This window comes from Paramormyrops kingsleyae, chromosome 11 (assembly GCF_048594095.1).
Source record: "Paramormyrops kingsleyae isolate MSU_618 chromosome 11, PKINGS_0.4, whole genome shotgun sequence".
Taxonomy (NCBI): domain Eukaryota; kingdom Metazoa; phylum Chordata; class Actinopteri; order Osteoglossiformes; family Mormyridae; genus Paramormyrops; species Paramormyrops kingsleyae.
Window position 1 is genome coordinate 15,525,949 of NC_132807.1, and position 288,358 is coordinate 15,814,306.

The window sequence follows — 288,358 nt, forward strand, 5'->3', positions numbered from 1 at the left end:
ATAATGTCATTATGTTTCCCAAGACTGGCCTGAAGCCTGAAAACTATTTTAGTTTCTTTTTGATAGAAGACAGAATCATCCTTCTGTAACATATACCTCTTGTGTGATTCACTGTCTGGATGTCTTTCAGCACAGTATTGAAGAATCTAAGACAGACTCTATCTGAACATAAAAGCCAAAATTTGTCTGCCTGTTTCTTTGTAGTTGATGCATTCCTTCTAGTCAGGTGCATGAGCCAATGCAGGCCTTCTGAATCATATCAGTAAATTCTATTGTAAAAGAAACCTCTCTGTACAAATCAGAACATATTCTCAGCTATTTGGTCTCTTTTACAGTTTAATCAGGGTTGTTCACATTTGTTGAGTTTGCAGAATTACAGAATTACATGTTAAATTGTGCTTTCAGTTAAATTCAGTTTTACGTACGAGTATATTCAACATTAGTTAAAGGGGTTCTGGGGTTCGTTTTCAAAACGAACAATATATTTGATCTATTATAGTCTGTAATGTGTCAATGTGACATTGTTGAGGCAATCAAGCTGTGTCAGTCACTGTCACATCAGTGTTTTCCCTTGTCATTTGCACTGTGCTCTGCTTCAAGGCCCCTTCCTCAAGGGGATGATCATGAAAGAGTAGTGACTCGAGCTGACGGGACATATTAACAGCAGATGATTTTAAGTGGGGATTGGATCAGGTGTCATCATCAACTCCCTCTGGTCGTGACCCTGTAAAATTTTCCTTGGTGCCAATTAGGAGAGTGGAAAAAAACCTGTGTGAGCAGGGTGGGGCCCTGGGTGGTGTTAGCATGCCCCTGCTGGCCACACACTGGCCGGTCAGCAGGGAATGGGACTAATGGCTTATCAGCTCCTCATCCGACCTGATCTGTAGTGTCCTACTGGGAATTCTTGTCTGCCAAGCAGGATCAAGACCATTAGAGCCACGGAGTACTTTAATGATGAGATATTGTGGGTCGGGGCGTCCCTGATGCCAGAGCTCTTTAGGAAGGTGAGACATTCATAAGGCAGGAGCAGCCAGAGCTCTTCACACACTTAACAAATTGACCCTCTCAAGTTCTGCAAGGCCAATTGCAGGTACAGTAATACCTGTGGTGGAACTGTAAAGGTTAATGAAATAGCCCGGTCAACTGTTTTCCTATATAAGGTTTTCTTATTGGTTCAAAATGACTTTTCATATGTGACGTCTTTGCAATCCAATCAGAGAGTGAGCTCCATCAGGCCTCATATACGACACCTTCGGCAGCTCTGTCCCACACACGCCCTGCTCCCAAAGCTGCCTAATTACCCCAGTGTTCTCTCCATGGCCGATTCTCCACACCAGCCGCAAAGTGTGAGCAGTAATGAGCAGATAAAGAGTGGTAATGACACGGCGAGGGGTGGGGGGACAAAGGCCCCAGGACGATGGCGGCCACGTTGGCTGACCCCTCGATGGTGCCTGTGATCTGAATTTTATTGATCACTCAATTTGTGGCCTCCTTTGGCCGAAGCTCCCCTCGCAGCGTCTGCCCCCCCCCGGCCCCCCCCCCCACCCCCGGGGGTGCTGGGCCCGGGAGACTCCGTCTGCTCAGCTTGTCAGGGCCAGTTATGTGTGTGAAGAATGGAGGAGGCAGGTGGTGTGACTAAGCGAGGGCCTTGTTAGGATGGGGCGGGGTTGGGGGTGGGGGGGGGTATGGCGGGCCCTGTCCCAAACAGGCCTCACTCCACACCCTCCCAACTGTTCCTCATTCAGGGCCGCACTGCTTTTTCCTCTTCTCCTTTTTCTTTACAATGCATTGTTAACAAAACAGTTTACAAACCACGGCTGATACATTATCCACCCTGCTTGCACTGAGATTTATTTAGGCAAATGGATGCGGGGGGGTGGGTCTTTTGGGAGAAGCCCCGTGCACAGAACTTTACATCACACCACATGGTCTGTGCCGAATTCACCATTAACTTTTACAATATGTTAAGCATATATTATTCTTATTAGTTATATTAACACTTTTGATATGTTAATATGGGGACTTCGAGCATGGCTCAGTATCTATTACAGGATGTAGGTAACAAACTGCATCATTACTCAGGAAGATTTTTATTTTATTTTATTTATTTTATTTTTTTTATTGCCTTGATCCAAAACAAGAAAACGAGGCTGGATAGGAGGTGAATAGATTGAAATTCCGTAAAAACGGAGTAACTGTTCATTCTGCACTAAAGTGAGAGGAAGCTGCAGTAAATAGACAATTAACACACAAAAAAGCTGATGAGTGAATGAGAGGCAGACAGCCAGGCTCACAGAATGTGAAACGAGAAACGCTGGGGGTTTCAAAAATGTATCTGCATTTGAAGAGAGGAGAGTCACGTAATGCTGCTTAGCTCTTCTGGAAAGGTGGAAAGTCCTGTGCGTTCCCCATGACTCTTGCCCATCTTCCTTAGAGACCTTCTCCATTTATTGTGATTTTTAAAATTTTAATTTGACTTTAACTACATCATCTTTTTCTCTTTCACACAGTTGGAGCCTCTGTGGCTGACAATAGAGTCTTTCAAGGGGAAGGAGGGTAGTGCTGGCCAAAGGTTAAACAGGGCTCCCCATCATGATAAATCACTGCTTGATGAGGCCACTATTGTCCTGTATTGTTGTTGCTCACTTTCAGACCGTTACCTTCTGGTTGTAAAGCTGACACAGCTAATGAACTGGCTGCTTTGAACTTTTCCACAATATTGACTGGTTGCACGGAGCAGATGTCCCTGGCCAAGCAACTAGTAAATGTACATTAGATTAACAAAGGAGATGGGGAAAGAGATGGGGGTGTGTGGGGCTGTGTGTGGGTAGAATACGGGAGCTGGGGGTGTTTCAAGATGACAGCACTCGAGGGTCTTGATTTTATAAAAACTAACTTCTTTATTAACCTATATAACGTGCTGGCACACCTGAACAATGTCACTGCTGGAATGACCAAAAAACATCTTGTTGATTGTACAGTATATTTATAAGATGCCACTGAGGATTACATTTCTATTCCATCTCCTACCTGATCTCATGATTCGAATTGTCCACATATGTGCCATGTTTCAAATTCACTTTAATACTTATATAGATTTCACATAGTGAAATTTGTTATTGATTGACTTTATCCTCTTGTCCACTTTATAGTCATTGCCCTTTAGACCAGCAGTGGAATCCACATTATTCTGTTAAGCTTCACTTAAACAATTAATTATTCATCTTGAAATGAATCTAAAATGAAACAGGCTAATATCTTCCTTAACTGCCTAAAATAAAATTCACAATTAGCCTCTTTTTGACAGAGCCAGATGATAAAATCCATGAACTAAAACTGCAGTAGTTACATATTTGTAAAATTCAATTGAAATCGCGGATCTTTTATGCAAACTGGTCTGTTGTGGAATATTCCAGACAAGCACTTAAAGTTCTATGAAGAGTGCAGCTAAATTGGGTGCAAAAGCAGCAGAGTGGTTCTCCCTTTTAGCCCGACCCTAGAAAGAGCTAATGACTTAATAAGGAGGCATGACTAAACATTTGCCACTTCACCAACTTGTACTGACAGAGGGAGAAAGTAGGAGAGAAAGGTATGAGTAAGTTACACTGATTAGCATATAATTGCTGTCTTTGTATTAGACACCAGGAATTAGGACTGTGCTTGATGCCTGGCAGATCATTCATTCAGAGACAACATACATGGCTAGTTCAGTTTTAGGCATGCCTTTGGAGTATAGATTAAGTGCACTTGTTATGGCATTTGTGGAAAAGTAAATTAGAGAAAAATAAATATAATAATGACCTTTTTTATTTTTTGAGGAGATAATGAAACAGTGCATTAATTTGAACTATTGCAGAAAATACATCAAGACTGCAAGAATAAGTGCAATTATAACTCAACAGAAGTGGAATTATAACTCAGTTTTTCTACTTTGTACAGATTTATTTGGTGTAGCTATGCAAGTGCACATGAGTGTCATGAGTGTCTATGAGTATAAAGATGAATTTATGATATTTCCCTAAGTGTCACCATACACCAGCACCATAAAAAGGCCATAAGGATCCGGCACGCCACCAGCACCATGGTGAAATATGAGTACATCAGGTCCCAGTGCCACAGACTGCTGGTGGTCCAGCTCTCATTCCCAGCTAAACTCCTTCAGATGACAATGCAGCTTCAGCCTGGGGGGGGGCAATAGTGGCAGATTAGGCATGAATACAAAACTACTTCCGGAAGTAGAATGCCCTGTGGCGGTCTGGTCATATACACTGTGGCGGTCTGGTCATATACACTGTGGCGGTCTGGTCATATACACTGCGACAGAATGGATCAGCGTGTCCAAAATGGAAATAATTAAAATGAGACGTTCTGTCTACAACATTCTGCTCTATCGCTTGATTATGTTTAATCGAAACTTACTGTACAGTAATTCTGCTACATAAACTGGAATCCATGGATTAACCAAGATTTACTGGATTATTTTAGGGTTCTCAAGCTGCTTACTGACATTTTTTAAGGTTCGTTAAGGTATGTCAGAAATGAAAATCTATAATGGCACTAGTTAGAATATACTGAAAACAAAAATAAAATTATTTCAGATGATTAAAAGCAAGAAAAAAGTCAATATAAAGCAAATGAAACAGTCCAGTGCCTGTGCTGTTAAAGAGGACTCAGATCTTACATCCATTTGGGCTCAGAATGGTCGCCACACAAGGGCTCTCTTCTACACTAACACAGCATATTCCCCAGGACCAAACCTGTACCCGGCTGGTAGCAGCCCCCCTCCCTGTCCCTTGCTTCACCATCAGTCATTTTATTGACACAACCATTTCCATGGTGTGCCTGTTATAAATTTGTTGTTACATGGTACGTCTGCCACGGTCCACACAGCATTTTTGTGTGCGGCGCCCGCTGGCATAGGAGGGAGTACAGCGGGGCCAGGGAGGGGTGTGTGTGTGCGGGGGGGGGGGGGGGGGAGATCTCCCCTACCTCTGGCCCTGATAAATGGCTTGCAGTTGGCTGGGGTAGATGCAGGAAAGGGCCGTGGGGGCCGGTGGCCTACTGGGACGGAGGGGTGAGATGGACTCACGCCAATTACGGCCCTTTGTGTCGCTGGGTACTGTGATTGACACTAGTGTCTCCCCTCCTCATGGCCTCATTATCAACACTAGCCAGGCACTGACCCGCAGAGGGGAGGCAGTCTCACAGCTCTGCGCCGCTACATCTCCCATTTCACCTACGCTGCTTAAAGACGTCTCTAAAAAAGCAATGTGTGCATATATTGGTGCACGTGTGTTTGTGCATAGGATCATAATGAGCCTTTAGCACCAGAGAGGACAGACAGATCTTCTTTAGGGTGTACAATCTTCTCAAACGAACCCAGCAAGTGGTGGTCAGTAAGGACCCCCGTTTTCATATGAAAGAAGCTTGTCTATAATCCAATCCCGTGCCTCTTTGTCCCCTTTTAAACCAATGATCATTTCATCAGTTTAAGGCCCTTTCCCCAATTTGTCTCAACTTTTATTATTTTTGACTGATTTTTTTTTTTTTTACTGAAAGCACAGTATTTTCTTAGCCCTCCATTTTTCCTCAAGTGACGGCTGAATAACTATGCAAAAAAATTAAGGCATAATGACCCAGAAATGGTGACAAAACCTGATTGGTCACGGAGGCCACTGGCTAATGAGCCGAAAAAATGGCCCTTGAGTGTGTAATAACTGTATTTTTCTCCGTTTCTTCTCCTTTCGTCACAGCCTTGTGTGGCATCTCTAACAAACTGAAATGGCACCAGATGCAACAGGGCTCAGACATTTTGACTTGAATCACGAAACCATATGTTCAGATAAGTCATGCTTTCCTCTTTCCCACAGGCAGGGGCCCCTGTCTCTGTGAGGTAGGGCACTGGTGGCCAGGAAGCCCCCATTTATAACCCCTCACAGTAGTGAGGAAGCAAGCCTCCTCCACACACGCACACACACACACACACGCACACACACACATCTCAGTGGAGCATTACTCTATTTATCCAGTAGTAATTTATGCCCCATTTGCTCTGATTTTAACATAGAATCTCAAATGTTTCTTTCTTCTGTTTATGCATCACTACCATACGATGTACATTACCTGAAATACATTTTTATAATTATTTTAAATATTTCTGAATTCATAACAATACTGGAAACATTAAATATTGCACAGTCAACATGAAATTAAACCCAAAGGATATTTGAATGCTGAGCTCCAGCAAAGGCAGCAGGTTGGAATATATATGAATGTGAAAGGCAAGTGACTTTGCAGTGAATGCAACGTGTCGCCTTTAGATTCTGCCGTGGTGCTGCATGCGGAGGTGGCGAGTTTACGCAGGCTTGGCTGCTCAGTTCCTGGTGCCGCAGGCCGGCCGCAGTCAAGTGAAGTTATTATCCTTTTTTATATACTGCACTTCTTGCCCTCATGAACCTGTTGAAAGGTTCTGAATGAGGCCTGAAAAGTACCACTGGCTCCTGAAAATAGTGCTGACTACAAGGCAGAAAGGGGGAAGCCTGGTTTTATTCAGTGCCTAAGATAACACCATACAGAATGATAGACTCCTCGGAATTGTTTGTCCCCCTTGGCCATTGTTCTTCCTTTCAATGAATGAGACTCTTAGCTGCACTTGAGGGGTCGTCACAGGTAGGGAGACCCACAGAGATAATTCCCAGCCCATGGTTGATTGCCCCCTTATAGCCTCTCACTCACGGCCCTGAAAAGCCTCTGACGCTGGTGAATAAACTCCTACTCGCTTCCATAAACTTTTTCTCCTACTGAATTTTCCGGTGATGTGAGCAGCTCCCAGGCCGGCCTGAGGATGCCTCTGAATGAATCCCTGTTCATAATCAAAGCCCAAGGGCTCCACCCCTCTCCGCAGCCACACAATGGGAGCCTGCCACTGGGCAGGGGCTGTCTTTAAAGCAGGGCCCCTTTCTGCTGCTCACAGCTCCAGGTACAGAGAAATAGCATCAACTTTTATTGTATCATAAATTCTTTTTTCATATGAAGAAGTGGTTTTCATGTATGCATAGTGATATCTTTATTTAGGATTAAATCCATTTATCGCTTACATCTGGAAGGCTTCTGCATTTAAACAACTAATGATGTTTTATGACAGAAAAAAGTATTATTCACTGTTCTTTGTTTTTCATGTTAAAATTTATGTGCTGGGTGTTTTGGCTTACATATGTGTATTTATGTATGATATTGTTTAAACCTTTACATTCGATGTTAATTTATGCATCTGCATTGTTGATTTCTATGTGATACGAATAATAACTGCAGAAATTCCACAACTAATCCATCTACAAGGCCATGCTACACATATGCATATAATGCTTTGATTTCCAATTTCGCATTTCTATTTTATTTGAGCCAATGAATTTCACACAACTATGAAGAGCCTAATAAGTGTGTTCCGTAAGACTCACACACATCCTTCTGTGGAAACTGTGCCTTTCCTTATTTATCATGTTTTAAAGTAAAGCTTATTTATCATGTTCTAGGAACACAGCTGGTGGGGTTTTGTACCTCCTTCCTTCCTTTCCATTGTTCTGCTCTATAAGTAAAAAAAAAAAAGACAGAGTAGGACCTGCTGAAGCAGCAACTGGGGGCTTCCTGATATTAACAGGCAGTTAATTATTAGCTGTGCTGTAAAGACCCCTGATTTGCTGTAACGGAGCTGTGTCAGCCGGCATATCTCAGAGGGATTCAGAGTGTGAGGATGAATTGATACTCAATATCCTGGATAAAAGTCTGTCCTGTGAAATGAAACATTGTCCCGCTCTGCTGCTTTGGGATTCGTCGGCTCCAGATCACATCAGCCAATGAGAAAAGTATTCGCTCACTGCAATCAGCATACTATTTCAGAGGCACTCGCCTTGTTTAACGAGAAGGTAAATCAATAGTTTTGCAGTGCAAAATAATTTGTTTAATATGTTTATTGTGCATGGTGAGCCATGCACTGTAATTTAGCACATTACTGCAACTTTATAGTCAATATTACTTCGATAAAAACGATATGGATTGACTATAATGTCAGTATTATTTTATCCCTATATTGTTTAAGAAATAGAAATAAGGACACTATATATTAAATTGTGCTTCATTTATATTGAATATATATATTACTGTATTGTAATATATGATAAGAGGAGTAAGATGAAAAAGCCCAGAGTACTGAAAGCAGTTGTGCTCTGGATGCTTGACTGATATGATGCTGGGTGCAGTGAAACAGTCAGTCACTGCCCCCAGCCCCCCCACCCCGTCCTCGCATCTGCTGTGGTCCTTTGGTGAGTTAAGTTGATGAATGCAACGATGGTGACGAGGAAGACTTCAGCGCATCAACAATGCGTCTTTCTTTTTCTTCGCCTGGCCTTTAAAGAGGACCTGCTAGCGTTCGGGTGAGGGGCACAGGGTTTGATTGACAGTATCTGTCAGAGCCAATGAACTCCACTTGAACATTGTCTTTATGTGGCTGTGTAGAGTTGTTGGAGTGTGACCCTTCCATCTGTTCCAGCTAATCTGGCCATCATGCGGGTCTGGTTCCTCCGGCTCACGGCCCGTGCAGAACGCACTCTTGTTAGCGCATGAGACGCATGGCTGTCCGGCCTGACGCCGCATTGGCTCTGACGCCGCATTGGCTCTGACCCGGGACACCCCGCATGGAGTAGAAACCCTCGAGGCGCCGATGTACTGAGGAGTCCACATCGGCCAGCAGCAACTGGCACCTGGCACACTTACACTTGCATTAGTCTCCTCTTATTTTAGAAACTCAGAAAGATGTTTTAAAATTAATAGTTACATTGCCTACTTATAGTAAACTACCACATGCATAAATGTGCTATTAAAATGATAAATAATTAGCTTTATTTAATTGGAATCCTCTTCAATCACCTTGAATGACAATACAACCGTTATTCATCAAATGTTGCGTAGACATCTTTACATATAACGCAAATTTATGCATTACATGTTTCAATACATGCATCAATACATGTTTCTGCTGGATGCTAACCCATTTTTGTATAGAAACATATAGAAATGTACTGCAACAAAAGCAAAGGCTGTTCACAGACAGAAGAAAAAATGCTCAGAAATACCCTAGAACAGACATTTCTATGTGAACTAGTTTCATTATTCTGTAATGATAAATACATTGCTGGGCCTGTTCCACTGGGGATAGTGTCTCTGATTTAATCACACACAGATCCTATTCAAAGACAGCCAAAATGAACAGCAGCTGACAATGACTGTTAGGCGATAAGGGGGCATGATCTCTGTGCCTTTCTTGAACTTGAACACTATGAGCCGAGGTTAAGCCCCAAAAGATCTGAAAGGCTCTTTCCTCTAGAGCTACTGTTCTTAATCTTTATTATTACCGACGCATTTGGTGGCAACGTGGGAGCTTACGACATATTCCAAAGAAATATGAGAGAGGGCAGATTTCCCTACCCTTTGTTGCTGGCCTTGACCCCTAGAGTCCCTAGACCTTAGGGAACTTAAGCAAGCTTAGATCAAGGCAGGATTTTTAAAAATTGAATTTATTCAGATCAACACAGCCTTTCTGTGAGGGGGGATTTAGCTCTCACAAGCTGTTACTTCTGCTTCAAACTGAAATGTTCCTACCAACATTTTCATAGCTTGCTATAAATATTTAAGTTAATCCAGCATTGTTGGTTTAAGGGCCATTCAGGAAATGGAGACTGATGCATTTTGGAAACAAAAATATCAAGGCACTGATAAAATCAGACTTGGTTTTATATGCAAACAAAGTTAAATTGGGTTTTAGGTTATTATTTGTAGCACATTCTCAGTTTGATTGTATTCCAACTCTGTTATTTGTTAATTAGTGTTATTAAATCGAATGGATTTTTGTGTTTTTGATTATACAATATAAATGTAGTTGTTTTTCCAAAGAGAATTCAAAAACCTGAAAAAAATAATTATTTTTCCATTATGCCAAATTTAGAGACAAATACTTACATTTTTGTTTCTTAGAAACTACATATTTACAGTCTGAACTGAATATTTACAAGTGAATGATATAAAATATGTTAAAAAATAGTTTATAATGCAATTAAAGAGAATATAAATAAATAGCTGAAACAAGTTCAAATGCATATGTTGTAGACACTCTTACAAGTCTATATTACTAAGAGACACATAAATCAAAACACTGAAATTACTCAACTATTTAAGTGATTGGTCCAAATCAGTCAGAAATTTGTAGAATGCTTCTCTGCAATTTAACTCAAAACATTGTCTTACATTCACCATATGTGCACAGTCTTAAAAATGGCAAACACATTGCTCTTAAGCAATGACTGCAAATTTTAATTAATCTTAATGATTTGTTTTTCTCCAAATAGCCTTTCTATCCCCACTTTCAGTTTCTGAGGAACTGTCTCAATACTCTCATCTCAAACTATGGAAAAAAGCACCACAGACCGAGTGAAGTGTCTTAATTAAACGGCAGAATCAGCAGCAGCCTCCTCTTCTCTGGATTCCTCTCTCTCGTCTCCAGAGTAGTGGAGGCATTGTTGACTTGCACTTTAAGGCCTCCCTGTGCCAAAAGAATGTCCCATTAGACACAATGACTCTGTCTATTAAAGAGAGGGTTCAAATTAAAACTGGAGAGAGCCGCCTTTGCTTATGTCATCTCCGCTCATTATTCCCCAGTAAGAAAGTGCAAAGGGAATGAATGTGACTTTTTCAAAGTCCTCCTAAAGGTGATACTTCTAGCTAATTAACTGGAACTCATTGACGCAACTCAATGTATATGTAGGGTTTAACGGCTTATGGAACCCCAACATGCAAATGTGTCCCACCTTCTGGATAACTGAGTTAATTCCACATTCCTTAGTCTCTTCAAATTAAATGTTGGCTGTGGTGTAATATCACCTTCTTTATTTAGTCCCACAAAGCCAGGTCCCGTTATTAGAACGATTCAGGAACTTTGATATAAACAACCGAGTGCAACTGCATTCAGCTCTGATTTACAGTGAATGTTCAAGAGCCGCAGCAACAGTTTTTCAACTTTGAATTTTAGGGCAAAGAGCTAAAGTAAGTCAAGTAACTCAAGCAGTACCCAAGAAAGAGGAAGGTCATAATTATATTTATTCTGAGTTAAACAAACACATTGTTTTGGAAATCGTGCCAATTTAATTACTATAACATTACATGTGCAGCATATTCTGTCCCTTGTAAATCAAAAACTCTTGTATTAAGTCTCCTAAAATATTGGCAATTTCTTCATTTGGAATATAATTATTGAAATTGCACAAATTTTAACAAATGCTGCATATAATTCTTAATTTCGGTTAATCATATCTCACAGAATCGAAAAACATTTAGTTCGATTACTAACAAATTAAGCCACTTTGATTAAAAAATAAACATCTACACTCACAAAAAGGTGAATCTCCACATGCACAGAATCACAGATTCTGATTACTCACACACATTCATTAAACCAAGAGGAGGACTCTATCCTTCATATCCATCCTATCTTAACATGCCTTTTCGTGACTGCAATGTGCCACCAAACAAATAAAGCATTTTTTAGGGGAATCTGTCAGTATGTAAATCATCAGTTTATATGTGGCTTTGCTCACAAGGGCTCATTTGCAGCTTTCACCCTTTTTTCAAGAATCAGTGAAAAAAGAAACAATTATTTGGTCTACAAAGGAGGGTCCTGGGTGGGGGCTCCCACTGAGCAAATGGTAGAAATCACATTTTGGGAGCATTACAGAATAATTACACATATGCTTAGATCGGCGGCATTCAGGGGGGCTGACAGTATTTTAAGGATTAAAGATGTTAGTGGTGTAGCTGTCTCTAAGGAACTGGGATCACTGGCACATTCAAATGCAAAAGTGTAGCATTTGGAGTGTCTAATGCAGTCGGCCTCAACTGCCGGCTACAAATTTGGGAGAGACTTCACTGGAACCAGACACTCGGTATTTAATGCGTACGTCTGTTCTCCAATGTGCGGCCTTAACAAAGGCAAGGCACAACCACGTCATGCACTGCTGCACTTGTGTGGTAACTGACATCCTCACCTCAGACCCTGTTTTCACTCCCAGCAAGACAGAAAAAGTCTGTGTTGTTTTTTTTTTATTATTTAATGAAAATACATTTTTGGTATGGATTTTTTTGTGCGGCATTCACAAGTCAAATGAGTATCTGATTTGAATGTTTAATAACTGTTAGAAGTCACATTACAACTATATAAATACAAATACATATTGATTGTACAGCATTATGCTGTGAGTTTACAGAGTACTTGATTCTAAAGAAAATTCAAAAGTACTCCTCAGAGCCTTGAGTCGGGGATATTAATCCCTTGAATGTTTTCCTTGAAGGTGATGTTATTCAGCAGCTGCTAAGTTGCCACTGGCAACAAGTTCAGTTCATTCCCACAGTTGTAAAAGTCAACACCTCGGCGTCTCGGCCATCCAAAGTGAAGTCGAGGAAGATCCCACTCTGATGGCTGAAAAGGAAGAACCCAAACTGCATTTCCATGCGTACATATATTACCGGTGATGGTTTCTGCCACAGCAAAGCACTGAGTCATTTCCAGACCTGTACACAAGTTACAGACCAGCAGTAGCATTTTTCGGCATCCTCACTACATCCGTCAGATTAAAATACAGCTGGGATTGAAATACATAGCTTAAAATCTATTTATCTGCAAGGATCAAATTAAATTTCCTACGGGATGAGAAAGGCAATTAGCGCATGACAAACTTCGTAAAGATAACTGTGTCTTTCTTCCAGACTGTAACGAAAAGCTCTGCTTTTTGGGGGTGAAACGTTACGTTTGCTTCCTTCCCCCTGCCAGTGTTTCTGCCCTAGTAGAGTTAGGGCCATGAAATCCCTTTTTGTTGATGTTTAGACATGGAAATGTAAAGTGTTCATGGTAACTATAGCCATGAAAAATTGATGAAATTACAGTCTGTTCAGGGGAAATAAAAAAGGGCCCCAGAACAAAGGCCTCTGGCCCCTGTCAGCAATCTGCTGGTGGCTTTCAACAGGTGAAGGAGCTTGTGTATGTGCGTGTGTGAGAAAGAGTGTATGTGGGAGCGGCACGTGAACGCAGTCTGACAGCAGCACCCCTGCTGGGCTGGCATAAAGGAGAGGCACACAACCTTGGGTCCCCTCGAGTGCCACAGATATGCTACATTTCACTTAGCGAGATGCTTTGAACAGGAGGCAAAAGAACCAGTAAAGAGAAACACGAAGAACAAGTGTGGTTAGTAAAAACCCTGACGCTTCCATCCTGCTCCTGTGAGTATGCAAGCACAACTCTATTGTTTCTAACATGATAAAATAAGTAAAGGAAATGATGAGTAAAAATACACATTTGTGTATGCACGCATGTATGTATTTATTTTAAGCAATGTTTATTTACATATACATGTAAAAAAAGAGCAATTATGGGCTGAAGCATCTTTTTCACCTTTAGCTTTTCACCATTTTCCTAGTGTCAGTAGTGAAAAAATATTTTACAGACACAGTTGCTACCTAAAAATGTTTGCATACCACAACTTCAAATCTTATTCAGCAAGAAAACAGAACTTCTGAAAATTAATTTATTATGGAACAAGAAAGCTACACTAAATTCTGAAAATGCATTTTACGGTATAGGCCTATAGGAGAGTACAAAGTGGCTGTTTAAAAAAAGTAAAAAATAAATGTCTGATCAGACTATTTCGTATTTTAAATTTTATATATATATATATATATATATATATATATGACTGAATAACCTTACATGATGAAATCCTGTGATGTATATGTCTATTTTTTGTGGCGTGTATGGTCTTTAGCATTTGAATCGCCTCGTGTGGTAAAGTTAAATAGCCAAACAGTCACGTTGAAAAGGTCAAAATCTCAGGTGTTGCAAGCAGAGTGAAGTTGAGATATTCTACTGCATGGTTTTAGGTGATGCTAAGTACAAACCCGATCTCACCCTGGATGAGAAGAACTCTGGGCTGTGTGTGTGTGTGTGTGTGTGTGTGGGGGGGGGGGGGTTGGCTCCAACTTCTTGCCCTCTCTGTGGCAAAGCCCTTGAAGTCAGGCCACCTGAGGAGCCCCTCCGCCTTAATTAGAAAATGCCCCAGGAGCGTCGTGGTGGGGCAGCTTTGCTATCAGCTGCCCCGGTCCCACGTTTCCTCTCCTCGCCGCTTTCAAGTGCAAAGCGACCTGTGTCTGCAAATGTGCAGGAGAATAAAAGTTTGCGCCGGCACCACAGGCTCTGCCTGGGAGCCACTGAGGCGTGCGCCTCTATGAATACCACCAAATCTTAAATGAAACTTTTAATCTCTGCATCACATTCAGCCCCCAGAGAATGGGGTTTCCTTTTTAACTACTTCCCCCACCAATCTTTTGTGTCACTCTGCTCCTAAAAGTCTTAGATTTTGCTCTGACCCACTGAGGGTTATACACTGTCAAAGCCCCCCCCCTTTTGTCCTGGCCCAAGCTGATGTTAAGGCAAAGGGGCAGAGAAGCCACCTTTCTATCACCAGAAGTAGCACATGCAAAAAACAAGTTCCTGGATACGACTGAAGAGGTGGTGATCGAGGTGGAAATTAAAATAAAGGAGAGGAGGCTTCCTATAAATATTATACCCCACAGTTTGATTTTTTTACACCTTAGATTCCATCTCCTGATCAGATTGCTAGCTTTCCCTTTTAGGTCAAAACATTATACTGGTTTCTGTTTAGTATATATTTATATGTTCATGTTTTATTCAGAATCAAATTTAGTATCAAGTTTAGAAAGAGACCCATAAAACTGTCTGGAGGGCCATTGCCCCCCCACCCAGGCTGGGGCCTTTGTGAGGGGGAGCCCCTCTTCATCAGAAGGAGGCATGATTTCATGACTGAGTGAGAATGAAAAAACCCCTTAAGATCAGGCCCTAGCTTTCGAGTGACTATTTTTGTTATTTCCTCGCTGAGCAGTAACACCTACATTGTATGCAGAGGGGCAGAGAGCATTCAATGGCTTCAGAAAGAAAACCCATTCACTTCTGGGCAGCTGGGCCGGCCAAGTTCTCTGCCTGGCCTCTTCACTCTTGGATGGGTTTTGTGCAAAGCCCAGATTCAGAGGCCTCTGCTTCATTCCCACTCGCAGGATATAAAGATAAATTCAGTTTACAGTAAAACGTTTTTACTTCCACATCTGCACAGCTTCTGTAAGCTGTCAAGGTGGCGAGTCGCCTTCCCATGGGGCTGTGCGGCACCACGGAGGCGCTGCCGTCACTCACGGCTCCTGCACGGGCTTCTGAGGAAACACTTGGCCTCTGAGTTTTGCCGCTTGCATCGTGGCGCCCCGCTCACTCTGACGGAGTGCTGAAAGAAGAGTGCCTTTGAAAGACCCCTCTTTACAGGGAGTTCAAAGGTCCCACTGCAATGTTTAGGACCTTTCGGCCCCGTGTCCTGACCATCAGCGGACGGGAGCAAATGGCGCAGGGCCTCCGCCGCTGTTCACTTCATGAAGGCCCACAGAGAGGACGGAATAAGCCCTGCAGCCCGTCCCCTCGCTCTTCGCTCTATACCTGCACCCTCACCCCCATTGTGCTCTCCCTGGCCTCACTCTGCAGTTCATCTTGCCTTTGGGAGTGATGAAGGGTCTTCTTCTAATATGCTCTCTTTCCAAGCTGCCGAGCGAGGAAGCGGCTGGTTCACAAAAGGAGCTCATTTTGGATTACATGGACTTAGTGGTTTTGACATTTAGTTCAGCTTGCAGACAAATAAATAAAATTCAAATTATTATTATTATTATTGTAGTTGTTATCTGTTGTCTGTTATACCAGTATTAGATATAGATTTATTTTGTACAACATTTTTTTCCTCTAAAAAGCCAAAAATTCATTTTATAGATTTCTTCATTTATGGTCACGAATATACCTATTACATGTCTAAAACATTGTTATTCCCCTTGATTCAGAAAGAGCAGATGAAGGTGGGTGGATGGATGGATGGGTGGATAGATGTGAGCAGTTTGGAACTCTGGTGTTAGTATTTTTTGGAGAAAGACGATGTTATTTCCTTTAAGGGGATGTAGATGAAGCTGAATGAGTGGTACTTTCTCCATAGCTGTGGGGGGAAACTCTCTGCAGCTTCTGGGGTTCCAGGCACATTATGTGGGTTGGAATTATGCTGCTGCATGTGGGGACACAAGCTGGTGGAGCCTTGATGCTACAGCCCGTCGTCTTTCAGCCCCAGTGGCCTGCCGCACACAGAAGGAGATTAAGATTAATCTTCCATTTGACATGCTGATATTAACAATTTTCCTCTGGCCTCCTTTTACCCACAGTACAGTGGAGTCAGGCAAGGGTGAAATGATAGAAGTTACCAGATTACTTATAAAAGCAGGTGCCCTGCTCAAAGGGCTTTTTGTCATGCCCTCTTCCTTGCCGGGGTGAGGAGGTGTGGCTGCCTACAGGGGGAGAGGAATCTTGTTTTGTATCACATTCTGTCAGTGCGTTGGTGTTCCATGGGTCCATATTGTGATACAGAGACTCAGAAGAGGGTTAATCTTCGATGATCACATTTTTCTTAAAGAGGCAGGCTCACAAAAGTAGATTGTTTTGGAATATTTGGGGTTTTGACAAATAAATAAACATATAGCTCAGTATTATTTTTAAGACAGCAAATTATAACCAGTTTTACTATTACATTACATATTCTATTGTGTATGTGTATTTATATTTTTTTATTAAAGAACTTAAATCGTATGTAAATGGGACAACACCACAGCTTCTATTTCTGCACATATAGCCAGTTCAAAACATTTGATGCTACTCAACCCAAAAATATTAACCTTTTCTTCGTTCATTATTGTGCTACATTGGCGCTTATTTGTGTGTACTGAGATGCTAAGATTATTTCAGAACCTAATTTGATAGGGCAATGAATTGATCATGTATTTTAGCTGAAGCAGGCGCAGATGCAGATCTGGAAATCTACCAAACTTAACTGCTGCCAACCAAGATGACATCCAGGACTTACTGCATGGAAATGGAACATTTACTGTGAAAACCAAGAGGACTCCAACAGCATATAGGGAAACAAAACCTTAGTTCAGATATAAATCTTGATTGTTGTTTACCTTCATCATGTAGTTTGATGACAACAGTCATGTTAACACAGTGAAGAAGCCTCCAAAGTGTAAAAATGTACATAGTGTGATGTGGTTATGTGTCTCTTTTCAATACAATACAATAAAAACAAACAAAAAAACTTAATAAGAGACCAATGGAGCTATGCTGGTAGATTTTGTATTATTTGTGACATTGTTTGCTCTGTATAAATGTGTGTTAAGTAACTGGCTAAGGGTGACAGGCCTTCGATTCTGCATGACCTGCAATGATCCTTTATTCCAAAAAAGTTGGGATGATGTGTAAAATGTAAATAAAAACATAATGCAATTGTTTGCAAATCACATAAACCCATATTTAACTGAAAATAGAACAAACACAACATATCAGAAGTTGAAACTGAGAATTTTTATTGTTTTAAGAGAAATATATGCTCAATTTAAATTTAATACCAGCAAGAAGTTTCAAAAAAGTTTGGTCGGGGCATGTTTACCATCTACTGCCTCTGCATCACGTCTTCTTTTAACAGCAGTTCCTCAGTTTCAATATCTGATGTGTTGTCTTCGTCCTTTTTCCAGTTAAATATGGGTTTATATGATTTGTAAATCATTGCAATCTGTTTTTATTTACATTTCACACAGCATCCCAGTATTTCTGGAAACGGGGCTGTAAAAATTCCTGCCACCACATCTAATTTGAGTGTTTCCTTGCAATGCAGGTATCGCCTGCTGCACGGCTGCACTCAGGTTCTCATCCTTGAGGTGGCTTGTTGTGTGGTGGGTGCAGCAACGCACTGTAATCAGCGCATGCTCCTCATCTCCTCTCTTACAAAGCAGGTTGGTGCAGCAACGCACTGTAATCAGCGCATGCTCCTCATCTCCTCTCTTACAAAGCAGGTGGGTGCAGCAACGCACTGTAATCAGCGCATGCTCCTCATCTCCTCTCTTACAAAGCAGGTGGGAGCAGCAACGCACTGTAATCAGCGCATGCTCCTTATCTCCTCTCTTACAAAGCAGGTGGGTGCAGCAACGCACTGTAATCAGCGCATGCTCCTCATCTCCTCTCTTACAAAGCAGGTGGGAGCAGCAACGCACTGTAATCAGCGCATGCTCCTCATCTCCTCTCTTACAAAGCAGGTGGGTGCAGCAACGCACTGTAATCAGCGCATGCTCCTCATCTCCTCTCTTACAAAGCAGGTGGGTGCAGCAACGCACTGTAATCAGCGCATGCTCCTCATCTCCTCTCTTACAAAGCAGGTGGGTGCAGCAACGCACTGTAATCAGCGCATGCTCCTCATCTCCTCTCTTACAAAGCAGGTGGGTGCAGCAACGCACTGTAATCAGCGCATGCTCCTCATCTCCTCTCTTACAAAGCAGGTGGGTGCAGCAACGCACTGTAATCAGCGCATGCTCCTCATCTCCTCTCTTACAAAGCAGGTGGGTGCAGCAACGCACTGTAATCAGCGCATGCTCCTTATCTCCTCTCTTACAAAGCAGGGTGTGTTTGCCAAAATGCATTGCTTTGCATGATTTTCGGAGTTTAATCTATGGCACAAATACTACAGTTTTTACCCAATTTTTGATGCATTCCTAGGCGCTGAAATCAGAGTGTTGCACTGGCCTGTCTCAACATAAGGAGTGTCAGGGAGTGGGGCAGGAAGTGCTGCGGTCATTGCATGTCATGTGCTCACAAAGAAGAAAAGCGTCAGATAGCCAACATCCTGGTGTGTCTCACCTCCAAAAAGGCAGCTCAGTGAAACCCGGCCTCAAGCCTCCTCACCCTTTCATTGACCCTAATCAGTGTAGTGATTTACATGACATCACCCCACGCAGGACAACTAAGATTGCATCTAAAACCAAGCTACGCAGAGAGCACTGTGGATTTGGAGGAACTCCTCCTTTCTGGCCTGTTTAAGGAATGATATTTAACAGTATATACAGGGCAAATACATAGAACAAAAAGTGAAAAAGAATTTAAACCAGTTGAGCTGCATTGCAGCAGACTGAGATAACCATCCAGTGAAGTTAACACCATTCCTCATGCAACATTAACACATGTAAAATGACCACTCAATAGCATTATACAACAACCCAACATAACAGGCAAACCCTTATTAAAAATTATTTTCATGTTTTTAAATGAAGTCCCTGTGGTGGTGGTGGTGTGGGGGTCTCTGCCTCTCAGGGTCAATCAATCAGTCAGTCTTTATTTATATAGCACCATTTTAACCACAGGGTTTACAAAGTGCTATACAGGTATTTTAAAAGAAGAAAAAGAAAGAAATTAAAATAAGCACACAAAAAATAACAAGGAGCACAAGAAAATAAAATAGAATTGTTGCTGTTCCACTTCTTCTCCTTATTATTGTTGTTGTTGTTGTTGTTGTTGTTGTTATTATTATTATTATTATTATTATTATTATTAATAATAATAATAATAAATACAATAGGTGGCATGGTGGTACAGTGGTTAGTACTGTTGCCTCACACCTCTGGGACCTGGGTTCAAGTCTCCACCTGGGTTCCATGTGTGGGGAGTTTGCATGTTCTCCCTGTGTCGTCGTGGGATTTCCTCCGGGTACTCCGGTTTCCCCCCACAGTCCAAAGACATGCTGAGGCTAATTGGCGTTGCATGTGTGAGTGAATGGTGTGTGAGTGTGCCCTGCGATGGGCTGGCCCCCCGTCCAGGCTTGTTCCCTGCCTCGTGCCCATTGCTTCTGGGATAGGCTCCGGACCCCCCGAGACCAAGTAGGACAAGCAGGTTGGAAAATGGATGGATAATAATAATATACCACCAGAAAGCAGGGCTTTAGCCACCCACACTATCTGCAGGGAACTCTAGCCCCTATCTCTTCTATGGGAAGCGACTCAAATCTGCATCTTCCCTCCTCAGCTGTGTTTCTAGGAATAATCAGTAAATTACTGGTGCATGTTAAAAGCCTAGGAGCAGCATTCTGGACTCATAGATTTGAAATAGATTTCTTAGGTAAACTAGACAAGAGTGCAGATATTTTCTACTTGAAACAAAAGTGTGTATTAGTTTTTAAAAGTCCACATTTAATAGCACACCCCAAACTCTGGCAATATTATTATAGGTAATAGTATGCTGTTTTCCAACATTGCTGATATGACTGCTAAAGCCAAGACCACCATTGAAAAGTACTCCTAACTTGATTCTAAGTTGATTCTAAGTTCACCAGTATATCCTTCCTCTGTACTTAATTCCCAATAAGAAGAATCTCCGCTTTTGCCTTTTTCAGTTGTAGAAAGTTTTGCAACATCCATGAGTTTACGTCATCTATGCATTGAAGCAGGCAGTGAATAGACCCGTATGCATCAGGAGCTACAGAAAGACATAGCTGGGTGTCATCTGCATTCTGATAAAAGCTGATTTTTTGTGTATCTATTATTTTTGACGGTGTTAGTATGTGAAAGTTAAATAGTATAAGCCCAAAATTGAACCTTGATGTTATTAAATACAGGTATCAAGCACAACACAGTATTCATGCCCATTTAGGAATGATTTCAACAGTCTAAGACTGTACCAGAGAGGCCAACCTAGACATGCAGCTGGTTCAGCAGAATCTCATGGTCTAAAGTGTCAAAGGCAGCACTGAGATCTAGAAGAACAAGAATGGAGAGGTTACCTGATTCTCTGTTTAACCTTCAATCATTGAGCACTTTGACAAGAGCAGTTTCTGCCTGAAAGCCAGACTAAAACACTTCATGGTGATTATTTAAGTACCTTGGGTTCAGCTTACTGAAAATCCCACCTGGTCCACGCACATACATGGACAGATTACTAAGGCGAGGTAACTAAGGAGCTTTAAGGTTTCTTCTATGATCCTCAAGACCTTCTACAGAGGTGCTGTTGAAAGCATACTGACCACGAGCATCACAGCATGGTTTGGTAACTGCTCCATCCAAGACCACAAGGCCCTGCAGAGAGTGATCAAAGCAGCAGAGCGCTGTTGCAGATCTGATCTTCCCTCCCTGCAGGACATCTACACCAGGCACTGTAGGACCAAAGCGATCAAAATCATTAAAGACCCCTCCCATCCCAGCAATCGTCTGTTCTGTCTGCTGAACTCAGGCAAACGGTTCCGCAACTTCATGACAAGAACAGAGAGACTCAGAAGGAGCCTTTACCCTCAGGTCATAAGGCTCCTCAACCAAGACATGCCTCACCCTCATTAGAACCCACACTGGACAAGCAAAATGCCACCTTAAATCCTAATTACTTGGGTGTTCATATTACTTATTTGCTATTTAGTTGTTAGATATACAGTATGTTTTAGTTTTAGTCTCTCAAATCTGGTTTAATCTATTTTATTTAAATCTACAGTCTCAGAAGTGATTCAGGGCTACATTTCACTGCATGTTGTACATGTATAACTGCCTGTGACAAATAGACTTCTTGAACCTTGAATATTAGTGTTAAGATAATCAATTAACTGAACTGAGGCAACTTTCTCAATTATTTTACCAAGAAATGGAAGGCTCGAGATTGGCCTATAATTACTAATCACTGAGCCATCAACATTACTTCAATAAGGTCTGACAATAGTGGTTTTAAGATATCGTGGGAAAATTCCTTCTTTCAGAGAAAGATTAACAATATTCAGAATGTCTGCCAACAATGAGCTTAGAACTTGTTTACAAAACATTGTGGGAAGGGGATTTAGAGCACAGCTTGATGAGTTTAGGGGTAATATAATTTTGATTAATGAATTAAGGTCAATAGGAGAAAACACAGGCAAATTACATTGAACAGTACAGTGTAGTGGATTGATGTCCAATTTTATTACTGAGGAAGGCTGCAAATTCATTGCATTTATCAACTGTTAGAAGCTCAGATGAGATGTGTGATGTTGGGTTAATCAATCTATAAATAGTAGTAAAGATGAATTTGGGGTTGTCCTTGCTATTGTCTATCAGATTTGAAAAGTTTCTGACATGCTTCAGTTCAATTTTTAAGGCTTTCAGATAATTTTTGTGAATATCACAATGAACCATGTGCACTTCCATTTGCTTTCTATGTGTCTGCAGTCTCTTTTGAGTTTTAAAATTAGACTTGTATTCCTCCATGGGGATTCCACTCTATCTGATACAGTCTTAGTTTAGTGAGATTTTTTTTTTTACTTTTGGAAGGCTTGTTCACAGTTTTTTGTCCAATTTGACTTGGATCCTGCCTGAAGCAGTGCATTAAGAGGGTGCAATAAAGTGGACAAGTTGGTAAAAATTTGTATTTATGATAATAGTTTACAAGCGCTAGATATGACCGTAGCTGCAATATATTTTCCAGCTGTGGGGCCTTGAGCAATACATCAATCTTGTCCTGTCACTTGTGAAATAACATGTCCATAGTCAGAGGTCCCCTTCTGGAAGAACTCACTTTTATTATTGTTAGCGTTTCAGTCTGCTGAGCACCTGCTGTGGGTCATTTAAACAATTTTGCCATCCTTACCAGTCATAATGATACTCATCTCTGCCTGGCAGTCTGCATGGTGTTAAGCACACCGCCACCGGTGCTTCTCTGCCTGGCAGTCTGCGTTTTGTTAAGCACACCGCCACCGGTGTTTCTCTGCTTGGCAGTCTGTGTGATGTTAAGCACACCGCCACCGGTGCTTCTCTGCCTGGCAGTCTGCTTGGTGTTAAGCACATCGCCACCGGTGCTTCTCTGTCTGGCAGTCTGCTTGGTGTTAAGCACACCGCCACCGGTGCTTCTCTGCCTGGCAGTCTGCGTTTTGTTAAGCACACCACCACTGGTGCTTCTCTGTCTGGCAGTCTGCGTGATGTTAAGCACATCGCCACTGGTGCTTCTCTGTCTGGCAGTCTGCGTGATGTTAAGCACATCGCCACTGGTGCTTCTCTGTCTGGCGGTCTGCGTGATGTTAAGCACATCGCCACCGGTGCTTCTCTGTCTGGCAGTCTGCTTGGTGTTAAGCACACCACCACTGGTGCTTCTCTGTCTGGCAGTCTGCGTGATGTTAAGCACATCGCCACTGGTGCTTCTCTGTCTGGCAGTCTGCTTGGTGTTAAGCACACCACCACTGGTGCTTCTCTGTCTGGCAGTCTGCGTGATGTTAAGCACATCGCCACTGGTGCTTCTCTGTCTGGCGGTCTGCGTGATGTTAAGCACACCACCACCGTGAACAGCCACTTATATACAGTGATGACTGATAAGGCCAAACCAGTATATAAATCCATTTCAAATTTAACACCAGACAATTCCATTGTGATCCATATTACCCTGATATTAGGCTCTATGCTATTATGCAATTCCAGACACAACAAGTCTTAATTGTCCGAATTTCAGTTCTTGCATGCTTTCTCAATATGTCCCTGCTTATGACATTACCTGCACTCCCTATCCCTAAACCAGCAATCATTTGCATTATGAGGATTTGTTGCCCCAAAAGCATTTTTGTTTCCTTTCTATCATTATACTTGTTGCACACTATATCCCCTTTTGTTGAGATTCACATGAATCCTTGGCTGCTGTCTCCATACAACCTAAAATATTTAACGCACACTTTAGCATTAGACTCTTCTGAGGTACATGCTTTCATTACGCATTCCACAGACACAGTTGATCCACAGTTGACCCCTGTTTTAAGAGTCTGTGACCTTTGGTAATATATTTGACAGTGCTTTCACCCTTTAATTGACTTTGCCTGTAAAATCTAAACCTTGCAGCTATTACTAACAGTCATGGGTATAAATGTTCTTGCAAGATGTCAACAATATCCTTGAATGTTTTGTCTGCCAGTGTTTTAGGAGCTAACAGACTATGAAGTAAGCCATATGTATTTGCCCTAATCACACTCAGTAATATGGACATTTTTTATCATGTGGCACATCATTTGCCTGTCAGTACAGTTCCACTCTTTCAATATATGTAACTCAGTCCTCTGCACTACTGTCAAAAACACTAATGGTTCCAAGCAGACATTTTCATCCTGCCAAACCACTAGCCTTTATAACATAGCTTATGCTTTTCAAGACTTACAACTTTCCTTTGCCGGCTACGATCTTTCTGTCAATCTGTTTCTTTATTACTTGTGTGTGCCTTTACCATCACCAGACTAAAGACACCAATTTTGTTGTCTCTTTCCCATAACACAAACAAACAAATTACAAATAACAATTCAGAATTGAGCTACTTGGATGCAGATTGGCTTTTTAAATTGCCTTACTTACTGCAATAGTAATTTAACAGCTGAAATTCTTTTTACGTAAATGACACGCGACAGGCTATGAAGTCCCACCTCCGGTTGCGGAACAAGTCCCATTACCATTCACATATATTACAGCGGAGAAATCCACTCGCCAGCAGAAAGAAACTGTGTGAAGGTTCACATCACTCTGGCCTTATTACATTGCAATAAAGTGTTTAGTCTGTGTTTTCTCCCTTTGTTTTAGTTCTACAAACTGCTCACCAGTGAGAAAGCTAAATGTCATCAGCCCCCCCCCCCCTCCCCCACACCCCCCTCCCCCCCGCCCGCCCGCCCGCCCGCCCGCCATCTCTCTCACCTTCCTTGATTATCCATGAGAGAGTCTCGCTCTTCACAAAGTAGACTTCACTAACAGGGGTGGGGCCAGGGAACCTGTCAAAAAGGACATGCACACACTCTCTCTCTGTGACACACACGCACACACCACCACTGAAAAGGCAAAGGTTTTCTGCTGTTATGCAAATGTATCAATCAGTAAACGCTTGAGTGAGAATTATATTTGAATTAAATGAGGCTTTGGGTTTCTTTAACATTGAACCGTGGGCCAAAGTCTCAATACCGAATCCGCACTCCGCGGCCATGCATATTATTTGTTTGACGAAATGCGAACTGACATAAATACCATGGCTCGCTTACAATCCGATTACTCGGCTAAACCACATCAATACTGGCCAGCGAACAGGCGCTGGCGTCCCCCATTCATACGGCCGGCGAACAAGCCTGGCTCCTCCTTGGTAAACAAGCCCCCACGCTACCACCGCGCAGCCCCCACGCTCAACCCGTCACCCATTCTCAATGGGCCTCTTTCGACAAGGTGCTTTCCTTTGCTTTCCAAGTCCAGCCCTAAAACAAAGATAAAGATTGTGCTGATGGGACCAAACCGCCGATGCTGCCTTATGCTACGCCAGAGCCCCATACAAACACCCAGGTTTATAAAGGCCTCCTCCTTTAGAGGGAAAGTGCCTTTTTGTGTCTACCTTCCTGAATATTATTGAGAAGGTTCCTCCACCGCATTCCCATTATAACTATCAACAAGAATAACGCTTAGGTTAGCATAACTGAGGGGTCATTTTTTGTGTAGGGGGTGATGGTTTGTTGCCTAAAGGCCCTTAAATTAAACCAGTTTTGACAACCACAAAGATCGTCCTTTTTTATGCTGCACAGTGACGCTTTGGCTTCCCTGGAGCACATTTTAACCAGAGGCGTTTACAAGATTTTCCTAAACAACCTGCCAGGTGCAGTAGACCCTTTCTAAAGGCACACCGTATCAGTGTCTCTATATATGGCCTAATGAGATTAAAATTTGAATAAAATACATTTGCCACATTGATTTGCAGTGAGCCCCCATGACCAAGCTAGTGCTAATGAGCGAATTCTCCATTTGTTTTCAGAACCACCAGCCAAGATGTTGTTTTTTTTTATTATTTTTATTTTAAGCAAGAGCTGGGCCTCAAATTTCAATATTCTAGGAGTTGAGGAGTAACATAAAAAGTAAATCTTTATTCTTAATATGACCAGAATTTTTATGCATGTTAATCTATGATGTTTACTTCGCGGTCCGTTTTGACTGAGTAATATAATAATTTGAATCTAGCTTTTTCTATCAATGTGCCAACTCCAAATTCAAATGAAAGTCTAAATTAGCATTTTTAATTAAGGGCTAGTCAGGAGAAAGATATCTCCTTTTTTCAGCATCTTGGGGCAAGTCATGACAAAGATAATTAGAAGGTATGGATGAGTATAGAGTATCAACAGCAGGTAGTATCAGGTCACTTTCATAGATGCAAAACAATGAACAAACTGTATGGAAAGCCTGTGATACAAGGGTTACTACAATATGCAGAATAACAGAGTGTGTAACAGAGAGTTTAGCACTTAATACATAGGTCAGCATGTTCTTAGGAAAGCCTGCATGGCTAATCACAACATAACTGAAACCTCTTATTGATCCAGATAGTTTTTCAAAAAATGTATTTAATAAAAGGTCACTAATATGAACTACAATAACGCTTGGAGGAAAAATTTACGTACTTTACAACTCATCTCGTGGTAATTTCCAAATGACTATATATATGAAAAATATTGAGACGGTAAATTAAAACTGTCAATAGTTCATATTTAACTTGGCTCAATGATGATGCACTAATATTATTATGAAGAAAAGTACTTTCCTGTATACTTCTTGAGATATCAATAAAAAGTTAAACGAAAAAAGTTACATACGCAAATTTACAAAATGGCTGTGACAAATACATCTTATACCCAGGTAAATAGTTTAGACATTTTCTTTGAGTGCCTAAGACTTATGCTTATATTGATATGTATGTATACATACAAACAGAACCAAACTTCAATTCCTCTAGATCAGTGCTGCTCAACTGGTTCAGCCTCAGGACCCACATTATTCCTCAGTCATTAAGCCACAATCCTAAGGTTTTTTTGTTGTTGTATTTATGTGTTTATGTATTTGTTTGTCTATTTATTTGTTTGTTTGTTTACGTCACCAAAAATGGGGGGAGGGTGCTGGCAATAAAACAGAAGTCAGATGTAAGGAAAAAAAAAACAGACTATTTTTTTTAACCACACGATGCCTGACCCAATGCAAATGGCTCCATGCCTACTTTTGGGTCGCAAGCCCATGTTGAGAACTACAGCTCTAGATGATGCTAAGATGATTTGGAGTTCCCAACAACCCAATATGTTCATATTTGAGCAAATTACAATGAATGGCTATTTAAAAATTCAAAAGGATTCATTCCCAGCTACTATTTAAGTAGCCCGAGGGAGTATATCATTTCATCAAGTGAAAATGTTGTTAAATATAAATTAACTGAACTTCTAAAAATATGTTTTTTTTTTAAATATACCTATACTTGAGTGTTGAGTAATTATAATTGATTCTATGGAATGATAAAGTATGAAAAGACATTTAATCTTACCATTAAATTAAATGCACTGAATAATTTAAATTTTAATCACAACCTTGCATAAAGTGGAAATTGTAAAACGAAAAAAAAAACTGTACTTTAAATGTATCAAGAATATGTCCTCCCAAATTCAACTTAATCTCTGTGGAAGGCGGGAATTTCCAACTTTATATGATGAAAGAATCAGAAACCAGTTTAATAGCAAAAATTTGATTTAGAAATAATATTACACCTTAGGGTTTTTCCTGATGTCTTTGTGTTTACCTATTAGCATGTATATCTTATAAAGATGTTTTGTAATCAATTCCTACCTGACAGCAGTGAATCTTTTACAAACTCAGCTCTATCTACACACACACACACAGAGAGAGAGAGAGAGAGAGAGAGAGAGAGAGAGAGACCTGTACTCATCTTTGTGGGGACTCTCCATTCATTTCTAGGGGAAAACTCTAATCCCAACATGACGACCTTAACCCCTACCCAGCCCTAACCTTAACCATAAGTAACCAAACAAAATACAAGACTTGTGGCATTTTTACTTTTTTGATCGCATTCACAGATCTTTGTGGGGACCTGAAAAATAGTTCCCACAAAGTTAAAATAAATGGTTTTTACCACATCATGGGGTACACTTGGTCCCCACAACGTAATATAAACATAATCCACGCACGTATGCACACACACACACACACGTTGTCTGATGCTGCCGCCAGCAAATCAAAGAACAGGTGCGCTGAAATCCAAATAGACTGGAAGGCTTTGTCCAAAGGGATATGTTTTTTCATATTTAAAAAGTGGGGGGCGGGTGGTATGTTAAATGCAAAGTTAATATCGATTTAATGCTTGTCAAATTTTCTTTTGGCGTCGCTAAACCTTTCAGTGTTCTGCGGCCTCCGGATCTTTTTTGTGCATCATGCGGTGGGCTAGATCTACCCAACAGATGACAGCACAAGAACTGGGACGGACCAGGCTTACCCAGGGCGTTATAACAAAGACCTCCTGCTCCACACGTGGTGTTTAAACTGTGACTGCGTAATCTTAACTGTTTATCATGCTAATTTCAACTATATTCAAATATGGCACTTGAAATATAATTAAAATGAAATGAGACTGGTAGCCTCTTGTTCTCTAGTCGCTAGTCCAAAGTCTATCTGAACTTTATTTTAGCAGTAAACTAAACAAAAATTAAAGACTTTACGTACTGCCTATTATTATTTTTATTCTAATTTTGTATTACCTCATTATTTAAATTATCCGACATGATGCATGTGTTATTTTCGTTTTGCTTATGCCCTAGACGATTGTTCCAATAGATAAATATATAAATAAGATAGATAAATAACGAATGAAACGCACGTCTGGATTAATGACGGAGTACTACTAATAATTATATATATTGGTTTAGAAACCCCTTGAAGCACTTCTTTAAACACATCCAATTTTAAACGATATCACAATTCATGACTTTTTTGGAAATAAATTACTCAGGATATAACCTATTCAAATAATCTCTGAATAAACTGATAAATTTGATAATGTATCATGATGCAATTTATTTATTAAGAAAAAAAAATAGATTTGTTAACACATGCGAAAACGACGCCCCCATTTTCCTTCCGACTATCAGGAAAGTGTCAAAAAGTTAGTCTTCTCATAACCTAAACACAATAAAGCAATTAATCCAAAAAGAAGTGGGGAAAAGACGATGGTCAAGTCTTAATATATTTAGTCAAATGGTTTGTGATATAGAGGTTGAAGAGAAGGTATAGATTTCCCATTTGCCTTTCTGCTACATTTTCATCTGAATGTATCCAAGTTTTCTGCTTTACGGACAGGTGGGCCGTGTGTAAGACGGGTGGCTAGACATTTTATATGGAAATAATATCTTTAAAATTTGTCTTTATTTTATTTAATTCAACAAAGCCAGCTGTTTTGCGCTATTTGGTAAAGGGAAAACAAACGTGCCAAGCCTGGAAAGCTAGTTGAAATTAGTTTCGGTCACCAGGGCTAAGCTATATTTCCTGCAAACCATCTGCTTGATTGGCACAATAGAGGGATTTTCGGGGCAAAGTAGAGGAATAAAAAGCTTTGAACGTCTAACAGTTACTTATTTTCACCATGAATTGTGAAGATGCTGTGTTAGGTGTCTTAATATGTCTGCCCCGGACGGCTCAGCTTTTGGTCAGTCAGAAAGACGAAGGCAAATCTGATGAATGTGTATTTTTAAAGGAATAATTTCATGGTGGAGTTTTACTCCGATTTAGCACAGCCCTCAAATTACCTGTTTAAGCGTTAATTGTATTTATTCAAGTATGACAATTACGTGTCGACATCGAAACGTTTCACAACGTAAAATACATGCAGACATATAAAGACACTTCCTTAAATGTACAGCATTGATTCAACTCATTCTAAAATAGTTATGTGCCTATAGAATTACATCCAAAGTTTTGTTACTTCGAAAAACTTTACTAATAAAGCCATGCGACATATTTAAGTAGTCTTTCTTTAAAAAAATTCACGTCACAATACAGCTCAAATGACTATAACTGATTAAAGTGGCGCATTATAATTAGCAGGTACTTATTTACTGTTTTTTTATCTTCAGAAAAGAAAAAAACTAGAATAAACATTTCATCAGACATCAAAAACGAATAGGTATATACAAAAAGGTTAACGATTCTCACTGTCTTGGTCTGAAAACGGCAGAAAAAAGAAAAGTGTAAATTAAGAATAAGTGTCTCGTTTCCTTCAAAATTATCCTAAATACAATTACTATGAACATTATGTTAGTATACAAGTATATATTACCGCAACGCTTGACGCGCCTTCTGTGACTTAGTGACTCAAGCGGGACAGCAAATTTTTCTTCCCTTCACGTTCATAACATTCAAAGGAATTACTTTTAAGAAATACATTTGAAGACAACCACTTTTAAATGAATGGTTAGAGGTGAAAACCCGAAAGCACGCCGGTCAGACGCTATTAGTCACAGGTCTTAGCCTTAGACTTCAGGATTCACTTCTCTTAAAGGAGCAGACAGAAAAGAGTTCTGCAAAAAAAATAAGATCCTCGGAATATAAAATCTTGTAGATTTTCCTGGCTTGGCCATTATCAGTTTTCTCCCAAGGGCGCATATCATCTAGGCTCCTGTGGCCTGCCTCGGGTCTGTGCACATTAAACTGGATCCACGCGTGGCGCAGCATGGTCCTGACCCAGCCTAACAAACAATGACATTCCCCCTTTTCTGAAAAACTCCGAAATTAGCCGCACTAGCTCCAAAGCAAAAGAACACAGGGAAAGAAAGTCACATTTATTTGTGACCCATTGAAGAGGTGAACTGCGGCAAAGAAAGCCGAAACCTCTGCTATGAACACAGTGCATTTTCATCACTGACTAGTCTTTGAAATGCTGCTTCCTGTCTTGTAAAATTATATATTGTTGTTTATTAGCAAGGTTTGATCTGTATTTGTACTATATAGGCCTACATATGGCACGTTATGTCGCTGCCCAGTACACTTAAAGTTCACTCCTGTTGGCCTAAATTAAGATGACGACAATGGACACATACAATATACGGACTCTCCCCAGTACAGGTGAACAAATCAACGCTTAAATCTGTGCATTTTAGTTTTTGCGGTTTATTATCTCAGCGTTTCTAGAAAATTTCACAAGTGGGCATGATTTCTCTGCAAATATTTTAAACAAAACCCAATGCGTTTACAAAATAGGCTGACAAAAAGAAACCTAGAGAGTCAGAGAGCCGCGGTGTGCGATACATTCAATGGCTCTTTAATGTGAGTTTAATGTGAGATTTAAGGGTCTTTTCATATCAATGTTTTATAAATCGCAGATGCACTTTTATTCAACGGTTAAAGCGCCAGAACAAAAACCGTCCATTGAAAATAAGACTGGGTAATACGATTTTTTTCTGAAAGCTTTGTGTTGGAAAAAGAAAGAGAAAAACAGCTGAGGGTGACAGTTAGTTCATGGTTAATAGGATAAGGGCTGCGCGGCCAGGCCCGCACACTTCTCATTGCAAATGTTCAGCGGAGCCAGCAAAATGAATGGAGACTTTTCAAACTCATAATATTTAACACATCTGTTAAAGCGTTCTGTGACCAGAAATCCTGTTAATACATTATTCCATAACTAAGACTAGACTGAATGTTCGATAAAGAGTATCACGGTTTTTCTGAAATGTATGAAATCCCTCAGTCAATTAGACGTATTTATTTTAAAAATTAAAAATGCTCATTAAAAATGTTTAAAAACTAAATATGTAGCTAAAACAGTTAAAAATCTCAACCCAGGTAAGAATATCATGCAATAATTACAAGGAAAAAACGAAGCTTTATTACTACAGAATTGCAGTCTTGTAATAAACAAACTTGAAGTAAAAACAAGCCGTCTGAACGAAACAGAAGGCCGGGTGGTTCGACAGAATGTCGTCTTTATGGTCAGTACCAATAATAATAATAATAATAATAATAATAATAATAATAATAATAATAATAGAACATGTCTAATTCCTTTAAATCGGACCTGTATTTTTTGTTAATTTAATGTAAGTTAAACAGGAAAAAAAATGCATTAAAAACAACAAAAAGAAATTATCCGTGACTACTTTAACTGGGATTTTAACTAGAAATCCAAATATGGTTATTTTGTGTTGTCATTCTACCGGCGTTTCGAACGTCTTACAGATTTTACAATAATACTCCTATTTTATGAGCATGACGGGGGAGGGGGGAGGCTCAAATAAATTTTGTGGATCCCTTTAATAAAATGTTTATTCACAAGGCAAAACGACGTTTGAAACTTTTAAAATGGCCTTTTAATTAACCTATGTACGCCGCGTTCAAACAAAAAACCTACTGGGATTCAATATAGCAACCAATACCAGAGAGGCGGTCAATATGCAAAATTGATGACTACACCCTCTTTGTTACACAGACATTGTCTGCTACTTGCTTATGAAGTCTAATCCAATCATAAATTGCACCATTCCACCAATCAGGGCCCTTAAAACCCGGAGTGAAAGAAACTCATGTGGAGAACTTTGTTGATCCTCATTGTTAAAGCTGTCAGTTTTGAAAGAGCTTTGCTAAGCAGTCCACTATAAAACCCCTGATGTAAAGGGATCGGCCAGAAGAGTACTGGAAGTCTTTCCATTTGGATCCTAACAGAAGAACTCTCCTCTCAGTTAAAAATTGTGTTCTAAATATTTTTTTCCCCTTTTTCCTAAACGGTGCAATGATGTTTCCAAGTGTTATTGCGCCACCTGCGATGTATCCAAGCCTTCTTCGGCCATCAGCAGCTCTGTCCCTGCCGCAGTCTTTGCATTCAGCTTTCACTTCTCACTCAAGTTTCTTAGTGGAGGACCTGCTGCGGATCAGTCGGCCGGCGACCTACTTGTCACGGAGCGTCCCGTCGCCCAGCGTCTCGCCGCCGACCACGGGCGCCACCAGCCTGAACAGCAGTCCGGCGGAACACGTCAGCAGCCCCACGGCACTCGCAGGCAGAACATGTTCGCCTCAAACTTCACTTTCTTCCAACAACGACCCCAACTATCTGAAGTTTGGAGTTAATGCGATCCTGGCACCGTCAACCAAAAACGGTAATGTTCCACGCATCTGATCCGTTATTTCGAGTTTCCTGAAGTTTAGTACTAATTAAAAGGGTGTTATAGCCGAAATACCCTGACTTATCGTTACTTATGACCACAGGTGGATTTCACAGGAATCGATCAGCTATGTTCTCTGTATTCTAAAACATTTGAGTACTTTTTTGAATACTTTTATTTTTTTGCAGCGCGGTTGTTGCATTAATTTAGATATTGTGATTGACAGTTTTGAAGATAATAAGTATCTGTGTTGTTTACATTTTTTGGGGGTGGGGGGTGGGAAACGAAACGAGGCATGTCTGAAAAACACATTTATCTTTCTGCTGATACTTCAATTAATTTTATTTGCATGTTTCGTTTTTATTACAGCATCATCGGCCCCTTCTATTCAGTGCGTGCACCCGAAAGCCTTCCAGTTCCCATATTTTGACGGATCATTCCCCCCATTTATTAGATCCACCTATTTTCCAGGTAGGTTCATCTGATTATTTTATGCCATTGCTATGAACACGGTTTGTTTGTTTGCTTTTCTCGCATTTTACATTCTCAAGCAAAGCCGTGGGGTTGTACAGGCTGTTGGTTCAGAGGCTGGAAGCGGTACAACATTGTGGAATCAGTCTCGCCAATTTGATGCCCTATTTAGCACAAGCAGTGACTGCTGACATTTTGCACCGTTTCCCCTAATCTACAAATTAGCCGGAATTGTCATGCTCTAAATTTGAGGCGGGCCCCTTCTCACATCGAAACTGCTTGGCATCTCTTCACGGCCCCGGTTTTCCCACAGAGCAAGTGCATTTAGCCACTGATTGTTAACAATGGTTTCAGCACCATGACCAATTGGTCAGCTCCCTCCGGGCAGCCACACACAGACTCGGCGTTGACTTTACCATGCTTCTGATAGGCATTTACCAGTCATGGACTAATTCCCTATTAGGGTCTATTCACCGTTTCGATATTCTCACAAGACCACATAGTGCGGTGTGCGCGTTTTGCTGAACTGAAGCACAGAATATATAAAAATCGCACTCAGATTTACAGAAGTATAACAGTTTTATTAAATACACGACCAAAATATATGTTACCCTTAAAATACAATAAATAGATGTAAACAAAGTTTAGTTGCGTGGAAATTAATTATTGTAGTTAAGCGTTTTTAGATTACATAGGCCTGCTTTTGTATGGCGCACCGAAATTTAAAAAGAGAATATGGAGTATGATTTAAAATTCCCGCTCTTGTGCGGGCCTATTATGGGGTGGAGAAGAATCTCTTCTATAAAGTCGTTAATTCGTGCTTTTATTCCGGCTAATAATAATAGAATTTGATTCTTTTCATGGCTGCATGAATACTTCAACAAAACAACTTGAGCTATATGAATAGCTTTTCGTGTTCATTTAATGAAAATGATTTGGGGGCAAAAATAGGCCCCAGTCATCAGTATTCTCCAAATGATCTTGGCATGCAGTTGTGTTTAGTTTGAAAGTGTAAATCTCTTTTGTTAAAATAATATATGGCTTTAGCTGCCTGTCCTGAGCCTTTTTCTGTTAGTTCATTACTACACAATTACCGTTCACGCTTCATTAGCGCCTCTATTTTTCATTGGAATTTTCTTAAAGGATACTCTGCCTTTTTACCATACCAATGCTATTGGGAACCAAGCAATGTGCTAATTAGTTGCTTCGTGCCATTCCACGCAAACGGAATGCTATTTAATAACACAAGAACAAAAAAGGCATTCAATATTTATAGATCCTGGAACAGGAATGATTACTTTTCAACACCTAGATTTGAAAAGCAATGCGGAGAGCCTCTCTTGGGCTTCATTTCCGCCAAACAAACTGCCTTTTTCTAGGTAGAATGCACTGAATTTCAGGAAGAATTTTTTTCAAGTAACTTCTTTATTTCTTTTATAGCATCTTCTTCGGTGGTGCCGATCCCAGGCACGTTTTCATGGCCTCTGGCAGCCAGGGGGAAGCCCAGGAGAGGGATGCTGCGCCGGGCTGTCTTCTCTGACGTGCAGAGGAAAGCCCTTGAGAAAATGTTCCAGAAACAGAAATACATCAGCAAGCCCGACAGGAAGAAGCTGGCGGCCAAGCTTGGCCTTAAAGATTCACAGGTATACTTTTTAAATAAAAATAAATACATAGAAAACTATTCAAATGTATACAGTTGAATATGTGGTATATTTTAGAATGATGTCTTGCTTTTTTCGGACAGTAAAATGTAACAACTCATTCTGCCGCTTCCTGTAGGTTAAAATTTGGTTCCAGAACAGAAGAATGAAATGGAGGAATTCCAAAGAGAGAGAGCTTCTGTCTTCCGGGGGGTGCCGGGAACAAACCCTACCGACAAAGTTAAACCCTCACCCAGACCTGAGCGATGTTGGGAAGAAGTCTTCGGGGGAGGAGGAGGCCCTGGGAGGGGAGAGCCCACGAGCATCGCTCTGTCACTCCCCCGCTGGTCGCAAGCTGTCAGACAGTGTGGAGTCACACCTCTCGTCACCATGTCAATCCAGTAAACACTCAGACTTCTCAGAGTCGGAAGATGAAGAAATCACAGTTTCCTAGATAATCTAAAATAAATAAATTATGTTTATATAAAATTAAATAAGATACCTTATATACAGAAACAACTAATTAAATGTAAATAAGAGGATGTATCCCTTAACTTAGACAGAGATATCAGAATCCAAGTTTGCTTTCAACACACACCCTGCATCAAATCAATTTGAAACGCAGCAAATGTTTGGAATGTTGACATGGATCATATTTGGGACGATCTTATATCCCATATATAAATGTTTATTTTAGGGGATATGCATCCTTCTTGGAATAACTTGCTGTATTTGCACAGCTTTTGTGAACTGTACAGAATTTTGTAAATTTTTTTTTGTATTGGAAATTTTATACCAAGAGTATTTTGAGTGACAATATGGCTTTTACATTAGATAATGTAATGATTTAACAAAGAAATGTAGACGTTAAATGTATAAATTATAAAGATATTATTTTCTATTATCTCTGTGTATGAAGTTTTAATATGTATGTATTTTACATGTTTTGTACAAACGCCAAATAAAATGTAGAAAATGCAAAGAGTTGCAACTCTCTGGAGTGCATGATGACACAGGTCGGATTTGAATCTGCTAGTCAAATTGGTCAGAATGCATAGTGTTTAAAATATATTTTGCATTTTGATATCCATATGAAAAAAGTCAATCAAAATTAACATGAATGTTAATAAGTAGACCAAAAATATAACATTGTTGTGTTTAAGTACGAACTACCACTTGTTAGCAGCAATATCATATTCCAATTTATAATGCATCCTGTCAATGCACTTTTCATGAAACTCTTTGAAATTAACAAAAATTCACCTTAGGCAAATTGATTTTCTGGTTTTAAACTATGTTGCCTGTGAATGTGTAAAGAAATAATAATGTATTATTTTGTTGAAATGTGAAACCTACCATGGAAATAACTGATTCCTTTTGGTTAATAATGGGATTTTTAAAATCCATTGTAGTACCTATATTTCAGAATTTCAGAAAAAGTAAGAACAGTACCTGAGTCAAACAGGACCGGTTAATGGGTCCTGATGCCCAAATTGGTTTAATAAGTCTAAAGGCACATCCAGTCGATTTCACTCCGTCCTTTTTACACTCACGCTTATAAAACAGCATTTATTTGACTGAACAATTATATTTTTTTGTTAAGGTAAAATTATATTCAAAAGGCGAAGCAAACATGTGCATATACATGGATGCATGCAGCCAGAAACACACACGTGTGTGTGCAAAGACTATAAAGTATTTCACCACAGTAGCTAATAAATAAGCATTCATTTATTGATCATGAATAATTTAATAACATTACAATGATCATATTTATTTTGTGTGAATCTGACAGCAATTTCTGACAAACCTGAAAGAACACACTAGGTGAACTGTGGACTGTACACAAAATACTTTTCTAGTTTTGTTTAAAAACGGCTAGAAAAATTCAGTAAAATGTAGCACTGTAATATTTACATTTCTCTATGTTACAATGTACATGTAAATAGCAAAATACGCCTTGCTAAACAGATCACCTTACTTTAAAACTACATCAAAGAGAGGCCCTTCCATAAAATTAACATCCAGACTCCTGCAGGGAAAATGCCATAAAAAGAAACGTCCAGCCGTAGCTTTGTGCTTGTATCAATTATAAGAACCCTTTGCCAAAATTTACAGAAAAAAAACCCTCTAATTAAATTACAACTCAGAACCTATTCACATATTGATTTAGTCGCTGTACAATTCTTGGCAGTCCTGACAAATACTAGGAAACTATTTGGCTTCCATTTAAAATTCAGAATGAATGTTGCATAGAATTAGTAACTAAGAACACTCAAAGTGAACAGGTCAAACACTGAAAAGGGAGAGAAGCATGGAGAGAGGAAAAAAATGAAGCCGTATGTCATACTATTAAAAGTAGGTTTTCAAATGCTCAGTGTTATGGGTTTCAAAGGAGGAATAAAGCATTGTCTCTGAAATAAAGCAAGGCTGAGGATCCCATTTACACTTAATGCAAATTGACACAATGTTAATTCTTTTGTAATGAGTTCGCTACTAGACACGCTGTCATTAGTTTCAAAGCAAGGTCGGGGCCCCGGCCCCTCCCTTCGCAGAATATCCAAATGTTTTTGGATACTTAATCTTGATAAGTGATTAGAAACAAAGCAATAAAATGAAGGTCTTTCCCCTAAATGAGGCAACAAACATCACAGCCATCACATTTCATGCACTGATACTATTTCCATCATCACTTACAAGAAGATCACAAAAAAGTGGAACAAGTAAGACAATGGCATAAAGTGTATTGGCTTGTGAGGTAAAAGAACAACCCCTTCAGATCTTCAGCCATCTTTCGTAACCATTAAATCTGTACAGTACAACTTAAAGTGGGTGTTGTCTGAGCATCGATCCCAGACTTTGTCATCAGGTTGGCCTGGACCAGAAAGATGCAGCAGTTTCACCTGATCAGTGGTTCAAAGCCCATTTTAGGCTTTGACAGCTACCCCTACGGGTATATGCTGCAGCAGCTAGATCAAAGCAATGATATGGATTCAAAAGAAGGTTGCCTTCATTTTCCCTCTTATTAACATGGCATTATCCTTTGATATGATGGGGAAAATTGTCATAGCACCTTGAATCTGCAAATTCACCTGCAAATTGCCAAGGGAGATGACACTACAGCCCTGCAGTTAAAAGTAAAAAAAGACAACAACACTGATGCATGTTAAACATTACAAAAGAGGTAAGGCATCATTTTTGTAGTTCAGCACCAAAACGATGTTTGTCAAAGCTTGTGACTGCTCCTCTGTGACAATGCACACTAGCTGAGCTATAAGAAGCTGACTGCCCCTTACTGCTGTGTCTGTGAGTGCTCTAAAGAGGAAGGGGTACACCAGCGGAAGGCTATAAAGCTCACCATGTAACAGAGTTGTGGCCCAACCTGTGCCCTCAATCACAGTCTGGCACCCTGGCAACCGAAACAATAAGCCTACATAGCTAAAAACCTGAGGCCCCTGGAAAGGGATCCAATCACACTTATTACATGACATTATTGTGGCATGCTCTGTGAACTCCACAACTGTGCCCTAAAAAGAGAGTACGCAACTCTCACAGAGCCATAATGCACCATCCACAATGAATCACAGAACATCTAAGGACTCAGCATGTTTGATCTGAAACCAATGCTCGCCCCTTCTGCTGGCACTGGGTGATCACACTAGACTAGGATGGGCTAACATCCAGGCAGAAAGATCACGAGTACAGCACAAGGCCGTGTGAATGGGGTAGCATAGGGTGGTCACTTTAGACCGGCACTTCGGTCTTCTAGCACCATCTGCAGTTTAGAGCATATGTAACACATTTATGCAGGAGTTCAGCAAGATTGTTTGGTTCACAGAAATGGAGGCATATGTTCTTCAGGCTGGATGAAAAGCCCATGGCAGGATATCAGCTCCACAAAAGCCAGATCCTTGTACCTTTAACATCCTACAGTGGGGCTAAGAACAGCCTTTCACAAAAATATTGAAAAAATAAAGCAGTGCAGTTTTTTTTTTCGTTTCTGTTGTTAAAAATGAAATCATCTTTTCTATCATGGGTTACCTGCACCCACTGTATTTCTTTGTCAGTCTCTGAGAGCAGCTTGCTCTGGTTGCTGGTAATTAGGAGTCATTCTTCCTTGTGTTTAAAACTACTGATCGATTCACAGCGTCGACTCCAATGAAGAGTCCAGGATGTCGTCGTGGTGGCTGTTGCTGTTTGAGTCGCTGTCATAGCTCTGGGGGCTCGAGCAGTTAGCAGCTTCTTGAAGTCGCATCAGCATGTTCATCTGGGGAAGGGAAATCAGGATAATGGTTAGCAACATAGGTCTAAGTTAACGAAAATGTTCAAGAAGATTATAGTTAAGCGTTTGTTTACCGTTTACTGATGTGAGGGGGAACTCTACTCCAAGACAAGCACAAACCTGACTGTACTCTTAAATATCATTAATCAAGTTCATTGGCTAAATATCCATATAAGACTTCCCACTCTGGCAAAAATAAGGACATCCTGTCAAATCTCCTCTGTATACAGTAACTGAAACAGGGGTTACACTGACTGAGAAGGGGCTGTTTTGAGTGAAACACACAGCTACACTGACGGCATAACCAGAGGCCCGACTGGGACATGAGCGGCTATTCATTCACCAGAGGGTCACCCTCCGCGTCGCTCGGGGGGATCTGCTTGCTGTGGCCTTCCCGTGAGATGGAGTAGCCGTCGAAGCCCACGTCTTCGGGGCGCAGCTGGAGCAGCGGGGGCCACTCGTGCTGCTGGGGGCTAGCGGCCCAAGGGTAGGTGTCCATGACCCACTTGGCTGGGTCTTCCCATGGTGACCTTCTTCCATACAACTGTGAGATCGAGAAAGGCACCAGATTAACAACCAAACTGATCTCTGAAAATGCAATCACAAGCAGGACTAACACATAATACATTACTGCATGTCAGTTACGGTGGTGGCTCTGTGATCGACATGCTGTAGCTGTAGTGCTGTTACTTAGACTCAATTACTCCAGGGCCCCTGGACACTGGCTGAGCCTGTGCACTGACCCCAAGACTTGCTCTCACCTGTACGTGTGTCTATGTGTCTCATGGAGAGCAAGAAGGGACATGCCAAATTCCCCACAGGGTAGAAGTATCACTATTTTATTTGCTCAGCCGTATTCATAAAGAAATCACAATAATTCTACTTTTGGTCATTACGGCATAATTATACCATGGTGCTGCTAAATTCCTAAATCTGATAGGTCAGAAGGATGTTGATTAATCATTTATTACCACTCATGTAGTGCCCTTCAGGCTGATCACAATAGTATATCAATGCACTATTACAACATTACTTAAAATTCCACACATAGAACACAATTTAAAATTATCAGGAACGAAACAAAAATGCTTAATCATTAACGGAAGAAGTGTAGTAGTTCTACCAATAAATGCATTTTCAGCTCGTAAACATGAAAATAATGTATTTTGCTACAAACGTATAATGCAGATGTGTCGTAACCATGGCATAAGCGGTTTAATGCGCTCCAAGCTTCACATTATATGTTTTTAAATGCACTCCGTAAAGGCAACCTTACTTAACAGTGGCTCAAACAAGATAGTCGCCTGTTTACACATTTACCGTGCTGGAAATTAACTACTGACAAAAACTTAATGGTCAATTTTGTACTTTTGTGCCTCGTTATATGTTTGTAACTACTGTAAGACTGACAGGGCTGATGATGAGTCTAGGGTGTTATTGTGCCTATAAAACCCGCATGAATGGTCATTCATTTCTTCTCAAAAGCAGCTTGGTTATATGTTATGCCACAGATACAGACATTCATAGCACTAAAAAGACCAGACATTGAAAACTAGAAAATGCATGTTCTTACATCTATTACTATGCATGTGTACATTACAGTATTAAGTTAAATTACATATCAAACATTAGATATCTAAGAAAAACTATATAGCTGGAAGTACATACCACTAGTGTCAGCCATTAATAATAATAAGGGCTAAATCAGGCGCCATATTCATTACCTGTAGGCCTTCCCGCACAGCCTCCAGCATGTATGGGATGATGGAATAGTTCCACAGGTCTGTGAACCACACCCTAGAGCCATCAACATCAATGGGACAAGACAGGAAGAGCCGTGGTCCTGCAAACAATTAAAAGCCAGTTAAAGAATTCAGAGGGCAAACCATGTTTAAGCATAGCCCTTAACAATCTGAAGTGTCATTTAATACTGGCGAAGAATAGTAAAGAGAACAGTACGGCCATTACATTTACAAAGTACAGCTGTACATTTACATTCACAGCATTTGGCAGACGCCTTTAGCCGGACCGACTTACAAAAGTGCTTAGAAGTCTCATCAGTGAATTCATTCTGATACTGGTTCAATAGAACCCGGCTAAGAATAATATCACTCTACAAAAACTCTTTTGGCAAGAAATACATATGTCTCAGTATAAAAGTGCTAAGTACTTCCAAAAGAGGCAGGTTTTTAGTCGTCGTTTGAGGCGTCCAGTGACTCAGTTTGGACATCCAGGGGAAGTTCATTCTACCACTGACAGACTGGCCAGTTAAGACATCACAGTCACATTGATTCATACTTATCGCCTTGGGTCCAGATGTAGGACCTGGTTGTTTGATAAAAATTGTATAGCCACATTTGGGAATAATCCAGGATGGGCCACCAATTCCAAAAATATATGTCTTCCTAAGAATAAAAATTATAGAGCTTTTCATTTAATACAACACTGCCAACAATATTGCCATGACGAATTGCTACCGATAATGAAAATTCTGACAGATATAGTTGCCCAAGAACAAGTGTCCATGACCCATTTGGCTGGGTCTTCCCAGGTTGCCTTTTTACCATACAACTGTAAGATCCAGTATAGTGAAAACTGCATTCTACTGCATATCTATTTTTCTCACCAATGGTGACATCAGAAGAACTGTGAGCCTCCAGAAAGCGGTTGAGGTGGTGCCAGACACGGGGGATCCAATCAATAATCTTGACCAGCTCCGTGTTCCGCGTGCGGCTGCTGATTTCTGTCTCAATCAGCTTCCGCCGCAGGAACCGGCCCAAGAAACCCTTTACTGGCTCCATGTGATTTGCACACAGCACCCACCTGAGACATGTTCAGAAAATCCAATTTCAGACTCTCTACACCAAGTACTACAGAGTTTTTGGATAGAGCTCAACAGAAAAACAAACAATGCCCTCTAGTGGATAGATATGTAAAGCGCAAGTTTAATTACCATCATAGAATGACTATATTAAATCAATTCTAATTAAAATGATAAATAAATGTTCTATATATACATACACAGACATAAGGTAAAATTTTTCCTTTTTATGAGTAACTTATCATAACATTATGAGTAATTCCTTTGGTGAATTATTCTCAAGACATCCATAATGACCACGCTGTTGGATTACATAAAACACATCTACATATAAATAAAAGATGTCTTTGAAGCAATCCACATCCTTCCAAACAATTTGTGGGTAATACTGGTTAATTAGATATCTAATGAACCAATGAGATACAATAAATTACCTGAAATTGTGGTGAAGCTGTAGATTTGGAGTGGAAGAAGTTGCCTGGTTCATTGTGCCAATTATATAAGGGCTGAAGACAAAAATTTAAACAGGATGGTGTTAAGAGCCACAAGCTAAGAGCAAGTAATGCTATTAAATGACAGGAAGGGATGCATTCGTGAATAGCCTATAATTCAGGTTCTTCTACACATGAATGATTATACAGAGCAGAGGCAGAGGGTCCTTACCATCGATGGTACTTGCAGTTGAGCAGACTATTAAATATTTCCCCCAGTGAACTGACATGATGCAGGTTGTCCAGAATCACGACCAGGGGCATGTCTACTGCATGGCTATCGGTGCTGCACTGATCAGCGAGATTGGACAGGTACTGTCGCAGTTCCTGGATTGGTCAGAAGGTCAGGCAAGTTAGATATAAACACAATTTTGGATTAGACCTCTGGAGTTATATGCGAAGTAGTGCACAAGTATTAAACAGAAATGACATAAATATATCATCAATATGCATTAATTATACTGCTAGAAAATAACTTGGACATCTTCAAATGGACTAGATAATTGTTACTTATGCATATAAATAATAGTTTGTGATTTAGGATAAACTACAGTTCCACCCAACACTCTATGAACGTTAGATACTCTTCAGGCTTTTCACACAAGCAAATGAGTGAGAATTTCTGAAAGCGGCCCACACTTTACAGAAAGGTATGGCATATGCAGGAGTTGTATACAGGGATGAGTAAGATATACACTCCTATAGTCACAGCGCAGCATCTGCCTAATGGGTGTACAAACTGGCAGAGAGGCATCAGTACCTTGCTAGACTTGTGGTCCACATTGAAGGTAGCGATGATTCCATCGAGCAGCTTGTGGCCTTCCCGCAGCACCATGTACTCAGCCAGCTGGTTGGCCAGAAAGGTCTTGCCAGTGCCACTGGGGCCAGAGAGGATGATGCGTCTGTGCTCCTGCAGCAGGGACACATATCGCTGCAGCATTTGCTTGGGAATGAGCGTCTCAAACACCAGGTTGTCCTGACTGTGGACCTCCACTCCTGCAGGGGGGGGCAATAGAGCACAATATCAGACAAAGAACAGGCTGCTGAAATGGTCAATCGATGCTGCTAAAATAATTTTAGTTACGGGTGCATTTAATTTTTGCTTGTTGCTACAGGAGAAATGGCCGGAAGGCAAGAAATGCAGCTCTGCTTTCCGGTGATCAGACTGAATGGCAAAGATAAATAATTTCGCCTGTAAGCCGCCAGCCCCCTAGGTTATGTGTCAGTGGCAAAATGCCACTTAGGTGTGCGTGAGGAAACTCACAATGAGAACATGTAGAGAAATGTTTACTCGCAGTTGCAACATGATGTCATGAGACTGGCCTCCTTAAGGTCATTTCTCACCAAATGCGGTAAAAATTCTCCTGCACACAGAAACCCATTGTTTTCTACAGCTTAAACATTGCTGTGGCAGCTTTCCGCTGTGCCAAGAGAAGCACAAGCTCAGTGCATGGTGCAGGGAACTCACGCACCCAAGTTCACATTTTTGAGCTTTTATGTACTGTGATCTGATGTATTGTTGGTTCAGCCAATAGGAAGTCCATGGAAGAAAATGGAGAATATGACTGTCTTGGCAGTATGACTGCACAGTAAAACATGAATCACAATTTTCACTCACGATTCTTGAGCAATATTTCTCACATCATCATCATCATCATCATTATTATTATTATTATTATTATGCATTAAATATTATTATGTAGTGGAGATAGACACTTAAGCCTCGTCTGCTCTCTATTATAGCACCTGTTTGTCTGCCTCCTCTTCCTGTCATATACATTACATAAACACAGTCATGATCACTGCCATTCTACCTGCTTATCTCACGTGCACCTTCCTGACATCTGTCTAGTGAGTGTGTGCTCGGTCTGGCACAAATGCCCAGCGCCTTCCGTGTTCACTGAAAAAGCCTCCTTAGACTGAAAACTACACTTTTAAAAATAACCGTGTAAATATAGAATATTTCTTGAAATAATAAATTAATGTAGACTCAATTCAGCTAAAAAAATGATGAATTATTACCAAAAACGCAATTTTAAACTCATAAGAATCACAGGAATGGGGTATTAAATTCAAATTTTTTTGCCAGGAAACCTCAAATCCCTGTTCATGCTACTGTTCTCATGGTATAAGAAATGCTGCATGCTTTAATATTCATAAATGGGGTGGGGTACGTCCTGTAGACATAGGGGAAGAGCATTCAGAAAATGGCTAAGCTACAGTACATGGTGGTGTGAGGGAATTCAGAGTGGAGAACTGGGGTGTGGCACCTTTGAGAAACACGGAGATGGTATCATTCTCGCCCACGAGATACCCGCAGGGCAGCAGCTCAGGAGTTTCTGCTCCACTTGTGCGCCGGATATCCCCAATACTGTATCCGGCTACGCTGTCTGAGTTCAGGCCTAATTGACTCACAGGGTCCACATGGATGATGTACTCCTGGAGAAAGTTGGGCAGATATCAGACCACCGAAAGCCCATTCACATTACACGTCTGGGTCATGGTTTCTGCCATGAGAATCTGTTTCTGCTGTTACCTTGAAGAGACGCCTGACCACCCCATCCAAAACATCCCACTTGGTTTTGCCGCTAACTCCAATACAGCCAATCAGGAACTGACGAGGTCGACATTCCTAGATGGCATCAACAACAAATTAGTACACAAGCTTGACATGCTAAAAACCAAAATGGCAGCCATGTATCAAAATGCCAATTTCAGGGTTTAGTTTCAGAACGCCTCACCTCCTTCCACTTAACATCTTCTTCCAGGCTGACCATGACCTTGACATGGCGACCCTCTTTGCGTGTGCTGCCATCACCATTGTCATCTAACAGCATGTCTAGGAAGACATCATGTGTTACCAAGGGGGAAGCGAGAGCCTAACACAGAGAAAGTGGCTACTTGCATACAAGCACACAGATAGACACACACCAAGGCTGGTGGACTCGGTCAGGCTGAGGCTGTGCTGGGATGCTGCCACCGGGGGGTGCGATGAGGAGATGGACACCTGCGAAGGCGCCCGGCTGCAACTGCCATGATTCTCTGATTTCAGACGATCGTTCTCAGCCTTCAGCTTTTCAATCTCGCACTAGAGGGAAGAAAAAAGATCTGGTCAGCCAATCAGATGCTCTGCTTTTAGAACAAGGTCCAGATTCAGGCCCTTGCTAAATGTGGCTATACTGTGTGAGACAGGCTCCGCATCTGTGTGGGGTTTGAGTGCCAGCCCCCCATCCCACCTGCATGCGGTTCATAGCCTCTCGCAGCTGGTCCAGCTGGTGGGCGGAGCTAAGGGCCTCCAGCCGGATATCAGTCAGCTTCATCTCCTTGTCTCGCAGTTCACTGCGCAGCTGCATGACTGTCTCAGCCTCGCTGTCTGTGCACTCTGAGATGCTGCAGTATGCAGCAGGGGTGGATACAAAATGTTTCACATGTGGCACAAAATCAGCCAAACATCAATATTACAATCACAAAATGACCACTACACAATGATCACTGAATAATCATTAAATTATCAACATCTCACTCTAATAATAATATTTTCAAAGAGGCAGCACAGATCACTCACAGAAGAACTGACAGAAGACCAATGTAATATAAAAATACTGGACATGAAGAATAACCTATAGATATTAATTTGTAAATTGTGCTACATATCTACTGGGGAAAAAATAAGCGAAATCATCAACAATATCTCAACAGACAATCAACGCTTTTATATGACATTGGGAAACATTACACAACTGACTTAAAATGACTCCTGATTTGTGCTCAGAAGATTGATTAACTTGTGCCGGCTTGGCAGATTGAGCAGCATCTCCAGTGAGCATTAGAGGGTCAGCAGAGCAGGGGCCACGTACAGAGAGTTGGAGTGGGAGTTCCTCAGCACAGGTGTGGAGGTGGCAGAGCCATTGTGGGGGAGCTTCGGGGAGGAGGGCAGGGATGAGTCTGTCATCTCCTCGATGTCAGAGTGCGAGGACGCAGACTTGGGCGATTTCTTGCTGAAGGCCTGCTTGAAGGAGCTCCGCAGCTGCAGCAAAGAGATGATGCAAAGGCATGAGAATGTGGGCCACCACACAGCAGGCCTTCTGCTTTAACAAAGCCGGTACTATCAAATAAACATCTGGCACAAGGTAGGAAAAGGAAAAGAGAAAACAACGTATTCCGAGATGTTGGGTGCCCAAAATTTAAATACTGTGGTCTCAGGGTTTCAGTCATATTTTGAACAGTAGGTAAACTTAAAGTTGTAAGCTTGAAATCACCATCAATGCATTATTATTAATATTCAACAATTACCCTCTGGGCACTGCTTTACATTTTATTACTATACTAAAATTCTCAACGCAAAACCAAAAGTCTGAAAACTAAGGAAATATGTTCTAACAAAGTTAACAACATAAATCAGCAGGGTTATTTATCCAATAAGAACTGAAAAACACTGATATTTACAACAGATGGAGTCACACGGTGTACAGAACCAAAAGGAAAGTCTGTCTAGAAAGAAGGTAGTAAGGTTAGTAACCTAAAATGCACTGTTAGTTGGGTTAAGTGGTTTGTGATAACAGACATCTTACCTCATACACCTGCCACATGAAGCGAAAGCACAGAAGAAGGAAAAAAACAAAAAAGACACAAAAGACAACACAAATTGAGTCTGAGACATGGCCAGGTCTTTTACATGCAGGTGTCTGACTCTAAATCATTTGAAAATGGCTAAATTACACATCAAGACCTTTTCTGCACATGACAACTTCTCAATAAAGTTTAATTCAGAAGAATTCAGAGATCCAAAACTTACTCTGGCCCAAGCTAGAGCCTCAAGTTCTCAGCTACGGTAAGCAGTAATGGTGTAAACAGAGTTCATTCAAAACACAAATTCACAAATCAGTTAACACCCTTATGCAAAGCCAAACCTTAAGGCCACCACAAAGTGGTCCTTAGCCTCTTTAATGCACAGCTAAAGCCAGGAATCTAAGTCTGAACAACAAAATACACAGGCATCTCACTGACAATGAGAGATAAAAACCACCTGAGCTCAGTCACAAACTGACTCATCCACTGAGATCCCTGCAATGAGCTCCAGGGGAAATGAAGGTCAGACTGAATCCTGGGGACGTTAGACCCCATTAGAATGAAGCAAAATGTCATAAATGATCACAACGTCAGAATTCTAATATGGTACAACTATGTACTACAGCATAAATAATTGGCACAGAGCTGAATGGGAACTGGGGGATATCTGCACTGGCTCTCCTGGTCCCCCAGTAGGTTTGCACTCTGCTCAAGCATTATGACTAGGCGGCTACAGCTATCCTCATCAGACAGTACTATAGGAGCACAGAGATTCCAAACAAGTAAACAGGTCTTTAACCATGAACTATGATAGGTCCCTGATCTGTATGTACACCACAATGTAAGAAAGGAAACCCTTAGCGGTTATGATCAATTAAATTCAAGCCGCAGGTCTGATGTCACAAGACCGAAGCTAAACAAATCTCAAATACCTTTGTGCTTTGTGTTGCTTACAGAGATCAGTAAACATATTATTCCCTTTTTAATGTAAGATTATACTGTACACAGTTACTGTTTTGCTACTCCTTTTGTGCAGGACCGAAAAACTTTGCAACTAAAAACCACAATCGATACAGGGACTGGTGACACTCTGTGCTACAATGAGAAACACTGCTGCATCATTAAAGCTTAAAGCACAGCCAGCTGAATGGGAATGACTGTTTGCCATGATGATTATCGCTGGACTGGCCCTCTGCAATCAGCAGGAGCGTTGAAGCTCAGATGCATAATAAACTGGTATGAGCACGGTCTCCATCTTCTACCTAAGAGTTCCTGTAAATTTATTTTTAGACAGTGTGTCGCTTTGAGGGTTAGGTTACCTGGTCAAATCCTGTGGTTGGCAGAGTGATGCCATCACTGGGACCTTAACCCCAAGTGCTCGAGGGGTGATGGATGCTAAGCCAAACACAGGTTCTGACCCCAAGACTTACATGTCTGTGAGTCCCATGGAGAGTGAGATGAGATATGCGAAAACCCAATTTACTATTCTATTCCTGAAGAAGGCAACTGATCAGAAACATGAAGATGAAAGCCCAAAAGGGTAGCGTTTCATTTCAAGGGCTATGTCTTGAGGGCCATAAGTATATGATAAACAGAGACAACCTAGACACTGAACAGCTCAGTGAGGTAAGTGAGAGATGGTACAGAACAGGCAACAGATTCAAGGACAAAATGACCTGGGCAGAGCTATGAAGTGAGACCTGAAGAGGGGGGCGGCGAAGGGGGGGTTGGACTCACCCAGTTCTTTTTCTTCTTCTTGTTCTTAGCGTCTGAGTCCACATTGCTGCCAACACTGGAGTGGCTGGTGGCGCTGTTGATGCTGGAAACGCTGTCCGATGAGTGCTGCCTGCGTATGCGCAGATCCGGATGCGGCGTGCCATTACCGGGGGCTGTGAAGGGAGTGTATGTTTATCATCTCTATGTTTCATATTAGGTTAAACATCTGACATTCATATGACCGTTTACACAATGACATAATTGCAGCTTTTCCCAACAATTTTGCCCTAAACCCATGCAATGAGCTGCTATGACTGACTAACCCTAACCCTAACCCTAACCCTAAGCCCAACCCATGAGCGAAGGCATCATCTCAGGTTTACAGCTTCCCTCTTACTGATATGCACAAAACACATGCTGACAGGGGTACATAGAAGAAAGCTTAACAACTAAGAAAAACAGTTTTCGCTGCAATAATTGAAGTACTACTAAAAGGTAGTAGTACTTTTAATAATTTTTTTCTTGGTTTCCTAGTTTTTAGCTTATAAGCATAGAAATTAGGATCTCAGAATGCTCCATTCTAAAAGAAATAATGAGCTGCATCCAGAATCACAAACTTACACTCCAAACATTAGGCTAAAAAAGTGATCGGAATGACCGAAACCCAAACATTCCTCAAACAGTACCCAGAATACCCAGTTGCATACCACATCCAGCCAAACTGGGAAGTAAACATTCTTCAATCCAATAATTCCAGTGGCATGAAGGGGTGCAGCTTTTGAAGAGGTAGTCAACTAAACTAAAGGTAAAACTTGATGATGCTCAGATGTGCATTAATTAATGACGGTGCTTAATGATTGGTGCACAGAGCTGCCGCCCGCTCACCTTTACAGCTCAGCTCAGGAGTGTTTATGACGCCGTTAATGGCGGCCTGCGCAGCAGCGTTCTGCTTCTTCAGGAACTCAATGGTCTTCCTCAGCTCATTTAGCTCAGAGTCCTGCCAAAAGCATGAGATTTCACGCACAAACAAGCTCCTTTGCTGCCCTTAAGTGTCCCACAGAGTCACCTTTTGTTAAATGACTGGCAACATGGATGTGACGTGATCATAATGAGCAGTGGAGCAACTGGATCATAGAGTTTGCTGGGATCTCTCTCTTTACCTTCTGCTCTGCTGTCATGGTGAGGCTCTGAAGCCGGATGGTCATGTTTGCCAGGCTCTGCTCAAATGCTGCCACCAGGTGAGCCTGCAAACAAACCACAATACGTCGTCAGCCTGCCTGCTCAAGTGAGTGTCTTCAACGCCACGTGGTTGTAAGCATGTTGCACGTAAGAGTTTGCATAACGGCTGTATCCTAGCTGCCAGGGTACTGAGAAAGTGTGTGTTCCGGGGAACACAGGCCCACACAAATGCTTTCATACTTCAGTCTGCATGCTCTGCTCATCCGGAAAGTGGCAAAACACCTATGTTGCTTTCTGCTACCTTAGTTTCCCTTTGAACCTGTGGATAAGGTACCAGCACCTGGACAGGTGTCTGTTAGCAGCCAGACCTGCCAAATCAACCATCAAACAAAGGTGGGGCTCTGTGTTGCTGCCTGTTTGGACTTGGCCTCCATAAGCCTACACAGGCTTCAGAGTGGCACACTTCTGGTACCACATAGAAAATCTGAGACTATATGGTGCAGCTGAGACACAGAGAGCCTCTCCTAGAGAAGAGAACATCTACCTTACAGAAGCGATAGAGAGAGCCTTGATGATGAGAAAATAAACATCAATATTAATGTCCTGGACTCTCGACTGTTGCCTTTCTCAGGTGCAATAATTTATCTCACATGCAATAATTCATGCACAATATTCCTCTTATACTTCTATACTATGAATTGTAATTGCTATATGCTATTTATTTCATTTTATCATTTTTGTCCCTTAAATTTTCTTTAGCTTGTATAGTTTTATAGTAGTTTTTACAGGATAACCCAAATGTCATCTCATTGTAGCTATACAGTGACAATAAAGATATCTTAGCTTGTATCTTGTACACACACACACCACACACACATATATATGAAATCCATTACTGGAGCATATCTATGTACTCAAACATAAGTGGAACAAACAACATCCTTTTGCAAAAGCACACCCACCCAAGATGTGTGTCTGGAGGTGTGGTGATGAATCAGAGCTGCAGTGGTGAGTCTGAGGCCATGACCAGACAGAAGCACTATTGTGAAATAATATAAGGCACCACTGCGGGGAGCTGACAGATGCTGACACATGTCCGATGGGTTGAGACAGAAGGGTAGAAGTATCCAGGAGACGTGCTTCAAGGTGTGTGTGTGTGGGGGGGGGGGGGGTGGTTCTCTGATTCACCTTTATACTCCCATAATCTAGGTGAGTCACAATAAAATGGCCCAGAGAGATGGGAAAATAGAGACCTTTCAGGCATCGAGCTGCTCGATGTGTCAAAAGGATTAAAGCACTATGCTATGGTGCTTTACAAACATACAACTGTAAACAGTGGTTATATTTCAACTGACTCTGAAATACCACAATTATCAATTCAAAACATGTAACAGCACATGGGCTACACAAAAGGGGCTGGTTTTTGATTCATGCATAAGCCAGGAGCTGAACTGGCCAGTTCTGAATAATCGAAAAACCATAGAGGACTGATAGTGTTGACTGCTGAGGGTTTAACTCTGAGCTCAAAGGAGCACAGAACCGCAGTAACGGCTCTGGTGACAGGTTAGCCTGGGTTACGCAATGTGCCATCATATGTGTGAATGACGCACGGAGGAAGCACCATGTCAACCCAGAGACCTTTCTGATGGAGAGAGGATGGCCTGCAAGGGTAGTGACTTCCAGCCTGTTTATGTCAGCACAGCCGTTACTACTGTACACCACCTGCTACACCGGCTGAGATGGTAACATACACTTACATGTTCATTAAAAAGAAACATTTTATTGACAGGTATCATTACAAGATAAAGATTAATTGAACTTTTCTGGCACTGTTGAGTGTTCCTTGTGTTTTGATTAAATCTACCCTATAATTCATCATCCAGTCAGAAACAAGTCATCCCAGAACAAACGCTACACCCAGTACACTGACAAGGCACTACAGACACAAAGACAAACATTATCCTGTGTCTGAGAGTTTTGGCTGATCTGGCAAGATGCGCGATGTGCAGCAGCACTCGTGTGTGTAAGGCACTGACCATGAGTTGTCATTTGCAGTTGCATTTAGGGCTGCACAATATTGGAAAAATGTCAAGAATCGCAACGTGAACTTTTTACAATATTGCCATTTTTATAAAGTAAAACAGGAGTTCAAAATTTACCCAGAACAAACCACAGCCAAATAGAACTTATTATCTACTACTGGTGGCGTTTTCACGAGTTTTATTTTTGTATTAATAATAAAAAAGTTGCAACATGACATGTTTGATTTTATTTACCTTACTTGACATTGCATAGCCTGTAATGTGATTGATGTGCATGTGCACATCGCCATGGCGATGCTGAAATGATATATCGTGCAGCCCTGGTTCCACTTAATTACTAAATGGCTTTTGTTACTTACATTTGCACTCAGCTGAGTTGTTAGGGCAGACACCTTTTCCTGGGAAGCGTCCAGCTCCCTCCGGAGCTTACGGATCTTAAAGTGAGAGACAAGCACATTTAGTAAACATCCACGGGTCTGAAATGCTATCTGTATGACACACAGCCATGTGGCCAAACAGGCAAGCCAGGAACAAAGCAAGGAAAACCCAAATTTCAGATGAGCCTCCATCTTTTTTCTCTAACAAGGGAATATGAAAAGGCCAATCTAAACAGCCTTACCTCTGACTGTGACTTCTCTTCAGGCTGCGAAAAAAGAGAAATCAGGTTATTCCACTGACACAGGTGGAAAAAGATGTGAAATGGACAGCACATGTAGGAGCGCGCTCCAGGAACTGCGCACACAGACTCGGCATATTCCATTTCAACCCCAGGCTACAGAAGCACACAAAGTACAGCAGCCCAGGCAAACTGTAACTTAGTACTAAACTGACGCCCCGGGTGCAATATTTCCTCTTAATTAATAGGTACAGGATACAACACAGCATAATTAGTGGATCTGCTGATTCCATATATGCTTGTGGTAGAGGGGTGAGATTTACAGTGTTCTCTCTTATTATCAGGTCCCTCACTGAACAATAAAACTTAGAAGAAAAAGAAAGACTCATACAAAACCAGTTGAATGGCTTTTGAAACACCAGCCAGTCAAATAAGCCCCCCCACCCGTTATGATACACCTTCCCCCATACGGCTCAGATGACAAACCCCCTGGACACATTCGTACTCTTTGCCTGGATTACACGCTACGTCATTTTTCACCAGGACAACATCATATTGAGACTCACGGAGTTTTAAAAATACGGGAATGATTATTACAACAATGACTCTTTACGGCTTGCAAAATAAAAATGAATATTATATGAAAATGATCAGTTTTCGGATCAGCTGTCAAACAGGCCCCAGGAGCACCAAAGCCAAACACGGGGTGCGCCATTCCAGCGGCAGCTTAAAGCGGCTTTGCAAATGCTCATTACAGACCCCCATCACCCTCCCTGGTTTATTCTATTGAGCTCACATAGCATGGGGGGGGGCGCAAAAAGATGCTATCTAAGGTGTCACCAAGCCAGGGTCCACCCTAAAACCATTATTAACAATAGCTTCAGATGCAGGTATGACTGTGATTGGGCTCGTCAAACACCGGAAAACATGCCAAGACGGCACAAAGACCCGCAGATCAGCTTTCACCGCACTAACACACGCACATCCGCGTTATGCCACTCACTGCACGTCATTTTCAACATTTTCCATATTAGACAGTTTCTAGTCCATAAATACTTCTGATAATTAAACTAAATATTAATTATGAATAACCTCCTGATAAATATAAGCAGGTAAATCATTTTTCATTGATAACTAGATTTCAAGTACTTTTATAAGCTCATCAAATGCACTGAACTATTTAGACTAAATTACTGCAAAGCCACTCCAAAGCATACGCAATAAAAAAAGATAAAACCCAAAGACAAAGATTAAATCTCAATCTCCAAAGCAAAGCTGCCCTACCGTGGCATCCCAGGGCTTGAATGCGCCTGCGATGGAGACGGCAGGCATCATTTCCACCCTCACCACAGCCTGCTTCAGGCTCTACAGCAGCGCTAATATCCAGCAGACCTGACAGAGCAATCTTAGTCACCTACACAGCCCAAAACTCGCCCTGAGAACAACTGATGACTGCAGTGTGAAGTCAGTTAGGGTAACAGTCATTTCGGCGGCTCATGTTCATGTGGGTGGAGCCAATGGGCCACGTCTTTGGGGTGCTGGAACCAGTCAGCATAGCATCGTTCAATCGGGATAATAACTAGCTGTTATGAAAAGCTGAGCGACGGTAGGCAGCCTTGCCAAATGCATTCAATTGCTCCTTTTCTGGATTTTCTCTGAGCGCCAGAACTGCCAAAACATTCAATAAAATAGAACACACTAGAACGTGCATTTATTGGACTGTGCTTCATTATTCAGTTCACCTCAAGTCTTGACAAGTTTAATACAGTTTTTTCCAGCCATAAACAGGTCTTCAGGGCTCCTGTGTGCTGCATTTAGAATCAGGCAACGCAAAAGGCTTAAAAAGTCCATGAGAATCTGGTACTCTATTAAACTGGCACTGCACGTCATTTCTAGTTGAAATGACATAGGATGATGCATATTCACTAATGCGCACGATCATACCACATGGAAACTCACCGTTGAGTAGATTGAAGAGGTGCTTGACACGAGAGAGAGGGAAGAGCCATGAACTGGAAAGATCAGAAAGACAAAAAGCATCTTAATGAGTTGGGAGGCAGTAAAGGAACTGGTTTGATTGATGCAGCAGGGCTCGATGGCCCGCGTGTCATGACAAAATACTCCTATGATCATCATCTTCCATTTATGCCAAAGTAGTCCTTCTGTTTTTTGTACCAGATGTGACAGCCTTTGATCACACCCCACATCTAAGAGTCCTGGCTGTCCCGTACCCTTTCGGCAGCTCACGATTCACCCCCCCCCCCCCCCCAGGCCAGAGGTAGCCTACTCACTATAGCTGACTGTGAGCCCCCCATACGCTGCTCTGACCCAGTCATCTCACCATAATGATTTAGCCCTTGTCAGTGTCACTTAGGTCTTCATCCCTGCCCATTTCTACTGCATTAACGACGTCAACTATGAGTAGCTAATTGCTTGCTTCACACTAACACATGCTTCACAGGTGTGGTCATAAAGTTTTATACATACATATATTTTTTTTGCGTTCTGCCCTCAGAAAATTTCCATGAGCGCCTGCATGCTGCTTTGAGCTGCAGCCACATAATTGGCTATTTGCACTAATCACTAATCACTAATAGGTACACCTAATAAAATGGTCATGAGTGTATATAATGAAATTTATATAAAACATAGGCAATTAAGAAGCATTTTCAAATGTAGATAAAATTTCCAATTAGTGTGCTTCTGTGGTCAAATGGCACAGAAAGGGAAGCAGCACCATTATGAAATCCTTCACCAAACCCCTGTCAACAGCCCCATCACGCGTGACTAGATAACTGTGCGCTTTCCCCCTGAGAGCTGCTGCTGGAGGTGTTCCCTCACGCTGTGTGCTCTCAGTCCCATTATATTTCCTCACCATAAAAGTTTCCCATTTTTAACCTGGCCTGTAATTAGATATCTCCCTCAGGAAAGAGGCCAGCCGGAGAGGCGGCAGCACAAAAGCGGCAGAGTCAACAGCCAGGCGTGTAATAAGCGATCTGCCCCCCCCCCCCCAGGTACCAGTCAGCTATATCGTGTCAGCAAGTTCACAGGCTCCTCTTCCCATCTCTCTACAGAGGGATACCGATCCGCCTTTAGGTGCAGGGTGAAAGGAGAAGCATGACAGTGAACACCCAGCTGTGCAGGGCTAAAGACTGGGACCATAAGCTCAGGCATGGTCTATATACGGACCCAGTCACCATGCTTGTGGCTATGGCCTTATGACTGCAGGTAAGACAGACATATGGACACTGGGGTGCACTAGAGAGAATGTCTTCATCGCTGAGCTGAGTTTTGATGGGGGGGATGCAGGATTTTTCCCACATTCAGACAAAAATCCCCTGAGCTACTATATGAAATCAACACCTGCACGCAGTCAAACAAGAAGCCCGCCTGCTGGATTTAAGCGGACTAAACGGCGCTTTCAGGCCTGGCCTCAGTCCAAATGATAAAAGCAGTTTGCTGGGATGGGGGGGGGGGGGGCATCCAAAGGCTCACTTCTCGCTTGTGGGAACATCTCCAAATGCCGGCATGCCATTTTTATACGTTTATATTCTCATCTATTTATTCAGCAGATGCACAAGTGAGACAGAAAAAAATCACAAGCATAAAGCTGTCGAGGGGCCAGCTTGGCTGCAAGCCTAGCTGAGCGTCCAGTGGGTGACCAGCAACAAGTGCAGTATAGCACTGCAGCAAGAGCTGTAAAAAACACAGTCAGAAGCTAAAATCAGAAAGAACAGTGAGATCAAAACATCAGGAGGACTTGGTTCTTACTAGTCAAGGGCAAAATACAAGGGAAGCATCCAGTGGGGTTTGCCTTAACTTCACACTTGCTTTGTATGAAACATTAGGCTTAGTGCCACACTGATCTCAGCATTAATGGGCTTCTGGTACTGACCCTCCTCAAAGCCGTCGCGGAAGGAGCCAGAGCGGCTCATGGTTCGGGTCTTCTCATCCAAGGACATGGAGGAATTGCGCAGACGGGCATCGCTGTACGGGTCGTAAGGGCCATCCTGACTGGACATGCTGTTGGTACGCAGGTTAGCCAGGCTCATTTGCGTGGCTGCGGTGGGGCTGCCTGCAGGGACACATTGTAAGAGAGACAGGTGGCTCAGAATCACTCAAAGCCAGGCCAGCAAACAACAAGGCACAGGGTGCTCATGCACTGACGTGGGCTACATACCTTCACACACAGACACATTTAAAAGAAAACAGAGATCATCTTGAGAAGGAACTCTGACAGACCGAATAAGGATGAGCCATAGTTATAATTCATGTATACATCAGAGGAGGCACAAAAAGGTATTGCAAAATACTGAAATTATCATCTGCTTTATACAACCCTCCGTCAATGGTGTCCCTGGTTTAAAAAAGATTGAATATGTTTCATGTTGTTTTGCCAGATTATTGGAAAAGAGGCCTGTATGTGTGTCCGGCGAGGGCTGAAGCGGTGGCATGACGTACCGAGAGGGACAAAGTTGAACCGTGTGCCAGATGGTGAACTGAGGCTGGACCCGGGGGAGAAGGGCGAGTTGCTGGCAGACTCCTGCAGGCCCCCCGCCGAATGGGAGCGCAGCCATTCCTTGGCATCCTCGTGGCTGCGGAGCTGAGCTGGCGGGCCGTACCTACGGAGAGCATCGGGCTAATGAACAGGCAGGCATTCGGCTGACTGGTCATGGGGAGGGCACTGTAGAGCTTCTTTGGGTCAAACCTAGTGGAGCCGCGCAGCAGCGACTCTATAAAACCTTCTAATAAAGATAATTCCCTAGCCGGGGGGCCAAGGGAGGCGCCCTCTCGCACACGCTTCAGCATGCTGGCGTGGAGGTAAGGGTAAGGCAGAGGGTGAATCACGCAGAACCTAAAAATGTGGCCAGCACCACCTCGCAAAAGCACAGCGTCTGCTGGGTCATTAGAAAGCCAGTGGGTGTGCGGGGGGGCGCACTGAAGGGTGTGGGGAAGCCAAACAGCTGGAGTTCCGTGTTTACTCAAACAGGCCAGACAGGGTTCACGATAAGCCGCCCCTGACACATGGAACAATGAACACGAGGGAAGAGATCCCTGAGGTACGCATACGAGCAGCACAGCATGCTCTGCTCTGCCCTGCGCTGGCGATGCTCACCGGCCTCAGCTGGGGAAGCAGGGGATGGGGGCTTTTTACAGTTTTACAGATGATTGTTGAAAATTTCAGCAGCACGAAGAGCCAGAAACAAACAAAGCCAAGCGAAAGCTAATACTAACAAAACGTGATGCTTAAGCAAACATGCACTTCAGTGTGACAGACTCCATTACATCAGTGCGCAGTGGCTGGCCACACAATGATCATGCTCCCACGTCCAAGCTGAACAGAAACGCAGTGACACAGAAGCAGCTATTTCAGCAAAAAACAGGGCTGGTGGTTGGGGGGTTGGGGGGGGGGTGGTCATTAGTACCTGAGTCCCTTTCTAGGCAAGCTGTTGCTATCAAGGTGGGGGTCACTGAAGAGGTGAGCAGGAAAGAAGATTGAGGCAAAAAAAGAAACTTCTTAGAATGAGAGGAGTTGGAAAAAGAGTGTATAGTTAAGAGGAAGCCAAGCAGGAACTCATGAGGTCAGCATGTAACATATAAATACAGCAAATAAGCTTCGACCTGCCATCCTGCCCCTTCTGGGAGTCTACTAATCAAACAAAAATGTGGAATCAAGTCAAAGCAGCCCTATTAGTCAACAATATGATTTTATGAGCTAATTGCAGGATTTGATATATGGGATCCTTTGTTCAGCAGTAATGTAAGACGGCTGCTAGAGACTTAAGATGAGCGATTGCTGAGTCAACAGTTTGTTTGCTTTGGAATGCAAGTCCATGCTTCCTCTACTCTGCTCTTATGAAACGTGTCACTGTCAGGAAGCCATTAGTGCTGCAGCTGCTGGGGTCAAACAGTAGAGCCCGACACAGGCTACTACAGATGTTCAATCATACATGCAGATAATTTCAGCGTGTCGTTCACAGATGTTTAAGACTCTTCAAGGGCAAGTTCACGGACACTGGGGGTGGGGTGCTTAGCTGTCTGCTCCATCACAGGCACTTCCACACTTGCACACGAATTGAGCTCCTGATGACAGCAGGACGCTTGGCAAAGACATCTTGCGTGCCATCAGGAAGCCAGTGAAGTGATTGCTGACATGGAGCTGTGAAGCTCCCTGAGAAGGTCAGAGAGTTAAAGGCCATGCCCCAGACAGTCCTGCAGTCACACAGTGAGAGGTGGAGGCCAAGGCGGCAGCGTTCTGTCTCTTTTAGATGTACTGTAAGCTAGTGGGCTGTACTTCTCAGAAGGAATGTGAGGGCAGGGAACTGGATGCAGCAGGATCTGCTATGCTACTGTGGACCCTATGGAAGATAGCTTCCATTTATATTTACCATAATTCCACTTCAAACCCCTGCAATCATGATATATAGTTTCATAGAAGAGTAAGAAAAAAAACATCATATTCAGTCCAAAATCGATCTGAAGCTATTTTACATGTTGGCTGCAATATAACTCGAGTCAGCAGGTGGTGCCAAACCAAGCTGGGAATGGAACAGACAGCAGTAAGGAGATGCTTTTGTGGATTAAGCTCAGCTCGACAAATCACTTCACACAACAGGACACGCAGAAGCCATAGTGTTAGACACAAAGGCACCAGGAGCTACAGGCCCCTTCTGCCACAGATGTGTTTACCTGTCCTGTTTCCGGGGTAAAGTGTTTCGGCTGAATTTGGGACTAGCGGAAGGGGAGGAAAGGGGACTGTGGGATGGGGGCAGACACAACAGAGAGAATTAGTCAACGGAAGCGGGAGATGGAGAGATCAACATTACGACGGCCTTCTGCTGCACGCTAAAACACCTTCTAAGAGCTTCTTCCTCACTGCTTACAGACCCCATTGAAAATGTAAAAGTTAACTAGCGCCCCCAAAAAGTGGGCAAAACACAAAGAAAGGCTAAAGGCACCTAGTGTGAATCTTTAAGTGAAATGTTCGCGGTTCAAGATGTTTATTAATGAGTGACTAGCCTTCGGTCAATATCAGTGATTTTCTGATATTATTGTGTTAGGTGACTAATATCTTAATAATATGTTCATAATGCATTCACAGAACGTTAAGGGCACCTTCATATTAAGGTATATTTACATGCTGTTTATCAATGTTATAAATGCATTATGAAAGTGCACTTAATGTAAAGCCTTATCTTATATGCTAATTTTTGCATCCACCGCTTACCCAGACCCAGGTTGCAGGGGCAGCAGTCTGAGCAGAGCTGCCAGACCCCCCCTCTGCCCAGCTACCCCCTCCCGCTCCTCTGGGGGAATACCAAGGCGTTCCCAGGCCAGCCGCGCGATATAATCCCATATACTAAATATAATATATGCAGTGATAATATATTTAAAAATCTGCCTTGTTGTAAGGGCACTATGGGAGAAATGGTCTGGTCACAAATCAGTCTGCACAGTCCTCGCTCACCTCTCCGACATGCCGGTCTTGACGCTGCTGGTGCGGACGAAGGTGCCCAGCGTGTCGTCCCTGCCGGAGCTGAGGTGGCCCGGACTGCCACTGCCCATGGAGACGTCAATGGACTCGCAGCTGGTGTGCAGGCTGCTGAGCGAGGGGTAAGCCGGCCCGTCCTTGCTGATGCCGGAGGAGCTGCTGGCCGTGGTGCCCCAGGTCAGGCTGTTGGTGGGGGCCGAATAGGCCGAGCCTGGGCTGGAAGCCAGAGAGGAGTGGGCGGGCTCACCACAGGCGCCCCCTGGGGCTGAGTCCAGGCTTCCCTGATGAGCCATGGTGGCGTGAGGGTTAGAGATGATCGTGGAGCTTTTCATGGCGTCTGTCTGCTTGCCTGGCTTTCCCCCAAAGAGCCTGCATCGAGACAGCAGTTGCAGAGTAAGGGAAAATCCATATAGTGCAGAAAAACAGGCTTCATTCCTGGTAACACAGCTCTATTGTCAGAGTGCTGGACCACTATCAGAATATCAAGTGTAAGAAAAAGACGTTGGACTTTGCTGCAGTACGATTTTTTAGATGTCTTCACACAACACGGCGCATTTTGGCGTAATGACTTCTTCAGTGAGCTCCTGACCGTGTGCAGTTCCCATTTAAAAAGACACATCCCTGCGGGACCGCCAGTGATAAGACAATGATGTAAAGTACACCACCAGGGAATCACCAGACCACACCCCAAAGATGATTGCTGTTATTATATACTAAACACAACATAAGTAATTGGTAATATGTATATCATATGACATATCATAAAAAAATTGTTACGGCGAAATCTTCATTCATATTGTTTGGTGCTACAGTATTTAAGGCAAAAATATACCAAGCTTCCCCTCTAAGAAGACCGTTCTATATATCCCCCTTCTGGGGGACTTGTTGATTATCTCCAGGCATGTTTAGGGAGGTCAGTGTTACGTCAGCCTGTTAAATTCAAGTACAGCACATTAAGTGCATTGCATTTATTTACAGTAATATTTATAGGAAAACCCAAACTGTAATATTTTAAAGCAGTGCTTAATAATGTAGATGACAGTGGCTGAGTGACAGTCATAATGGTTATCTGCTGCTGCTGGGAAATGAGAGCCAGGGCAGACACTGGACAGGATACTGGTCAGGATACTGGACCATCTCAGGGCATGTATACATCCTACAGACATCACTGTGTGTCAGTTCTCAGGGCCCAGCTTATAGTCAACTAGCCCAGGGCCACATTGCACAACAGAATAAACTGCACTGTACACTGTAAACTGTGCTACACTGTACAGGCTTTACAAGATCCTCAAGAAAAACAGCCTATTGGCACATGAGCACAGCTTTTACCAAACCATTATTTTCTTTTGCCTGCTAACTTGATGCTCAGTGTTTCATCTTCTGCTATCATGTGTTTTAACTGGAGAAAAAATGAGCCAATTTCCAAAAGCCACAATTTCTGGTAAATTATTTTGCAAAGTACAAAGGATTCTGCTCATTAATAATTAGGTGAACATAAATGAGAAAAGAGCCAATTTATCTCCCAATGACTTCATGGACACATCTGTGTGTGTGTGGGGGGGGGGGGGGCAAAAGGCTACTCATCAGTAAAATCAACAAAAGACCACCCCTGAGGTTAATGAGATCAGCACCCTCCCAGGCTCTGAGTCATGCTTTGAAGCAGCTGCTTTGGATAGTTTCAGATAACAACCCCAATACTGTAACAACAGACCCACCAAGGCTGTCAGTTAACTAGAAGGTACCCAGAGCAAAGCAAAAACAGATGGATACAAATGCATATAAGGTGGAATTGGAAAAAAAAAACTCTTTGTTAAGAAACCATTTTAGACAGCAGCCTACCAAGAGATTGATGGGCACTGAGAGACGCCAACCAGGATGTCATCTTAAGGGTGGGCAAAGTAACAAGATGTTACTTTATCAAAATATGATATGTAAACAAGGGTGTAGTTTCATTCAGAGAAGTGGGGGGATCCAAGTTTTGAGGGGGGGTCCAGGGCCATTACCCCATGAAAAAAGAAAAAAGTAAGTAAACTCTGTAAGATCTTATGATGAGCATTTGTGTGATGGACTACAGAGGAATACTGGTTTTGGTTTGAATCTTCAGTATTACTACAGCAGAATATAATGCACTGGGGCACCTTGAAAAACATGCAAACTGAACTGTGCACTACTAATATTTTATAAGAACCAGAGAAAAGAATGAATAAGAATCAAAGGTATTAACAGTTTTAATTGGACTGCTGAGAACAGCTAGCTACAAACTGGTCTGGAAGTTCACTTAACCCTGTCTGTACTGCATGTGTGAAGAAGTGCCGCTGTTTGGCGATAATGTAAAGCAGGAGCACTGACTAAGCACACCCACTCCTTCAAAATGGCCAATAGGAAAGCAGTGATGACCAGCAGTTTGATGACCAAGGACAAAATTACAGAAACTATGAATGCTCAAAGAAATACCTATAATAGTGATTTTTTTTTCACTGGATGGACAGATGATTCTGCTGAGTGGGCAGAATCTCTGGGTGGGCGATGCCCACCCCAGCCCACCAGTAGACACGCCCCCAAAATAAAAACAGCAGCGAAAGCCTCTTTACCTGCGCAGTGTGGGTGAGGACATGTCCACGTACTTGCTGGTCTGCTGCCTGCCGGCGGAGGGGGCGATGCCTTCACCCTGTGGTACAGGGCTCGCTTTGATAGAGCTACAGGCAGCTCCGCCCTCTGTGTCGCAGGCTACACCCTTTTCACGGTCTGTCTGATTGAGATGCTCGCGGGCGCGCAGTGCTGGGAGGCTAGCTGCCTCGATGCTGCTGGTGGATGAGCGGTTACCACTGCGGGCGCTGGAGCGGCTAGGCCGGGGCAGACTGCGATACTGCAGGTTGGCACGGGTGCCCACAGGCATATAGCTCTCATCCTGCACCTGTGAGCCATCCATGCTGGCTTTACGGCCCACAGACCGGCCCCCCGTTAGAGCTGCCGATTTGGGTATCTTGCCCAGCGTGGCCGAGCCGCCAGTGATAGTCACCCCACTGGCAGTGACGATGGTCACCCCTCCCGTCAGCTTCTTGAAGCCGAAAGTATTCGTAGGGGTGCGGGCCGAGCTGGAAGGGGGCTTCTTGGACTCATCTCCACTGCTGCGGCCAACGTCTGAGGGCGAGCGCTGGATAGCATTGGAGTGTGGTGACAGGCAGCCCTTCTCGGACACCTTGGCGTCGTCAGTCTTACCTGCATGCAGAGAAAGTTTACCGCTACTTATGCAAGAGCTCTGCATTTATTCCAAATCCTAATCAATTTCATCCTTGCTGTTTAAGTCACTCATAGATGTGCTTGTGAGAAATTGATATACAGTAGAAACAACTTGTTGTAGTGATCAATAGCTTATATGGATCAAATAGCTTTGGACAGAATCATTCCTGCACAAATACTGTTTAAATAATTCGCTTATAGTAATCAAGTCGTCCGCTTACAGTGTTCATTTTGTTTTTTTTTAATACATGATAACATATGGAAAAATTAAACTACGGTAATTCTTAAAAAAACGTTTCTTTACTTTACTTTGATTGCCCTACTTTGCCTTGCGGTAACCTGTCTGCCTCTGACTAGCTACCTGAGGCTAATGCAGTGTACACAGAAAACATGACAGAAAAAAGAGAGTAATTTTCTCTAAATGAAAAATACAGTCTCAAAACTTATGATAAACTGCCAAAAATGAGCCAATGAGACCCAGCAGCAAAACCACAATAAGCTATATTTTATATATAGTACTGTATTACATCGTATTTTAGTTATACAGTTCAGTGATTTAATGTGTGCAGTATTGTAATTTGAAAAGCATTTTAAGCAGCTGTAATGTATTTTTAAAGACTCAATAAAATACAGTAAATGGCTATGCTGTCCATTCTATTACCTTATATTCACGTAAGAAAAATACAAATGTCAATTAGATGGAAATCTGCCTGAGACATAAAGAAAAGGAAAATAATGCGGTTATAATGATCACCTGCTTATAGTGATCAATTTCACTGTATCACTGTAAGTGCTTTTCACTGTATTTTGAACTCCTTGGATTGGATTTTTCCTGATATCATGCAGCCATAATACGTATGAAATACTAGCTAGATCAAGATATCTAGCAACATATAATGCAACATTCAATATGAGATAGTAAACTGATATGTGGCACAGCAAAGTGCCAATACGATGTGGAGCAGTGGGTAGAATATATAGAACACTAACAGTATTACAAAATTAGCAACTTGCTGTGGAGGCAGCAAGTGTACAACATTTCATGCCACAACCTCATACAACCAAGTAAGAACAGAAATGAAGGACCCGACCAAGATGGTTTTTTCGCAGTGCCCCATGGTGGAAATAAGTTTTACTCCGCCAGATTGACATAAACCACATGTGCAAGTATGAGCAGCAGAGCCGCTTGCATAGTGACAACACGTGTAAACGCAGACATTGCACACGTAGAGTATATCATCAGCAACCCGATCTCTCATTAGAAAAGAGAAGCATCTTTCTGCTGGACGTGGAGATGTTTCAGTGCTCAGATTTAGTTATTTTTTTGTGTTGAGGACACAGAAGCAGCCCAGACGTGCACGTACCAGCCCCCTGTGTTTTGATCGCAGCAGAACCAGACGTGGGTGGGGTCTTGGTCCGGGGTGCTGTGATGCCCACCTGGGCCGTCATGCCGCGTCTCCAAGAGCCCGTGTGGGAGATGCTGGCCATCTTGCGGCTGGATGTGCTCTTGTCGGACTCATCTGAGACATCGGAGGGGTTGCGCCGCCATTTAGATCCGGGATCAGTCCTAATGCCGCTGTCAGAGCCCCCATCTGACCGCTTGATATCGTCGCTGGACCACATCGAGTTGGACTCCACAACTGAATGCTTCTCTGCATCCGTCTCTGGCTGCGGAACACAGAATCATCCTTCAGATTCACCTGCTAGCTTATTAAAATGCATGAGAAAAAATTAGGGCTGGGAAATGTATCACCTTAACACATAGCAATCAATCAATTCTGTGATTGAATTGACATATGTAGCATCTAAATATCCAAATTTTAATATCTTTTATATATATATATATATATATATATATATATATAAACATAAAATATAATGTAATAAAGTATGTGTTTATTTGTAGTGCAATTGACATTACATTATGTCATTTATTAACTCTGATTTAAGATTTTTAAAAAATCATTTTCCCCAAAAAGACAGCAAAAAATCAAAGAACACAAAACTAGATAAGGTGCTTTTAAATCTTTCAATTTTATGGCATATAAACCACAATAAAAGATCAGTGTTTGATATATATTTTTGGTTAGTTTTGTCATATTTTTCATCTACATAATTTTTGCCCTATACAGTATCTGTTCAAATACAGTACTTTAGATTATTACAGAAATAAATGGTAATTTAACAAAACTTACTACCCCAGAGGCAAAATAGACAGTCTAAACAATGAAGTTGTATAGTTTGAGTCAGTTTTCAAATTAATTTAAAAAATCAGACAAAACTGAAATATGACCCATATACTCCCCTTTGTGTTACTTGTACATTAATTTATGGATTCAATGTGTAAATATTTCTGGATGTCTGTTTTTATATTAGTTGCGTACATTGTAATTAAACAAATAAATCGGTAAGATTATCGTATTCTTTTTTTTTATTCACAGCCCTAGAGAAACACACCCATTACTTTCGGTGAACCCAAACATAGACGGTTCAACAGCAGCCTGAGTAGCGCCTTGTTTCCACCAACACAGAGCCGGTGCTGTGCTGGTTCTCGCTTGGTGCTGCTGGCATTTCCACTTGTTTCAAAAAAGAATGGACCACAGATGATACATAGGCAGAAGTGAGAGTAAAGTAAAGGTTCATTTGTATTCCATTTTTTTGGATTTATTTTGATCTGTTTCAGATCAGTTTTTATAAGCTGCAGAACTGAAAAAAACGTTTTTCAGAGTATGACTCTTTGTGCTGTGTGTCTATTGCCTGTATCCACTTTTGTCTCTTTAAAGGCTCCCCAGTCTGTGTGTGTCAGTGAGTTTATTCTCTCCTGCTGTTTCACCACGGTCCCTTTAATGATCGCGCAAGAAAAGTCTGCTAATAACTGAACTTTACAGTCCTCCTCAAGATTTCTTCACCATTCAAGCACCACAATGTTTTATCATATTCAAGCTGCGACATGTTTATAATATATCATTTAATCTGGCCAGCAAATCAATCATTAGTTTTCCACAGAATACAAAAAACATTGTAACATTATTCAGCCAATAAACTGGCAAGTTGTTTTACTACTATGGATTCAATTTTCCAGGTATGCAGAAGGTTTGGACATGATAGCCCATCCCACTTTCGCTGACGTTACGGTGCCAAATTCTGAGACCAGCTTTCCTGTGGTGCCATACTGGAGCTGTGTTTTCTGGCCTAGTTCCACATTTGTCCTGCATCGGGTCCAGCACCACATTGGTGGAAACAAGACAAGATGTGCAGGATATATCAATCATGAAGGCAGGCTTCACTATAGCAACTTTCAATGGTTTCTGGTAACTGCTCCTCACTCACTGCATTACACTTTGGGGCACAAGGCCGGTGTTTCACACACTGAGACTGCATGCCAGCATAAATGACATAAGCACGCCACCAGCTGTATGGTCATGAGAACCTCCTTACCCCTGTCTCCTTGCACACATCTGCACTTGGTATCCACCACCTCCACAAAGCAGTGACCAGCGATCACTCACTGGCTCACTAGTCACTCTTTTACACGTTCTTTTTAACATACATTTACCCGAGGAAAACATTCATCTGTTCATTGACCTTGCATTTTGAAAAACTCGCTAGAAAGCTTTTACGTTTTGGTAAACCATTAACATTTTGTGACGACAAATGAACAAGCTTCCACACAAACAGGCACAAGAAGTTCTAAAGCGGACACAAGGACAACCAGTGTAAACAAAGGCACAGTGAGTGAGATATCAGCAAACACTGCACTGCTGCTTACTGTGTCAGCTAGGAGGAAAGACTCTCAAAGACCGGATATAACGAGCTGCACAGACTGGGCTCTTACATGGCCTCTAATTAACCAAAGAAACTATTACTCCAAGACATAACTTTCATAATCTGGTAAAGCTTCCAGTACAACACAGTTATTGTTTATTGTCCATTCAACACACTTAAAAAATATGTGCCAATGAAACAGTTAATCGGTTTGTCATTTTATCAGCCCAAAAAGAAAAACTTTATGTCCAAAAAAAACCTACAAAGTGCACTTGAGAATCCGTGGGAATAATGCAGTTCTATAAAAGGCAACAGTTTTCACAGTGCCAAAAATGCGAGAGGGACTCTTGGCTTTGTAGAAAGGCTTTGGTGCCCAACTTCATTTGTTTCCATTCATTCCAGTTGCTGTCTGGCACCAGGGAAATACAGGCTCCACATAAAAGGGCTGTGAGGTACCTGTGACGTGCACATGGAGGTATAGAAACCATGCTGGCGGACGTTCTGCACCCACTCACAGTGGCCTATCGCCAGACACACCAGCCCTCATTAGGCTGCCTTGGCCAAAGGTGTTCAGAGGCCCTTCAGGAAGACAGACATGGTCACTGTTCTAAGTGCCATCTGACTTCAAAAGGGCGGTCAGGCAGAGGCCAGAAGAACGCTCCATGCTCAGCGGTCAGGCAGAGGCCAGAAGAACGCTCCATGCTCAGTACAGTTCCCCGTGGGTTCCATAAGCAAAGCCTGCCCTTCTGTCCCTGAAAACATGGTTGTGAACCTGAGATGTTTGAGAAAAACATCAGCTCAGGCAGGCAAAATGTCTAAGACGAGGCGCAGAAGTTATCCTAAAAAGGTAAAGAGCTTTATAGTAAAGCCCCCAACCCTGCACCCCCCCCCCCCCCCCACTTCCAGGTGTCAGTGATCTGAGAGCTCAGGTACATTTGGTCACCATGTGGTGGCTCCAGTTTCCTCTAAATCTCATAAAGTTTCTGAACATGTTCAGAACTGCCAGCATCCTGAAGCTGCCATAAAAGCTCCACAACTCACCACCGTAGCCAAAGAAAAGCACAAAAGTACTAGAATGAAAATGGTTTTACCATAACACTGCAATCAAACTCATCAGTTCCAGGTCTATTGCTAATTGTTCACCATCAGTGGGCTCCTCTTCTTGAAAACAGCCCAAACACCTGCAGCTGGGCTTTCTGAACATCTGATTTGTTATCTTGGCCTAAGCAGTAAAAGTAAGAGAACTCCTTTTTTGGAGTTCTGTGCAAAATTACATGACTGTGCTGGGGCTCTGCTCATGTGCAGTGGTGATGTTATCAGAGCACTAAACTGGGAATGGGCTGAATGCAAACACAGTCTGCAAAACCCAAGAGAGCAGTGGTTTCTGCTTTTAAGGTATTAAAATCTCACCAGGAGTAAAAGCTTTGTTTTAGCCTTGAATTAATGAGTATCACACACCTGACTTTCAAATTTATCAGCCATGTAAAAATATTGGTTGAGATAGCTATAATGTTTCTCTGAGTCTGTACACTGGCCACTTCCAGCTGTGCACCCAAAAGCAACAACATCTTGCCCATCAGATGTCCTGCTTTGGTCATGTCTGCCAGTACAGCTGCCACAGAAGGTAAAACGCTCTGTGACAGTCTTGGGAAGAGCATAGCATTACTCACCTGTCCGTCTAAGGCCTTGCGGGTGGCAGCAGGCGTGTTGGCATAGGAGCTGATGGAGGAGCTGGTGTTGATGTCATCGGTATCCACAGTGTCACTGATCCCACTGCTGACTGAGCTGCTGTCGTCCCAGCTGCAGAGAGAAGGACACATTCACATGATGTGGGGATCCTTTAAAACCACAGAGCATCACCTCCATCACCACCAACCTGCTGAGTCACCTCTGTGTGGGAGATCAGCTTGTGAGGCTGTGCAATAACTTTGAACATTGATGTTGCTGACAGCCTTTTGCCCCGACATCTGCCCTCCCAAACTGACAATCCATGACACTGGTCCTTCTCAAAGAAAGGTTTGCACCGGTCAGGTCTTGAACTAGCAATGAAATGGAAGCATCCAAACCACAAAGTATATTAACAATCAGTAGGAGGAGCAATGAATGTGCAGTTATATGTTTCTTAACACATGTAGCTGCCGGCAAGACATTTTATAAGAGAGGCGTAAAAAATGGTTCACTATCGATTCAGTCTTTCACAACCAGGATGGAATCTGCATTGCTCTTCCTGGATCCAAGGTTCGACCAATGAACGGATTCTCCTCTCCAGTACCCCGGCATAGACCTTCCCAGGGAAGCTTAGGAGTGTGATTTACCTGAAGTTAAAGACTGGGACTACCACTCCAGTCTGCCAATCCAAAGGCACTGACTCCAACCTCTATGCAATGATGAAGAGGTCTTTCAGCCCAAGAACATCAAGAGCATCGAGCTCAGAAGGCCTCCTTCTTCAGCCTGATGGCTTCCTTTACTGCTAATGTTCACAAACGGGTGCTGGGGTTGCCGCTGTGACATCAACCTTACGGACGCCGCTCTGCACAGCCACCTCAGCAATGGAGGCATGGAACTTTGCCCATTTGGGCTCAATGTCTCAGGCCTCCCGAAGAATGCAAGAGGAATTCTGCCGGAGGTGTGAGTTGAAGATCTTCTGGATAGGGGCCTCTGCCAGACACTCTACCAGGTCTGGCAGGTATTTTTCCCGCCATCTGCTCCAATTCACTTCCACATATTCACATTCACCCATCTCCATTGATCTCTGTGCCTCGGTAGCAAGCAGTCAGTCTATGCTGGCAGTTGGGGCTGGGGGGGGGGGGGAATACTCCTCCTGTGAATAATTAACAGCAGCTGCAGCTGAGCCGACCCCCACACACCTGCCCACACCCAGGACGGCGGACTCCCTGACTCCAGCTTGCTGGGGGTAGCAGTGGCCTCCAATGGCCAATCAAAACACCAAACTTCCCCTCATCCACCATGTAATGGGCCATAAGGGAACTTGCATAACTTCACAACCTAATCTTACAGACTGGATGGATGAGGAGATGAGCTGTTTATATGGTGCTGACACCCAACCAGTGATACTGGTTTTTAACAAAAATAGGTGTGTGTGTGTGTGTGGGGGGGGGGGGGGGACAGGTTTATTTGGTCTGTTGCCGAACCTGAAGGGTGAATGCAAGGTGGGAGGATCAAACAGCCTACTGATTGTTGCCTGAATGTGGGATTAGTTAGAAACTGAGAAGTAAAAAGATCAATGGACTATCTGTGAGGCAGGAAATCGGGTGGCTTTGTAAACAGGGCATTAAAAAGGACACAGGAAGGCAAAGGGGCAGCGTGGCTGAGCATGCTGCTGGCTATGTTTAGTTCACACCACAATCGATTTGTTCTGGTAGATTAGCGCGACGTGGAGAACTGCTGGCGGGCGTTGGTCTGCGAGCAACAACAAGCTACCTGGACAGAAAGGAGGATAAAGGCGTTTTAACCAGAGTGGAAAATGGTATGATTGTAGGAAGAATTTAAACATATAAGATAAAACTACAGAGATGAAAAGAGAATGGGCAGAAGTGATGTGCTCTGTGTTCCAGCCCAGAACATGTCTTCTGTGAGTCTGGTGACTGAGGTAAAGCAGGCTGTCTGGCGTTGTGACAGACAGAGATTAAGAGAAAAATTTATGAGCCCTGGGGAAGGACTCAGCTCTTTCTAAAGGCTATCTGTGCATGAAAACTCTGAGCAGAACACTACTTTGATGAACTAAAGACATCCCTGAGTAAGACACTTATGTTAAAAATAAAGATATCCAGGACAGTCTGAATACTGGAAGTCACTGCTGTCTCAGCAAACCAAAAGATACCAAAATGTCACTCATTTACCAGCAAAAGCATGTCAGAAATCAGAATAAACCCAGAATAAATTACTGCATCCTCTATACTTTGCTGTAAAATAACCACAAACTTTTTGTAAGCAGCAATCATTACTTCCAGTGATTAATTAAAGACAAAATTTAAAATCCTCAGATATTCCCTGGGAGGGAAAATGAGCATCAGGTCATAGAAAGGCAATGCCAAAGGTTCTTATAGTTCACCCAGAGCTCTTCTAGGACTGAAAAAGTGCAGCCCTACCTGGGCCACTGTGCCGCTTGGGGAGGCCCTTCTCAGGCCGGTGCCTTTGCCTGACGCAGACCCCTGCTGCCACCACTCGCTCTGCTGGTGCTCCTCACTCACTGTGGGAATCGGCGGGAGAGCGAGGGCTAGGAGCGGATCTCCAGCAAGCCCGTAACCTGATCCCCATGCCGAGTTAACCAGCGCAGTGCTGGAGCTCATAGGACGTATGCAGCACATAACTTATATATCTGCAAACGCAGATAATATAAAAACACAAATTTAGAAATCATAGAACTGCTCTTGATTCTAATGAACCTGAAGCTTATGGGGCTCCTCCCTCTTTCTCATTGGTCTGTAGCACCTCGCTCTGACTACAACCTGTCTGTTAACAACATCGGACACTCCAGAGAAAAAAGAAACATTAAATTTAGTCAATAAAATGTAAAAAAAAAATGTTAAATGACACCAGTTATAGCAAATAGACAGATAGGCAAGGTGTTGTTTACCTTCGTAGTCACAGAGGAAATTTTCAAAAAATAAGTTTGTAGCCCTGGTCAACCTTCATCCTCGGTGTAATGGAGAACTATTCCACCAAGCGAATTACATCTTTCATGGAAAATCAGGCAAGTACCGCAATGACGCTGAGAAAATACGACACAAAGATTCATTCTCTTCATCTCCTCAGTTCCCTATTTATCACGACTTCTGCTAAGTGAACCTGGAAGTGTGAAAAGGTTCCATTGGACAGCCTTACAGCACTCTACGACTACCAATCGCATTATCTGGGTTTCTTACTCTGACTAAGAGGAATTCGATTTAGTACGATTTCAATTGGACTAACATGCTTACATGTACTTTAAAAGTCTGGTTTTAGTCAGACTAACACAATAATTCGATTTTCTTAGTGTGCATGTAAACATAGTGAGTGTGTTTCTACAAATTACTGCATGGCCTGTAGTTTAACAATAATGAGGCCCACCTAAAAGGCACAAGTGACCTGAATTGCCCTGACAAGCTCAAGGTACTACAGGTATGGCTCACATGGGGATATTTTACAGATTTGGCCATTCAGAAGAGATTCTCAGGACTACAGGCTAATCTGCCCTAGCTCAGACCTCAGACCTCCAGGGCAGCAGTGGTTGTCTGGTAAAGTCAACAGAAGCCAAGAAGAATGACTGGGAGCACCTCCTGAATCAGCCCCTCTACACCACAGACAGTTCCCCTTTCTCTCACTGTCCCCAACCAAAGGAAAATCATTAAACCAGAGTGTAAAGGGGGTGACCAGAGGCAGAGACGGCACCTGTACATTCAGCATATAGTCTTTGTCCCTCAACACCATGACACAATCTGGAATATATGATCCGGCAGGAACCAGTTAACGTTACAGTTCAGCTAGCGACACGCTGCCCATCCCCCACCTGTGTGGCCACACCTACATTTATCAGGGCAGGATAAACAAGAGTGACGGGCCTGTTGCTGCCTCCATGCCGACAGCTGCTCCTCCTCCTCCTCCTCACTTCCTAAAAGGAACAGTTGTGGGTTCCCCTCCAATGTGGGCACAGAAGGTCTGATCTTTATCCACACAGCTCTAGAAGGAAGCAGCTACTGCACCATGCCATCCCAAAATGTCAGGCTTCTGCCATTACATTTTCAATCACGGGAAGGTAAAGGCATTTTTTTGTACATCTGACCCCCCATACATATTTTCATCAGAAGTGTGATTTATCACTGAATGCTTTCCACACACACAACAAAATATCTTTACAATATTAAGTAACTCTTTTGTTGCATAGTAATAATAATTTAAAAATGGGTCTACCACAATACATCATACTTGAGCCAGCTGCAGACCAGCGCATTTCCCTGAATACACCTCTTTGCCCTGTCCAGCAACCTTCAATTGGCCGAAGTCCCACACCTGCTATTCATTGTATCTTGTAGGCTCTGGGCCAATAGCAGCTCCTGCTGCAGACCACTGGGAAGCAGAAGGACCCAGCAGAATGGCTCACACAGCGAACGCCAAGCAAAGTCTGCATCATGTCAATCTCTAATCCACAGACACAGCAGATCTGATCAGGTTTAATGGCAAACAAGCAGTTTAGTCAAAAAATAAAACTATAAAAACTAAAGAAGACTAAACTATATTAAGCTTTCATAAAAGCACAGCACTCAACACACAAACACAGACAGGAGTAATTTGGTGTTGCCTGATCATCAGGAATATAAACATAGCAACACTAAGGCTGGTCGTTCAGATGCAAACTGGGCTGCAACATAAAGGCAGCATATTTAGAGGACTGTGAGGTTTCCTGCTCTTCAGATGGGGCTCTCGGAGATGGCTAGCGCATTCCAGCACAGCCGTCCAGCGCCTGCGGTGTCACACAGCTTTCTCAAACCCAAAGAAATGACAGGGTCACAGCGTCAGGAATTTGGCCTGGTGGCTCACCCTCACAGCTCCTCTCCTTGCTCAAAGGGAGTGTGTGGGGCTGGGATAAAAATAAAAAATAAAAAGTCTAATCTTATCTTTGTGTTTGTAGCCTGCATGAGGAGGCACCTTGGAATGTGGCCTCTTAAGGTCCTGCCTTCAATTAGAGTGGAGAAGAAATCAGACAAAAGCATAAACGAAGGCAGCAGAGCAGTGCCTGGGTTCTGATCGAAGGCAGAGACTGCGCATTGAGTGAAGCAGCTGAGCAGCTTCATGGCTCCCAGTGAAGGCAGCAGAGGAGAGTCAGGGCTCTGAGCAAAGGCAGCAAAGCAGAGTCAGGGCTCTGAGCAAAGGCAGCAGAGCAGAGTCAGGGCTCTGAGCAAAGGCAGCAGAGCAGAGTCAGCACTCAGAGTGATGGCAGACATAAAAGCCGCAATCAGGGCTATACCACCATGATTTTTGCTTACTGTATTTTGACAATGTTGGGAATTTGAGGTGAACTCACCAAAAGCTACTATTTTTGACTCAGAAATATATTTCGTTGTGCCTCTCTGACCAGCTGAATCTCAGTGCCAGGCCGTGGGTGGAGGGGGCTAGTTATCACTGTGCTTAGATCATGATGAACAGCTCTGTAGCATGATCTGCCTCCAGTCCTCCCCCCAGGCAAATGCTAGCTTGTGTGTTGTGTCAACATGCTGGTCGTTAAAGCTGACCAAAGAGGAAAGCCCCACATTTCCCTCCAAAATAGAACCTCTCGCACCAACTGCTGAGTCACCCCCCACCACACAAACACACACACACACACACACAAACACACACACACACACACACACTCCCAGAATGACAGCATTATAGCTTTTGCAGTAGCAGCACATTCAGGATCTCAGGGTTTGTGGCCAAATTGCACCCTGCACAAATCATCCATTCTCTGCATCACCTTAAATCTAATGCCAACAAAGGAGTCATCAAGCATCCAACAGAGATGCATGGGAGAACAGAGCTGGCACCCCAAACTGTTCTGTCACAGCACTGGCTACAAGGTATGGCCACAGCCAGCACTGCCCATAGGGTATGGCCAGTGAGGCCAGGGTGGGGGGGGGGGTAACTTCCCCCAAAGAGGACTAAAATGGGGAAAAACAAGGCTGGGGTGGGGGTTTGGTTCTCTGACTGAGGCACCTTTAGCCAGCCCTGGGCAGGTGAACGAGGCTCCGACTGCCACACAGACATTTAATTCCATGCTAAAAGAGTTTCTCCCAGTTCTTCTGTCACCTGGCCAGGAACAAGGGCTGTGGAACAACAGCTCACATAAAGCAGATTGAGTTTCTTCAGCCTGGTTGCTCAGACCTCTTTCTCACACCCTCCCACGCCACCGCACGACGCACTGAAGGATAAAAGGACACGGTGGGGGAACCTGGCACTGCACAGCCTTCCAATCCGCCCCCAGCGGCTCCAGCACACCGCGAAGAAAGCCATCCGGCAGACAGTGCGGTGACATGAGTCACGTCTGCGCTGGGCTGCGGGGAGCGAATCTGTGCCGCTACTCGCCAGCACCCCCTTTGACGGGTATTTGCAAGACTCTCTTTCCCCTAAACTTTACGTTTAAATCCCCAGGGTTTAGCATGGAGTAGGAGGTGCCAAGAGCAGCGGCCCTTTCCCTTCTTATTGTGGTGCAGGAGTCCAGCTCACAGCCTGCACTCCGAGGTCAGAAAGGAGGAGGTGCTGGAGCTGGCAGGGAGGCTTGGGTTTCAGTCACGGCATGCGGGTTCTCTCCCCCCGGAATGTCTCGGTACAGGCTCAGCTGGTGACGCACCAGAAACACGCGACAGCCACATATCCCATTGCACTTTTACATCCCAATCCTGGTTAGACTGTCCTACGAGCAGAAAGCATGAAATCAAACAGCAGGGGTGGAATTCAAAGGAGTCGTCATCACAAGCAGAGTCTGCACTGACACAAAGAAGAAAGCTTTTGTGTGATTAAGTGAATGCAGGTGTGTGTCCATCACCATTATGTCTGGCTCTGACAGGTAGCCGGGACGCATTTCCACACACACGACAACGGGCATGTAACAGTTTAGAGTTCGTTAAGTAACGCTTTTTGACAGAGAATGTTTAGACTAATGATAAAATAAGCTCCCGTTCATAATTTAGCATTATCTGAAACATTATTTTTCACGAAACATTAGCTAGCTACAATACAAAACGTTACTAATTTGTAACTAATAACTTGCTGCATTTTTGCTGTATGGATTTTGCAGTTATACAGAAGACGGGCATCACCCATTTTTCGGGCATATCCATGAACAAGCCATTGGCGGGAGGCAGTATTTCCTGGATTCAATCAGGTGTAGCGGTGGAAAAGCATGGAATCGGCTCCAAATTAGGCACCAGCACCACGTTGGTGAAAAATGGCCACGTGTGTATTACTGTATTGCTGAACGGTCTGCAGAAGCCAAACAAAAGCAGGGTGTGACTTACTGTTTCACACTACACGCTAAAAAATAAACAGTAGTTGCTTTACCAAGGTGGAGTCAGGCTCATTAGGACATTCTGTACGCATTCGAGCAGCTCATTAGCTAAACTGAACCTCTCAGGGGGATTGTTGGAACTGTCCCTTCACCAGGCTCTGAGACTCGCCATTCACCAGACAGCGCAGTGGGCAGAAGCCTTGCCCTGCTACATGAAGCCCTCACTTTTACCATCGGGAGTAACCAGAGCTATTGGCCAGAAGCAAGGCCCTTCAGCTGTGTACCTGTCCTTTCAGTCAAAACAATCCCGGATTGCATTTTGGCACAGAGGACGGGAAGAGGTGGGTGCTCAGGATATAGTAATAAAGGATTTATCGCTTACAGATCTGGGTCACAGATAATGATAATAATCACTCACAGAACACAATGGTATAAAAGCACAGGGACCACGATGTGGTAGGCGAGTAAGGGGCATCTGTGAAGCTGGTTTTTAAACATGCCCACTCCTGATGTCCCCAGGAGCGGCATATCATGGCCTTTAAGTGCGGCAACATCCACACTGCTGAAGGTGACAGGCCGCAAACGCAGCGCTTAAACAGCTGCAATCTGCAAAATGCAGATTTTGGAGACAAAAGTCAGTGAGCCCCTAGTGCTCCTGTGCTGTCCTGGTTAAAAAGCGGCTCTTTATGACAGGATAGACGGGAGTCTGTCCCACCAATCCCTCTCAAACACATGCACTTATGCTGCGTTCCATTTGAACTTGTGACTCGTAAATTCCAAGTTCCTAGTCGGAAATTTCAACTGGAACACCCCCTCACGTCGGAATTCCAACTCGTGAACTCGGAGGAATCAACCCTGACCTCAGAATTCAAGATGGTGTGCCCTTTATCAACAGAAGTTAAAGCTGTAGTTCTGTACTGTTTATTAGAACTTATGTCTTATTTGTAGCTCATTAAATCGGTCGTACTCACAGTAGTGTTCAACTGCTATCTGTAGACGTGTTGCTACGGTTTTTTCATGCATAAAAAACCATGTAATGTATTGTTATCCACTGATATTGCTAATAATGGCTAACAATTAACCGGGCTAAAACTGTGGACAGTTTCAGTAAGCAGGACTTAAGGTAGTTGACCTACTATATCACAGACATAAAAAAATAATAAAATTAATAATAATGGATGCATGGACAAAGAACAGATACAACACGATCAGGATAGTATAATAAGAAATAAAGTATTTTATATAATATAATATGACAGCATGGTATTGGAAATTTTTCTAAATTTCAGTGTGATTTTATTGTAATAAATATTGAGGTATTTATAAAACAAAAAAGGGGTTCAACGCCATTTCTCACAAACCTGTTTAGGAATGATTTAAACAGCAATTAAGGATGGAAATTATTATGATTGTCTTGGAGAATGCATGCAGCAATCATGCAAATGCAGCGGAGGTAAACATGTAAAACTGATTCTTAAACATATATTAGATAATCTTGAAAATGAGTAATCATTGAAATCGCAAAACCATTTTTTTCCCTATGATAGTAGTATAAATGTTTTAGCGAAACTCACCTGTGTTATAATATTCGTAACAAACTAATGGTAAGAAAAAGCCTGCTGTAGCTGACTAGCGATGTAAGAATTGTATGTGCATAACAGCTGATGTTGGTATGCATATCGCACATTGTAAAGCCCTATAATATACTACAGTCATTTGTCGAATTCAATACAAAATACTCCGCCTCGCTTTGTAATGTCATTTGGCAATGGTACCAGTTTTTATGCCAGTGGAAAACCAACACCTTGAAGTACTATACTTTTGGTACTTTCTTGACTGTGGAGTCCCTAGGCCAGTTTCTGTCCGATTGAACGTACACATGCAGGAGTAAATCGCATTATCTGGGTTTCTTAGTCCGACTAAGAGAAATTTGACTTAGTACGATTTCAGTTGGACTAACATGTTTACGTGTACAAGTCAGGTTTTAGTCGAACTAACACAATAATTCGATTTTCTTTGTGTGCATGTAAACATAGTGAGTGTGAACCAGATGCGGGTAAGACTCTGGCCCCCCTCATCAGTCCAGGATGTTCCCCCACCCCCTCAGTCTGCTACATCAGTCTTATTGGGGGGTGGGAGGCAGCCAAGGCTGGATGCACGTCGTAGGGCTGTGTTTTATGCTAATGTGGCTAATACATAGAAGCTTACTTCCAAACCCACTGATTAATGAAGGCTCCCTGCAGGAACAAGCCAGAAGCTATGCCATTCCTTCTCTGGGGCATTTCCCGTGCACTACATCCTTCTGTGTTCATCTCCGAAGCTGGGGGAAGGCACTCTGTGGACAATAGCTCAGAACACATTCTCACATACCGTACTGCACTGGAGCAGTGTGATGCATGGTTAACTGCAGAGGTTACGCTGCTGTGTGAGCTTCACTTTCATCTTGTCACTCTAATAACTGATGCTTCCCCCAATGCAAATTGCCTTTGCTAACGCTCAGTGTTGTCAAAACAGAACAGAAAACCCTCAGTCCACTTCCCTCATTTCTGTTTGTCTTCCAATCAGTCAGTGGTGAATGCTAAATACACAGCAATGTAAATGTGTGAGCTGTCTGCTCAGTAAAGATGCCCCCCCCCTGCTGGATCCTGACAAAGAAGGCAGAGGTGGTAGGAACAATGCCCCCCCCCCCCCAAACAGGGAAGAAAACAACAGGAGGGGGACCACAGGCCTGAACTCATCCGTAACCATAGCCAGCTGCCAGAGGAGCAGAGTGGGACAATCAGTCAGTTTCTGTATGACAGAACAAAGGAGGGTCTGTCCCCAGCACGGCCGCAGCCAGGGGATCATGGGAAAAGCTGAAGCAGCACAGCACTGCTCCAACCCCACACTGAACCGCCAACCCCAGGCCGTCTGGGTCTGGGGTCAGGCATTGTCCACCAGGCAAATGTGAGTGCCTTACCTGTCAGCATCCCCCTGGCCTGTAGATGCGTTGCGATGGAGAGTCTCTCTCACAACGGCCATTCCGTCGGGAAGCCTGTTGAGGCGGCGCGTGTACAGACTCAGACCCCCGTCAGTCATGTAGCTGCAGGGATAGACAGACAGGTGCGGGTGAGCAGACGCAGACTGCACCCCAGGAGCGCCTCCTCCTCAGGACGCCAATGCCGCCATCTGCCAGACTGAGTAAGCACAGGCTTGCACAACACTTCATGGAGCTGCAGAGCTCTGGTAATGCGCCATTCTGTCCAGGTGAAACACAGTGACTACAACACAGATCAGAGGGAGGAGCTGCATGCACCATTAACAGGCAGGAAGCATTATTCATTTCATTTTTATCCCAAACAAGAAATTTGTTGCAAATTATGCATTTGACACTGGAAGTGAAAGTAGTCTTTTCACACTGGAAAGAATACCATTAAAGGCCATTTAATAATACTAAGCTGCCAACCAAGGCCAAAGCAAATACGTTAAACACAGTGACATCAAAAAACCTCAAAGCAAACCATCTGCTGTTGTTACAGCTCTGTGAAAGGTATGTAAGATGATCTTTTCTTAATAGATAGATTTTTTTGGTTAAATAGCCAATCAATATTAAAGAGTGGCTATACAGTACTGGTCAAAAGTCGGGACACACCTACTGAAAATCATTTGTTTTTCAACAAGAAAATCACCCTAAGAACACCTCGTGGTTATGTACTAAATATTTTCTTGTGAACAACTGCGACAGACAACCTGGCCCCCGCAATCCCTCGACCAAAACCCTATACAGCTGGTTTGGGATGAGCTGGATCAAAGAATATGAGCAAGATAACCAACTTGTGCCCAGAACTTGTGGAAACTCCTTCAGGACTGTTGAAGAAGCCTTCCAGGTGGCTACATCTGGAAGCTGCTTGAAAGAATTCCAGTAGTTTGCAATGCTGTCATCGAAGCCAAAAGGGGCTATTTTGAAGAGTCTAAAATTTGAGAAAATTGTTGAATATTTCTCTTGGTCATTGAAATATGTGATATGTATTTCTTCATTGCCTCGAGGCCTTTTACTTTAAGGTGAATAACATAGGTAAAATAGAGACAAATGCATAAAAATCAGGCGTGTCCAGACTTTTGACTGGTATTGCAAAAGTAATATTAACCGCAACAAAGGTGGAACAATAAGACATTTCAACTCTTACACACATGCATAAAAAGCGAGCTCGATGGACTAAATGGCCTCCTCTCGTTTGTATAGTTCTTATGTTCAAAAAACAGCTAAAAGCTACACACCAATGAGATTCTATATATTTTACAGTCAAATTGTATCTGAGTTTTTTCCTCCCGCTCGAATGACAAAGTGGCTGTAAGTTAATGATACATCACAGCTGCAAGTGGTCATTTCTGCTCTGTTGCATGTGGAATGATTGTGGCTCGGTGAAAGAAGGACAAACCTATTAGCCATTAAGCTTTGCCAATTTCCTGAGTCAACAAACACTCACCATGAATATGTATCCTCTTAACTCATCCCTACTGTCTTTTCAGCACATTAAGTAATAATTAGCAGATAACAAAGATTCACTGTGTCTAAAGGGATGTTTGGTGCCGAAGTGGGGCTTATCTAGGACTGATAGAAACCAGTTTAAACCCAGCAGAGGGCTGTGGTATCCTCTGCATGTAGCTGTCAGGTGGCGGCTTTGTGTGAACTCCTCTCTGAAGCTGAGGTCCTGGAATGCTCCCAGGACCTGGAAGAACACCGTTCAGAACCGCTGAATCACCCTAACCAGGCTAAAAATGTGACACTGCACTCGTTTTCCCCACTCCAGGTAGGGAATGTAAATAAGGGAACCACCCAAGGACAACAGATACTGTGTCACAAAGACGTGAACTGAGTGACTTGTGAAAACAAAGGGGTGGGAAGGAAACCCAGGTCACCTGAGCTCTGGCAGCTCAGAGGCACCGAGATCCCAGCTTTAATAGAAGATACACAGAAGTCCAATCAAAGGAAAATGATTTACAGCACTTAATACATAAAAAAAATAATAATATCAGAAATATATATCACGACTGTGACCTGCAACCATCAAAATAAACCATGTATATAAAATAATTTTTTTTAAAAAAAGAAAACATCAACAAAGAGTATTTCAGCAGGAAGGCAAAAGTACTATGAAATGAGGTGACATACCTTTCTGCATTGAACATTTAAACAACGTAAATCCACCTCCAATCAGAGAAATCCAGGCTGGGCAGGTAAAAGAGTGAAATATCCAGCTGAAGGTTGAGTGCTGCTGTGTACAGGCTGAGTGTGGGCGTCCCAGACAGGCAGGCATGTGATCGGGAGACCACATGCGCGTGTGTGTGCGCGCCTGTGTGTGCGTGTGTGTGTGTATTGGAATCCGTCCTCTCTTCGCTCCTGGTATCACTGGAAGGGCTGCCCCTCCATCAGGCTGGGAGGAGGAGGAGGAGGAGGAGGAAGAGCCCTGGGTCTAGTCTGGAGCATTGAATCACCACGGCATGTCGAAGCAGTGCGAGACGGAGGCAGGCTGGGGCAGGAGAACTGCGGGGCCTTTGGAGCGGGGGAGGGAGGGAGGTGGGAAGAGGGAGGGGGCCAGGACACGTGGGGGCTGATGGGGGAGGTGGGCAGCTCTATTGCCTGGGGTCCTGATTATTACGAACGGTGAGCGCCTGACTATGTGTCCTTCCTGCAAGTAGTTAAGTGCAGACAAAAGCTGACGAAGACGCGCTGACAGAGCTTTGTTCAGACGGGGATGACACAGAGCAGGCAGGAGTCGCGCTGCTCTGCAGCAGCTCAAACGAAGAGCAGCTCCGTTTTGCTCTTTCCATTTAGTAAACTGCCCGGGAAACTAAATGTGAACTGAAATGTCAATTTATTAAACAAAGAAATTTTGAGAAAAGTGGCTTATTATAGCGAATGCAGTGAGACTTTGGACATGACGCAAGGACAGTTCAGGTACTAGGACTCAGGGTAGCACTACAGAGCCCCACTTCCACAAGCAGAAGCACCAGCAAGGGAGTCCTTATGGGTCAAGTGTCAGCTGACAAAGTGATAAAACTATTTGTTATACTACCAACAATAGCAAGTAACACATCATAATAATAATGAACATTTCAGTTATATATATGAGTCTGTAGGCCTGTGTTATTAAGAAACAAGAATCATTCTTGACCACTGATAGTAATCTGGGTTTAAGGATTTAAGCTGAGCTCATTCCGGTACAGTCAAGTGAATGAAACTGTCTCAGTTCCTCTGCTGAAGCATTCAAATGAGGAATCGCGACAGGGGAGGCGTGACACAAGGTGAAGGAGCCGCACGGTAATAATGAATAAAGCCGAAGCAACGCAGAAGAGTGAGGCAGCAACGCACACACCTTCTGACATAGAAAATGTGATTTAACACTGACAGCAGATAATAATTTTTCTAAGAATTACGATAATCCACCCTCCCCCCATGATTAGTGGGAATATATTCCTGTGACGAGATGCATCATGCAAACAAGCTAAAGGCAGAAAAACCAGCTAGGTGGGTAGTATGGGGCTGAGGGCTCCTGTGAATAAACTGCCACACCAGCAAGAAACAATAACAGCCTGTCATTTCCACCTTAACCCTTTGATGTCTGTAGGCAGAGCCAAAAGGGTCCTCTATCAAGTTAAAGGGTATCTTCATCCCAAGTCTGCAGAGAGCAAAAGTTAAACACACAGAAAATCATCTGATTTTTCCATATGCCAATCAAAATATTCAGGATTATAAACACCTGGAATACTATAGGGTTTAAGTTGCATTGTCCCACAAATCCTCTATGACATAATAATCAATCTAGATGATGGCAGTGTTTCAAAATATTTACTGATGATTATTAGGGAAAATCTCATATAAATGGTGCATAAGATTAAACTGTCCATCAAAAGCTGTTCAAATATACACCAGCTTCATTCTGTGTTGACCAGTCCTTGCTACCCAGTGCAAAATCGCCATGAGGGACACAGCGGTAGGGAGGTATATGACATCTGGGAAGCTGAATGTTAGGGAGGTCACCACTTAGCAGGAAGCTCAGCCTGGCACTGTAGGCATGGTTACCACGGAGCGGAACTGCCTACTCACCGCCAGCCTGATGCACAGCGGGAGGAATAAGCTCCTCTATCTGGAGGATACTATGTGTTTATCTGTTTGACTGGAATGCCTATAGGCTCCATTATCACTGACCTACTGTACACAAGCCGACACAAACAAAATACAATGACCTTCTATTGAGTTCCGTTAACAGTACTTGTTTAACATGGTGTTTCTCTCAAATGCGAAACAGTTACAACATATTTTGTACACATGCGGCTACAAAACACCAACGTGGCAAATTCCAAGCGTATATCACAACATGTGTGACCTAAGGGATTCCGTCCCTGTGAGCGTGGGCCCCCAGTACAGTGTCTCAGCTGGTTCAACACTGTAACACCAGCAGGGTCAGCTTGCCATATCGCAGCCACCTTTATATGTTTGTCTTGAAGAGAAGGGATATCGCATTTCCTCTACACCGGTACTGGACCCTCAAGCTAGTGCAGAACAATAAAAAGGGAGGTATAAGCGACAAATGAAGAGGGGAAGCATGCAGGTGCCTGTTTCAACACGGCCAGATATGGCAGTAAAACAGCACAAAGCTCCAACCATCACGAAGTAGCATCGCAGACAGAGTTACGATCTTTTTCATGCAAAGCTGGGAGAATGCCAAATGATCCAGCCCTCAGTAATAAAGCAGGGAACATACAAAGACAGCTCCCCGCCTCCGTCAGCCTGCTTTTGAAATGTTTCAGCCAGATTATAAATATCATATCAACATTTATTTTCCAGACACCATGGTTTCTAATAAAACAGGAATGCACATAAAAGGGCTACATAAATGGGAAAAAGAGCCCATAACAGTATAGAGGGCTACAGTCTTTGTTTTTTTTTTGGAAAAGTTACTGTCAGTAGCTGAGAGCAACTACATTTTCTGCATCACTGGAAAGCTCCGTGCTAGGATGCTTGCTTGGAAAACCAAACTCAGAAATGGAAATCTGTAATTGGCACGTTCCCTGTGCATATTACCATTTTGGCCCAACTATAAGATGCTGTTTTTCTTTCTTTTTTTCCCAAAAATGACATATAAGAAACTGGGGTCATCTTACATCCAAGGACTAGATTTTAAATGTCATTATACATGTACAACAGTAGATGGCATGAATTATACGCCTCCTGGTAAAGGTGTATGTATCCTTCAGACAAAACCGGTGGAATCAAGGTCGCTTTAGCAATATGATGCCATTCCGACGCACAACCTGACTACAGTCCCTGAGGCAAACTGTTTTTTTTTATGATCCCGCCCATTGTCCATGATTGGCTGATATAATGTGACACCATGGGGTCGGTCAGCAGGACTAGTTATGTCAGGGGTGTCAAACTGCAGTCCTGGGGGGCCGCAGCCCTGTGTAGCTTAGTTCTTTCCCTGTTCCACCACAAATGATTCAGCTCAACAGCTATGTGGTAATTAGGTGTGTTAAACGAGGGGAAACCCAAAAATGTGCAGGGCTCCGGCCCCCCAGGACTGGAGTCTGACACCTGTGAGTTATGTAGTTGCCGGCATGCTTTGCACCGCACTGCATGTACGTTTAAATTCTGTAAATTAACATGTGTATTTGTGTATTTATGTTAATGGTAAATGTCATAACTGCATAATATTTGCCATGGAATGCATGTGTTTCATTAGTGTGTAACTAAATATCATGCAAACTGATGGCTTCCCTGTCTGTGCTGCTGCTAATATTAAACAAACAGTGACTGTTAATAAGGAGAGCAACTTCCATCTTAAAAGAGCTGTCATCTGCTTTATTAAAATGACCCAGCCTCCCCCCTGCCATCCTCAGAATGTTCTACTGAGGGACCATTGACAGCATCCTCTGCTGCTGCATCACCGTCTGGTTCGGGAGCTGTACCTGTAGTGGCGCTGACTGCAAGTCTCTGCACCGGACAGTGAGGACAGCAGAGAGGATCATCAGGCCTCCTGTCCTACCCACCACTGAACTGTACAGGAAACATGTCGTCCCCCATGCATGCAGTATGATGGCAGACCCCTCCCACCCATCCCTCAGACTGTTCACCCCTGTCATCTGGCAGAAGGTTCCGGAGCATCCGAATCATCACTGCCAGACACTGCAACAGATTCTTCCTCCAGGCAGTCAGAGTCCTGAATACCCTGCTGCCCCCCAAGGACCAACACTGCCCCCACTAGTCAACCCCCCCATCAGTCCCCCCCCAATCACCCTACAATGATACTGCCTTTTGTTGTCTGTTTGTCTTTTTTTTAATTACATTTGCACATTTTTTATTCGCTTTGCTCTTGTGTGTGTGTGCATGCACTACCATGCACACAAACACAATTAAACATAGTTTTGTACACTTTATATTGTATTGTTTGGTAGATGTCAGACATGTATTTGTTGGATTTGTATTTCTGTGAAGCAGCACAAGGGGCCCAAGGGAAACGGTATTTTAGTTCACTGTGTACATGTACATGGATGTGTTGACAGTAACTGTTGAGTCACAACAGGGACCCCTTCAGTCAGCCATGCTGCTTACAGCAAAATCTTGCTATCAAGATTATTAATATATATTTGTGACTGGGGTGTATGTCACTATGGAGTGATATTGAAAAGACAAGGGACACAGAATAAACAAGTAGAGTGAGGTCAAGACTGATATGGATACTGGTATACAAGTGGTGTATATTCTTCAAGCAGAACTTGGTTCCAGTAAATCAAAAATTTCAATTCTAAAACAAATCAGACTAAATGTTTACTGTAGTCTTGATAAACAACAGTAAACAATCTGCATAAACAAAATACTCAATGTCTTGGTTCTTCAGATGAGCATCAGGGTGGGAAATTACACAGTACTGCCACCTAGTGGTGGGATATCAAATTCTGAATATAAAGAAATTGCCGGCCTGGGTTTAGATCAGGGGTCTCCAACTCCAGTCCTGGAGAGGTAACGTCCAGTAGGTTTTCTATCCTACCCGGTTTCTGATGAGCCACACCTGTTCTCAGGTAAATACCAGGAGCAGGTGTGGCTCATCAGAAGCCAGGTAGGATAGAAAACCCTGCTGGACAGTAGCTCCCCAGGACCGGAGTTGGAGACCCCTGGTTTAGATACTGGCTTTGGTTCCTTTTCAAACCATAAAAAATTTGACCTTCCTAACCAAATAGGTTTTCATTGACGTTAATGAATAATTTAATGCAATCTGAATGCCAATATGAGTAATATATCCCTATATGACAGAGCAGCAACAAAAATAATGCCATTTTTATTCACACAAATGAACTTGTAATATTTTTTCTGTAGGATGCATACTGTATATTAGCTATTATTAGATGGAAATATGTAAATGCTTCATAAGAATCATAACGCATTAAACCTAACAAAATTGGGTGGGCAGAAACACCAGACAGCAGCAGAAAGCTCCAGATCTCCTGGCCCTGCCCTGGTGACCAGCTCCACAGGCTGGTGCACAACTGCACACTCACCCGCTGATGACATCATCCGCCCTCACGTTCTTGTTCAGGACATCTCCGTCGCTCATGTAGCCTGTAGCATCCATGTTCATGCCCTCCAGGTCCAGGTCCTCCACCTTGTTGGCTAGGTCCATACTGCAGATGGCGCTGCTCCGTGAAGCCAGCTGCCTGCGGAGGGGGCCTGAGTACAGGTAGCGGCTGCCATCGGCACTGACCAGGCGGCTAGCGGCGGCCCGCGCTGGGTAGCCGTTGGCTATGGAAGGTGCGTCACCTGCCTGCAGCCGCGGGCTGGACTGGCCCAGTCGCCACGACAGCGGTGTGGAGCGGGCTGTCAGACTGAGGATGCTCCGCCCACTCATCTCCGTGGTGACACTGCTGTCAAAGGTCGTCTCCAGGGTGCTGGGGAGAAGACGAGAGGCGTGGCGGAGTGGAGATTAACAGGGGTGTGGCACAGACAGACCCCTGCCGTCTTTCACACAAGCTCCCCAAGCAGCACTGGGCCTTAGCGGCTCCTTGAGTTGCCACCAGAGAGGTCCGCAGAAAGTCTCTCTGCTAGCAAAACAGACAGGGAGGTCCTACTGTATTTTATCTGGGCCACCAGCCACCCAGCTCCCAGGAAGCTTAAAATAGATACAGGTGTCTGAAACATATGGCCAGGGAACATCTGGACACAGCCAGACTCCAGGGAGTTTTAGTTGCACGTTTTTTTTTTCTCCAGGCAACATAGGAGTGCCCAGCAAAATGCCTGCTTTCAAATCTTCACGATAGTGTGGAACATAAACAGGCCCATTCCCTGCCTAAGCCGGCTCTGTCACTGCAGCAGCAGTGCTAGGGCTGAACCTTTCTCAGGCCAGTGCAGGCTAAGCCAGAACGTTGCCTCTGGCTTCAAGGTCAAGTGGAAAATAAGAACTGGCTCTGAAGAAGCTCCCGTGAAGATTTCAGTGTACCTTGCTTCGGTTTATTTTCAATTAACTTGAGGAACCAAACAAGACTCCTCTCAGGAGACGGTTGAAGGCATTCCACCCGGGCCATTCCTGAGCAATTTCACGGCTAGGTTTGGCCCTAAGCCACCAAGCAATGTGCTGTTCCTTTATCTCTGAGGCAAAGACAGTCTAAAGGTCAAAGGAAAATGCAGTGTCAGTCAGTTCTCAATCCAAATGCAACAGACTGATGAGACTGACCCAGTGTCCCATTTTCCAGTGATGACAGTACTGTTCATATAGAACTGTCACTTTCATATATTTCACTGCCCTTTGATCGTTCATCTGTAGCAGTGTGAACTCCCCTCTACTCTCCTACACCCCAGTCCCCCATAGTCCCTCACAAATTGCTTTACATTCACCCCTTGATCTTATTAAACTGCAATGCAGAGGTATACAATCTTGTCCAGAAAGGGCTATTGTGTATACAGGTTTTTGCTGCAACTCCCTGATTAGATTACTAATTAGAGGACTGATTGGCTGAAGAGTTCTCAGACCTGGGTTTGAACAGCCGACCTAAAGTTCATCCCAAAATCTCGCAAACACACTAGACCTTTGAGGATAAGATTGCCTACCCCTGCTGTAACGGAAAAGCATCACATCTTAACAAACTTCCAGCAGAGGGCACTGTCCCCACTATTAGTTGGTTACACATATTATTGGGCTCATGGAAAAAATGTGGGTTCCTCCTACAAATTAGTCACAGGAGCAGTACATACAGTTGCTTGTACAAACAGCTGAATTCCTTAAAAACGGCAGCATGTGTTTTGACCTGGGTCATTTATTTACCTACACAGTAAAACAACTAGAAGCGGTAGGGGCACTGAGCCTCTGACTGCAGGAGGCACTGAAACATACCTGTGTGTGATCTGGGTCCCCCGCAGGCTGGACATGGTCTCCTCCAGGTTCTGTCGGAGGTCTGCAATGTTCTTAACAGTTCGTAGCCGTCTGGTCTCGGGGTCCTCCCCTAATTGAAGAGGTTTTTCAGTGGAACCACCCAACATTTATTGCAGTACCACCAGCAGACCTGGCATCTGAACTGAACAAGTTCACACCACAAACATGCAGCCCTCTGCTGTCTTTCACCAGGCCACCAGGAGCAGTAGACAGCCTTGGTGCACGGTACAGTACACCTGGTGAGAAGGCAGAGCCAAAGCTGCCAAATTAAGGAGCACACACCAAAAAACCCAGCCATCTTAACTATGATTCACGCATTTTCCCAGAACACGCTTGAGAATGTGCAGCTCTCTGTGGAAGATTAAAGGTTGGAGGGTCTGTTGTTGAGATGGGGGGAGAATGGTACGGACAGCTCCCTATGCTGGCAGGGATACGTGCTGGTGAGCAGATCTCTGTGAGCAGGAATTCCAGTTAGTTGGAGAGGCACAAACAGCCCATTCAGAACATTAAACTGGCCAGAGTCGTCAATTCTGAGAAGCAGATCTGCAGGACTGTTCCAAAGCCTACACCCATTATGAGAGCTTTCATCTGCTATAATCTGACCCATCCTCACTGCTGTAAAACAAGCTGACAGATTGTTTAATCAATATCAACATATCCTAAATGTTTGAGAGCACAGTTATTCCACACATGAAATAATCTTTGCCTGTAATAAAAACCTTACTAATAACGGCCATAGTTCATGGACTAGCACATCCAGCACGGCTGTGAGCATTTGCACAAGTCCACCTCCCCCATATCTCTGGTAAATGCTTAGCACAATGAGTTGCTCAACAACTTCCCAGCACCCAACAAGTCATTCTTTGGGTTCTGCTGTCTTAATTGTGGAACCAGCTACCCCAACAGACAGTGGGGCCCAGCCCCGGCTTGCTTTGCCGCTTCTCACACATGTTAAGCTCAGTAGGACCTTCTCATTTAGCTGGATGATGCTGTCAGACATGCAGGTCTGCTCTGACTGAGTCATACACTACTTGGTCGCACCAGCCACAACTAGCTCCTTCCTCAGGGCCAACTCTGGGCCAGGATGCAGCTCTTCCATTGGTCCTGAACCCCTTGTAGGTACTAGGTGTTCTAAGTGGAGCGAGCTCACCTGGCCGCGGCTGAGCCCCCACTGTCTCTGCTTGGCATTACCCTGAAGCCTTGCTCTGTACTGTGCAGCTGCACCAACCTCACACCCTGTTTATTCTCTCAGCTTCTAGCAAGTCTTAGGATGGAAAGACGAAGCGTGATTTTCATTCTGTTTTTGAGAGTCTCAAGCTTCAAGCAGTAAGAACAAGACAAAGAATAGTGTCACGTTTGCAACTGCAAGTCACAACACCAAGTAGAGTGATAGACAGAAAAATGAGGCCGCACGCATACAAACACACACACACACACGCACACAGTTTTGTAATTATATGTTTTTGGGGACTCTCCATTCATTTCTATAAGAAAAACTCTAATGACAACATGACAACCTTAACCCCTACCCAGCCCTAACCTTAATCATAAGTAACCAAACAAAATACGTAACTTTTGGTATTATTAGTTTTCTGATTGCAGTCACTGATCTTTCTATGGACCTGAAAAATGGCCCCCACAACGTCAAAATAACAGGTTTTTATCACATTGTGGGGACATTAAACATAATCCACACACACACACACACACACACACACAGGCACACAGAAACCCCCAATTGTAAGAGTAGCCTTGGAAACTGTCTGACGTCAGGGGTCTTTAGTATGCAGGCTGCCCCCTTTCTGCCCCCATTTAGCCCTCACCCAGCCCATTCCTTTCCTGGGCTGCCATGGCATTGAACTTCATGGAGCTACAAGTGCAGCTGAAGGTCAGAAACAGCAATACCCCACAGGAGCAGACGCATCTGGGGAGTACTGGGCCGTGAGTACTGATACAGTGTCTCAGTGGACATGCCAAGACGCCATGGAGAAAACACTTTAATGTTCATTTTAAAGGTATTCAAATGCTGGTGTTTTATTAACTTCATGGGCATTCGAGAACAAATAATGTTGGTTCAGCAGATGGGTCAATAGTTCGATATTGCTCCATGAGGTGATGGATAGATAAAAAGACAGACATGGAGAAAATTTTGTGGTGAGTTTAGGTTAATGTATGTCAGGTGGAACATAGAGGACTATAGGAGCCTGACAACTAAGGAAGTTGCAGGAAATGCCTAAAACGTTATAAACAAAAAGGCGAATGCTCTGAAGTCAAAGTCCAGGTGTAAATCCCATTGAGTACTTGTGGCTTTCTTTGAAAACAAGTGACCTGGAGCCATGAAGAATCACTCCTGCACAGTGTAAATACTACTGTTTAGTGGTTAAATATGCATATTTCAGTTTTTGAATCTCTTTAAACAATTTGCTGACAAGTAATTTATTTTGACTTTTTGAAATTTTACTGTGAGAGACTATGGATTTGCAATAAAAATACTGAGAGAAAGAATATGTGTATGTGACACTTGTAATTCAGGCAAATCTGATCATTTTAAGGGGGGGGGGGGGTTCAGTACCTTTGGAAGCCACTGTATTTCATCGTTACCTTCATCACATATCTGGCATTAAAAATCAAATCTAAATTAGAAATCTAACTAAATCTCAGTATCATAAAACCCATCACAAAAATATTTTAATTACATGAAAAGTCTACAGATATATGCTGAATGGTGGTGGGCGATTCAAGAGGTCTTCGGGCAAAGATTGGTCTACCTGTGAGATCATCCACTGACGGTTGTGTGGGTTTACTGAAGAGAGCAGGGTCCCCATTTCCTCCTCCTGAGCCAGATTCTGTAATTGCAGACCCGTCGACATCCGTCTGTGACCTACAAACGGAGAGAGCATGGCCAGTGTAGGCTTTCTCCATACATTTAGAGACCCAGTCTGCAATGCTCATCATCAAATTCAGTTGTGTTATCACACAGTACAAAGTTAGGTCCTGAAATCCTGCACTCAGGACATCAGTGACAGGATCACTCCTAAATGAGCATTTTAGGTGATGGGTACAGTGGAGTTGTGGAGAACTGGCTGATGAAAGTTGACAATTAATCAAGTCACATCACACCACATTACATCACATCAGCAACCTGGGGGACTTGTGTCTAAATTAAAAAGTGCCCTGGAACAAAAAGGCAAAACAATGATCAGACCCTGGATGGCTTACTGAAAAGGAAACACAGAAAGCCACAAACCCATTCAGGGTTTATCAGGATGATAACACTTAAATATACTTTCCTGTTGAAAGGTCAGATTTTAGATACAGAGGAACACTGAAAATGTACAGACCACACACAGAGCAGCACACGCTAAGAACACCAGACCAGCTGGGGGAGTTTCAGGCTGCAGACACCAACACGGATATATCAGGCAGTGCAGCTAGATTTACTCTGGATCAATGAAACACTGACATTAATTTAAAAAAATGCCCAAATGTCCAAAATAATACCTAAAATTTATACTGAAGCTTGAGAGGAAAGGCTCATTTGTGGATTTTATTTATATTAAGTGCTTAGGGATTTAAGCCTTACAAATCTTTTCATATCCATAAATATGTGATCTCCAGGAGAAATGAAAAGCAGGATTCAGTTCTCACATTCACTCTAAGGGTGCATTACCACTGCACCAAGTACCGTACATTCGGTACGGTACTTTCGGTACTTTTCCACTGACTTCCGGTCGAGTACCAGTACCAAAAGTTCCAGTTCCAGCTGGTGTACTTCTTTGGTACTTTGGGGTACTTGAAACGCTTTCTTTGTTGATTAGTTATGCTAATAGCCTGCCTGTCAAACACAATACAAACGCCGCCTTGAAAACGGTTGTGAACTTAACTAAGATCAAATGTAAGAACTTATGTAAGAACATATACAACAAAAAGATCCAGATGGCATGACAAGAAATTAAAAGGTATTTTGTTGAATATATTAATACAGCACATTGCCAAGCCGTATAATATACTACAGCCATTTTTCAAATTCAGTATAAAATACCACACTTTGCATTGTGATGTCATTCAGCTCCGGTACCAGTTTTTACGCCAGAAGTACAGTACTCTCTCGAAGTACCAAAAGTATGGTACCTGATGCGGTGGATAAGAGTTACTTATCAGTTTCTACCGACCTGTACATGAAGGGGGCGACTGTAGCAGTGTTGGGGTGGCTGTATTGCTGCTGAGGATGTGGTAGCTGAACGCTGACAGTGTTGCTGGCTGTGGACTGTGTAGCACTGGTGCTGCTGGCCACTGGGTAGGTGCCATTGATGGCATGGGCCTTGCCCTCTGAGGAGGCCAAGCTGGAGGAGGAACTGGAGTTCCTGCTATCCAGCTGGCCCTTGTGCAGTGAGAGCCCCCCTGCCAGCCTCATGCTGCGTGGCCTCTCCCCGTCTTTCCCAGAGCTGGCTGCCCCAGATGCCTTTGCTGTCCCGGAGGCCTTGGCCCCTGGCTTTGGTATGCCGCTGTGTGCTGGGGCTGAGCTCTCCTTTTTGGCACTGCTGGCCTTGCCCCCTTTGGGAATAAAGCTGCCGATCTTAGAGTATTTTTTAGGTTCTGCCTCAGGGGCGACCGTCACTTCCTCTTTTGGCTCCTCCCTCAGCTCCACCTTCTCTGTGACAGACAAGCGCTTAGCTTTGTCCTTTTCCTTGGGCTTGACCTTGTCAGCAGACTTCGGAGAGCTCTTCCTAGTGGTGAGGGCTCTGCTGAAGGTACGCTGCGCAATACCTTTGAGGGCGATCTTGGGACTGCTAGAGAGAGCAGCCGTACCGTTAACAGGCCTGACGTGGCCATCAACCTCCTCTAGAGTGTCAGTGTTGAAACCAACCTCCACTTTCTCCACTGCTGTCTCCCGGGTAGCCAAGCTGTCTGCTGAGCTCCCAGTTGAAGACTTAGATGCCCCTTTGCTGTTGAACAGTTTGAGCTTCTCAAGCATGGATTTCTGTACGATGGGGGCAGCCTTGGGTGGGGTCTCAATGGCTGGCGTGGGAGGCTGCTGCTGCTTAGGGGTGTCCTGCTTCACAGACAATATGGAAGACGTGGCACTGTGCTTGGCATTGAGGGATTTGCTCCTCCAGGGCTTGCTGACCGAGTTAGCCTGGGGGATGACAGATGAGGAGGAGGTAGTGGTGGAGCTGCTGATGGTAGAAGTGTTGGTGGAGGTACTTATAGGTGCTGGACAGGAGTCACAGTCAGTCATTCCAAGAGGCTGCATGCTGCTGCCCTCCAACAGATCTGCAGGCAGGAGAAACAACAGATGAAAGCTTGAGAAAGCAATATCAGCCATAACATCATCTACGACATCAACCGCAACATCATCCACAATGTCATGAATGTCAACAATAATGTTACCTCTAACATCAGCCATAAATTCAGCCATAATGTTAACTGTAACGTCAACCACATCAGCTGTAATGTCCTCCCTATCATCAGCTGTAAAACCAGCTGCAACCGTTGCCATAATGTCAACCAGTCGTAGCATCAGCTGTAATTGTGCAGAAACATATTTTCTAGAAAGGATTTTTCTTCTACGTTCTTCATCCTGTCTCTAGGCTGCAGAAAACAGCAACCACGCATGGGTGTTTAACGCTGTGGCAGGGCTGTGTCATAATAGCACACATCCACCATATAGTCTTGATTGTCTACCTTCACTTTCTCTACATGCCAAGCATTCGACCCAGAAGAACACACCATCTCCTGGTCAAATCCGAATAGGGAACACTGAGAATTATAGATGACTCACCTCTAATCCCAAAGATAAGTCATAACCCTTCAAGCAGTATCAGTTTCTGTAGAGCAAACTGCGACTGAGAGCCACTGAGTTCTCCTGTAATTATGCGAGAGCCCAACTTAAGCCAGGGATACAGTACAAAAAACATAAGAGGAAGCGTCCAATGACCATGGCCGGTTTGAAATTCAAAAACAAACAGGCGTGAGCCAGGTGTGAGTCTGCTTTGCAAGTGCCCCATATGGTGTGTCTGGCCAGAACAGAGGCTGTCTATTTGGAGCCAGCCTGCCTTCCAGCTCTCAGTGCCTTACAGATTCACACCCCCCTGGGCACCTCTGCACCTTGTCTAGCCCATGAAGTTCCCATAGTGTTGGAATCATAATTAAAACATTACAAGTGCTGTTGTGCTTTTGTGAGGTTTATGGTCACTCAATGGAGAGCTTCATAAACAATATTTCATGATCCTGACCTTTGATAGTTAAAGATTATAGTCACACACATGCCAAATACATATTTCTGCTACCTGAGACAGTGCCCCTTCTACTGTAGCCACCTTAAGCAGAAACATGTTAGGATTCGCATCAAAATGATGCACCTTTCACATCAAACCGTTTCAAATTTCCAAACCTTAAAACCAGTAGTTCTTTTTTCCTAATGAAACGCTGTGAGGCATTAATGCAACTTTACATGTTGTCTACAACTTTATATGTTGTCTACTTTGTTATAATATTATAAAGACCACAATATTAGGTTATACCTATGTTATTTAATTTGGCCCTGGAAATTGCACCCTGTCATTCACCCGGTCTGGGTTAATTCTTAGTTCTTAATTGTTTCTGTTCTTTTACAACATATTTAAATAATTAACATGCCCCAATTTGAGAAAACCAAGCTTGTTTTCTCCCATTAGCAAAAGATTTTGAATAATTATTGATGCCGCTGGGCAGAAAGTAGGTCGTGTGGGTAACAGTTTCCTACTCGAATGAATGAAGCGACTTACTAAGAAGGCCGTTGTAAGTCGTGGCCTGCAAAGGGCGGGACTCCACCCTGTGGTCAGTGTGCACCCGGGGGCTCGGGGAGAGGCCTCCTGTCAGCTCATATCCTGTCACACGGTAATCTGCCTACTTGGGAGTGAACCCGGGAGCAGACAATACCATTATCAAATGAATCCTGACTTTGGCATTGTCCATGAAAAAATAAACACTTACATTTTGTAATTCGCTACCTGTAACTGAAATAAAGCGTCTTTTCACATATAATTTACTTAAGTTTCCAAATAAAATATAATGTATGGAAGCAGGAAGGGAGACAATCCCCTACCCCCTTATCATAGTACACAATAAAATTACAGCCCACATCATATCTGTCTGGTTCATAATTGCTGTTTTACCCTTTAACTCTTAATTGCCCAGTTAAGATAATGACTTAATTTAAACTCAAGAAATTACAACAGAAAGGCTTCACATGAGTGACTAACGTTTTCCAGGGAACAGGTCTCAGAGATATGCTCCTGAACACCAGATACTATCAGGACAGGAACCCTATTCACGAGCTATTAAGTTTGCTAAAAGTGTTTAGTGGGATGCTTGTTATACTAAACAGCCCAGAACTTCCCCAGATGAATAGCTGTGCAAACATAGTTGCTCCAATAATGTTCCAGAGGGATCTGTCAGCTGACACTGACAATACTTAGCAGATTTCAATTTTTCCTATAACTGATTTATTTACTGAATATATTATATTAAGCCTGAAGCAACTCCAGGAAATGTTCCATGACATTTCAGAATGTAAAAAACTATGCAAATAAAAATACGACCATCTAAATGTACCTGGAGCATTTAAATACATGGACCAGCACAGAGCAGAAGCCAGCGGGGCCTCGGGGACACAGCCTGGCTCCCCTCCAGCAAAGCCCCAAACAGGGAGGCCTCAATTACAAGCCAGCAATTAATGACAGAACTTCTTTCAGTCCCCGACATTGTGCTCCGCTTAAATGGGCTTGTTTTACATCGTTCTGAAACTCGTCCATGTCACCCATCTGGTACATCCAGTGTGAAGATCAGCCACTTGCCTTCCCCGACATCAGGGCTCCAGACTAACTTTTCTAGTGGTAGAACTGGTGCAATGAACATTCTGTTGGTCGCAGCAGCACATGATTTGACCCTTTTTTGGTGCATGCTGATGAAAAGTTGTCCTAATTTTCGATTTATATTGATGAAAGATTGACAGTGACTCATGACTTGATACAGTAAGCCCTGCTTGCCTGAATAATAATATACAAAGTGCATTTATTATCAAGTATGGTTCTGTACGGTTCAATGTCCCCCCCAGATGGCAAAAACAAAAACCAATGTGCCCCCAAGACACCAGCTGGCAGTGATGCGGTGACGAAGAGCCCACTGACACTGATGAAGAGTCCACTGATACTGATGAAGAGCCCACTGACACTGATGAAGAGTCCACTGATACTGATGAAGAGCCCACTGACACTGATGAAGAGTCCACTGATACTGATGAAGAGCCCACTGACAGTGCCCACTGGTGCTGAGAGAGGGCCAACAGTCCAGGGTCTGCACACTGTGCACGCTGTCAGTCCCTCCCCCACCACCTTCTCAGCCACACTCAACTTGACCCCCTCCTCATCAGTCCCACTTTAACCCCGTTAATTTTCCTTACCCCCCCCCCCCACCTACCACGCTGTGTTACCCTCTCTCACTGTCTGCCAGGCACAAATACACTAATTAGAGCCTTGTCAGAGCCACAAGCAGTGACGTGAATCTGTTTTCAGCATCTAAGTGCCAGGCAGATGGATCCTCAGGTAACTGTGAGGGCTAATATGGCACATGAGAACCAATTAAGGCTAAATAAAGCATGCACTCCATACCTGTACAGCTCTGCCTGCACCAGAAGAGAGAGAAGTTGCCAGAGACCCAAGGTGCTTACTGGGCATTGAAACAAGAAGGCAGAGTCGCAAATACACAGCCTGCTTCGGATAAAAACCTCAGCTAAGCTACAGCACAAAAACGAATGACTTAAGTGGAACCTAACATCCCCCATACACAAGTATAAATACAAGGCATCTCCAACAGTATGAGCCACATGAACCAGTCTTGTTTTGGTCCTCACAGCATTCAATGCATAAAGACATTTACAACAATACTGTCGTCACATGGGCTGTTCAGCTTGACTGACAAGAAAGCCAGAGACATAACCACCAGTACGGGCAGTCCGAGGGTCCAGCACATGGGCAGATCACGGACCTCAGACTGCCTTTAGGGGGTGCTCCAGTTCCAGGCTCATCTTAATAAGATCAGACTGAAATAATTTGCCCTTGTTCACATGCATAATTTAACACTTCAACACAAACACACGGAATATTTATTTACATTTTTTATCCAAGCTACTGAGAACCTCTCTGCCAATCACATGGTCCCACTTTACAGATTATCCATGCATTTTCTCAGTAGATGAAGTCCATACATGCTCCACATGCTCTTTCCTGTGGTTTCCATATAAATCATTCATACCAATTTTTGTCCTGATACTGGAGGACACTAATGTTCTTCTCCCTGCAGTTGCTTCATGAGCCCAGGACCACTGGGTGGCTGTCTGGTTGGATTCCCAGAGAACTTCTGCCACACAGCCCTCACTGTGGTAAGCCCCATCACTGCGCCTGTAGTGGTGCTGTTAACAGCATGCTTCTTAGAGATAAATCACCCTCACTGAGCAGAGGCGTTCCACATGCCCACAGCAGCGTTGCCTAGCATCTAGAGAGGGTTAACCCTTTCCCGACTTGTCTTCACCTCAAATCTAATTACTGCACTTATCAAAAGACGCTGGGGAAAGAAAGCATTCATTATTCACAGAAAAAAGCATGCCCAAGTTCCCCCCCAGAACATATCACACATGAGTGCACCTCCCTGGAGCAATGACTGTTACAACTGCACCATCTGATGATTGAGTACAACGATTTGTCTCATATATTCATTATTATTCCAAAGACTAAACTGCTGACTCCTCCCTGCAGAGCAATGTGCCGCAAAATGTAGCAGCTTCCCACATGCAGCCAATGCAGGAGTTCCACGGTGTGGAAACGGATGCTGAAATGCGCATCGGCGCGAGCACTCCCAGAGGCACAGTGTGTCGTGAGCCTGGTGTGTGTCACACCCCTGCTGTCTCTCTCTGTCTCAGCTTGTTTTCACCCCATATTTCCCATGATGCTTTGACTCCTTTCAGGCCTGTGGGCCTCTTTCTGTCACATGCGCTGTTGGCCTAAAACCTCTACAACCCCAGGAGACGAGGAATCCCACATGCCAAAACTGCTGGTTTAATAAAAGGAGGCTCACAGGTCTGTCAGACAACGAAGCACTGGACACATCCCATGTTTATACTAAGTATGGAGCTAGAATAGCCTAGCTCCACCTTTTCTGATCCTGCTCATGCTGATGAACATGCAAGCAGAGCTCATCAGCATGTATATGTCAGAGCCAAGCTGAAATGCAGAAAATGAAGCCTCTACAGTCCATTCTGGATTGCGGGGTCTGTAACTGAAAAGGTAACTGCCAGGAATCTGACAGCTTAAAGCCCAGCAATCTAACAAGCAGAGTAGAGTGACACACCAACAGCAATTCAGGGGGAAAGGAATCCTGTTAAATTATACAACAAAAAAAGACTGGAACATCCGAGTAAAAAAAAAAAAAACACCACTGCAAAACTTCTACCATCAGTCCAATTTATTATAAGCTGCTATACTTCAGCTGCATTTCCAGCAGCATAAGGAGCAGTGCTAAATGCCCACCTCACAGTCACCAACCCAGAGCAGAAATACTCTTGCGTAGATGCATGCAGTGATGAACCAAAACATGACCACCCTAACGGGAAGCAAGTAATACTGACTCATAAAAACGGTTCATATCAAGGTCTGGGGTGTATCAGACAGTATGCTAACTTATGGCATTCACAGTTGACATGTTGAATGCAGAAAAAAAAGGACAGGGATGATGATCTGATCGATGGCCAAATCATTATGATCAGACGACTCGGTCAAAGCGTCTCTGAAACGGCAAGGCTTGTGGGGAGCTCACGGTTAGCCATGGTGAGTATCTACTGAGAGAGGACCCAAAAGGGAAAACCAGGAACCACCAACAGGGTACTGGGCAGCTAAGACTTGTCGGTGAGAAATGTGAATGAAAGCTATCCCATCTGGTGCAAACCAACAGAAGGGCTACTGCAGCATAAATGACGGATCATTCTGATGACAGTCATGGAAGTAATGTGTCATGACACACGGTGCATTGAGTTCTGCTACATTTCAGACCATGTAGTATATATGCAGGGAGGGACTCACCTCTGTCGTGGCCCCCAGGGGCCACAGTGCCAGGTTTGGACTTGTCAAAGTTGTTGAAGCTCTGGCTGCGCCGACTGCTGGTGCTGGCCCCGGGCCGGGCCTTGCTCTCACTGCCTGCAGTGGAAAGCCTGGAGGTGGGACCCGGTAGCCTGTGGGGGAAATAAAAGAAGAGAGAGCGAGAGTGAGAGAAAAAAGAATTGATATATTCCAGTGTCACAGTGGACACCATTCGGAAGGGGTTGGAGATGGACAGCCAGCCAAACCGAATGGGATCAGAGCCAGAAAGGCTCAATGAGCCAGTTACAGCATCCTCACATAGCTGGTAAACATGTAAACTGTCATCTCGTGAGCTACTCTAGTCAATTCACATGCATCCCTGGAACTTATCTATCAATCAGAGTAACACGTTTTCCTTCCAATAAGCAGCAGCCAAAGCCACTTACTGCAGGAAAAGGCATTGATTAGCATAGCACTATGTCCAAAAAACTGGTCTTTAGAAGCATTTTTAAAGAAATCAAAGCTGTCAAACATAATAAAATTAAAAAAGAAGTACTTCCTCAAAAACAGTGAGAAAGAAAAATTCAGGCCCCTGTCCAATGTGTATCCCATATAGACAAACATTATTAAAGGCTTGTTTTTTTCCAATTCCATGCACATACAAGTTTTCAGTCACACACATGTTCATGCAAGAGGAACACACGCATCTAGGATATCAGAAAAAAAAAGGTTCTTCGTATGGTAGTTACGGGGGTGTATACACACATGAAAGAAGATCGACCACAGCAAGCAAAAACTGTCAACCCCAAATGAAAAACCATTTAAAAGCTTTACTCCTGGGACAGACCAGGAATTCCTGTGCAGTTATGGCCATTTCACCAGTAGGTGGAGATGATGCATTGATGATTTACATTGTAATTCTGATCTATAAATGGCTTAGATGAAACTTAAGTTTTGCACTGTAAAATGGTAATTGGGAAGTAATGATTTTCCATTTTATGAATTTTTTGTCAACTTTTTTACTGCTGTACTAAATGATGTAATAATTTTATATATCATGCATTCATGCATTATATTGTCAATCTTAATGACACTATGACCATACTGTATTTATATGAGATATTTATATGAGTTCATTTTAATGCACAAAGCAAGATCCCTCGTGCCTAGATGTAGCTTATGGCTGCTATACGCTCACAGCTAATAACTGACTACTCACTCATATGCTCTGCCAAGCACATCATTCAGGAGCAGGCTCATCTAAAGGTTAGTGGAAAACACTTGTCCAGTCTACAAAGAACTCAGGAAAAGCATGCTTTGGGGCTGTTAGCAGTGTGGGGCAGGGGGTGTGGGGCAGGGGGAATGCAGGGGCATAAGCGAAGCTGACCTAGAAGACTTTCTCTGACCAAGAGTCAATCTGAGCAGTTTGCTCTGAGAAGCCTCTTTGGATGGGAGACTGTACAGTGCGAGAGAGGAGTGGAGAGATGGAAATGAGCACATCACAGGAGATGGGAGCTAAGATCACAGAGCAGACTGACAAACATGAACTATCAAAGCCAAGCTTCCTGGCCCTTGAAAGCACCTGGGAACCGAATGACACACCAGTGAATTCACGGTACTTATAGCATAGACAGTTTCATTATGAAAACATATTGACTGATTATTCTGAGATACATTATTCAGGTACTGGTACTAAGGGAGAATAATTCACTAAATGTTTAAAGGCACATAAAACATTTAAGATGCTCTCCACAAGAATAGCTTGAAATTGCACTACCCTAACCCAGCCAAATAAAACACACTGATAACTAAATTCCAACCACAGGATTACCTAACGTGCACCTCACATAAATTGGGAACCGCAGGGGAGTTTACCTGGACTGCATCTCCGCTTGTGCTTTCAACATGTGTGCTGAGGGGGGGAGTGACTGGGCCTGCACAGGGGTGGGGGTCCCATGGGTGTTCGGTCCAGTCTGGGTAGGGGCACTAGTTTGCTGGACAAGGGGTCGGTGCTGGGGGTGTAGGGTGGCCTGCTTCTGTGCCTGCTGCTGTTTGTACCGGGATAGGCTGAAGAAGAGGCCCAGGATAGCCTTCAGATTCCCATTCCGGATCTCTGTTGGGGAAGAAGGGTGGTCAGGAATGCTGCAGGAAGACTGCGGTCACGATGTCGACCAGGTCTGTACACACAACAGACACACAGCTACAAGTATCTAATGAGATGGAAGCTGTGACAGCAGAAACTGCTGAAACTGAATTATTATATTCTATGTATAAATATACTTTACATGTAACGTCTCAAAGTACAGGGTTTGGCACCTTTAAAGGGGAATCCCACTGAGAATGAGAACACTGGGAACTCCACGTAACTCTTGTTATTGTGACAGACAACTACATCAAAATCTTTGTTTTCATAACTGTAAATAAGGAAAATCAATTACAGTAATCCTAACATATTTTGTTTTCTAGCACCTGAATGACAAACTCATAAGAAGCAGAACTGTCTGCAGAGAGGTTGGGGGACTCTGTCTTAAAAACACAAATATTAAAATAAACAACTGCTGTTAAATGCATTCACTGACTGAAGGAATTTGAGATCTGAATTCTTGAGGAGTCACATGACGCACACAGTGTCAGTGGTCTTTTCCAGATAACTGTAACCCTGTTTAGCCTAAACACTTCCCTCATGATGTATGATAATCACAATCAGAGAGAACAGCCGTAACAGTCATTACCAGCACTCAAAGCAACAGGGCTGGCCAGTGATGAGGCAAACTCACCGCATCTCACCCGTAAGCAATGGCATAACTTTGATATTGGGGGGAACACAACTTAATCATTTATATATAAAGGTCTCTTTTTTGGGTGGGAATAAATGCAGCCAAATTAAATATTGGAGAGTACATGCACACGCCTCCGCCCACCCCCCATGGATCCCACACCACTGCCCTGTTTTACATTCAGTGCTATATCCTCCTGAGACCCCACCCATTCATTTATGTCCATTGTAGTGGACATTTTATTTTTGCATCTATCTTTTCACTAATGTAAGGAAACGTATTTATTCCTGTTGTACACTAAAGAGGACATGCTGTGAAATTAAAAATAAAAATAAATTTGAAAAAATCTAAATTGTGAGATGTCTTATTTCCTCCAAAGACAAATAACCTAAAATTGAAGGACACGTTTTTTCTTGGGTCTCAGGAGGATATTCTATGAAATTCAAAGGACTCCAACCAAGATGTCGGCCTGGCCCATATTTAGGCACAGCTACAATAATCTAAAACATCACAGGTTTGGCTACAATTTTAACCAACAGCGAATGCACTGAAGCTGTGACTGTGTAGATATTTCTGCTTCCAGGTCAAAGCAGAGCAGTCAGGTTACCTTCTGCAGACAGGCCCTGTATGTTCACACCTTTGGCTGCCAAAAAGCTGAGGCAGGCATCGATGTTTTCGATCTGCAGGAGAGAAGAACGAAGCAGCTACATGAGAGACGGCAGCTCACCATGAAGGCTAAAGCAAACGGAGACACCAAATAAGCTAAAGGGATTCATTTAAAACAGCTCCTATGCTACGTATGCATGTGTATGGAAGCTCAGCATAGCTGCATTCATTGGAAGCTCAGCATAGCTGCATTTATGCCTATTTGACTCCATGGCCGCTGTATGTTTCTAATGTGCAATTTGTCTTAACTGGACGTTGCTTTGGACAAAGTGTCTAATAAATAAAATGTAAATGAAATGAAGAAACCTGAAAAGTGTAAGAGCACTTTATAACCTTATTACTGGGATGATACTGCAGGCTAGCCTAAACAGTTAAAGGCACAAACTCACAGGTCAGCTGTGAGGAAGCATATGGTGGAGCAACAAAGAAATAAACACATAAACAGTGAACATCAATTCAGGACAGATGGTTTTCTTTTCAACAAGGAATGGGGCTGTCAGAAACGACAGCACTGTATTCCCTGGACAGCCCCAACAATTGCTCTGCCCATCTAATCCATACTCCTCACATACTCACCAATTTCTACAATTTCTAGAAGTACTGGATGGATCACCTGGAAATGTGAAAGTTAATAAATATGTTTTTACCTGAATGCCCAATTCTTTGATGTGATTTGAAGGTTTAAACTACACTTATTCATTTATTGCACATTCCACTGATATGACAATTTGCAGAATCTCTGGCCACCAATTAGGTGGTTACTTATACTCCTTTGTGCATGTTTTATTTTTCTTTTGCACTATGACCACCATTTTCGATGACATAACACCAAGAACTAGAATAGATACACACATACGGAAGTCTGGAGGGATCATGGTCAGTTTTATTTTTCTTTTTTTGTGTTTTTTTTCCCCATAGGTTCAATGCATTAAATCGTGTGCACAATTTAGTTTCATATCCCCACAAAATTCAAGCTCACGTTATCCCTAAAAAGTGCACAAAATTCACTTTTTTATGCTCCCAGTTTGTTATTTCAAACTCTCAAATTAATTTTCAATGTAGTGAAATGTAACATTGTTGACGTGCTTTAGTCTAACATGCCCACAAAATACTAAATCAAGCTCATGGTCATGCAAAAAATACAAAACAAATTACGTCCCATATTAACTCAAATGACGCATGGCATTTTATTTTTCAATATGGGCTGCTACGGATAGAATTTTCCGAGTAGGGACGCGAGCAATATAAAAATCAATATAAACTTCATTACAGAATATTCATAAAATCTTCTCAGACACCTCAATTTGAAAATCACAGATCTGTATAATGTTGCTGGGAAGTTTGCAAAATGATTTAGATGGCAGATGTTTACAAGATGGCAGCTGCAGCCTCTGACTGCCCAATACTTTGTAGTTAATTAAAAACTATCAATCATCACTAGGGTTGCCACTTATAAATAAGGGAGGCCACGCCCCACCTCACCAGGTCCATAGTGATAAAAATTTACTGCGGGAGGGATGGGCGATTGCGAGATCACAGAATATACACGACATTAACTACAACCAACAAGTACAGTATTTATAAATCATATTAATAAGTATTTTTAATTCTTGGCTCTTTCACTTAGAGTGGACTATATCTATTCCTTGCCCATAAATCAACAAGGAATATTGACGAACAAGTGACTTTATCTTCCCTGTAAACTGAACTTGTGTTTTCAGTACATAAACGTGGTTAATCACTCTCCTTTTGAAACACTTAGACACACACAGAGTATACAAAGAAATGAAAAAATTTTTGAGTCTGAGTAAAACCATTTATCCGGCGACCATGGACGACTTGGTGTGACTTGTCATAATGTAATTAGGTTCACCAGATCTGTGCCTGTTATTTCTTCTGCTACCACTGACTAGACCGGATAGAACTGGAGCTAAATTATATGATTAAAGATTTTCATCCTTATAATGGTTTTCTGAAGTGGCAATAAGATCCATCAAAGACCAACACAGTAACATAGTGACCGTGACAGAAAAAAAATGATCCTCTTCACAAGGATAAGCCTCTAATTATCTGATCTTTCTCTTTGCTGTCAGTAAATGCCATTGTTTTAATTTTGTTTATTTATCTCAAAATTTGACCAAGTCTAGATCTTCACCGAAGTTTGGAAAAGATCGGACAAATAATTTTTGAGTTATCATGTTGACAAGATCAAGGGTCTGAGGCTGCTCTTCTCTTTGCTACTACTATATGGTGCTGATTAAATTTTGGAGTAATTTGTCTCAAAATTTGATCAGGTCCAGATTTTCATCCTTGAACATATCTGCAAAGTTTGGAAAAAAAGCTGTCAAATACTATGTGAGTTATCGTGCTAATGAGCTCAAATGTCTGAAACTACTGTTTTTTTGCTATCACTATGTGGTGCTGCTTCAGTTTTTGGGATATCTGTCTCAAAATTCAATCACTTCCAGTTTGTTACCCCTACAATGAGTTATCATCTTATCAAGCATAGTGTTTGTGGTGGCGGCGGACTGGTCATAAAAACACACGTATTCCCTGCCCACGCAATACAATGATGGTCTCCTTGAAAATGCAAAATTCATAAGTATGAAATTACAACACACATGTAAGTGTAACAAAGCCAGATGTAATGATGCATGAAAACTCCATGGAGGCTTCAAAGGCAATCTGTGAAACTTTCCTCCTGCATGTCACAGGAGAACGTCCCCCATTTTGTGGGACTTCTGGATGTGTGCAATGTCTTACTCATTCTAGCTGAGCTGACTGTTTGGTGGACTCCATTATCATTGCATATGCAGCTCATGCAAAAGCTGGAGCCTGAGTTAACCCCTCACCACCACCACCACCCAATCCAAATATCCCATTGTGCTTTGCTTTCAGAGCTGGAAGGTGCCATGTGACTGAAACAGAATTCAAAGCAGCCAATGTTAAGATATATGTTTATACTGCCCTGTTACCAGGCAACGGCGTAATGCTAACCCAGGTGAAGGTCGCTACGCATATCCAAATCATGGTTGATCATGGGACCCATACTAGTCCTGCTTATCTGATGGGTGAGATAAACTACGACTTTAAAAACCATGACCTCATCCTGTAATAAAGATCACAATAAACACCTGAACCATTAATCACTGAACCTGCTGTATATCTAATCTTTGGTTATTCAAATTCAGCTGTCTACCTTTGCATGTAAAGCAAAGCTGAACTGTTGAATGATGTGGATCAATCCAGTAGCAAGTTTTGGTGGACTAACACTTTCCCAGAATTTTCCACATGGTCACAGGAAAAGTCAGTCTCCAAACAGATCCACCTGAATCAAAACACTCACTAAGGGGGGAAAACTAACAGTTTCAGTACAAGTAAAAAAGAAGAAAAGCCCTTCTCAGAGGCAGGCTGCTGGGCTGCCTACAACTGAGTCACATTCTCCATACACAACGTTTCCTGTCAGTCTTTAACTGCTGGATCTACTAAAAACGGAAAATTTCCCCATAGAAAGGAGGCTATGGGAGGAGTGCAGGGTGTGGGGGGCCACACACAGCAGCTGCTTCAGGGACACATGTCCCCTCACGCCTGCCCTGCCCTGCCCTGCCAGGGACGGGCACTGCAGACGTCAGCCTGCTGATGTCCAGCTTTGCATTCCTCGCCTCCTTCACATGACTGAAACAGCCATAAGGTGGGCAAAAATAACCACAAATGCTTCAAAATAAAAATATGAATGCCAGAGCAGGCAGGAAGTATTGCACATTCACAGACACACATGCACACCCAGACATGCCAGCTATTAGCTACGTCAGCCCTACAGTAAACATACACATCCTTATATAGAAAACACGCTCCGTTGGCATAGTAGACATGATGAAAGATACGCTCCCTTTTTGATCACGTGACCATTTAGGATAGGTGAACTAAAACTACTCCTCATCCATCCATCCATCCATCCATCCTCTAACTGCTTATGTGGGTTGGGGTCAGAGTGGGGGCCTGTAGCCCATTCCTGGGAACCCAACAGACAAAACAGAGGCACATACCAGACATATGCATCCATTCTTTAATGTCTTTAAACAAAACATCACAGCAAGAATCTCAAAAATAGTTTCAAATTGTGTCACCTTTCAGTAGACTCCTATTGAAAAATGAATCCTTATCACTAAATCTGCTGTACATGTGTACCAGTGATAAGAACGCTGTTGCCTAAATGATTACTTTTTAATTGCAAGCAAATATTTCAACCACCTCATCGACTATAGTTTGTCATACTTATTTTATGTATTTGTAACATGTCCCCAAAGCTCTTTGAGGCTCATAGAAAGCACACATGGCCGTCGCCATGGCAACTCAGCACAGCCAAAGCATCGGACTCTCCTCAGTGAGAAAGATCACAGGCCCATTCATCTCACCTCTGTTACAAACAAGATCCGTTCCCTAAGTCTGTCTTTAAATTGAATTTATAGGTAAGTCAGAATATGTACACGTTTACGCACACACTATGATTATCTATATTTGCATGTTATTCGCTTAACATTTACTGAAAATACACTCAATATTCTTTGCTAACAAATAAATTTACACTATATTCACCACTTGAGTACCTTTATTACCAAGAAAATGTCATATATTACATTCATCAAACTAACTTCCTCTAGTAGTTATAACAGCAGAGAAAATTCAAGGCAGTGCATTTTAGCTAGTGCATTTAAAGTTAAAGGACAGCCTAGAATTTGACTATGCTATCACCACACATCCAGCTAATAGGATGTCAGGCACGTACTATTACATATTCTTTCCGTGTTATCAAGGAAATTTGTTTTATTTGACTTGTATTTTCATTTACAGTTGTGCACTCAACTTTCCAATGCTTTGCAAGAATAAAAAATCTGCAGTTTGTAAAATAAATGGAAAAGTGGTAAAAACCTGTGGTGTGCACAAGCTTTTGACTAGTAGTGTAGTATATATTTACTATACTGTACTGTACTGTACTACACCTCTAGCCTATGAACTGCTGAAGCCATGCAATGTTTTCATGTGTCACAAAGTACTATGTGAGTTTGTTATTACAAGCCATTGTATTTAACTCACATTTCTAATATAATAGGCTTCATGGCATTCCATTCATAAGTACTAGTTGTCCATAAGTTGTATGTTCTTAACTCAAAGACTGCCTGTACAGGGCTTGGCATCTTTATAGGGGAATCCCCTATAAAGCACTCAACAGTCTTCTTCTTACAAACAACTACAGTACATCAAAATCATTATTCTCATAATCGTAATAAATAAAAACTACTGTAATCCTAACGTTTTGTTTTCTTTCATGCGAATAACAAACTGTCAGCTAAGAGGTTAGGGGACTTATAAAGACAAATATTAAAATAAATGCGACATAGGAGACAGTTTCATATTGGGGGGACACAACTTAATCAATTATATGCAAAGGTCTGTTCTTAGGGGGGTTAAAGGAGCCAAATTAAATCCTGGGGAGTACATGTCCCCCAATCCCCCTAGTTTCAATGCTACTGCCTGCAAGACTTTAGATTTGGTGCTATATTCCAGGAAATCCCACGGACTGCATATCACACAAAATACTGTACTTGGCAGCTTTTGGATCCTTATCTGTGACCATTTGCATCGACTCTACACCAGGGACAGTTTGCTCACTGCATCAGCAGCTGCCCTCTTGACAAACAAGCTGCCCGATTAACAAAAGCCTTCATGGTGCTATTGCACACTCTTACAGGATGGGTACTCAGACGCCATGACGCCCCATCGTGCTGGCAGGGATCCACACGTCAGAGCCAGAGAACGGCGGTGAGGACGGTTGGTCATGGCGTGCCATGCGGATTCTCCCAGGAAGCCTGAGCGAGCTGGTAGCCCGCTCCCTGATGATGGCAATGTAAATAGCTCTGTTCTCACCCCTACATCTGAATATCGCTGGCCTGGAACGGGCACCGCCCCAGGGCATTTAACACCTTGGGTTAAGGGGCCATGTTGTTTACAATGGGAATCCCTAACAGTCAGACACACACATACACACATACATAATCTCACACCTAAACTACCCACTAATGTGGTACCACTGTCTGCTCAGGGCAAGCAAAAGAGTTACTAATAACTACAGAAATATATTTTTATAAAGCAATCTCTCAATCACAGCGCTCACAGAGTCCTCAGATGGGTTTTAAAATTATAAAAAGCTAATTGAGAGTACTGAATGGGACTTACCAGGTGGCCTTGAAGCGGCACTCTAAGCTTTAAACCGTGGGCGAGAGAAAGAAAAGCGGCAGATACACAAAATCATTCTATGGGCCCATAGCCACTGTTGTCAAAAGGCTGTCACACACGCTGCAGGAGCTGCCCCAAGGCTGCGCTGCACCTGTGACGGCATCGTGCTTCGCATGCTGCCAGCCCTGTCTCCACCATCGCCAGCAGTTTGCCTTCCTGACGGGCTTGGCGTTCAGCGCACACACACACACACACACACACACAGTGCGGACAGCGGATCAAACATTAACCCGACTGCCTCCAAACCCGAGCCACTGAGATTACTCTCCTTACATATCCAGCTTATTCACAGATAGAACCCTTAACATGCCTTGACATTAGCTTACCCTTAAAATGCCAAACATTACTTTACACTGTTAGATTACAAACAACACTGCCATGTTGATCTGGGCTGCTGGAAAATAATGAGGTTGTATAATGAGGAAGCCTCCATTCAGGTCTATTGCTTTGACGGAGAACATCTGAAATATGTGACTGTAGCAGTTCATAAGAGATTTATAGGTTTACTGTTTCACAGTCAATATAATATAATGAAAACTGTAAAGAAGTGATATGAAACACATAATGTATCACAACACTGCAATAAACCTACAGAAACAGCTCACAGAGATCGGGCAGCACTGTCAGTAAACAATCCAAAGCAGGCTTCTCTCTGGTAGGCATGGCAGATGTTACACCATGGGGCATCATACTCCACACGTAAATCAGAGCCTCAGTCTCTACTATGCTCCAATGCATCCTTTTAATGGACGGGTTTCCGCTTTGCAGGATGCAAACCTTTTGAAGAACAAGGATCTGCCACCAGCTTCCTACAGGAAGATGAAAGCTTCGGACTGAAAGCAGTTTGCCTCATGACTCCATTCTCGAGTACTAAAATCATAAACATCCAGCTAGTTTAAACCGGTGGAAAATTAAGGCAACCTGCTCACAAAGACTTACGTTCATGCCTTTGTAGTTCTATACAGGCACCAAACAAAACTCCAGTGGGATGAGGGGCGGTTTCTAGAAAAACAACAGATCCACCTGTATAGAGCAGTGCCGCATTCACGGCGGACGTCCTGTGTCAACATTCTCCCAGTTTAAACATGCAAATGCGACTGGGTCAATGTTTCATTTACCGAGTGTTGGGTATTGCCGGATAATGGGAGTGGGGGAGGGGGGGGGGGGGGGGGTGAAGCAGGGCGAGTCTATTTAAAGAGGATCAGACAGAAGGTGCAGTTGTAAAAACAGCCACCAAAGAGCTTCAGCTGACGTCTGACGTCTGTTGAGGCTGCAGTGGGACTCCACTGCCAACTGAACAGCCACAGCACATGGAAACTTTTCATTCAAATCTCCAGAGTCAGCATTCGCTCCATGCAAAGGGAGCTTGTCCTGAACACACATCATTTAGGGGCAGTTTACAGCTGTACTCTACTGCTGTATCCCCCATCCGAACCCTTATATTTCACTACTTAGTTCAGGCCATGACTCATTACTCTTGTGATCAGTGCTCCTGGTGTAACATGAGCAGGGGGTCAGAGCCCTCCATCTGCCCTTGGTTTCGGACCCATAAGTCTATACTTCATTCTCTGCAAAGACACGCAGCATTTGCATAATGGCAGCACCTGCACCTGAGACACTGAAAGTGTTTCGGTGAAATAGCCATGAGTGCCTGGTTACCCCAGGCAACAGCTCAGCCCCCTAGATGTGCTGCTTTATCTTGACAAACCAGAATCAAGAGAGGTGTCTTTAAAACACAATCATTAGGGACCAAAAACAGCTTTTAAACAACACAAAGAGGGTAATGTGGAGTGGCTCCCCCCGGATGGCTGGAGGGCGTAATCTGCTGATAAAAGGTCTCTGTTAATTGGTTCTGAGCATTAACTGTGATCCAAGCCCTTACTTAAGTGAAGGGCTCAGAAACACTCGACAGGAGTCTCCATGCTGACTTTAGGAGCAGCGTTTCACACCCAGCTCAGAATGAAGCCCAAAGCCAGCCCTGCTTCTCGGACTGAGCACCTGGGACCTGGCCTGCTCATTATGACATCATACATTGCAGCACGCTGGTACCATCGGCCCTGCGCTTCATCAAGTAAATAGACAAATAAACCTGCAAATTAATTATCTTTATGGTCAAATTAAATTAATGTTAAAGCTTTCTTCCTGTCTGAACACATCGTTACCCCAGTAAGGTCTTGTTACGTTCAGCATGAGAGATATTTTTCTATCTAAAGGCACGCCAGTGTAAATCTGCTAAAAGCTTACTACTGAGATGGCATCACCAGAGCTTTTACAAAGCAGTCACGAGATCAAATAACACCTCAGATTTCCTCACAGAGTAAATACAGCAAAATGTTCTGTGGGCTCATAAACTTTTTACTATCTTGGTGCCCACACACATTGAACTGTTCCCCCCCAGCAAAAGACTACAACTTTTTCCTTCCAATAAACACAGTTGGACAATTAAGGAAGGAGAGCAACGCACACTCACCATCTGAGAGCGACTCTTGGGGCATCCATTGATATCCTCAATCTTCTCATTGGCTGGAGAAACACAGGGAGAGAGAGAGGCAGAGAGAGCTTCCTTTAGCAGACACGCTCATGGTTAATCCTCAGGAGCCTCAGTGCAGTAAAGGGACAGGCCCGGGTGCTGCCCAGCAGGGCTGAAACCCAATCTCATCGAAGCAAGCGAACTGGCCTGACCACTCTCTCAGTGTGCTTCTAGGGGGCTATTCTCGTGCTCCCCTCCCCTCCCCTCACCGGCACCGGCACAGAGGGCCAGCCCACAGCAGCTGAAATGCAGCCAGCTTCTCCGACCGACAACTGCACAGCCAGCAGCGCCTGCCCTGCCCGGTGCCCCAGCCCCTGGCAGCCTCCCATTCCCACAATGCCACCTATGCTGTGGGGGAAAAAACAGCCTTATCCTGGTGACCACACACACACACACACACACACACACACACACACACACACACACACATACACACACACACACACGCACACACGTCTGAGTCTTTCCAGTGTTTGGCTGAGATGCAGACACATGTGTGTGTGTGTGCGTGTGTGTGTGTGTGTGTGTGAGCGCGTGCAGCCGGGAAGCTGCCATCACGGGGAAGAGGCTGCCATCGGGTGGACAGAAAGCTCAGCCATCAGCCATGTGCGGCCACTTAATATAGAAACAGTGACTTTCAAGCAGGAGCATCGCAACACCATCAAACTCAGAAAAAGCCTATGAAGCAGGCCTCTCCGATGTGGGGGCTGTTCTGCTGCTTTATGACAAGGGGGAGAGGAACGAGGCACCTGATGGAGCTCTGTGTGGCGGCGCTGGCCAGCACAGCAGGGGGAACCCCGTTTTAGCTTCTGGATTTTCCCCGCATCTATTCATTACAGCTAAATAAGAGGCTGGAGTAGATAATTACAAGCTGCATTACTGTATCTCGCTTCCACCCAGTGAGCAAGAATCCGCCAGAAAACATTAAAGTTCACATAACGATCATACAAAGAAAATGAGAGTGCTGGGGAAGAGTACCCCACGACAGCGCCAAATTAGGCTGTCCCTCTGAAGCTGTCACATTTCAGGTGAGAAAAGGCTGGGTGCCATATTTCATCCAGCAGTGAGTTGCCTGGGCTGGCGGAGGGCGGAGGAGACTGCTCATGGGAGACCAGCAGAGGAGGCTGCTCATGGGAGACCAGCAGAGGAGGCTGCTCATGGGAGACCAGCAGAGGAGGCTGCTCATGGAAGACCAGCAGAGGAGGCTGCTCATGGGAGACCAGCAGAGGAGGATGCTCATGGAAGACCAGCAGAGAAGGCTGCTCATGGGAGACCAGCAGAGGAGGCTGCTCCTGGAGACCAGCAGAGGAGGCTGCTCATGGGAGACCAGCAGAGGAGGCTGCTCATGGGAGACCAGCAGAGGAGGCTGCTCATGGGAGACCAGAAGAGGAGGCTGCTCATGGGAGACCAGCAAAGGAGGCTGCTCATGGGAGACCAGCAAAGGAGGCTGCTCATGGGAGACCAGCAAAGGAGGCTGCTCCAGGGAGACCAGCTCTACCTCCTCTCTCTGAAAGTTTTGAGAAGGGGCCTAAAGCCTGGGGGGAGGTTGTGTAAAGACAGGTGGCTGATCAGGCAGCACCATCCATTGTCTGGGTTACACTGTTCAGCAGCCTGATGTGTGGATGCAGCATGACCAAAAAGGTGGAATTGAACATGCCTGCAGTAAACAATATAAGCTAAGTGCTAAACCTGCTACACATACGACCCTTTTGAATATGCTGTTTCCATCGGTTATGCCTGAATAAAACACAGGCTTGTCATAGTTCATTGTTATGCAATTATAAAAGTTAACAATGATCTCACCTAATTAAAGCATGTAATATGTAAAAAATATATATATTTTTCAAGTCTGGCAGCCATTATTATTCATTGGTTGTTGTGAATTAATATTTCAATTTACTGGAGATCTGAACAATAGAAAATAATGTTTCTAAATACATTTTTGAACATCAGCAGCCTAATTTTCTCAGGTTCTAATGCCTATTCCCACAAACCCGCAGGAGACCTTCTAGAGTGAGAAGACAAAGCTCTTCCATAAAGGACCTGACAAATGTAAAGTTCAAATAGCAACAATCCTCCTGTGCTATAAAGCCTGGTGAGAAGCTTTCTTACCCACGACCTGGATGATTTCGGCCAACAGAACCCCATCGGTGACATCTTGCTGCAAGTCCTTGATCAGGCGCTTGTGGCCGGATTTGGCCAAGTAATGATTGGCCCAGTCCGTGTAAATCTGTTAAAAACACAAATAAAAATCAACATTCCTTGCACGCAGAGGGGAGAATCCATTCATGAATGTCATGGTGAAAATGTTGCGAAAACACAAAGCAGCAGAACATCTCTTTTAGTGAACGAACAAATACTTTAAATATTGCCAGTATGAAAGTAGTATCTCGCAGGCTTGCTTTTCCTAGGTCCAAACCCATATATTGGTGCAGTATTCAAAGTCGGCCATTGTACACAATTGGGGCATTGAAGCCTTGTGATTGCCTTATTCAGATGAGATTCCTCACATTAAAGCTTAAGACAGACTGGGCTTTCACTGGCTGAGAGGACTTGAATGTTGTGTCTGAATAATCTCAATGGGCTGGCTGATAATTGGGCGCTTAGAATGGGTTAGCGTTCATTTTCGCATCTCATTATCTTGAGGCCTGTCGGCAAACAGCAGACCGTTAAGGACAAATAACTTATGAGATTATTGAGATAAATACAGAGCGGCCTGGCTATACCCTGTTCTTTCCCAAATCACTGTGACTAAGGACGGGAATTGCTAGTGAGTACTTCTGCACACAGCAAAAAATAAATCATATAACTAGCAAAGCCGAGAGACAATTTGGATTTTTTAAGATCTAAAAGCATGAGAGCAACAGCTACAGGAAAAAAAGAGAAAGACAAAAACGGAACAATTACCTTTCCTTCTCAATTGTAAAGTTCTTGTTAAAAATCCAGTTTGAAAACAAACCTTAAAAGCCATTAATTCACTGAACTGAAATAGCCCCTCTTCAAATAGGTTATCCTGCTCAGGGTCAACCGGGTCGGGAGCCAATCCCAGGCAGCACAGGGCACAGGGCCCAAGGCTGGGGTACAGCCCAGACAGAAGGACAGCACATCGCAGGGAACACAGACACGACCACACACTACGGCCGATTTAGAGATACCTATTAGCATTGCATTAACGGAATGTTTCTGGACATGACATAAAGAAATCACACAGAAAATAGAGATTAAATTCAAACCCAAATTCCAGAGGTGTAAGGATGGATGCTTGGGGGGAGGCTTCTGTGGGTTCCTGCCCCTTTGGCCCAAAAGAATGAAAAGTGTCCCCCTTTTGAGGTCCTCAGTGCCCATTCTCAATCCCACCCGTCGAGCATCTGCCCTTCAGAAAGTCTCTGCATGGTACTAGGTGTGAGTTACCCACTAAGCTACCGTGCCGCCCCCATGCTCACCCCAATGATTTAACTAGAGATGGGGGCTGTCAGGATGACAGATCTGTATTCCACAGACAGCCCCATCACCTGCTCCGCCCAACTAATCCATACTTACCCCCCACATGCCAACCTGTACAATTTATACAAGTACTGGAAATCTGAGAGCCAATAAATGTGTTTTTACTGGGGCTGTGAATTGATTTTGAAAAATTACCTAATTAATCACAGTTTTCTGTGATTAATCATGATTAATGGGACTTAACATTGAAACCTACAATCGCAAATATTTACACATTGAACCCCTAGATTAATGCAGAAATACCAAGGGAGTATATACAGCCATGGTGAGTGAACCGACTATTTGCATTTTGAGTCCTGCAACAAAGAATGCCCACCAGACAAAACATTAGGTATGTTCTTATTTAAATTTTCAATAGATCATCATGTGACATTTCACAATATCAATGCATAAACTACCCTAAACCCATTATTTTATCAGGTTTTTATGTCCCAGGCTTCCTATACATTAGCTCTGGGGCAGAGGGGCCCTAAAAACGTGGAATATAATTGGATTTTGGTTGGGGGCCCAACATAATATGCTTTCATGGGGTCCAAAATCTCCAGTGGCACCCCTGCATTAGCCAACTAGTCCTGAAAAAAAGTCAAAGGATTTGTTAAATTTTATGCTATGCTGGGAATTCTATTTATTAACAAGGTTTGCCAGTATATAATCATAAAAGTTTCTAATGTAACTTTTAAATAAACATTAGTTGTTATCGTTAGACAGTAACTACAGCAAACACATCGTAAAAGTGAATGGAAGTTTGGCAGCCAAAATGTTCACAAGGCCCAGAACACGAATTCTCAGTGGGCAATCCTGGCCAGAGACTAAGTGCACGTAAACACTCTCTTGGAAGGAGGTAGGAGTCGAGTCTTTGCACTCTTTCAAAGTAAGAGCCTCCCATCATGCCGAGGAGAGGAGTGCACTAAAGGAGGCTTTACTGGGTGAGAGTGAAGCAGGCAGAGAAAGTTCCAGAACGGCATTATGGGGTCGTACCATGCAATGTCAAATACAGCAAGCCACGTCAGTGGTGTGAACTAACATATAACAGATACTCTGTGTCCAGGGTGTACGGGTAGTGCTGAAAGAGTGATGAGAATTTATGAAGAGTGATACAAAAAGGGATAGAGATTGTTTCTGCCTGTTCTTCTCCCTTTAGGAGCAAAGATAACCCCTCCCCCCTGTTAACAACGCCTATGCCCATCCCCTTTAGCCCTGCCCCTCCATCTCTGCCCCCCTCCCCAACTCACTCCCTTGCTCCCCTCCCCTCCCCTTTTTAAGGTGCAGCGAAATGGCATCAGCTATGCGGGTGGCTGCTAATATTTATGCCCCCAGGAGTGTGTCATTTAGTTTCAATTCAAGTGCTGCTGCAAATAATGCAATACAATTACAGACCACAGATTGGAGAACCTGCCAGTCCATTTCCAGTGTCAACGCCATAACATCCAGCAGGGTGAAAAAAACCAAGGATTACAATAGCTGAGAGAGCGGAGGCTCCCTGGGGAGCAAAGAGTGTCTGGCTCCCCTGCTTCCGTCTGCAGCTTGGAGCAACCGAGGGCCACCAGTCCCCTTAACCCCTTAACAGCAACACCAAGTGCTGAATTCATTTCCCCAGAAGCCCTGAATCTAACTTAATAATCCTGTGGCTGCCCACAAGGCCCCCAGATGCTGTTCCTGTTTTGCTTGATGATCTGATGTTTCTGTAAATCAAATTTGGAGGCAGCTCTCTCTCACTCAGAAGCCCCCCCACCCCCCAGCCCCTCCACCTCAATAATACTCCCCCATCACGCTCACTCCCCCTCCCCAGCCCCTGTATTACATTCACACATACAAGTAAGGCTCAGTGTGGGAATCATTTACGCCAGCCTACATGTTGCTCCTGGCAATTTTGTCTGATGTTTTATCACTCTGCCACATATGTAAAGGACATCAAAGTTTTGTCAGCTGCTTCACTGTGGCAGGATGGACACATAGATTACCATCAGTCCTGTGGGAACAGCACTCTTCTCCAGTAAAGGACCGGAACATCTACCCATTGTAAATTACTGCCACTAACCTTAACAAGCATCTCAGTGCAGGTGCCATTCATGTGTGGAAGTCATTCAAGCATATGACCCTGAGAAGCCGGCTGTTTGCATCCTGGGGACCGTCATGTAATGGAAAAACACTACAATGGCACGCTATTCTTCTTCACCATAACTGAATGCGTCGTGTGGATTTATATTCACAGAACTGTGCTAAGATTTCCCCACTGTGCCCCCAACATTTTCCAAGTGGATTCATTAAGCACATACCTGATGCCTCTTGTATTCTCCTGACCTGTGAATAATATCCGCTCATGGCAACTAAATAGATTAGAATGCGAGTCAAATTTGACCCACAGATTAATTTGACCTTATGAAATTAAATCAACAGGACAGAATTTTGTCACATCTGTTAATGATCACTGAGGAATACTGTGCCACTCGGTGCAGATGGTGGCAGTGGAAGCTAATTGATGGATGACCCTCTCTATAGACAACATGTAGATGCTAGCAGTGATGGATGAGCTGAGGTCAAGTTCTGACCAATAGAAACTGCCCTACTTGTGGTAGAACTACATCTGGCTTAGCTCTGTCATAGTCAGAGGGGAGGGGATTATCACCACCTCACACTTTAGTTACACTCAGGTCTAAATAAAATCTACAGATACATAATATGTGCCAAAAAACACGACATTACAAGAACAATTCAATTTCACTGTTTATATGTATTTGCAATTCTGTGATACAGACAAACACAATGCAAAGAACAAACAGACAGGGCAAGGAGCCATACCCTGTCCTTCACAATGGCTCGAGAAATATGAATCAAAGGCTCAGAGAGGGTTTAACCACGGGTGATATGATGCCATTTTGGAATTATGTCAATGTGATATTATGTCACGGATCCTTCAACTAGCAGCCAAAGCCACAGAAAAATCCAGACCAAAAAAAAAGAAACTGTGATTTTGGAGGAAATTTTCCTATGCTAATTTCAGAATACTTTCTATACGCAAAATGAAGAGACCTTAATTTCTTGAATATCAGAAAAGATGACTAAAGGTGAGATCATCTTAGTGCGTGAACAGACAGCTTGATGAGACTGGCCAGGATTTCAGTTCACTTGCAAACACAATTATTTAACACCATGAGTAATATAATACAGTAATATGATCTTACATGCATAACTAAACTGCATAACTAGCACATTAAATAATACATTACTAAACATATGAGGACACAATAAGGCCCCAGGAGCATTCTGCACCCAAATCATTCTATTATTAGATACTAAAAGTCAGAGTTCAGGGCCACAACAAAATTTAGAAAGTGACCACATTATATCAATAATCATCAAATAAGAAAACAGAGGAAAATAAGAAAACCCACAGAAATGCAGAGAATCCCACATAGGCTGATGTCTCACTTACCCCTGAGATGGCAAAAACAACAGTGTGAAAAGTTCAGGGATTTCTAGAGGGCTGGACTTTGCATCAGTTTGGACTTTGCATCTATTTTTAATTTGTTTTATTATTTTTTTTTATCATGTAACACCTTAATTACCCTTTGTGTGCATGCACTGTTCAAAGAGGGATAATTAGATCTATGTCTGGCAAATGGTCCATATCAGCTTGTTTTTCCAGAACAGGAAACGTCTCTTACAGGTTAAAAATAAATGCACTTTAATGAGTAAACCCTCCCAAAACCTCCGGAACACAGAGACCTTTTAAAAAATTGAGCTATTAATGCACATTTTGGGTTTATCTATTTAAAGCTATTACTAGAATTAAAAATGCCCAATTTCTCCAAACAGGTGTGGAAGCCCTGAAAGCACTGGAAGGTGTTGTGGCCCAGACCCGCCAGATAGAGCAGCAGAGGCCTCTGGGAAGGATAAACAGCCAAAGGTCACCTATCATGGAAGAGGGCAGGGCAGGGCAGGGCAGGGGGAATGGGCCAAGGACAGCATGCTGTTTTTACTGCAGGGTTTTCCCACGAGCTGGTCCACAGGGTCAACAAGCAAACAACTGAGAGCCAGCGATCCCCAAGGCATCACAGTGAATATTTATAGGATCGTGTCAGTCGGCTGGCATGTAGCGGGAAGCAGAGAATGCAGTCGGGAGGCTTGGGCCTCCCTGACACGCTGCTAGACAGAAACAAAAAAAAAACACCAACACCTGCAGAGACCAACCCCTGCCCCCCCTCCCCCAAAAGGCAGGAACCATCTGCTCCATGTAGCCATACAATAAGGACATGCCAGCGATAAATTTATAAGAATGTGATACTCTGACAGCTCTGCTTTGGCTAATGAGAGCAAGGCTCAACCAGGCTGTTGTGCAGGAGATTAAAGACCATTACTGGTCCTGATTACTACTAATCCCGACAGCTGTCAGCCTGGCTCCTGCAACACACCCAGAATTACTCTGCTGCGGCTGCCCAAAAGCCCAGCTCCCTCAAGCCTTGTCAGCTACAGCATGTCCAGGAGGACCAGAGTAACAGAGATGGTCGACCCACATTCATCAGTGATTAGTCTAGAGATGGGAAAGGAGTTCAACCAAGGCACCGCACAAACAAAATAAACAGATAAATAAAATTTCTCTTAGCTTGTTCTTAACTTTCAGAATTTCTCTATTCTCACGCAATGTGAAAAGCACTTTTTTTCAAAAGACTCTCCATTCATTTCTATGGGGAAAACATGACGACCTTAACCCCTACCCAGGCCTAACCTTAACCATAAGTAACCAAACAAAAAAGACTTTTGGCATTTAAAATTTTTTGATTTTACACCTCAAAATAACAGGTTTTTATCACATAATTCACACACACGCACACACACACACACACACACGCACACACACACGCACACACACACGCACATATACATTCTGCACTCACATCAGTGTACACCAACTGTTGTATGAAGCTCAGTGTCCCAGTCAGAGGCAGGTCCACTGTCTGCGACTAACAGGGTCTTTAATGACAGAATACGAGACGTCAACTGAAAGTTGCAGACCAGAGGTCAGAGGTTGAGGGTCAAGCTCAGCCTTGGAGGTCTCCCTTCCACCCAGTGCAGCTTTCACATCACCCCTGAGTCTCTGTCAATGTGAAAAAACCAACGGAATCATGCTGTGTGGTTCTTAATTGTAAATTAATTTGGGGATTCACTGCGTTTATTTGTTATCGTACGTTGTAATGATAGGTGCAATTAATTGCGATTAATCACAGAAAACTGTGCAATTAATTAGGTAATTTTTAAAATTAAATCACAGCCCTGATATATAGCCAAACCGTGAGCCATTATGCTGCCAGCCTATCAGGGGAGAGATGCATGACAAAACAGACATACAAAGAGGCCTCTCATTGTTTCCACACAGCGACACAAAATCCACAGTAAGCCTATTACAGCATGGCACACAGAGGGCACGCTGGAGTCAGATTAGCATGGGCCACACTGCTCAGTACCATTAAACAGTAAATAGCCTAGTAAGTGAAGCCAGTGCTGACAGTCAGATGAGAAGCGGTTTGACCTCTCTCTCTTTCTCTCTCTCTCTCTCTCTCTCTCTCTCTCTCTCTCTCTCTCTCTCTCGTCATCCCTGCCCATTTGCAGCTCTTCAGCAAGATGAGAAGCAGTTTGGCCTCTTTCGCCCTTTCTCTCCTTCCCTCTCGCTCTCTGTCCCTCCCTCTCTCTCTCCGTCTCTCCCCCCCAGCCCCCGTCATCCCTGCCCATTTGCAGCTCTTCAGCCAGATCTCCCGCAGTAGTTACCAGCTTCATAGTGACACTCTTCTGCTCCCATCTCCACAGCTTGATGCTCATGTTGCTCAGTGCCCTGCCCAGGCCATCGGCAGCTGGTACATCTCCCCGTCTGTGCAGAGGGTCACCACTGCTGCTGCCGCTGCTGCCGCTGAGCTGGGTCTGCGATGTCTAACCTCCACGCTGGGGAGCAGCGCCAAGTCAAACAGGCCATGAGGGAGGGAAGCCCAAGCAGGGTGAAATTGAAGGCGAGGAGGCCCTCCCATCCCCTCCTCCCCTCCCTGCCAAAACCTCATCTAACCAATCAAATGTAGGGTCTTCATTCCAATGGGCCACTCACACTGAGCCCAGAGACAGCAGGGGACTTCTTATAACCTCTTGCCCTGTAAAGAGCCTCTTCATGTCCCTGGATGAGTGAGAATGAAAAGGGCGAAAAAGGCGGAGCAGCAGTTAGCCTGCCAGCCCACTTTGGGAGCCCTGCTGCTACCTTCCTGGCCGGCTGTTCCCCTGACCCCCCCCCCAGGCCTCACCGCATCACCACGAGCGGAGCTTTTGGGAGAGCGATGCGATGTGGCCTGTGGCGAACACGGCGCAGGGGGACGGCACAGGAAGTGCGCACAGAGGGGCTCGTGTGCGTGCGCTCAAAACCCCCAAACCCCAAATTACAAGCTGAGGCTGAAGATGGGCCAGGCCGGAGCCTGCCATCAGCGCCATGTTCCCATAGCACGCTGGGCTGGGAACCAGAGATCTGCAGGCTTAAAATGGCGTTTAATATGGATATGAGGCACACAGGAGCTACCTGCGGTGAGGAGGACGGGGCAGCCTTTTGGCCGGAGCTGCACGGCAACCCTGTCTTTTTGTCATTCGGGGCCTATAAGGGATCACGTGCAAAGCTCCTTTCAGGAAAGCAGAAAGCATGGAGCGAGGCCCCGCCCCCAAGGGCCATTGTTCCGGAAAAGCCGTGGAGGAGCCTTTCACGGGGGCCCCCAGGCTATTGTATGGTGTAGGGATGACACATGAGCTGGCTGTGGGGGGAGGAGACAGCGTAGCTGGCAGGGGGACCCTCTCAATGACACAGGCACGCTTGGTCAGTAACGATACTCCAAAGTGAACCCCAAAGCATGGCGGCATTGCAGGCAGCCGGCAGAGCAGCCTTTCACACCAGACCTCCATCTGAATCAGCAGCACATCAGCTACAGCAGCTCCTGCTCAGTCACACTCTTATTTCCTGCACTGACGGGAGCCAAGAGCCCCCCCAGCTGTCACCGAGGAGCTCGCTTTCACTCTCGTAACCGCGGGCAGGAACTCAACCACATGCTGTCCTTGCAGAGGAAATTGGTGACATGGACAAGCAGTGTACAGCACAATGACCGCTGAAGCGCATGAGGACCTGCCATCGTGTGCCTCCAACTCATCTCAGTGAGAGTTAAATGTCTTTTTGCTCCAGGTTGGGAGATAAGGCTCATCTGCATTGAACAACAAGCCAAGCAATTTCACAGAGGCTTTACCTGCAGGACCATTCAAATGGACGACTTTCAGTCAAATGCCTCTGGATTCCTGCAATTTGCGTAGAACTTATAATTTAATTCAAGCCCAAACTGATTTCTGTACAAACAGAGAAATAACAAAGAGCATTAACTGTATTTCTGAGAAAGTAAATACTGAGATGCAGAGTCTGTTTGAGTAATGTGTTCTGGATAGACACAATCAACCTTACAAACCAAGCTAACTCAGATGACAGGGCAGAAAGGCTGTCATCACATGTGATCTCCTACCTTGCCCTCTGGTTACCATTTCATTTATCATTTTTCCCCATCAACACACGGTTCCATACACACATTGCACATTCCGGTGGTGGATAGTGATTCTTAAAATGGGGGAAACACAGTGTCAACATCTGGCAGTATGACCAAAACAAGGTCTTTTTTTTCTTGCTTTAGTCGGTCAACTATTTTTATGTAAATTTCACCTTTCTTTCTGTAAAAGCCAATCTACTACCCCACTAGTGCTGCACGATTCTGAAAACATGATTGTGCCAAACATATGACTAATCCAGGACCAGCATATCAACTTCAGAGAACAGAAAGAAAACATTAAATTAGGGTAACCAAAACAACCATACTGTTCAGTACCAAAACTGCCAGTGGGGTACTTTTTTGGTACTTCAGTACTTTCGGGTGGGACTTGAAATGCTTTTTTTGTTGATCGGTATTACAAATAGCTGACCTCTGAAACGCAATACAACCACCGTCTCAGAACTGAGAAAACAACAACAAAGTTCAACATAAATTTGTCACGAACCTGTCTGGGAATGATTTCATCTGCAAGGATGAAAATGATTATGATTGTCTTGGAGAACGCCTGCAAGGGCTCATGTTAAAGAAGCAGAGGTGAAACTTTAAACAGATTTTTAAATGTATGCTTGATAATCTTGAAAAGGAATAATAATTAAAATTGCTAAACTTTTTTTTCCTTTTTAAAAATGTTTTAGTGAAACCTAAACTCCCCATGCTAATAATGTCTGAATACAAAATTGAAAGTAAGAAAAGACTGATCTTAATCTAGCTGACTGGCAAAGTATGAATTACATGCGATGTTGGAATTAATATGGCACATGGTCCTACCCTATAATATACAGCCATGTTTCGATTTCAGTACAAAAAACTGTGATGCCATTCAGCACCAGTACAAGATTTTACACCAGGGGAAAACCAGCACCTTGAAGTATTGTACTTCTGTTACCTGGTGCGCTGGAAAAGTGCCCTTTAAAGAGACTGCAGAATTATGGGACACTTGAGACTCTCTGGGGATGTAGGAGTGCTTGTTTTTATCCAGATCATGTGACACAATGCAGAAGAACCATTGTAATTTAGAAATGAGCCTAAAGAGGCCGTATAGAGGTGTGAATTGAGATTGCATTTTTTTAACGATTAATTGTGCAGGCCTAAACTCTGCCATGCCAGTATGGCTTCTTCTCAGATGATTTGAACCTTTTGGACATATACAGCTTAGCTAGCAAGCGACTACTAAACTAGACTACTAAAAATCAATGAACTTTCACTGAACATTAAACAAACAATAAAACTCAATGATAATGACTTTATTTACAATATTTATAAATATTTACAAATAGTGAAAGACGATATATGAAACAATAAACTGTCGCTCTAGGTTGCAATGAAATGCTTCTGTGCCCCTGCATATGACAGAATCAATGAATTCTGCAAGCCAACACCACTGAAAACATGCAAAACTTGTCAGTAGTGAGCATTAATATTATTGGTAGTTTGTCCTGTCTTGTCGAGATGTCTACCAATCATCATGCAGAAAAGCCTGGCTTCCAGGGGGGTCTAAAATATCTGTCTGCAAGTCTATCTGTCTAACCATTGTTGTCTAAGCAAAAACTATGTATGAAGCTCTCATAAGCTGTATCCCATTTCAGGTGCTGCAGCCTTCTTAAGGGCTGATTTATACTTGATGCTTGCAATGAGTACGGTTACACGTGCTGTCGCTATACAAGTGATGCTGCCACACAGTTTATGTCAATGTGGAGGATTAAAAGCTATATCCACCAGGAGGCAGTGCAAGAAATCATCTTGTTTGGCTCTACTATTTCGAGTCTTATTTGTTTGTCTGTGCCTCCACGAGCTACCAAAGATAAACCTTAACCATATTTGCAAGAAAATGTAGAAAGCATAATATATAATAAACCATAAGTTGTGTGGCTCAGTCCCATAACATCACGCCCGAATTAACCACATTCCAGTACAACTAGCCAGGATAACCATTAGCAATACCACTTCTAGCCAGGTTCCTTGTCAACCATTGTAAGCAATAGCAGTTGATAACATGTAACACTGTATTTTGTGCATTCAAGCACCATGACAACATGTCCACAGATAGAGGTTGGACAATGCTGTGTGTACAACTGATTTAATGACAAATAAATTAGACAGAAGTGCAGTATGATTAGGTAATTGCTACAGCTTTTTACTTTTAATGCATGCATTAGTCATCTTGAATTCTGTGGTTGGGGTTGCAGAGGTTATTCCGACTTTCTGACTTGGAAGTCTGACTTCAGGGGGCATTCCAGTTGAAATTTTGAAGTCAGAAGTTCAAATGGAACGCACCATGTCAACAGACACAAAGCAGTGCTGACAAATGTAATTTGGTTATTCCACATGCACACACAGTGACGACTATGCTGAAATGAAATAAAACGCAGGCCTAATGGAAATAAAACAAAACCGACTAACAACCCCAGAGGTAAAGTGGACAGTTTAAACAAAGAAGTTAAAGAACTATAATTTGAATCATCAGTCTTCAAACTAATCTTAAAAATCAGAAAAAAAACCTGATATGTTATAGTAATGAGTTTGTAAGAATGACCTATACACTAACTTTTGTGTTAACTGTAAATTAATTTGGGGATTCCATGTGTAAATACACTACTATGGAAAAAAGCACTGGGACAGCTGGCCGTTACACCTACAGGAACTTTTATGACTTTCTATTCTAAATCCATAGACATCAATGTGGAGCTGGTCCCCCCTTTGCAGTTATAACAGCTGCCACTCTTTTGGGAAGGCTTTCGGAGTGCGTCTCTAGGAATTTTTGCTTATTCATTCAGAAGAGCATTAGTGAGGTCAGGCACTGATGTGGTATGTGAAGGCCTGGCCTGCAATTTCTGTCATCCCAAAGTTGTTCGATGGGGTTCAGGTCAGGGCTGTGTGTGGTACAATCAAGTTCTTCCACACCAAATTCACCCAGCCATGTCTTTTATAGACCTTGTTTTTTGCACTAGGGCACAGTCATACTGGAACAGGAAAGGACCTTCCCCAGATTATTCCCACAAAACTGAAAGCATACAATTGTGAAAAATGTCTTGACATGTTGAAGCATTAAGAGCTCCCTTCACTGGAACTAAGGGGCCAAGCCCAACCCCTAAAATTCAACCCCACATCATTATCCCTCCTCCACTAAATTTTACAGTTGGGCAGTTAGGCAGTTGATGTTCTTCTGGCATCTGCCAAACCCAGACTTGTCCATCAGACTGCCAGAGAGAGAAGCATGATTCGTCACTCCACAAAACACGTTTCCACTATTTCAAAGTCCAGCGGCGGCACTTAGCATTGCGCTTGGTAATGTGAGACTTGCATGCAGGTGCCTGACCATGAAAACCCATTCTATGGAGCTCCAGGTGCACGATATGCACCTCAGGGCTCAGTGACCCCGGTGTTACTTCACATGGTCTGCTGTTTTGCGGCTGAGCTCTTGTTGTTCCTAAACACTTCCGCTTTGCAATAATGCCACTTACAGTGCACTGTGGAATATCTAGAAGAGAAGAAACTTAATGAACTGACATATTGCAAAGGCGGCATCCTATGACAGTACCATGCATGAATTCACTGAACTCTACAGAACCCATTCTTTCACAAATATTACACCTGTGGCAATGGGTCTGACTGAAACACCTGAATTCAATGATCAAGAGGTGTGTCACAAAACTTTTGTCCATATAGTATATATATGATTGCATGTTTTATTGTTAGGTGCAATTAATGATGATTAATCACAGATAACTGTGTGATTACGTAGTTCTTTTGTATCAGTTCACAGCCATAATATTCACTAATAAGCTTTCATCTATTCTCCAATTAGACAAAGTGTACATGAATCTTCCATAGACTTCCAGTGAAGCACGGCGTTTGTGGGTGTCTATGGTTTCAAAGGGAAAAATAACATATAAGTGAAACAATCGGCTCTGTGGTTCAATTAGTAAGATAGACAAAACATTTTATTGGAAAATAAAATTAATTTATATTGATACATTGACGAATTCAATTCTTTTGGGGGAATCTGTGCTTCAATGCCATCTTAAAGCAATCACGTGTGTCACAATCCCTAGAAAACCATTCTACTCTTTACATAACCTTGATAGGATTTCACACAAGTCACTAAATCCTCTGACACAGATAAAAGATGTGTCCGAACCCCCCCCCCCAAAAAAAAGACGAAATCTAATTCGGCAAAATGGAGAGACGGTGAATGTAAACAGATGTCCTGACTTAACAGGACGTGTTTAACCTCTGTAGAGGTCATCAGCACAATGGACACCCTCATAAAGACCAAAGGAAACCACTGGTTTTGATAAACTGCAACCATATGGCCATTCAGTATATTCACAAGTTCACAAAAACACAAACCATTTATAGGGTTAAAGATGGCGTCGACTTTCCTATAATAAAACAACATTTTATTGAAACAGCCCGTGTCGTGACAGGCCATTAAGCAGCTCTGCATGTAAAGTGTCATTTAAGGAGGAAATATCACACTTTCCTTGTCAAATGGGAAGCAGAGCTTCCACAAAGCCCTCCACAGAAAGCAGACATCAAAATGCAAAAGAAAGTGAGCAGAACATGAAAGAGGGCGTGGGCTGCATTCATCCCCGCTACTGCAGCCACAATCCTCACAGCTTTCAAATGGAGCTTGGAGGAGGAGTCCCATATCCTGCACTGGTGAAGACAGCGTCAGACACTGGGTCACAATGGGCTTATCATGCTGAAGCAGCGGCCCTATGCTCCATGTTCACTCCCGGGCAAAACCCCAGACGGCATGAATGACAAACCTGCAAGCGACATCTAATGCGCAATACGTGCATGATATAGCATCTCCTGCTGCTCCACTGATCGCTCAGAGAGAGCTGCTGGGGGTGTGAAAAGGGATGTGGGTGGTTTTGAAATGGACAGCAGCAAAACACTCAGGGGGGAAGGGGGGCAACAATATGGGGCTATGCACAAAAGATGTCTAATGTGTGCTTGTGAGCACCACATATAACTCTATAGCTCATCTAATGTCATGCATCTCCATGACAACCAGAGCAAACCGCAAGCATCTGCAAGCCTTGGTTCCAGAGTCACACAGACAGGGTGATTCTCCACCCTATGACATCACTGACCTGGCCGTATCCAATAGTGTGACTTCGTCAGAGCACCTGCCCAAGCCTGATTGGGCACCCTGCTGTGCTGGTTAGCAGCCACTCGTCACTCGAGGGCAAGCTGGTGCTTTGCAGAGAGCGCTAACATACTGAGCACTCCACACCCTCTGCACCAGCAGCCAGCCGTCAGGCAGGGCCACTAACAAGATTTAATGGTCTAATTGCATGGTATGAACCGATGAACCGTTAACAGGCAAAATGTAATATAATAAAGAAATTAATTAAAACTAAATAAATGCACTAATTTTTATACCAGTACCTGATAATATAGTTTGTATGATAAGTAATAGCAATCGCTTCAGTTTGCAGCAGATATATATATATATATGTGTGTGTGTGTGTGTGTGTGTGTGTGTGTGCATAGGTATATATTGTTAGTATGTGTTGTATTCCACACCTTTTTACATTTTACATATTTACAGTCCATATATAATTATATTTCTTGAGTAAAACAGACAGTGGCAGACTGAAAATAACATGGCCCTTTATCTTGACAATTCCTATTAAGATAAGGGCCTTATCATACTGACAAATGGGTAAATGGACCCAGCGAATTAGGGTTAGCTGGCTCTCCGGCTCAGACAAAGGGGAAGGTCTGTGACGGTGGCATGTGGCTCAGCCTCATCCCAGGACTCCGCACCACCTTCTGCTTCAGCTTAAAAGGCCAGGACCACAAACTAGGCTGATAAAATCAGAGATTCTCTTGCTGACATGGAGATCTTTCGTAACCAAAACCATCTGGGGAGATTTTTTTAATGACAGAAGCAGTGCTATGTATGCTGATTCTCCAGTGTTTTGACATTCTTCATTCAGCCTTATCCAAATTTAGTTCGTCACCCACATCTGCCCATTTGAGAAAATGGCAAAGTTCCCCTCTACGCCTACTGATTCCAAGCCCTATTTTGCCAGTGCTTGGTTTGCCACTCGTTTTATTGTTGATGGATGAATGCATCTGCAGCAATGCCGGCCTCAGAGTGGAGGAGGAGCAGAGGAGATGGGGCGTTAAAAATCATTCAGCCTCACACAGTCAGCGCGCGCGCACACACACACACACACACACAGGTGCACATACGGGCATGCATACATAAAAGCACACGTGGGCTCAGACACGCTGCACTCCACAGGAGCAGTCTGCACTGGCATCCTTTAGGTGACAGCCTGTCTCGGCATGAATCCTCGGTGACCGTGGGAAATGCGAGAATATCAGACACTAGGGGGCAGCAAAGACTGTCTGCAACGTGCTGGTTGTTGGCACAGCACCTCTCTTAAGGCTGGTATGAGCGGATGAGGCAGTGCCACAGTCTGCACGGTGACCGCAACATAATTTCCGTCATAGGGGCTGGTCTTGAATGCCGGCAGCACTCGAAAATCATAACAATGCAGGAGCTCTGCTCAGTGACACAAGTATAACCCGACCATTCATTGGCCAGAGGAAGAGTAGCAGGCAGTCAGAAAGATTGTGATTCCTCACTATAGGATTATAAAGACACAATACAAATACAACTACATTGGTAAGGGAACACCATATACCTGGGTAGGTTTTTGCATCAGTAATATCATTTTTTCATTTATTTTTTATTTTATTTTTTATTCTCATTTGAAATCTAGTTCAGTTTTAGTTTTTGGTGTTTCATTGTTTTTATTTTAAAGATGTATATATTTAGTTATTATATATTTTAGGTTTTACTAATATTATGGATAGACAGACAGTTGTAGACTAACTATTGCAAAATGTCACGTTGTAGTGCTATTGACTATTTCTATGATTAAAGTACATTGCAAGAGGCTCAAAGATAAATTATTACTTTAGCTAAGTATTAAAAATGGTAACAGAGAGTTCTCGATATTTGTTTTTACTTTATTTCAGTAAGTTTTGGAAGCAATATTTATAGTTTTCATTCATTTAAAAAATGTATTATTGTATATTATTTTATTTCAGATTGTGAAAATGATTTTGGCTATTTTCTTATTTAATTAAGATTCTAATTTTATCACAGTATCCATACTGCATTTCAGAAATGAGACTAGCAGCTTTGCTCTGCAATGCCCCCCCAGGCCGGAGGTCAAAGTACACAGCTGCCTGGTGTGTTGGCATTAAGTACGAACATTCAGGATCGCGGACGGTCCAGCACGGGAGTGCATGCATAACGGCACAGCCATGTCCCCAGGGAGTATGAACCAGGCCTATTTCTTCTTCTTTGGTATCCCTGACACACATACACACATGTTTGTACTCATATCTTTGTGGGGAATCTACATTAATTTCTATGGGGAAAAAAACGAATCCCAACAATGACAACCTTAACCCCTACCCAGCCCTAACCTTAACCATAAGCAACCAAACAAAATACGAATTTAGTCCCCACAATGTAATAGATACGTGACCCACATTCACACCCACACCCCCTGCCATACCCCTCCCTCACCGCCCTACTGCCCGCAGAGTGCATCTCAGCCACAACATCCTCTGCTCATGATGCCAAATACCCCCTGACAGGCTGCCCACTGGCATGACTGCTGCCAGGCTCGTTTTTTCAGGGAATGAGAAGGACGCTTAATCTCTGAAACTGACACATTAGCAGGGATGATCCGTCGGAGTGCATATCGGATCTATAGCGCACATGCCATTCTAACAGGCCATATTCCCTATAAGAAAACAAAACACACAGACGATTACTTGCACTGTGGTGTTGCTCACATTGTTCACAGCTGTTTAGGCAAGATGTGTTTCGCAGAGATGTGACACAGATTTGTAGTTTAAGCTTGATTCACAGGGGATTTAGGAGTTCAGTCTGCCAACTGTCACACCGCAAACCCAGAATGATTCCAGCAGTTAGCAGTAGATGGCAGCACTGTTTGCTTTTCACGGCCATCCTAACCCTACCTTACACGTTTACAACAATATAAATGTTAGAAATTGAGAGGACAAAAAAATCTGATCCTATCCTATCCCACTTTTTTTTTTTACTTACACAACAATAAAAATACTAAAAAGACTAAATTTGAGTCAATACGGCTCACAGTATGTTCCGAGTATTTCTGCATCTCTGTTATAAGAATCATTAAACAGCCTCCCGTGAAGGTCCGGCCCTTTATAAGCATCAAGCTTGCAAGGCAGACAGACCGAAAGAGAAGCCCCCGCCCAGCCTCTGTCCCCCAGGAGCCCAGGGTCAGCCACAGGCCCATCCTGAGGACCCAGGCAGCCCATCAGCAGCTGCATTGCTGCTGTCCATAAACATCTTCATCTTCATATCCAAAACTCCTCTCGAATTCATCTAAAAATACTGAGGTCACTGAAAGCCTTTTTGCTTTTAGAATGAAGAAGAGGTGGAAATGTACACATGTATACATTGTTATACGTGTCATTTTTTTACTTTTCATTTTGCATTGATTCATAGGCAAATGTGCAGATTTCCTGGGGTAGCATCCCTAGCGCCAGGGGGTGTGGCCAGAAGGCACTGACGAGGAGAGCGATTAGCTTCCACGCCGCACGCAGCTACTGTCCTGGATATCTCGTGTGGGCTATGAGGAGGTGATCATGCAACCCCATAGCAGAGCGGCCAATCAGATCGCTGTCATGTTACAGCGTCACCTCTTGTATTACCAGGAGTCTCATCTGCGACAGGGCGCTTATTAAGCAGAGCCGGCTGGCCGGCTCACATGTCAGGATTCTATCCCACGTACAGCCCCAAAGCATATAACGAGAGCCGGCCTAGCAGAGTAGTGACCGTGCAAAGAGCAGGACGCACACGGTCACACGAGTGACAGCTCACACAAGTATAACGCTGCAATGGCAAGCTGCATGGCGGAGCCTGACTTAGCCTTTACCCACACGGCTGTCACCGGGCACACCAAAGCCCCCCCACTTGCCGTCCAAACCTGCGGTGCACGATCCGCAAATGACAACCTGCAGCCAAATAATCAAACATTAGCTGTTGGTGTGCTACAAGTCTAAAAAGCATCGCTGTACAGCCCAGGAGGAAACAGAGCAGTCGTTCTAATCTGAGAGCCACGCGACCTCTTACACAGATTTAACGGACATGGAGCCAGCGGCACGTTCCAGGAGGAGAGAGTCAGTTTGTTTAGAGAGCGAGTATTTTCAAAGCTCTCGTCTTTAAATAGAAGTGCTGCCTCCTTAGAAACAGGCTGGTGACACAAACGCACAGGGGTCTGGCGGTTGCTTGTGACAACATGCTTGTATTTGAAATCGCCGGTAGCAAACAGTGAAATGGCAGACGAAGGCAGGGCAGTGGGTGACTTTCTCACTTAGATCCCCCTTAAAACCTCCAGCTACTTCATCACCCTCTGTGGCCTTATAAAAGCGGGGATTCGCATCGCTGTGTAATGCAGGCATTCTGGGAAGGGTTCCAGCGCTAAATACGGCAGGTGCCTAAGGAGACTCCCTCACACCACGGCACTCCAAGGAGCATCTGCTCCTACCTGCCACACTGGGTCCCAAAACACGTGTTCAGAGGAAGCATTGGATGGCTATACAGTATACCACACACAAGCACACTGGTATAGAGGTATAATGATACGAAGCATACAAGAGTATAGCAGAATACCATATAGAGGTACAGCAGTACTGTATATAGATAGTACACAAAGTTTTACAATATATACCATACACACACACACACACATATATATATATACACACATACATACATACATACACAGATTTAGTGGTACAGCTCTATTCCATACAGGCATAGCAGCATAGAATGCAGCACCATAACAGCATACAGCTATAGATCTTATGCTGCAAGGTTAAGCAGCGTAAGACAGAGGCAGATAGCAATCCATCTGCAAACTGGCATGATGCTGAAACTGATCTCTGACCTGCGTATCTCCTCCTGTCGCACTCCTCTTCCCTGGGGCCCCATCGCCCTCACGCTCAGGCCCCTGAGGTGATTTCAGGGGGATCTGGCTGGAATAGGTGGGCTTGACACCGCCCAGCTTGAGGGCACAGGGCTGCAGGGCAGCAACCTGGGCGGGAAGCTGCAGGATGGGCACGGCACTGTGCACAGGTTTGGGCAGCCCCGACTTCATCTTGGAGGCCACCAGAATGGCCGGCATCTTCTTCTGCCGCTTTCTCAGACGCCCGGCGGAGAGGGAGGCAGGCAGGCAGCCTGTGGGACGAGTGAGCGAGCGAGAGAGAGAGCTGAAGAGCGCCTGATAGGCAGGAACGCTCTGATGGGGAGGAGCGAGTTGAGTGGGTCTGTGCACATACGTGCACATGAGAGGCTCTCCGTCAGGAAAGCACGTGCACACAGTGCACCGGCCCCCCTGTCCACCTCGCACTAATTAAAGCAGGCGGCAGCTACGGAAAAATCCCTCTGCCTCCCTCTCCAGGAGCCAGCAGCTGAAAATGGCCCTGGGTGTCTCCTCATGAAGAGGAGGTGGGGCCCTGCGGTCTTCCCTCATCTGCCATACACACCTTCCCAGTTCATTATTCCCCATCCCCCCATTACCGCTCAGAAGAAGCCCGGCAGCAAACGCAGGGGGCTACCGATGCAACAACAACCACAGATTAGGACTCTCTGCCTTCAACAATAGCCAGTCAACTGATATAATTTGGGGACATTAATGACTTTGGACAGGAGCCTAAGGAGACAATGCCCCCTCTTCCTCCTACACGGACATGGCAGATGAGGTAGATCAGCTGAGTGATGGTCATTCTTTCCTCCCACGAGCAAGAAAACCGCAGTGTTCAAGTCCCATAACTTCACTGTGCCTCAAAGCAACAGCAGAGCCGCAGGTGATGGTCTGACACGCTGGTTTACTGGGTCTCAAGTCCGATTACGCCGCTTCGCTGAGTCTCCTCACAGGTCAAACATGCCGCTTTGCTGGGCTGCAGGTCTGACTCGCTGCTTTTCTGGGTCGCACGTCTGATTCTGCTGCTTTTCTGGGCCTCAGGTCCAATTACGCTGCATTGCTGGATCTCAACGCAGCTCTGACAGGCCGCTTTGCTGGATCTCTGTGCAGGTCTGATGTGCCGCTTTGCTGGATCTCAGCGCAGCTCTGACATGCCGCTTTGCTGGGTCTCTGTGCATGTCTGACATGCCGCTTTACCGGGTCTCTGTGCAGGTCTGACATGCCGCTTTACTGTGTCTCAGCGCAGCTCTGACATGCCGCTTTGCTGGGTCTCTGTGCATGTCTGACATGCCGCTTTACCGGGTCTCTGTGCAGGTCTGACATGCCGCTTTACTGTGTCACAGCGCAGCTCTGACATGCTGCTTTGCTGGGTCTCTGTGCAGGTCTGACATGCCGCTTTGCTGTGTCTCAGCGCAGCTCTGACATTCCGCTTTGCTGGGTCTCAGCGCAGCTCTGACATGCCGCTTTGCTGGGTCTCTGTGCAGGTCTGATGTGGCGCTTTACTGGGTCTCAGCGCAGCTCTGACATGCCGCTTTGCTGGGTCTCAGCGCAGCTCTGACATGCCGCTTTGCTGGGTCTCAGCGCAGCTCTGACATGCCGCTTTGCTGGGTCTCTGTGCAGGGTTGACAGTCGCTTTGCTGTGTCTCAGCGCAGCTCTGACATGCCGCTTTGCTGGGTCTCTGTGCAGGGTTGACAGCCGCTTTGCTAGGCTGCAGGTCTTATTATGCTGCTTTTCTGGGTCTCAGGTCTGATTATGCTGCTGTGCTGGGTCCCTGCACAGGTCTGACGTGCCGCTTTGCCAGTCCAATGCTAGCTGTGGCAGATGTGCGCACACAGAGACACTCACACACTCCATAATGAACTCATGTTCGCCATCTCTGGCAGAGTTGAGACTAATAAGAAACGTGGCTGCAGCCACAAACTGTGCTACTCCAGCTGCCCACAGTCTCTGAGGGAGGGAGGCGTGCAGACGGGAGGGGGGGCTGGACACAGATCCCGCAGTGAGGAGGGGCCTCTCCCTGGGCCCGGCCTGCAGGCAGTGCTGCAGCACAGCGTCGGCTCTGGTGCCCCCCCCCTCCTAGATACATCACTGAGAGACGCCCAGGCATGTTGTGCCAACAAAAATCCTTGGAAACGATTAGAGGGCTTTTAAACATTCATGGTGTTTAACCAGCCGAAATACACACACGTAAAAGAGCTGAAAATAGATGAAAATTAAGAGCTGGTGTTCTGCTTTGAGGCATGACAGTTACCTCAGCGATTAATAGGCAGATGGACACTCAGTCCCAGGCTGCCTCACATCTGGGTCCCTGAAGACAGTCACTTAGCGTTAGGCACCAAGGCACATTTTAGCCCAGGAAGGCTGCCTAGCTTTTGCTCCAGCAATAATCCAGTTTACTGCATTCTAGACTAACAGACGTCCCCATATAAATCTGATTAGGGTGTATGCAAAAACGATGACATGAGGAAAACCTGCCATCAGACCAATTACTGTAATTACTGTAATTCCATTGAAATGCTAATCGATGCATGCTTCACCGGGCAGGAGTGCAGGGGTGTGTACCCCACCTAGCTCACACTGTGGCAGTGTGCTCCGTCTCCACGCCCCTCCTGCACAGCACACCAGAAAGCAGCTCATTGCATCACGGCAGTGGATTCACACGGCACAGGCAGGCTCCGCTCCTTCTAAGGCCCCCACAGCAATAAGCTCAGGCTCTATGCCATTCTTTTTGCCCTGCACATACAGGCCAATCTAAGAGCGGCCACCTGGATGCCCATAGGACAGAACAGGCAAGCAGAGATAATCCCTGTGTCCTCCCATGCAGCCAGTGGTCCAGTTCTGCTTTCCCTGCTCCCACTGGTCTCAAAATCCCAGCCACCATCCCAGCCCAATGCACTGCGATGAAAGTACTTTGCACTTCAATCTTGCATTATATTATCTAGTGGAACCAAATAACTGCATAATTAATACACACAACTATACTCACACATCCTGTAATTCAGAGTAAAAATATATTTTATGCTTTTTCGATGCGAATATATTTTAAGAATGTTAGCATATCAAATGCTGTTTTTTAATGATCAATCTACTAAATATTTATGTCAAGTGTGTCATCCATCCTCCACAGAGAAAGAAAGAAGTCCCCATGACAACAGGAATCTTTATCTAGCGTTGCCATGGCGTATGTCACACACAAATCCACCCCGTTTGGCAAAGTCACTGGCTTTCATTTGCCTTTGAATTCGAATGACAGTAACTCAGCATTAGTTGCATTTGGATATTAAAGTGGACACATTCCTTATGGAGCTATTTATACCCGGCATGCATTCATTAGCTCTGAGTTGTGTTTTCCATCCCGGTATCCCTGTATGACAGAGAGGCAAGAGCAGCAAAGTGTTTCCAAGTCATTCATCCTGAGTGAGCAACATTAGACTCTAGCCTTTGTGACTGCAATCTGAACAGATTTCTCTGATATTATTTCAAAGCACAAGTGTGCTGCTGAGAATCTATAGAGACATCTGCCAAATTAATTTAAGTCAGGCACAAGGTCGCGAAGCAAATAAAGGCAAATTTCAGTCACAGCCCAGCCTGGTGGGTTCGTTATGGTGTGACACTGGTCTGATCCACACCCAATGTGCTTTGCTCGATGGTACCACTCCGGCCTGGGAACCCAGCATATCACAACATAGCAGGATAGAAGCCACGTGAAACACGACTAATGAATCACTAGGACCCCACAGACAGAAGATAAAGTCTGTCCCCAACTTATGACACGCACAAAACAACCAACAGTTTAAAAATAAAAAATCAGACGACCATATACCCAGGAGCACTACGCTAACCACATGGGAACGTATTGTACTGTATGGCAACGCGACCATCCGGCCTCAGACGGGTCTCATCCTCACACCTAACAGTCAGTGCCATTATCCTTTTTCAGCATACATCCATTTCAACATATGACCTATTTCTCAGAATGGAACCCAGTCGTAAATTGGGAACAGTCTGTATACATAACCATGTGCACTTTACTTCACTTAAAGTCACAGCAAAGTAATAGACCTTCTTTACAGGAAGATAAGTAAAGCAGCAGAGGTCTTGAGCTAAATCTGATCTGATCTGCGCAGGGGGCTTTTAGCACAGAGGAGCAAGGATTCCCCTATTTTAAGCCATAGACATGCCCAGCTTGGGATTCCCCTTTAGCTGCAGAAGGCCATGGGGGATGGGTCCACTGCTACTCCATCTAGGAAGGCCTATTTCACAGGCCTTCATTCTGAGTAGAGAGTACTGCATACCAGTGGGACAGCAATATACCATCTGCAGATTCTCAGAGGTGGGGAGCCTTTACTAAGAAACACGGTGCAAGCTCAGTTTCATTTAGCAGACACTGATCTCCACTGCAACACAGAAGTGAGGGTCAGAAAGTGGGCCCAGCAGCTGTCTCCAGAGTAAAGCTGCGCCGAAGCTGGGTTTACTGGCCTGCCTGATCAGTAAAAAAACGAATAAAAAAAGAAATGTAGGTAAAGTTTTATGTTTAACTCCCATGAAAATTGCAATAAAATTCAACAGCTACATCCACACCTGCACGCAAAATTGAGCATTACCTTCATCAAGAAATGCCAACAGATACTTAAAGAAACAAAGAACTGATTGAAGAAGGAACCAGCAAAGGATCAGGGCGTCTTGGCCCCAGGGATGACAGAGAGCACTGCCTTTAGCAGCCCCAGGCCCAGGATATGGCTGGGGTGGGGTGGCGGGTGGGGGCTCTTCACGTGGGACATTAGTTATGGCGTTTAGTGACAGGCAGGCAGACACAGAGATGAAGCTGTCTGACAGTCAGTGCTGAATGTAACCCCATGTGCTCTCAGAGATCACAGGCAAAACACTGAGTGGATGACGCCTCAGGCAAAGCGGCACGGAGCGAAATGCGCACAAACTGATTTGTAAATGAGAAGAGGATACATCATAATGCAAATTACTTGAACCAAAAAGCAGGAAGCATCATTCATCAACAATTACAATGCTTTCATTTAGCATCAGCATACAGTGAGCTGTCTGCCCATTGAAGGCGTTGATCCTCCACACAGTATACAAACACCACAATTAATTAATCTTGTCTGATGTCATCTGGTGACTTACTGTGCCGCCACAGGCATTTTTCTACTCCTGTGGCAAGTGATAGAGGAACTGCAGTAACTGCAGGAAACTGTTTTTTTTTTTTTGCTAAATGCAAGACTTAATTAATGCAATGGGTACTGATAACAGTATTAGAAGGAAATTAAGTCTTGCTGGTACAGATTGTATCAGGGATTATTGGAGCAACCAGGAACAGCTCAGCTGAAATGAGCAATTAGTGAGGAATGGGGAGCTGCTGGATGGGCATCGTAGGACAAGCCCCCTTCCCTTTGACGTGAGCGCTGTACGATGCTTCCCATTGTGATGCTTCAGGTGACTGAAGTTATTTTAAAACATATTTTATCAGCAAGGTATCAGAGCTGATGACCTCAATAATACTCTGAATGGGACAGGTACCCAGGCCTCTGTGGTCAGTGCCCCCACCTGTATAAGACCTACTGACTCCCAGTCCCAGCTCCCCCTAGTGTGACGTGACTCTACTGCCTTCAATAAGACACTGGGCCTTAACTATGCACATAAATCTGTGATGATGATAAAGAAAATTACTGTGCAAACCCCAGCCATAGCATATGTGATAGCATGTACAGTAAGGCCTGCTTTCATTAACAAAGACTGCATAATTAATGTGCAATAATTAGGATACTTTATCCATTTGCCATCAGTTAAGCAGCCCTCCTCAGGAAACAAGGAAAAAATTACCATGCTTCAGGCCATAATTAGAGCGCCAAACCATGCTTTACCTCTTAACTATGAAGGAAGCTGGATGTTTACATTTAAAAAAAAAACTCATTTTAAACCAGAGCAGTAACCAAAGATAATGGAAATTTTCAATAAAGAAGTACGAAAAGGGCGGAATAGGGAAAGCAAGATTTAGTTATCTAGCAGGAAATACATTAATTTATTAAAATGCAAATCCACAGCCTGATCAATGGATCAGAAAATCATTGAAATTCCTTCTATAATGTAAGCGCCATAAATGATCTTCTTCATCCCATATTCGCTTTTAGTGAACACAGTAGTTTTGCTCCCGCTGGTGCCTCCCTTGAGTAGAAATTAACCTGAGTAATGTGTGTTGTTGGGGCAGAACCTGGGCTCTGGGTTTAAGAAGCTGACTTGTAAGGGAGTGTGGTTTTCTGGGTCAAAATTATACATACAGGCTCAAATATACAAATACACCCCCTCTAATATTTGGTGAAATGTCCCTTAGCAATCTGTACCTCGACCACATAAGTGTGTGTGTGTGTGTATATATATATATATAACCTAGCCCATATGGTTCTTGAATTCAGAAAAGAAATAAAAATGAGCACTGCAATGTGTTTGATTTATACAAAGAATGTGTCTCTTACTTCACTGGTAGTTCATAAAGAATGTGATCAGTATTCGAAATGACCCTGCATCCTGAAACCTACTGTATCGTGTCCTTGTCTTGTGATATGTATTGTATCCTAAGGTTACTGGTAATACCCATCCCTACTGTGAATTAGGTAGCCCAAGGTCCAGGAGACTGTGGGGCATCAAGCTGCATGGTCCTGAGCTCATTCCCCAAACTGAGAGGCTGGAACCTTATGAGCTCACTGCACCTCTCTCCTAACACTCTGAGCTCCTTTCTCTGCCCCCCTTTAACCCTAATGAGCCTCCCCTCACCTGTCTCTTACGTACTCTACGTCCCCTTCTTTGCTGTGTCCTATACAGTCTTGGCCGTGTACCATTATCATAAGTCAGTACTGTAAGTACTGTAGGATCATAAACATATCATCGCTGTCTTATGGAAAACAGGTACCTCCAAATACCAGATTTTTCAGGAGCATGGAAAAAATGAATTTTCTCTGAAACTAATAAAGAAAAAGAAAAACCTAAAACAATTAAATGAGACAAATAAAAAAAGTATTCACACAGCAGTTAGTGAATGGTTAAGTATACTTTGGGGTTAATTTGACTAAACATACCGCGCTCTATTTTGATGATCTAACGAAAAGCATAAAATGCAAAGCGCAACTAACATTTATGGGTGTGTCCGAATCACGGTGCAGCACCTGTGTGAAGTTGCCCCCCCCCCATATGTTTCAGATTTCAACCAAACTGGTCTCAATCGTATGTGCCGCGTTTGTGCCGGATTGTGCCATTAAAATTTTTGTTTGTGCTATTGCATAAAATGTGCTAATTTGTTCAGAAGAGATCCATCCATCCATCCATCACTGTAACTGCTTAATCCCAACTGGGGTGGTGGGGGGGGGGACCAAAGCCTATCCTGGGAACAATGGGTGCAGAAGGGAACCAACCCTGGCCAGTTGCCAACACACTGCAGGATGCACACACAAATCAACCTGCCCTGCATGCTTGTGGACTGTAGGAGGAAACTGGAGCCCCCGGCAGAAACAGACGTGAACACAGGGAGAGCGTGTAAACTCCACAGAGAAAGGAACTGGGACTGAACCCAGGACCTTCTTGCTGTGAGGCAGCAGTGCTAACCACTGCACCACCGGGCCACCCCCAGAAGAGATCCAAATTCATTAAATGAAAATTTCAAAGAACCCTGCAACATGCTTTTGTAATCTAAATGGTTCATTTTCCTCCAGAAAATCAAATTAATTTACGATAACAACACTGATCCCAACAAGCCCAATACGCACAAACACACACACAGGTATCGCCAATCAACATAGAATAAGCCCAGATTGTCCTCTTATGAAACTCTTCTTCAATTGACTCCCACTCCACATTGTCATCCACGAGTATATCAGTCACCTCTGTCTGTGAAGTGCTCTGTTCTGTCTCTTACCAAGAATCAACTGAGGCTGTAGTAAGGTTTTTCATTTACATAAAAACCACACCCTTTTGTTTTCTGACAGGTGCTATACTATGTAAACATTTTACTTTTTCTGTCTGGAGATACAGGCCTGACAGAGAGAAACATGTTTTGTTTTCTTTTCAAAGATTTTCGACCTCAAACCTGACTGGGCTTCCATGGCAACAGAAAAATGTATTACACTAAAAATAGCTTTAAAGCAGTCTAAGATCTACTACAGTAAATGAGTAGTCAAAACTCACCCCAAAGTAGGGCTGTTGCAATTAGTATTCGATGATGTTGACGCTGAAAATGTGTATTTTTAAAAAATTATTTTTATTAAATTGCCTTTATGATTTCTAAAGCTCTTTAATGTTTTTCTTCAATAGCACTACGTAATTATGAGAGTAGTTCAAATTGTCACAAAACAAAAAGGTGGTTTGTACACTATGCAAAGTTCAATACCATACCACAGTGGCACAAGCGCTATGCACAAGGAATAACACACAGGCGCTTTCTGGATGATGGGTTGCCAGGATAGGAAAAGCACTGTAAGCTTTGTCTATTCTTGTTTATAAAATTTCATTTAGAATGGAGAGCTTTTTAATATCTTTTGTCCTTGTAGCTGCTAAATACGGTGATTATTAAAGCCATACGTTGTCTGCCTGCTACCATAGAATTTTCTATAAATGGTGAAATATGGTGGTCCTCAACACCATTTACACAAAAGGGTGCAGGGAGTTTATAGTGAAAACCACGCCAGGGCCAACAAGGCTGAGTAAGTCATGGACAGATGATACTTTATCTGCATTTCAGATGTTTATTTCAAGGCCAGTGGAAGATATAATTACAGAAATGACAAAGCTGGAGGGGAAGAGGAGGTTTGACAGCGACTTACAAGAGATCAATCACAGTGAGTTTAGTGCCTACCTCAGGTTAGTAATTCTTCAGTCTTCAGATCTAAAGGAGAAACTGCTGTTAGTCTGAGGGATTCCATCACAGGAAGGCCGATTTTTCCTGCAATTATGTCCTGAAGATGTTCTGTGCTCTCAGCAACATTGCAATTTTGACAATCATGAAACACGAGATTCATGGAGAAAGACGGATAAACCGGCAGCCATGAGAGACATTCAGGGCATCTGGGTAGAGCAGCTGCCTTGTTTGTACAACCCCAGCCATGACATACCCGAGGATGACCAGGTGATTCCATTCAATGGTAACTAACTTATGTTCTTTATTACTTATTTTTTAAAGTAGTTAAACCTTTGTGAACTACTGAAGGAACAGAAAATGAATATCACAAAAGGTGAAATACTGATGTGAAGACAAACCCGGATCGTTTGCAATGACTACACCCGCTTGCACGATCCAATTCAGCTGCTTCATTTTAGTTCTAATTGCCAGTAGTATAAAACCAGGTAAAGGGTGCAGTCGTTGAGGGGTTTTGCCTTGTTATGCTGAGCAGTTTGTCAGGCCTGTTCTTCCCTGTTTGCTTGTGTTTCCTCCTGTGTGCATGTTCTCCCAGATCCTGTCACCCAAGCTGATCCCGACCTCCATCTCGGTGTGCTAGAGGGTCCTCCTTCCCCTGCATCATCACGAATGTAAACCGGTTCCTTCACTCCCCTGCACAGATTATCTAGCTTTACAATATCTGCTCTGAACCCTCACTTTGATTCCCATCCTGTGATTTGGCTTCCTGGTTGCACCACATTCGGGTACCCTGTTCCTTCTGTGTCCCATTACAATTGGGTACCCTGTTCCCGCTGTGTCCTGTTACAATTGATCTCATATTTATGCATCGTAAATGAATCGTAACACATCTTTTATCTCAAGTAGCTACTATATTTGTTCATGATTTGTATTTGAGTAGCAACTGAGTTACTAAGTTACTAAAGAGCCATATTGTAAAGTGTTATCAATAAATTTCATTTTTCTAAAATATTTAGCAAATTGGTTTATTTGATACCAAATACGTGTTGTCTTTATGTGCTCTTGCAGATTGCTGTCTATTCCGGCAGTACATGCATAAAGGATCCAGAAAGTATTAAATTATGGCTGGGTCTCAGCACGCAATCCAGTTACGCCTGGAAAGTCCAACTGCACACTGGTAAACCGGCTGACTGATCAAGAAAAAAGAACCAGTCCATGACCGCTGTAATGGATTTAACCCAAGGGCTCGGTGGTCACAACACAACCTGTAACAATTTTTTCACGTCTTTTGAGCTTGGGAAAGAGCTCGTCAAAGAGAAACTAACAATGCTGGGCACTGTGTACAGGCCCAAAACAAGCCTGAGCTGCAGTCTGCTCTACTGCCAGTGAAAGACAAAGCAGTGTTCTCATCTAAATTTGTTTTACCTGTGATACAGCTGTTGTTTCCAATATATCTTACTGTGTAATATATATCTTCCAATATAACATACTGGTTATAAGTACCACCCATGATAGTGCTCATGTGAGTGGCAGGGTGAAGACAAAACTTCAGATGGTACTAGACTGCAAAAATTTTAAAGAAGAGGTTGTTAGAACATCCTTGATAAGGTCACTGCAGCTCACAGTTGCAAGAGGAAAATGGCATGCTGGCCCCTTCACCATTTGTTTTTAATGTGGCTGACATTGCCAGTCTTATTTAGAGGTAGGTAAATCCATCATGGAAGGCAGATGAAAATAATGTGAGACTGCAGTTTCTGGAGGAGTTGGGGAAAGCCCTTATCACTCCTTCAAGGCAGCAGAGGCCACGCTTACTAGCCTGACTGGTGAGGGCGGCGAAAACAATGGCCTCTGCATCCACCTCCTCAACAATGCAATATGCGCAAAAGGGGCGTGGACCACAAGACAAGCATTATGTGCTCTGAGGGAAATATGTTTGCAAACAGCAGCTTGTTGTGTTTTGTTGTGCTTGCAAAAAATAAATGCATGTCATTTGTTTTTAGTTTTTAGTGTTTATAATAACATATAGTAATGATAGAGTGCATGGTGGTGCTATAGTTAGCACTGTTGCCTCACACATTTGGGACCACGGTTCTATTCTCTACTATGGCTCCAGTTATGTGGAATGTGCATGTTCTCCCTGTGTCATCATGGGGTTTCCCCTGGGTTCTCCGGTTTCCCCTCACAGTCCAAAAACATGCTCAGGCTAATTGGAGTTGACAAATTGCCTGTGGGTGTGAAAGGTGTGTGAATGTGCCCTGTAATGGGTTGGTGCCCCATCCTGGGTTGTTCCCTGCTTTGTGTCTGTAGCCTCCAGCATAGACACTGGGCTCCCTGTGACTCTGAATTGGACAAGCAGTTTCATAAAATGGTTGGGTGGATAGTAATGATGATGATGATGATGATGATGATGATGATAGTAACCTCCATATAATGATTATACAACAACAATAATTGTAGTGCTGATGGGACAGCTCTGCATAGCGGGGCTAATTAACATATCCCAGCATGCTCCATCGGTACTGTAAATAGTCCCTTTGTGTATTATTGTAAAGACTTGTGCTGTATTCCCTATTATCCCGTGTATCCTTGTCTATGTCATATATGAACCCTGTCCAATCCTCGTGTATCTTTAGCCATTGTGTATACTGCCCACTCTGTGTGTGCCTTACTGTCTGATCTCCCTGCATTTCCTTGTTATGTGTATCAGTGATTGTTCAGTGTCTATGTTAGTTCTTCTAAGGGCTTTAATGAAAGGGTGTTTTTCACCCTTAAATAAGCCTCTTTGTCTCTTGCTGCCAATGCAATGTTTTGGTCTGCCAAACTGTACAATAATAACATTAATATAGCAAATTGCATAGTTTGATTGCATGATTATTTCTCTTGTTAAAAGATTGCAACAGGTCTAAATATTTCTATGCAGTGGCACAGAGAATCAGTATAGTAAAATATGAAGAATTCAAAAGTACAATAATGGCAAAGAACAACACCGTGGCAAATCACTGACAGCAAAAATGCATACGTACAGTTTGAATGTCATTAATATAATTGTTTTAATTTCCAAGCATGTGCTTTGTGGCTTTCATAATTATTCTTAGTGTTTATATTCATATTCATAATCCAATTTTATTACTCAATATTAAATAAACTTGTCACCGTTCAAAACCCATTAAATATTCCCCCATCCATCATTGCCTCCAGGCCCTGGTGATAACGCACAGTCTGGGTGAGGTCTTCACTGTTCAGTGCTGCAGGGAGGTGTTCCATAAGCAAGCAGGCCACTGTGGACGCTCACAGACAGGGCAACACTATTCAGGCAAACACAACACAGCTGAGTCATGCAAGAGCAGCAAAAAACTGAGAAACAAACATGCAGACTGTGACAGACTCACCAGGATACGTCTCTTTTCAGGTACAAGGATGAAAAAATAACTTCCAAAATAAGACTTCCAGTCTGCACTATTCCCCATATTTTAACACTATTTAGCCATTTTCCATTGTGTCCAGTGTGGGGCATCAGAGAGTGATTCAGGACATGTAACCTCAAAGCTGATAATTCAGGTGTGCAGAGGTTGCCTGCTGCTAAACGCTTAGGAAAGGCACAGCATCTAGAACATCCAGGTGTATGAAGGATTAAAGCTGTAACAGGTTCTGGCGAGTATAGTTGTGGATAGTAATAAACTTGTATGACTCAAATTGTTCGAGAGATCTGTTTTGTTAGTGAGAAGACTCAGAAGACTCAGGAGACTCAGAAGACTCAGAGACAGGGTTATGCTCCCCCAACACACTCCCGTGAAGGCCAGCTGCTCTCTCTACACACCGTCAGCCACACAGCGCTGAGCATGGGAGGTTCTGCTCACTGAGGGATAAAGCTTTTCCCGCTGTGATGACTGACGGCTCACAGGGGCCTGGTAGGTCTCCAGGATGTACCTCCCCTTGGGCAATCCAACACACCCCCAGACAACTTAACAGTCCTGGGGAGAAACAAACCCAACTTACACCACACTGCTGTACAAATGCTGGTCACACTCAGGCAAGATGATACAATTCACAATTCAAGCCTCCTATGACGATAAATCAAAGAGAATCATCATATATTCTTCAGCATGACATCATCAACTCAGTGTTCATGACTAAACAGTTTGAGAGTAACGAAAAGATACTTCCCATTATATACTATTCCCTATTATAATCCACCACAAAGACATTGATTTTTGGGTCAAACCTTTCTTTGCACATCGATTAAATTAACTTCACACTGTTTTCTCGACAGACCACTTTTACTACACTGTTTATTGTTTCTGCATCAGCTGGAAGGAGAACAAACATCTGGGACTAACCTTTTGAAATTCAGAACTCCACAATTATTTGGAGTTGAGTGAAGCAAATAATGTGTTTCTGATTTCCCCTGAAACCCCTGAAGCCCTGTGTTGTGGCCACCTGCCCCACACCAGCATTTAAGACATGTGTGTGCATTTGTATCCTTGCGTGTGCATATGTGAGGAATGAAGCGTAAAATGCCCCAGCTGGTGGGAGCTGCCCAGTTCAGACAGAGCTATCACTGCGTCTGTATCTCACAGCAGGCCGGTAAGGTGCCACAGCACAGTTCCGGTTCTATCCCCTGGCAAGCTGGGCACTATGGCTGCCCAGCCTCTGCCTGTGATAAGGAGGAACCTGCTCCTGAATAAACACACTGTGCCAATGAAGTATCTGGGAGCATCCAGCCGACAGGGCATATTGCGGCAAATGCAGGCATGTGTGCAAGCTGGCACTGATGCAGCTACGATAACCATCTTATGGAAATCAAGCTAATTTCATTAAATAAGCCACAGAGGTATGGTTCCACCAGAAAACATCAAGGTGCCTGGAATGAAGGACACATCTTATAATGTATAATTAATATAACAACGTACGTGAAATTGCCTGAAGTGCTGCTAAAGTAACATTATGGCAGCTTGCCATTGTTTGGGGGGTAGAGGGGTGTTCCAGGGTACTGACTGCTGAGGCTAGGAAGGTGGTGGAACATCTGCTGAAAGAGAAAGCAGTGTGGGGGTTTGTCAGCATGTGGCCCTGAGCGTGCTGCCGGGGGAGGGGGGACGTTCCCAGAAGCACACAGCACCATGCGGCTGGCTCTAACGCAGAGAGGGGACCCAGCACACAGCACCATGCGGCTGGCTCTAACGCAGAGAGGGGACCCAGCACACAGCACCATGCGGCTGGCTCTAACGCAGAAAGGGACCCAGCACACAGCACCATGCGGCTGGCTCTAACGCAGAGAGGGGACCCAGCACACAGCACCATGCGGCTGGCTCTAACGCAGAGAGGGGACCCAGCACACAGCACCATGCGGCTGGCTCTAACGCAGAAAGGGACCCAGCACACAGCACCATGCGGCTGGCTCTAACGCAGAGAGGGGACCCAGCACACAGCACCATGCGGCTGGCTCTAACGCAGAGAGGGACCCAGCACACAGCTAGGTTAAGCATTGCTGGGAGTTGCGTGAGCTTCTGCTACACTGCTACCATATTGGCTCAGCATGATTAGAAAAGTCAGAAAAAGGGTACAGCTGTGGTACAATTTTGTTCCCCAAGGTACAGTACAAACAACATTGATAGCTAATATACCCCCAATGGTACAAAAATGTTCCTTGGAGTCCATTTCTGTACCTTAAAAGGTACATTTATCTACAGCTATGATACAATTGGGAATTGTATTGAACCCTCATAGGTACAAACAGTATACAGTCTCCCAGCTGAAACGCAACAGAAAGCCTTCAAGTCTGTGATGTGACCACGACTCAGAAACATTATGCACCTGCTGGCTCTTCACAGCTCACTCTGCCTCACCCCCTGCCCCCATCCGATTATGTCTTCGGTGTCACTGAACAAGATGAATGGCAGTGCCGTCAGCCAAAATACTGTCAGGCAGCATGGAGGGTAGCTGTGCTGAGTTCCCCGCTCTGCAGGGGACCTTTAGCCTCAGACGTAGCAGAAGCACCCTCTTAAAATGAGCCCGGCCCAAAGATGCGCATGAACAACAGCTTGCTTCCTGGAAACTGGAAATAACACAGCAGCACCCCCTTGAGCCATTATCACAAATACCATGAATACATTGCCGAAGACTTTGGCTGCTGACCTCGACCACTTCATGGTCCGTGGGGGTCTGGGCAAAGCCAAGGGAGAACATGCTGGCCACACAATCAGGGCCCTGCACCACTGCACCACTACTCTGACATGTTCCTTTTGCGCAACAAAAAGCTAGACAAAAAAAAAATACACATTCTTATTTACAGTATGTACATGGGATTAGCTACAATCAAGAGCAGTATTTACAAACCATTGGTATGTGTGGGCTGTTGTGTGGCTCAGCAGGCTAAGCCTCTGTGGGTGGGATTGGAAGATCACTGGTTTGAGCCCAGCTTTAGCAGAATAGTTACATGTATGTTAGGGGTGTAATAACAGTACACAGGATTTTAGCAACCTGTTCAGTAAACCACTGATGGTTCAATACTCACAAAGGAACTGTGGTATTGAGATGTGGAGAAATGTTTCTCACTTGCAAGCGGCCTCTCATTTTCTTATATGTATTGCCACAAATACAAAACAAGTGTTTTTTTTCTCCAAAAAAATAAAACTGTGGTTGCCATATTTTTAAGGGCTAGAATTTAAATGTTATTTAACATTTCCCAGATAAATGTTAAAATAACAGGTTTTTATTAGATTTGGTCCCCACAATGTATGTATATCTGACCCACACACACACGCCAATAAAAGAATGTAGAATTTTCAGTTCTTAAAAATTGTAAACCATTTCTAACATGGAACCGATTCTCAATACCCAACCATACATATCAATCCTTGATCCCTTCTGGTGCTGGGAAGGATGGATGGATGGATGGATGGATGGATGCTACTAAATGCAACTACATGGTCTGTCTGGAGCCCTGTACATATATTGCGATTTGGTTGGTCTGTCAACAAACAAATGTGATCAATATTGCAGTTCATGATTCTAACTGAATATGTTGTAGTATGACATTTTGGCCATATCGCTCACCCATACTCAGAACACAAAAAGGCCTGTGACATGGACAGCAGCCCATCTGGCAAGCCCTGACCATTCACTTGCCAACCAACAGTTTTCTCATAGTAAGGGTACGTGCTGCTGTGCCTGCAGTGTTTTCAAAGCAAAATTAAGTTCTGTGCAACACAGCTGTAGTAATTAAACAAGTAAAGGCCACAAGACACTGCAGAGAAGAGGGGAGTTAGATCCTCCCCCACGTATTTTTTATTTTTTTTGAGTGTGGGGGGGGGGGGGGGTGCTGCTAACCTAAATGATCAAATTGTCATTGAAGGCCTAAATATCAACTCAAATTTAAAAATAAAATCTATAAAATCAACCTAAGAACATTTTTATTGTTTAATCTGTATTTACAGTCTTTCATCTGAATCAGCATACTTTAACATGCCTGCACCACCGGGATGTTGGTTTTACTTGATTTTCCCTTTTGGGCCTTTAAAGCAGCCCCACAGCAGACAGTATGGTCTGGAGAAGTGTTCCTCACTGGCAAGCAGCCTCTAATGGACCTTGTAACAGTGGCATGGATGTGCGGTGCAGTCAGTGTTGGGCTGCCGCACCGACACAAACCCTGATTCCCGCCTGGAAAATTCTATGGTCTGCGAAATTTACTGAAAGGACAGGGTTGAGTGATATAAAAGATAAAATTCTCCTCATATCAAATGTAAACAATAACAATATGAGAAACGTCAACAAACATTGACAAACAACAAACAAGGAACATTGCTTGATAGCAAACACCAGCCTATCAGAGCACAGAAATGAACATAATGCCAACACATCATATGGCTGTCTTTTATTTAACTGACAAACTACACCCAATAAAGATGCAGCGAGGTTGACTGAGTTAGTGGAGCACAATATCACGGACGAGATGACCTCCAGAGGAAACGTCTGTGTCAGTAACGAAAGTGTCAGCTCAGTAGCCACGTCTTTTAAAAAGGAGATATTGTGGATAAACAAGACAGAAAGATAGTGGAGTGGTCTTATTTTTTTGCCCTTAAATGCCCGACACACGACAGACTGCTGCTGTGTACTGTAGACTTGTGCCAACTAAAACTGGAAATTCTGTGAACTTATTTCATCACTTGAAGCATTGCCATCCGATAGAACATACAGAACACAAGTGCTTACAGTCACACACACCAGCAATTAGGGTTTACACTTTCAATCTATATAAATCTATATAAATACAGGACTACTTGCATCCCATATTGGTTAAAAACACAGCATTTTATTATTCATTACAGAAGAGGTGACAACTCTACCAGCAATGACAACTCACCCCTGGAATGAGCAGCGAGACACTCAGAGAAAAGAAAATACCAAGCAATAAACCATACTGTCAGCACTTTCTACTGTTATACCATACAACTTTTATTATTAAAAGTAGACTTAGTCTATTGAATTTCTTGGCTTTTTCATGTTCTGAATTCTATGTGAATTGGAGTAAATTTGGAGCATTGAAGTAAAATAATACCTTGAATTATATTGTGATGATTATTGATAAGAACATACGGAAAAAAATTACTGTGATAAATTTGCCATATCAAAAATCCACCAAGAGGGACCCCCCCCCCCCGGGACCCCCTGGTTGGTGAAATCTACCAAGAGGGAACCCCCCCCCCCCCCCCCCGGGCTACAATCATGATAAATGATGAATAGTCAGTCTGTGTGGATGGAAAGGTTGAGAAGCCCTGGTCTGGAGTTTTCAAAAGGCAGAACACATCTGCAACAGCTAAAAATATGACGAGGGCAAATTAAAAAAAAGAAACATACACACACCCACCTAAGGCCACCTTTATTTATTTACAGCTGTGACGCAACTGCAAATCTCTCCCTTTATATTTAGCAGCGTTTGCAGTTCAAGTTGCCCAGTAAATGGCTGGGTAGTGGGAGAGAGGCGGTGCAGTAGCCACATTAAACGGCAAGCACCATGCTTCACGCAGACTTTCCAGTGCCCACATGCATGTGCTGCAGTCACTAACCATGTGTGCCTCGCACGCTTCTCCCCTGCGCTGTGGGTGCAGCACAAACCCAAGCCGGTTCCCATCTCTCCCACAGCCATAAAGCTGTCCAATGAAAATACATCCTCTCTCACATGGACAGAGGCAACGGTGACACAGAGGAAGGGCCCACGTGTGAGATGGACAACAGGCTGACAGGGCATGTCTATCATAGGTCCGCACTGAAGCTAGGGTTGACCCCTAGGAAGCGGTCACAGCCGGGCAGCAACGAAAACGCTGAAAAAGGTCTCAGTGACAAAACATTCAAATAAATGAGGCCAGTCCTCAGTGAAGCCTTACCCACCTTCATTCAACAGATCTGTGGCCAACTAGGAGATACACAGAAGGATGCACACAGTCGCGGTGCAGAATTTTGAAAACTCACAAGTCATTGATGAATAAAGTAGAACTTCACCACAATCCAGCCAAAAATGGAAATCGCACACTTTGGTATGGGATAATGGTTAAAAGCATTCAGAGGCTTTGCAATAATGGCAGTTTGGACACAGGAGATGTGGAGGGCCGATGCAAACAGCTCAGCTTACATGCACACATCTCTCATGCTGCGGGGCTGCCTTCTCTGGGGCCAGCGCTGCGTTCTTTCTTGGGTTGGCACATTTCAAAGGCACTGCCAGTAAATCCTGATGAAAGTCAGCATAAACAGGCTTTTGGGCAGCTGCAGGAGGGTAACAGGGCAGAAGAAAGGAGAGCCACCCTCCCACACAGCACTGCCCTACCAGCATATGTAGCAGCACAGAGGAAGTCATCATAAAATTAGTAAGCGTATGGGCAAGATTATGCACTGCTTCAAATGGACACACCCGCCATGCTCACACAGTATGAAGGAATACCAGGATGGGCATGCAGTACAGTAACCAATTAAAGGTTTTACCAGTAAAAATCTGGTGAAAAGGCTTGAGTTTGATACCTAATGCTCAGATATTTTAAGATGTGCTATAAAAACAAAGGGGATTTTGCCCAGGATGCCTTTTTGGACCATGTTCCACAGAAAAGTTTAGCAGCAAATTTAAAATACAAAATGTCGCACTGGAGCTTTAAAATTAATTTTTGTTGAAATATCAACCCACAATGTACATAAACCTTTAAAACACAGAACAGTGCTTTTCTTGGCAATGCAAGTACCAAGAAGACAAAATATATACAAACGCTTAGCTCTGGCATGGCAGGCCAATCAAAGCACATGCTGAGATTTAGATCCTATGGGCTAACATCTGGCAAGGCAAAAAACGACATGTAGCCAGCTGCGAGAAGTACAGTTTACAGTTCTCTCCATAGACAGAGTATAGAGAGAGCAGCACAGTGCTGAGGGAGACCACAAGCGGGGCAGGCAGAGGAGGCAGACCTGATACCCACATGCCACAAGATACTGCCCTTCCTAGGAGGCAGGAACCCAAAGGGATGAGAACCTGTTGAAAAAAACCTTGAGACTAAATATACAACCCATGCAAGACATAAGCATTGTCCTACACGACCTTTTCTGTGTGATCTTTTCTCAGCTGTTTTGCTTGAGGTATGTTTGATTTTCAAGGGCAAACAAACAAGGGAATAGAAGCAATGGCCAGGATGGTGGATCTTGGCACGGTCCTCTACCCCCTTTGTGCTGCCAGTGTTCATGGGGAGCAGAAAGGCTCCCAAGAACCCCATAGAAAATTCCAGGTGTCAATATTCTGGGGGTGGGGTGGGGGTGGTTCACTGCATACTGCAAGATGTGCTGCAACTCTTTAGAAGCTGGTTTGTTCCACTGTTTAAAAAAAAGTGTGCAGAATTTATCTGGACCTTTGCAGAGAATATTCCACCCAAAATTATATTCAGCTAATTTTATGCACTGAGCCTCTAATTGCAGAGTAAAATTTTAACTCTCTGTAAATTGCATAATTATTTGTTTTAAAATTGCATATATGTTGTACTTTAAAAGACACGATTAGAGGTATTGAGTATTTTGCACTATTTGGTATCTTTGGTATCGGATGGAATTATAGCATAATTCACATTTAAGATGAAAGGAAAAAAAACTGATACCTACTATAAATGAATATGCAGAACAAAAGGAACCAAATTTCTATTAAATTTCTATTTAAAGACTGAAGGCTCAAGAAGGTACAAGTTAATAATCACTGTTGGAAAGATTATAGTTTTGAATGAAGCAAACAAACCCACCATCCACTGAAATGCTGGAAACGTGGAACCACACATCTCAGAGCTAACACAGTTTCCTTAACATCACAGTAACATAAAAGAAGTACTGTGTTCGCTACTGAATAACAACCTCTCCCTGAGTTTCCATTATGCAAAACTGAAATAAAACATTGTGTCAGAGCCCAAAAAAAACGGCAACCACATGTATTTCAAGTACATTGGAGCACAGACTCAAACTAGCATGTCAATAGACTGAAAAGGAAACACTCCTTTCCACTGTTTTGGCACATTCAAAAAACATCAAAGAATCTGTTCTTTCGGATTTCTTCCCTTGTTGACCTGACCGGTAGACACCAGAGTGCCCGTCTGTTGAGATGGAAGGGCTTTCAAATTTGCTGTCAGCAGTCTGGCTTCAAATGTTTGCTCGTTCACCAACAAGCTGAACAAATTATTGTTACTCATCAGGGGCTTGTATCATAAAGCCAGATTTCTTGCTTAGCTGGATAATTTGTTGGATTTAAGGTAAACCAGTTTAAAGGTACTTTTACATTTGTTCACTTACATTTAGCCCAGATTACCTTAAATCTGACAAGTTATCCAGCTAAGTAAGAAATCCTGTTTAATGATACAGACCCCAGGGCTAGATGTTGCACACGGGTTTATTCATTGTTCTATTGGCAATCCGTTTCTTGCATTTTCGTGATGCTCCCAGTCATTGACTGTCTGAGGAGTCAGTCAGAATGTACATGTATCAGTCACTCATGTTAGACAATCAGTTGGCTAAAACATTTGCCATTCACCAAAAACTTATCTGATTTGTTTGCATGAGGGCTTGTTTTGTTCAGTGACACCAGACTATTTTGAGAGGTGGGTACTTTGTTATACATGTAAACAGAACATTTATATTTCGCCTGGCGGTCATTATGAAACATTATTAAATATTATTCTTTGTATGGTATTTGAATCATCAGTAATAAAAGTTTTTTTTTAATTCCTTAGTAAAAAGATCCAGGCCGGAACATCAACCAATACCGATGCCAATATAGTGCATCTCTAGTTCTCTGATGATTTTGTATCATTGAAAGTACCATGCTAAGATGAATTCCTTGTGGGAACTTACATGGCCAATAAACCTCATTCTGATTCGCAAAAGTATCAGGTCATGCAAACCAAAGGAGCAGAACAAGAATTAAACCAAACTAACTAAATAGACCCAATCTACAAACATGGAAATGAGACACCAGCAGACAAGAAGTGCAAAAAGCCCAAAAGAAATGAGATGGAATGAATGAATGAATGAATGAATGAAATGAGCCCCAAGCACGTTTCACCAGGCCTATATATAGACAATCTAGAACACACTTCCAGGACAGAGACCACCTCTGAAAAACAGCAAAGGTGTAACTTTGTTTACTTCTTCATGGAAACTAGGGATATTGAAATAAACATAAAATGGATAGCTTTGTTTAAGCAGAATTATTTTTCCCCCCTAGTTTTAAATGGTAAAATTTAGTGATTTCTGTGGTTAGAAATTGTTTAAATTTGAAGTGTAAGATAAACTTAGCCTTCTTTAACTCAGCACTCATTTAGAAATCCTGAAGCCCTCGTTTCTAAGCTACGGGAAAGATACTTTAAATCATCAAAGGTTTTTTTAAAAAACTACAGCTTCCTTCAGTCGGTTAAGATGTAGAAACTGGGGCCAAGTGTTTGATTAAATGAAAACAAGTTAGTCAAATGTTTAAAGTTCTTTCGTTCATCATGCGACTGGAAACTGTGGTGACTTTGAAGCTATCTAATATCTCAGGCTTTCATATCCACTCAAGCATAGGCTCTGGGCCGCAGCTCCCATTAAGGCATTATAACAAAAAAGCAGGAAGTGCGTAGATCTCTATTACTTCAAGATGAACTGATCTGGCTATGCTGCAAAAACACCCCAAGCATTCTAGATTCATTAGATACTTATTAGATAAACATGGCACAACTATTTAATTTGCTGCCACTTTACTCATTAACAAAACTCATCGATTACTCAGATGCTCAAGAGGCAACAGCGTTTATCAAAATGGCAGTGGGGGTAGGTTCTAAGGGGCAAACAGTGACCACAATGCAGCATTCACCACATCCAAAATCAGAGCAGCTATGGATAGCAGGAGTTAAGTTAATATGAGCGCATGTCCTAGATCAGTCTCAGATTCAAAGGTGGGAGGTCTCATGAGGGGATCTGGCCCAAAAAGCGCCCGTATTAAATGCTGTCTGCTGGACCACCCCCAAACCTCATCCCACACCAAAGCAGAACTGAAGTTGCTAATAAACACCCTCTGATATTTTGGGCAGGAAGCAGAGTCTGTAAAAACATTATTTAAAGTGGGCTGGAATATTGATTGTTTCAGCTCCATTAAACGGGAAATTGATTCATTCATCTTGGTTAGCACAGAATGTCGCAGCTGGGATAAATACAGTAACAAGCGCAGTAAGCCACCTTCCAGTCATTCCAGTCAAGATTTTACGGTAACTCAAGAAAGATACATCTGCAGCAGACCAAAGAACAATCTGCAGCACATGGAAACAGAGGTCAAGCAATGAGGGCTTGTTCTGCATGCTTTGCGTCTGAATTCCCAGAGGCAGGCTATAGCAGCTACATATTAAAATCATGCAACAAAATTGACTTAAGAAGCCCGGAAACCACACTGTTGCATACTAAGTGCAGTAGTACATCTTGGCTTTGAGTAGGCCTTGGACACCATGGGATGTATGGGGTCTTATCACACGGCTTTAGGGATGCAAAGCCCAAGAGAACTAGGGTATCATGCCCTCCATAGCTGGAGAGCCCCCCCTCCTCCCCCCCCCCCCCCCAAGCATGGCAGGGATGAGGAAATGTCACATGTTTCCTCCATTTAATTAACTTTACAAGCACCATGGGTTTATGTTTATACTGACGGAATAAATGCCAGAATTCTCTCAGACAAAATAATGTGACTCTGAGCCCATGGATTAAGCAACAGTGAAAGGGAGAGAGAAAGCAAACACCAATATAGTGACTCAGAGGAACAGAGAGCAGTGGCTCATTCACTAAAGCAAATGGCAAGCCGTAACTCAAAGCCAAAGGAAAATAATGGACACAGAAGACCAGAGACATGTCTCCCCCTACTGGCCAACAGATAGAGACACATAAAAATACACTACATGCTACAGAACAAACCATAAAACATAAAATGTGTAGGAGGAAAGTTCACAGAGATATAACAGTACATAACATTGTGTTTGGGAGAAGGATTGTACTATTGAGAAAGAAATATGTTGTTTATAAAATTTCAGCTTGTGCTGCCTACTCTGTTAAAAAAAGACATCTTGCTTAAGGCATCTTGTGTTAAGGCAAGTATCTGATATACACAAGCCTATAGGGTACCAACACTTATACTCATACAAAGGTGCAAAGTACCATGATAGAATACAATTATATCCTCACACCACCACCTTGATGATAAACAACTGCATTTGAACAACTAACCAGCTCAAACAACTGGTAAATCCATGCATAATTGCTTCTCTTAGCTAGCCAGATAAAATACTTAAGATGCCATTTACCTAATGCAGGAGAAGTCGTCTCTTTTTCTGTCTGTCATAGGCTACATCCATGCAGCTATGTTTTCGTTTAAAAAAAAAAAAAACAGCCATCACTCTCCATTTTTACCTTTTCTCTACACTGCCTGGGAGTTTCCAGCCCCCAAAAACAAAGACTTCTAACAATGCTCTCAGAGCCGTATCCAGTCAGCTGGCACCACAATTCAAAGAGGAAATGCAATAAAAATACATCATGGATAACTGTGAATTCGGATAAGAAGTAATTTTGTAAATTACAAAATGTCACTTGTTTTCAACTTTTTGATTGCTTGTCTTTATAAATATATGCAAACTTGGTAACTAGGCTGTTCTTGTAGTGTTTTTCACTACCTTTATGATCATTTTATGTAACTTTCTGTTTTTCCAATTACATGCTGTAAAATACCTTAAAATGGATTGTATTTGCTGAAAATAAGATATTTTACATAAAATTTTAATTTTCGCACTAAATACACTTCAAATTCATGATGTGCAACTTACATGTTTTCCAGTCATTCAAAAAAGGAAGGAGGGAAGTTGCAATGCTAAATCTTATAAAGATAAAAGCAGAGCGGGGGCACGTTTCCCAAAAGTTATTTTAGCAATTTTCCCTGCCTTCAGGTCATGTCAGAAATATCGTAAATATGAGATGAGGGCACATGAACACCACTTAATTTATCACTCATTGCTTTTTTGGTAGTCAAGGTAAGCAGCTTTTTCACGTGCAGGGGAAATAAAATGTGCAATTAGCCAAAGTAGGGAGACTAGAGGCAGTGCAAACAGTTAGGTGAGACTGGTGAGTGCAGTATGTAAGCTTCAGCAGGTCTGGCTATGGCAGCACAAGTAGGAGGAAGAGGCAAGTGGGAACGCAGGCATGGGGAGTCCCTGAAGCATCCGCACTCCAATTCCACAAGGGGGTGTGAAGCTAGAGTGACAGCACTGACATTTCAGTTCATCCTAAGCCAATGGCACTGATCCCCACCCAGCTCTACACCTCAAGCTAAAGGTCTAACTGGGAGTGAGCAGTTAGAGCTAGAACTAGAGTCCCTATAAGCTAAACTAAATAAGTGTGTATGGCGTGTGTTAGGTGCTGAATGAAAATACTGCTTTCTATAATAAAGGGATCAAGACCTGAGACAATCTAGACATGAATATTGAGAGTGAGCCATAATCTCACACATTCGCTGGAAGACTATTTCACAGCTGAGGAGCTCTATAAGGGAATGCTCTGCAGCCTGCCTTAGTTCTTTCTACCCTAGGTACTAATAGCTATCCAACTCCCTGAGATCGAAGCAAGCGAGGAGGCTTGTAAGAAACCAGTAGATGTCTAAGGTATTCTAGTGCAAGGCCATTCATTGCTTTATAAGTTAATAGCAGTATTTTGTAGTCAATCCGAGACTTAACTGGAAGTCAGTGGAGGGAGCATAGATCAGAGCTAATATGCATTTAACATAGGGAATTTTTTTTGCCATTCAACACCAGATGTCTAGTGGTCTTCTAACCCAGAGAGCCATGATGCATCATCTGGTTTAACAGATATATAACTGTGTATCATCAGCATAACAATGAAACCCAACACCATGATTTCTAATAATGTTACCAAGTAGTAGCATATCTAAAGTGAACAGTAGGCGACCCAGAACTGATCCATGTGGGACACCATATTTAAGTTTAGTGGGCTTGGAAGATTCATTGTTCACATGGACAAACTGATAACAATGAGTTACATAAGGGTGAAACCAAGAGAGCGCTGTCCTCTTGCTGTAGATAATAAGGCTGTTAGTCTAGCATTATTGAGCTAATTCTCAATAAATTATAATGTGATTCAGCCTGCAATTAATTGCCATTAAGAAAATGAATCATCTGCCAACCCTTTTATTAGCACTGAATTGAAATAATGTAGTTGAATACCGAAGTTGAAAGTTGAATACCGAAAAATTGGCAGGGGTAAAGATCTGAGTGACTTTGACAAAGTCCATATTGTTATGGCTAGACGACAGGGTCAAAGCATCTCCAAAATGGCAAGGCTTGCATGGTGGTCACAGTAGCCCTTCTGTTGGTTCATACATGATGGGATAGCCTTTGCTCACATCTCATATTGACATGTCTTGCCCAGCCAACACACAAAGAACTGGGCAGAGATGAGTAGATGAAGTCTTTGATGATCTCAAAGCACTTCATCACCACAGAGGACAGTGCAATAGAACAGTCATTTAGGCAGACTGGGATGTTCATCTTAGTTACAGGCACAGTTTTGTATCCCTTGAGGCATGTTGGGATGACAGACTATGCCAGGGACAATTTGAAGACAGAGGTGAACATCAGGGCTAATAGGTCGGCGTAGGACCTTAGGACATGCTCTGGGATGCCATCAGGGCCTGTTTCAAAGCTCTTCTCACACCTTGCTCTGAGACTGTTAGTGGGCGGTCCATCCCAGATAGTACACACATCTCTGTCTCTCTAGTGGTAACGCTAATGCAATTAGCGGTGATAACATTAACACTGTTAGCTTCAAAGCGTGAATAAAAGTTTTTCAGATCAGCGATTCTCAACGATAACAATCTGATTTCCCAGCCCCAATCCTATATATTGGGGTCTTGCTGCAGAACTAGTGAACACTCAGCCAAATGAGTTTCCACTCTGTCCTTGTACCTCTTAGCAGTTTTCGTCGTCGTTTGCCAGTGAATTTATAACACCCTTTTGTACTAAGTGTTGTTTCCAGTCTTGATCCCTTCAGTATAGAAAGGAGTATTTGCATTCAGCACCTAACACACGCCAGCGCCTGGTTTTACCTACCAACGCTTTCTAATTTGGGAAGATCTTGACAGTAACTGTAGGGATGATCATCTGTTAGTTTGGCAATGAAGTACACTACCACTTCCATAAACACATTAATGTCAGAACTCAACCACAACATGTCCCAGTCAACATCGCTCAGCACGTCATGTATTATGGCTCAGCAGTTCTGCATCTGACCTTTTTTGTAGCCAGGACTTGGATTTGTTGGTATTCTGATAAAAGGAATACAGCGATGCAGTCAGACTTGCTAGCAGCTGGCAGAAAAGTGGCTTTTTAAGCCTTGTTGAATGGAATGTAACAGTGATCCGCTACCTTATCGTCCCTTTGTGGCACAGTTGATATGTTGGTTGAACCAGGCATATTTTCTTTAAGATTAGTATTGTTAAAATCCTTCACAACTATGGGGCGGGATCAGGGTACTTCATGTTGTGTTGGGTGATGATGTCATGCAGACCAGATAGTGCAGCATCTGTGTCTGCTTATGGTTTTAAGTACACAGTGGTGATGGTGCATGTGCGGAACTCCCAGGGCAGGTAGGAAGGGCAACAGAGAATCATCAGAAATTCCAGACCAGGTTAGCAGGCACGAGAGAGAACAGTAACATTCTTCGGACCCCATCAGTTGTTGCTGATCGCAAAACAGACTCCCCCACCTTCAGATTTACCAGACTCCTTTGTTTTATCCATGAGGTAAATGCAGGAGGACTCAGCTGGTAGAGCGTGGTCAGGCACCAGCAGGGTGAGCCATGTCTCAGTGCAACAAAGGATCTTACAGTCCCTTATGTCCCACTGAAAACATACTCTCACCCTGATGTTGTCCAATTTCTTTTAAAGAGATTGTAAATAAAGAAGTACAGTTTGAACAGAGTAACCTCGATAGTGTCTGGTCTCAGCCATCTTGGTGTCTACTATACCTTCAGGTTAACAGACACATGTGGTCTCTAGTCAAATTACCAACTCAAAATTCTTGGTCTGTCTAACCAGGAACAAAAAACAAAAACACCCAGAGAGTCAGTTCTGTGTGAGTTAACATCGTAGGGGACCATTTTTTCTGAATTTTCTGGACTTTGCATTAACACTCCTGAATTAAACAAAGCACTTTCCAAACATAATGTGATTATATTTTGATCCCTAAGTAATGCTACTGCATAAGATACAAAATACATCAAGACATCTCAGTAAAACCGAAATTGACTAAATGGGATTAAAAAACTGAGTGGGTGGGAGGGACAGAGTCAATTTTAATATTAAATTGAATACACCAGCTCTGAATTGATAAAACCTCTTAATTAAAACATTTAATTTTCCACTTGCTCACCATGCATGCCTAATGTGATTAATGTCCGTCTAAGGACTTGCAGGCATAATGTAATTTCACATGAATTGTCTTCTCCACAAATGGATTAAGAGTCAAGGGTCTCCTTGCTATGAGCAGATCCACCAGGGAGATCCACCCTGAACAAGCAAGTGCATCTAGAATTCCGACAGTCCAACAGCAGTGTGCTAGAAGCTCCTTATCGTCTTCTGTCCAGAAGCCTAGCAACAAGTCAGTTAGTCAAACGATGCCCCCTATTGCCAAATACAGGCATAACACTGTCACTGAACAGAGCTATTAAATCACTACTTAATTATAATCAACCACGAACCATTGCACTAAACCATCCAGCCATTTACTGTCAGACACTTCTTCTAACCAGCTCCATGCGATGGTCCATTCCAGTCAACTACATGAAATGAACCATTCCATTTTGTGTCAGACTATACTCCTCCCAGTCAGTTTGATGTGATGGACTGTTCCATTTTGTGTCAGACACTACTACTACCAGTCAGCTCCATGCAATGGACTGTTCCATTTTGTGTCAGACAGTGATCCTCCCTGCTAGTATCATTTGATGAACCATTCCATTTTGTGTCAGACAATACTCCTCCCAGTCAGTTTGATGCAGTGGACCATTCCACTTTTCCCATATGGCAGGCATTAGAAGTCCAGCATCCCAGAGTTGCTTTCATGCTTTCATTGTCCCCAGGGTCGCCATTGTATCAAACACAGAAAAGCCTTCAGGTTCACAATGCTGTAATTGCTTTTTTTATCAAGCGTGTTAACGTCAGTGAGTCTACTTACTTATACTGTGAAGAGACAAACTGCATTAACAGTAACAAAGGGTTTAACTATGATTCATTTTAAATTTCAGCAAAACAGAATCTGTGCTCCTGCAAGCTTTGTTTGAAGCTGAAATAGAAGAACACAATTTATAACATTATATGCAGAAAATCAATTAAAAGATGTCTGTTAAGTACATAGCCTGTTCTACTCAACTCCTATAAGATTTCTTCATAATCAGCTGCCACAAGGTGGCAGCAAGGACAAACTGAGGATACAAAATTTATCACTGGCATTGTGTCAGTCATATAGGGTTGAATCCTCGAAAAAAAGTCATTAAGAAACTGTAATAGGCAGCATAATTACAGAGTGCTAGCAGGTAATCAAGGCTCCATACTAGGCCTAACCTGCACCTCATAAGACACCTATCCATCATGCACACAGAAACAGAGTACAAGGGGGCCAACCTTCAGCCCACCGGAACAAGTTTAACATCTTGAATCTTGATATATAGTGTATACCAATTCAGTCTACCTCTTACAGCTTTTCAAACTTTTTTAGCTATAGGGCAAAAGAGAGAGAGGAGGGGATGCAAACTGATGAAATGACCTAGATATACAACTACAGTAGCATGTTTTAGTCACTGTAGCAAGCTGTGCAAACGGAGTAGCCTTGGAAACCTCACAAAAGGGGCAGCAGGAGAGGAGCTACAAACCATTATGTGCCTTTGCAGAGGGTCCCTTATTAAGGACCTGGCACACTCAACCAATACGTACTGAGCACACTGATGAACAGGAGCCACTCCCCTACTGGCAGGACCCATGAGAGCTGGTGAGGCAAGCAAAGGGCACAAGGCGAGTCTGCTCTCCAGCTAGATGGGTAGCTGGCTGGCAGGTGATTACAAACAGCTAACTGATAGCAATGAGGGGTGGGGGCAGAGGACAGCCAAGGCCATGGCACTTGAGGGAAGGTAAACCAGAGGTCTACCCCCTTAAGCGGTCTGCGAAATAAGGCCATTAGCCATTGGTGTACTCATCAGGTGCTAGGCAAGCGAAGGTAAGCTGATAAGCGTAAGGTGAACATGCAGTGACACTGACAGGCAGCTGATACATCTTTATATGATGGAGCAATGTGTTTAGACATAATAAGGTTATTATTTAATTGAAAAGTACTGTTTTAATGAGCTTGAAAGACCAGATTTATGGCCAGGGAGAGGTACTGTAAGTGAGTGGTTGGGGGAGTAATTTCTCTGGAGCTCTGGAGGTGAATCACACTTCACAGGGGTTCTTTTTCCCTGCTGATACAGAAATGAAAACAGGCAATTATACTTTGGCATCAGCTGATTATAACTGCCTCTTTTACCTGCTTATACCCCCATTTTTATCTACATCCCAGCATGCTGTTCTCTTTACGGTTAATTCACACCGTCTTTGGTCCCTTGTCACATAAACACCTCCAGAAAATCGACAAATACACACACAAGCACACAGGTCTTACTTATTGGCCAACACACCTGCTTGCTAGATATTCAGCTGACTGGACAACTATGATGCACTTGCTTTGAACAGCACAGAGACACCACTGGTTTTCTCCCCAAGAGCATCTCCCATTACAAATTCCTGATATCATGCTGGCAATTACAGCCCACCTTGAAATCCACGGCACCTGGTTCCTTCCACCCTCTCCCACAGAGCATGAACTCAACACGGTAGAAACTCACTGCAAACCTGACAAGCGATCTCAGTCTTCCTGCAGCTGACATAGATGACCTGTTAGCTGGTGGCCTATTTGTGCTTGGATAATAAAAAGGTGGCGGTCTATTAACAGGCTCACTGCGCCACTGTAGGGCGTCTCTGGCCAGGCCTGACCTCCACCCCACAAGGCATCATATGTAACTCCATATCTTTGTGCAGCCCTGCTCACCAAAGTCACACATTCCTTAATTCCATTGTGCTTGCTACTTTGGGGGAATCTTCCTGCCAGTTTGTGTAACCTCTAATGTGTGTAACACACACTGCCCAGCTCTAATGACTGGGTATGCATGCACCCATCCTCTCACCTCAGTTTCAGGGCACCATACATACCCAACTTTGCATGCACTTCCTCACTTCATAAAGGGGTTCCCTGCTCTGTCTTCCCATTTCTGCAGGGGCTTCATCTATTATTAACAACAGAAAAATCCTGGAAGAGGAAGGACAGCCCAGTATAAACAAAGGCTCCTTATGGAGGGACAACAAAGGGAGGGTGCTGAACCGTCCTGTACTTCTGTAAACAACCAAAAACAGAAACCAACACCCTATTCCCCTTTTAAGGAGGCTGGAGCCTGTATCTTCATCCATCTCCAAGCACCTTTTACACCTTTTTAGCTGTTTCTGCTATTTATCTCACAGAAGGGCCACAGCGGCCAGCAACCCATGTCCATCTTTATACTGAGACAATGCACCCTGATGACAAGTGGGCGGCATTAATGTATACGACTTATCTGCTCCTGACCCTTAATGACATAAGCTCCTAATAAATGACGTCATCCATCTTGACTGTGTGACACTTGAATAACATCCTTGACTGCAAGCTGGCTTGGACAAAGCAAGCAGGCAACCCCTGTATAATGGCCAGTCCAGCTCTTAGTCCCAGATCCTAGGATATCATCTCGTCTGGTCTAGCATGTTATTGCTAACCCTTTTAGAAACTCCATGTTGTACATCACCAAGTATAAGATTAATAAGCAGGAAAAATTAGGCCTTTCCATGGGGGAGGAGGACATCTGTGGTACAAACAGTGTTCTTTGGTATACAGAGAGCACAAGGTAGAGCCTGACTGGAGGAAAAATGTTACTCTACGAATACATTTAAAGGGGCACACTCAAATGGACAGATGCAGACTGCCTTACCATACAAGGAAAACAATTATAATCAACCAATCCCACGTGAAGACAGAATGCACCCGCTGTCAGGGTCCATGGCCGTCTGGCCCTGTCCCATGTGCCTTTTCCCCATTTGATCAGCAGGTCTTGCTGCCCATCCCATTTGGTGTCGCCCTAGTGTGGTTCTTTCAGCTCCCTGGGCCAAGTTCCTTGTCTGGAGAAACTTCTCTACTGTCTTAGAGGGTATGACAGCTGCTCAAACCAGAGTATAAGGAAGGCAACAGGATAGAGGTTTTTACAACATTGTTTCTGGAAGTTATGGACTTCATAGTAGCCTGAATTAGCTTGTGTTTTTTCTCCAAGGTTGTCATAAGCACAGAGGCCAGGGAAACTTGTTTTGACTTCCTGATGCTTCCAGTTTCTCACAGGCACCAAAAACACTGAGGATAACCTGGGAAGGACCTTCTTTCTCAAGACTGTCCATCCTCTGCTTACTTCAGAGTGAAACTAGGGACACTGCATGCAGAAACATCTACTCCCTGCTCATTTGGAAAGAAACATTTATTAAGGCAAAGTGCTCCTAAAAGTCACCCTGGTTGAGTGGCCGGAATGAATGTCAGTGATAGGATCAGCTTTTTATGCTTCAATCACATACTGATCATTTTCAGCATCGTCCCTTTGCTCTCCCCCATTTGTGCTTAGAAATCAGGCAAACCAGTTAATTGTTTTAGGAAAGTAAGCAAGTTAAAGAGCAGCACTTTATCTTTTGCCATACATGGTGTAATCTTTCTATTCTACACAATCAGCAAGAGGTTTATGGTTCATATACATAGCGGTGACATAAAACCTAGAGTAAGGTGGCATTTTCCAAAGCAGTGACTGTTCGAGACACAACTGATCTCTAATATCCTGAACAATACAATAATGTGTTGTTTCAGCTTGTGACTACTCCAGTCTTCTCCTTTGTTTTACTCTCAGTCTCTGACTGTAGTGTCTCCAAGTAGTACCTGGACAGTATTTCATTAGAGAAGTAGCCTCGCTCCTTAGAGAAGTAGCCTGGATCGGTCTGGAAAGCCCTAAAACCAGCAAACATGTCAGTTTTCATTGGGACCCAGCATGTCTGTCTAGAGTTGCAGGAGAGTGCTGGGAACAAGGGGATGAAGGAGGGTGCAGAATGATCTCTCTGCAAATTGCTTTCAATGGGACAAATTGTGCACTGTTTCTAATGTCCAAAACAACCTTCGTTTCCCAAGGGGGCAACATGAGCCAGTCAGAGGATCAGAGGCAACCAGCCCATCACCAAAGGCACATAGGAAGTATAGAGGGGGCAGCACCCACATGGAGATAAATCACCAGGGTGTAATAAATCTTGTCCTCTTGACAGCCCCCATATTACAAGCCCACTTTGGCAGAGGCATGCACACAGCCTCCATAACATCCCACCAACATGCACAGCATACGCATGATGAGGCTCCGATGCTCTCAGGTTAGCAACTCTCTCCTGCCCTGCCATGCTGGGTGTCTCATCACTGATTTGGAACAGCATATGAAGGCACCACATTTAAGGCAAAACCTTAAGCAGTGGTGCTGGTTGGTTTGGCTCAGACCAGGTTTAAAACCTCTTATGACCAGGAGATGTGAGTCAAGCCAATTGTATACTCTGGCCAGTCATGCACATGGCAGGGAGTTATAAGGAACTGCATTAGGTATCAGCACCATAAGTGTGGGATGTGAAGGATCTGATCTCATTTGTCTTAAGTGTTAATTAAAACTTGATTTGTTAATAAAATGTGTCAGGTGCTAACTAATATAACTTGGAAGCTTATGGGGTGTCAGTGGGAACAGGCAGACACTCCATAAACAAGGTGGTGAATGAATATAAAAGGGCAAGTGATTAATTCTGCCGAGGTAGGCGGCCAGTGGCTCCATTTCCAGTGCAAAGCACTGAGGCTGCACTCGCCATCTTCCCTTATAAACACGCTTCTCTGCAGAACAGCCACCCTAGAATGGAAGAGGAGGGAATTTGGATAGGTAGCGAGAAACCAAACCAATATAGTATAAATCCAGAAAATATACAAATGAGCTTCTCTGGGTGAACCACTAGTCATCATAACAGCGCAAAAGGAAGAAACAAAGAGGGCAGCACCAGTGTTTCACACTACATGAACCTCAAGCCATATTTTCCATATTTCATGACTGGATCAACCAACCAAACTAACCTACAGATGTTAAAATGTCAGGCCACTCGTGTGATATCAAGAAAACATGTTACCAAAGACAGCAAGAGAGGTGAGAGAGGGAACAGGGACACATATACCTTCATTCCAGAAGACACACTGTTCATTTTTATATCTGTCATCCTTACATCCCCTTCTCTCTGTCCCAGTGGAAAAAAAAACTGAAGCAGATTTAAACCAAACATCTGATCAGTGCCTTTTCAGAAAATGACAGGGATACATCGTACAAAAAAGACATGAAGACAGATTCATGTCTAAAGTAATTGTACTTAAATGTCACAATGATGTTGCAATTTTATGAAACGCAAATCAATATTCAGAGTTGAAAAATGTGTGCCAATCATTTAACATTTATGAATCCTAACTTATGAACGATGTTCAGGTTGATTGATTACAAATCAGTTTGTACATTTATAACTTCAGCAGTACATTTACGAATCACTGGTTACGTGGGGATAGCTATGTTGCCAGTGGCCAATGGGTTTTGGCAAAAAAATCTGCACTGAATGTGTGAATCTGTTGTTGTAAATGTCACAGTAGAAGTTTACTTGAAAAATCTTTGCCTACAGGTCAAGCTGCAGATATACAAAAATGATCTCGGATTTGCAATTCATTTTTTGTGTACAATTAGACATAGACGTGTCTCCATAAAAAGTTATCCACAACAAAAAGCATGAACAATGGGGGGAACAAAGAAATATCACCAGTTAATATAGAAAATAGCATGAAACATTGTCACAAGAATGAAGAACAGGACTGGTAACATGCAATCTGTAAGCCACTGTCAGTTAGCCTCTATCGCATGAAAACAGCCCATACCAAGAGGCCTCAACAACTGAACGAGACATTCACTCAAGGATGTGTGGAGACCTCAATGTAAGTTGAATTTCAATAAATCATAGCAGTGTTGCGCTCTGGTGCAAGGAACCGAGACTGCACGCACCAGATGTATTGAGGGAAGGGGAAATTTAAGGGGCATCCTTTGCACTGTGGTCCACTTGAGAGCTTAAGTATTAAGAAAAATATATCTAAGCTGTCTCCATCAAAATGGCCCAATTATAGTAGTGTTCCTTCAGCCTCCCACAGACAGGGCAGATGGGGTCTTGTTCCAACCTTTCTAAGTAGGTGCTCTGAAAAGGCAACACACCTTTGAAACAGTATTTATCTCCAGCAGGGTCCTATCAATATTGAGACGCCTCACTGGGGGGGTCATAATGAGACAGACAGATAGCTTGAGTTACGAACTGCAGCCACTGGTGTCTTGGAGTGTACTAGAGCTAATTCAGGTTAAGTAATTGGTTGGTACAGCAGCTTCTCTAGCTAATCGTGGCGTCCATCACACGCTGGTGCTTTACAGCTATGGCTTGTATCGCTATCCTGTAACCAATCACAGTGCAATCCACACAACAAATTTTCATTTGAGATGGGGCTAACTTGAATAACAATGACTGTCATACTCCACGCATCCTGAGGTTGGTTCACAGTAGGGCTGGGTGATATAAAAGATACATACACTTTAGGACTGCAACAGCTAATAGATAACATCAATAATAATCGATCAAATATCAAAAACAGCTGTCGTCGATTGGTTGCATTTTTGCGGTTTTCTGCATAAATTGCATATAATGACATGAGCACCTAGCAACATTAATGCTGGTGTGTAACCCTAATTCATACTTAAACTTTGATATTCCACCAGACAAGCAGAGAGCAGATGTATTGCAATAAACACAAATATAAACAGTGTAGTGAAATGGGTAAAACGTTTTTATAGTTTTAAAGTTGTTACTATGCTTGGGTGTAGCGTTAATTTTGCTGATTAAACTATGACAAATACTAACATCAACAAAGATTTTTAATTGACAAAAACATTACGATAAAATAAAAATTTAATTTATGGTGCCAAAAATGATGACAATATACAGACAAAAACAAAAAAAGACAGAAATGTGAGGAAGAGATGAATTTAAAACAGATCCAATCAGAAGTAGTGTCTTTAGTTAGTGTAGTTATGCATGACTGAATAAACCATGTAGTTCTTTCTCTAACGATGTATAACATGTATATGCAAAATTTTAAATATATATATTTTTTGTAATTCTGATAAGGTCACTTTTTGTATTACAATGTATTATTAGGAGCACATGTATAATGATTTAGTGAAACAAAACCAAATCAGACACAGTTGGAGCCTATAGGAATAATGGCGGTTACTATGGAGACTCCTTCAGACATGTAATGGCTTAATTAAAAAGCCTGGGTGTTGTTTCCCTGACCTCTAAGGGAAACGATATGTTATCAGCACCATATGAATAGAGGGGTGAGGAGTGTTTTATCACCACAGTGGCCTTCATTAGCTGCTGCATTAAAGGTCCTTTTACCAAACCAACATGGATTGCACAATCCATTAGATCTATAGGCTGACAATGCAACAACCACATGGTAACAGGGAAGGAGAAGCAGCACTTCATTATGTGGAAGGGCAAGTAGTGCTCATAGCCAAGCACACTAATGATGAAGCCCACATACATTTGGCTTCACAGGACACCCCCACAAACTGTTCTGTATTTGTGAACCACACATCAGAGGCAGACTGACATCTACACAATACTTGCCACCAAGGGGCTTGGCATGTCAAAAGTGACAGGCAATGCAACATTTTCCAGGACCATAAACTATATACTATTTATTTTCAAGGATGGTCATACTGCAAATGGTAATAGATGACTTAATATGAACATAATACATACAATAAATTTTGACCTTTGTTTTAGGTAGGGGTAGTGTTTGATTAATACGCACCACTACCCAGAGCAAGGCAGCACATTATCATCATGAAAACCCCAGTGTTTAAAACCAATAATTTGAAAATACTGAACCTTGAGAACTAAAGGATACTGAACCTCACGTTAGGTTTTACAAAACAATGCAATTGGCAATCCAATGATAAAGTCTCTGAACACCAGAGAAGTCAAAACTACTGTGAATCCTGCCTTGATTTCTTATTCAGGAAATTAAATATCTTTTCTTGTAGAGGCAGCTCTGCCTGAGAGCACTCTACATTGTTAATGCATTCTGGGAGATACTGAACGCCAAGCCTTTTCTTTGCCGACATTTGGGGAAGAGCAGAACACTCCCTCTTCGATGTCAACTTGTGCGACAGCACATACTGCTTCCTCTGGCAGAGCATGCTCTGAGAGGGACAGTCTCGCTGGCATTTAATGAGAACATCAATTTATCGGTCAACACTGAACTTTAAAACTCTTTGTTGGATGCATTTCAGCATTAATCTGGCAGTAAATCAAATGCACTTGGAATATAACCTCTGTAACAGGGACGTAGCTTGATGAGCATTGACATGCATTTCACCACACACAACAAGGCATAGTAAAAAAAACAACTCTGAGATTAAAATAGGCAAAAGATTTCAGCTCCTCAGCTGAGAAGTCAAGCCACATGCTCTCTATCCACTGGCATGTTCACAGCACTACACACTTCATGCATTACTTTGATATTTGCACTTGACTACAATGTAGAGTGCCAGTCTGTCAGCCCAGTAATTCCTGGGAGATCAGGGCACTTTTTACATAGTGCCTCTGTGGGTACAATGATCAAAAATAAAAGGATGACAAAGAAAGGGAAAACAAAAAAGACTTCAACCTAAGCTAGAGAGAGGAGGCACCATTATCTGGTGTAGAATCTCGCCATTTCCAAAAAGTTGGAAACTCCAAATACAAAGATATTGGCTGTTCTGTCTCATCTAAGGAACAAGGCGCCATAGCAGGGAAGGGACCACGGCTAATAACAGAGCACAAAACCTTCAAAGCAGTACTCACAAATGCCTAAAGAAATGCTCTGCTTCCTCCAGGAATTCACCTTTGAAGTCTGGTGCATAGCAAACTTTGTCAAAAGCAAGAAAGGAGGAGGTCCAAATTCCCAATTGACACCCCTTGGCTTGAGTCTATGAGGAGGCAAAAACTTCTCTTCTGTATGATCACATGAGCAGGCCCAAACTGAAGCTTTAGCCCAAAAGTAACGAGAGTGAAAGGGACCTGTCACATTAGGTACTTTCACACTAAAGTTCTGGAACCTGGGTATGGTTTTGAAGTCTCTGGGCTGTCTTGCCCTGGAACTTCTGTAGGTCCAGGCCACTCAAAACAGGAACTGGGATCTTTCTGCTAAATAAGCACGGAAGAGGCAAAAAGGTCATAGGTTAAACTTCACACATAATTTCATACAAAACTGCACCTCCTCACCAAAGCAATGGAGGATAAATAAATAGTTCTGTTGGTTATTTGTTAGTTACTGGGGGGAGTGATTGCGATCAAAAAGGGACACAGCCTTTTATTTATGTTTTACTTATAGGACCCGTGACATGATTCTTATTAAATCTGACCAGCAGATCAATTTTTGGTTTTCCACAGAATAAAAAACAATTTAACGTTATTCCACTAATAAGTGCTGGCCAGTTTCACCACTGGCAGCAGCAATGTTAGACAAAATATATTGGTTAACAATCTAATTTTCTACTGCAGAAATATGGAGACGCAAGCAAAAACTGTATTAAGTGATGCATTAAATGTAATTGGGGTACAAAAATAATTCTATCTGCACAATTTTTGCTCTCCTACACCTCTTTTTGTGCACTTCCGTGTAACTTCCAAGTTAACGCCTGTGCTTGTGGTCAACCAATCAGCAAGCTATCGCTGTAAGCGCCAACCAATCAGCAAGCTATCGCTGTAAGCGCCTCCTCAGTAGTTCATGTTCAAACAAAACGTACCTAGTCTGGAGTAGGTACTAAGAAAGGGTTCTGGGACTGCCTCCAAAGAACTACAATCGGCTGAGCCCCTGTGGTGTGAACACGACAAAAGACCCAAGTTCCAGAAAAAAGTTCCGGCGTTGTGAAATCCCCATTGACAACATATGGCAGGAGTCAACAGTAGACAGAATCATCCTGAGCACCTCTGATAGCGCCATCGCATGGCAGCAGAGATCAGCAGAAGGAGATACCAGGCACTTCTTTCCAAGGCATTCCTTTAGAGTGAAAAACAGAACACAGGGAAAACTTCAAGAAAGCTTACTTACCTGCACCTGCCCATATCTACTGTCAGAGGAATCATTAAGAAGTTAAAAACAACTGGAACAGTGGTAAACAAGCCTGGACGAGGACGCAAGGCTATTTTGCCACCACGCACAGTGAGGAGGATGGTAAGAGAAATAAAAAGTTCTCCAAAGCTCACTGTTAAAGAATTGCAACAAATGGTAGCAAGTCTCCAAAACAACCATCAGGCGCTATCTACATGCCAACAAGCTGTCTGGGAGGCATGCACGGAAAAAACCTTTTCTCACTCACAATCATAAACGCAAACGTCTGGAGTTCGCTAAGCAGTACTGGGGCTTCAACTGGGACCGTGTGCTTTGGTCAGATGAGACCAAGATAGAGCTTTTTGGCAACAAACACTCTAAGTGGGTCTGGTGGAACACAAAAGATGAGTATGTGGAAAAGCACCTCATGCCCACTGTGAAGCATGGGGGGGGATCGGTGATGCTGTGAGCCTGTTTCTCTTCCAGAGGCCCTGGGAACCTTCTTAGGCTGCATGGCATCATGAATGCTTTGAAATACCAGGACATTTTTAATCAAAATCTGGTGGCCTCTGCCCGAAAGCTGAAGATGGGTCGTCACTGGGTCTTTCAGCAAGATAATGACCCTAAACATGTGGCCAAATCTACACAGAAATGGTTCACTGGACACAGAATCAAGCTCCTCCCATGACCATCTCAGTCCCCAGACCTCAACCCCATTGAAATCCTGTGGAGTGAGCTGAAGAGGAGAGTGCAGAGGAGAGGACCCAGGTCGCTGGATGATTTAGAGAGATTGTGCAAAGAGGAATGGTCGAAGATCCCTCTTTCTGTATTCTCCCATCTTGTGAAACATTATAGGAGAAGATCCGAATATCTCTCATTTCAGTATAGTTGCAGCTAAAATTCCACTTACAACAATGGGCATATCCAACTGGAAACAATGATCTCAAGCCATATCTATATATAGTTGCGTATAGGAACTCATATACATGCAAACAGGGAAGCCAAAGCAAGAACCACAACATCTCCCCTCCACCCATCAGCACCATCAGTGCTGCCCTTTTGTACAGAGATTAACCATTTACGCACAAACTCTGGAAAACCATCAGCAGCTCTATCGGAGACCTGTGTCTTTGCCAGCATGCCTCTGAATAACAAGTGGGTTTCACTCATCAAAACGCTGCACATGATGCTGTTTCCACTGCTGGGGGAGAAGAATTCTCTCAAGGGTACTTGCTTTCTGCATTCAAATTAAATTGCACTTTGCTCTCCTTAATATCTCCACACGCATTTCCAAAAGAATGTAAATATTAATTAGTGCCATGTCTGCTCCTTCACCAGACACTGATAATGAGTCATTTTGAATGTTATGCTTAATAGCAAACGCTTCTTCAGCCACTAAAGATGCTGCTAGTTAAAGCCCCCCCTCCCCCCCTTTGAAATTCAGCAGCAGCTAATCTGATGATCACTGCCATATTTTCAACTTTTGATATGGCTTCAATCCACACGCCCCCAAAGAGGCATAATTAGAGTCTAAATTACTGCTTACTAATAATTTTATCAGGAACCTTTGTATGCTATGTGGAATAGCAATTACACGACTATGAAGCAAGAGATTTCATTAAGAACTAATTAATTTCTCATGCAGCAACATGACACTGACAGTATACAAATATAAAAACAGTCTTATGTGAGACACTTGCATCTGGTGAAGTTCACAGATATGAATTAATTTCAGTTATTGTCAGTGTGGGGAAGATAAATATCCAAGTGTTAAAACAGAGAGCGGGCTGTTGTATTGAATTAAGCATTTGCTCATTTTTCTCATTTTTCCTCTGTTGTTCTTCATACAAAATTAAATGCTAATTCAATTACAGTTCACAGAACAGGGAAAAAGGTGCTATGCAGAAGCGTGTTTCAATATACCCTTTTTCAAACTGAGCATATTACCATCTTCACAGTAGAAGAGGGAAGCGTGCTAGAGATGCAAAGATGGGGCATACTTACAATTGCTTTTAGTGCTCCATTTCATTTTTTATTGTGTACTGTAAAACGATGGATGCATGTGATTTACAAGTACTTTACAGGGGTCTGTGCAATTTCCAATTTATTACACCAAATAGGAATCATAAAATGAAGCCATACTTCATCTACAGTGGGAAGTGCAAGCGCAGACCTGGCCTTCAAATGAAGAAGAATTATCCTTTCCCATAATTCTCTGACGGGCCCTCATTAGGGCACTGTGAAATCATCAGTCACCTCATATTCAATTGCAATTGGCTTCAAAGCTGCATGACAAAACTGGTTGATCTTCCATTGCATCATAGGCTGCACAGGCAGACCCTTGTTTGGAGGACAGTTCAGAGAAAGCAACGCATGCACATTCAACATTAAGCCACGGCAGAGCCAGTGCTCCTAATTAGAGATGATTGCTATGTGCTTCCAAGCCAGACATTCTTGTAACATTTCTTTTCCAGTACCAGTTTAATTATTCTATTCTATTCTATTCTATTCTATTCTATTCTATTCTATTCTATTCTACACACATTACCCACAAAATTGTATCTAACTCATTTTACAAAAATGTTGGAGGCAGGATTCAACCTTGTTTTCCACTGATGTTATCCTATTTATTACTCTGTGTGCATGGCACCAATTTCCTCCCTAGAGTACCAGGGTCAGTGAAATGCTGAAGGTCAGCGCAGTCTAAGAATTCAGGATGATAGGAAAGTTGAATCCATCGCCCTATCTAAACAGCCTTATATTATGACTCCACAGATGGCTGGATTAATACAATCGTTGCTAAGGCTGGGAAAAAAAGTGCCCAATCTCTGTTCTCAATGCAGCATCTCCAGACTTGAATGGACTGGGAATCTACAAAGAATTGCTGCAATCCAACACCAACACAGAGAACATGACCCAGGGTCAGGACCAGCACAGGTTTTGTATAGCCAACAGCGTATATATCAAACCAAAGAAGCACACAATGCCACATCAGCAATAGAATGGGTGGGGCTTTACAAAACCTGAATACAGTGACATCAGAATTGTAACAGAACAGATGTCTACGCCAATGAATTTAATCATAGAGCTGTCATGATTACCTGAATAAACTCAATTACTGAATTATACTCAGTTCAAAAGACCAAGGCGCCAGATTTATGAAGCAGGGCATCAATTAAAATTTTCTTTCTCGATTACTCGGCAATGTCGCGGAAGGAAGAACGCGCATACAGAATCAGGGTCCAAATGAAGAGCAGAAGCGATCTGGGTTCAAGTGTCTGCCGGGGTTCTATATGTTTGGAGTGTGCATGTTCTCTCTGTGTTGTTGTGAGAAGTTCCCCTGAGTTCTCTGGTTTCCCCTCATGGTGGAGGCTCAATCCCTGGTCCCTGAGATGTGAGACGACAGAGCTAATGGCCCCATCTAATGGTATATTATATGTAAATGATTACCTGATGAATCATCACATTAATCAATAGATTACTCAATTATTGATTTAATCAATAGTGACAGCTGTATTTAAATTGTATATCCATGTACCAGGGATGAGCACAAACATTTTTCATGATTTTACAGTTAACGGGTTTTATTATAGGTATGACACCCCAAACTCTTGAACACAGGGAAAAGAAACAGCTACAAACCACAAGCAAATTATCTTACAGCACTAATGATGGTGAGCTGGATATGTAGCCTAAATAAAGGTTTTTATTCATTGTTTATTCATTGTAGCTGAATGGTGATAATTGCTAGAGGGATTTGTTTATTTTAGTTTTATTCTACCAGCAGGCCAGCAGAGTAACTACTTTGGACCCAAGAGATATATATTATAGTTAATAAGATAAGTTTCAATTATGTAATAAGGAATATTTGAAAAATATTTGTAGGCTCAGTTTTTTCAGGGTGCTCTCTTGGATTTAGACGTGGCCTGCATCTCCACACCATAATCGGAGTGCAGCCAACCCTAAGTCAAGGTTTGAATGTGATTTTGTTTGTTTTGATACCAACTTCTTTTATCACTCAAGCATTTTCATCCGTTTTTTTTTCCCATTGAATTTTCTTCTTTTTGGCATCATTCAACTTCCAGGGCACTAAATAAGATTATAAAATCACCTTCACAGCATCACTTTGTCCTTGTCAGAATCCCCCCATCATCTCTTAGATGTACCACAAGATCATTTCACAAAAGTCACAAGAAAACCACCATCATAAATGGGAATATTTGCTGGTAATATGTCTTCAAGAGCAGGTTGTGTCACCTGCAAATATCTAGTAATATTCTTGGACATGCCCTTCATATAATTTAGTACTTCAAATCAGTGAAGATAATAGCTTAATAACGATAACGTATTAATAGTATGATATCCTGTCACTGGTCCGTCTTATTCGGATTTTGATTTAGACAAATAAAATAAACCAATTTCATTCTCTTACTACAAGTTATTTTTTGAGAAATGTTCATTTGAAAAACTTAAAACCACAACAAAACTCAACACGGTACTCCACTTGTATTACCAACTCAACATTATCAACTGATCTGCATTTGTAATGCACAGAAAATCAGCTGCATTTTAAGCCAGAAATCAGTGGTTAGTTTGTCTTTAGCATGCCTGCTCTCACTGGCAAATGGACAGTATTCAGCTGCATAAATGTTACAGACTGGCTGTACAGCAGAACCTGAGCCAGTAATGCTAACACCAACACAAGGGTCAAAGCCTTCCGGGGCAATGAACAGGGACTAGCTGTACTAAACTACCAGGGATAATGTCTGCACAACTGTGGCCAAGATAGTCTATAATATATTTTTTTTATAATTTTTAAAATCAATTTTACGTTTCCTCAGAGAAGGAGGGGTGGTTACAAGCTCAGTCCCAGAGCCCTGTTCATTTTTGCAGGGTTCTTAGCGTAATACAATGACAACTATAACTGGTCCAGGTGTCAATTATCATCATGATCTCAGCTATGGCCAGTTCTCGCACACAGCCCAAACAACACAGAACTATGCAAAACATTTTCAAATCACTTTATTGCATGTAACCCACAATAAACAATCAATCTGAATCATAAGATGGATGTACTTCTTTCTCAATTTTTCCATTAGTTTTGTTTTTCTCATCTCTTGCACTGGATGGGATGAAATACTTTTATTACAGAAAAAATGGAAATATAACAAAACTGAAAAACTACCTCAGAGTCCAAATTGCCATTTGAGATGTTGTATGATTTGAGTCTGTCTTCAAACTAACAGTGTGTCATGGCTACAATTAAAAGTTTTAACATTAGGTGCAATTAATCAGATTATTATTGTTGTTGTTGTTTGTTTAATCCATCCATCCATCCATAACATTTGTTTGAAGCTAAAACATGCAACAGGGGTGTGCAGCACCCCCCCCCCCGCCTCCCACCACCGTGTTGAGCTTTACCACAGCAGGGCACCATCCACACACTGATTATATCACACAGGGAGGGGGGCCAAACCCGACAGCAAAGGCTACACCAATTCAGCAATTAGAAGTCCTACCTCCCTTAGGCCACAGAATCCCCGATACAGAAAAGGAAAAAAGCTCCCGCACGCTTAATTAAAAGGTCTCATTAGAGGAGTGCAGCAGAGAGCGGCAGGAATCTTCTGCGCCCCATTCCTTTGTGCGGTAATCCAACAGGACCTTTCAAGCAGGTTTCCATGAATGGGAGCGGCTCCCACGCAAGACGTCGTCTCACCAGCAGGTCAAAGACAACATGGCATGTTAGAGAAATAATCTGGTGCTGTCTGACATACAGGGCTGATCCTTTAATCCAGACACCACCTGTGTCATCTGCATCTTCTTCTGCAAGCCCCTATGGGCATGTCCCACACAGTAGGATAAGGATGAGGCTTGCTTTGAGCCATTTACATATTCAGTCAGTAAAAAGTGTTTTTAATCGCCTTGGTTATCGACGATACATGTCTTCACCCAATATTACAATACTTAATATGTAAACTGAAAACCTTACAATATGTGATCTTATATAAAAAAATTATAATATAAATTTATTGACTCTTTATTGGGGCACACACCCTAAAAAACCACTAAGCCTGGCATACTGATAGATTAAAAATTAAATGCATTTAAATTGTAATTATTAATTGTTCACATTTAGCAGAGAAGAAATTACACAGGACTATAAAAATCATGCAATTACACACACACACACACACCCAGTAATCTCTCTGTATGACAGTTTGAGCTGACAGGTCAGATAATTACACATGGACAAATCATTTGGTCAGGAATGGGTCCAGATAGACACTTGGCAAAAATGGCAGAGGAACGTGGCCAGAATTCTGGTGTGCTGGAGAACGTACCTGGTCAAGTAATCATCCCATCTGCTGGGTCAGCCTGCAGATGTATATTTTTGCTGAATTTTACTGTTTTGCTATTTCTCTCTGGAACTCTGGAGTCTACATTAAATCATGCCTAGATTACAGAACTGTATACCTATAGAATGCTAAAAACACAGCACAAATAGCGAATGCTATGCTACAGTACAACAGTGAATGCAGCTCTGCCACCAACTGAGTTAGGATGCTGGCCAGTGGATGTCTGAACAGACGGCGTGCTGACACACACAGCGCTCAATCTACGATTAAGGCCAATTCATACTTCACTTTTCCACATTCAGTTGTGAAAAAGGGGAAGTGATGTAAATTTTGTCATCAAGGGTTGGCTGCAGACGGCTGTGGACTATTGCGGCCGGTGCACCTGTAGCCAAGATTTTTATGTCTAGTGAAAACTACGCACATCCGTGCGCATTGACCGCACATGTGCAAGATAATTGGTTAGGTATTTCCAGTAGGGGGCAGCGCTGACTCTCATAGATCAGCGGTCAGAGATGAAAGCGTACAGGAGGAAAAGCTGTTGTTGTTGTTGATATTGTAGTTATGGTGAGCAGCTGCATGAGGAGGGTCAGAGTTGCCCACACATCTAAATGTTCATGCTGTCCAGACATTATACCAAGGTATACAGCGTTTTAAAAACAGCTGTATTCTAGCATTTTTAAATATTAGCGATAAAATTTGCCAACTGTTTGTATGTTGGGGGGGGGGGGGGGGGGGTGCAATGAGCCACTCCTGTTACTTGTGTATCCCTCTTGTCTTGCCTCTCGTTCCTAGCCCTCATGTGGAGATCACTCCCAACTGCCTCTCATTAGCCCCTTGTCCCCTTTTGTCTCATCATCCCCAGTCCAGTCATTGACGTTGAACCTTCCTGTTGCCTGTGCCCTTCCTGGTTGCCAGATGGCATTCGTGATTGCTCGCTGTCCTGTTTGTTTCCATTCTCAGCTCAATAAACCCCCTTTTGGGGTGATGTGTCTCAAAATTTGATCACTTCCAGGTTGTCACCGCTACAATGTGTCTGCAAGGTTTGAATAAAACTAAAATAAATTATTTTTAGAATTACTCAGTTCAAAAGACCAAGGGGCCAGATTTATGAAGCAGGGCAAATTAGCATGAGAGCACAATAAAAAAAGCACAGATGGGAGTGGTCAGTTCTGCAGGTGATCTACCAAAAATGCACCCTTACAATTGCTCTGCAAAGTTTAAAAAAAGATCCATAAAACTTTTTTTTTTGTCTTAACAGCAAAGTAAAGCTGCAGTAGACAAGTGTCAGAATCATATGTAATGATTGGAGTCCATGGAATATATTGAATCAGAGGTTACTAGAGGTGACCAAATGGCTAGATAGAATTATTCTGAGTATTATTTTGAATATAATCCAAAAATCCTGAAGGCCAAACCTAAGGCACAGTAAAGTGTTCTTTTCATGCACCAGTGGCTAATTATACCTTTTGAGTTGGCAGCCAGCTCTTCTAGATGAGTGAATGACAGCCATTATAGCAGTAGTTGCCAACCGGTCCATCGCCAAGACATTTCTAGTCAATCACAACACAACTTCCAATCTCCACTATCAGCAATGTATACCAAAGAGACTCCCCCCCTACCTTTGGTCGATGAAATGTACAATAGTTCGCCACAATAGTTCTTTGTAAAAGTAGCTCTCACTGTAAAAAAGTCTATTGCAACCGCAGACAGCTCAAATAAGCCACTGGGGCAAGACTCTCATTTGACACCAGCAGCAATGTGATGACACACTTCAAACATGTAGTTTAGGTCCAGTAAAGAAAACCACAATAAACTTCAAAGTTTCACAATACAAAAAGGGATGCATACTAAACACATTCAGTCTTCTAAACCTCATAAAACCTCTATCAGCTGTCAAAAATAGAGGTGACAGAAAAAAGATTTCAAGGAATCTAAGGGTGAGTGATCTTCCCAGAAAATCGTATTGCAATCTTTATAACAATTGCAATCCACAATCTGAATTGCGATCTTGGTTCCCAGGTTTGAAATGTACTGTCAAGAATATCCAGACTCAAACAAGCCTAAGGACTTATCTGTCAGCACCATTAAAAACATGATATTCCATTAAATACATTGTTTTCAAAATGATAATTAAATCCCGAGTTAAACTTTATTTTAAATATCAAAGTCATGATGCTTCCTTGTAAGGTGGTTGAATAGATTTTTCCGGAAGTGCCAACCATGGCCCAACAAAGTTTACAGATAACTTTGCCTTATGAAATATCTGACTGTGTATGTCTGATTTGTACCTTACACATCTACGCATGCGCAACTTTACACTTTATGGTATATTTTGCGATATTGTCTCATTTCGTTTCATGACATTTTCATGACCCAAACTGATCCTTTAATATTTCTTTTCACTACATCAGGTTCATTTTATGTACTGCTTGTGAGTGATCTCCATCAACTCAGAATGGGATATTGAGCCAGATATTCTGATTTTGGATTCCTTGTGTTTTCTGTCTGTTTAATAAAAGTCTGCATATTTCCTACACTTGCATCTGAGTACATATCTGTGGGTCTTGTTAGGTATATTTCCCTTCAGTTCAAAATGAACCAAAGCTATAAGTATACCAAAATACCATGTCGCTGTAGGGCAGCAATTTTAACTGATGGAAATAAAAACTAATATGTCAGATGTGGGATATCTAGGTAATCCAAAAACTGTGACCAGACGCAAAAAATGACAAGCAAAGAAAACAGTTTTTTCCATCTTGCTAAACATAAAAGAGACCACTGCAGTTTGTTGTAAACATAGACATTATGGTTTGCCCGTGGCACACTTGCACGAAAGTACTGCGCATGTGCAGACATGCGAGGTACAAATCCAGGTGGTACAGATCCGCTGGTGACAGTGTGCGTTTACACTAAAAAAAGATATTTGGTCCAGTGCATCCCAGACCATCCCCGTAGGTGGTTTCATTGATCAAATCACAATGCATCTTACACCTTGGACCCGTGCTATGTTCACAAATCAACAGAATGATTTCCTACTAGATGGCTGCATTGATTGCCCAAATTATATCACGCGTCTCTATCACAGGATCTCATGCGTGATGTATCTGACAACGTGAGCACATGATATTACTGGTCATTAAAGTTTTATGTGAAGTGTGGATATATTTGTAGGAGGACATAAAACAGCATGATCTCTATGATTTGCATGAAAAGTAGATTGTGGACATCTTCAAGGTCGATCACAATATCAAATTGTCAGATCACCTACCCCTACTTATAGACCTAATTAAACCAAAGTTGAGGTCTTAATGTTAGCAGAATGATGACCGTGTCTCCAGTTTTTAAATCATGGAACCCATATCTCTTACTCCCACAACTCAGTAGTAAGATTTCTATGCTGGAGCATTACATAAATAGGCCATAAGGGTGATTTTTTTGAATGCCCAACAGAAAATTTTGAATCATAGGAGATGCCTATTAATACAAAAAGGCAATAAAACCAACAAGGAAAGGAAAGACAGAATTCAGGGTAATTGCAATAAAAACAGGAAAATTAGGATAGTTAAAAATTCAGAACATTTGTGCACAAACATTACCTGAAACATTGTGTGTGTATAGCATTTATGTATATAAAGAGGCCACCAGCGATAACCTTGCAGAGAAAACACGCTTATGTGAGAAAATGTACCAGAAAAGCTGACCTGAAATGACCCTGGTGCCTCATCTGCAGTAAGAAGCACACAATTAAGGACTCTGCAGTCAGTAACAAGGAGAAGACACTGCCAAAGGAATCACAATGCATTATTCACAGGACTTCCTCTTAATGGATGCAAATCGCCTCAATCAAATTCACAGAAAAAAGAAACTAACACTTTCTTCCTCCAGTTTTAGAGAACTCAATTTATCCCATTGAGTGCTATCGTCCTCCTTGATAATGACTGTAACAGTGATATAGCAGATCAAGCTCTCCCTTCAGGATCACGACGATGCCATCCTGAGAACAACTGATCCAACACCCTCTGATGCACAGCCAAGAGTGCTTGTCCCATTGTTTACTGTAGGTTAATCTGTTTGATATTCAGTGCTCAGTGGTCCAGCGGCAGCCGGGTGACTGAAACTCAGATGGAGGTACTGCTCCAGTGCAGTGGGACAGCTGCATAGACCAGCTGCAATCAGACAACAATTATCATCAGTTTCAAGGGAAAAAAAAACCTGACACAAAAGCAGATGTGACAGGAATTCCTCATACCTGTCATCTTCCTGGTCAAATATATCAGGCCCTTTCCCACCGCAGAAACTTCTCTCGTGTTCCCACTGCAGGAATTCAGCTCAATTATAGTTTCTGGGAGGTAGTTCCTGAACACTACTCCTTAGTCCCTACTCTGGGATTGGTATTTTTCCTTTCAGCCACTACAGGGCCTGTAGTGATAAACTTTGTAGATCTGTTAACCATAATCATGGGCTCCAACTTGGAAGCAACACAGAAGTGTAGGGAAAATAAATAGAAGTAATTGAGCAAAAATTGAGAATACGGAATTATATATTTCAATTACATTACATGCATTAATGAATATTTTTGCTTGCATCTTCATATTTCTGTCCCTGAAAATTCCACAATTTGACGTAAAAATGTTCTCTGCCTTTGCTGTCGATTTTTATAGTGGAACACGGAAATGTACATTTGTAAATCCTGTATGTTATGGGATCATCCCAAATTGTAAAATAAAATGCTGAGTCCCGTTTTGAACCAACAAGGGATGTGATTTGCCCCATATTTTTGGACCATGCGACTGAGCCTCAAAAAAAAATTACTTGTTCATTCTCCATTATTTTGGGGTGGCGGTGTAGTTTCTTTGCTTATGAGATTAAATTTAACTGACAAACTATTTGCATCTCTCATGCTTTTTTAGCATAAAGGTCATAGTTCTTATTGTGTGGTAGGAAAGCAACACACGAAAGCTGCCAGGAACTATAAAAGCTCCCGGTTGAGATAGCCCAGGAACTCGGAAAAAGAATCCAGTGGCCTCATTTATCAAAGTTGCGTACGCACAAAAAGATGCCCAAAATGTGCAACACCCAACAAAACTTGATGGGGAAAATGTGTAAACCTGAAAAATAACCAAACCCATGCGTGTGGCATTTAATGATTTTCCATTTATTTGTATAAACCATAGACTATGTATCTGCCTTGGAGAATTTAATTTGCTATTTCAAATACTACATCTCATCACCTTTTCCCATGAATTGAAAATATCTGTAATTGTCAGTAGTTGCACTATATGTGAATTAGGCGTCAGAGATTTGCATATGTGGATCCACGCATAAAAATAGCCTGTAGTCACGAGAATGTGGTACAGCATAACCGGTGCTCTTACAATTGACTATGCAAACTGACAGAGTAGAAGGGAACGAGTTTTAATGCACTTCCAACATTATTTTACTTGGTTTGTTTGTCTTTGCCTTTGTTTGTTTTGCACTAAATTATGTTTCCCTAGTATTGCTGAAAAGGAAAACATAAATGCTACATTTGCAGAGACATAATATAATCTAATATAATCAGAGCAATTCACTACACTGACACTGTGATAAAGTCACCTCAAATCAAAGTTTATTTATCAAATGCAGTCAACATACAGTAATAGTTGCAGACAATGAAATAAATGCTAATTAAGCCACTTTTTTCCAATCGAAAGTCATTCTAATAATGTGCAAGTCTTCTGTGATGCTGACATGACATTGATAGTCAAAGGTATGGGGTAACTAATGATTTGTTCATTTTTTAGTTATGTAATAAATGTGTTAAGGCCCACAGTGCCTGTACCTGACACTCTTCAAAACTCCTCTTCCAGTTTTTTTTTTTTTTTTACAGTTGCTAACATCAGACTTTTCAACCAGAAGGCTTGTTTTACATATTATATGAGCATGCAGCTCATTTGCATTATTGACCCCTTATGGTTATTGAGTGAGCAGAAATGGCCAGGATCTAAGACCTCCTCTGGCCTCCTAATCAACCCCTAGATCTAACTGGTGTATTCGCTCCTGCCCCTTCACCACCTTAGCTAATGCATGGTGGGCGTACTGGTACAGAATGGCTACCATTGCATCACCTAGGTGGATGGTACACAGTGGTCATAGTTGAAGTGTTTTTTCCAGTGTTTCTGTGAAGTGCTTTGGGTGTCTTGAAAACTACTATATAAATGTAAAATTCATTCATTCACATTCATTCATATAAATGTAAATAACATAAATAAATGTAAATGAATATAAATAAGTGAATGAGTGTATGCCATGTTTGTTAAATCCGGATATTTTTGTGTATACACAGTTTTCTGTATTCAGTCATACACATTTTTTCACAAGGAACATTTAAAGTTGGATAAATGAGGCCCCAGGATCCTGAACTTGAGTGGGAAATTGTCTATCATCTCATCGGCTCCCCCTGTAGCTGAGTGAAAGCCTTGCAACAGCCAGTCACAAATTCCCACCCAACAGATGCATAGGTACCGAACCTACAGTTATTCCACTGATTGGGTCTGACGGACGGAGGTAGGATTTTCTAGCCAGCACAACTGACTGTTCAGCAGCAGTCAAACAAAGCAGATTAACGAGGCCTTCCTGACAGCCAGGTGAACAAGGTCATGTGATACTCTGCCCGTATAAGGGGTATGAATTCTTTGACCAAGATGACACATATGTAGTGTCACTACCCTCCCTTGCTGTTGTAAACATGCTTCCCCATAGAGACCTTATTCTTATTTAAAGAAATAAAGAAAAAAAGAAGCAAAAAAAGTAATTTATGTTTTGTTTCTTTCACCTCCGCTGCACCGAAAGCGTGATTTTTGTGTACCGTTACACCCCTAATACACATGTTGATTAGCTCTGGTGCTAGTAACTTTTACTGTTGCGCATTTCTACTACTGCCTGCTCAAAGCAAACACACACACGTATCAATGTCTTCAGAGAAAAACAAGCCTGCCATAAACACAACATACACACACTCAGAAACACCTTCCATAAACCCCAAGCAGCTGGTCAGTGAGCTGCATTTCTCACCTCTAATCTGCAGAGGGGTTGCAGCAAGAAGAACAGACTCCACAATTTGCATAACAAGAGGACTGTTGGGGGCAGGGGGTGATAATAGCCCAGTCCTGCACGCTGAGATAAAGCTAGGCATGTAGCAGGGGGGCAAGGGGGTTGAGGATTGTGGGGAAACACCCAAGAGGGACAGGACCCCAAACTTCACACGCCAGATTGTTCAAATCACAGATCTCATTAGAAACAAGGCAAGATGTCGACGTTCACAGCTACTGACATATAGGGCTTTCTGTAACCCGCTAAAGGCTTAGCCTTTTTCTTTTTTTATTAATATTAATACCCAAAAGGGTAAGATTCTAAATTAAAGATATGAAAAGGGTTATCAATTGGGCCTGTCATTTAAAATGGATTTTCTATTGGTGAGTTAAATTCCTGAGATATTTCCTATTGCATTTTCCTTGAAAACAACAGTTTTCATGCCGAAAGGAAATATTACAAACCAGAAAATAGAAATGATAGATTCCCCAGAATTTCAATTATTAAACACTGGACTAATGCAATGGCATAATTTGTACAGAAAAACTGGTTTGCAAATAACCAGATACTACAGTAACAATAAGATACTTGTCAGAGACTGTCATTTAAAAACAAGCCAGAAACAAATGTGTTCACAGTTCTGACAATTCATTGAGTCTTTGCATGTAGAGAAGCCAGAGAATGCCACTGCTACAAATAAAGTATGTTTCTCCCATTTGCTGAAGTCTCCACATTTCCCTTTTTGGACAGCAATATGTGCCCAAAGTGAGCCCACATTGTCCCCTTATGTGAGGCTCCACAAGCATTGTGCGGGCCAAGGCAGACAGTCCCACTATTAAACAGCAACCTCCACAAAGAACGCCATTATCCCCTGCTTCCCGGGTCTGTGTCCCTGGGGAATACGGCTCCTTCCATTGCTGCACCATGGAACTGAGTCTGTAAATGAAAAGAAAACCTTGATAGCAGAACAATGGAAACGTGTTTCTGGTGGACTACGAAAAAGCAACTTAATGGGATTCTTGAGCATGGAACACTAGCTTCAATATTAACAAACACATGATATTTTCCCATTTAATAATGGGGAGACTCAATGCCAAACGCTTTATTGCCAGGAAACACAAGGACATTGGTCCTGGTTGCAATTACAATTCAGACACTGAACTGCACTGGGCAGAATTTCCCCATAATACACAAACCAAAGAGCCGCAAGAAGTCTTTAGGGAGGACAGCTACAGAGAGTGTGCTGTTTGCTTACTAGGTAACTTCCTACCGTACCTATCATTGTAATATATGTGTGCTTGTAGCCCACTCATCTGAAAGGATGCGTGTCAATACATCATCATAAAGGCCAAGACAGACTATTTGCTGTGTCTTTAATATTTGATGAGCTAGCTGCCACTTTCTGGCTTTGGACAATCGATACAGTTAAGAGGGAGACAGACATGAAAACCACACTGTTTAGGATCATGTGACCATTATATTGACAATGTTCAGTAGGGACTGACCTTGAAAAGCCAAAGCAAGCACTGCAAAGGGTTGGTTGTAAGGACACTGAATATTTAACAAGGATTAAATACTTTCTCCAAGTATGGTCCTCTAAATAAAATGAGAAATATTGCTTTCCTCCAGATGTTAGAGATTATAAATTTAGACATGCTCACATCTTAAACAGCAGAGTTGGCAAAGCGTTCTGCTGAGATCAACACAAGTGAGGTGTTTTATCTGAGAAGGACCAACATGAGGATGACTAGAGGTTGTGTCCTGAATGAACCTTGTAGAAACTGCCAAAAGGAATGAGTAACTGTAATACTTTCTTTGCTGAACCTTTTCATCTCTTAGTGCCTCTTTGTGCCACCTATCATACCAACCCCATCACATGCCTGATGCCACAAAAGAGTCACTGTCTGATAAATTCCCAGCTGTGCTCAGATGGAGACAATTACTTATTAATGCCCCTTCCATGTGATTGTTCACCCAGCAGCAGATCACCAGTAATAAATAACCCACCCTGATACTCATCCCCCCATTAAAGGGCCATAACAACTGGCTGGAGCCCAATGGGACAGATGAGTCCTACTCTGGCCCATCTCCCATTGACAGACCATTAGCTGCTGATGGCTGACAGGTAGTGGAGAAGCTTGTGAGAGTGGGGAAACGATAAACCCTCATCCAGGCCAGCATCAACATTAAAACCTTCTCAGAAAGCTCCCTGTTTGCATCTTCAAGCTTCAGGAAAAACACAAATCTCATAGCAACAGCATACACAAACAGAAAAGCTACACATTGAAACTAGATGGTTTGTGAACATGGGGTGTATATTAGGGGCAGGGGGAAAATCTATTCAGCTACAAATTGTCATTCTTTGAGGTGGTGAGTGTCATAACACCACGAGAGTTAAAAATTGATTCTTAAGTATAAATTTAAATGTAGATTACTGTAATTATGTTGGTCACATATGTTACTTCTAATATATTTCATGAGTTGCAAAACATTTATGTTGTTTTGATACTTCTTTAAGTATCAAAAGTATGGTACCTGGTGTGGTGGAAAAGTTCCCTTTAGTTGAGCAGTTTATTGGACAGCTTTACAGCACTGTACATTTAGTATGTGCTGTATGTTGGACTTTTTTTTCAACAAATGAGATGCACACTATTCCTGGTGGCTATGGTGTTATTCGAAGGCAGACAACACCGCCGTATGGTGCGCCAACAATGCAACCTCTGCTCCAAGCTTTTTCTTTGTACTGGCTTCTTCTGTTACTTCCGGGTCCAGACCCAGGGGGAGGTATGCAGGAGTAAATCGACACCCAATCGCATTATCTAGTATGAATTCAGTCGGACATACATGTTTACATGTACTTTAAAAGTCTGGATTTAGTCTGATTAACACAATAATTCCATTTTCTTGTGCACGAGATCTCGCGATATTACAACATGAGAGTGAAAAGCGGCTCGCGAAGGCTCTGCAAATCAAGTGCTGTAAGCATGTCGGCGTCTGAAGAAATTACAATAATACATGCCCCAGACGCTTTTAAATCTTTTGTGTGGCAGCATTTTGGGTACCCGGCGGAAAATATAAAAGGCGAAAGGGTGACAGACAAAACACGAACCATCTGTAAGCACTGTAGGAAAATAATGCCGTACTCAGCGGCTAATGCTACTACTATGCAAAGCCATTTTCAGCACCATCATAGCTCTTTACGTAAATCCACTGCACCGGTGAAGAAAATAAAACTTTTTTTATATGTTTGTTATTTATATTGTTTTATTTATATTCTATTTTATGTTCAATTGAGAAGTCAAATAGGAGAGAAGACTGTCATTTGAGTTTGTGGTGAAATATTTTATGGTGCTAGATATTTGTTCTGTTATTTACTGCATATGATGATGGTGATTATTTAACACATTTCACCATACATCTGCACCATTTACCATTTTTTGTCTTTCAAATTAATCAAATAAAAGGTTGCTTTCCAGTAATATATTTCTTGTTTCAAGTTATCCTTAAAATATCGCTTCGTCTCGTGGGCTGAGTATATCGTTACACCCCTAGTTTTAGACCTATTTAAAAAGAGAATTTTCAGGAATAATGTTTCCTATGAGGGTCACATTTGTAAATGTTATTTACATATAGTAAAGATTTCAACCAAAAAACTGCAAAGTTTAGGTCAAACTGTTATTAATTAAATAAGAAAGCCTTAGTCGACCTGCACATTTGTTGGTTTTTAATACAGCTTTTTCAGTAACTCAGTTTGACACCCCTGCATTAGTGCATTAAATTACCATATTTACTGAAAGAAATGTGACTTCCACGTGACTGAGAATATCACGTCACATCTATTGCTAACACCTAGCGCATCATTTTGGTCTCTCAGACTGCATCTTAACTTCATTATCTGTGCTCCAAGAAAGTGTTAATTGCTCCACATTACACTTATGGCACTTTTCCAGTGCCACCAAGTACCGAGCCAAACCTGAGCCATCCCGCAAACTGATGGTCTTCCATTGTAAATTATCCAAGCTGTACCCACACTGACATGACCCTGCTTATTAGCGGCGCTGAAAGCATGACCAAACCGAGCAGGTTGTCACCACCATTTGATTTGTTGAAATGCACCGAAATATCAGTGATTTAGTTGTAAGATTAATCAACAGTCAAGCGTTTATAAAAACTGAACTTTATGACTAATCAAAGTCAGAATAAATTATTCAAATATATACTTTGCCACTTCTAGAAATATAAAAAAATTTGATTGGACAAAAATGTGCAAATGACACATTGTGTTCAAGCTACAACAAAAAAAACTTCTAAAATTATATTATAAAATATTTAGTTTAATTGTGCAAATGAAAAATGTCAGAAATATATACATTAACAACCACTCTTATAGCTACGTCATTTGCCTTTGACACGGAGCAGTATTTGTGCAGACGTAGCCTAAGATGGCGATTCTCACAGACTTCTTAGCTGAAATTAGCACATAGTAAATTATGATGTACACAATGTAAAAAAGTGTCTCTTTGGTTTTACGTCACTGTCATTCTCCAAGCCCGGCAATGCCTTTGCCAAGCCAACCCTCCTGCAGTGGAAAACTGAAGTGAATTGGAACCGTGCTGTAACTAGTCTCTTTTCGCAGTATAGCTCAGGTAAGCCTCGGTTCCTATGCCAGTGGAGAAGTGTAATTATAGTATTTCCATGGCTAATGTTTTTTTTGTAAGATTTCTTCAAAAGGTTAAGCTTTGAATAGTACAGATCATAAACAAATTCAAAGCAGAAGCACAGCAGAAAAACTGTTCTTAAGATAGTACAATATTACATACACATTTATTCCCACCTTCCCAGTGCTTTCTCCAACCCCCAATACCACAAATAGCCTTCAGTGAGTACCTTCAGTGACAGGGAAGGCAGAAGCAGGAACACCTAGCTAGGGCTAACTAGCAAATACTAATGGGTACAGCTGGAGTCATTAACAGGCACAGCACTTATTTTCTGAACTTGACAAATTTTGTGGATGAATGCACATCTGGGGAATGTAAGAAAAAAGTGGAGTGATGGAGACATGAGTATCTAGGTGTTCACCTTGAGACAGACTGGACTGGTCTGTGAACATCATCATCATCATCACCTTGTACCTGGTCAGGGCTTAAAGAGGACACTCAATTGCTTTCATCATGCTTCACGGGTTCCAAACCAAAGCCCCCCTTCCTTGACAGGTGCTTAAGGGTAGGCCTGAATTATAACTAAAACAGAACACCTAGCTTTACTCTTAGGAGATGTAACAAAGAGCAAGATGCAGCCCAACTGAACAAAATACTCACATTAGACCAGGGATGGGCAATCTTATCCAGAAAGGGCCGCTGTGTATGTGGGTTTTCGTTGCAGCTGCCTAATTAGATTACTAATTAGAGGACTGATTGACTGAAGAGTCTTCACACCTGGGTTTGAACACTGGCCCTTTGCAGATAAGATTGCCCACCCCAGCGTTAGACAGATACATGCTGGCATTCAATAAGGTGCAATGCCAAACCAAACACCATAATGCTGGATTGCCAATATTTTCCTCAGGAAGGCTAAAAAACATCCTTCTTGTCCATGCTTAGAGGTATGAAGCAGCCGTATAATTATGGCAAAAAAATGTAAAACTTGCATAATGTAGTTGCCCATTAGAGAAAGCTACATTAAGTCTCCATTTCTCTTACAGGCAAACACACCCACACACCTTCAGAGTGCCTAGAGCAATTAGGGATCATGAATGCTAAATTCAGGAGTGAAAAAAAGCAAGGTGTAGTGCTACAACCATAGAGGGTACAGGCTTCTGTCCAGAGGATGCAATGGATGACCTTCAGTTGCACCTGAATGTAACACAATTCCTTCTGATCTGGCTCTTAACATAGGGCCATATCATATGTAGGAATAAACATAGTGGAGCAGTACTACTTTCCTGGTGGCTACAGGCCTGTCTTCACAGTCAGAGTTATATAATTTTTTTCCATCCAAACACTCACAGCCATTTGAGCCCAACTACCCAATCCCTTTATAAGCTACACAAAAAAAGAGCGGTCAGATTTTCCTGGAAGAACGCAGCAAACGGTAACACTTTACTTGATGGGGCACAAATATTTGCTAATAACAGTTACTACTGAAGTACAAATTATGAGCAAATCATGAACAAATATAGTTCCTACTCGAGATAAAATATGCATCACAATTCATTAATGATGAGAAAACGATCAGTATTTCACTTGTGTTATTCATTACTTGTTCCTTCAGTGGTTCCTTAGTAGTTCATTAAGGTTTACATAATTAACAGATATGGCAACAAATATAGTAACTGCTTGGGATAAAAGATGATGAATAAATATGACACCAGTTTGTAACTAACACTTAGTTTCTGCTTAATACATAAGTAATAGTTTAATACTATATTATATATTCCCTCTCAAGTAAAGTGTTACCCAGGAAATTTATCCATGGCAAGGCAATCTTCACTTTCCATTTTACAGATTTCATATGGATTTACACCATGCTTCAGCTCAAGGTGAGCAGGTAATTTAATTTCATAGAAAGACTTCAAGCCTGCTCTACCGCTCCAGTGTACATCCTTTCGTATTTGCGAATGCTTTTGGTATAACAACATTCACACTTCTGATAAGTATCTCTGAAATCCATCTTCAAGCAGGGGTTAAGAATACTGACAGATTTAAGTCCTTATGAGAAATGATGCAACAGATGGCTGTAAACACGTCTGGTTACTGAAAACACACCATGCTTTACTTACCTTTGGGATGGGAGAGCTGATGCAATAATTCCTAGAAATGTGACAATTCCCAGCCAGCTAACAAAAAAATCACATTTTTCATGGCCTCTCTCATTACAATCACTTAGCCACCTAGTTTTTTTTGCCTCAGCTATGTACTCTAAATGTATATTGTACAATTCTGCTAAATAACGCTGCCTAACCACCTAACCACAATTCATAAAAAGAATTTTATTTTTCAGTACGGCACGAGTGGTAAGCAGGGGTCAACACCACAGCGAATTCTGATACATTGTTATCAACATGAAATTTTTATCATGGACATGGTACATTATGTGACCAAAAGGATATGGACACCTTACCATTATATGTGTTTGTTGAAAATCCCATTCCAAAACCATGGACATTAATATGGAGTTTGTCCCCCCCTTTGCTGCTTTTACAGCCTCCATTCTTCTTGGAAGGCTGTCGACTAGATTGTACAGGTGATTGTGGGAATTTCAGCCCATTCAGCCATAAGAGCATTAGTGAGGTCAGGCAATGATGTCGTCTGGGAAAGCCTGGTCCACAGTCAGTGTTTCATTTCATCCCAGAGGTGTTTAATGGGATTGAGGTGTCAGCCCTACCTATTGTGTTTGGCCACTGTGTTAGTTTATTGTGTTTAGTAATTACGAATTATTCTATGCTGATTGCCCTCATGTGTTGCACAAAGGTGGGTAGTAACACATTTCAGTAACCTTATTTTAAAAAAATGCATTTTAACAAGTATTACTGAAGTAGTAAATACAGTGGGACCCCCATATCTGCAGTTTCAGCACAGTTAGTTAACTGGGGTTTATCATGGTAGGAAAAAAAATTGGAAAATTCCAGAAATAAATGGTTCATAAGTTTCAAACTGAGTGCAGGCTATGACATGGTGAAATCCGCCAGCCCAGTAGCACTTAGTACACAACTCATCTCCCATTGTCTCCATACCCACGTTTCCCATCAAAACTCTCATCCAGTCTGCCTCCAGCGTTCTCGCTGATTGGATTAGTTGCTGCATTATTGTAGTGTCTGTGTTATACAAATGTATAAAAAGCCTGATTTTTATTGCTGTCAACCCTTGATACATATTTTTCATTGCTCTATCATCTCTTGAGAATTAGGCTGAAACATCAGGGGCACAATCGTGCTGGAGCAGGAAAGGGTCTTGCCCAAACTGCTGCTACAAAGTTTTTTGAAATATCTCAGTATGGTGACGAATTAAGGGCGCTTTTCCACCGCACCAGGTACCGTACTTTCGATACTTCCATAAAGTGCCGAAAGTATGGTACTTCATTCGTGTCGGTTTTCCACTGGCGTAAAAAATGGTACCAGCGCCAAATGACATCATCAGTGACCGCCCATGACTGACATCGTCACAAAGCGCAGCTTAAATCATAATTAAATTTTTTTTGAGTTATCATGCTGAAAAGATCAAGTGTCTAAGCTGGCCTTCTCTTTATCACTCTCCAGTCCTAGGGTTGGGTAGCAAACTTCTGATACTTGTTTGACACCAAACGAATTCGGCACACAGGCTTCAGGAAGAGCAGTAATTAGCAGGTTTGTTCAGGAATGGGAATTGGTTGGTGTGAATTCGGCACTAATGTAAACAAAAAAAAATCATTGGGTTTACAAAAAAAAAAAAAAAAAAAGAAATCTCTAGACTGATATGTTTTGGCAGAACAGGGAATTGAATAAGTGAAGATTAAGAGACTTGGGACTGGTGTCAACACCGACACTCAGGTTACTGGAGGAAAAAACCACAAAAACAGAACATACCAATATCTACAAATCATAGAAATTGAGGGGCAAGCAGTATAAATCATCCTGATAAACCCAGTCATCTGATTCTTTTGCCCGAGACAACCTGCACCCATGTTCCCTCCCAACCTCTGACATAAAGTCAGAGTTAGTTTCTCAACTGACAGGTAAACAGGGTGAAAACATGCCACCAAAGCTGATATATGCTCAAACCTGTCAAAAAAGTGTAATAAAAAGCTACTCTCTGTCTAGCTAATTTGTCAGTTACAGCAGATACCTTTCCTCTCTCATGTAATGTTATTTTTCAATATTACAGCCAATGGTTTTGAAGCTGGGGAGAGCAGAATCACCCAGCAGAGGCACAGGGCCTGACAGTGTAGATTCTGGCTTCACCCTGTGGAGAAAAAAAATGCCATTTCTATCACACAGTACTGTGCAATATTCGTAGGCAATCAAAGAAAATGTTTAAATGTATATATTAATCTGGGTGGTAAATGGAAAAAAAAACACAATTTACAAACATATGAAAATGAAAAGCAACACAAGAAAAAACTAACAAGAATTTCTTCTTTGCTCATTGATAAATTGTGGGCTGGCTAGATGAACACTTTGGTTCCCAAACCATTACTCAGGGGTACCCCAGCCATACCTTGCATTCATTAAGTTTCACCAGCCTAATTAATTAATTCACTGAGATACTGATTTCTTTCTGGTATTCACCAATACCAATTCCAATTAGGGCTGTGCAATGTCTGAAAACTAAAGTTAATTTAAAAATATTGGGTTAAACAATAATATTGACATTCGTAGCACAAAGCGGGCCATGTAATTTGTTTGCCAAAAAATATTAGAAAGCCTGAAAAAGACAATATACAGACAATCCACACAATAGCTGGCTTTATGACTTCCCACCTGAGGGGTGGGAGGGGAGGGCTGATCCTAGCAGTGCAGATCATCCTTTTTAGTCTCTGTGGAAATTGATGGATCAGCACTTTAATTATGATTTTAAAACATGTAACTCTGAAACCTCTAAAGCAGTGCTTGACAAACTTTTTATACAGCGTATCTCAGATTATTATACTTGCCATGTGGCACCATTACGGCATTGTGCCTGATCAATACTGGGAAGAGCTTCTGTTTTCACTGTACAAGGTTTATTGATTGACATTTTCTCCTTCTGTGTTAGTGTTTGATGCACATTTGGTTGTTGCAGAGTGTTGCTGCTGGTTTCATCGTACTCTTCCTTATTTTTAGATTTTAGATTAGTATAACCAGATTACTTGTGTTGTAGTTGAGCACAGCTTTAGTACAGCAGTGTGCAGTCCACGGTGCTTTGGATTTCGTTGTTAACTTTGACATATTTCCACACGGCAGATATCTTGTCTCATTTAATTTGCTCGTTAATGATATCGCTGATACATTATTACGTGGAATTGGTTATAGGCATTGGCACATTGTCACAAGGATGAGTATGAGGAGATAAACAAGTTACTGGACTACTATCGGGAACAGTACACATCACAAATGTAAGGTTAAATGATCAAACAAATTAGTTGTGTTTCCCCATGTTGTGGCAACAACTGCAAGGCACTGTCGACAAATTACCTGTTTTTGGTCGACGTCATGCTTTCTGCCGACGGTGCATTTCTTTTTGCAACAAAATCTTCATTTTTTCGGTGTTTTTAACCAGTTCCTCACTCATTTTTATGCTGTAGTGAAATGACGACTAGAGGGAGCAAGTTGATCAAGAATGTTTGTGATTGGTGGTTCGTTCTGTGATCGACATGTTTGTTAGCTGCGCGTGCAAAGCTGCGTGTCGGCTCCATATCCAAAAACCTCTAAATTGACCTAAATTATATTAGACAGATTTTTGTGGATTGTTTAAGAATAAGAACACTGTGACATTTGTTAGTTTAGCAAAAACACCAAAAGCGTTGTACATGCCGCCTAATTTAATTTACATTACTTGACATCGCACATCTTGCGATGTGACTATTGCACGTGTGTACATCGTGATGATGATGCCAAAACGATATATCATGCAGCCCGACTTTCCATCTATTTGTGGATCACGTTACCTTTGTGACCTTGCTCCTTTTTATTTGCAGATTTTTGTTCAATTCCTATCACAGCTGATCTGTAGAAAAAAATCCATAAATACAAGGTGCAGCTGTGATATATATCATTATCGGGATATAAGATGACTTTTATTAGGATATTACATTTCGGTCATATCACACAGCCCTAGTCTCAATGTACCAGCATAGAACATGTTCTTGATTCATTATTAAATCTTGCCTGCAGATGGATCTTTTCCACAGAATTGAAAATGATGTAACATCATTCCACTAATCTGTACCAGCAAGCTCCACCACCAGCAATTCCCAGTCGGGTTGCACTTCATTTAATGTGTTTGTGTTTTTTCTGTACAGGTCAGTAGTGGTCAAATTGACAATGTTACACTGACTGGTTCTTCCTGTTTGATAATAACAATAAACATAATGTTGAGATTCTACTTTACCTGTATTCCATTAAGTCAGATAAAGGTGGGGGTGGTGAGTGACTCAGTGGGCTAAGGCTCTGTGCCTGTGATCAGAAGATTGCCAGTTTAAGCCTCAGCAGAACAGTCACATGTCCATGGGTCCTTGAGCAAGGCCCTTAACCTCCCCCCCAACGCCAGGGGTGCTGCATCTTAGCTGACCCTGCACTTTGATCCACCAAGCTACGGAGAGCAAGATGGGGTCAGCAAAGTGAAGCATTATGGTGCGTTCGATTATTTCTCTCCAAGTCGGAACTCGGATGAAAACGTCACGATACGTCACGAAAAACATCACTTCCCGTCGGAAACACGCCCCTTTTATGACGTTGAAGTCGGATAAGATTTTGTTGCCCGAGTTGCCCTTGTGACGTAATTTCAACATGGCGACTTGGTTTGTTTGTAGTTTATTTACTGTTCGAAAAAAGAATATCGCTATGAATGTACTAAAATATTTTATAAAGCTTTTAATGTGGTTTGACTAGTTCGTGTTTCTTGTTTGTCTCTCGGAAAAATCTAAATTTCTCCATTTTCTTCATTTGTAAAACTCCAAATCTGCTAAAATATAAAGCAACAATACACAGCAACGTGTTCATGGAGGCAGTCATGTTTGTTCCGAGATGTGGGTAGCTCGAACGGGAGATTGTCGGACGTGATGTCACTCAACTCGGAATTTCCGAGTTCCGAGAGAAAAACGAACGCACCATTACAATGTCCCTCTACTTGTGCAAATGTCAAATAAATCATGTTTGTTTGTTAATAGTGTATAAAGTGTCCGTGGCAGCATTTGTGTATTTATTTTCAGTGAAGTTAAAAAGGTCTGGATTTAGGTAATCAAAAAAAAATCGATTAATTGAATAAGATTGTGATAGAAATTGAAGATGTCCATCCAACCATCCATCCATCCATCTTCTGAAACCGCTTGCCCTATTCAGGGTCACAGGGGTTCTGGAGCCTGTCCCAGAGGCTACACAAGGCGCACAAGGCAGGGAACCACCCAGGATGGAGTGCAACCCATCGCAGTTAAGATTTCCAGTGTTTCGAATCGTTCCCTCGATAACCTCAATTGAATCAAATCACATTGGGGCCAATGATTTATACCCCTAGTAGCCACACCCAATGACCTTATTTGGCTTTTGAGTAAGCCAGACTGAATGATGAAATGTAGCCCTAAGTAAAAAAGCCTGAACAAACTGGAAACATTAACAGAACAGCATGCAAAGTGGGCTGGATCAGTCAATCACACTGGCATTTTTGTCCTTAATATGATGTCTGGGGCCTGTTAATGGACGTATTTCAGCTTTCATGCTTGGGTTTCACAAAGCCAAAAGTGCTTCATTTTTGTTTTTTTTTTTAAGCCCACTGTTTACTACGCTTTCTAAGCAGTTAATTATCATTTATTGCCTTCAATGGTAAGCAAGCCATTGGTACCATTTTAAATTCTGACTCAATGTAGTGACCAGTGACCATCAGGCCCCCATGTAATTTCAGCAGGAGAACCACAACCTCAGCAGCTGTAATCAATAGAACACAGGATACTGAGCTACTAACATCATTCTCTTTTTCTCCTCCATGGTAACAGCTTCACAATTGTGCATGGCTAACTTGGCCTGCCCAACCCCCCCCCCTATGAGCTGATGTTTTAACAAAGTCTGAGATCTCTTCAACCTGGCGCTACTACAAGCACATGGGCTACCACCATATCTGTGCACCAGTGGATTTGAATGCTTGCAGTGACAAAGTAACTGCAACACAGCCAGACAGCGCTTATTTGAGCACTGATTTCAAGCCATTGGTACAACAGCTCACATCTGTGCCTCTAGCCAGCCGTATCGCATTACAGAGCACTGTCAAACCCTGCTTTCCTTGCCCTGCTACTCAACAATTTGGAGAGCTTTTAGGGGCTAAGATTACATGGCTGTCTTTCAATGTCAGTCAGAACAACCTTCCAGTTTTGTGCTTACACAAGCGCTCTCCTAAAAATGGGCAGGGTCTAAACAAAAGACCGTCTTCTAATGATAGTGAACTGATGTTCTTTTCATCAATCCACAACAAAGAAATACAATGTAGTATGGACGATATGATGATATTATCAGTAATCAGTGATATTAGATAAGTATCCTGGTGTTAATATATGACAGTGACAAACTGGCGATTATCGCTTTGGTCAGGGAAGTAGGCTGAGAAGCATTTATACTCAAGGCTCGCAACATGTTCGCTTACATCATGCTTATCATGACCACCATGCATGTACTCCGTTCATTCCATGCAATGTTTGTCCAGCTATGCATGAAATTAATGCTTCGCATATGTGAGACGCAGTACCACCAAAAATCTTGGGGGCAATATCGTCGTCTTTTGTAACAGGACTATATACGGTACAGTTGATATTCCAGTGGTATCTGATTGTTTTTAGAATGAGTGGCTAGAAGATATTCAAAATGGAATATTTCCAGAGGTAAGAGAAAAAATATTCAAAACATTAGTGTGCCTCTGTGTACAGCATATTCAAAATTTAATGCAGTTTAAGATTCTTCTGCTTCCCAATTCAATCTGAGCTAAGAATGAAGTGTCATATGTACAAAGTACAATGAAATTCTTACCTGAATGCCTTCTCCACAGACAATTAACATGACAGAGCACTATTACAATACAAAAAATACAAGGAGGGCTTGCCGATGTGTGATATTGTGAGACATGCAATTCTCACATCTCAAGGACCTTAATTGTAAACTGGGTTGAGATCAGGCTTTTGCATACCTGCATAGTGCATGCCCATTATATCACGGCATAAGGTATTTTCATAAACTGTTATTTTTCAATACAGTTCCTGTATTTAGAAATCTTGGCAATAAAATTCACAGAGTGCAGTGAGGAGTTATATTTCACTAAAACATTTGATTGTTATTTAAATGATTGTTTGTTTTCAAGATTACCTAGTATATGTCAAAACAATACTTTAAAGTTTACCGCCACCTCTTTTTCATGAGCTCTGCATGAGAATGTGTTTAAAATCTGTGGTATATAGACCATCCTGTACTAGAAAATGAAATGTTATGTCCCATACTGATCCATGGAAATACATGATACATCCCATATTTTCATACGTTTCCCCAGGCCCCTCTTGGCAGGATTAGTTGTTAGGGAACAAGCATTTTAACCCATCACAAAATAGAAACACCAGAATTAATGTAGAGCAGTGATTATTGATCTAAAGCTACTATTGTTCATATATGTTTCTGTGGTTGGGGGGGGGGAGGGGTGGGAGTTCGAATGACTTGATCTTATCATCATTTAGCAATATTTTTTAAATATTGCATACTATTTTTTAGACATCGCCCAGCTCTAATGTAAGTTTCATAAAAGTGCCATTTAACCTTTCATTGGACGAGCAATTGCTTGCAGTACAGAAATGTCCATCAAAATGGAAATCAACAGTCCAGGTCGGCCCTCCATATGGCTCAAAGTGTTTTGTTTATGAATCACAGAGGTAGTAGCTTGTTAGAACCAGGGAACTTGGGATTATTATCCAAATATAAGATCAATTGGTTTCACATGATCTTTAAGAAAAAAAACACAGCACAAACCACTGGCTGTTGCTTAGATGTAAAGATGAACTCCAGTGTGGGAGGGCCCAGGAACAGCACATGTGTGGGGAGATGCTGAGGAACATGCCTCAAAGCAACAGCGGAACAGTGGCTGTGGACCCTGCTGGGATCAATGAGGAGTGAAAGGCTGTATTGATTATTGTGCAATGGATATGAGGGAGCTGTTACAAGAGAAATGATGAAACCAGGCTAATGGAAATAATTAATACCATGCACTGACAGGTCCACAGAAATCCCCCTTACTCTGAGCTCCATCACTACTGCATAATTGAACTGGAAAAGGACAAGCTAGAAGCTGGAAGCATGGAACGTTAGGCACTCAGTTCACAACAAACTAAATGCAACCAAATCCAAGTCGTAATCTAACCTAGATTAAGGAGAGAGATTTGTACTTCCAGTAGTTCCATTTGGACTGCATTTCAACCCTGTGCAAATGTATTCAACATACAAGTTGTTCAATGTGACATAAGACCTGCTGACTCCAGTACACATGTCTGTAGATACAATTTACAGGCGGTGTGTGCTTATAGTTATATCCCATATTGCCTGCATGTCTAACACTGACCATTTAAATTGTATTGAGAAGTTACTAATCTAGTTCCTTAAAACTTCTGAATTAAATTCAATACAAGTATTTTTACAAAACATCAGCTGCACAGGATTTATTCCCCTATCTGGCAGCATGCTTGTGATTTTTCAGCTCTTTAAAGCATTTCTGCCCATTTCACTCACTGGATGGGTACATATGTCCATGTCACATCACATCCCCTTCACAAATGGCAGCTTACCTGCTCATTTGGTGAAGTGGTCACCCATTGACCCTTTTTCCACGTTCAAAAGGCTACAGAACTTCAAACTCCACAACACGTGGACACATCTTTTATCTCAAGTAGCAAATATATTTGTTCATGATTTGTTCATGATTGGTACTTCAGTGGTAACTGAATAATTACTAAGCATTTGCGCCCAGTCAAGTAAAGTGATACTGATTTATTAATTAAAATTAGATTTCAGTTTACAGTCCATTCAATTTGTCATCTTTTTCATGTTCTGAATCTCATATCCTGATATAGGTCATTTCATATCTCGATAACGATACATATCATGATATAGCGCATTTTCTGTAAATTCAATAAATAAATAGCTTATATAAAATGACCACACAGAAAAGCCTACATATATTACATTTAGAATTATATACTTGCCAAATAAAAGGTACTTACTCATATTTTATTATTATTTTTCTCCTTTTCCTTAGAACCTTCGTGCAAATTTTCAATCAAGCATGTAATAAAATATAATATATTAATGTATAAATCACAAAAAGGTAAACAGAAAACACTTTTTACGTTAGTATTGTTTTGCGTCTTGTGGGGATCAGCTTGCAAAGAATGGTTCATACCACCTGCCCAATTTGTATCTCACTTGTCTGAGCATGCGCAGCATTACACTTTATGGCATGTTTTACGATGGTGCCCAATTTGCAACACTTAATTTCACTACATTTTCATGACCCAACCTGATCCTTTACGATTTCTTTTCATGACATCAGGTTTGTTTACGGACTGCTTGTGAGTGATCTCCACCAGCCCAGGACGGGATATTCAGCCAGACATTCTGATTCTGGATTCTTTGTGTTCTCTGTCTATTTAATAAAAGATCTGCATAGCACCTGCCCTGGGGTCTGAGTGTATGTGTATGGGTCTCATTAGGTACACCAGTCACGATGGGGAGATCGACAGTATGTGCCTGACAGTTGCTACTATTACGCTACAGTAGATTATGCCAGTTGGACAGACAACTATGGAAATGTATGTTATTTATTGTGTCAATTTTTTGTGACCCCACTGATATGAATCATATAAATATGGCTACAAAAAATGCTAAATTTCATACTTCAGTTGAGTGAACCAAAGCTATAAATGTACCAAAATACCATGCCGCTGGATAGCAGCAATTTCAACTGATGGAAATATGATCTAATAGTTCTGATGTGATTATTATTGATCCAACAACTAGGAATAGATGACCGGAGTAAACACAAGCAAAAATGACAAGCAAAGAAAATGGATTTTTTTCAGTCAGCAGAATCATTAACACCAGTTCTCGCTAAACAATAAAGTGACCACTGTAATTTGCCATAAATAGACAATATGGTTTGCTGTAAAATGGCAGGATGAACTGATTTGGCAGTGCCAGAAAACGTGGGGCTTGCATGCTTGAAAATGCTAACATGCTTAGATGTGTGACATACAACTCAGGCAGGAGGTACGGATTGGGCAGTTACACCTTGGATCCATGCTATGTTCACAAACATACAGGATGACTTGTACTAGATGGCTGTGCTGATTGGCAGGAAGTATGGTACGGATCTGATAGTGACAGATGTTATTACTGGCCATCGGAGATCATCAGATTGCCCACCTCTAACTGGAAGTCATGCCAGCTACCTCAGTTATTGATGCTTTGCAATATTTGCATTCCACAGTGTGCATCTTTTACCTGGATGTCTTGCACAGAAACTCCTTATGGTATATGTACGCAAACCGACTAATTCCTGACTTGGCAGACATGATGAGGGACATGAGTGTGGCAATGCAGAATGTTCGAAAAACATTGAAGCTAATGTAAGAAGTTAGGGGGGATAAAGCTGCATACACATTGTTGACGTACGCTATTTTTCAAGTCATGAGTGTTTGAGTCAAGTCAAAACTAAGTAAAATTAACTTGAGTAGATGACAAGACCGAGTCCATTCATATGTGAACTAATGACCGGACTCTATTCCCAGTCCAGACTCGTGTACCACAACTGCACATTATATTACACAGCTTATAACCACATGCACGCATGAATGAATTATATTCAGCCAGAAGGAGTTCTGTGGTTAGGCAACTGTTGTCAGTCGTTATAGATAAATAAAGAGATACTACAGACTTCCTCCAACAAACATTGACTCTGTTTAGAGTACCATAAAAGGCTTATGGGACGCTGAGGTGACTCTAGGGGATAGGAGAGGCCCATGTGTCCTCTTCAACGGCCTGCCTGGGGTCTCCCAGCCTAGCATCTCCACCGGCTCTGAACCTTCCCTCCCACCTCAGGGATAGGGGACTGACAGATGGTGCTGGGGCCAACTAGAATCCCAGCCTAGGCCCTGCTAACTTCCATGGTCAAAGCCAACCTGCCACTTCCTCAATACAGTTTGATCTTTCAAAAACAGCCACCTGCAGTGTGAGCCATAAGCATTTGGTTTCATCAGAATGAGGGATGGGCATTTCAGGCAGAATTACTAGTCGGATTTTGGCAGTTATTATTTGAATAATATTTGATTAACCCCACTCCCATCACACACAGAAAAGAGTATAGAGTGTGGGCAAAATATTTATTTCTTTCCACACAAAATGAGATATTACTTATTTAGGCACAAATATAACATAATACCTTAAAAATTAGCTTTAATGAATGAAATTTTAAATTTTAAACTGAAGAGATAGCTCAAGTGCAGTAGCACAAAATAACATTCAATAGCCTGTGCCTTGGGCTTAAGCCCTGGCACAGCATGAGGATTTCCAGTGTCTTGCCACTTGGACAGTACAGAGTCTCTGTGCTCTCGCAGCCAATCAGAGCCATTTCAGTTCTTGCTGTCAGACTTACTCACAGACAGTGTAGTGCATCTGTGAGAAATTTAACAAAAATGAATGAGATGGGGAAAGCGAACAAGAAGGGGTCACCAAAAGACAATCATCTTCCTCTAAGGAAAAATTCTGGATTGCAGTGAGAGGATACTGGGCAAAAACAAGTGATTTGTCTGCACTGCTTTGTGTCTACTGGCACAACTTGCAGCAACACCACCAACTTATTTGACAGACTCTGACGGTACATAATGAAAAGTTCTATATAGCTATTTTTTATTTTGGGTGAATTCTAAACTCATTTTTGGTTTTATAAATAACACAACATTTATGGAAGAATATTCAAAAATCCCTATGTGAACTTTTTCCAGTACCGTTCAGCCCTACACAGTACACACAATACTTTCACTAAATAAAAGAATGCACACTTGTCATTCCTATCAGCCTCTCTCCAGATAATCGGAACTATATAAGCACAAACTGAAATTAAAAAAGGCTTATACTGCCTTGTACAGAAAGTTACTGAAAAACCCATATACAGGCCCGGGGCTTGGATTCGTGACCTTGATGGCAAAAGCAAGGTAATTAACTGTATTCACCTAAGTTTTACAATGTCAGGAGAGAGATCTCACATCTAAATATATCTTTGCACGGGACTGAAATCATCTGGTCCTGCCTGCTAATAGAGGAGCTACCAACCATAGGTTAAACACAAAAAGTCTCACATTGTTTTAAGGACCATAAGCATTCGTAGCATAGAACTCACAAGTCTAAGAGAGGGTTAGCAGCTGAGATTTTTGTTACATTAATTAACATCCATGCTATGAAACTCCCAGGTGATCAACCTTGTGCACCTAATCATACCAATAATAAATTAAGACAGACCTCTTAACATAAAAATTGCAGAACATTAAAATGATCTCATGTCTGATTCCAAGACAGCCCTCAAACTTCTTTGTGACATATAAAAGCCTCAGACACATGAAACATGCTTACAGAGCCATTATCCTGTAAATATCACTGGCCTGCTTGGTGGTTTTGCATCACACTTACGAAAGTAGACTAGCATGGACACGATGGCTTGAACATAATCATCATTTTTCCATTTAATCAATATTTACTGAAAATAAAGAGGGAATAAAACGTCATAGGGAGGCAAGGTATCAATCCAATGTGCGCAGCACAGGAATATAGCTTGAGGAAATGTGATCGGTTAAACATTAAGATTTATTTTACTCACATAAGTGACATCTGGTCACCTTGTGCCTGAGGAGTCATTAAAACCCACTATACATATATTAGACAATAATTCAAAATCTCTGTGACGGCTGCAGCGCTCAACTTAGAGACAGCTCCATCAAAGCGTGACCGATTGATGCTGTCCCAGCTGCCAGCTGCCTGCCGCTGTGGTGCCTTCCACCATATCGGTGCACTCTCTGGTCATAAGCCAGAACAGATGGGTGATGGGTGCCCCACAACAGCCATTCATTTTCCCCGCAACCCTAACACCCCCAAATCCACACACATATACACATAGTCAGCCCCCTTCCCTGACCCAATGCATATTAATGTTATTGTTACCAACACAATGCCCGTGCATGCCTTATCCCTGTTCAAGGTGACAGTTTAAAAAGCACTTTAGCTAGAAAACAGTCCTTTGGACAAGAAAAGTCACTTTTGTGTTAATTTGATTATTCTCAAATGTGGTTTTTACGCATACAAATTCTGACACCTAAGTTCAGTTACAAGTACTTGAATTTACTTATTAACTGAATTTTTAAAATACTCCTTTAATGCACCAAACAAACTGCTCAACCATATCCTAACTCACATCAACAGACAAAGACTATGATAATTCACCCGGCACAACATGTATGCAGCTTCTGTATACCACTTAGCAACCACAAATCTGAAAATCTTACAGCTTTGGGGAAAAAACTTAAAGAAGTTAGGGAAATCTCAAATCACCATCTTCCTCATCTCAGTCAGTCTGGGGTTTCAAGCTTTTGTTCCAAAGCCACATCAATAATAACATTTTCTAAGAATCAATTTATCTGAGGAAAAAGAAGCAACATAAAACAGAGATAGTGTGCCACTTACCCTCTTCTGGTCCTCTAAGCCATGTGTAATTTGTTTTCTCCTTTGGTGCTGATGTGAGGTTGTCTCTCCTCCTGATTCCATCTCCCTTAAAATGTGATTATTTCCCTCCATTGGCAGTCTTTATTCCACAGTAATTGACCAAGTACCCCCACCCACCCACCCCAAAAAAATTTTTTAAATCCCAAGTCTTTCACACTAGCAGCTCTTCCATTCAACTCCTTGCCATTGCAACAAAAAAAAATCAATGACTTTAAAGATCTATAAACTCAGCTGAATCAGTCGTCCACCATGGCTTTTCACTTCAGTTTCCATCCAAAGATGCTGTCGAAAAGACAGAAGAGTAGAAGTGGCATCCCAGAAACGGGAGGCCTCTGTGCCTCCATTGCAGGAGAAGGCATCTAATCCAATAAGGTAATATTATCAGCATTGCTTGGCCCAGAGGTCAACCTCTTCTGTTTGTGTGCCAGCTAATGACTCCAGTGGCGTTTGGCACAATCCCAGGAGAAATGTTCCAAACTCTGCAAATTCAAGTCTTGAAATTACCCACACAGATGTTTGGAGGAAGAAACAGACTAAAATACGTAGAGAGAGCTGTGGAGTGAAATATTACTTTGTAGGATTGCATTACCCAGTACTAAAACGAACAATATCTTTGTTAGACAAACGCTAAACCATTTGATTGTGTGGTGAAATAATAGTTTTATGCACTGCGAGGTCTCCTATGATCGTAAATTAGCTTCAGTTTATTGTATCGAAGTTAACATATAACATATTATTTCTAATAGACTGCAAATCCGCACACTTTCGATACTATCCATAACCGTTTCAATATTCTTACACAGTACAATATTGTACGTATGTATATTCTTATAGTATTTGATTTAAAAAAGACCAAGGTATGACATGGTTGGGTTAAAATAAAATATACATTAGTGTTTTAAGTGTTGCATGCTCGTATGGCTGAAACTTTTAAAACTGAAAGCAGTATATTACATTACTTGAGTGATATTTCACATAAACTCTCATTACTTTATGAAATAATTCCTGGGAGGAAATTCTCCAGACAGTGTTTGGAAACAATAAGGGACTTCCTTAATCATATACAGTACTGAAAAAAACAGGACGCCGATAACTGAATAAGCATAAACCACATCATATTAAGCCCGTGGATAGCTTAAACGTTAAAACGTTGTCTACAATCTCATTAACAACAGCAATTTCCATCAACAAGCGAAAAACATGAGTTGCTGCCTAAATTTTACAAGTAGTCTATCGCATTAATATAACAGGTGCATAAATAAAACAGGTGCAAACTGCGCATCTCTGCTACCCTAACGCCATGCAAACATTCTTTTTGTATACTGCAGCAAATATATTCAGTCGTCATTGGACTAGATTTTGAAAAAATTAAAACTAAAAAAAACTCGTCGAATTTGGTAATACAAGGTTCTCCTCTAGAGTCGAGTGCTGAATTTCACAACCTCAATACTAAAGTCCAGCACATTAAGTACACCGTAAAACAACAGAGCCAGCGCTCACCACAGCCAGATTCAAGGCTCCACCGCAGAAAATATCATAACGTCGCATCTCTACGACTTCTTTACATAAACTGCATCCTTTTACGAGAGTACGTAGTAACAATTTTCTTTCTGTATACGTCTGCACAAGCTATATCAAAGTTCATCTTTTTTATCGGAATGAAATGCGAAAACTACTCACCCCAAACACAATCAGGGCTTCCCTTTGAGACAAGGCTGTTTCCCCGGCACACACTCCCTCCACTCTCTGCCCCCCCCTCCATCCCCCCGGCGTGAAGTCAGTCCATAAATGCCCCGCACAAACCCCCTCTTCCAATTGATCACATTACGTCATGGCACCGTGCACCAGTCTCATCGCTAGATTTTGGCGCTGTCCGTTTCCATGGAAACTTATAGGCGAAATGAGTTGGCTGCCATCTAGTGTCAATAAAATAAAACTACCTGGTATAATCCCGTACTTAAACACACGTATTACGGCAAAACTTACGGGGTGCCATGGATCGGTCGAACAGCTGCTTGACACGTACCTGTCCATATGATGGCGACCTTCTTCCATTGCTCCAGGGTCCAGTTCCGACATTTAAATGCCTAATGTAGGTGCCTTCGACGGAGGACACGGGTCAGCATAGCACTGGCTTGCGGCTACGTAGTCCGATATGTAACTGAGCTCGATGGCCCGTGTATCATGACACACTACACCCGTTATCATCATCAAAATTATCTACCGTAGTGTCACAGTAGCCCATCTGTTGGTTTGTACCAGACGTGACTTCACACCCCTCATCTGGAGACCTTGCCGTCCCGTACCCTTTCTGCGGTTCGTGGTCTTGCCCTCCTCAGACTAGAGGTATCCAACTCACTATAGCTGACCGTGAGCAGGCCATAAGCTTTGCCCATTCGGAGATGTTCTGGACCCAGTCGTCTGTCCATTTCTTCTGTATTCAACATACCAACAACGAGTAATGAATTTTATCTTACCGTCCAACATACCCCGTTTTTACTAGATAGTTAACATTAATCGCTTTGCTTTAGGATCATAAAGCAGTTTGGGCTCATTGATGTATACGTAATTATTGTTAATTAGTTGTTCTGATTGGAGTTTCTTACAAATGTCTGTGTGTGTGCAGTTATTTTGCACAGTCTTTTAACAGCAGGCCCAGTATGACAACGAAATCAACATATTACACATAAAAATATGATGAGCAAGAGTCCGATCTTAAATACAAGGTTCAACTCAGTGATTATTTCATTTAAATGTTAGTGTTACTTTTATTATTGAACGTCTTTCTGAGCAAAATATTTCACATAAATGTACAATGATCCATCTATCTTAACCACTTGTCCAAGGATTTTAGGTACCCTGGACACTATCAATGAGTCAAAGAGCCCAAAGCAAGACACACCCTGGAAGAAATACCAGTCTCCATCTAAAAAGTTTCAGCAAATATCCACCAGTAAATATAACTATAAAAGTACCTTGGAGTCAATTAAATGAAATGTTAATAATTATTACATTACGGTAGTCGTCAGGCTTTAAGAAACTATCTTATCCTATACAGAGATACAAGGATGAAAAACAATAAGATATATATACTGTACAGGTATTACAGGGTAGTCCCCATTTACCTGGCCCTGACCTCTTTGAGGTTTATTTGACTCCGCCCCCATTCGCGTTCAACACTGACTGTGATTGGCTGGAGGAAAGGTGAAGCCGGCGCGGGATGAAGCGCGCAGTATACTTTTTTTTTTTTTTTTTTTTTAAAGAAACTACGTCAGGCGGGATAAATCGTCCCTATACTGTTTCATTCTTTTAAACTAGGATGATTAACTCTTGGATTATAAATGGGGCTCTACCGCTAAACTTGTAATTATTTGTCGTACAAATGTAGAACTAGTTAAGTCGATGTAGGCAAAACTTAGTTTAAATACAATGGTGTTTGTAGTTTTTGTGATTACTGGAGGTAAAATTAGCTGTTAGAATTATTTTAACTTATTTCTTGTTCTAGTTTAAGTTAAAACCTTGCCCGATAGTATTTTTATGAGGTGCGATTGATTTTTTAAAGGGTTTAGCTCATTTTCCATGGACAGCAAATATCCGATCTGCCATAGCGACTGGAATAGATTCCCAATTTACTTATCTGTTTGAAATTGGTGCTTGGTAAGTTTTTATATTCTTATTTTAATTTTTCTTCCTGGCTTGAGAATTGTCCACATTGTGATTGCATACATTCTGATGTTGGAGCTCACTTAATATTTTAGAGTTGCTCTGCATTGGCAAATATAAAGTTAAACTGCCTACTGTAATCTCGTAAGGCAACACTACGTAGCCACGTTATGAGTTGATACTTGCTTTTCTAAGCAATCTTTGAATTGAGGCACCGTGGCAGCATTATTATTATTATAGAATGTGCGTTGTGGTTAAACGCGTGTGAAGTACAGTGAGGTGAATGGATACAATATGTAGACGCTTGTAGCTGAAGATACTTTAATGGCGGGCGTTGTGGTTAAAACGATATACTCGCTAGGTTGTCTTTGCATGTTTGTTTTAAATAGCTACAGAGTTGCAACGTGTTTTATTTTCACCGAAAGGCAATTAAGCCTAGCTAAACTTATAGACATCTTACAGTTTATTATTAAATATCGTAACGTGGGTGTCTATTACTGTCTAGTCTCGCTTGGGGTGCGAGAGGCTCCAGCACTACATAAAAGTTGTAGAAAATTGCCGAAATACATTACAAACGATTGAAATAAATGTACGTCATCGACGGAGACAATAGTTTTAATTCCCCTTTCTTCTGCATTGTATTAAAGTGCATACTGTAAGTTTTTTTCTAAGCGTTTCATATTTCCGGGTTATGTCATTAGAATTACTCTAGGAAATTCCGCGCCAAGATTTAAAAAAATATCTACCTGCGCGGGACAGTCCGACTTGCCCTGGAACTAACTCCCGCTTAATTTCTATTGGTCGACGATCAATGCAGGGCGTGTCCTTCGGTTTGTGCGGCTCTCTAATTCGACAACGTAAACGCCAGTCAATGTAGTCGCGGGGTCGGCATAAATTCATAGATGCCTTCTGGCTATACATGATATTATTAGCAAGGTTGAGTTTTGGGATATTTGATCTACAAAAGTCTTTCCTTGGACCAAAGAGGTTTCAGATCGACTGTTTAGCACAGTATGCGGAATTATGCTAAACTGCATGTTAGGTGTTATTTTATCAGCGTTCTTTTAATTTTTGTTAATTAGTTGGGAGTGATGAATGTGTTGCTGGATTTACAAAATTCGAAAAAATCCAAAATCAACTCTTCTTGCGGCCTGACTTCCGTGGATGAAAAGGTTAGATTGTCTGTACTTCGTTAGGACTCACAAAATATAATGTAGTTGTGAGTGTAATTTAATTTGAAGTGTACAGTAACGCTTGTAAGCATCCAACTTATTCCTAGATTGTACTTAGTACCTATTGTGATCTCTTTAGGAAACATGTCAGTTATGGAAATTTATTTTCTCAAACAGGATAATGCTTTCCTGGAACCAGACGTTTTAATGAAAATACCAGGGAACATATCTTCAGTAGATTTTCAGGAGACCATGGGATCTCTGACAACACCCACAAAGGGAAAGAACAATCCTGTAACTGAACCCTGGACCCCCACTTCCAACCTCAAAATGCTCATCAGTGCTGCCAGTCCAGAGATCAGGAACAGAGAGAAGGAGCTGGGTCTGGATAACAGTGTAATCACAGAGCCCATTGATGCTTCTCAGGTAATATTATAACATGAACATATCAGAAAATACTGTTTTACTGTGATTCAGCCAATGCACTTCCTATAAGCTATAACTATTCTGCTTTTTCCCAGTTAAACTAAATTTAATTGCTTCGATATTTTTTGTTTCTGCGGTGTTAAGCAAGTCTGGGTTGTTAGGACTTGCACACTTAGTCATTGCAATGAATGTTCCTCCACAGATTTTTTTTATTTTTTGAGTACTCACTATTGCAAATGTAATTATAATTATTTGTTTGTTTTTCTATTCTTTTGCTGACAGGAGCCCTCATTTGATGAATCAGAGAAACTTCAAATAAGTCGGAAAGAAAAGAGCCTGGGTTTACTCTGCCATAAATTCCTGGCACGTTACCCAGACTATCCTAACCCTGCTCTGAACAATGACATCTGTCTTGATGATGTAGCAGTAGAACTTAGTGAGTTTTATTTTTCCTTTAAAATGCTTTCTTGTTTGTGAACATCTAGACATTCTGACATCAGTCGTGAACTTTAGAAGCCCAGATCACAAAGATATTCAATATTTGTAACTTTATTTTGTTAAACAAATGGCACAAAATCTTTAAGTTAAGATTTAAACAATTTCAATTCCATTAAATCTCAAGAATACCTGCAAGCTTATTCTGTACACAGGTAATTTTTATTTAAAAAAAATTTCCTCCTGTAATGAGTTGGATATTTTTCTGCCCTCAATGAATATTTGTGTTTGTTCCATAGATGTGGAAAGACGACGCATCTATGATATCATGAACGTCCTGGAGAGCTTGCACATGGTTGGCAGGCTAGCTAAGAACCGCTATATGTGGCACGGCAGAGTCAACCTTCCACAGACCCTAGCCACACTCAGGAAAGTAGGAGAAGAGTACAAATATGGTGAGCAGATGGAGCAGATTAAGCAGAGAAGCTATGAAAGAGAGTTTGACTTTGATGGTGACGAGAAAGAGAATGAGGACATGAGCAAACCTGGAGACACAGAGAGTGAACTTGGGCAAAAAGAAATGTACTTTGTGGAGCTTCCAGGTGTGGAATTCCGAGCAGGTGAGCTCAAGGTTATACACTGAATTTTTAATACTTGATGTGGAAAAATGCGTATAGATATTGTGATATACATGATTGAAACCCTTAATCATACAGAGCTATTGTGGGTTTTTTTTGTCCCAGCTTCTGTTAATAGCCGGAAGGACAAATCCTTGAGGGTGATGAGCCAGAAGTTTGTTATGCTGTTTCTTGTCGCCACACCACGAATAGTGAGCCTTGAGGTTGCAGCAAAAATTCTCATTGGAGAAGACCAAGTCATTGACCTAGACAAGAGCAAATTTAAGAGTGAGTAACAAGCAGAGCAGATTGCCTCTCACTGACATGTAACCTAAAATCTTCAATGTATTTTTGAACGTGCATGTTGATCAACGGTCTCCCTGACGCTTAGTTGCATTATTTTACAGCAAAGATCCGTAGATTGTATGATATTGCAAACGTGCTGAGCAGCCTGGAGCTCATTAAGAAAGTTCATGTTACAGAGGATAGAGGAAGGAAACCAGCTTTCAAATGGACAGGCCCAGAGGACTTTGCAAGCACTAATGGTGGGTTCACATCTTAGTGACTCAGCAAAAGATCTTCAGTTAACCTCCTGTCATTATCTATCCTTATTTGTTTGTTTAATTTCTTCAAAAGATGCTGATGCTTCATTGACTGCACCATCCACTGCAACAGGGACTTTGGAGTCAAGGTGTTCCGTACAGAACTGTGCTAAAAATCTCTTCCCCTCCAACACAGTAAAGCACAGTTTTACTCGTCACCCATCTTTGATTAAGTTGGCAAAAAGTATACAAGATGACCGCAGGAAGATCAACTCTGCGCCTTCCAGTCCTGCTAAAATAACTGAATTTGTCCCAAGTAAAATGGCTCAGCTAGCAGCCATCTGTAAAATACAACTGGATGAACAGTCAAAGTAAGTCTGATTGCTTTACCCTAAAAACGGTACTTGTTCTGTAGCATCAAAACTGTTTGATTTATTTAAAAAAGGAAAAACAACTGGTTACATATTTACTATTTTTCTTTCAGAAAAAGCAAAATAAACCCCAAAGTGGCTCCTGCAGTAGTAAATAGTCTAGAGCAAGCAGAAATTGGTAGGAAAAATAACGAACCAGCATTAAATATTGAACAAAATACCAACCGTACTCCTGAAATACAGCTGCCAGCTTCAACATCAGGAACAATGCCATTTACCCCCTCCCAGCAGCCTGCTCTTATCCATGTCCTTCTACCCCAGCACCAGATAAGCAGGCCCTATACCCTATACGTTCATCCTTCAGTCAGGCCACACCCATCTAGCTTGGCTGTGCGTTCAATGACATTCGAGGACAAGACTGGAGGGAGTTCGGGAAAAGCCACAGAGGAAAGCACATCACCTGGGAAGTCTGCTACAAAAGACATAAGTCTCTCTCAGATGCAGGAACACAGTCTGCTGCAGAATAATTCTGCCTGCTCCCCCTCAAGTCCTGCCTCAATGAAACGAATCTCCTGTGACCAGATCTCTGAGAAGAGCCCGTCTAAAGTCATGAAGATGCCGAACAGTTCTAGGGTATATTGTTGTTATTTATTATTTTGGAAGTATTACTATAGCAATATCAGGCCACCAGCATTAAAATAAGTAACTTGATGTAAAGACTTGTCCTTTTCACTTGAAAGTCCTGAGTGATGTATTCCCAGCTACAGCACACTGAGCATCCTTTATGTTCTGCCTTTCTAGTCGCCCTCACCCTATGGACCAGAGCTGGGTGACATTATACAGGCACGCCTGAAGGCACGCAGGAGCCTGGTGTCAAACAGACCCTCTCCCCGGGCTCTTCACCTCGATCCAGAATTCATAAATACACCCGAGAACACAGCAGCGGAGAAGCTGGACCAGAGTGTGGAGAGGTTCCTGGAAAAGGAAGAGAAACTCTCCCCCTGCATCAGTGAGGGAGGTGTCACCCCTCTCCGAGCTATACCCTTGCAAGAGGTCCTCCTCTCCTCTGGACATTTACCTGCTGAGGTGAGGTCCAGTTGCATGAGCATGGTTTGTTACTTTGCTGTGGTGCCCAGGCAGCTGATTATGCATCCTTTCTGTCCCCCAGGCTCTCATCCCAACTGGGTATCTCATCCCCATCTCCCAGCCATCGCTCACTAACCTCCAAGACTCTCGGATGCCTGGTGCTGAGAGTGCAAATGCTGCAGCCTCCAATCACACTGTGTTCCACACACCTACGGCAGGTGTGACCTGTTCTGGAGCCAGAATGGCTGCATAAACATTGTCTAAATATTAATCACATGGTAAAATGAGTTTAAAATAAACATTTAAAAAAAAAAAAAAAAAACTTTATTTGGCTGGTAAATTAGTTTGATTAGAATTAAGTGCAATTGCACATTGTCAGATCTAATGAAATGTACTGTAGTTATTCATTATTTGCCTCATTCTCCATAGGGTCCTTGCCAGCTGGTGCCCAGGAGTTTACCCCCAACAGCTTCTCCCTCAAACTGGCTTCATCTGCTGTGCCAGTCTCTCCCTTCTCAGTGCTGAGTCAGCCGGGCCCTTCTCCAGTACCTAGCCAGAGACTTCATAGCCCCAGCCCTGCCATCCTTAATTTCACTCTGCAAAACATGGGCCTCATTCGCAGTGGCAGCCCAGGCAGGCCTTCTGCCTCCGCGCCGTCTGAGCAAATGAATGGCAGCCCTGCCCAGCTTGGCTTCCAGCAGAGAGGCATGATCTTTGTCAAGCCCATGTCACCTGTGCCCCTCCAGCAGCAGACCGGACAGCCCCTCGCCCTGTTCAACTTACAGCAGGTGACGCACAAACACTGCGATTTCAATTAAAACCGTTCAATTAACACATTAGCCAAATGTTCCTAGAGACGATGCTCCAGAACACATTATAAATAATGTGTTTTGGAGAAATATTCTAATATTTTCATGGACAGTATTTGAAGACCATGAAAGTAAAACTCACATCCTGACCTCTATATAGAAGGTGGTATTTCCTGTGATATACAGCAACCAAACCATACCAAGAAAAGTTGCAGTGCATTTTCAGCTCGCTAAAGGTGTTGACAGGTTTGGAGAGCGACCAACGTAAAAACAAAGGGAAACCTATTGACTTCACATGATGTACATCAATGTATTACGTGGTAATTCCTGCTAGCAAGTCGGTCAATTTTACCATCAAATGCTAGTGAAATTACAATTTGCTTGTGTTCATTTGTATTTCGAATCAATTGCATTGAGCTGCTCTGTAGTAATTTTTAAGTAGTGGTTGGAAACTATTGGGAATGCAGCAATATAAGCAGATGTGCAATACTACTGCTAATGAACAATATATAGAATACGCCCTTTTTTGACTTCAGATAGAGAACGCTAGTGTCTCCTTGCATTTTGAGATAGTGGTGATGCAACCAGCTTGGTTTGGTCACACTTTCATCCCTACCAGTAAGTCGGGCCACGTTAGTACGGGTACAGCTCAAATAATTTACATTGGAAAACTGACACTTTGCTCAGGTATGGCTCAATTCTTCTTGGTGGCAGTGGAAAAGCGCCATTAGATAGATATTTATTATCTTTCTTTTTTTATTATTATTATTATTGCCCACCACCATTTTGTTTTATTATGTATATAAAATAAAAATATGGTCATGCTAGTCTCACCTAAGGGGTTCTCAGCTTGCATGGTAGAATTGTTTTGTTGCCTTGAAAACCAAATGGCCTAGCGCCCTCTAATGGACATCTGCTTATATCACTTTCCTTCTGATACATTGGTAGTAATACACCAATGAATTTCTTATCACGGATGTATACCTGTGCATTCAGGGGAATCAATCACCCATGCAGCGTATTCATGTATGGATATGTTGTATATTCTATAAATATGTGTTTAGTAGTTTTTCTGAAGGTTATGGGATTCTTTATGGGATTTGGTTCTGTACCATAGTCACAGTTTGTTTAATAACATATAGGTAATGTCTTTTTACTGTGTGTGTGTGCGCGTGTGTGTGTGCGTGTGCATTCTTTCTATTTGGTGACAGGTCCTTTTTCTTTTTCCTTTATAGCCTCTGATAGCAACTCCCAAGGGAACCCAGCCCATCCACCACAGCTTTTTCCATACCCCAGTATCTACCCTCTCCCCCCTTGCCACGGTGGTGACCTCCTCGAGCAACACGGGCTCCAGGAATGTTTACATCCCACAGCGGAAACTTGACATTGCCACCGAGGACAACTGTAGAGGTGGCCCAGAGAACCTTATGCTGCTAAATGACTTTTGCTGATGAGTCACTGTGCATTAAGAGCTGTGTCCCTGTATTGTTTGACCAGTATATTGCCTGTGCTGTAATTTTTCCATTGAAAGGTCCCAGACATTTATCATTTGGACATCAACACACTGCAGGACAGCTTGCAACTTCATTGAGCATGCTGATCGCATAAACGAGATTAGAGTGTTTCATATAATGACCCTCAGTTCCAAATATATATCAATCAGTTATGAGTAAGGTGCCAAAAATAAAGGGCTTTGTGAAATGACAGCTGGGATCCTCATGCAATTTACTGAGGTACTCTATGTATCTAAGGGCACCACTAAATCCAGGAACTGACTCTGGTCTGTAAGTCAGTACATAAGTAAACTAAAGAACACAAATAACACTTGAAATTGGTTAAAGTGTAATTGGGTTTGGTGGGTAAACTATATGTAATTTGTAGACTGAAATTGAAAATGTTTTATTTTTGAAAATGACAAGAGTTAAGTATTCTAGATAAGAGGAAAGCTAAATTCCTCTATTTAATGTTTAAGTGCCATAAAAAGGTGTCTGGGGAGTGCAGGACCTGTATGTTGTATGTGTGAATGAGTTGATGGATGAATCATTTTGGAATCTGCATGTTTTACAGAAGAACTGAAGAAGGCTGAATTGTATAATAAAAATGGATGTATGTTTTGAGTTCCTGTTTTAAACCATGCAGTTTTAGAGTAAATTATAGTAACACAAATAAATTATTCTCTAAATTAGTGTCTGCCAAAAATTAAATGGAATCAAAATCCACTTTATGGTGGGGTGTCTTTGGATTACATACCAGCATGGGTCTTTATCACAAGTTATTTTGGGAAAGTGGTCTAATTTGGACATCGCTGCTGCTCTGGTACCCTTAGCTGTGAACGAAAGATGGCCAGTATTTAAGGTCTCAGTTTGAAATCATTCTAAGCACAGAGAGCAGACCAGCAAATACTTCTACTAGCTTGTCGGTAGGTATATCCCTTATCTTGATTTTAAAATTATTTGGTTATATGATAAACATAATATTACTCAGAAGTATGAATACAATCCCAAGTAAATATGTACCCTAATTGTTTTGTTAAAGAGAAAGGGGTGGGGAGGTTGTGACTTTGAAAATAAGAAAATTGATTTTCTTTGTTTGAAAGTCAGTGTGTTATTGTATTATAAGGGTAACCTGTAGTGAAATTCTTGTTATAGTGAATTTTGCTAAGTGTTTTGAAAAATAGGCATTCAGATGACATAATTACTCTCTACTTTCTGATTTATGTTTCTTTCTTTGAGGTTTTTCTCATCAACGATTGTTTAGAAAGTGCATGTTCAGTGGTCTTGTCCGGGCAGTTTGAAAGCTGAGCTGGTGTGCATTCACCAGCAGACTTGGTAAAGGCACTATTCCAGGACTCTTATCTTCACATTCCAGGGCTGTGAGATTGCTTAATGTGAGAAGACTGAACTGTCACCTGATAGATTATCTGTCCTTCAGGGTCCTATTTTGCTCACATCACATGTTCTGTGAAGGGTTTTCACAACAGTGTAATTAATTGTAATTTGTTCAGTAGCACACAGGAAAAAAACTCTGAAATTCACATTATAGACCACAGTGTACAGATGAAAGAAGAGAGTTACATTATGTATTAGAATCTGAATTTTGGTGCATTAAATAGAAGAATTTTATAATGCAAAAGCAAATTACTAGTACAACAACCAGCAATTCAAAGCACATTAAGCAGCCATAGAAATGATCAATTTATAAAAGATAGTTATACTATTCATGCCAACCTACAGCTTCTTCATCTCCCTGGGGCAGTCTATCTCAATTCTTGGCGACGATGCCAAACTGGGGTGGAGGGGCCAAATGTGCAGCCTGTGGGAAAACCGTGTACCATGCTGAGGAGATTCAGTGCAATGCCAGAAGCTTCCATAAGACCTGCTTCATCTGCAGTGAGTGAGCAGCACACTGCTATGAGTGTGACGACGAGTATCTCATGGAGGGAACTTATACTCAAATTGTATGTTATCCATTTATACATATATATTGTCTGAAGGTCACAAGTCAAGCCATTACCAAAAATCATGTTGTACTGTAATTGGCTTGATGGCGCCGTTTTCAAAACAACTGACATGATATAAGCAGCATTGTTTCATGATGAAGTAATACCAACAATCCGAAGGCTTACGCACACCATGTTATAAAAATGTGATGTGTCTAAAAAATCCTACTGAAGAGATATCCTGTTTTAAATAGTATCTCACTCTTAGGAAGCTGGAGAGGAATTCAGCAGTGTTGATGTGTAGATGATGCCATCGGGAGCCTAACACTTGTGTAACTGACTACTTCAGCTGTTATGGCATGTCTCAGATGCTCCATTTTCCCTCCTACCACAAGTGTACAGGGTTATGCACCTTTCGGCATTTGGAGATGTGTTAGCTGATGTATTGAGTGGTATGGAAAGTGTAATAATTCTGCTCTAAACCCAGATTCCCTGGGGCACCTGACTGATATTGGATTACACTTTCTCTTTCTGTAGGATTGCAGAGCACTAGTGACCACCTATGACTTGTCTATGTCAGATTTTTTAAAAAGATGAGGACAATTTCTGCTGCTACTTAGACAAACCAAGAGACTAAATAATACCCTTTGGGAAAACATAAGAAGGTTTGACAAAAAACTTAACATAAAGTCAAACCTTATCTAACAGACAAATAATCTAATTTTGGACTTAGCAAAACCTTTAAACAGCCAGTACTACCAGTGAAATACTCCCTTCTTCTTATGCATTTCAGTGGCTTGCAGGAAAGGTCTTGACAGCACAACAGTGGCTGCCCATGAGTCAGAAATCTACTGCAAAACATGTTATGGGAAGAAATATGGACCCAAAGGCTATGGATATGGCCAGGGAGCTGGGGCATTGAGCTCTGATCCACCTACGGAGAGCCTGGGGATCCAGCCACAACAGTATGTGTCATCTGTTTTTTATCATTCAGTATTTAATCACAAATAGCCCCATTTTATCATTCAGTATTTAATCACAAAAACCACTGCTAACCTGATCAAATTTTCATGTCAGCCACTCATCAGGGTAAGAGATGTAAAAAGCTGTATGTAAGAGTTCTAGTTTTCATTGGTTATATTGTCTGTTTATTTGAAATATAACACATTACTAGCACATACTGTAACTAGGGTGCCATGGTGCTTAAACATCCTGTTCTTAAAGGGGGGGGGGCGTCCTGTCAATAAAATTTGCTGGTCAGGGAAATCATGCGATTGGATATACAGGATGGGTAGCAACTCTCTTCAGAACAGTCCTTTTCCCCCTTCAATTTCATGAGCTCAGTGATGTTTTAAAGAAGTCCAGGTGAAAAACAAAGGAAGAGAAATAATTTGTGGCACGTCTGAGTATGCCTGCTTTTTTTTTCTACAAGTCAAACCTGATACATATAAAGCTGACGATGATAAGAACTCATAAACAACATAAAAACTGCAATCTACATTATACCTGTGTACCTTGCTTGAGCTTCTATGAAGAACTAACCACAGGATACCTATATGATGACCACACTTATTCTGGTTCAAACTAGAGATGCACCGATCCACCGGTCACAGACTGGAATCAGCCCATTATCAGCATGCTCGGCCTGGACCGGAAACAGGCTGGTAGATTCATGTATTTCCGATACCAAACTGATCTGTTTAACGCATGCACCATACGTCACAGGCAATAACCTCACAGCTGTGTGCACACTCACAGCCACATGCTATCATGTCGTTAGCATGGAAGTTCATTATGGAAGGCCATTAGGGCCAAAACGTCTTAAACTATTTGCTTAGACGTGGCATTATTTCATGCCTACAAACATAAAAAAACGTATGAAACACCACTGGGGTCAAAACCCTCTGAATCAACACGTCAAATTTGTACATCTTAAGACATTAAAAATGTATGGAAGGCCATCAGGGCCAAAAAAAGTTTTAAACTTTCCGCCTAGTGCCTGCATTATTTCACGGCTACAGATGTTACATTTTTACACCTATGCCAGGGGTCTCCAACTCCGATCCTGGAGAGCTACCATCCAGTAGGTTTTCTATCCTACCCGGCTTCTGATGAGCCACACCTGTTCTCAGGTAAATACCAGGAACAGGTGTGGCTCATCAGAAGCCAAGTGGGACAGAAAACCTACTGGATAGTAGCTCTCCAGGACCAGAGTTGGAGACCCCTGCTCTATGCACTTTCAAAATAAAAGCACTTCTAACCACAAACACCAAAACAAAATCAAATTCTGTGTGGCTTTTCTTATGTGCTATGAAATAGACCAGGGTGACAAAATAAGTATTATATGATCATTGATAGGAAGCATCAACACTACAATATTGTCATGAAAATGAATCAATACTTATGTTTAATCAATTAGCCTATGATTACAGTTTCAAATAAAATTGCTATCCAGTACAATGTCATCATGAACCACAAACATGTCATAATTTTAATTTCAAATATCCAGAAGGAAAAAAAACATTCTATGCAATGCTCAAATTACACTCAACACCTACAACTTCATTAACATAAGAATAAGCACTTAACACTTACAAACTACATTAACATAAGGATAAGCACTTTAACTTGCTTACTTATATCTACATTGACAATTAGAGGTTGAGTCTTTTTGGTGCTGTCCGCTGTCTTTCAGGATAGCAACGTGCTGGTTGAATTTCCTGAGAAATAACGGCAGCTGCATCTACTTGCTTTGTGCTTTCTGCATGTTCCTCAGAGCTTGAAGCATTTAATGCCCGCAGGTGATCCACATGCACCTTGACTTCACGATGACCAACTTGTCCATCATAGGTCAGAGGTCATCTTCGTTGCAGAATCTTCCCTGGAATCCACAGTTTCTTTGGATGTCTGAAATCTCAAACTAACACCCTCTCTGTACTTGTTATTATTTGGAAGAGTAAAGTACACTTCAATTTTACTTGTAATCTATGGACTTTTTTAAGATGAGTAAAAAATGAGAAAGGGGTCAATGTCGTATTATCTGGTGAATTTAAACATACTGTAAAAATTATATAAGTAACTGACATTTGTTTTGTTATTTAAATCTGTTGCACCTGCTGTTGTTTTGTAATGTAAAGTTGGGTGTACAGCAGCATTTTCAGTTATTTGTATCTCTTTCCAGTGACAGAGCACTTTGATTCTGAAACTTGTTTAAATGAGAGATGATCTTGCAACTTTGTGCAGTTTGGGGGAAAATTGTAAAATTTAGCAATTTCTTTTATTATGAAAATAAAATTTTGCATTGAAGAAAAGTTGATTTCTGTTTGTATATGCTGTCAATTATAGTTCTTAGAAAGAAAATTGGAATTGTCAAAAATTGCTATCGGCCGGTTCCACACTTGCAAAAAAAAAAAAAGAATCAGCCAAGAAAATAGGAATCGTACATCTGTAGTATCCATCGGATTGAGCAGTTTAGAGCTTGCTGTGTAGTAGAGTGTGCTTGCATGTCAGAAAATCACTTTTATGATTAGCATAACCAAATCAAATAATTAGATCTTGTCTTTTCTGAAGCTATTTCCAAGCTAGCATTGTACTCTGTGATTGTGTTTTTAAAAGTAAATAAAATAAACCAGTATATGATGGTGAATATTGGATGATTTTTGTTTAATTGTATTTTATTTATGTATAATGTTGTTTTGAGAGGAAAAGAGCAGGGATGGAGGAGTGGTCTTAGAAATTATGGTAGCAATACACAACTGAAGCATTTTATACATAAACATATTCCATTTATATGGTGTCTGTATTTTCTTTTTCAGATTCAAACCTCATCACCCTACAGCAAGTTCAAATCCCAACAAGTTTGCACAGAAGTTTGGTGGATCAGACCACTGCCCCCGATGTTCAAAGGCTGTCTATGCAGCAGAGAAGGTCATGAGTGCTGGAAAGGTAAACAGAGTGGCCATTTCACTTTGTAACCTTTGCCTTGAATTTTGTCTAGACCTTGGGTAACTTTTCCATCAAGAAAATATCCCCCCTATCCCTAAATAGGGTCACTTGGAACCTATCCCTGATAGCAGAAGGTAGGGGTCACACCCTGAATGTGATGCCAGTTGATCACAGGGTACATGCACACACTAGGAGTAATTTAAGGACATCAGTTAGCCTAAGTTCATGCCTTTGAATTGTGGGAGGCAACCCCCATAAGATGGGGACAACATACAAACTTTCAGAGGCAAGATTCAAACCTGTGTCCCTCGAAAAGCACCTCCCACTCATGCTGCCCTCTCAAGGAAATATCATGTGATTCCATTCATTATGCAGGTTAAGTATGGGCTTCACTCCTATACCACAATAAGGCAGGAATTTTGGGGGGAAAATCTACAGTTATACTTGATCAATGGTTTGATGTTCGAAAGATGTTACTAGTCCATTGTGATGTGTATTTGCAGCCCTGGCACAAAACCTGCTTCCGCTGTGCAATCTGTGGGAAGAGTCTAGAGTCCACAAATGTAACAGACAAGGATGGCGAGCTCTACTGCAAAGGTACAGAAAAGATATATGCACAATCAAATCAATGCACATTAGGATAAGAATTATGGGTTGTAATTAGACTTGGGTGGTGTCTAATTATATTCACCAAACATGGAATACATATGGTTTTGGGACCAGTCCGCCACCTCAAATTCTTACTCATTAGCAAGATAACTCAAAAAATATTTGATGGCACTTTTTCAAACTTTGTAGCCACAGTCTCTGAGTCACGAACTGGAAGTGTTCAAAATTTGAGCTAAATTGCACCAAAATTGAAGCAGTGCTCCACAGTAAGAGCAAATGATGTTTCAGACACTTGATCCCATTACTGCAACAACTCAAAAAGTATTTGGCACATCTTTATCAACCTTTGCAGAAACATAGAAAAGGTGAAGAGTTGGACCAGCTCAAATTCTGAGACAGACTGCACTGAAATTGAAGCGATGCCACATAGTGATAAAGAAAATGGCAGTTTTCACAACTCAAAAATAATTTGAAGTAGGGCTGGGCACTATTGTGATAAAATTGTTGTATTAGTCAATATCGATAATTATCACAATATATGTCACGTCATTATTTCTTTCCAGTTTAAAGGCTGATTTTTGTTCCTGAAAGTTGAAACCAGATAGTTCATTGTGATTTTAAACTATTCTTCATCATCAGAATGTGACAAACACTTAGCAAAGAGCATTTCATATTTGACAAATCTGAAGTAGAAGTTGAACCAGTTATTTTAGTCAGTGCCAAGGAAACACTGCTACTTGCGTTCTTCTGAATTCTCTGTGGATTATTACTGTGTGGATTTCTCGTGGACTGAATTTTACTGTGGACTTCCATTTTGGATTTCGCAGGATTCCCCGTGTTGGACAAGTCACTGTGTACTTACTTGCTCTCCCAAAGAGTTGCCCTGTTGTTTTGACTGTGCATTTCATCTGCCTGCCTGCCCCATCTCATTCTTTTTTGTTCACTAAATTTCCCATTTGTGTTTGTGTCTGCACTTGTGCTCCGTTGCCAGTCCTGAGTCACAGAGAACATGACGTGTTTTTCTTGTGATGCAAAGTGTGTTGTAGGCAATAAGTTGGGTATTACGTTATATCGAACTTTCATTGAGTATTTGTTATATTGATAAAGGGGAATTATATTATGATAATTATAATTTTATCGCCCAGCCCAAATTCGAAGAATCTTTTCTCAAACTTTGCAGCCACATTGTTTAGATGAACAGCTGAAACTTTTTTGCAAAAACATTATATGAATGAAGATCTACACCATGACACAAATTGCCCCAAAAATGAAGTACCAGTGCTGTGTGACAGCAAAGTAAGAAAAGTGAGGCTGTAGAAGACACTGGGTCTTGTGAACACAGTAACTATAAAAGTATTTGACAGACCTTTTCTTAAACTTTACAGACACATTGAAAGGATAAAGATGTGGACCAGATCTATTTTTGAGACAAACTGCACCAAAATTGAAGCAATGCCATTGAAGCAGTGATAGCAAAGAGAAGGGCAGCATCAGATATCAAATCTGGTCAGCATCATAATGCAAAAATTATGTTCCTTTTTTTTTTTTACAGTTTGTTACGCCAAAAACTTTGGCCCAAAGGGAATGGGATTGGGGAATCTTGGAATGGTGGAAGATCAAGAATGAAGGCTCAGAAGTGTTCTGGACTCCAAGATGATTTTCACATGGCACTGTACACAGTTCAGTATTACACAGTGGAGGTAGTTGTACAGCATATTAAGATTGGTTGAGTTACAGAAAATATAAGTGTCCTACACATATATGTATGGCTACATACATCCTGTAAGGTCAGCCATAATGACAGATGCTTAGCAAAATATTTTTAATAATATATATGGAAATGTTTATACTAATATTCACCATATATACAAAAAATCTTAGCAAGGCAACTTCATATTCTGAAAAGATGTTATTGTCTAAATGCATTAATGCTTATTATCAGAATTCATTACTATTCATTATTTATCTGACTCAATCTGCCACAGTAAATAAGTGTATAATTAAAATAAGCATGTCAGTACAAAACACGTTTGTATTCAGTCATGTAATTCAACAGAAAGAATGTTCACACAGAGCTGTCCAACATATAACTGGTTTGAAATCATTTCATGAGAATTAAAAATAAAAAAAAAAGATTGATACTTCATTGATTCCTATGGGGAAATTGTCTTTTATGCCTCCCTCTACTTGTTCTTTGCAGAGTAAGTTTAGTCCACAAAGGGCAGCCACCTGTAGCAGCACCCAGGGAGCTGGGGGTTAGGAGCCTTGCTCAAAGACCTGCAGATGTGCTGAGGCTGGGTTTGAACCAGTGACCTTGTGATTACAGGTACACAGCCTTAGCCCACTGAGCCACACGCTGCCCCCTGTAACACTAAGAAATACCTTAAAGAAATGTATGGTACAGGCAGTAAAATGAATGCCTTTAGTTGAAATATGTTCTATTATTACTATTTGCCCTGTTAGCTAAAAGAACACTGAAAACTGATCATAATGTTCAGTTTGATGGAAACTTAAATGGACACACAATCACAAAAAGCCTTGGGTAGAGCTTCACTTCAAATCGTGGCAATGAGTATTTCAAACCAACAAGTATTACTATAGCTGTATACATGCTTTAGTGCCTAACTGTAACAAACTGATGCATTATTAATGACTGGATAAACATTAAGTAATGAGTAAATATAAACAAGTTTACAATGGCTACCAGCTGACTACAGGAAATACAGACATAACGGCAATATAATTTTGATTTGTGAATATCATGTTCTGACTAAGTCAGAACCAAATTCTTGTGTGATATTGTACATTAAATTATCTGGAAACTACTGACTTTCTGAATTATATGTACACATAGCCATACGCATTATACAATAGTGTAGTTTAAAAAAAAATCCTGTAAACATTTTCCAAAACATTTTGCACTGCTGTCTTTCATAGCAGATTACACAGTGAAGGTGCAAGGCAGTGCAAGTGTATGGCATATTGGTGTATACCACAAAGGCAAGGATTATCCTACATGCAGTAAGCTGCAATTACAATGAATCAATATAGCTTTAGAGCAGGAAAATGCAAGCAATACTAAACAGAGTATGTCTGCAAAATCAATAATGTACACTCACAAGTGGTATAACAAGTGAAATTAACATTAAATCAATCCAGTAACAAAAATGTATATTAAAAGTGGTTTTCCAGCTGATCACATTTCATATACAATACATTCAGTATAAAAAGAGTGAGCTATTCATAAAAATATTTAAGGTATCGTTTCACAAATGTTGGGGAAAAATACAGATCAAAATAGTCTCTATATAAAATGTTCATGAAACTTCAAGCATAATTTACTTATAAAGTACACAGGATAGTCCATAACATCAGATTTATAAAGTCTTATTTTTAGATTAATATATTACAATATAAGGCAGTTGTTACAAAAGTAAATCACTGAATTTCTTTAAATCATATTTCTTTCTAATGGTTTGAACACACTTACAGAAACAAAACCAGCCTAAATCCTATAACTGAGAGCCATAAAACGGCTAGCTCTTCTTGTTTGGTACCGTGTTGTACAGCAGCCAACAAGGTCAGACTGTATTAAAGCCACTGAGCATAGGGTAGTCTGAGCCTAAGGAGAATTGCTGGGTCCAGTCCACCACCACAGGCTTGCAGAGTCCACAGCAGCGCAGCTGGAAGAAGTTTACTAGGTTCCGGACAAAACCCAAACTGAAACAAGTAGAGGAGAATTATTTATGTAAGATTGCATTGGACCTCAGTCTTACTATGTACTTCACAAACCTATACTGTTTTCAAATAAATCTGCATCGTGTAGTTCTGGAGTACTTTTATCCAGCAGATTTTCTATCCTACCTGGTCTCTGACACAATGAATCCATAAACAAATAAATTTCAATGACTTAAAAAAAGAGCTTACTTGTATGGATTTTGTCTCAAAGAAACAGATTGTGGTAGCTTTCTCCTTCGTTGCATGAGGTAAATTCTCTCTGGGGTGGTAAGACCATAGACGGCAATCTGTCCACAAAACGGTAAGAGTAAATGAATTATAGCACTCTGTACAACATATGATCAAATTCAGCACTTGAAAGCTAGAATCCACTGTGTGTGTGGGTTATGTACATATTACATTGTGGGGACCACAACCTGTTATTTTGACGTTGTGGAGACCTTTTTTTCCATCCCCATGAGGGGAAACTCAGTTCTATGAAAATCTGTGACTAATCAAAAAAACTAAAAATGCCAAGTCTTGTATTTTGTTTGGTTACTTATGCTTAAGGTTAGGGCTCGGTAGGGGTTAAACTTGGCAATTAGTTTTTATAGAAATGAATGGATGCTCCCCACAAAGATATGAATACAAACCTGTGTCTGTATTAATGTATATTATATTGTATTGTATTATATTATACAGTGGTACCTCAGTTCTCAAACTCATTAGAACTCGAATTTCTTAAAAGTCGACCTAACCAGTTAGAAAAAAAATTACCTAGAGCTCGATCTGAATCAAACCGTGAACGCCGACCGAAGATAACTTGTATGCACGGGAAAATGAGTCACGCAGCACGTCTCTCAGCGGAAACAAAGGGTAACGCTTCAGTCTCATCCTTGCATTGGCAAACATCGTGCATGTTTACACTAGCTGAATACATATAGACAGTAAAAATACATTTAGACAATGAGACAGTAACAGTAATTATTATATAATAAAATACATGTAAAAATAGATTTCTTATTCATTATTTTAATATTAATAATAAACCATGAATACATTTAATTATAATAATATTGTCGTGCCGAGCGGGGACGGAAAGGAGACAAAGGCGCAGACGTCAGGGTATCGGGGAATACGGGGTTTAATTACAGGTAAGTCAGGCAAAACGCAGACGGACAATACAATGACCGAACTGGAGAAACAAACTGAAACGCGGACTAAATACAGAGGGCTAATGACAACAACCAGAAACAGCTGATGACACGGGGCGTGGCACACGGAAGGAGCGGACGATCGGGGTAGGACACATTGTTTTGTTTTTTTTTTTAACTTTACACATTGTTTGGATACATTTATTTTCTTACTTTACAAATTGCTGTTTTGATAAATGTGCTTAGATGTGTTAAGTACAGTATATGCTCTTCTTGTTTTATCCGGTTCATTTTGTGTTTAAATGCTAAAAAAAAAAAAAAACATATTTAAGTGTATTGTTTTGGGACTGGGAACCGATTAATTGGTTTTCCATTATTTCTTATGGGGAAAATTCGATCAGAACTCGAACTTTTTAGGATTCGACCTGGAGTTCTGAACGGATTAAGTTCGAGTTTCGAGGTCCCACTGTATTAATATAACATATTATTAAAAAAAAAACAAGTTCCAGTCATGCAGAAACCTTACCCATACATATTTAGCTTATGTGAAGTGAAATACAGGTCAGGAAAGTTTGAAGTCAAAGAGCAGGATCATCTAGTAACCTGGAGCACTTGGGCTTAAGAACCAAGCTGTACCACAAATTGACAGTTTTCCAGTGTAAATTATGCAAGCTGTACCCGACTTCTACCAGCGCTGAGATGGACCTGCTTACTAGCAAGGCCAAAGCTGGTAGCATCACCATCATCTGATTGGCCAAAATGCACAGAGATACCAGAGATCTATGTGGATACGCATGGATTGTCTAAAGAAAAAAAGGACATATTCTATATATTAATTATTAGTAGTATCGCACATCATAATGCATCATATTAATGCATTTCCGATAGCCTCCTATTGAACAGTAAATTAGCATCTCTGGTTTTACGTCGCCATCATTCTCCAAACCCAGCAACGCTTTTACTGAGCTGACCCTCCTGGAAAGCTGAAGCGAGCTTGAACTGCGCTGTAACTACTTTCTCGTTGCGATACAGCTCGATTCTCGTAAGCCAGTAGAAAAGTGCCATATGATAACTCAAGTTTCACCCCCATCAACTGCAGTAGCCTCCAGCTGTGACCCAGCTAGCTACAAACAGCCTATTTTCTCAGTAAAAAGAAACTGTCGACTTTTGTTACTTGAGTAACATTTTCATGTGGTATCTGTACTTTTATTTAAGCATCAGAACTGGGTACTTTTTCTACTAGTGAAAACTGGCATCATTAGACTGTTGTGAGAGGATTAAGACCAGACAGTCCCAGAGGCACAAACTACCAGCTGTTAACACCTGAGATGTACCATCCCTTCCTAACTGGTGTTCTTTCTCCTGACTGGTGGGCTGATGAATCAGTTCAACCAAAAGAATATTTTATACTGCACAAACACATAGGGGGAAAAAGTCAGAAAGGACACAAGGCACAATATGCCCAGACATACAGACCTTTCTGGCATGTGTCTTTCCTATATGTAACATTCCTATACATAAAGACAATGCTGGGTGAATTGAAACCAATCAACTGATAAGATTACGACCCGCAGGACAAGTTTTTCTACATTAGCATACCTGATAGAGTTGCATCATAAGAATGGCGGAGGACCAGGAGGTATGGAAGAATGTGAGGGCAAACATGTAGAGGAGCCAGGGAGAGCAGCTAGCCAACGCTGTCAGCACTCCCCATGCCCCTCCTTCAGTATAGTTCAGCTGGCAACTCTTGGACCAGTCTGAAGCACAGAAGAATAAGGATTATCCTAGGATACCTTCAGTCAAACAATGATGGATTAATTACTGTTACTGTTTCACATCTATAAGAAAAATATGGTTTTGGAAATGAATGGATAGATGGAAAGTTTGGATTTTATACTTACATATGAGGCTCCCATACAATATCCAGCAGAAGAAGAGACAAAGAAAAAAGAGGAACAGAACAAAATAGGAATGATTCCTGGCCCCTGCACAAAGAACATTATTATTAACAACACTGTCAGCAAAGGAATTGTCTGCTCAAAACCCACTTATGGTTTACCCACAATACAGCTTCTTCTCAATTATTTAATTATCATCTTCCTCCTCAAAACATCAGCTTAATGTTTATCTGACCAACACTGGCTATCAGACAGAATTACAATAGTTACCTATGCAGCCATTGATCCACACAGAGTGGTGGTCTTGCTTGGCGATGCAGGAATCACAAGAGAAGCAGTGATTGGCTCGAATCGGCTTCTGCATCTGTACCACAGAGTAAACAATCATTCTAGGTCTTCTAGAAAAAAAGCTAAATTTTTTTTGAAGAACATTACTGAAAAGAATGAGGCCCTGTTTAACTTACACTGTCCTTCAATATGAATTACTCACCATACAGGAGGTGCAGAAAACTCTAGGATCCAGATAGCCTGCCTCTGCCAGCATTATCACATTCTAGGGAAGGAGAGAACCGTCAACTTCACTGCCAAACAGCTAGTAAACAGTCCACCAAGCATTCCTGTGCAAATTTGGTCTATTTTTACATATTAAGACTTTTTCCTTTTTTTCCAGCCCCAAACATTTCAGCATTTCATTTTTTTCGCTTATATATTTCCAAATACCTGAAATACATCCTGTATTTCGTACCAAAGCACCATCTGAACTGCTACATGACATCCCTTAAACAACTTCATAGCTTGTTAGCAACAAGTCTGACCCAATCCAAAAAAGGGTCTCTCTAAAATTCTGTATCAGAGTTCAAAGACATTTAGGTATACTGTTCAGTGCCCTTCTGCTACTAAAATAAACTATTCGTTGTTATTTTTGTGACATTGCGAGGTAAAAATGGGTGAGGCATTCACTCTTTTCTGTGGCAGCACCTTCTTTCTCTCCTCCTCAGGGGTTTTGATGTACCCAGGGTCCGTCCTGCAGCTTCTGTAGTAATAGTAGAACAAGCCAGCAGCATTCAGGCTGAAAAGTATCTTCACTGTAGCAGTCGGCTGCCATGGTATCTGGAGTTAAGGACCTATCACAGTAATACCACTAAACATCATCAGCCTTTGTAGCAGTACAATGAGAAGGGGGGCTGTCAGAATGACACATTGTATTCCCAGGACAACCCCGTCACCTGGTCTGCCCATCTAATTTGTACTCCTCCCATACTCACCAACCGATACAATGCTTAGATGTACTGGATTAATCGGAAATGTTAAAGTTGTATTTTACATAAATCTGACACTACACCTACTCATTTATTGCACATTCCACTTAAACGCCAATCTGCAGAATCCTTTCCCATTGCAGAATGGTCGGCTTGGTGAAGGTGTTGCCGAGTTTGAGGAGAGACGGTGACATAACACCAAACAGACGGTTATTTACTGTTCACAGAGTGTACATCATGATTTACTATCTGCATTTATTATTTTTTTTACTGTGTGCTAATTTCCGCTAGCACATCTGTGTGAATCACCGTGTAATGCAAGTATCAAATGCATTCGCTTGTCTAAATTTGCATTACGAATCCATTCTGTTCAGCTGTTCTATAGTACTTTAAGTAAGAGGTTGGAAATTTTCAAGTTGCGAATTTTCGGGAATTGTGATCTGTGATATTACTAATAATGAATAATACATAGAATATATGCTTTTTCCTTCAGATAATCAATGTGCAGAACACAGTGGTGATGCAGCCAGCTTGGTTTAGTCATGCTACCGGCCCTTACATAAGCAGGGCCATGTTAGGGTGGTTATGGCTCGGGAATGGCTTGGGTACGGCTTACATACTTTGCAATGGAAAAGTGCCAGTTAGCGCTATGGGTTGGGTAGGGCTCGGTTTCTGGTGGCAGTGGAAAAGTGCCATACGTGTTTTCTACAGCTGCAGTTTCCTTCCTTTGCTGCCACATTTTTGGGGACATATTTCAGAAAATGAAATCAGGTGTAGATCTTCATCCATTTAATGTTTCTGTGAAGCAGAAATATGATCCATCAAATACTCTGACTTGACTCTCACCCTCCCTTTGCTGCCCCTAAGTGGAACTGTATGACATCACATTTATGTCAAAAGTTGCAAGCATGATAAAACAAAATAAGTAAAATATATTATTTTACACATGCACATACATACTGCCCACTCGCAAGATATAGGTCCTTTGTGCATAAATTCAACCCAGGCAGTGATAGCAAGGTGATCTCTTGAAGTTGAGTTCTGCTCATGTGAATCAACCTGACTTTTGACAATTTGGGGGGCGGAAAGCAAGGGAGACCCTGGCCTTCTTATGATTATTCACTTTCAACATGATTACACCCATACAGACCTCCATGTCTCTTGATTGACAGTGTCCCTTAACTGAATAACTGGCATACAGTTTGGCCAGAGGTCATCCAGATCAGCACTCCTTTTCAGAAAGTGGTGGTTGTGCACCAAATATTGCTTTTCCAAAAAAAGGAATAAAAGGTTTGGCCAGAGGCTAGTTATTTCTAACATCTGAGCCCTGACAGCAAACACAGTGAAAACACAGTGGAAGCACAATGACCACAACATCTGAAGATTTACATGCAAGTAATACTTATAGATGGCTTCGTCTAACAACCTAGCAATTTACTTACTGTGAAATTTGGTTGGAACTAGAGATGAAATGGTATGAAAATTTAAAATTACGATTACAGTAACCAAAATTATCAGTTACCATTACATATTATTGAAATATTGTTCAAATGTGCTGAAAATATTCAAAAAGTACTGACACACAACTACATCTGCATGACATATCACAATGTACTTGCCATTATATGGGGAAGTGCAATAATCACTAGGGATTTAGATAACGGGCAAAACATTTGTCTGGATGCGAGCTTTTTGGTACTATAAGGACGTTTACTTACGGCAACAATTTGATAAGTAGATTAGTAATATACCTAAAATATTAATGAGTACTGCGATGCCAATAAGTTAGTAATCTGTATAAATTTTGCATATCCTTATGTTTATGAAATGCGGTTAGCGGAACATGCCACATGTTTCCTTTTCGGTATATCATGGAAGAGAGAAACACTGAGATAAACAGTGATGAAAGGGACAGCTCAGCAGCCATTACATCTTATGAAAGAGGAGATATCATGGATAAACAAGGTACTGTGGTAGTACTTGTTCCAATTTAAAGTCCCAGAAGTTCATTAAACATAAGCATATGCCACATTTATACAGGTCACTAATATTTTAGGTGCACTACTAATTTGCTTAAAAGTAAAATTTTCGTATAGTACTGGAAAGCTGGCATTCAGATAAATGTTTTGCCCATCATCTAAAGCCCTGGTGATTATTGCACATGCGCCATATAATCGCGAGTACATGGAGATGTGATGTCAAGCAGCCCTACACAGAGCTGAAATAAATTTCATGAAATTTTATATTAAAAACCATGACTAAAATTAGCAGCGCTATGTGCTGTGTCTGCATGAACATTAGAATAATGAGTCAATGCCTTATGTAAACATACGAAAACCATATCAAACGTGAATTAAAATTAAAAACCTCCATTGCGCTATACTTGCCTTCCGCCATGTTTTCACTAACACAAAACAAACCCACGTTGCATGAGGCACCTTTACACCTGCGTCTGGAGGACTGTCGCTTACTTTGGTTTAGATACGGAGTTGTGGGTCAGCTGTCTGTACTACTCTCGAATGTTGAATTTCTGTGTGAGAGTTGCATTTGTGCACGAAGGACATACATCTTGCAAGTGGGCAGTTAATATTATTTCACATGCGCAGGTATTATTTATTGGCGAGTACATTTTATTGCGCTTGCAACTTCTAACATAAATGTGACGCCATAGCACTGCTTCAACTTCGAGGGCGCCTTGCAAACTCAATACATACCTGAACACTTCTGTTTGTTGTATAACCTTTTTGGTGAAGAGATTATTAGACAGGAAAAAAAATATGTAAATAATAAACAAACAATTTAGATTTGTGAACTCCAGAATACAATTAGTCTGAACATAAGTGCCACGATGAGGGCTGATAAAACCATAAAACATCATGAAGGATATCAGGCATGAGCCAGAAGCACCATGTGAACAGCATCAAGAAGACAGAGGCCATCAGGAAGGTGGCTGGAAGAAGCTTATTGACATCTGGGCCCACTATAAATCTGCATGTGAACACATACAAAAACACACCAAAAAGAGAAGCAGAATAAGCAACACTAGATAAATCGGAATATTCCTCCTTTCACAGTCATGAAAGCCACTTGATGGGATTCACTACATTGCATTTTAATGTGAGATTAGTGTAACATCTTTTAAAAACATGTATTTTAAAAACATGTATTTTCAGGACATAAGAGGTTTCACAAAACAGGCAACCACTGTAAGGATGTTTGATTTTGATCTTTGAAGTAACATATCCAGTTACTTTGGCACCCCTTGTACCAAAGTTGAATGGCATACATCACAGTTCAGACAGAAGCTCAAATCATTTGGTTATTGAGCAATCAATTGAAAATAAATGATAGACAAATTATTCTATAAAGCCTGGCTGTTTACTTTCCAACCAGCTTCTATGCATTTTTTTTTAAATGCCCTTTTCGGAGGACAACTTTATTTTTTAATTAGCTGAACAACAGAGCAACACATTAAGTGAAGCCACTTCCAATCAGCCCATCCCTGCCCATTCTATGCATTATTGATGCAGTACAGGCAACATGCATCTATTTCACAGCTGCATAATGTGATGAGGCCTTTTGGGAGAGAACTTAAGAAAATTGCCGTAAGCAAAATGTAAGTTATTTTCATGTAACCAGTCATTCATTTCCATTGCTTTGCATTCAGAGACCAGAAGGGAGCGGATCTCCTGGACTTTTAGGGTTTTACAACACCACTCAATGGACCTTCCTTCATCATGTCCAAAAGAACAGGATGAAAAGACTGGGCTTAGACTGAATTCAAATATACCCGCCAAAGTAAGAACCGCTTAAGTATTTTCTGTATATGATGTGTGTTTTAAGAGTTTTCCTTTTCCATATGACATTCATTCATTCATTCATTCATTGTTCAAAACCACCAAGTCTGGAGAACATCTCACGCGGCCGCAGACATTACGCTGGGTTCAATCTAGAAGTTTGCGTCTTGTGACAAACTGACATCCCACATGTGGGATAAAATTAGAGAAATTTAGTGATACCAGTTCACCTAAACAGCTTGTCTGTACACTGCAGGATGAGACTGGAGTACGTAGAACAAATCTACACAAACACAAGGAGAACACACATTGTTCTACACATTGGGGTACCATCCCACCCGCATAAGACACATTATCTCCATAAACTGCTACTCTTTTTTCCTGTAAACCATACCATTATTATTTTTTCTCTATTACACCTCACATTTATTATATTGCATTCAGTAAGATACTGTTATGAAGTCACCAGATAAAACAGGGATTCCGCTGGGACAAAACATTTTATTGCTCCTATGCCTGCATGTACTTCAGCTTGACACAGTCTTTGACAAATAAAAGGCTAATTAAAAATAATGAATTTAAGCACTGTCAAATCAAACTATGTTCCTCTTGGTAGTATTTTATTACCTTACCTTTTCTAAGTGTAAATGTCTTTGTACTCATTTTTGTTTACCTATAGGTGAAGTGTGTATAAAACACAATGGTGAATGGTTCCATTACACGCCAAACGACTCGAACAAAAACAGCTTTTTCACATACATACAACTGCATTACACTTAACACTGCAGCCAGACAGGTGCAGACAACACTGCTAGAGTGTGACGCTTTACATACAGGAATCAGCTGCAGACCTTCTTACCGGATGATGAGGTTGACCATTCCCAGCACGCTGGCCAGCAGAACCCCCTTCAGCAGCCACGACTCAGAGTTTAGGTCAGTGATAGCACCCACGGCCCACAGCACCGCTGTACAGAACACCAACAGCAGGTGGAACTGGGAAATAAGGCAGCACGTACTGTCAGAATACTGTGTATGGCAGGCAGCCTAAGAGCACAACAGTAGTGACATGGGCAAATCGACATTCACACACAAAGGAGTAACTCATTTTATATTCACAGTAACAAACTGTATCAGGAAGAGCATAATACAGGTCTGGTGTGTCAGTCAGTTAAAGCACAGATGTTTTGGCTGAAAAGGAGACTTACCCTGTATCTCTTGACTATGTGGAAGAAGGTGGAATTGGCCTTCATCCTTTCCTGCTTAACATGATTCAACATGTGCACCAACAGGGGGCTGTGCACCTGATTTGCAAGATCGATGGGAGTCTGTCCCTAAAACATGCACAGACCAGCATACATGAGAGAAATAAGCCACCCAAATAAGCCACAAAGGAGTGTCTGGAGATCTCACGCTCCCTATGCGGGCTTCCTCTGGATTATCCGTTAAATAAGCCACAATTGAGTGCCTGGAGATCACATACACCCTTTGTGGCCATCGATGAGTATCTGGATACTCTGTTTCCCTCACGCAGTCCAAAAACATGCCATTGTGATAACCACCATCTCTAATTTGCTGTATTGTTTATGGTATATGCATGTATACGCCCTAGGATGGACTAGCGTCCTCTGGGCTACGCCACAGACCCCCCCTGGGCAAGTGGGTGAAAGATGGAAGCTACAAAACATGAATACACGACCCAATTATTAAGATGATCAATATGCTATTGTATTTGTTAAACAATAATTATCACAGCTACTAAAATATGAACCATCAGTAGTAACACGGCACATATGGCTACTGAAAAGAAAATTTGTGGTCACCTTGGCGTTCTGCAGATCCACGCTGGCTCCAGCCTCCAGCAGGATGTGGACTGCATCTACGTTGCCAGCCAGAATAGCGCAGTGCAGCGGGGAGTTTCTGTTATTCTTGTCCACCGCACTTACTGATGCATTACATTTGATGAGAAAGTTTGTGGGCTCTGGCCTACATGCAAATCACAAAACAGATTTATGTGAGTAACAGTTCATGCCCAGGTTCACAAAACATTACAAGTGCACTCTGATTCAACTGAATTAGATATGGTACCTTACTACCTTTCACAATACAGTTACCCTGAGGCACTTAACAAGAGTGTGTGACATATTAGGTCCTGGATACTAAATTGTTCTTGATAGAAGAGAAAAAGCAAAAACAAAAAAAGATAAGGAAAGGATTTAATTTTGCTTTAGATTTCATTTAACACCACAATACTTACCCAATAATTTTCTGGGCCGCTAACATCAGTGGAGTTTGACCATTGAGATCTGGACAATCAACTTCCTACAATTGTAAATGATTTAACACTTCAGTCTACAAGCATTGTTCCAAAAATGCCTTCACACTAGAACCAGGCACATGCACCATATTTTAGACGGGTTCTATGATCTTTTGAGTTTTTTTTATATTTACATGGCACATAAAATCAATTTTGCATTTTGCAATATTGCATTGCTGAAAACAAACAAGCAACTAGTGGTAGAAGTGTGGCTCAACACTATTCTCACTCAAATCCACATCCCTAAACATTCTCACTGTTTATACAAGGACAAATGAACATGTCCTACAGAATTCAATCTGAGTAGAACACCAGCAAAACAATTCATTTAATCTAAACTGTTAATTTATTCAGATTTTAATAAGAGGGAAAATGAACTGTTAATAAAATGCAGGGCATACTGGCGCTATAACCTGTGAGTAAAGAACAAACACAGTCTAAACTGTCTGCCACTGCACACACACCTGTCCCTTGGCCATCAGGTAGGCAGCAATGGGCATGTGCTGGAAGAGTACAGCTAGATGGAGGCTACAGAAGCCCTCTCCATCAGACAGTGATGGGTCAGCCCCATGCCGCATTAAGAGGATCACCATAGGGAGGTGGCCCTGCCTGCAAGTGGATCCATGCATCCCAGGCACATGCAGAAATACATAAGGCAAAGACAAGGAAGAGGCAAAAGTCAAAATCTCCATCTAAACACCCCTCCCCTCACCCAAGAAATTCTATGTGCTTTGATACAATTCTTTTATCAACAATCAAATAAGACAGACAAGTACCTCCAAGTACACTTGGGCAATAAAACACAGTTACCTTATGGCCCAATGCAGGGGTGTTGAATTAAGATCACCTCCTAACTGGTCAACAATGGCACCTTTAGAAATGTAATACCTTGAGAAAAAGCACAAAGTGAATAACAATAATAAAAAAAAAAACCTTAAAAAGGCCTTACAATGCACCAAGCCATCTCTCTGTCTTCTAACTGATTATTTTGATCTGGGGCTCAGGGACCTAAAATCTGTAGGCCTTAAAACATTCATATATATTTATATTCAAATTCATATATAAATGTCCATTAAGGTGTCTCTCGTGTTGTATCACTGAAAGATCAACACAGCATTTCATCGAAAGCATCATATTTCAGGTAGTGTTGTTCCTAAAAATCACTGAGCGTGAAGAAAATATTTAGGCAGGTAAACAAGCTTGAATGGAATGAAAAATAAAACACAGCATACATTTAAAAACTTTGTAGTGGAACTGAGTCTTACTTGACAATCTCAGCCCTGTTGTTGATGGCAGCCCAATGCAACAGAGTGACATTCTCCTTGTCTGGCTGCCGTACATCATATCCTGCATCAACTAGCTCCTTACATCGGTCCAGGATGCCAAACCTAGATACAGATGACCAATTAATTACTGCACATGAGGAGCAGGGGGACCTTGTTTTTATATTATTGCAGCTGAATTAATGACTATGATGAAGTGCCTCTGAAACGTAACTCACTCAAAAACAAGTTCAGTATGCAAGGAAGAGATGAACAGTCAAGCTTAAGCACAAAATAAATTTACAAGAAACATGGACTTAATACCTTTAAAAATAAATGGAGAGATTAATTTTCATTTGAACAGGTATTGTATACTCATACCAAGTAATTTGAGGATACCTTTTTTTACTCTATAGTGAAAACTATGCTGTTGAGTATCATCTAGTCCTTAGTCAATTTTTCATTGCAATGAAAGGAAAATTTAAAATTAATTAATTAGGTCTGTATAGTAAAATATATCAACACTCTATAAAAGTGAATGGATCTTACTGAGTGGCCTTTACAATGTCCCAGCTACTGCTGTCATCCAGATGCGGTCGCCTTTTCGGTTGCTTTGTGGGGTCCATTGTAATGTCAGGCCCTGGCCCAAACTGTGTGCTCATTCCAGACATGAAGCCATGTACCATTGCGTTGTGCCCATGCCACTGTCCGTGCCCATGCCCGTGCCCATGCCCGTGCGCCCCAAGTCCCTGACAGTGGGCACCATGTTCTTGGAATTCACTGCCCAATTGACTCTGAGTGGAACACTGCAAATTTCAAAGCATATGTAAATAGACATATTTATTGAATTATTCATTCACATAAATAACTCCATTATGCAGATGCCTATGATATACAACGTTACATCGTCTTTATTCCTAAACAATGTTATCCATCTTAGGGCAAAATAAAGTCTTACTCGTCTATATGCATCAATGCCGAGTGAATATGTGATACATATTTTTTTTATCAGGCTTTTTACTTTATCTACACTACAATAACTACAATAAAGGACAAATCATTGCTAATATTTAAACTTAAGAACCACTTTTGGAGACTGACGCCACGGAAAACTCTCCGTTGACAAAAATACGTTGAAAACCCTGGTGTGGGTGCTACTCATTTAGCCACATGATTTCTGGTATCTAATTTCTTAGTTTATACCAAACATTAATGGAAAAAATAGTCCACGAAGTGACAAAAGTAAGCTTATCCCCGTGCTGGAACGAGTAATTTAATAATAAGACACAGTAGAGATATCTTTAAAAATCGGATAATTAACCACTTTACTAAACCACACTGACACGTACATGCGACTTGCCTTAAACTTACTGCCAGTTACTCTGCTGCTAGCCTGCAGCTAGCTAAACAGACAAAGAGCTGGTCAGGCAGCTTCAGAAACACATGAAAATAACACAGAACGAGCTACATTTTTTTCCAGATTAAGCTTATGGAAAAATATGTGCTCCACCTTACTTCATTTTGTCCATTCCAGTCCATAATGTTGTATATACAGAAGAAAAACTAAAGCCTTTCTCCACCGAAGCGTCTTCTTCCGTACTTCACAACTTCCTAGAGACGAGCCACACAAGATGGGAGCCCATTGGTCAGTTATGTCTTATCCCCGCCCAGGACACGTCTGTTAAGTTACTGTTAAGTTAACAGCGTAATATAAAATAGAAAACGGGTTGTAACATAAAATACTAATTAATTCCATATAAATTCCCTTAAAATGACAAATAAAGGTTGTGCCATGAAATGAGTACTTTACTGTACAATTACGTCTGTAATATGAAATATTTATTCTAAAAATCCCTTGAAATGCTGTCTAAATAAATGTTTCGCCGTGATATTAATATTTTATTGTGAAATTAACAGTCTAATGTAATTATTTCACTTCTAATTTGTATGAAAAACAGTTTTGCAATTAAACAAAGTGGCTCACTGTGAATTGGGTTATACTACCAATAAAATCTGCAATCTAAAATCTTAATACATTAAACAAATAGCACAACAAATACTCAATGCCACTTAACAGAGAAATTCTGTCAGCTATGCTTGTCATACACAGTATATTACTCAAAACATCCTTTAGTCAAGCCTGTACATAGGAGTACTAACCCAGTAGCTGGAAAATTGTATGAAAATGACAATTGTTCATTAAAGAGTTTAAACCGGACCCCGTGATTCTGACGGATCACCTGTGGTGGGCTAATCTTTCGCACTCCAGCACAGAAGTTAGGTTCAGGTAGCAGAGGCCAGCATAAATACTCCTGTCTCCTTTTCAAACTGTGACATCACAAGGACCAAGACAGACTGCTGGATTCAAACCCGAGTGAAACGGGGTTTGAATCCGTTGAAAACGTTGCGCTAAAACATTTGTTCCATCATAGGAAACAGAATTCATAAACTGGGCACTTCTGTACACCCTGCAGTTCTGTAGGAGCCTCCAGCCTCTGCCCATGAGGATGTGACTGATCTCCTTCACCGCACCATCAGTATTGGAGTACCAAGTCCAACAATGCGGCTCAGGGCATTGGAACCAGGATCCAGCAACCTGCAGCCCCTGACCTTTCGCAAAGTCGAGGAACATGGAGCCACTGTCACCCTAGTCTCCAGACCCATAGGGACTGACACAATCCTCATAGCTCTGTCAGTGCCTGTGGTGGCATTGAAGTCACCCATGACCAAAGTAGTGTCACCTTGTGGGCACCCATCAACCACCTAGTGAAATTGCAAGCAAAATGTCTTCCTCAAAGAGACATCACTCACCGCGATCAGAGCATACACTGAGACAACAGACAAGACACCCAAGGAGTGCCTGAGTCTCATAATACACTCCTTGAAAGGAGTGACATCAGACACCATTGGGAGAAGCCGATCCGACAGAGCAATAGGTATTCCCTGAGTATAGCAGCCATCAGAGCGACCAGACCAAAAGTAGCTGTACCCACCTGCAGAGATCTGTCCACTCCCTGGTCTGTGTACCTATGATGGGTGCTGGAACCAGGATCCAGCAATCCACAGCCCCTGACCTTTTGCAAAGTCAAGGAATATTGTCCTCCTTTCACCCTGTTGAAATAAATAAATATAAATATGATAACGTTAGAATTAATAGAAGCAAACTCTCAGGGTCTGCACATGCATTTACATGTATATAACACTTTTATTACCTTGTAAATAGTCTGCAGGGTTTGCAAACAAGCCTACGCTTTTGATGTAGCTAATTTTAGGTGTAATGGAATAATATAGATTTGCTGTAAGAATTCCTGAATGAGCATGAGAATCTGAAACCATGAGTGTCACACCAGATGTGTGTAAGCTGGCAACCCTGCATTGTTTCTTTAAGTGTATATTTGTTTACATTATTTTATTTAGTTGAAAAGAGTTTATAGCCACTGAACACAAGCTGCTACATTTAATTCAGTTCATTGAAAGTATACTGCCATTAACTTATATGATGAATGTTTTTATTTTAAAATAAGGGTTTCACTAACATTGCCAAGACTGACTGATGTGACATTTCATCACTGAAAGCCAATGGGGACTTTAAATGAACCAAGTATTTAAAACAATGTCTAGGAATTTGGGGATGCTTTCCACTCCAGATATTTTTGTCATAGATTTTATTTCATGTATTATATTTTTCTTATAACTTAGTCTTTATCTTTTCCTTTTATTTGGATGTTTGCCTGGAATGCCATTTCTTCTATTCATCTATTGGTTCTGTGCTGCCTGACTTGAACAGCATTATGGGGTGGGGGGGAAACAAAAACAAATATGCAAATTCGTTAGGCCTACTTAATTAGCATTGGCCAAATGTTAGGTGAAGAAGAAACCTTCCGCAAGAAGGAGTGAAAATCTTAGGGATCACACATAAGAATGGTAAACCTTCCCTCTACTATAAGTCGCTTTGGATGAAAGCGTCAGCTAAGTGAATAAAATGTAAAGTACATTTTTATTACGAACAGAACGACGTACGTGCCACTGTTATCTGTCACAGCGTCAGCAGCTGTGTGCGTCCGTTCAGTTTCGAAGGCTCGGCTCCTATTCGCCACCTCCACCGCTACAACCACGCCTCATTTGCCTTTCTTACGCCCTGAATCACGGTCGTAAATTATGGGGGGGTTGTAGCCCCCCCCCCAAATAAATCAATACCAGCTAATACAACCCCCCCAATAATCATGTTTCCCCCGCAATGGGTGGAAACCTCAACCCCTCCAATGTTCCAGCCAAAGTTACGCCCTTGCCCTAAATGCAACTTAAGTTCATGATTCACCTTTTCTGTATGAACAGGTATAACCACTCAACCCATTACGATGAGTTGTATCCGTGAGCATTTGCATTGTGTACCATTATCTCCCCGTTTTACCCAGAATACTTGCATCTCCTTCAGAGTTCATCCGTGTGCGAGCGATTCCCGATCACCTACCCGCTAAGCGTGATCACCGGTCCCCGGTGTGAGTGTGAGTCTCCGCTTTCCGAGCCTTCAACCCCCCCGGAGAGACCAATCGGCTTTTCACGTAATTTCGAATCCGTCTCCCGTCTCATTACTGGGTTCAATGTGGGTTTATTGCCACAAGTAACAAATTACTCTTGTGTTCTGAGTCAACAGGATTATAAAATATTAACAAGGGCTTGTAAACTTCGAAGCCTTTATATCAGCTTTCTGGTTCTCACTAAAAGGACTTGACAATTTCCCCTGTGGTTATTTGGAAAAAACACATAAATTTCGGAGCCATTATTTTAAAGGACTCACAGGATCTGAATTTCAACTAGACGTCGTAAGTATTTTTTATTAAATGCATGCTCTTCTAAACGCTAGGTAACATTACACAGTTGACAGTATCAATACGTTTACCGTAAGACAAGAATAATTCAATAATTCATCACGATATTTAGCGTTTTATCACCGGGTTATAATTAATATTTAACAAGTAGTATAATGTAATGTCAAATCTGTTATGAAGTCAAAGAAAATGTTTAAAGGTATTTTTCTTGGGAGTGAGTGTATATTAAAATAATATATATGCAAACGATGACAATAAAAATGGATTTCTTAATGTTCTAAAAGTTCTAAAAAAGTTCTGTTCTTTCTGTTCTGAAAGTTGCTCGTATCTTGTTGGATGGCTAGAACACTGTTTCACTTCCCAAACCTGCCGTCAGGGGCACCGCAGCCATTCCGCAAATTTCACTACCAATTCACTTAACTAGTTAAATACTTGGTTATGTATTGATTAACCAAACGTGGTATGCTACTGGTTGAGTCAACAAATATGTTGGCATTGTTACTGCAAATACTCGGGGTTCTTTAGGAGAGGTTTTGAAATGGCTAAGCTGAGACAGTTTAACATACATATCACAGTTGTACACCAGCATGGAGATCAGTTGAACCTACTTTTCTTTGACTGTCTAAAATGTTTGCTTATTTTGTTCAGAAAAAGAAGAGACAATGGCTACTGTGAAAGAGAAACTCTTGCTGGAGATAAACCCTGGCCGGGAGGCAGGAATAGCCAGCAAGGTGACCGTAGTGGGGGTGGGTAAGGTGGGCATGGCATGTGCTTTCAGCATCCTGCAGGCGGTGAGTCCAGAAAACTTTATATGAATGCTACAAGGCGTCTTTATTGCATGTTTCTGCTAGTACTTTGTTTACCCATAGGTCATGTAATGATTTAAGTAATGCATAAAAACATGCCATTTTTAAATGCATTTACTACTATGGATGACATCTATATTATTAGTGAATGCTTCCAGTTACCAGCATACAATTGCTATTGATATACTATGATATTGTTGCGTATCAGTGTATGCAATATAGCGATAACGCTATGTTTATTTAGAATATTGCTGATTGTGTCACCCTGATTGACATGATGGGGGACAAAGTACAAGGTGAGGTGATGGATCTGCAGCATGGCAGCCTCTTCCTGAAAACTCCAAAGATCACAGCAGCAAAGGGTGAGAGAGATAAGTGACATTCACAGTCGTAATCACAGACTGACACTTCACCCACTACCCTTGGTCCCATGCGCTTTGTCCATAGAAACTCCCGGGTGAAATCCTGTAGAAACAAGGGTTTTGTGAAAGCATTTCATAGTTTTCTCATAAGTTTTTTAACAAGCTAGTTCTTATTTTTAAATGTCAATTTAGCTGTCTCCTTCATATGTCTCAGATTAAAATATATCAAATTGTGATACAAAACTGGAAAGGCCAAGCAATGGGATATTATACTCAAATGCCAGTGCTTTTTTTTTTGTCAGGCGTTATCCATCTTGGCAGATATTTTATGTCAGTGATACATATGTGTGTGTGACTGATATTGTATTATACAATATGTTACTCAATGGAACACAAAAAAGCAAGTCAATTTCACGTGCAAACATTTGTGCCCTTGAGTTTGCAGAAACGTTATATTTGTAGGTAGCAGGGAGAGACATCTGAAATTCGCAAGATCTGAAATAGTCTGCTTTGTGTGTTGCTCCCTTTCACAGAGTACTTGGAGACTGCCAACTCCAAGCTCTGTGTCATCACAGCAGGGGTGCGTCAGAGGGTAGGAGAGAGTCGCCTGGACCTAGTCCACAGGAATGTGGAGGTATTCAAACAGATCATCCCTCAGCTGGTTCAGCACAGTCCTGAGGCCATCCTCCTCGTAGTTTCCAATCCAGGTGACCTGCTATGACTGTTTTTCAAAAGTGTGTTTGTATATAATATATGGCAAAATATGTTGACACCCCTATTAATTAGAAGACTTGTCAAACCCATTACTGACGTGTGTCTAATTAAGCACACAGTCATGCAATCTCCTATAACAAACATTAGCAGCAGGGTGGTTATACAGAACAGGTTAGTGACTTTCCATTTGGCACCATCATAAGAGGCCATCTTTCCAAAAATTAAATCCGCCACATTTCTGCCCTGATAGAGTTGCCCTGATCAACAGATCTATTTATAATCCGCATGATTGCTGTTACTACCATGAAAATAATTTTTACACTTTAAAATTATTTTTTATATTTTACTTTTAGAAATTATTCAAATACTATCATTTTATGAACTGTAGACTGAACAAAACTGCTATAACCGATTATTTTGAACAAACTATCATTACTCAAATGTGCGTACGAATGGTCTTGAGTTTGCGTAGATTCTGTTCTTAGCTAAGAACAAATTCAGATGAGAAAACATTGGTGAATGTCAGAATCTTCGTAAAAAAAAGTGCGTACGTGGGGTTTAAGAACAAATTTGTTCGTAAGAACGGTTGGTGAATGAGGACCAATGTCCTTTGGACAGACAAAATCAAAGTGGAGATGTTTGGCCATAATGTACAGCGCCACATTTGGTGAAAACCAAACGCAGCATAACGGCACAAACACCTCATACCAACTTTTATGCATGGTGGCGGAGGGGTGATGATTTGGGCTTGTTTTGCAACCACAGTACTTGGGCATTTTGCAGTGATTGGGTCGACCATGGACTCCTCTGTATACCAAAATATTGTAGAGTCAAATGTGAGGCCATCTGTCCAACAGCTAAAACTTAGCTGAAACTGGGTCATGCAACAGGACAATAATCCCAAGCACACCAGCAAATCTACAGCAGAATGGCTGAAAAAGAATAGAATCAAGGTGTTGCTTTGGCTCAGTCAAAGTCCAGAGCTCAACCCGATTGAAATGCTATGCATAAATGAATACCCACAAACCTCAATGAACTAAAAGCAATGTTGTAAAGAAGAGTGAGCCAAAATTCCTCCACAATGATGTAAGAGACTGATAGTCATACAGAAAATGATTACTTCAAGTTATTGCTGCTACAGGTGGTTTTACAAGCTATTGAGACTTGGGGTGTACTTAGTTTTTCACATATGGCTTCTCCATTTTGGCTTTGTTTTTGTTAAATATTGACATGGTGGAATCTGTTGTGTGTTATTTTACACCTGAGGTTGGATTTAAATCATTTTAGAACCTAGTAAAGGCCAGATTATTTTTTTTTGTATGTCCTAATTCGGGAAACCATTTCTTTTTCACATAACTGTATATAACTTCCAGCTGCTACTGGTGCTGTTCTAGATTCTGTGTGAAATGCACGGCTATTCAATTATACAATTTGTAAAAAGCTTGTGTTTATGAACTAAGAAAACCAAAGGTTATACCCTTTGCCTTCTCGTTAAAATAACATTGAAAGAACATGGGTCACTTTTTAAATCATGGAATGACCTTCTTGTATGTTTCACTCTGACATTGGCCTAGTGGACATCCTGACGTACGTGGCCTGGAAGCTGAGCGGCTTCCCCCAACACCGAGTCATTGGAAGCGGCACCAACCTGGACTCCGCCCGATTCCGCTTCCTACTGGCTGAGAAACTGCAGATGAGCCCCAGCAGTGTGCACGGTTACATCATCGGGGAGCACGGCGACTCCAGTGGTTAGTCTCACCGGTTACATCATCGGGGAGCATGGCGACTCCAGTGGTTAGTCTCACCGGTTACATCATCGGGGAGCATGGCGACTCCAGTGGTTAGTCTCACCGGTTACATCATCGGGGAGCATGGCGACTCCAGTGGTTAGTCTCACCGGTTACATCATCGGGGAGCATGGCGACTCCAGTGGTTAGTCTCACCGGTTACATCATCGGGGAGCATGGCGACTCCAGTGGTTAGTCCCACCCGTGCGCAAAGGGGAGGCAAAGGTGTTAATCACTTTACCTATTTTTTGTTTTTTTTGTTATCCTACCCTCAAGTTTTCAGCTGAGCTGGTTGATCATTTTAGGTGTCACTTATAGCTAGGCGGTTTTAAGGTTTTCTTTACTCACTGTTATGAAGAGGGTTGGGTTAGAACCCACAGGAAATGCCTTTTCTTTCCTTGATAAACCCTTTCATTTTTTTCTCTATAAAGAATATAAACCATCACAGGTTATTTATTACTGCGGCTTGTGTGTTTTTAAATATCTGAAGATTTTAATGTATTCAGATTGTATAAATCTCTTTTTGAGTACTGTGCTATAACATCTCAGTGGGTCTACTACTGGTTACTGCTAGTTTATAAATCAATTTTCTTGAGCATTACCCTAGAGGCCCTCCTACTAGTACATACAACATACAGTACTACCTGGCCCTGTCAGTTATGTCGCTTCGGATAATATTGTCTTGTACATAAATACATTTCTGCATCTCTGATTGGATTAGTGGCATATAGATGGATAATTCATAAATATTCATTATACAGTTACATATACAAATATTCATTGCTTCCAAACAGTGGCAGTGTGGAGTGGGGCCAATGTGGCAGGGATTGAGCTACAGTCATTAAATCCTGATCTTAAAAGAGGTCAAGACACTGAGGGCTGGCTAGAAATCCACCAAAAAGTTGTTGAGAGGTATAGTACATTTATGTTTCTTATTGATTCAGTTAGATTTGCTACAAAATATACAGCTATGGAAAATCACTATGTGACCTTTAACCACATTTTTATACATTGGGTCATAAATAATGTGTAAACCAAGTCATTGTTGCCACTGGGCAACAGGAATGACTTGTTTTACTTGAATTGTCATGTTCAGTATGACTATGACTGACTATAGAATTAAAACCTTACGATTCGTCCATAAAATGTCTCAAACTTTATTAAAAGATGCACAAACTAAGATCCAAGGCAACCAAAGCCCTCAATTGTTTTTGTTGTTTTATTTTTTTGTTTGATGTCAGGTATATTGAATACTTGACCTGTGTGTTTATATGCAGTGCCTATGAGGTCATCAGACTGAAGGGCTATACCTCCTGGGCAATTGGGTTGAGCGTGTCTCATCTTGCACAGTCCATTCTGAAGAACCTCAAGAATGTACAGCCAATCTCCACACTGGTAAAGGTAGGCTTTCCAGCAAAGTTATGTTTTCAGTCAGTGATTGATTTAGCCATTTAAAAACATTACAATGACCCTCTCAGCAATACAATGAAAACGGAAGACATGATTGGAATGGAGAAAACTGTAAACTTTTTGAAAACATAAGCCTATAAGATGTCAATTTTTGCTACCCATTATAGCTGTATTAATTGTTTTTCCAGTTTTCTGTAGCTATTGATCCTGCCCTCTAAATAAAACATGGTTCATATGTCCCTTAGACAACATTAAAATGTACTTTAAAAAGTTTACCCTAAGTTCAGCTACACATTGTCAGTCAATCATCAGTTTCATGTAATGGAAACTCAAGATTAATTTAGTTGCAAACCTGTTATATGCCTGTCACTGGCCAAAACCAATGCAACAAAAAAATTCAGAATCAAACACTTAAATCTAACTGTAAACAGAAAGTGAAAAAAATATGGATTGCATGGGATTAGACAGGATGAGTTCCTGATTGTAAATTTTCTCAGGGCCTGCATGGGATCAAGGAGGAGGTATTCCTTAGTCTGCCCTGTGTGTTGGGCTCAGCCGGGGTATGTGGCGTGATCAACCAGCCATTGAAGGAACTGGAGGTCCAACAGCTGAAACACAGTGCCCAGACCTTGTGGGACCTTCAGAAGAATCTTACCCTTTGACTTGTGACTCATGGAAACCATGATTTCATGAGCAAGAGCATTCAAATCACACAATGACAATTATGTAGGTATACTTATTCACTTTCAATACCTACTGCTGTGTCAGATGTGTGAATGACATTATAAAATAGTAATTATAATTCATATAATATTTGTTTAGGTACTAAGGTATTTTATTCATAGGTAAGATGGGTTACAATCTATTAATATACAAAATGATGAATCATTTAATTACGACAGGATCTTTTAACATGATCTGCATTTAGAATGAACTGTTAACTAATGTGTTTTATAATCACGGGCACTAAAGTGTAGATATGGCTGTGTTGGAGCAATGATTACAATGTGTTTAGTACAATGATTCATATATTCCACTGTTTTTTCCATGACTGAAAAATTCCATCATTATTTTAGGCTGTATTTTAGGTAGTAGAATCACTACAACTAACAAAATATTCCTGTGTGCACCTGTTTTCTGATCCATCAGAATTGTTCCTAATACTGGCCAACAGCTATGGCCAAGTGGCATGGACCTTAGACGGGAGCCTTAGCAAGCATCACTACTGAGTTTCAGTGAAACCCAAAGGGCAAAAATGTGCAAGTAACTACATTATGACATTTGTAAGGAGGAATCAGACACCTGGAATAATACAAGTGTTACGACCCTGTCTAGGGGTTAGGGTGTAACAGATGAAGGGAATGGGGAAAGGGGAACGAGGGGAACACAGGGTGTGGTGTACAAGGGAACACACGTGGACAAAGGGGATATTTTTATAGTTTTTTATATTTTATTCACGCAAGACAGACACAGAACAAATGGTTTAGTGCAGAAAGACTCAGGAGTGATTATCGCCAAAATAAGAAACAAAAACCCACTTGTCCAACACAACCCAATGCTAGCTTAACTAAGTGTAAAACCAAACAACAAGTGATACTCCTAACTCCCTATCCAAAAACAGTCACAAAAACTTCCAAACAAAACCGGCAATCACTCCCTAAGCACCAAACAATCATACAAAACATACACACAGTAAAGCGTCAAAGTGAGAGGGGCGCGCGAAGACGTAAACCAAAAGCAAGCAAAAAGATCGATAACCAGAAAATCAAGCAGACCGGGCGAAAGTACAGAAAGGGGTAAGGCAAAGAATCGTAAGTCAGGGAAATCAAAAAGTCATACACAAATATCAAAACCAAGAAAACAATCCAATAATAATCAAGTAATGAGCTAAGCTCCCGAAGAGTCTTTCTGTTCGGCTTTTATCCCTCTCCGGACGGACGTGACGAGGTCGGGCCGGGCAGGAAACGAAGGCGGGGTCCGGAGGTAGGGGTGGGGCCAGGCCAGGTCGTGGGCGGATATCGGACGTGGAGGCGGGGAAAACGACGGCACGTAACACAAGGGATGAACACAACTGACACACAAGTATGCATTCACTGTATAAAGTGATACACATGGCAATTTCTTGTCATGATAGCACATAAGCATACTTATTTTATGTGCATTTGCTTTGCTATGACAGAAATTACTGTGCGTTTTAACCATTATACTGTAAATGAAATAAGAATTAGCTTTATAAAGGTTAAAATGCACTGTAATTTACTACATATTCACATGCATATGCATATGAGATATTCAGATGCATAAAATAGATTTAATTAAAATATTTCCTTGTGGAAAAAATGACCTTTTTAGAATCAGTAATAATACTTACTAACTCCGGATTCACCATAATCTGAAAGTGTCTCATTGGCAGACCATGGATAACTAAATGACCACAGGTTAAATGTTGAATGGGTTACTGTAGAACAGGTTTACTGTGTGCTATGTTCCTCCACATGTCCTCACTGAAATGAATTTCCACAACTTTAATGAATTCCTCCCAAAATTGTCTTTTTTTGTCCTCCTACACAGTAATTAAAAACAATGACCCATAGACAGTGTATATTTTGCTTCATTACCTATGCCTTTGCTTAAAGTAATATATTACTATACTATATAATTACTTATATATGATATAATCAGATATCACCTCCTTCCTCAATACCATAGATTTACCCCAACTTAAAAATACGGTGGCACTGAAGAGGAAAACACGAAAAACGAGCGCTCCTGAGATGCCAATCCAGCCAGTAAATTGCGGAAATACATCATCACCTACTTTACGTCTTTGGTAACGGTGTAGTTTCCGGAAGACTTGACAAATGACCGCTTTCATGCGAAATCCCATCTTCGAATATGTTTCACTGTAGCGATATGTTTTATCCATTAAATACATATATTTAACTCCATATATTTTCTTTGATTATTACCGTACATAAAATACCTTTAGTAATGTTTTAAAAAGGTGTTCACATTTAGCTGGATATTATAACTGACGTTTTATTCTGGAATTGTTTCATTGCATTATTAATGTAGGCTATATTTAGCTCGATTATACACATATATATTTACTTCAATAAGTGGTTTAATGATTATAACCACATATTTAGCGCCATGGCTACATGTTTTATTGACTACTAACTTGCCTACATTAAATACGTTTACGAAGGTATTAAAAAGGTATGTTTCATTAATTATGTTGAAAAGAAGTTCATATTTAGTATAACTGGCATGTTTTGTTATGGTTTAACCAACATAGGCCTATTATAGATTAATGTATTTTTTGCTTGATAGCAATATGTTTGTCGATTATAACCGTATATTTAGCTCCATAGCAACAAATGTTTGCTTAACCGGCCTAATTATTATCTTGAGAAATAGATATTAGGGATTTTGTTTTACTGGTATACATTTAATTGCAGACTTATATTATTATACGTAATCCAGATTTTCATGAGCAAACTGAAGCAGTAGCTATAAATGTTATAATGCTAAACAGTTTTATAAAGACGTGTTTATGGTTATACATCTGTATTGTATTATCACTCTTAAGTGTAGGACATCATGATATCACAATAATAAATATTCTTAAATCAGTGTTGAATGGTGTGTATTAATGTGAAGGTTGTTGATCTCAAAACATCTGTAAACCTGTTTTATATATGCTGCCCAGCTATATTATGATAACAAAAACCAAATAAACATTATTAATCTAATAAAACATATCCGTGAGACAATTCTTAGCGAACTAAATATACGATTATAATGAATAACAATAGCTGTCAAACTAAAAATGCGCTACTGATTTAACTAAACATATCGGTTAAACCATAATAACCATTTTTAATAATGAATAAAACACACACCTTTTTAAAACTGTCATGTCGAGCAGGGTACAGAGGTGCAGGAGTCAAGGAGTCGGGGAAACACGGGATTTAATTAGGAGTAACGACCAGCAGAAACACGGAACATGCAGAAAAGACGTTTTGACGTTTTTGTTACATCGTGTTTTTTGTGTGTGTTTGTGTTTTGCACCTCTGGACCGCTATTTTGTTTTTTTCGCGTTTTCTTTTTTCGTGTTTATATTTTGTATTTCAGAGCTGAAGTTTTTGTTTTTGTGTTTTTGTTTGTTTTTGTGTTTTACATCTTGGTGCCACAGTATAATAAGGATCAAATAGATGAATTAGACAAACCACTAACAGCTAAGGAACTCCATATTCCACTCAATAAAATGCCGAATAATAAAGCTCCAGGACCTGATGGCTTTCCTGTCGAGTTTTACAAACATTACTGGAACACAATCTCATCACTGTTTCTCAGAATGGTACTTGACATAAAACACAATTCCAAAATCCCTCAGCACATGAATATAGCCGTCATCACAGTACAAATAAAACCCAACAAAAACCCAACCCTTTGCTCCAGTTACCGCCTGTATCACTGATATCAAGACAGATATCAAAATTATTAGTGAAGCACCCGCCACCCGACTTGAAACAGTAAACTCATCATTAATACATCCAGATCGAATCGGATTCATCAAAGGTAGACATTCATAAAATAACATGGGCAGATTGTTTAATCCGTATTTCAAAATAGAAACAATTGCATCCCTAGATGCAGAAAAGCCTTTCGGTAGAGTAAATTGGACATTCCTGCATGAGACACTTCTTAAATTTGGTTTTGTAGGGAAAAAGACATCTTCTACAACAAACACTGAATTCTGGACCCAAGTATGCAAGAACACCATCACTATGACTAATAACAGTAACCTACATCTTCAATTCAGTATAAGATAATTCACAGAGTACACATCACCCAGCACAAGATGTATAAAATGGGCTTTCTAGAAACGGACACATGTTCACAGTGTGCATTACACACCCAAGATAGTAATTTCCACTCCCTTTGGCTCTGCCCACCAATTCAAAGTTTCTGGAAAGAAATCATTAACAGAATCTCCACCATACTAAGCTGCAGCATTCCACTAACTCCTTCCATTTGTCTACTTGGAGATCTCTCAGATATAACCTCACCAATCGAAGATGCAGAACCCATACTGGTGGCCTTAGCTATCGCCAAGAAAGCTTCTGTTAAACTGGAAAACCATATACACAGTTAATATCACACGATTGTCAAATATACTCAAAGAATATATATCCATGGAATTTATTACTCTACAGCAGGGTTCTTCAACTCTGGACCTCGATTCCAAATCCAGGCCTTGTTTTCAGTTCTCCCAGGTACTTGTTTAATAATTACTGATTCTGATTGGTCAGAGGCTTCACACCTGACTGACAGGTAAAGGAAGGCTGGAAAACCAGCAGTGCTCGGACCTCGAGTACCGTGAGTTGAATAACCCTGCCCTACAGCATCAAACCGCTTCATTTACCATCGCACTGGACTTGCCTGTAAACTAAATCCACTGAATGACACACATGAATACACTCACACACACTCAGAGACACACACACTGACACTACAGCTCTTCAATGTAATCATACCCCAACTGCTGCATCTCATAATTCTGACTTCATAGAAAGTCTTAGACTTGTCCTGTTTTGTCTACATCAATCTACACAGTCTTACTGTCTTGTCTGTCATACCTGCCATGTCTTATTTGTCTATTTGTGTACCATTGTATTATAATGTGGGGTGGGCAGAGGTGGCTTCACTTAATGTATTTATCTATTGTTTAGCTAATTAAAAATAAAGGTGGTGGTTGGATATTTAAAAAAAGGAACATATTACTCTTACTGGGGTAAAAGGACTTAACCTGAAAGTTGCCAGTTTAGATTAGAATTTCAGAATTAGAATTAGAATTTAGTGATCATTGTCAACACACCACAGCACACAGTGCGCAACAACGAAATGTGTCCTCTGCATTTGACCCATATGTGACTTTTGTGACATAGCAGGGGGCAGCTAATTCAGCACCCGGGGAGCAGTGATTGGGGACGGTACCTTGCTCAGGGTACCTCAGTGGTGACTTGCTGGTGGGGGATTCGAGCCTGCAATCTTTCAATTACAAGTGCGCTACCCTAACCATCAAGCCACCACTGCCCACTGATGGGCATGTCCTTAAACGACTGGGCTACCTGATGCCCAAACACAGATAAGGTGAGGTGCAGAACATTTCAGTTTCACATTGCATAAAGGAAAAAGCCTTTTATTGTTGGTTGACCGTGATTACGTCAGTAAGCATAATTAAGAAGTAGTGTATATAAATATTACTTTCTTCGTGTGCTGATTGTGCATTTTTATGTTGAATGTTTTAATCAATAAAATTGTTATTTGTAGATTTTATAGTGTAAATTGCTGTTTTCACCAGCAAATCTGGGTCAATATGGGTCAAAGAGTAATTAGCATTGCTGTACAGACACCAAACTGCGCATAGCTGTCTTCTTCTGTAATGACATGCTGCAGAGTCTGTGACATAGTTTGGTTCCAGCATTTCTAGTAACAAGTATTTAGTTATTTTTGTGATGATGTTAAAGGAAATGAAGACTGAAAAACTGAAAGGACGATGCATTGACATCTCCCACTTTTATACAGTTGTAATGGCTTTTAATAGCCTAAAGATGTCAGTATGACTAAACTTAAGTTTATTTATGTAAGTTAATAGCATGACAAAAAGGGGGCAGTGTTGCATGGTCGTCCTCAGTCTACGTTAAGGGAAGTATGCAATAGAAAAATAGAATTTAAATAGAAATACAGAACATGAATATTACAAGCTGTATTATGGAAAAAAATCTGCCAGAACAATGGTCCTCAGCCTTTTCTTACCCAAGGACTTCGTGTCCAGGAGAACACGTTTGGACCCCCCTACACAGGTTTCCTTTCTATGCATTCTGCAATGATGACCAAAATTACCAGTGCTTATTAAAATAAGCATTTTATTTTGGCTACACTGCAAATAAATGTAATTTCTTTTGAACATGACACAAGCAAGGTTTCACTCCACTATGCCCAGCAACACTTAGTTCATGACATTGCTCTCAAAACAGAAGGTGAATGTTTATGAACAAAAATAACTATGTAAATCTAAAACCTCTCTGAGGCTCTAAAATCAGAAACCTGATAATGATTAAAAGTGAGGTTAATGGCCGATAAATCCTTTAAAAAAATTAAAGAAATATTGCAATTTTCGATATTTTTAGGACTATTTTAAAACTAAATGAACCGGGTAACAATGGCTCCTCACCTTTCCCTTCCATCAACTTCCCCATGAGATGCCGCTAATGGGGTGGTTTGATTTTAGCTGTGAATTCAGGGACTCTCTGTGACATTATGACCAAAGCTCTCACACTGCTCACCACCAGGAAGGAACACTGTTGGTTTCTATTAAAAATCTTTAATAAAATCTTCATTTTAACACATAGCAAAAGTATATTGATATAAATGGTATTGTGTCATCCTGTATCTTGTTTTGAAGATATATCGATATACATTAAAAATTCGATATACAGTAGGCTACCGCCCGCCCCTAACTTTAACAGTGATGCATTTTATTCTATGCTTTTTTAATACATTGTACGGTGCACCACAGCCCCCCGGGTGAAAACCATTATGCTACAAAGACATTCCAGTAAAGACTATTATGTAACCATTGAAAACCTGAGCATGAAGGGTTCTGCACCTGACATCTGAATATATTGAGATGAATGGGAGCTTTAGTGCGGCCCTGTGATCCTGAGACTAGAACTGCATACAGCACAACTGTGACATTGACACACTGACTAACTGTGGTTCCTCGGCCGCCCGCTTTCCACGCAGAACGCCTTGAAGGGGGTGGACTTTACAGTGTGTCCTCCGAGCTGCATATACACTTGGCCCCATTAGTTCAGCTTTTAATAAAATGAGATTGGCACCTGGCCCAGCTCTGTTCCAGCCCCATCTGGCTACTGCACAACTATCTGAGATGGATTTACTGTATGAAACCAAGTTTAGTGTAAAATTACATCTGCTTGCCATTAGGTGGTGGGCAACTTGTGGCTAGGTGAACCTCCCTCTCTCCATTCACAAAAACCCACATGGAAACATATGTAAGGTGCTTTCTTTATGTACACATAGGCCTACCAATGTGATATGACTGGTCTGAAATGGACAAGATGCACATTTATATGAATCCCCTGAACTGGGTGTATGATATTCAAAATGTTGTTTATAACCTGAGGTTCAAACAGCTTTCATAATTTTGGTGAAATTATGGTGAAATCCATCCATTTGGTGAAATCCATCCATTGTCTGTAACCACCTACCCTATTCAGGGTCGCTGAGTTGGGTAAAACATTGATAAAGAAAAGTAATTTTTACTGAAAATATAGAAACCTATGCCTGAAACTATTAGCATTCTGAAAATTATAGACAGGTGTGACAAATTGTTTATTATGGTTTATCAGGCGTTTTAGTAACATCTGGACAAGTCTGTATCAGGTATTATAATATAATATATTTTTATTACATAAATGTACATTTTAACAAAGATCACTTGAAATGATTTCTTCTTTCTTTCTCCTTAATGCCTACTGACCCCCACTTCCAATTATTCGCTCCCAAATTCCTTCCATTTCATTCTTTTGCCAGTGTGTTGTAGCTCTCTTTCACCATGTCTTCCTCTCGCTGCCTCTCCCCACTCTCACCTTCCCTCATCACCATCAGCTGGCAGGAGGCCTGCTCTATGTGTGTGTTTAACGGAGCCAAGTGAACCATGTCCGGCAGGGTGGCAGGGTCATGGGCCTTTCTTGTTCACAGCCAGGACTTGATGCCAGGGCCTAGCGTGAGAGAACTGAAATCCAAACAAAACGGCATGAATGATAATCCCCCTTTTTATGGTCTTTGTCTCTTATGATGGGAGGATGTTTTGTATTGTAGATGGGTGGTAGTCACACCTCTCTAGGGATACTCCTGTCATTCACTACCCAATAGCCTTGTAACACTGATCACCAATGTGGAATCTACTGTGCTCTACTCCACACTGGGCCTAACACTGTGCACCTTGGGGTCCCACTTCTGAATCATGTTTCAGTTTTAGTCAAATGGACATGATTTTAGGTAATTAAAATAGATTGTTTTTAAGCATTAAAGCAAAGGGTTTAGGCCAGTCTTTCTCAACACTGGTCTGTGCGGCTGCTAGTGGGTTGCAAAACTGTGCAGGGAAATGCAGTTTGGTCTGTAATGGTCTGCCACACAGACACGAACCCAGTCATCATCCCAGAAAAAATTTCATCAAAGAAATTTACCTAGGGCTGGCTGATAGAAATAAAAAATTTACTTACATATTCATTTATATACAGGAATGAAACCTTCATTCACAAATAGATGTTGAACATGGGAAACATTATGCTAATTGTGGATGTGAGTTGGTTGCTCCTACTGCTGGTTACAGTTAATCATAACTGTAACATTTTAGTTTCCCAATAAATTACTCTAACACTCAAGAGTAAGACAGTCCTTGATAAGACCAAGGCTGTCTCTTGGCTCTCTTATACCGAACTTGGATATGTTGCTTAAAATGTTGCTGGAAAGACATCCAGCGTGCTAATTCATTTCAGATGAAGACTGAAGCAAGGCGAACAGCCTCTGGAAGTTAGTCTCTAAGTGGCATCTAAGGCTCTTCTGCCAAGAAACTCAGACTGAACTAAAAAAACAACAACAGCTATAGGAGTATTTTTTGCTACAAATATGTAACCATACTTGGTAGTACAGATTAGTGTTGCAGTAGGGCAATATATTGAGTTTTTAATATATATCAATATGTTTTCATACAAGATATAGGATGAGACAATATTTTTTATATCAATATAGTTTACGTTGCTTTAAAATTATACTCATAGAGCTGCCAGTTTGCCCATTTTTCCTCTCCCTGTCTGTCTTCACAGTTGCGCCCTGCCCCGTCCCCCTCCCTCTCTGAAGACAACCTGCCCCTCCCCCTTACTCACACGTCCTGCAGGCAGGGACAGCATGGAGACACAGACACGAGGCAAGCTAGCAAAGAGGAGCTGGTTGGTTGGTTGGTTTTCATGTACATCTACAGCTGTCTCAATAAAAGTGCCTGAGTGACATTGGGATGGCCCATTCTTGCATAATCAATGCTTGGAGTTTGTCAGAATTTACGGGTTTTTGTTTGTCTACCCACCTCTTGAAGATTTCCCAAGTTCTCAAAGGGATTAAGGTCAGAGGAGTTTCCTGTCCATGGACCCAAAATGTCGATGCAATTAATTGCAATTTATCTGATCACTCTTCATATAACATTTCATATAACACAGTATATACAAACTGCCATCATAAAAACTGATGCAGCAGACTTTTTGAAAATTAATATTTGTGTCATTCTCAAAACTTTTGGCCATGACTGTATATTGCTGTTCAGCTAAAAAATATCAAGATCTGATATTTGGTCCATATGGCCCAGCCCTTTGTTGTAGTAGTCTAGACTGGTCTTGGTCTCGAGACCTCTTGTTTGTGGTCTTGGTCTTGTCTTGGAATCGACTTCATTTTGATTCAGTCTGGTCTTGGTCTCGGATATAGAGGACTCGAGGATTTATTTCAAGATCAGTCAAGACCACTCATCAAAACGCCTCAATATATATCACGTATTATAACATATTCATATGTTTGTTAACCCTGAGAACCAAAGACGCAAGCAGGGCGGGGCTGGACTTAACAGGAACCTGACTGAAAAACAAAAAATCCATCAATTAATAAATAAATCTCTAAAGAAATAAATTGCTGGTAGAAATAAAAAATCCTTGCCAAAAATAAATAAATAAATCTGTAGAATTAATAAATATTTATTTATACACATCAAAGATTTTTCTTTCCTTTCTTTCTTTCTTGCTTCCTTTCCAGATTTATGGATTTCCAGATTTACTTATTTATGGATTTTTTTCATCTGCATGTTTATAAGGTGGGCAGCCATAACTTTTTTTTTCTAAAGCACTATTGTCCAGGTCGGCAAACCAGGCAGAAGCAACAGTAACTTGACTAGTTATCTTAACTTGTCTCTAGTTACTCAACGGCTTCCAAAAAGATTCCAATTGCCATCTGTGCTGCTAAAGGAAGTGGCTGAGCAGCTTGAACACTAGGCGACCACATACTTCAAATGAAATCAACATAATTTTAGCAATACAATGTTGCATGAGGAGTGACCACATGTATAGGGTCCCTGAAGTTATTTTTTGTTTGTTCTGATCCCACCCACTTGCATTGCACATATATGCAAATAGTGTATAATAAAATAAAAGTATTTGTGCATTTAGTTTGTAAATAGTCATTACATGTTGAAACGTGTAATGTTTGCCATGTAATGCGTATGTTTCATTAGTGTTGTGCAAATTGTTGGCTTGCTGTCTGTGCCAATGGTAGTATTGACCAGTAGTGGCTGTTAATTAATACAGCAATTTACATTTGCCACAATGTACTTATTTGCACTCTTTATGTGGGTATGTTGCATTGATAAAGAACATATAAGACAGATTGTTCTCGCTGACATGTTTAATTTCATTCTGTCGGGACATCATTTGAAGTATGCAGGCAGCATTTATTCCTTGCGTACTTATTGGTTTTGGCATAATGAGAGTCAAAGTAATATAATTATTGGTGCGCTTAAATTGCACAAATTGTGCTACACTATCCAACAATGTTTGTCTAATAGCAGAGATCTTTGTCAGTGTCTTTGATGGAGCCCATATATTGTTACATTTTTTCTGTTAGCTGCCATTAGCTAACAAGAAAGCCAGCTAGTGTCCTCCAAGCGAGGCCATGGTAATGGAGCACACACTGGTACGGTCCACAAGACCAATAGTGCTTAGAAAAAGGTTAGGGCTGCCCACCTTATTAACATACCGATGAATAATGAATAAATAAATAAATAAATAAATAAACAAACAAATAAATAAATCTGGAAATACAATTTATTGCATATATAAATATTATATTTTAATATAATATTGAATATATAATTTACTACATTATAATTTGTAACATATGATATAATTAATAATGTGATATGTTAAATATATAATATATATATAAAATATATAAAAACTATTCAATATATAAATATAATTTATTTATTCAGTGATTTATTTTACAAATTTATTTATTTATTCATTTATTCATGACAATGATTTATTTATTTTTACCAAGCTGTTTCGTCCTCCAAATACAATAACGACATGGCTTTTCAGTAATATGTTGTGAGCATTTTATGCCTTAGACGTGCCACATTTAAAGGTGCTATTTTCTTGTTATTTAGGTGTGTTGAAAGTCCATTCGACAACTGAGTAGGATTGGGTGGGCCACCCTGGTCGGTAAATTTTATTTCCAACATTTAATCTGCAGTATACTGTGGATGGTTTAACTATGAAAAATTAGAAACTACCCAAGCATAAACTGACCCTGTTCATCAATTGTCCCCACAATTAAACGTAAGTGAAATGAACACTTACTGACTGTGTCTTTCTGGTGAAGGACTGTGATGAGTAAGAATGAGAATTTCAGTCATGGGGATTCATAAAGTACAACGATAATTATGAAGATGAGACGTTGGGTAGCTATCACTAGATTGTGATGTAAAAGAAATTTTGACTGGACACTTAACCTAATAAACTGAGTTTGCTAGAATTAGTCTATGAAACTTCTTTTATGTTTCCTTTCCAAATGTTTATTGAAATTGGAGGTCATTCCAACTACCTCAGGTATCAATATATGCATTTTGCAGCATGTTTATTTTTACTGGATGCCTTACACAGAGACTCTTTATAGTATATTTGTGCAAACAGAGTAATTGTTGACTTGGCAGACATGATGAGGGGAATAAATTTGTTCATGTTGAAAAACATTTAAGTTAATAGAAGAAATCTGGGGGGCTAAAGCTCTATACAGGCTACAGACATAAGATATGGACTCGGATTGAGACCAAGTAAAAATTCATCCAAATGTGTGACAAGACCAAGTAATTTCATATGTGGCCTTGAGATTGAACTCGAGTTAGAGTCCAACTTCTAGTACCACAACTCAATTTTCTAGCATTATGCCCTACGGCAAAAAAGGTTTGTTTTTTTTTTGGTATGATTTACTTATTTAAATTAAATTTCAGTGTCCAGTTTACTTGGGGGACATGAATCATGTAGTAGTACATGGTTACTTAATGCATTAATTAACCAACAACTAAGTATTAGTTATGTACTGATCCCTTGCTTGTTCATCATAAATCAATCATGATGTATTTAATTCTATTAGTTAGTTAACAGTGAACTAATTGGTTAATAATGGCAAGATTTCTACTAATACTGGTTTCCCTATAAAACACGATTTATTAATGATGCATGAAAATGGGATTAGTACTTAATAAACACTTAGTTACTAGTTAATTGATGAATTAAGTAAGCGTGTACTACTACATTATTCATGAAAATAATTTCAGTTTGCAGTGTACTCAATTTGTTGCCTTTTTTATGTTCTGCATCTGTTTAATGGCAGTTATAAGGGAATTTTAAGCAAAAATGGAACCATGAAGTATAGAAATAATGACATAAATTATATCACGATAATTATTAATATCAACTGACAGTGGTGTAGCCTGGAATTTTTGACAGGGGGTGCGTACTGTGCAGATCCAGTCTTTCACCTCCTAGTTTCCAGTGCTCCCAACTGCAGCACAGCCCAACCTAAGGCATAGGTTCAGAAGGTCTTCTTCTGAAGAGACAGACAGGGATCAGACTCACAGTGTCTACTTCTAATCCGCCTTCTGTGGAAAAGATTATGAGATAGACAGAGTGATATATACTGACGGTCTTACTGATGCCCCAGGATCATCCATTAGTCTATGCTGGGAATCAAAAAGTCACAGTCAGTCAGCAGTGTTAGCTTAAGGACCAGGCTCACACTGATCTAGTCTGTGCAAAGTGGCATAGCAGTTTAAGAAAGCAAGCTAGACCACTCAACAGAGTACAAAATGCAGTTTTGTAAGGGATGGGGCTTATAGCGCATTTTCATTAATCAAATCAACAGTTGCTATTTAAAAGACAAGAAGAAACAGCAAGTATTGTGAGCTGTATTAGCCATATCCAGCCCTTTTTATGGGAAAGGGACAGGTTATTCTGAAAGATCATTACACAAAAAATAGTTTGAAATTATTAAAAGTCTCCTTTGCCAAGCCTCACATAAAAGAGGGAAGTTCACCTGACCGATTTATTTATTAGTGAACTGCTGTTACTGCTGAGCACATTCTTCTATCCTTTCTGACTCCCACCAGACAGTTTTACTCAAAAACTGAGAGAGAGAGAGAGAGAGAGAGAGAGAGAGAAGGGCAAAATCTGTTTTTAATTCACACATCTGGAATAATGATGCTGTTGCAAAGAAATATTTTTCAGACTGAACAGACATGTACTTGCATTGTAAAATCTGGCAGCTTATTATAATGACCAATTTTATCACTAACAGTTCTGACTTTGGCACTAGTTACAGAATAAAGTAATAAGTAAATAAGAGTACAAGGCAAGATGTTTAGATGTATACATCAGTATTATACAACACACAACACTCTTAATTTGCTTAAAATTAAACTTATGAATCAGTATTCAAAAGTTTATGTTGCATTAAACATCCTATAAATTTATGTTGACTCACAAATTTATATTGAACTGGTCTATCAGTTGTCATTGCATGGTAACTAAATTTATAATACTGTTATATTCAAATTTAAATCATATAAATGAAAGTGAATATGAAAGTTCAAACAAGGAGACCTAATGAATGCAAGTGTGTCCAATCACATTGATCCAGGTTTTATATAAATAGTAAGTCTAACCCACTTCTTTGCCGTTACAGCTATTCGGTTCTCCTGCCGCCTCCCCTCCACCACCTTCGGCTCCCTGTCCTGGGCCGGGGTTTGGCTCCTTGACCTCCTGCCTGGTCGCCCAGCCAGATCTGTCGGCTTCAGAGTCGATGGAACCGATGACCAAGAGATGAGCTTCGCCAAATCACTGTTCACATACTCATATAAATTGTTTCATCAAATAAACACTGGTGTCAACTATCTATTGAAGTCTCTCTCGGTGAACTTTAGTTATTTTGAGAACGACACTATATCAGACGATTCCCAAAGAAAACCCATCATGACAGTTTAATTCCAGTATGAAAAAGTTATGCACATGAGACAGCCACTACTCTTACAGGTCCATGTGGCAAGTGACGGACATGCAGTGTCAGGTGGCTACTTCTCTCTGCAGTGTCACCCATCTCTATACAAAAATGTCATAAATCTGTGCACTAAGGATATGCGTTGCTTTTGAAAAGAGGCCAGCATTAATGACAGCAATTGGTGTGGGAAAAATGGAGTCTACTTGGAAATATCAATAAGGGTGTGGTACAAATAATTTAATAATTGATAGTGATGATTTTTCATATTGTTAGGTGACCCACCTACCCAAAAATTTGTTTCTGTTTATGAGAGAAGGTGGTGCTTAGAGTTTGACCTAATGTCATGTAACCGGATTAAAAAAAAAACGGTCACATACTACAGACTAAGCGGACAGGAGACCCAAGGGCTGCAGACCAGGCTGTTTATTCAAAGATCAGGGCAAACAAAGCTGAAGTTGGCGGGTGGAGGATGTAGTCGGGGTGGAAGAGCCAGCAAGATGGAGAGCCAAGGAGGTCAGTCGTACGAGGACACTACGAACGGGGGTCAGGAGTGCAGGGTTCAGCAGATGGGCAGGCAGGACAGGAGCAGGCAGGGCGAGGACAGGATCAGGCAGGGCAGGATTAGATAGGGTAAGACGAGAGACAGGATTAGTAGATCACTCAGTAAGGTACATGGGAATGGCAACAATACTTCGATAGAGCAAAAATGTCTGCTCTTAATGAACTTGGGCCAGGTGAGACCGCTGCTTGTGTTGCCCCACTCCACTGGGCGTGACACCATGTTTTTCTGTATTCTGTTCATTTAAAAAAGCATGACTTTGCTTGCTTAACCACTATACCAGGCTGAAATGTGTGCCTTGGTATTCAGCTTACGTTGATATGTATAGCACTAAAACCACCAGTGCTAGGGTTTACTGTCCACTGAATGTCTTAAAAGACCCAACCCGAGTGAAGTCTGGTTACAATCCATAAATGGTAGTATTTATTATGTAGGTCTCTTTGTGCAATAGGAAATATTTATATTCTGTTTCCCGTGTTCCACAAGCATTAATAAAACATCACAGTGAACGACTTCACTTTATTGTTAATATTGTTTACTTTGTAGCTGGGAAAGGAGTGCTGCTTTGTTGCATGTTGTCTGAAGGCCTCCTTATGTGTGGTGCAGCTTCTGGTCCTGTACAGAGTGCTAGGAATGGCAAAGGCGAATATCAGAGCAGATTTGCACTGCACTGATTCCCTCCCCCCATCTGGGACTGGAAAGCTCATTTATCAAACAATTATGGCCAGTGGCTCCTCTGGTATTTCAGCACAACCATCAGCAGATAGACGTTTCCCAGAGGATGAGTAACATTGCTCCCTTCCTCCAGCCCCTTGACTTACTCTCCCTCCTCTTTCTCCTTTTTTCTCTCCCTGTGTCTCTCTCCCTCTCTAGCTCTGTTAATCCCTTCACTTGATTTTCCACCTGGGTAAAAAAACCTCTGACTCCCTGACAGCCCTTGCCTGCCAGAAATTGCTATTGACATTTCAATTCCAAATGCAGCCTCCCCCATCAGGCCCCCACCCTGCATTATGCCATAATAGGAGAATGGTTTTACATTTGAATGAAAAGCACAAACATGTCTGTGTCATTTCCCCCCCCCCCCCCCTTTCTCAGTCCCCTATTACAGATACCATCTCATACAGGGTAATGCAATTAGAGGATAATAGGTATGTGTGTTAGCGCAAGGTTACCATAAGAACTGGCCCTGTACTCTTCACCAGGCCTCCATTTAGACATTTCAGGAACAGTGTGTGCCTCTGCAGGGCTCCTGCGCAGAACTGTGCATCACAGTGTGCAGATATGTACTGTTGTGTCACAGAATCCTCACTTTGATGTGGGGAAGTCTGCAGTGGGGCTGATGGTGTGAGCGTGATTCCTGGCCATGAGCTAGCAGTTGGATGGCGCTGTTGTAGCAACATTTCATTCTTTGATGCATTTACATTTTAAAAAAAGATAAATTGGAGGCTGCATAATACTACCTCCAAAGTCCCGGAAGCAAAAATTAAAACAAGCATATCAGCATTACTACAACAGGAAATATACTGGTGTAATCATGCTCTCTACATTCTGAAGGCTGTGGAGAGGAAAAGTGAGGCTACATGCCTTGAACTGAAAGAAATGAACCTGCAATGATTTCTGACACCTACAGAGGCAGTTCAGTGACAGCATGGACAGGGTTAGGTTTCTTCTGTACGTGGATGCCATTAATCAGTGAGGAAAAGGCAACAGAAGAATGTCATCAGTTCAGAGTTATTGGCAGTAATATTTTCTTGTTAAATGGTTGTGCATGTCCTGGTTGCTTTTTGTAACAAGCAACCTATCGATAACTAAAAATATCACAATCTCTGTTTTTTACTACCTGGCAATGAAAAGCCTTAGTGTTTGTTTTGTATGGCCTTTGGGGAGATAATACGGTACTTAAATTTCACAAGACATGTTCAATATCCCTCCCCCCCAAATCATGGCACTAACACTTTGCCCGGAGTAGGTTCCTAGTGACCATGAACAGGATAAGCAGTTAAAAGATGGATAAATGAATACATTTAGCAGTGGGCTGGCTTCTTAGATGTAACTATAACTTTGATCATTTTTAGTTACAACCATACAACGATTCTGTAAGCCACCAGAAGCAATGATAATCTTTTTCATTCATTCATTTTGTTACGACCAGGACAGAAGGTGGACCCCAAATTTCTGGGGAACAGGAGTTTATTTATAAAGCCAGGTGCAGACAAATCCAAGTCGGAAAACCAAAGTCAGAGTCGGGACGGAAGCAGAAGGTTGGAATCCGGGGAGGACGAGATGATGAAGAGGGAGGAGGAACGCTGGAGACGGGTCGGGAGCGCAGGACAGGGCAGGCAGGGCAGGCAGGACAGGCAGGACAGGCGAGACAAGCAGGCAGGACTCAGCAGGCAGGGCAAGCAGGAGAGACAAAAGATAGAGAAACGCTCGGTAATGCTCATGAACATGATAACAATACTTCGCAATGATTGCGAGGACTCATCCGCTTTAAGAAGTGGAGCTAACATTGGGACAATGCCTGCATCCGTTACGTCCCACCCGTGTGGGTTGTGACACATTCATTCATTCATTCATTCTCTGCCACTGATTCAGAGGCTGGGTTGCAGAGATGCCCAGACCTCGCTCTCCCCAGCTACCTCCTCCCGCTCCTCCTGGGGAATACGAAGGTGTTCCCAGGCCAGTCAAGAGATATAATCTCTCCAGCATCTCCTGGGTCAGCCCCGGGTCTCCTTGTAGTTGGACATGCCCAATAACATCTCCCCAGGGAGGCATCCAGGAGGCATCCTTGATAGATGCCTGAACCACATCAATTGGTTCCTTTTAATATGGAGGAGCAGTGGCTCTACTTTGAGCTCCTCCTGAATGTCCAAGCTCCTAAGGCTGTGCTCAGACACTCTGTGAAGGAAAATCATTTCTACCACTTGTATCCACAATCTCATTCTTTCGGTCATTACCCAAAGTGCGTGACCATAGGTGAGGGTAGGAACATAGATCGACCAGTAAATCAATAGCTTTGCCTTCCAACTCAGCTCTTTTTTACCACAACAGAACAATACAGCATTCTCATTACTGGCAATGCTGCACTGATCCCCCTGTCAATCTCCTGCTCCCTTCTTCCCTCACTCGTGAACAAGATCCCAAGATACTTAAACTCTTCTTCTTGAGGCAATTCATCCCCAGCCAGGACAGGGCAATCCACCCTTTTCCGGTTGAGAACCATAAACTCAGACTTGGAGGTACTGATCCTCATCCTACCCATTTCATATGTTTGTTAGAAAGGTATATCAGCATCTCCCAGTCCTGTGTTCCTTGTTCAGTTATTGTTGCCTGTCAGTGTCTGTAACCTGTCCTGTGCTCAATAAAACTCCCCTGCAAGGGTTTTCACCACATACGGTCTGGATTTGGGTCATGACTTGCTCAATGATGTGACAGCATAGCTGAACCAGAAAGATGACCCTGCGACTTCTTCCCCAGCTCATTCCCGAGAAAGCCCATTTGTGTGACAGGTGTTTTTATTGGTTCAGTGCCAGGGAGGATGACGGTCCGAGCCCACTACCCCAGGGACCCATAGTTCAAATCTCTCCTCTGGCAGTCTCTCCCTTGCTGGCTGCTATGTCTGCTCTGAACCAGGACAAAGTGGTGGATCCCTTCCACTCGCTCTCCTGGGTTCTTCAGTAGTGTCTTCACCTCCCGAGCTCACCTCACCCAAATCTCCAGGGGACTCATCGCTGTGTTGATGCTCACAGACACCGCATCTGCCCAAAGTGATTCCACACAGCTAGTTGCACTGCCGGACAGTGGTTCACGCACACAGGCCATAAAACCCTTAGCTCGCTCCCATCATAGGAGACAGAGAGCAAAAATGCCAACGAGCCCTGATGCGGAAGTAACCACTGCTACACCCGTACTAGGAGAGCTCACCATGTCTCTAATGTTTTGTCCAGAGGGTGTTGCTGCCACCACTATGATATCAGTGCCTGACCATGGAGAGGCCACTGCACTACTCGGCCCAGAAGAGGCCCCTACCTCTCCTAGCCATGCTCTACCCACCGACAGAGGCTCCCGCATTGCTGTCACCTTCTGAGAACACCCCGGCTCCTGCCACACATTTGCCAACCAATATGTCAGCTCTGACATGCTCAACCAATTTGTGATAGTTTACATTCATGCATGGCATGGACAGCCCGTGAATTGCACCCCTGTGCGTTTTTCTCAAAGACACTAACCCCAGCTAGGTTATGATAACAGTTATGATACTCAGAACATAGAACTGCATGACATCAAACTAGCCCTAGAGGAATGGCATCTCTGGTTGCTTGGAGTGGTTCATCCCTTTCTAGTAGTGACTGACTATCATAATCTCGAATATTAGCAAAGAGCCTCGAAGCTTATGTTCCAAGGTCTAAACACTTAAAGACTGATGCATTGTCTTGCGAGCTTCCCCATCCTGAAACCATTATGAATCTGGTTCCTAACTTGCCACCCTTCTGCTTTCTGGATCCAGTGTCCTGGGACCTGGATGACTCCATTCGGAAGGTTGTGCATGCCCCATGGGTAAACTGTATGTACCGTCAGCTTTGAGGACCACCACCATGCAGTGGGTCCACTCATCCCTGAGTTTGGGGCACCCAGGTATTTTCCACAATGGCCCGCCTATTGACCCACTGTTACTGGTAGCCCAACTGGCAGGAGCATGTAGAGGACTTTGTTGCTTTCCTTTCTCGTGTGTTCCCAACATAATGCCTCACATCAAGCTTCGTGCCGGCTGCTCAGACCTCTGCCAGTACCCTCTTGCCAAAGGTCCAGTATTATCCCTAGACTTCACTACCAACCTCCCTTGGTCCCAAGGAAATTCCGTCGTATTAAGAATAATGGTTCGTTCCTCTATGACATGTAGGCTTGTGCCTCTCTCCTGCCACAGAACTCTGCAACCTGCTCTTCCAATGGCTGTTTTGCTACTATGCGCTACCCAAAGATATTGTATCAGATAAAGGTCCCCAGTCCATAGTCACAATTGTTCCAAGCCTTTTGCACCCACCTGAATGTGTCTCTGAGTCTTTCTTCAAGTTATGACTCCCAGACTAATGGCCTCATAGAACGGACAAACCAAGAGGTCATCAAGACCCTTCATTGCCTACCTTGGGCTGAAAATACATGGAACTCGCTTACCCAGCAAACCCACCGACTGAAAGCTTTCCAGTGTGTGCTTCGATACCAACCCTCTTTGTTTCTGTGGGACTCCCAACCTAACAGCTCTCTACCAAGAACCTCCTGTTACAAGCATGACATCAGTTGTTGGTATGATACATTGAGCCATTCCTTGTCTTTCATCAAATCTGCCCAGTATCTTACCAGCTGCAGCTGCCCCGTGTCTACAGAGTATCTCCTACATTCCATGTGTCCCTGCTTAACTTGCTCGGTAGAGCATGGCTTACCTGTCAACTGATGCCAGGTAACCTCCACCACCCATTCTGCTGGATGATGGGGAAGCCTATGCTTTTGTCCATAAATGACACCAGCTATCAGCAATTAGACAGATAGGCAAGGTGTCATTTACCTTCGTAGTCACAGAGGAAATTCTCAAAAAAAAAGTTTGTAGCCCTCTTTGTCCTTGGTGTAATGGAGAACTGGTCCACCAAACGAATTAAGAACATAAGAAATTTACAAACGAGAGGGGGCAATTCGAGCTCAAGCTCTTTTGGGGAGAACTTAACTAATAGCTCAGAGTTGTTAAAATCTTATCTAGCTCTGATTTAAAGGAACCCAGAGTTTTAGCTTCCGCTACACTTGCAGGAAGACTATTCCATACTCTAACTATACGCTGTGTAAAGAAGTGCTTCCTCAAATTTGTTTTAAAATGTTCTCCCGCTAATTTCCACTTATGGCCACGAGTTCTAGTATTTAAACTAATATTGAAATAGCCATTTGGCTGAACAGCATCCAGACCCATTAGAAACTTATAGACCTGGATCATGTCCCCCCTTAGTCTCCTTTGCTCAAGGCTAAACAGATTCAGCTCAGCTAACCTCTCCTCATAAGACATTCCTCTAAGACCAGGAATCATTCTCGTAGCCCTCCGTTGCACCTTTTCTAAGGCAGCAATGTCCTGCTTAAGGTATGGTGACCAAACCTGCACATAATATTCTAGGTGGGGTCTTACCAAGGAATTATATAAATGTAACATCACCTCCCTTGAATTAAACTCCACACACCTAGAGATGTAACCCAACATCCTATTGGCCTTTTTTATTGCTTCCCCACACTGGCTAGAGTGGGACATGGAAGCATCAGCATACACACTGAGGTCCTACTCATAATAAACTTCCTTTATTTCAATGGAACCCATAAAATATCTGTACTTTATATTACTGCTCCCTGCATGGATTACCTTACATCGATCTATGTTAAATTTCATCTGCCAGGTATCAGTCTAGTCACTAATTACATCCAGATCCCGTTGTAGCCTCTCTGCTGTTAGATCAGTATCTGCTACACCACCCACCTTGGTGTCGTCTGCAAATTTAACCAGTTTACTGTATGTATTGCTGTCAATATCATTAATGTAAATTAGGAACAATAGTGGTTCTAAAATTGAACCCTGCGGTACCCCACTATGAACGCAGGCCCACTGTGACATTGTGCCTCTAATAACTACTCGCTGATACCTGTCAGTTAACCAGTTTTCGATCCAAGCTGCCACAGTTCCTAAAATCCCTGCAGCTTTGAGCTTTAGCAAGAGTTGTTTGTGGGGAACAACATCAAAGCCCTTCTGGAAATCTAAGTAGATCACATCGTAATCCTTTTTGTGATCAATTTCACTTGTATGTTATTTGCATCCAGGTAATCTACCATTTTCACTTGGATTATCGCTTCCATTATTTTTCCAGTAATGCTAGTTATGTCTTTCATGGAAAAATCAGGCAGGTATCGCAATGATGCTGAGAAAATACAACACAAACATTCATTCTCGTCGGTGTACGATTTCACTGCCATCTTTCCTCAATTCCCTACTATGATAACTTCCATTACGTGATCCCGGAAGTGTGAAAAGGGTCCGTTGCTTGGACTGACGTGCTATACAATCGGACTGGTTATCTCTCTGAACTAATCATTTTTCATTCTGCCCTCGGAATGTCATTGTGTAAGTAAAACTCCCATGAGTGTGCGCGAAGCAGTTTTGACCTCAGATTTTATGGTACATTATTTTGCATGGAAAGGTGATGTGGCAGAGGACCCAATTAGTACTTATCTGATCGCAGTTACAATTTATAGGACAGTTGCAATATATTGCGTAGTTGCCTCACGCCAACATCTCAGTGCAGTTAGTCATGGTAATAGATTACTCTGAGCATGTTAATGCAAACAAATTAAGTCAAATAGGGCTTTATTATCACACCAATCAGATTCAGTAAACTGCATATGGTGACGCGAAATAATGTTATCTAAAAGCAAAATGAATAAAATAAAAGCAAAGAATATAAAGAGAAAATGGAAATTACTAGATGTAACTCAGTATGGCCCATGGTGGCCTTTGCTTGGTGTGAATGGTACCATGTGACATCATGTGCAACCCTTCAATAGTTGTACTTAGACTCTATGCGGAGCCTACACTGCAAAGTCTATGCTGCTGCCTGCAGCCTACCCAAGTGAGCTACACTGTTGTGAACATTTACACCTTGTTAAAGTAACATTTTACAATAGGAGCATTGTGCAAAATCAGGAGCCAGAAACAGACCTGTCATATCTGTTGCAGTCTGCACTGCCAAACCATGTAGTTACATTTCTGAGGAGGTGTGTGTCAGGCCGTGGTTTAGAGTACAGTGTAGGGAACGCAGATATGTATTGATTCTTTGAACAACTATGAATGAGGCTTTAAGTGTGTACTTCTAGTGGACACACCATCATCGTGATAAACTATTTCATTTGGTGGTCAAAATTTTTGCTCCAAAAAACAAGTCAAAAGAGCAGAAAATGAGAATAAAGAATGGAATTTAATTTCACCTAGAGGATAATTTCTGATAGCCCAACGGGCAGGGTGTTATTACATTTTCATAGCCCAACAAGAAAACTTGATTGTCCAGTGACGCTGGGCTAGCAATTTTGCGAGCACTGAAAGTAACCAAACCACCATAGAGTCTTTAACCTTAACTCCTTCAGGGACACTGGCTGACCCTACTGCCCTGATCCTGACTTATGTGTCACTTTGCAGAAAACCAGCTGACATGTAATGTAAATGAATAATTAGGGCAGTGGCTGGCTGTGACCTTTGAAATTATATGATTATTTATTTACCATTAGAAGAAGAGGCACTAGGGCTGGCTGATAGCAAATGGGTGGCGTGGTGGTGCAGTGGTCAGCACTGTTGTCTTACACCTCTGGGACCTGGGTTCAAGTCTCTGCTGAGGTTTTATGTGTGTTTCCCTCCAGTTACTCCAGATACACCCCTACAGTATGAAAACATGCTGAGGTTAATTGGAGTTACAAAATGATCTGTGGGTGAAGGTGCTCTGTGATGGGTTGGTGCCCCATCCTGGGTTGGTCTGGGACTTGCCCAGACCCTCCATGAGCCAGAACAGGATAAGTGGTTACAGAAAATGGATGCATGGATTTTTTTCATTAAAAAAAGCATAGCAAACAATATCAATAATTATCACCATATAATTTAAGCAATTATTTCTTTATTTCAATGCTCCATTTTTGCTTAAAATTTCCCTTAAACCGATTCAGAACATGAAAAGTGAATGGACTGCAAACTGAAATCTAATTTTAATACATAAATAATGTGAAAATGAACTTTTTTTCAGTCCTTAATACATCAGCAGTAAGTTTTCAAGGGCTGGGTAATATACCCTAAAAATATCACAATATTTTCATACATTTTCACAATTATTGATATCTATCACAATACACTAATAATTATATGCGGAAAACAGCAAAATATAATAGGTGGTTTTGAGTTTTTCAGATTATGACCAAATAGTTTTACTAACAGTTATATAAGGAAAACGTCACAGATATAATGACAAATTACACCTACTACAGACTCATATCTTGATGGAATTTGTATAAAAATAGTGCATGATAACTATAAATTAAGCAAAAAAACAGGTGTTTAGGCTGTACTACGATTACATTGATGATGATATGAATGTTCGTAATCACAATACTTTACCGATATATTGCCCAGCCCTAATAGGTACATCGGAATGCTTTTTTTCCACCTACCCCATCTTGCTCTCGACACACACACACACACACACACACACACAGGTGACAGCAAGCTTGTGGGTCACAGCACAGGATCAGCTAGCATGCAGCAATCTTGGAGCACCGCTTGACCTTGCATAAAGGCCCACAAACATGTAACTATTCTGCCAAGGCCAGGCTTCAACTGGCAACCTTCCACTCAGGCTTAGCCAGCTGAGCCACTTCAACCGCACCAGGTAGTGAAGCTCTCATCCTCCAACCTTCAGTCACATTGTTTTTCAGTTCCTCTTGAGTATGCCGGACATTCTGGAAAAAAAAATTGCTTGTTTTTTTTCCCACAGTCTACATTAATGAATGCCAGATATTCACAGTGAGAGATATGCCCTTTAAGAACACTAAACCCTAAACAAAATCTAGCTCTTTATCTTTAGGTTTTATGAGAAAACCGAAGGGTATCAGTGTTTTCATTGTAGCATGTGTCATACTGGTTTGGTTTGTCTTTCAAGCCAATAATGTTGCTCAGAACATCTGGCACAGAGACAGTCGGGCTTCAGGTGGCGTGATGAGGAGGCCGAACTGCTGCTGCAGCAGACTCAAACTACTGCTGCTGCCATCTGAGTGCCGGGTCCCATGAGGTGCATTCAGACCTGGAGTGCAGCTCTTTCAGGTGGCCAATAAAAGGTCTGTGCAAGCTGCAGCTGACACACTTAGCTGCTTATTTCCACTTCCTTGGCTGGGTGTGCCAGGCATTGTTGATCAAAGCCATAAAGGGACCTTTATGGTGTTTTATAACTGGTCTGTGCCACTCCTCATCTACCCAAAGACAGACTCTGATTCCCTGGCCACCTCAGTTGCCAAGGGCAACTTGCTTGCAGAAAGACCACACTTGAAAGCCTAGCAGGAAGAAGGAAAGAGTAGAACGCTACATAAATTACAGAGGGGCTGAAAAAATTCAGTTCCTCAGCTCAGTGAAGGTGCAAACTGAATCAATTTTCTTTAGGGCCCTGGCTTCTGGGATGTCACAAGTGATGTTTTGTGTTTTTGTCTTTTGGTTCTGCTCTGTTGAGAAGTATATGAGATTCTGTGAGTGTGTTGGCGAGTGGATAGGGGGTTTAAGTGTATCTTTCGTATTGATTTTTTATCTTAATGGCATCTTAATATCTTAATATTAAAGAAAACAGCTACTCAATAGTGTTAACCAGGAACAGGAATTAGCCTGCCACTAATTACACCTACTCTGGTACTAATATACGCTAATGAAAAGAAAGGCTCCATCCCTGCTAAAATGTAAACTTTTGATCAATACCAGATTTCTTTCCCCATTAGAACTTAACAAGGCTAAATTAATTTTTCCCTGAAGTTCTCTGAATACGTGTCGTTAAGTGAAGATGCCTCCTTATTTATAGCCAGTGGGACAAGATGCCTTGGCACATGGACAGTGGATTTCTCCTTAATTATTTAAGCACTTGGCACACAGATTAAATATGACAGTGGGGTTCACCTAATTCTTTCTCTTATATGCATATTTTTAATTTATATTTAGAGGTTCCTCATAATCATCCACAAAATTCTATAGAGAGCCTTTTTAACGTACCAACCCTCCTTCTCTTACAAATTATTTCACATGTACTTAATTTCATATTCAATGTGCAATTTATGTCATGTTAGAGATCTGTTCTGCATCGTGTGCTTTCTGTCCTACAGTCTTATTCTATTAACATTTAAATTGCATATTCTTTATGTCATATACTTTCTGTATTTATACTGTGTTGTGCATTATTTATATCATATTGTCTTATTCTGTCTACCATTTTCTCTTTTTTCTCTAATACAGTGTATCAACAAAGATTTCCACCAGCCTCGACTACATGGTAATTAAGATTTTATTAACCTGTCATTTCTGCACAGAAAACACAAGAAACATATAACACACAATCTTTGCTTTAATAAATATATTAGGTTGTTTGTAAAAATTTGGATGTTATTTAACTGAACGCATTTAAAGGTTTATGATCTGTTGCAGCATATTTTGCTTGATTAATATACTGTTGGTTCCAAAAGTCTGAGACCACTAGTGAAAATGCTTTTGCATTTGTTTTGGATTCTTTTCTAATTTGTACCCAGAGTAGAAAGAACCACAGCAGGCTGCAGAGCGTTCTCTTACAGAGCTCTGCAGCTGTCTTTCAGCGGATGTGCAGGAATTAAGCTCACTTTCAATATCAAGTTTAGATTAAAAACACACTCGTTTAGTATAGCTTATAGGCCCTCTCCTTCTAGCTCTAGATATCTACTCTCCCCCAGCTAGGTCTATAGTGGAGGGGATGAGTGCCATTGGCTTTGGATGAACTGTACTGTCAAGTGATGTCACTCTAGCTTCACACCCCTGTGTGGAATTGGAATGGTGATGTTCAGGGGCTCCCCAAGCCTTCATTCCAACCTGCCTCTCCCTCCTACTTATGCTGCCATAGCCAGACCTGCCAGAGCTTACATTTTGCACTCACCTGTTTGCTCTGCCTCTAGTTTGCTCTACTTTGGCTAATGCACTTTTTTTTACCTCCACCCCCTCTTTGGGGAATGCTGCCTGGAGACCAAAAAAATAAATAAAATATCCTACCTACCCTACTATCTGTGATGTCTTTCCACCCTGCCCTCCTGTCTGTGATGTCTCTTCTGCCTGCCCTGCTGCCAGTGATTCTGCATTTACATTTGGATTTAAAAAAAAGTGGAGTGTATAAATCAGGACTTTGTTAATTTGACTTCCTCTGCCTTCCAAAGGAGGATGAGCTCTCCTTTTAAGTCCAGTCCCTCCCAAGGTTTCTTCCTAAAAGGGAGTTTTTCTTTGCCACTGTTGCCTCTGGGTTACTTTCTGGAAGTATTGGGCTGGTTAATGTAAAGTGCTTTAAGTCAATGTCGTTTTGTGAAAATAAGCTATACAACATTTTTTTATTGAATTTTACACATTTATTAATTGCAATTTATATTATCCACAGAATAATTTGAGTGAAACTTTGAATATTGAAAATATGTATGAATTTGAGTTTCTTGCATTTGGTCCTCCTTTGCTTTAATGACAGTGTGTACTTGAATTGGAATAGATTCCTAAGTTTATGCAAAACCTCATGATCCATGTTATTTCAATATGATCTGAGAATGTTCTAAGGATCATCTTGTAATGCTACTGAATCCTTGGCTATCTCGGTCTTCAAGTGCCCCCACAAATATTTGATGGGGAGGACTGGAGGAAAGTCAATAACAGTCAGTACTTCTTGCTCTTAGTTTTTACAAAGCTTTGAGGTATGTTTGGGGTCATTATCCTGCTGCTGTATGAATTCTTCTCAAGAAAAGGTCCAAACCAGTGGGCAGAACTTCATTCTTCAGAGAAATGTAGTACTTTGTCACGGTTTTAATCTGAAAACATCCTTTCAAGAACTTTCTGAGGAGTCACATACCTGATGACTACCAACAGAAAAGAAATTCTCAGCACAGTTTAATTCCGTTGATACCCAAGGAAAATTTACTTTTAGTAGTCTTAAAAAATGTATTTCTTATAAGTTGACAGTGGGTTCTCATACATTATATATATACATATACGTAATACATACATACATATTAGAGGTGTGCAAAGCAGCCGGTATTTGTATCTGTATTTGTATTTGTTGAGGGGGGAAAAGTATTTGTATTTGTATTCAAGTAAAATTCAAAATAGGCGTAAAAATCCAGTTTTTTGCGTTGCATTTCTAATTTACGTTATAGTGTAAGTATTCTTTAATTATATCCATTATAATAATTATGGATATGCAGTAGACAGAGTAACTTAAACGTACCATATAACTCCTACAAGTGCATACAATTCGACACAACTACACAACTATTGTTTTAACCTTTTTAACCAAACGTTAACGTTACTCTGTCAACAGCCTATTGTCTAAATTACCGAGCTAACAGAGCTACAGTACGTAAACAGAGCGAACATGAGAGCACCTGACTGCAGACGTCAATAATGCAGCGTAATGGAATAATCTCCCGATCAAACTCCGCTTCCCGAAAGTTATAAACTGCCTCCGGAACCCAGTTAAGGTACAAAAATCTATTCAACAAAAATAGTGATAGTTAAGTCTTTTTTCGCTCAGCCGAGCCTTCTCTGTTGCTGTTGGAGCAGCCTGTGTCAGTCACCTCTTTTACAACCCCCCCCCCCCCCCCCCCCCCCCCCCGACTCCTGAACTCACTCACTCATCCGGGCATGCACTGCGGTCTCAAGAGGAAACGCAGCTTTTTGATATAAAGTTTTTCTTGTTCCCGAATACAAATATTTTTTGAAGTATTTGTTCGAAATAAGTATTCGTAAAAAACACATTATTTGTGCCTTTCCGAATACCGTATTCGGGTTCGGCTCCACCCCTAATACATATATATATACTGTATACACACAAACACACACTCACACATACAGTGGTACCTCAGTTTTCGAACTCATTAGAACTCGAATTTCTTAAGTTGAACCAACCAGTTCGAAAAAAAATTACCTAGAGCTCGATCTGAATCTCAGCAGTCAAACCGTGAACGCCGACCTAAGATAACTTAAGATAACTTAGGTCGGCGCGGGGAAATGAGACACGCGGCACATCTGTCAGCGGAAACAAAGGGTAAAGCTTCAGTGTCAGCCTCGCATTCGTTGCGATAGCATCGTGCATGTTTACACTAGCTGAATACATATATTTAGACAGTAAAAATACATGTAGACAATGATAGTAACAGTAATTATTATTATATAATATAATACATTTTTAAATAGATTTCTTATTCATTATTTTAATATTAATAACAAACCATTAATACATTTAATTATAATAACATTCTAGTGCCGAGCGGGGACGGAAAGGAGACAAAGGCGCAGACGTCAGGGTATCGGGGAATGCGGGGTTTAATTACAGGTAAGGCAGGCAAAATGCAGACGGTATACATACAATGACCGGACTGGGGAAACAAACTGAAACGCGGACGAAATACAGAGGGCTAATGACAACAACCAGAAACAGCTGATCACACGGGGATTCCACACGGGGTTAACGAGGGGGCGTGGCACCCGGAAGAAGCGGACGATCGGGGCAAGACACATTGTTTTAACTTTACACATTGTTTGGATACATTTATTTTCTTACTTTACAAATTACTGTTCTGATAAATGTGCTTAGATGTGTTTAGTACAGTATATGCTCTTCTTGTTTTATCCGGTTCATTTTGTGTTTAAATGCTAAAAAAAACATATTTAGGTGTAATTTTTTGGAGGCCGGGAACCGATTAATTGGTTTTCCATTATTTCTTATGCGGAAAATTCAATCAGAACTCGAACTTCTTAGGATTCGATCCAGAGTTCTGAACGGATTTAAGTTTGAGTTCTGAGGTACTGTATGTATGTAATATATATATATATATAAATATCACAGGTGTGCACTCTAAGTGAGACTATGCAAATCTGTCTTGAATGAACCTTGACTAATTAACACTGAACTGCGTTCGTGGAACGACGTGAGGCTAAGTTGAGAGATGGAGGTAGGTTGAGTGACTTTTTCAGGAAAGTCTGCCTTTTTTTTAGTTACTTTCATGGAATACCCCCCAGGAACCAGAACAACAACAACAACAACCACCTCAACAAAAAGAAAACCAAGGAGCTGATCCTGGACAGAAGTGTTGCAGCAACATGGCATGGTGTGGTGTGGGCAGGAAAAAGGAGATGATCCACTTACAGCTCCAGGCCAAATAGAGATTATTAAACACTATAGGGAAAGCACAAAATAAGAGGGACCATGAGCGGTCAAACGGCAAATGGGGAAGAGCCAGGAGGAGCCACCTTTACTGATCAACAATGACTGACTGGAAAACAGCAGGAGCAGGTACTTAAATACACACAAGTTTAACAAGACAACACAGGACAGGTGAGAACAATACCCAAACAATGAATAAAAGAAAGGACAGGACAACGAGCAACAGCTGGGGCTGATTAACAGAGCTAGAAAGTTTCAGACATCAAAACTATGAGACCTAAATCAGTCAGTAGTGCTACAATGCAATGCAACGCGAAACAAAAAGGTACAAAACAAAAACCAGAAGAGAACACAATAAGGGCAAACTGATGACAGAAACAAATAGGAAGTAATAAAAACTCAGGAAACAGAAAAAATGATAAATACAGCTGGCCAGCCTTGTACCCCTGACCATTGGGTTAACAGTGTGAGCCACACACTCAACCTGCTAAGCTAAGCAGCAGTTCAGAAAACAGTCAAAACATACTAGGGATAGACACACTAAGGCTGAATGGCAAGTGACAGGGAAGACAAGATGGCCAGCAATACCCACTGGCCAAATAGGGAGGAGACACAAAGGGCAGGGTCGGATGGAAACCAACCATGACAAGGAGATTGAACCACAAGGACAACCATCCCATCGACATCAGCAGCAAGTGGAGTCTGGAACTTCAGATTTCTTGTTATACATATCAGCCGGGACCTATCTTAGTTAAAAAAAAATGCAACAGGCATGGCCAAAAAAGGACTTCAGAGGCTTCATTTGCTAAGAAGCCTAAAAAAACACAACTTCCCCAACAGCTGATGGTCAGCCATAGAGTCCATCATTACATTCTGCAACACAGCATGGTATCCAGGGAGCACCTCTGAGAACAGAAATGCCCTTCAGCACATCATCAAAACAGATCACTGGCTCACAGCTTCCTACCCTGGATTAACTCTTCAGAACCTGCTGTAGCCGACATGGCCAGGAACATCTGCAGTGAACCAACTCACCTGGACATCTGGAACTTTTTCACATCTCTGCCATCCGGCAAGCACTACAGTGCCCTGTATGCTTAAACACACTGGGCCCACTTCCCCCAGTCACAACAGCACCAAACTGAACCAAACCGAGATTTATCCACACCACATACATCGGGCTCTACATACACAGAAATATGCACTTTAACCATTTTTGGCTCCAAGCCATCATTCAATCATGTTGACTGCATAGCAATGCCACTATCTCACTCATCTCAGTACCCCAATTGTGTTCCATGTAATCCATTATACCATGCAATGTTACTGATCATGATCATTATCCTGCACTCTCAACTGCTGCCTTCCTCCGGTTATCTCATGCGCAGTAATTCATGTATAATATTCCTCCTATATTTTTACACTGTGTATTATAATTGCTATATGCTGTTTATTTTATGTTCTTAAATTTACTTTAGCTTGTACGGTTTTTATTGAGATTTCTACAGGATGATCCAAATGTCATCTCATTGTACTTGTACAGTGACAATAAAGATATCTTGTACCATACATCTTGTACTGTATAAGATACAGTAAGTTTCAATAAGAGATAAAATGAGGGATAAAATGCTTGTTCATGTAAGTGGAAAGAATGAAATGGTCAAACCCATTATGGCTAACAGGAAGGCTACAACTGCAAAAATGTCATGGAGCATTTCCAGCAACTTGTTGAATTCATATATTGAAGAATTCAGGCTATATGGATGCCACCCCTCCAAATGGGAATAAATGGTTAAAAACCATCCCCTTTGAAAAGATACAATCCCCCCTCACTATCCCTGTGAACTGTTCTGCGTAATTTCACTCACATAAAGGTAAATCTAACAACTATATCATGGTAACTTAAGTAGTGAACTCCTGTCATTCAGACCAAAATAAAAATTAAACAGTACCAGGCAATCGATCCCCCAACCCATGCTTGGTAAATTTAGTTGTAGCATCCCCAACTTAGACAGATGTACCTAATAAAGTGGCCAAAATGTGGACGTAAGGCCATGAATAAATGAGAGATAGATGCCATCAGACGCGAGTGCATAGTGAGCATGGGTTTTCTGTTCGCGAGCACATACATGTGCGTGGTTTTTATGTGAACGAGTTTTGTGAATAATTAAATGCGATAATGGACGCTGTACCTTTCTCTCCTAGTAAAGTGGGAGCTGAGCTGGAGGGTGAAGCTTTTGATTTTCAGTTAATCTATGTTCCTACCTTCATCTATGGTCATGAGCTCTAGATAGTGACTGAAAAAATTAGATCATGGATACAAGTGGCAGAAATTAGTTTCCTCCATAGGGTGTCTGGGCTCAGCCTTACAGATAGGGTGAGGAGATTGGACATTCGGGAGGGGCTCAAAGTATAGTCGCTGCGCCTCCGCAACGAAAGGAGCCAGTTGAGGTGGTTCAGGCATCGATCTAAGATGCCTCCTGTCAGGAGGTGTTTCAGGCATGTCCAACCAGGGGGAGGCCCTGTGGCAGAACCAGGACACGCTGGAGAGATTATATCAGCTGGTCTGGGAACGCCTTGGTATTACCCCGGAGGAGCTGGAGTAGGTGGCTGGCAAGAGGGAGGTCTGAGCATCCCTGCTTAGACTGCTGATCCTGCGACCCGAACTCAGATAAGCAGCAGAAGATGGATGGATGGATGGATGGATAGAGGTATAGGGGTAAATTTGGCTTCAATCAAATCAGTATTGGATGGGGTGATATAAATTTCCTGATTTTGATAAAGAAAAGGGCAAATCTGTATCTGAGATTTGATCAGCATAGTCATTAATGGGGAAATTTATGCTTTTTGTGAAGTAAAGTTTATTACATGAAAAACTGCCACAGTCTCCCAGTACCTTCAAAACGTCCGGCACACAGGATAGTGGATCTGAAAGGTATATTAAAAGATAATCAGCATAAAGAGAAACCCCATGCTCCACCCAAATTTTAATACCATACAGTACATGGAGTGTGACATTCTTAGCTTTACTGAAAGGGTTTCACAAGGGACTTAGAGGCCAATCCTGATATGTTTCCCTGAATAAAGGGAAATATTGTGAAGACAATTTATTAATGACTACAGCTGCTTTTGGGGGTAAATAAAAGTATACAAACCGAAGAAATAAATTTCAGGCCAAACCAAACTTACCCAACACAGCAAACAGGTAGTTCCACTGTACTCTGTCAAATATGTTCTCCACGTCTAGGGAGGTATACAGGGCCTTGCAAAAGTATTCACCCCGCTGGGCATTCTCTCTATCTTGTTCCCTTACAACCTGGAATTTAAAAGGAATTGTAGGGGGTTTGTATCATTTAATTTACACAACACAATTACCACATTGCAGATGCAAATTATTTTTTTTATTGTGAAACAAACAAGAAATATGACAAAAAAAAGAAAACCTGAGCATGTATAACTATTCCCCCTTCTCCGAGTCAATGCTTTTTACAGATACCTTTTGCAGCAATTACAGTGACAAGTCTCTTTGGGTACATCTCCAAGTGGCATGGTTTCTTGTCAGACGATCCATAAACTCTGACCCTTCAGTTTAGCGGGTTTCTTTTGTATAATTTTCCCCGTAAGGTTTGGGAGGAACCACTTTGTAAAATGGGGAATGCTTTCTTCAGGAACATAAACTGAGGTGTAATTCTCTTTCTGTTAATTTGTAATTCATTTTGAACTCTCCCTCCCCAAATTCTTCAGTAGTTTGATGCCTTTCTCCAGTCTGTCTGGACCGAGAGAGAGTGGATGTATGTATTGCCTCCATGACATAAACCGCGGCCTGAAACAGACAGAAGATTGATTGTTTTATTTCATTAAAGGATTGAAAAGAAACCAAAGGCCTGCACGTCTGCTTCTTACGCCCGGGGTGTCAGAAGAGAACCGCTACATCCACAAGCCTGGCACATCTAGACACTGGTATTTTTGCCCATTCTTCATGGTAAAACTGCTCTAGCTCCTTCAAGTTGGATGGGCGGCACTTGTGTACAGCAATCTTTAAATCATACCAGAGACTCTCAATTGGATTGAGGTCTGGGCTTTGACTGGGCCATTCCAGGACATTTACCTGTTTCTCTTACAACACTTGAGTGTTGCTTTAGCAGTGTGTTTAGGGTCATTGTCCTGCTTGAAGGTGAAGCTCCGTCCGAGTCTCAAATCTCTGGAAGACTCAAATCTCAAACAGGTTTCCCTCAAGAAGTCCTCTATATTTTGTGCAATTCATCCTTCCTTCAATTCTGACAAGTTTCCCAGCCCCTGTCGATGAAAAACATCCCCACCTCATGATGCTGCCCCCACCAGGCTTCTCTGTGGGGATGGTGTTCTCAGCATGATGAGCGGTATTACATTTGCGCCAGACATGGCGTTGTCCTTGATGGCCAAAAAGTTCTATTTTAGTCTCACCTGACCACAGCATCTTCTTCCACATGTTTAGGGAGTGTTCAATACGCCTTTTGGCAAATTTCAAATGGTCTTCCTTATTTTTTTTGGTAAGCAATGGCTTTTTCTTGGTGACTTTTCCATGAAGCCCAGCTCTGTGCAGTGTGCAGCTTATAGCTTGTGTGGAGAGTACTCTTCAAAAATGAAAATGAGCCAATATAGCAGAGCAAAGATGGAAAGATGGCCATTGCATTTTGGTGTCATGTGGCACAGTTTCATTGCTAAATAGCTTGTGATGTAAAGCCTTCTACTTGTTTTCTGGATGGTAGTTGAACAAGATGCAAATTAATGACATGACTTTTCATTGTGTTATGTTCTCTTCGCGACACTCACTGAAAAGCAATATCTCCTGTTCACTGCATTTCCACATGGCACGATTTCTGAGTGCTATACACTGTAAAATAATACATTTGTAGGGAACCATCCACTGGCCCAATGACGGAATCCAACTGGACAGCCGAAGGCTTGGAATGTGTGTAGGTCCTTCCGAGCGCTCCTGCAAAGTTACTTACCCTTTTAGGTAAAACCAAATTATATCTGACTCCAATTTAATTAAAAACTTTTCATGATGTTTTAGTAATGACATTTCTGTTATTGAGATTACTCCTGGGCTTTTCTTTCTATTGCTGAACTCCCATTAATCTCGGACGGTGGAGTACATCGGATTCACCTCAGCCGACAGGACGATGTGCGGATCTGCTATGTAGGACTCACTACATGAAATCACTACAACTTAACACAATGTCAGCCTAGACGACTGTTTAGGCCCGATGACTCAGATAACTCCTCAGATGGTGTTTTCTGTAACTCAGCATGTGTGCGCTTCAGAGGCTTAGTCGGTATTCACTCAGTAACTCAGCTTAGGCAGTTGCATCGTGTCCCAGAGAAATAGGATTGAGTCAGAGGCTGCAAAAGAGTGCTAGATGTAGTGAAGCTAATATACCTGAGCCAGTTTAACTCTGACCAGGGAAACCCAATATACCGGAAACATTCTGAGGTTAGCCAAGTCAAACAGCCAAGAAGTAATCAAAACACAGTTTATTCACAATTAATACAAGACACATCAATTTAACCAAATATAACACTAATCTAATTCTATCATGTGGCCACAAACTCCTAAACAATACCATCAAGTCAGAAACAATACAAAAAATAAACAATTACATACCTCAGCTTAGTGGGCACAGAGTAACTGCAGAAAATATCTGATTACAGATGTAAATTGACACAGCACTAGGTGGGAGCAGAGTGTCTTCCCTTGCTACTCTGGAGCTCTCCCTTAAGTTTCCAAACCAAGTGACAGAATGTCTTTGAAGACTAAATTTCCTGACCAAATACTGGGATTGATTATTTTAGGGACTGTTTGGATCTTATGTGTGTGTGTCCTGGAGAACAATATGGATCAATATGGATTGACAATTTCAATATTGGTTAATGCATTGTATCTGTCGTGACTGGTGATATCACAGCAGGAAGGAAGGCATGAGAGTCTAGGGTATGGGGAAAAACTCAGGGTTTAATGAGGGTAGGGTACGAGCCGAAGCAAAAAATGGACATCAACGGCTAGAAACATTAATGACAGGACTGGGGAAGGACTAACGGGGAAGCACTAAATACACAGGACTTAATGGAAACAATACGAAACAGTTGGTAACAATCAGGATTTCACATGAGGTAAATGAGGGGGCTAGGCACACAGGAGGATCGGATGAGCAGGGCGTGACAGAACCCCCCCCCCAAAGGCGTGCACTCCAGGTGCATCCCAAGGGGAACAAAGAGACTGGACCGGGGACAGGAGATCTGGAAAACAAAACAAGACCATTAATGGGACACCGGGAACAGGACTTGCACACAGAATAGGCACAACGGAAGCAACCAGGACAACAACTTACAAAGGACGGTGAATGCAGACAGGCACAGGAGCACCAAGAACAGAGAGACAGGGGAAACACCAACCAGAGGAACAAAGGAACCAGGAGTGAACAACAGAGGAATGGAGTGACGAGGAGCAGACATAGGAGGCACAAAACCATGTGCCTGGAAGTCAAAGGACGGTGGGGAAACAGGGAGCCTGAGGGAACCTTAACGGGCAAGAGGCTGGAGTCGCAGGGGCAGGAGGTGACCTGGAGGCAGGCGCCAAAGGGACCCTCAGCGACTGGGAGGCCGGAGCCGAAGGGGACAATGACGGGAACAAGGAGGGAGGTGGAGGGACCGACAGAGGAGCCGAGGAAGGAGACAAAGGGGACATTAACGGAGGGGAGGAGAGAGCAGTAGCCGTGGCAGGTGAAGATATTGCTGTAGCTGGGAAAGGCACAGACACAGGCAATCAACGAGTTGGAGATGGGGGTTCCACTGGCGACAGATGAGGCGTCACAGGAGGGACCACAGGCGACCGACGAGATGCCGTAGAGGGACCCGCAGGCAACCATCGACCCGGAGCCAGGGGGACCATAGGCGACCACCGAACCGGGGCCGGATGACCCCCTGGTGGCTGCCGAACAGGAGCCATGGGGACCGAAGGTGAGCCAGGGGGCAGGGCAGGCAGGATACGACCCCTGTGCAAATGTCCCTGTCTGCTCCGGGAGATCGAGTGGCGGGGACTCAGCCAGGATCGACCACTCTGGGGCGATGGTCAGGGTCAGCAGGGAAGTCAAGGTAATCCCCGAGGGATCCCATTCAAGCTCCTCCTCCATCTCCAACAAGGGAGGAGGAGTAATAGCATGACAGTCAGGGACCTCCTCAGGGACAAGAGCCAGGGGCACAGGAGTAGGGTGGTCCGGAGCAAGAACTTCCAGGCACTGAGCAGGAGTCACAGGGATGGACTGAGCAGGAGTCACAGGGACAGAGGCAGGCCAGGGTCAGGAACCATGGGGACCAGAACAGGTACCATAAGTGTAGGAACCGCAGAGGGCGGAGCACCCACGGGCGTTGGTGCAGTATCATTTTGTCTATTAACAAGTAGTTCTTTGGTCCATAAAATGTCCAAAATTGTGAACAATGTCAAAACTACTAAAACTCTGTCAACTTTTTGTTTATTAAAAAATGACTCAAAATGATTAACTAGTTAACCAAATTGTTTGGCAGTTAATTTAATAATCACTGAATTGTTGCAGCTCTCATTTGAATATTTATTCAAACTGTATTCAGTAGTCCATTATTATTTATAAAATAACCAAGTAGATTACATAGTGTCATGCATACTTAAGAACTGAAAGATGCATAACCCCTTGGCTGCATACAATACAGCAGATGGTTGAATGGTGACACTTAAACACTTCATTTGCAAATCGGAGTAGGTACACTTCAGTTGAATTCCTTTATCATTCTTTTGTTAACAGTGATCTGAAGTTATCAGGGACAATATGTTTGAACCTTGTAAACTCCTGCCCTTACTTACTTCTCTGTGCTCTCCTCCTCCTCCTCCTCCTTTCATCTTCTCTCTCCTCGATTAATAATGACAAGGAAATATGTTTGTTATTTATGCAGATGTTTTCCTTAAAGGAAACAACTGTTACAGAACCCAACTGATTTCTGTAGAAGAAAGTTAACTTGTGCAAGTAAATGTATCAACTTTTAACTAACTTTCTCAATCTCTTTCTCTCTACTTACAGCTGAGGATAGCATAATCCAAACAACAATGGCAGTCCAGTTCATCATAGAAGAACACAATATACAAAAGTTGGTGCTTCCCTCAGGAATTCCTCATACGGTGGAAGAGCTTATTTCAACAATTATTGAAATGTTCCAGTTACATGGGGAATTTGAGGTATTATATAATGCAATGATTTTGGGAACCAGTTTTTCAGTGTCACGTCAACTGCTGATCTGCATGACAAAGCCACTGTGAAAATGATAAGAAAAGAGCCAGTGATCACCCTCAACTTGCATCCGCTAAATCAGGGGTGCCAAACTCCAGTCCTGGAGGGCCAAAGCCCTGCACATTTTTGGGTTTCCCCTCATTTAACAAACCTGATTCAAGTCCTTGAATCACACAGCTCTTGAGCTGAATCATTTATGGTGGAACAGGGAACGAACTAAGCTACACAGGGCCCTCCAGGACTGGAGTTGGGCACCCCTGCGCTAGATGAATCAGGATTGTCCTCTACACTGAGTTCAAGTGGACCCCTGCCCTTCGAGTAATGGTGAAGTGGACATATGGATGAAAGCACATTGTACAGCTCACAAGACACCATTATTCTCCCAAAGTCATGCCGCTCTGCTCAATGGCCTGTGCCATTTCAGGTCCCACAGTTTCCCTGTGACGTTGAATTACCATGCCAAGCTGAGATCACAAAAGTACCCCTATCCTGAAATAGAAGTAAACACATTAAGGAGAAAGCTGCTGGTCGACGCAACCCCAGCTAAAAATGTGAAAAAGCCAAAGAAAGCTGAAGTTAATTATCTCCCCCCACATCCTGTTGGAGAAAATCAGAACACATTGGAGAAGGAGAAGCTTGAGTTAGTCAATGAAATGAAAAAGAAGAATAATGCAAAGATAATCACAGAAAAAATGCCCACAACCTTTTCAAGCCGAAGAATGGAGGTAGTGACCCTCAGTCCAGCTTTCAGTGTCTTCAAAGAGAGGTGGCCGGCATTATTCACTGAGGTTCAGGTAAGAATATTTGAGAAGTATTTGTTTGCACCAAGAACTGTTCTTTATCTCAATTGTGTGCTTAACTCTGGGAATCGATGTCTGTCATTGAAAGTTTCTTCTGTTGTTCCTTTATTCATTTATTAGATCAAAGAAGAGTTGCGTTGCATCACAACAATTTCCCTGGGAGAAATGTTCATGCTGAAACCTGATTGGTACACACTACGTCTTCTGCAGCTGATGTGTGCCAAAGAAGGAGCTATTGGTTCCTGGATGTGCCCCCATCTGGACATTGTTTCTATACTGTAAAGCTGAAGTCATTAAAATGTTTTAAACACTCCATAGACTTC

General features: G+C 41.9%; 6 protein-coding genes and 2 long non-coding RNA genes across 28 annotated transcripts; 5 read left to right on the top strand and 3 right to left on the bottom strand.

Moving 5' to 3' along the window:
* Positions 1-32,471: 32,471 nt before the first annotated feature.
* Positions 32,472-35,895, top strand: dbx1a (developing brain homeobox 1a). The gene is made up of 4 exons (XM_023819148.2): positions 32,472-32,918; positions 33,294-33,395; positions 34,836-35,038; positions 35,175-35,895. Exons 1-4 carry the CDS (start codon positions 32,555-32,557, stop codon positions 35,487-35,489), a joined length of 984 nt encoding a protein of 327 aa, XP_023674916.1. The 5' UTR covers positions 32,472-32,554; the 3' UTR covers positions 35,490-35,895.
* Positions 35,896-36,748: 853 nt separating this feature from the next.
* Positions 36,749-205,888, bottom strand: nav2a (neuron navigator 2a). 8 transcript variants are annotated; one of them, XM_072718114.1, is made up of 39 exons: positions 205,760-205,888; positions 114,123-114,240; positions 111,951-112,003; positions 103,128-103,200; positions 101,619-101,856; positions 101,131-101,199; positions 99,747-99,895; positions 92,805-93,906; positions 91,401-91,513; positions 88,594-88,702; positions 86,768-87,154; positions 79,191-79,313; positions 68,919-69,048; positions 64,848-65,151; positions 62,835-63,462; positions 60,220-60,612; positions 59,442-59,507; positions 58,178-58,222; positions 57,213-57,373; positions 56,647-56,826; positions 54,711-54,763; positions 52,755-52,778; positions 52,495-52,569; positions 50,075-50,158; positions 49,800-49,911; positions 48,936-49,087; positions 46,487-46,656; positions 45,866-46,019; positions 45,561-45,717; positions 45,371-45,468; positions 45,166-45,261; positions 44,900-45,068; positions 43,390-43,625; positions 42,802-42,956; positions 42,573-42,644; positions 41,944-42,140; positions 41,042-41,160; positions 39,661-39,861; positions 36,749-39,302 (listed from the first exon to the last, which is right to left on the bottom strand). In XM_072718114.1, the coding sequence occupies exons 1-39, from the start codon at positions 205,868-205,870 to the stop codon at positions 39,177-39,179; spliced, it is 7,002 nt and encodes a 2,333-aa protein (XP_072574215.1). In that variant the 5' UTR covers positions 205,871-205,888; the 3' UTR covers positions 36,749-39,176. The 8 variants fall into 8 exon arrangements, with proteins under 8 accessions (XP_072574215.1, XP_023673183.2, XP_072574216.1 ...); XM_023817415.2 differs by lacking the exon at positions 205,760-205,888 and adding an exon at positions 133,105-133,416; XM_072718115.1 differs by lacking the exon at positions 205,760-205,888 and adding an exon at positions 121,278-121,500.
* LOC111846818 (uncharacterized) lies at positions 193,829-197,112 on the bottom strand. 2 transcript variants are annotated; one of them, XR_011993804.1, is made up of 5 exons: positions 196,407-197,112; positions 195,964-196,022; positions 195,491-195,611; positions 194,798-194,853; positions 193,829-194,279 (listed from the first exon to the last, which is right to left on the bottom strand). It is a non-coding gene; the product is annotated as an uncharacterized lncRNA (long non-coding RNA). The 2 variants fall into 2 exon arrangements; XR_011993803.1 differs by lacking the exon at positions 194,798-194,853.
* A 3,155-nt stretch (positions 205,889-209,043) lies between the features above and the next one.
* Positions 209,044-217,036, top strand: e2f8 (E2F transcription factor 8). 6 transcript variants are annotated; one of them, XM_023818574.2, is made up of 14 exons: positions 209,044-209,161; positions 209,361-209,455; positions 210,544-210,633; positions 210,811-211,059; positions 211,342-211,495; positions 211,794-212,114; positions 212,238-212,399; positions 212,519-212,656; positions 212,748-213,024; positions 213,138-213,657; positions 213,826-214,110; positions 214,193-214,328; positions 214,540-214,898; positions 216,155-217,036. In XM_023818574.2, the coding sequence occupies exons 3-14, from the start codon at positions 210,553-210,555 to the stop codon at positions 216,368-216,370; spliced, it is 2,898 nt and encodes a 965-aa protein (XP_023674342.2). In that variant the 5' UTR covers positions 209,044-209,161; positions 209,361-209,455; positions 210,544-210,552; the 3' UTR covers positions 216,371-217,036. The 6 variants fall into 6 exon arrangements, with proteins under 6 accessions (XP_023674342.2, XP_023674374.2, XP_023674333.2 ...); XM_023818565.2 differs by having other exon boundaries at positions 209,052-209,258; XM_023818606.2 differs by lacking the exon at positions 210,544-210,633.
* Positions 217,037-217,195: 159 nt separating this feature from the next.
* On the top strand, positions 217,196-225,058 carry csrp3 (cysteine and glycine-rich protein 3 (cardiac LIM protein)). Of its 4 annotated transcripts, none has more exons than XM_023818636.2 (7): positions 217,244-217,338; positions 217,652-217,747; positions 218,153-218,308; positions 219,152-219,323; positions 222,174-222,303; positions 222,807-222,900; positions 224,465-225,058. In XM_023818636.2, the coding sequence occupies exons 3-7, from the start codon at positions 218,197-218,199 to the stop codon at positions 224,536-224,538; spliced, it is 582 nt and encodes a 193-aa protein (XP_023674404.1). In that variant the 5' UTR covers positions 217,244-217,338; positions 217,652-217,747; positions 218,153-218,196; the 3' UTR covers positions 224,539-225,058. The 4 variants fall into 4 exon arrangements, with proteins under 4 accessions (XP_023674388.1, XP_023674413.1, XP_023674404.1 ...); XM_023818628.2 differs by having other exon boundaries at positions 218,175-218,308; XM_023818620.2 differs by lacking the exon at positions 217,652-217,747 and having other exon boundaries at positions 217,196-217,338.
* Positions 219,330-222,147, top strand: LOC140593446 (uncharacterized). The gene is made up of 2 exons (XR_011993806.1): positions 219,330-220,407; positions 220,557-222,147. It is a non-coding gene; the product is annotated as an uncharacterized lncRNA (long non-coding RNA).
* A 387-nt stretch (positions 225,059-225,445) lies between the features above and the next one.
* On the bottom strand, positions 225,446-242,892 carry zdhhc13 (zDHHC palmitoyltransferase 13). Of its 4 annotated transcripts, none has more exons than XM_072718121.1 (19): positions 242,785-242,892; positions 241,307-241,424; positions 239,829-239,924; positions 238,863-239,119; positions 238,317-238,439; positions 237,862-237,939; positions 237,516-237,660; positions 236,992-237,056; positions 236,558-236,720; positions 235,943-236,068; positions 235,597-235,730; positions 233,828-233,928; positions 230,660-230,787; positions 230,172-230,234; positions 229,952-230,045; positions 229,685-229,768; positions 229,383-229,540; positions 226,840-226,937; positions 225,446-226,632 (listed from the first exon to the last, which is right to left on the bottom strand). In XM_072718121.1, the coding sequence occupies exons 3-19, from the start codon at positions 239,850-239,852 to the stop codon at positions 226,494-226,496; spliced, it is 1,980 nt and encodes a 659-aa protein (XP_072574222.1). In that variant the 5' UTR covers positions 239,853-239,924; positions 241,307-241,424; positions 242,785-242,892; the 3' UTR covers positions 225,446-226,493. The 4 variants fall into 4 exon arrangements, with proteins under 4 accessions (XP_072574222.1, XP_072574220.1, XP_072574221.1 ...); XM_072718119.1 differs by having other exon boundaries at positions 230,642-230,787; XM_072718120.1 differs by lacking the exons at positions 241,307-241,424; positions 242,785-242,892 and having other exon boundaries at positions 230,642-230,787; positions 239,829-239,941.
* A 7-nt stretch (positions 242,893-242,899) lies between these two features.
* LOC111856718 (L-lactate dehydrogenase B chain-like) lies at positions 242,900-251,983 on the top strand. 2 transcript variants are annotated; one of them, XR_011993805.1, is made up of 9 exons: positions 242,900-243,136; positions 243,791-243,933; positions 244,193-244,310; positions 244,844-245,017; positions 246,599-246,772; positions 247,606-247,723; positions 248,089-248,212; positions 248,719-248,947; positions 249,371-251,983. XR_011993805.1 is itself a non-coding variant. In XM_072718122.1 (8 exons), the coding sequence occupies exons 2-8, from the start codon at positions 243,805-243,807 to the stop codon at positions 248,881-248,883; spliced, it is 1,002 nt and encodes a 333-aa protein (XP_072574223.1). In that variant the 5' UTR covers positions 242,900-243,136; positions 243,791-243,804; the 3' UTR covers positions 248,884-251,983. The 2 variants fall into 2 exon arrangements, 1 of the variants encoding a protein (XP_072574223.1); XM_072718122.1 differs by having other exon boundaries at positions 248,719-251,983.
* Positions 251,984-288,358: the final 36,375 nt, after the last annotated feature.

What these genes read in the sequence shown, in the direction of transcription:
- nav2a (XM_023817415.2), bottom strand. Translation starts at nt 133,341, where the DNA reads ATGCCGGCCATTCTGGTGGCCTCCAAGATGAAGTCGGGGCTGCCCAAA. An exon ending in GTCGCCCCCTTCATGTACAG is followed by an intron (nt 91,514 to 92,804) that starts GTCGGTAGAAAC and finishes CTCCGTTTGTAG; the next exon opens with GTCACAGACGGATGTCGACG. An exon ending in AACTCCCACTCCAACTCTCT is followed by an intron (nt 46,020 to 46,486) that starts GTACGTGGCCCC and finishes TGCATACTGCAG; the next exon opens with CATCTCAGAGTGCACAGACA.
- zdhhc13 (XM_072718119.1), bottom strand. Translation starts at nt 239,852, where the DNA reads ATGGACTGGAATGGACAAAATGAA. An exon ending in GTGCTTCTGGCTCATGCCTG is followed by an intron (nt 230,788 to 233,827) that starts ATATCCTTCATG and finishes AACTCCAGATAC; the next exon opens with CATGGCAGCCGACTGCTACA. An exon ending in ATTGTATGGGAGCCTCATAT is followed by an intron (nt 229,541 to 229,684) that starts GTAAGTATAAAA and finishes TCTGTGCTTCAG; the next exon opens with ACTGGTCCAAGAGTTGCCAG.
- csrp3 (XM_023818620.2), top strand. Translation starts at nt 218,197, where the DNA reads ATGCCAAACTGGGGTGGAGGGGCCAAATGTGCAGCCTGTGGGAAAACC. An exon ending in TAAGACCTGCTTCATCTGCA is followed by an intron (nt 218,309 to 219,151) that starts GTGAGTGAGCAG and finishes TATGCATTTCAG; the next exon opens with TGGCTTGCAGGAAAGGTCTT. An exon ending in CTGGGGATCCAGCCACAACA is followed by an intron (nt 219,324 to 222,173) that starts GTATGTGTCATC and finishes TTTCTTTTTCAG; the next exon opens with ATTCAAACCTCATCACCCTA.
- e2f8 (XM_023818574.2), top strand. Translation starts at nt 210,553, where the DNA reads ATGAATGTGTTGCTGGATTTACAAAATTCGAAAAAATCCAAAATCAAC. An exon ending in AGACAAGAGCAAATTTAAGA is followed by an intron (nt 212,400 to 212,518) that starts GTGAGTAACAAG and finishes ATTATTTTACAG; the next exon opens with CAAAGATCCGTAGATTGTAT. An exon ending in GGACTTTGCAAGCACTAATG is followed by an intron (nt 212,657 to 212,747) that starts GTGGGTTCACAT and finishes TTTCTTCAAAAG; the next exon opens with ATGCTGATGCTTCATTGACT.
- LOC111856718 (XM_072718122.1), top strand. Translation starts at nt 243,805, where the DNA reads ATGGCTACTGTGAAAGAGAAACTCTTGCTGGAGATAAACCCTGGCCGG. An exon ending in CCTCGTAGTTTCCAATCCAG is followed by an intron (nt 245,018 to 246,598) that starts GTGACCTGCTAT and finishes ACATTGGCCTAG; the next exon opens with TGGACATCCTGACGTACGTG. An exon ending in CAATCTCCACACTGGTAAAG is followed by an intron (nt 248,213 to 248,718) that starts GTAGGCTTTCCA and finishes AAATTTTCTCAG; the next exon opens with GGCCTGCATGGGATCAAGGA.
- dbx1a (XM_023819148.2), top strand. Translation starts at nt 32,555, where the DNA reads ATGATGTTTCCAAGTGTTATTGCGCCACCTGCGATGTATCCAAGCCTT. An exon ending in TAGATCCACCTATTTTCCAG is followed by an intron (nt 33,396 to 34,835) that starts GTAGGTTCATCT and finishes TTTCTTTTATAG; the next exon opens with CATCTTCTTCGGTGGTGCCG. An exon ending in TTGGCCTTAAAGATTCACAG is followed by an intron (nt 35,039 to 35,174) that starts GTATACTTTTTA and finishes CGCTTCCTGTAG; the next exon opens with GTTAAAATTTGGTTCCAGAA.